This window comes from Ovis aries, chromosome 2, assembly GCF_016772045.2.
Source record: "Ovis aries strain OAR_USU_Benz2616 breed Rambouillet chromosome 2, ARS-UI_Ramb_v3.0, whole genome shotgun sequence".
Classification (NCBI taxonomy): domain Eukaryota; kingdom Metazoa; phylum Chordata; class Mammalia; order Artiodactyla; family Bovidae; genus Ovis; species Ovis aries.
The window spans coordinates 111,351,240-111,639,597 of record NC_056055.1 but is presented as its reverse complement, the minus strand read 5'-3'; the positions used below and the strand labels follow the sequence as shown (position 1 = coordinate 111,639,597).

At 42.5% G+C, this 288,358-nt stretch overlaps 3 protein-coding genes and 2 non-coding genes across 31 annotated transcripts in view; 3 read left to right on the top strand and 2 right to left on the bottom strand.

Moving 5' to 3' along the window:
• NEK1 (NIMA related kinase 1) overlaps window positions 1-112,950 on the bottom strand; it is a 124,856-nt gene extending 11,906 nt beyond the window's left edge. For 2 of the 19 annotated variants that reach the window (XM_060411051.1, XM_012129594.5), the window contains exons 1-30: window positions 112,543-112,950; window positions 109,305-109,453; window positions 108,761-108,857; window positions 98,039-98,136; window positions 97,087-97,170; window positions 96,903-96,970; window positions 96,699-96,785; window positions 94,736-94,790; window positions 92,269-92,469; window positions 87,931-87,991; window positions 83,993-84,144; window positions 71,644-71,703; window positions 71,348-71,407; window positions 71,209-71,256; window positions 70,966-71,040; window positions 65,394-65,557; window positions 54,900-55,002; window positions 30,132-30,215; window positions 29,630-29,713; window positions 29,122-29,199; window positions 28,138-28,233; window positions 25,220-25,351; window positions 23,388-23,453; window positions 23,078-23,306; window positions 20,468-20,620; window positions 16,567-16,743; window positions 12,790-12,910; window positions 7,908-7,996; window positions 6,449-6,696; window positions 1,063-1,205 (exon numbers count right to left, since the gene is read on the bottom strand). In XM_060411051.1, coding sequence (XP_060267034.1) covers window positions 1,063-1,205; window positions 6,449-6,696; window positions 7,908-7,996; window positions 12,790-12,910; window positions 16,567-16,743; window positions 20,468-20,620; window positions 23,078-23,306; window positions 23,388-23,453; window positions 25,220-25,351; window positions 28,138-28,233; window positions 29,122-29,199; window positions 29,630-29,713; window positions 30,132-30,215; window positions 54,900-55,002; window positions 65,394-65,557; window positions 70,966-71,040; window positions 71,209-71,256; window positions 71,348-71,407; window positions 71,644-71,703; window positions 83,993-84,144; window positions 87,931-87,991; window positions 92,269-92,469; window positions 94,736-94,790; window positions 96,699-96,785; window positions 96,903-96,970; window positions 97,087-97,170; window positions 98,039-98,136; window positions 108,761-108,857; window positions 109,305-109,421 — 3,230 coding nt within the window. In that variant the 5' untranslated portion in view covers window positions 109,422-109,453; window positions 112,543-112,950. The remainder of the gene's footprint in view (window positions 1-1,062; window positions 1,206-6,448; window positions 6,697-7,907; window positions 7,997-12,789; window positions 12,911-16,566; window positions 16,744-20,467; window positions 20,621-23,077; window positions 23,307-23,387; window positions 23,454-25,219; window positions 25,352-28,137; window positions 28,234-29,121; window positions 29,200-29,629; window positions 29,714-30,131; window positions 30,216-54,899; window positions 55,003-65,393; window positions 65,558-70,965; window positions 71,041-71,208; window positions 71,257-71,347; window positions 71,408-71,643; window positions 71,704-83,992; window positions 84,145-87,930; window positions 87,992-92,268; window positions 92,470-94,735; window positions 94,791-96,698; window positions 96,786-96,902; window positions 96,971-97,086; window positions 97,171-98,038; window positions 98,137-108,760; window positions 108,858-109,304; window positions 109,454-112,542) is intronic. The other 17 variants (XM_060411052.1, XM_042243562.2, XM_060411058.1 and 14 more) reach the window with 10 other exon arrangements.
• TRNAC-GCA (transfer RNA cysteine (anticodon GCA)) lies at window positions 35,429-35,501 on the top strand. The gene has a single exon. It is a non-coding gene; the product is annotated as a tRNA-Cys (tRNA).
• Window positions 112,951-135,561: 22,611 nt separating the features above from the next.
• Window positions 135,562-238,115, top strand: CLCN3 (chloride voltage-gated channel 3). Of its 8 annotated transcripts, none has more exons than XM_027964637.3 (14): window positions 135,693-135,979; window positions 146,599-146,774; window positions 202,360-202,517; window positions 205,504-205,603; window positions 206,791-206,978; window positions 208,001-208,123; window positions 209,208-209,414; window positions 211,409-211,489; window positions 212,405-212,950; window positions 214,487-214,673; window positions 217,045-217,443; window positions 222,958-223,174; window positions 229,617-229,692; window positions 231,043-233,650. In XM_027964637.3, exons 2-14 carry the CDS (start codon window positions 146,615-146,617, stop codon window positions 231,199-231,201), a joined length of 2,601 nt encoding a protein of 866 aa, XP_027820438.1. In that variant the 5' UTR covers window positions 135,693-135,979; window positions 146,599-146,614; the 3' UTR covers window positions 231,202-233,650. The 8 variants fall into 8 exon arrangements, with proteins under 8 accessions (XP_042099494.1, XP_027820441.1, XP_060267049.1 ...); XM_060411064.1 differs by lacking the exon at window positions 135,693-135,979 and adding an exon at window positions 171,230-171,377 and having other exon boundaries at window positions 146,707-146,774; XM_042243560.1 differs by lacking the exon at window positions 146,599-146,774 and having other exon boundaries at window positions 135,562-135,767.
• On the top strand, window positions 157,089-157,191 carry LOC114113299 (U6 spliceosomal RNA). The gene has a single exon (XR_003588362.2). It is a non-coding gene; the product is annotated as a U6 spliceosomal RNA (small nuclear RNA).
• LOC101114249 (histone PARylation factor 1) lies at window positions 236,365-260,436 on the bottom strand. 2 transcript variants are annotated; one of them, XM_027964642.2, is made up of 8 exons: window positions 260,334-260,436; window positions 250,166-250,325; window positions 248,261-248,450; window positions 246,807-246,905; window positions 240,778-240,928; window positions 239,017-239,104; window positions 237,523-237,695; window positions 236,365-236,605 (listed from the first exon to the last, which is right to left on the bottom strand). In XM_027964642.2, the coding sequence occupies exons 1-8, from the start codon at window positions 260,379-260,381 to the stop codon at window positions 236,474-236,476; spliced, it is 1,041 nt and encodes a 346-aa protein (XP_027820443.1). In that variant the 5' UTR covers window positions 260,382-260,436; the 3' UTR covers window positions 236,365-236,473. The 2 variants fall into 2 exon arrangements, with proteins under 2 accessions (XP_027820443.1, XP_060267051.1); XM_060411068.1 differs by lacking the exon at window positions 260,334-260,436 and adding an exon at window positions 254,031-259,375.
• Window positions 260,437-288,358: the final 27,922 nt, after the last annotated feature.

Below are 288,358 nucleotides of genomic sequence, written 5' to 3'. Positions count from 1 at the left end.
GGGAGTTTGATATATGACACAGGGCACCCACAACTGGTGCCCTGTGACAACCTAGAGGAATGAGGTGGGGGGAAGTGGGGGAGGGACGTTCAGAAGGGAGGGGATGCATGTATGTCTATGGCCAACTCATGTTGACGTATGGCAAAAACCATCAAAATATTGTAATTAATAAATAAAAAATATTAACAGCAATAAGGGAGAAATAGACAAAAAAAACCCACAACTAACAGGTAAGCCTTAAGAAAAACAAAAGCAGAAAAAAAAATGCATCAGATACAGTGTTCTTGGCTCAAGAATTATAGGGAGAAAAATTGTGAGACTGGTACCAAGCTTTCAATCAGATCAAAACATACATTCTTTCTATGGAAAGGCAGAGGTAAAAAGGAGAAACTTAAATTCCATGGGGTTGCAAAGAGTCGGACACAAGTGAGTGACTGAACTGAACTGGACTGAAATTTCAAAAGATCAAAAAATAAATCATAAAAACAATAACATTTGGCAACCTACTTTCCTGGTGACTTGAAAACACTTCTCAACCTCTCTGGTTTTATTTCCCCAAAAGGTCAGCAGCATGTGTCAGATGCTGAGCAGGCTGACTGGCATCAGGGGAGGTGAAGGGTGTTATTGTCTAAGCACTGCCAGTTCCTGCCGCTTTTAGAAGTGTTGGTTAAATTTTCCTCCAGGCTTAAGTAAGATTCATCACGAATCAATATGGAGGGAATTTTGTGAAAACAATTAAGTTACATGTAGAACTCACATGGGAGTATGTGCACACACACACACACACACACACACACACACACACACACACACACCCTATTCCACCTGCCAGCAGGAATCAATAAGGAGGGAATTTTGTGAAAACAATTAAGTTACATGTAGAACTCACATGGGAGTATGGGAGTACTTCACTGTACTTTAAATACATTGTAAAAAGTTACAGGAGTAGTGAAAGGTCAGCTACAGATTATGCTTGAAAAGTATGGGGGAGTCACCCTCTCTAGAACATGTGTACACTCAGAAATCCTGTTAGAGTCGGTATCTAAAGGTAATTGTGCTCACATGTCCTCAGAGTCTGACGGTCCTTCCTTAACATGCTCATCTTCCATTTCAAGATTGTCCTGACGTCCATCTCCCACGGTGGGAACATCCATCAGTGTTCTGAACAGTTTAGAGAGGTCTGGAAGTGAACATGTCCGCAACATCTGAAAAAATGCAACAGATTTCTTATCAGGAGTGAGACAGTGAGAAAATTAAAATGAGAGGAAAAAATTAGAAAACGGGAGCTAGTAATAATTTTGTTAAATATATATATATATATGCATCAACCACCCATTTAGAGCTAAAAGCGTCTCAATCTAAGCTGAAAATCTACTTCTCTTAAACTTTAGCTCAGTATTTTATCAAGGATGAAACTAAGCCTGTGAGTGAGTTCTGCTTGGGCTTCTCTGAGAAGTGGCCTTTACAAGTCACAGAGGGTCTTCATCTGGGGAGCACACGTGGAGTGGAGCTGGAGCTGAGTCAGGACTTTCTCACTCACGGCTCTCCATCCCTCTGCCATGGCACGTCTGCTGATTCTTCCTTTCACTTTCTGAAAAGTACACTGTCCAAGATGCTTTGTGTGCTTTTGTTCAAACTGGCTAAGTACCATCCCACACAAACTGGTTGCCCTTTCTATTACTTTATCTTACTGGTCAACACTGATTAAATTAGAGGCCTTCAATTAGAGCAAAGAAGTTCCCACTATTGCCTCCCTGAGCAATGGACTGCGAGTGGTACCCTTCCCACCAGAAAAGAAGGCTGGAAAGACAGGCACTCGATGTTCATGCTGAGAAGCACCAGGAACAATGGGGTGAAGACCTGAGCACACTGAGATGAGAAAGAACAGCACAGTGGAGGTACTTAAAATGTGAATTAGTACTGCACACGGCCAGAATAACAGGAATAGCCCCTGTCCAGCACTCTCAGAGTGATCAGAGTGAAGGACAGACAGGGCTATGATCCACACATCTAGAGAAGTCAGTCTCAGGGCTGGGTCAACCCTACCGGAATCTGTAAGACCTGAAACATGACTGTTAAGGCCCAGATAAGATCCAAACACTAGATGGGAGACTGTGCAGAACACACAATGTTAACTGGGTAAGAAAAGGTATGTACTTGGCCAAATCTACTGGTACAAACTCCTTTTGAGAATAAAAAAGAATAGATTTCTATTAAGATAATTTACATATTACAGCACACAGAGGAAAAAAAATGGTTATGTGGTACAATATGGTACAGATACATACTACCTGGTTAAAGTATTGAACAATGGTACTGTCAGCAGAATTTACACTTGACTTCTTTGTTGTTCTAATGGTTTGAGCCACGTATATTAGAAACCCAGAGGCTGCAAAACACGCAGCCAGTAACAGTTTACCCAGATACATGCTGATCAATAAAAACAAACAGCATGTATGCATCATATATTTAAATACAAGGGGACCACACAAAGGGATACAGTATTTTTTAAGCTGATATAAATTTTAGCCCTGGTAAAATCACCTCAACTCTAGTTTCCTTCATTAAAATAAACTTCATAGCCCAACACAAAATAACAGAATTAGAAAGAAATTTCAAGTGGTATGTACCTCTCGGAACAGGTTTACACACTCATCAATCCAACAGTTCCTACAGGTCCTGTATTTAAAATCCTAATATTCACAGTCTTTTCTGACAGCCTATCAATGTTTGAGATACGATATTCATCTTCATACAGAAGAAATTTATATAAGAACACTTTCAGTTCTGTAATTCTGAGTCTACTAGATCTTTTTCATAGTTTCAATAATATTTTATAGTTCTGACATTCACAGAAAGAAATCCTCCTGAAAATAGCTACTAATCCAGAACATGTTGCCTGACATCTTACTTCATTTCTAGTTAGACTAATTTTTTCCATAATTTTTTGTAGCATAATTTATGAAGCAAACATTTGGTACCATTATAAATCCTCTCAGATTGTGAGAAGATCTCATTTTTATGGAAAGCAAAGTTTTAGAAGACCTCAAAACATTTTTAAAAATACAGTTCTTTTAGATTTCTCATCCTTGGTTCTATTTTTTCTTGACAATGAAGACAACCATGTAAAAAGTGAATGAATTAAGTACTAGTTGCACTAATTAGAACTTCATATGAAATGCTACTTAATTCTATGAACTCAGTTTTTCATCTGTAGTATTTTTCATATAAAATTATGTATTATTCTCCAACTATAGTACAAAACTGTTCATGATGAGCACATTTAACGTCTACCTATTGCAATTCAACTATAACACTAAACCCTCAAAATAGCTTCTACAAATATTTGCTCACTTCAACCCATAAACAAGGCTAAAAATGGAATTAAAACATTAAAACATCATGAACACTTAACAAAGGCAAAAATTATGGACACTATCTAAGAACTGATAGTTTAGCAAATCAAAAGAAGACATTTAAGGACTTGTGCTCTTTGTGAACTGTACATTAATACTTCCCCTGACTCTGTATTTGCTGTACCAAGGCAAGAAATTCTCAAGTTTTTATAGAGATCAGTTTTCCACTCTACTCCCCATTTGAGAAAGTATCAGTGGAACACATCTGGTCTCTCTCAAGCCCTTATTCACCATTCCATTAGATAAGGAAGGTCTAGTGGGAAGGACAAGCAGGTTTTCCATCGGGCAACCTACTGTCTATCCTTATGTACCTCAGATTGTGAGATCTCATCCTTAAACTACTTTATCTTGACCCATTACAAATTTACCTTCAATAATCATTTATGCGTTACACTTTCAATTCTATTGATACTCTGTTACAATTGTCTTATGAAAGCCGCCACTTTATATATGGTGTTTCCTATCAGAAACAATGCAGCCAAGAAGAGAGTGTAAGTCTAGATCTAGCGGAAATGCTCCTTCAAAGTAAAAGTGAAATTAAAACGTTTTAAAATAAAAGTTGAAAAAAACTCATTACCAACAGGGTTACCTAAGAGGTGTTAACGAACTTCTTAAAGTGATAGAAAAATAATGTGTATGTGCTCAGTTGCTCAGCTATGTCTGACTCTTTGAAACCCCATGGACTGTAGCCCTCCAGACTCCTCTGTTCATGGGATTTCCCAGGCAAGAATACTGGAGTGGGTTGCCATTTCCTCCTCCAGGGGATTCTCCTGACCTATGTATTGAACCCACATATCTTCAAATTCTACAATAAGTGATGAAGAATGGTTAACAGGTAAATATAAAAGACTTCCTGTCATAATTTTTACTTTCTCTAAAAGATAATAGAATGCTTAAAGCAAAAATATAGAAATGTATTATGGAATTTATCATACATGAAGAAATAAAATACATGACAATTCCACAAAGGACAGGCAAGAGACTGGAAATGGAAATGTACTGTTGTAAGGTTCTGATGCTATAAATGAAATGGCATAATACTATTTGAATAGAGACTGTGATAATCTAAAAATGTATACTGAAAACTGAGAAGTCTACCAAAAGCAAACAGTAGAGATAAAACACTAAAAAACTCAATCAAAAAGGGAGAATAAAAGCAAAAAAGGAACCAAAAAGAAATGAGACAAATAGAAAACAAATAGCAAAATCATAAGTTTAATCCAATCATATTGATAATGTAAAAAATTACATTAAATATAAATGACCCAACCACTTTGATTAAATGACTGTCATATGGTTAATAAGCAAGACTCAACCACATGACAAGGACAGAAAGTCTATATGAAATAAGTCTGATTAAAAGGAAAGGAGGTAGGGACTTCCATGGTGGTCCGGTAGTCAGGAATCCACCTGCCAATGCAAAGGACACAGGTTTGATTCCGGTCTGGGTGGATTCCACATGATGCGGAACAACTCAGCCTGTGTGCCACAGTTACTGAAGCCTGCCTGCCAGGAGCCCATGCTGTGCAACAAGAGAGGCCACTGCAATAAGAAGTCTATGAACTGCAAGGAAGAGTGTCCCCACTTACCACATCTAGAGAAAGCCTGTGTGTACCAACAAAGCCCAGATCACCCAATAAGTGAAGAAATAACCTTACACAAAAATATAAGTTAAAAAATAAAGGATGTAAAAATCTATTCCTTGTAAAGACTAAGCATAAGGAAGCTAGAATGACTATATATTAAAACCAGGAGGCAAAGTACATTTCAGAACAAAGGGGTAGGTCTAGGGATAGAGTGAGTTATTTCATAATGATAAAGGGGTCAATTTATTAAGAAGATATTATTAATTTATATTCAATTGACTGGAAATTTCAACAGTGCTTTCCCAGTAATTGATAAACAAGCAGAAAGAAAAGAAAGGATATAGAAGACTTGAACCACACTATCCCACAGAGACTTCCTAACAATAAATATATCAATTCATCCAGAAAACAGAACAAAACTAAATTCTTACTCACTCAATAACAGAGCTTCAAAATACATAGAGCAAAAGCTGACAGAACTGAAAGAAGAAACGTATAATTATACAAATATAGTTAAAAATTTCAATATTCTATTCTCAGCAACTAAGAGTTAATGTGAAAGTATTAAAGACCAAAAAAAAAAAGCAATTCAGTAAAGACAAAGAAAGCATGAACACCAACACTGGACTTAATTCTTGACATTGACAGAACAATTCATCCAACAACAGAAGAATCCACACCTTCTTAAGGAGATGTGAGTAGCAGTTACTGCAGCAAAGGAAACTGGAGAGTGATATAAGATATGCCAGAAGGCAGCAGATAAAATAATTATAAAAGAAGAATGCATTTCAACTGTTGAAAGAAAAGGGCATAGGAGATCTGCTGATAAGTGATGATCTTGGCAGCAGCAGCTTCAATCTTCAATGGAGGAGTGGCTCACAGCCACACTATGATGTACTGGGAAATGAGGAGAGGGGAAAAAGCAAAGACACAACAAAAAGCTGTTGGGTGTGAGCTGAGGGGGATATGAGCTGAGGGGGATGTGAGTTCCTGGAAGTTTACCGTTCATGATGGGAACCATCAGAGCGTGGGTGTGGATGGAATGGCCCATCTCAGAGAAAGAAGTTCACGACACAGGCCAGAGAAGAAAAAAGACGCAGCTTCCTCGAGAGGCTGAGGGAGGTTAGGCTCCAAAGATTAAGAAGAATTTCCTTTAATAGAAAAAAAGGACACAAGCACAGAATGACTTAACAGTGAGAAAAAAAGAACTTTGGGGAATTTCCTGGCGGTCCAGAGGTTAAGGCTCCCTGACGCCCCTGAAGTGGGGCACAGATTCTATCCCTGATCAGGGAACTAAGATCCCACATGCAACGTGGCAGGGTCAAAAAGTAAAAAAATAAACAGGTAAAAAGAAAAAATACCATCAATATTATAGTTTATCAAAGAAAAATAATAAATGTGAAATACTATTAAATGGATAGTTTTCCATTTGAGGAGCATACTTGCCTTTGGGTTGTTTGCATCAAATAGACCAGTTGAAAGTCCAATCAGCAAGGAATTCTGTTTTTTATTTCTTGGTGGTGAATCAGAGTGAGATCGAAGTGGAAAGGATTCTTCTGGTGAACAGAGAACTGACTGAACCTGAGAAACTGCCTTCAGATGCTCAGAATAAACCACTTTATGGAAAAATGGTTCTGGTTGCATAGATTTATCTTTATCATGCTTAGAAGGTGGAGAATCATCCACTCCAGGTTCTGTGGAATAAAGGAAAGATTACATGAACAGTCTACACAATACTCAGCTTTCTAAGTGACAATGAAAAAATTCAGTATTTAACATGAATTATAGGCAAGAAACTCAATGTCTATCAGAAAAACAAAATCAAAATATATATGTGATTTCACTACCTTACAAATAACGTTCAACCCCAGGGTATGTTTTATTATCAGAAAGGAGATTTAATTTTTTACATACTTCTATTATATCAGAAGTTAGAAAATGTAGACACAAATCCAAAGACACGTGAGAAAATACTGTTTAAACATTCATACTTAAGAGTTCCAATTCAACTTCATTCCTATAGGTAAGATATTAAAAAACTGTACTTCTTATATTTTAATTAATAATATTAGAAATAAGAAGACCACTTATTTAATGTCTTCAGATAATGGCTTAGCTTTGGCAAGCAATTCTTTTTGTTTTGAATTTAAGTAAGACAACTGATTAAAAAGGTTTTATTGCCCACATTGACAAACAATACAGGCTTACAAATGCTGAGTACAGCAACCATAAAAAAGAATGAAATTCTGTCATTTGCAGCTACATAGATGGATTAAGAGAATATAATGCTTAGTGAAATAAGTCAGACAGAGAAAGATTAATACTGTATGATATCATTATATGTGGAATCCAAAAAATAATACCAATGAATCTATATACAAAATAGAAACAGGCTCACAGACACGGAAAACAAACATGTATAAACCAAAAAGGAGAGGGATGGGGAGGGGCAAATTAGGAGTATGGGATTAATTATTATTAATTGTAATAATTATATAACTATTATAATAACTATACAGTTATTAATATAGTGATATATTTTATCAATCATTGACCATTATTATTATTTATTTTATATTCTGCACAAAATAAATAACAAGAACCTACTGTCTGGCACAGGAACAATTCCCAGTATCTTATAATAACCTATACTGGAATCTAACCTGCAAATTAAAAAAATGAATCACTAGGCTATGCACCTGAAGCTAAAACAGTATTATAAATCAACTATACCCCAAAAATGTAATAAAAAATAAATACAGAGTACAGTGTACTATGCCTATAACATTTTTTAAGTGATTAAGGTGAATGGTAAGCAATGCTCTCTATTAACATACAGTCCAAATGGAACAGGTAGTGCTAACAACCTTCGAGAAAGTAATCAGGCCAATGCTGTGATGCTCACCTACATGAACCTCACTAAGGTGATCCACACTGCTCGGGGCTTTATCTTCAGAAAGTTCATTTTGCTGAATGGTGATCCTATCTTCCAATCTGCCATAAATAGATACATCAGTTACAAAAGCAAAATTTACCTGCAATAAAGGTACTCTCAGAGACAAGTAGAGCACAGGTCACCAACGTCCTGTGATCCCACTTCCAAATATTCTTCTCACTTACAGTGGCCCTCACAAGCACATCCTACCCTTCAGTTGTTCAAACCTCCACCAGTCAGGCTCATTCACGACACCAGCCTCAACATTCTCATCACAATCGTTCCCAGAGTGAAGCCCCTAGATGCCAGTAACAAATGGGAACCTGTCTGAAATACAAATTCTCAGGCCTTGCCCTAGCCCTGTGTGTCAGGAGCTTTGAAGGATATGGCTGAGCAAGCTGTATCCCTTACAGCAAAATGTATCCCATTATAGAAAAACGTTATAATGATTAAGAACTACCACTTTAACCAAACAAAACGCCTCGTAATAGCAGAAAACAGAACACGATTATAACACACTGTTGCTGCTGCTGCTAAGTCACTTCAGTCGTGTCTGACTCTGTGCAACCCCATAAACGGCAGCCCACCAGGCTCCCCCGTCCCTGGGATTCTCCAGGCAAGAACACTGGAGTGGGTTGCCATTTCCTTCTCCAATGCGTGAAAGTACTATGTAATACTTTGCAACTATTTAAAAAATGAAGTACAGATCTGTGTAACCAGATATGCATCAAGGGTCAAGATATATTATTAAGTAAGTAAAGTAACTTTCAGACCAAATGATACAAAATGTGTTAGACTTGAAACAATGCTGTTCAGCACAGTAAAATAAAAAGAATAGTTTGTACACAAATGTTTTAACTCTTAAAGGGAGTGAACTGATTTATGTAAAGAACTCACAATTTTTCTCTCAATAAATGTTGGGAACTAAATTCATGTACTATTTGTTAACAAAATTATAAAGACGAGAATATATTCCAAAAGATACCAGTAATTTATTTCTGGGCTTTTAGTTATAGTTCAGTTCAGTTGCTAAGGCATGTTCGACTCTTTGTAACCCCATGGACTGCAGCACACCACGCTTGCGTGTCCTTCAGCATCTCCCAGAGTTTGCTCAAACTCATGTCCATTGAGCTGATGATGCCATCCAAACATCTCATCCTGTCGCCCCCTTCTACTCTTGCCCTTAAACTTTCCCAGCATCAGGGTCTTTTCCAATGAGTCAGCTCTTTGTATCAGGTGGCCAAAATATTGGAGTTTCAGCTTCAGCATCAATCCTTCCAATGAATATTCAGGACTGATTTCTTTTAGGATTGACTAGGTTGGTCTCCTTGCAGTCCAAGGGACTCTCAAGAGTCTTCTCCAACACCACAGTTCAAAAGCATCAATTCTTCAGCACTCAGCTTTCTTTATGATCCAACTCTCACATACATACCTGACTACTAGAAAAACCACAGTTTTGACTAAGCAGAACTTTGTTGGTAAAGCAATGTCTCTGCTTTTTAATATGCTGTCTAGGTTGGTCATAGCTTTGCTTCCAAGGAGCAAGTATATTTTAATTTCATGGCTGCAGTCACTATCTGCAGTGATTTTAGAGCCAAGTCCCTCACTGTTTCCATTGTTTCCCCATATATTTGCCATGAAGTGGTGGGACCAGATGCCAAGATCTTAGTTTTCTGAATGTTGAGTTTTAAGCCAGCCTTTTCACTCTCCTCTTTCACTTTCATTAAGAGGCTCTTTAGTTCCTCTTCACTTTCTGCCATAAGGGTGGTGTCATCTGCATATCTGAGGTTATTGATATTTCTCCTGGAAAACTTGATTCCAGCTTGTGCTTCATCCAGCCCGGCATTTTGCATGATGTACTAGGCATATAAGTTAAATAAGCAGGGTGACAATATACAGCCTTGACGTATTCCTTTCCCAAGTTTGAACCCGTCAGTTGTTCTATGTCCAGTTCTAACCATTCGCTTCTTTACCTGCATATAGATTTCTCAGGAGGCAGGTCAGGTGGTCTGGTATTCCCATCTCTTTCAGAATTTTCCATAGTTTGTTGTGATCCACAGAGTCGAAGGCTCTGGCATAGTAAGTACAGCAGAAGTAGATGCTTTTCTGAAATTCTCTTGCTTTTGCTCTGATCCAACAGATGTTGACAATTCGATCTCTGGTTCCTCTGCCTTTTCTAAAACCAGCTGACGTTCTTGGTTCACGTACTGTTGAAGCCTTGCTTGGAGAATTTTCAGCTTTACTTTGCTAGCATGTAAAATGAGTGCAATTCTTTGGTAGTTTGAACATTCTTTGGCATTGCCTTTCTTTGGGACTGGAATAAAAACTGACCTTCTCCAGTCCTGTGGCCACTGCTGAGCTTTCCAGATGTGCTGGCATATTGAGTGCAGCACTTTCACAGCACCATCTTTTAGGTTTTGAAATAGCTCAGCTGGTATTCCATCACCTTCACTAGCTTTGTTCGTAGTGATGCTTTCTTTCTAAGGCCCATCTGACTTTGCATTCCAGGATGTCTGGCTCTAGGTGAGTGATAACACCATGTGGTTATCTGGGTCATGAAAATCTTTTTTGTACAGTTCTTCTGTGTATTCTTGCCACCTCTTAATATCTTGTGCTTCTGTAGGTCCATACCACTTCTGTCCTTTACTGTGTCCATATTTGCATGAAACATTCCCTTGGTATCTCTAATTTTCTTTAAGAGATCTCTAGCCTTTTCCATTCTATTGGTTTCCTCTATTTTTTTGCTTTGATCACTTAGAAAGGTTTCTTCTCTCTCCTTGCTTTTCTGTAGAACTCTGCATTTAAATGGGTATATCTGTCCTTTTCTCCTTTTCCTTTTGCTTCTCTTCTTTTCTCAGCTATTTGTAAGGCCTCCTCAGACAGCCATTTTGCCTTTTGCATTTCTTTTTCTTGGGGATGGCTTTTCTTTTTTTGATTATAAGGCAATTTTAATTTTGCTAGTACTTTTTCTGCTGCTGAGTCACTTCAGTTCAGCTCAGTTCAGTTGCTCAGTCATGTCCAACTCTTTGCGACCCCATGAATCACAGCACGCCAGGCCTCCCTGTCCATCACCAACTCCCAGAGTTCACTCAAACTCATGTCCATTGAGTTGGTGATGCCATCCAGCCATCTCATCCTCTGTTGTCCCCTTCTCCTCCCAATTCTTTGGAATCCCATGGACTGCAGCCTGCAAGACTCCTCTATTATGGGATTCTCCAGGCAAGAATACTGGAATGGGTTGCTATTTCCTCCTCAAGGAGATCTTCCCTATTCAGGGATCAAACCCACATCTTTTATGTCTCTTGCATTGGCAGGTGGGTTCTTTACTACCAGCACCACCTGGGAAGCCCCATATATGTGAGCTCATTTAGTTCATTTCAAATTTAAATAATTTTTTACTTCTTCAGTTTTAAATTGTGAGTAACTCTTATTTTTATTTTAAAAAGTTATTTATTTTTAATCATACAAGTAATATATTTTTTCATTTAAAATGCAATGCTTGATTCCTCAGAAAGGGAAACTAAGGTATGCAGGATAGTTCAATATTAGGTAACCTATTAATTTATTATGTTGATAGATGAGGGAAAACAATTACATGAATGGTTCCACTGATGCCAAAAAGTCATTTGATATAATACATTCTAGACTTTTTAGCCAGTAAAATGAGCCGACACTGCTTGAGCTAGAAATTATAGTCATGCCTAATGATGGTTAACATTAGAAACATTTCACTGAAGTTAAGAACAAGAGAGAGAACCCTACTTCCAATATTTAACTGCATGAAATGTACTAAGTGATGCAACTGGAGAGAAAGAAATGAGTGTGAAAAAACTGGAAAGACAGAAAGCCATTATTTTCATATGACTGTATATATGAAACATGCAAAAGATTCAACTGAAAGTCTACATGAACAATAGTAAGATACCAATAAGACAGTGGTAACAAAACCAACATAAAGAAAGTGTAAGCTTTCATATATACCACCTTTTAGTTCCACGATCTCACAGAGGAATAGTTATCACTAATAAGATAATCACAAGATGATATAGCCAGGAATAAGCTTACCAATAACAGTGCAGAGCTTAGATGAAAGCCTGAATTGGGCGGGAAGGGGAGGCGACTATATTTATATACATGCAAATTAACCTCACTAAAGGTTAGCCACTGTAGCATCATCTGTCATAGCAACTAGTAAAGGAGACTAATTAGAGCTACGGTATATCCATATATTGGAACACTACGTGGCCTTAAAGCAGCAAAAAAGAGGAAGCCCTCTGTGTATTAATATGAAAAAATTCCAATAACTGACATAAAATGGTGGAAAAACTCTGTGCCTTATAACAACAACTATATTTAAAAGTAAAGGTGAAAGGTGCTCAGTCGTGCCTGACTCTTTGTGACCCTATGGACTGTAACCCTCCAGGCTCCTCTGTCTGTGGAATTCTCAGGCAAGAATACTGGAGTGGGTAGCCTTTCTCTTCTCCAGGGGATCTTCTCAACCCAAGGGATCGAACCTAGGTCTCTCGCATTGCAGGCGGATCTTTACCATCTGAGCCACAAGGGAAGTCCATTTAAAAGTGAGGGAGACTATATCTTCGCTTTTGCTTCTGTATATATTAATCATGTTTGGAAAGAGGACAGAGTGGGAATTTGCTGGGTGGGGACCAAAGTGGGAAACAGACCTTTTACTGTATATTTTTATACACTTGCTGATTTCTGAACCTCACAAATGTGATACTTATTCCCAAATAATCGTAATTGATTTAATGTAATATTGGGTTACTCCAGTATTTCCGTGAAAGGCATGACATGAAGGGAGCAGGTGTGAAATGCAAGGGAAGAGGTGACGTACTCAACCTCCTCTGCTCCTTCTCTCTCAGTGACCCACATGTCGAGAACGGGTTGGGGCAAACCACCATCTCTGTCTGCTCCGCTTGGCTCCTGCAGCACTTCTGCCTCCAAGTCATCAGGCTCTGCAAGGCAAAAACAGGGCAAGAAACAGGTCTCAAAGCAAAATCCACTTAAAGAAAACAGAATAAATCTCTTATAGATGATCATACCTCGTTTTCAGGCTAATGCAGTAACTGCAACAAAAAATCAGTAGTTTATCTATAGATCCTTAATCTTACTGTCTTTACACTCTAGTTGTTTCTGAAATAACAGATTTCTGCTTTTGCATTTTCACTGCAATAAAAATACCCAGAATAAATATAGTGTACTCTGTATTTTTCATTATTATCAAAAAGTTTTTCTTCATTAACATTTCAGTAATATACAAATTGCTTTCTAGATGACATAAAAACTTATAGAATAACACTATCTGTGGCCAGAAATATGGACAGAAAGCAGAATATAATATGATTGATTAGTAACTGATGGGATAGTTCAATCATCAAAAATAAATTTAAAAAAACCCTCTTACCTGGACTTTCACAGTGAAAAGGTAAATATAACTAGAGTGCTAAACCTATTTTCCTAAACCCTCAAATAATTACCAACCAGGGAACTATCTCTGTTCTCTGGCAGTGGCTCATTTTTCACATGGGTGATATTTCTGAAAGTTAACAGCAATGAGAGCTTCATTTGCTCTTTTTCCTGTCCAATTATCCAAATTATCGACACTTTCTTGTTTCAGTCACCATGGCCACTCCTTTTTTTTCTTCTCTATTTTAAAAGTTTCTAATTAGTTGTCCTGTTTAGAGAGATAATTGGTACTATACCAATCCTTAAAATTTTCATCTTTTATTCAAATGATTTTTTGGTCACCCTTACAAGTAAGCACTTGGAGGAGGGGTGTCCTACTCAAAAATTTTTAAATGAGTAGCTGTTCTCTGGCACCTTAAGCCACATCAATGTGACTCATTCCACAAGCTAGATTTGTGACTGTACTGCCCACAAAGGCAATGATATTTACTACGTGGTTCTTGCAGAAAAAGTGTCCCAGCTCTAATAGGCTATACAGTCACTATTATTAAATATACACCTAACAAGTTCTTTTTTTTTTTTTAAGAAAAGAAATAAGATGCCCATTAACTAAGATTCTAGTGAACAAGACTAATTCACAAGACTACAAGGTCACACATGTGGCAGCTGTCCAGCCTTCCTCTCATCCAGAGGGGGCTCTGTTGTCCCAAGTCCCTGAGTCTGGATCAGTAGTATGATTGCCTGGACCTGTGGGGTACAGCTGGAGTCCTGTAGGCCTGCCCACATCTAGCCTTTTAAGAGAATCGGCAGTTTCCACTTTGGAATCTGGAAGCTTAAACCACCAAACGGTTTAAGGACCCTGGACAGACAACATGGCAAGGCCCTGGGACTTACAGCATGGGAGTGTGACCCAGCAGCGCAGGCCCAGCTGAGCCGAGATGCCAGGTGTGGAGTGACAGCATCTCCCACCCAAGTGAGCGCAGCTGATGGCTCAACACCACTGAGCGATGCCAGCTGATGCCATGAGGAGGAGAAGGAATCTCCCAGTTCCTAATCCACAGAATGTGAGATAAATCAAGACTGTTAAGTCATTAAGTCTGGGAAGCAAACTGCTTTACAGTGAGAGATAACTGAAACAGAATATCCTATCTGAAGACAGGGTGTTGACAGGACAAAGGTTAGATATGTGCACTGGTTTGGGGACAGGCCAGCATCTGACACTGGAAGGTTTCAAGGAGGCTGTGGTGAGAGCCTGGCCCGTGAAGGGCGGTTACTAGAGGGTGGGAAAAAAGGCATTCTTGTGACCTGGTGGCAGAAAGTGGTCCTGTGACATGAAAAAGGATGAAAGAAAATGCACCTAAGAGATTCAGTGACTGAGCTAAGGAGCTATCTGAGTAGACCATTTACAGCGCCAGTGAGATTCCTAAGGCAGCCACTTATAAACTACAAGGAGAAAAAGGTGTGTTGAAGAAAGATCTGTTTAGCTCATGAAGAGAACTCAGAAGAGGAAGTTTCTCAAGGGAAAAGATGCTTCCAGATAGACACTAACCTCAGGCAAAGTATGCCTGTGGTCTCAGGGCATGGTCTCAGGGCAAAGACAGAGGTCAAAAACAGAAGGCCATAAGACCTTCTGCTGGGGCACAGAAGATTTAAAGGTCTGTCTTTCTGACTCTTGCTGTTGGATAAGACTGCTGAGCATCTCAATTGCCTTCCTCACAGAAACTGCAGGCAGAGGGCACGGTCTCAAAAAACAAACCCAAACCAAAAATCCCAGTGGTTTTTCACTAAATGTCAGTAACATTCACAAAAAAATTCACCAAAATCATTAATACTTGCAGAAGCACTCCCCAGCGTGACTGAAAGGAAAGATACAGCCCAACAGAAGAGCTTTTGAGGGCACCAATGTTTGGTGGGAGGGAAGAAAGCTGGCCGAGCTACTCCTGGTTGGATCCCGTTTCTATGTACCCACAGTCTTGTACCTTCCCTATTTTTGACAAGGAGTCTCACGTCCTCTTCACCACTGTTAGATTTATGAGTGAAAAAGCAACTGAAAAGAACTCTCTAGGTCTTCAGATTGAAAGTAAATGTATTCAAAGAACTGCACCCAAAGAACCTCATTTAAACACAGATCTGACCTTGATGACAACATCTGAGCCAATGTCATAATAAGATGTGGCTATGAAGAGTCAGTGTATTCTGCAGGTGAGGGGATGTAAATAAGTTTGGTAAAAGGGCAGGAACTGACATTAAAGATGGCTACAAAAACAAAGACTCTTGACAGTCCATTGGACTGAAAGGAGATCAAACCAGTCAACCCTAAAGGAAATCAACCCTGAATAATCACTGGAAGGACTGATGCTGAAGCTCCAATACTTTCGCCAGCTGGTATGAAGAGCCGACTCACTGGAAAAGGCTGTGACGCTGGGAAAGACTGAAGACAGGAGAAGGGGACAACAGAAGATGAGATAGTATCACTGACTCAACTGACAGAAGTTTGAGCAAACTCTGGGAGATGGTGAAGGACAGTGAAGCCTGGTGTGCTGCAGTCCGTGGAGTCGCAAAGAGTTGGATATGACTAAATGACTCAACAACAACAATAACAAAACATTTAACCCTTTTACCCTTGAGAGGTGTCTGTTTCCCCTCCCTCTGAATCCAGGCTTGTTTGTAACTACTTTGACCAATGAAGTACAGCAGAAGCAACCCTGTGCCAGTTCGGAGACTAGCTTCTACGAGCATAAGCAGCTTCTGCCTGTGTACCTGTGAGCCATGGAAGACGTCAGACCACCCTGCTGGACAGAGTACAGAGAAAGGCCTGGAGGCTGTATGAAGAGAAAGGGGCCGGCCTCACCGTCTTTCAGCTCTACCAGTCAGGACACCAGTTAAGCCCTCCTGGACCCGTGAGACCAGGTCATCACAGTGGTGACAGCACATGCACTAGAAAAGCACGGGGGTGAGCCAGGGCTTGACTCAACTCCCAACACACAAAATGAGGAGACAGAGTAAAATGGACGTTGTTCTAACACTAAGTTTTGGGGTGATTTGCAATGTGGTGATAAAAAAAGACCTGGTACTGGAAAAATAGTGAACCTAATTTGAGATGAATCACCCAAACATAAACAAATATTTTGAAGGTTTGTTTATAAGGAAGACAATGAAGTATTATTAAACCAAATAAATCTCCTTTTGCCCCATGAAAACATACCCTCCAAATCTCCTTCTGGTTTCAATGCTGTCTGCGGAGATGCTTCACTAATGTTTGGACTGTTTGTCTCAACAGAAGAATCAAGAGTAGCTGATGGATTCATTTCAAGTGGAATACATTTTACTTTTTCTTCTTCAATAATTAAGGATTTGCAATTCTCACTTTCAGGAGGAATCTCTGAGACAACAAAAATGAAAAATCATGCTATGTTCTCACATTGACTTGACTTTTATCTGCAAAAGCATTTAGAACAAAGTTCACTCTCACACCAGGTAACTACTAGTTAAGTTCTGTTATGTACTAGAAATTAATAAATGATTAAGGCATATGATAGTCAAATTAAATTTAAATTCAAAGGCATTTTTTAAATAAAGATACTGTTTTTCAGGCTTTTCAGATCAGTTAGAAAAATGTTTGACTTTACTTAAAAGTCACAGCTCTCATTCAGTTTAAAAGTATTTTGAACTGAAGACATTTCAGCATCAAAGCTATGTATGACACAAGAGTGTGCGAACCTTTTTGAAGGACTGACACTTGGTTTAACGACTCATTTACTGTGTTTGGGTGTTTACGGTGTTCTCCACTTGAGAAACCAGCGATACTCTTTCTTGAGTTCCTAGTTCTCTGTACATTCTCCTCTAAGCTCTGTACCTCATCTATAATTACTGATGACAAGCAGAGCTATGAAGATGTATCAAACTGTACAACTGAATAGGATATTTTTCTAAATGGTGTCATACACAGATGATACGACTGACCATCAGAACTCTTCTATTCACTGGGACTGGGTCTACATTATGCCTGTGGATAGACATTTAAATGATTATGAACTGTACAAATTTCTTAAAATTTATTTCTAAAATAAAATCTGCAACTATATAGAATGAAGTCATATCGTTCGTATGTGTGTAGTTTTATAGTAATACTGTCAATAAAAACATTTCACCTTTGTTGTATGAATGTAATTTTATTTTTCAAAACCACTCATATATGGTTTTGTTGAGTGATTACATATATATGCATAGGAATGCTTTGTTCAAATGTATTTCAGATTTTCAATGATCATAAACAAACCTTAACTTTTTGTATAAAAACCCTTTATATAAAATGCATAATATTATATATAATATTCAGAATACAATTATTTTGGTAAGTTAGTTTGCATTTTTAATGTCTCGGTTGCAGCATTTAGTTATTTGAAACATACTGAAGCTTGACAATAGTTAAAAATAATACAGTTACTTGATAATAAAGCTACAAATACCAAGTGGTGAGAAAATTTAAAAATAAACATGAATTTCTAAGGTGGTTAACATGGTTTATTTGCCTCTTCCTTTGGGTGAAACTTTTACTTCTATACAGAAATGTCAGAATTACATACATACATACATATATGTGTATAAACATATCAGGGTGATATCTTTAAAATTATGAACTCATGTTTTTGTGTGTTTTTGTGGCAAGTGCTCAGAAACTTTCCATCCTTCTAACTGCTGTCTGGAGAGCGTGGATTTGCCTGGAACAGCTCACTGCAGTGACTGGAAGACACCCACTCCTTGGAGATACTGCTCTCCGGTTCACTGCTGGGAGCCCCCACCCGAGTTCTGTCTTAGCTAACCTGCTAGATTTATGTCTATACCTTGAACAAGCCTCCTGGATCTGAACTGGTCAATTTATCCCCATGATGCTTTCTTCCCCCCACCTCAGTCACTCCATGCTCACATCTTAGAGATCCTGTCAATAAACACAGCTCCTCAGAATGTTCAAAGTTAACTGTCCCACCTCCTAACCCCTAACATCCTGTGTTCCCACTCATCACCCTCTGCTACCCCACCCAAACCCGACCAGGACGCACAACCCACTGATCCTACCACAGATACTCTCCCCACCTTCCCCATTAAAATTTATCCAAGACTCCATCATTAAAAACATTCTCCTCCAAAGGTGCTCAACACAGTGTATTTCCAGCAAACAATTCCATCTTCTGTCTGGCATGTCTGAACACACGTGACTGAAGTGGGTGGGGAAAAGCAGAGAGCCCTGCTCACTGTCTGAGCTTAACTCATCATCACTAAAGCCAGGTGGGCCCTCTTTGCTGCCCACAGTCCATCTGTAACCCTGGGCCAGCAGGAACTGCCTGGTTCAGTTAACCCCCTTAGGGAACAAAGTTGTGAACAGGTATCTGTGAGCTGTTTTACCTTACTTCTTCCTAGTCAACAAGAACAAAACTACAGTGCTGCTCATGCTTTGGAACATGTTCCCTTCACCAAGCCTCATCAACAGTCTGACAGTGGCAGAGGTCACACCTGTGATCTGTTCAGTCTGACTCTTCTGCTATAAAAAAGTATCTATTAAAACTGGGAATAAGCACCATGAGGACTGAAGACTGGTCTAGAGGGTCTCAAATACAGTGAGAAGAAAAAGAAATGATCAAAGAAATACTGGACAAAAACACTAATTCTCACTATTGACAATATAATCTACACATGCAACCAACCAAAGGAAAGCCAACGTAATGGAAAATAAGCAACACACTTGACTAGGCACTGCAAAACAAGACTGTATACATCTTACTAAGGAATGTTTGGATGGCACACCAAAGCATGAGCAACAGAAGGAAAAAAAAAGAAAAACAAAAAGTGAGACTACATAAGAGTAAAAAGCTTCTGCACAAAAGGGAATCTACAGAATAATAAAAAATATCTGTATACTATATATGTGATAAGAGTTTAACATAAAATATTTAAGGAACTCACACAACTCAACAGCAAAAAAAAAACTGGCATATAAAAATGTTTTGCCATTATTAATTGATGATAGCAATTTTTAAGTGGGCAAAGAGTAACTAACAAGGACCTCCTGTAGCACAGGGAGCTCTACCAATATTCTGTGAAGACCTACATGGGAGAGGAGTCTAGAGAAGAGTGGTTTTCTGTATAGATATGTGACTGAAGCACTTTGCTGTACACCTGAAACTTCTACAACAGTATAAATCTACTACACTTCAATAAAAATAAAACTTGTTTTAAAAAGTAAAGGAACTGAATAGACATTTCTCCAAAGACATACAAATGGCCAACAGATATATGAAGAGGAGCTCAATATCACTGGTAATCAGGGAAATGCAAATCAAAATCACAATGAGAGATCATTTCATTCTTGTTACCATAGTTATTATAAAAAAAAGAGAGATGACAAATACTGACGGGGATGTGAAGAAATGGGAACCCTTGTGCACTATTAGCAGGAACGTGAACTGGTGTAGCCTCTCTGGAGAACAGTACTGAGGTTCTTCAAAACATGAAAAATAAAACTATACAGAAATTCCATTTCCGAGTATTTCTTGAAAGAAAATTAAATCAGAATCTTGAAGGGATATCTTCACTTCTACATTTACTGGAGAACTATTCACAGTAGCCAGGACATGGAAAGAAATGGAGTGTACACGAATGAATGGATAAAGAAAATGGGGTATGTGTGTATATATATACACACACACAGTAGAAGAGTATTCACCCTTAAGAATGAAGGAGATCCATGGAAGATATCATTCTAAATGTTACAAATAAGTCAGACACAAAAAGATAAACACTGTATGATATCATATATAAATGGAATCTAAAAAGCTGAACTCACAGAAACTGGAACAGTGGTTGCCAGGGTCTCAGAGGTGGGAGAAACAGGGAGATGTCTCTAAGGGGTACAAGCCTTCAGCTGTTTAAATTTATGTTTATGCATAAGTTTCTAAAGCTCTAACACACAGCGTGGTTAATTACAGTTACCAATAAATGTATAGCTGCTAAGAGAGTAAATCTTAAGTGCTCAGGCATCACATACACAAATGAACTAAGTATGTTTTTAACATTACTTCTAATATAAAAAAAATAGCTTCTTTGCTCACCACTTCTAATAGTTGTGTTTTCCAATAGTTCTGTCTGAAGTTGTAGTTCAGCTTCTCCAAGTATCCTCAGAACAGAATCTGTAGGACTTTTCCCCCAGACTTTTCTTGGAGATCCACTAGGATCTAATTTAATAACCTCTCCCACTGTATGTTCTGAAAGAAAAAGATATAAAAAATTTCAGTGATAGAATCTAATAACAACATTGCATTAAAGGCAGATTCTAGTTTTAGGAAATATAAAAATGGAAAAAATGTAAGTTTTGTTTCTACAACATTTTTACTTGAGAAAAAAAGTTTTAACTAGGAATAATTTGGGATAGTACAAAAATAGATAAAATTTGTTAATATTTTGTTTCTATAAATTGCAGAGAATAGAAAAAAAATCCTAAGACAAATGTGCCTATGGATTAAAAGTAGAGAAAAGTACTCTAAGAAAATTTGTTTTATCTTCTTTATCCTAAGTAAGCAACTGACACTTCCTATTTGACAATAATAATTTGGGGTTAACCTTTTGAACAAAATTTTGCAAAGCAAAAGAGAGAAAATCACCTACTGAAGTTTGTCTTCAGAACATTTGGTAATAATTAATACATGAAGCATACAGGTACCCAGCAGTAATAGATAGGATATACTCTCAAATATTATGGGGTATGTAAGTCATACAAACTTTCAACAGTGACCAAATACATGATACATATTTTTGTGTACCCATCCATGAAAGTAAATACCTGCAATTTATCAGACAATATTCGGTTTTGTTTAGGCAAAATGATTACCATGAGAAACGATTTTTAAAAGGATGGTTAAAAAGAGCAAAGAATACTGAAGAGACCCATAACTTACAGCCACATGGTATCTGATAGAGGTGACAAAGCAATCTGAATGGGGCTGAGGAGCTGGAAAGTCGGGTGAAGCAGGGGAGGGATGGAAGGTGAGGACCAGGGTTGTACACAGACAACAGTGTGAAGAGCTCTGCTACACGCAGGAATTCAGAAATGGGGGAAGGCTGAACAGAGGAAAGAAACAAGGAGGCCACCATGCAAACGACTTGAGAAGAAAAGAGGGGAGAAGGCTGTGAAATAAAGTGGCTAGACTCCAGTGACACAAAGTGAGCAGTGAGGAGGCAGACAGGACAAAGCAAATGGCATGAAAACCACAGGAAACCTGGCTCAGGCATGGGAAGGGACACTGGATTTTCATGCTCCCTGCAACCAAGGTCAATCAGGTACTGAGAAGCACGGCAGGGGGGACTTTGACTCTCAGGCTCTTTTCTCTAAGGTTCCACCAGGGGGCACCACATCCCTCTCTTGCCCTCACAGCTCAGCTTGCAGAAGATGCTCCTCCCTCACCTTTTACTCACTCCTTAATCCCCAGATTCTACTTCTGCCCCCTGACCTCTAGCAACACTGCTTTCACCAAGGTCACAAGGCCCCCTCTGACAAACACAGTACAGATTTTCTACCCCTCATCTTGCCCTCTCTCTTCCTTTTAAATTCATATCACACTCTCAATTTTCCTTCTCTGATGCATCCTCATTTGCTTTTCAAAGTTATTCCTCTGACACACTCGTAGACTTCCCATGAAGCCCTTACAAGCCTGTGTGTGTGTGTCTGTGTGAGACAGTGGGACTCAATACATAACTGCCTGCTGTGGAGTCTGTGAACTTTGCTTTAAGGTATTAAAAAGAAAGAATTCTACCAAAATGGCCCATCAAAAAAAACCACATAAAACAGCACTCAGTTAGGTGGTGATCAGATCGGCTGCCTAAAAAGAGAACCCCCACCAGCATGCGTGTCTGTCAGTTCCCTGCTGCACTCCAGGGCTGGGACAACGTGAGACAAGGGCAGGGGTTCAGGAACCCTCGCTGAGCAAAGGGATGGCCTATGGGACTCTCCACAGGCCTGCTCAATACCGCCCTGACCTTCCCAGGTTCTGCCCAAGTGCACTCTTCTGATTCTCACCAAGAATTACTCCTGGTAACAGGTGACTCTAAGGTGGGAGGAAGGGCTGGAGTAACACAGGTTACATACATGCCATTTGTTCTTGCTCTCACATCACAGATGGTTGGGAAAAATCCTCTCGTGGGACTTCCCTGCTGGCACCGTGGATAAGAATCCACCTGCCAATGCAGGAGACATGGGTCTCCTGGGAGACTCCACATGTCTCGGACCAATTAAACCTGTGTGCCACAACTACTGAGCCTGCGCTCTAGAGCCCACGTACTGCAACTGCCTGTAAGCCTGTGCACCTAGAGTCTGTGCTCCACAAGAGAAGTCACTGCACTGGGAAGCCTGCACACACCAAGAGAGCAGCCTCTGCTTGCTGCAACTAGAGAAAGCAAAGCAACAAAGACCCAGTGCAACCAAAAATAAATAAAATGTTAAAAAAAAAAAAAGAAAGCTTAAAAGTGTAAAAAAAAAAAAAAAAAAAAAAGGTGAAAGCCCTCCCATGTTGAAGCCGAATGGTTTTCTCCATGTCTCACTTATTACAGAACCCCCTCCAGGCTCTCAGCCCCTCTACGTGGGGCTTCCTCAGTGTTCAGCCACACGGCCATACAGCCACACGGGGGCCGAGGCGGACCAGATGGCACCTGAGCGCACTCATACGCACTTTCTGTCACAGAGAAGGAAGCGTCCAGGGCCAGTTCATCCACAGGAAGCACAAGCTGGCCTCCTGTCTCCCACTTTTTTCGATCCGATGAAACTGACTTTTCTTTTTCCAGCTCTTTGGCATCTTCATGAACAGCTACCGTACCAGTTTCAGGACAACTCTGCCTTCCCTTTTCATCTTCTTGAACTTTAAGATTTTGATTTAATCTACGTAGTATTTCTCGTTTACTCTGAAACAGTTAAAATGTTGTATTTTAATAGGTATATGATTAAGTGGAATGACCGATAGGAAATCTGAAAATTGTACCTACTGAAACAGCGCTGTTACTCTTCTGCGTTTCTTCTGAGGTTTCCTGGGCATCAGTTAGACTTCGGTCCTTTAAACACAGAGAGTAAGAAATAATGTTATTTTAAAGGATACCTTAAAATTTTTGATATTTTTTTGTTTTTCATTAGCATTCCATGCTCCTTGCTTTTTTATTCCTGTAAAATGTTAACATAGCTTCCTTCATTATCAGCAATGAGAAATAATTACGTATTATCATCTAATAGATGTGATATATGCTAGAATGGCCAATTCTCAATTATTGTCACATTTCTGGGTTACTAGATCAGATATTTAACTATATCCTCTTCCTCTTTGGCACCTGATTTTTGATAAATATAAATTTATGACATAAATTTTTAAAAAGTTAATTTTTATACTCAATTAGAATTAGGGACGTTTTGACAGATGAATAATCAAAGACAGTGTGTGTTGTTTGTAAGCTGTCTTTATGTTTCAGGTACATATATTGTTATTAAGCCATACTACTTACTAAACATAATTGAGAACTGGCTTTTCTCCCTAAGCACAGAGTAACAGTAAAGAGTCCTATGTACTTTGTGCTAATGCTAAAATAAATTTTGTTTTCTGATTAGTATAATCAAAGTAACTAGACCAACTAATATATGAAATACATAAAAAAAGAGAAATTAGTAGTTACAAAAACCATGAAATCAAAGGTACCTGGAAGACTCGGGGTAAGGAAAAGCAGTTCTCAAAGTTTTAAGGAAATGATATTTACCAAGAAAACCCATAAAGGAAAAGCATTTGGTTACATGGATTACCTCAAATTTTATTAAATAATGGTCAGTTTCAGAGTTATACCTGTAAATCAGACAAAGAGCATTTTACCCAGTGAAGTGGCAGGAATTAGCAGTCGCTACAACCAGAGAGGTGAGCAGCTACATGGAGTGAGACTGGGCCCGGGCAGGGCCTGCACATGGCGTCTGAGGGGTGGAGTGAAGAGTGCAGCACACAGTCGTTACCAGAGAGGAGAGGAGACGAACCCTGCCTGAGCAACAGTGCTTTCCTACAGGAAGCTCTTGAGAGTTAACCAAGACTGGAACTTCCCACATAATCTTACTTCCAAGATAAACACAGAGGCTGCAGAAAATTGGTGTGCCGATAATATCAGTGCTGTCTGCCAAAACTGAATGAAATTCAACAAATAATAGGCACAGACTTCAACAACCAGGAAAGGAAAGAATCAGGTTAATGTGTAACACGACTCAGGAGACTGTTCCTCAGCTTGCTGAGTTCCAGGCTAGAATCCCACATCAGGAGTCCCTTTCCCTCAACCTCAGAATAGAGTGCTTCACATTTCATCGGGATGGATATCTGATATGTACTTCCAAGTTTAAACTTTTTTACCTGCTCACAGTTTTTTTGTTTTACACTCCATATGGCATGATAGAGATTCAAAAGCAGAAGCTTAAAGAAATAATTGATGAATTAAGTGCAATTATGCTGAGTCCTCTAACATTTGCTATACCAAGAAATGAACTTCTGCTAATTTTGAGTGCCAGGGAATAAAAGTGTTTTTTTGCATTATTTTTCATATATTTCTATATTTTTTTTTGTTCAAGAGTCTTTTAGAGTATTAGGGAATCATTTTAACATATTTTTATCTATCAGGTGGTCTTATATGTGAAACCTAAGAGCAGTAAGGCTCCAAGTAAACCATACATGAAAATCTTAAGAAGTAATTTTTTTCCCTAGAAAAACCTAATCAGACATTAGGAATTAATGTAATTTAATTAAATTTAGTCCCTTTAGTATTCTTTGACTTTGAGGAGTTCTAAATTATAGAAAGCTTACCATACACACTTCCTTCAAAGCTGAAGTCACAGAAATAACAGGTCTCATCGGCTGCTTTGATGGAGAACCCCCCATTTCCTGCTGCCCTGAAGGCGGAGACACATCAAAGTTCTTTATTCCCTTGGCCACCAACTGTAATAAGAATGTAAGCACATTGGCAAATTTATATTTGCATGAAGAGACAAAGTGGTATATATATAAGGTCACTGCCTATACACTCTAACTACAAGAAGTTTTTTCATTCCTCAACTTTTGTTGTGCAAGGCAATGTACTAGGTACTGGTGAAATATCAGTGAATAGACAGACACGTCTCTGGCTTCACATGTAAACACAGCCATGTGTCCCATGGTGCTAAATAACTCCTTTCCACTGCATTAACAATGTTTTACAAATTGCCTTCTAAAAGATTAAACATTAGTGCTCTAATTTCAACTCCTTACAAAATCTGGCAAAAACAAAAAAAAGCTTACTTATTAATCTTATATTTCAAAAAGAGATGCTTCTGCAAATTCTAAAGTTTGGTACAATCTTAACATGTGAACATCAGTTACCCATCATGAGAGCCCTGATTATAAAATGTCAACATAAATAAGAAAGGAAGACGTGAAAAGTACAGGTAATAAGATTTACTTCACTGAAAATACCATTTGTTATTTTCACATGTTTTTGCTTTTTTCTTGCCATGGAGACTCTGTAAACAATGTGAAATCATGTTCTGAACTTTCAGTAAGTATAAGGAAATGGCATTTCTCAGTCTGCTCACAGGAACACAGCAGCAAGTCACTCCGAACTTCTATATCTTCTTGAAACAAGTAAACAAGGATTTCTGATGGGAAAGTATCAATGTCAATATTTCAAACTAGTATTTATTGAGCTTGTTCTAAGCATAAGATAGTAATTCAATTCTAGCATTTAGTTCTCTGGTCTTCCATTTTATACCAACAGCTATTTTGTTCAAAAGGAGATGCAGATAGCCAACATAAAACTGAAGGAGAAGAACTAAGCTGGAGGAATGATACTACTTGACTTCAAGACTTACTGAAAGCTGAGGTAATCAAGGCAGTGTAATAATAATGAAAACAGATAACAGAACAGACCAGAGAGCCCAGAAACAGACCCACACAAATATAGTCAACTGCATTTAACACAGGAGCAAAGGCAATTCACTGGAGAAAGCACAGACTGCTTATCAACAAATGATGCTAGAACTACTGGACACCCACAGGCAAACACACAAACAACCTGACACCCCGACAAGTACTCACTCCCAACTGATTACAGACTTAAATGTAAAACTCAGAACTATAAAAACCCCTAGAAGATAACACAGGAGAGAATCCAGATGACCTTGGGTTTGGCAATGACTTTTAGATACAACATCAAAGGCACAATCTATATTAACTTCGACTTTAAGAGAAACCTTAAGTAATAGATAACAATACTTATTGATAAATGTTATGAGTTAAACAGGGAATGAGAACAAAGACCACCAAATTCAGTCCAGCAGGATCAAGATACAGGAGGGAGAGCTGTTACATTCTTTTCACACTACTCATCTTCGGAAAAAAAAATCTTTTCTTTAATCAACAGAAGGTATTTTAATGAAGAAAATGTTTCACACATTATCATTAAAAATCTACTCCATATTATATTAAAATCTATATGGCTGCCACATATGGCTAATGACTAGTACAGACAGAGTCTCTGAAGATATTTGATCCATGGTCTAAGAAAGTCACTGGCATCTAATAAGAAGGATCCCGAGCAGCCTCCAGGAAATGCTTACATTCCATGCATGATCAAACATCTACTTGTCTCTCCCTGGGTCAACTAAACAGACATAAAGAATCTGAGATAACAAACAAGTAAAGAAAGGCAAATGAAATATAAACCAAAGAACAAAAACAAACAGAACATCCTCCTAACTCTCATAATTACTTTAAAACAAAACTAATTCAGTTATTAAAAAATTAAGGGTAATTCAGAGTAACTACTGAGATGTGGCAACACCATTACAAGCCAAGCAATACATTTATTAATTCAGGAGAACTTGGGCCTTCTGTGTAAACATCATGGATATATTATTTTTAGATAGAAATGTTAATGCTATTCAACATTAACCAGACTGTAAGATAAAAGACCATCATGTATTTTTTAATTTGTGAAAGGAGAAAACATTAGATTGAGAGTCCTTAATTCAGAAAGATGACTGACATTAAAAAAAAACATAAAAATTAACTAAGTTAAGAAGAAAAACAAAGTTTCACAGAAGAAAAAAACATAAAACTTCAAAACAGATATAACCCAATTTGTTACAAATTGATTACCTGGCTAATTTTAGAATATATACTTCATTCTAACAAGCTTTGTAAAAATTCAATCAAAGTTTTTTTTTTTTTAATGTGCAAAAGGAATAAAACACTGATCTGAAAGTTTCATAAGTGAGGGTTAGGAAACAAACTGCTTTGGAAGCTTTTTCTGCTAGCTATTTTATCACCAGGTTAAAACAGTAAAGACTTTTCTATATTGCTTATATCTTCACAAAAGGTTTTTAATTATCACTGTAAAACTGTTTCTATTTCATCTGTCAGTTACACTAGTTGCTGAAAAATTAATCAACAGTGACACCTAATGACAAAACTCAAAATTTCACCAAATACTGAGGCTAGATTTATAAACATATGAAATTGTCAACTACTCTTGGAAGTATAAATAAATACAAATGCTATTTTATCTCACCTCACATCAAACACCAAAATAACTTCCACATAGATCATCATACTTAAATGATCAAAGAGACAGAGATGCAGGAAAATGAATGAGGATAAAAACAGAATCACAGGGTTGTGGCTGGCACAGCTCCCTTGAGAGCTGGGAGGGTGGCAAAGGCAGGGTCCTCACAGGGGCCTTGGCTTACATGCTCCTCCCACACCTTCTTCTCTCTCTCATATGCCTCCTTCCGCTTGCGCTCAAGCTGCTCCTTCAGGACGGCTGCACGGGCACTTGCCTGGGCCTGGAAAGGAGGACAATCCACAAAATTAACACCAGAAAGAAAGGCACAGGGTTTGCCTTTCTTTCCTGGTCTAAAAAGTATTTCCATATATGCTTACATATAAATACACATTAATCTTTTTTGGTTAGAGCTGTGTGTAAGTGTATATGTGTACAGGCTTCCTAGGTGGCTCAGTTATAAAGAAACCATTGTATATGCAAGAGATTTGGGTTTGATCCCTGGGCCAGGAAGATTCCCCTGGGGAAGGAAATGGCAACCCACTCTAGTATTCTTGCCTGGAGAAATCCCATGAACAGAGGAGCCCAGGGGGCTACAGTCCATGCAGTCACAAAGAGTCAGGCACGACTGGGTGACTAAACAACAACAGTATATGTGAATGCATGTCTATGTGTGAGACAGTGTGGCTCCGAGTATGTGTGTGTGTGTTGGCAGGGGGAGCCCCTCCAGAATACAAACATAAGCTGCAAACCCGGCACCTAAAGCAGGTGTCAAAACACAGCAGCTGCTCAATAAGTATCTCTGGGATGAAAATAAATGAATGTACATTCAAAAGGAAATAAAAACGGAAGTTTTAAAACATGACTATTATGCACAAACTTGTCTTCACAGAAACGGACACTATGTTTTTCATTATTAGGGTTACCATTTTCTCTTTTTAAGATTACTTGTGTGATAGTTCCATGTATTTATGCCATGCTTTCATCAAATTGTTCTCCATAAATAAGATATAAAGAGAGAGAGAAATGTTACTTTTCAAAAACAAAGTGAGGACAAAGAAAAGTTAAGGCAAAAGAATAAGGTGATTTAACGATGTAAGACCTAAGAACACAATTTTCTACCTCGGGTTCCCTTTTCTCGAAGAAAACCCTTATCACCTCCAGTACATACCTTCAGGGCTTCCACTTTTTTACGCCTAACATCGGCCTCCTCACTTCCTTCTTGATCTTCAGAGCTGTCAGTTTCCTTCTATAAAATAAGCAGTGAGCACAGCAGCACTTAGGATAGAACCTCAAATTCACTGCAGAGTTTATATGAATAAACAAACATCTAAAAATGAAAAATGGTAACTTATTCAGAGCTACAACTGAACTCTCCAGAACCATCAACTCCTATGGACACTGGGAAAAACAGATAAAAAGAGAATGATATAAAATGTCCCCTTTTATATGTCCATGGCTACTACTCACACTTTCCTCTCAGGATTCCCCTGGAACAACAGGTCTTATCAATTTCAAGTCATATTAACACGATTTTCTGTATTCCTATATTGTTTTTCTGGTCTTTGACTTTCATTTTCTTCTTGAGATTTTATCTTGTGTTAGTGGCACAGCATTTTTAATCTCAATATATTATAATGTCATTCAAGTACTTTTTGAAAAACAGATTTTCAACCTGCCTTTTCACCACGAAGCTTGGCTCTAATCTGTTGGCGTTCGTTGAAATTCTGCAATCTTATTTGTCTTAGTCTTGCCAAATATACCTACAAAGAGAAAAAAGGCAACATTTCAATTAAAAAAAAAAGCTACCAATATTTTTATTGCTAAAATGTTTTTAATTTAAAGAAAAGTGTTAATGGGAATATAAGAAATAAAATTTTGAGATCTGGTTAATGGAAATGTAATATTAGCTTTCAAGTGTTTAATTTAGATCAATTTGTTTATGAAAACAAATACATTACAGTGACAAATTTTTAATTTTATTGACAGAAATTGAAATCAGAATACACAAAAAGCAGTTATGGAGCAAAATCATAACACAGTATGTCAGCCAAGATATATTAACAGGTCCCTACAGACCTACAAATCCTCCAATCACCGTGAAGAACGTAAACCATGCAGGAAAGGAAGGCAATCAACTCAAAGTGACGGTGCCAGGCAGCGAGCATGCGGGAGGCGTACCTCTTCCTCTTTGTTTCTCGGCTTCCCTCCTCGTGAAGAGCTGGGCCTGCCTCCATAGAGAGCTGCCAGGTTGTGCAGGATGCCCTGTGCGTCACGTAATGTACTAAGTTTAAAGAATGACTACAGCTACAGCAGCATCTTACCTAGGAACAGCCTGGGGCCACTATTTCTGCTGGCAAGTACTGATCACATCTAGGTGATTAGCTGATAAACTGAAAACAGATCCGGGCATTTTCCATGATCAATTTAACCAATGCATTCAGGGAACAGAAAAAAGCAATTAAACCCCAAACTTAGTCAATATTAATAGAGACCAGCTACACTTTCATTAGCCACTTAAGTCAACAGAGTTTTAAAACTGCTTTGGAGGTCAGCTAAACTCCAAATCAAAATCTCTACAAACCCTCATCATGTCTACATGTTCACTTACATACTAAACACACACACGACAGAGAACGTGCGAGCTCTAGTTCCCTGCTCGCAGGCGCGCCGCATATCTAGACTGCAAGTGACCCGCCCAACCACACAGGGACTCGTGATCTCATGGTTTAACCTAAGGGTGCAATAAGCTCCTTGCCAAAAGGACTCGTAAGGACCCCACTCTCTTCCTGCAGCAGCAGTGGTGCTCCAAGAGCCTCCCAGCTTACTAATCAAAGCCCTCTTCCCTCTGCCCATCTCGCCTCTATCAGCTTGCTGAAAGTATACTTTTTGTATCTGTCACCTACATTTTTCTGCTTCCCATTTATGTTTTAATCCGCTGCACTTTGGGTTCTGATCCCACTATGGCTCTGAAGATTTTCCAAGGCAAATGGCCTCCAAGTTCACAGTGCAAATGTACCCTTCTGAGAAAATTGTGCAATTACTATTTCCATTGGAAATTAGTTTTGATTGTATCTATTTATATCAGTATCTCTTTCTCTCATAAAAATCATATAAGTTCACCATAGGAAACATATAAAATAAAGACAAGACATTCATAATTCTACCATCTGAGAAACTTAAAGTTTAACAGTATTTTCCTCCAGATTTCCTTATGTGCCTATGTAGGAATTCAAATATTTTGGTTTGAAATATTATAGCTAACAACAGAAAGAAGAAAAGGAGTGTACAGGGACGTCCCATGTACCCTTCATCCAGTCTCTCCGAACTGTATCATCTGGTATTACTGCAGTGCACTATCCAAACTAGGAAGCTGGCCCTGCATAAACCACAGGATTTCACTGCTTACACATGCACATTTTTATATATGCAACAGACCATCTTATTACACACACAGCTTCGTTAGACCACCATCAAACCAAGATACTTAACTGTACCATTACTATATCACTTCACAGCTACATTTTCTACTCTATCCCTGCCTGTCAACTGCTGATCTAGTCTTCATCTCTACAGTTATATTTCAACAACTTCTGTATATATACACACAGTATGTATCCTCCTCCAGTTGACGGTTTTCACTTGGTTTTTCTCCCCTGCAGTCCATTCAAGGCACTGGACACAAGAGTCAATGGTTTGTTCTATCTGAGTGCTGAGTAGTAGACTATGGTATGGAAATGCTATGCTTCATTCACTCATTCACCCGCTGAAGGACCCTTGGATTTCACATTTTTGACTATTAAGAGTAAAGTTGCTAATAACACTCATGTTAAAAGTTTCTTGGGCTTTCCTGGTGGCACAGTGGTAAAGAATCTGCCTACCAATGCAGGAGAAGTAGGTTCAATCCCTGGGTTGGGAAGATGCCCTGGAGAAGGAAATGGCAACCCACTCAAGTATTCTTGCCTGGCAAATGCCATGGGACAGAAAAGCCTGGTGCACTATAGTCCAAAGGGTCGCAGAGAATCAGACATGACTTAGTGACTCAATGACAAAATGTTTCTTTGTGAAAATAAGTTTTCTCTGGGACGAGTAGAATTGCCTGCTCTTGGTATTACAGATCCATTTGCAGTTTTAAAAGGGACTGCCAAACAGTTCTGCAAAGAGGCTGTATCATTTAACATCCCTACCAGCAATATTTGATGACTCCCTTTTTCCACATCCTCACCAGCATTTGGTTTTATCACAACTGGATAGGCAGTGATACATTATTGTGGCTTTAATTAATTTGCATTTCCAAAATGGCTAATAATGCTGAACATCTTTGCATGTGTTTATCTTCCATCTGCATATCCTCTTCAATGAAAGGTTTAGAGTGTCTTTTGCCCATAGGTAGGCAGATTCTTTACCACTGTGCCAAACACATACAAAGTTTTATATAACTTTGTACAGTTAATGTTGAGTTTTTTTATGTTCTAGATACAAATCCTTTGTTAAACATGAGGTTACAAATATTTTCCTCCAATATATAACCTGTATTTTCTTCCTCTTAACAGGGTCTTTTGAAGAGCAAAAGTTTTAAATTCTGATGACATCAAATTTATCAAGTTTTTCTTTTATGGATTGTGCTTTTGGTGTCAAGTCTAAGAACTCTTTGTCTAGTCTTAGGTCTTAAATTTACTTCTTTTCCTGTAAGTTTCACAGTTTTCTCTTTTACATTAGAGTGCATGAACTGTTCTATTTTATACAGTGTGTGGCTGAAGGCAAGGTTCATACTTTTGTCTAACAACGATGAGACATTTCTTGACTGGATTGTGATATGTGACAAAAAGTGGGTTTTACATGACAACCAGCGATGAGCAGCTCAGTGGTTGGATCAAGAAGCAGCTCCAAAGCACTTCTCAAAGCCAAACTTGCACCAAGAAAAGGTCATGGTCACTGTTTGGTGGTCTGGTTCCTGTCTGATCCACTACGGCTTTCTGAATCCCAGTGAAACCATTACATCTGAGAAGTATGCTCAGCAAACTGATAAGATGCATCAAAAACTGCAATGTCTGAAGCTGACACTGGTCAACGGAATGAGCCCAATTCTTCCCCACAACAACGCACAACTGCACATTGCACAATCAAGGCTTCAAAAGTTGAATGCATTGGGCTACAAAGCTTTACCTCATCCGCCATATTCACCTGACTCCTTGCTAACCAACTACTACTTTTTCAAGTGTCTCAACAACTTTTTGCAGGGAAAATGCTTCCATAATCAGCAAGAGGCAGAAAATGCTTTCCAAGAGTTTGCTGAATCCCAAAGCACAGATTTTTTACCCTACAGGAATAAACAAAATTATCTCTTATTTGCAAAAATGTTGACTGTAATTGTTCTTACTTTGATTAATAATGATGTGTTTGAGCCTAGTCATAATGATTTAAAATTCACAGTCCATACCCGCAGTTACTTTTTCAACCTAATTTATAAATTTCAAAATATGCTTGTCTAAATCTATTTTAAAATGTTTCTGAGACTTTACTAAGAATTGCAAATTTAAGAAGACTTGCCATTTTTTATTACACATTGAGTCTTCCAATTAACGACCACAGCATGTGTCTCTAAATATTTAACAATTTCATCAAGATATTATCATTTTCATTGCACAAATCTTACATGCTTATTATACTTTTTTCCCAACTTTTTTTGGGGCAACTGCAAATGGTATATTGCTGTTTTTTAAATATCAGTTTCCATTTCTTCACTGTCAATGTACAGAAATCAGTTGAGTTTTATGAAGTGATCTTATATCATGTAACTAAAATGAATTCATTTTTTGGTTCTAGGAGTGCCTTGGTATACAGCCCTTGAGATATTCTATGCAGATACTCATGTCAACTGGAAACAGTAATAGTTTCATTCCTTCTTTTCAAATCTGTATGCCTTTACCCTCTTTTTCATTCCTTACTGCACTAACCAAAACTGCCAGCAGTATGATGATTAAAAGTGGTGAGAGTTAACTTCCTTGTCTTTTTCCAGACTGTAGTGGGAGAGCATTCAGTCCTCTGCCTGCAAGTATTAAGTTAGGTGTGAGTTTGTTTATAGATGTGTATTATGAGGTTGAGGACAATCCCACTGATTTTCAGTTACTGACAGTTTATATTATGTATGTTGATCTCTGTCAAAAGATTTTCTGCATCAATTGGTAAGCTCACATGATTTTTCTTTAGCCTGTTGAGAGGGTGGATCACACTGACTTTCTATCAACAAAACAGACTTGGGTTTCCAGACTACATCCCACTTGGTTGTGGTTGGATTCAATTTACTAAAATTCAGGTTCTGGCCTACTTTTGTGGGCTTTACTTCAATAAAAGTCTGGTATTCTGAACTCTTGTAATGTTACTCTGGTCTGCTTCATTATTCTGGTGCTGATGCAGCTCCTGCTCAGGCCCTCCTGGTGTCATTCTGTGAAGACAAGCTGCTTCCCAGGTCACCTGCTGAAGATATCCTGATGGGAGGCAGGGGGAGCTGCCACTGGGTTTGGTCTCCTTTAGGCAGAGCATGGGGACACACAGCTTTGTGTAAACTGCTATGGATAGGTGGATCATTTGCTCATATACTAGCTGTTAAGTGGACTGGGATAGTCCAGGGCTTTGCTGCCACAGGTGGGTCAAACTGTCCTCCAAGTCACCTGCTCATGCTCTAGTTGTGGCATGGGGCTGGGACAGCCTGGGGCTTCACTGCTGCCCACAGTTTAACCCACCCACCAGGACCCCCTGGGGCAGACAGTGGGATTCCTTTTTCCCAGTATGTTGGCGAATGAGAGGATTTTCTTTTTTGTTGTGGTTCAGTCACTCAGTCGTGTCCAACTCTTTGTGACCCCATGGACTAAGCACGCCAGGCTTTCCTGTCCTTCAAAATCTCTTGGAGTTTGCTCAAACTCATCGCCATTGAGTTGGTGGTGCCATTCAACCATCTTATTCTCTGGCGTTCCCTTCTCCTTCTGCCTTCAATACTTCCCAGCATCAGGGTCTTCTCCAATGAGTCAGCTCTTTGCATCAGGTGGCCAAAGGACTGGAGCTTCAGCATCAGCCTTTCCAGTGAATATTCAGGGTTGATTTCCTTTAGGATGGACTGGTTGGATCTCCCTGCAGTCCAAGGGACTCTCAAGAGTCTTCTCCAATACCACAGTTTGAAAGCATCAATTCTTTGGCGCTCAGCCTTGTTTTCTTGTTTAGCTTTGTTTTTTATCTGTGTCTATGGTGGATCTCGCCTGGTAGTCTGCAGTCCATGGGGTCGCAAAGAGTCGAACATGACAGCGACTTCACTTTCACTTTTCACTTTCATGCATTGGAGAAGGAAATGGCAACCCACTCCAGTGTTCTTGCCTGGAGAATCCCAGGGACGGGGGAGCCTGGTGGGCTGCCATCTATGGGGTCGCACAGAGTCGGACATGACTGAAGAGACTTAGTAGTAGTTGTATGGTGGATCTGGGACTTCCCTGGTGGCTCAGATGGTAAAGCGTCTGCCTGCAATGCAGGAGACCCAGGTTCAATCCCTGGGTCAGGAAGATCTCTTGGAGAAGGAAATGGCAACCCACTCCAGTATCCTTGTCTGGAAAATTCCATGGACGGAGGAGCCTGGTAGGCTATAGTAAATGGGGTCGCAAAGAGTCGGACATGACTGAGCGACTTCACTTTCACTTTCATGGTGGATCTGGACTGCAGGCATGTCCAACACTCAGTTCATGAAATATAGAAGAGGTGATTTCCAGAGTGTTACTGTATTTAGAGGGAAGAGCAGAAAAAAGTGGGTCCTAGAAGAGTGGAGAAGTTATTTTTCAGTAGTGAGGATACTACAATATACTCCACGGTAAGTCTAGTACTGCTACTGCTAAGTCGCTTCAGTCATGTCCGACTCTGTGCGACTCCACAAACAGCAGCCCTCCAGGCTTTCCTGTCCCTGGGATTCTCCAGGCAAGAACACTGGAGTGGGTTGCCATTTCCTTCTCCAGCTTTATATCATATGTGATTATATATATGTACTTTAATATATGAATTTATAAAATTTAAAAATATCTAGAACCACAAATATATTTAAGTTATGCCTTTAAATTCGTATTTACTCATCAAATATATAAACGTTAAATATGTACATAAATTTTTTTAAAATATATTAAAAAAATAGACTAGTACAGTTGACCTTTAACCACTGTGGACGTGAACTGAGGGTGGGTCCACTGATACAAAGATGTTTTTCAATAGTAAACACACTACAGTCCCACACAACCTGCAGTTGTTGAGTTCGTGCATGGATGCTGAACTGCAGACCTGATTTGGAGGAATCATGGATACAGAGCATAGGTTTAAGTTACCTGCAGGTTTTCAGCTGCAAGGAGAGTCAGTGCCCTCATCCCCACATTGTTCAAGGTTCAACTATGCACCAAGGTTCCAGAATTACCATAAGACTATGTTTTAGTCTTTACAGCAATCCCAGAGACAAACTCTGGAACAGAGGTTGTCAAACTACAGCTTACAGGTCAAATCCAGCTTGCCACCTATGTTTTTATGTTTTATACACTAAGAATGGTTTTGCACATTTTTAAATGGTCAAAAAAACAAAAGTGTTTCATGACCATATGAAAATGATATGAAATCCAAATTTCAGTCCCTAAGTAAAATTATACTGGAGCTCAGCCAGGCTCATTCATTCACATAGTGTCTATGGTTACTACTATGTGACAATGCAGAGCTGTTAGTTATGATAAGAGATATTATGGTTTGAAAAGACTAAGATATTTACAGAAAAATACCTGCCAATCCCTAGAGTATGGAACAATACACAGACTGAACTTAGTGTTCTCCCTCCTGGGTCTATTATTTTGATAAATTATACATATATTAAATATATTCTTTTCTGTGTACCAAAAATTGTATTTGAGCAGGACAATGAAGGATTTTTTTTTTAAGAGCTGAAAAAAATATCTTCTCAAAATAAACAACTTAGTGATGAAGAACTAATTTACTGTTAGGATAGTCCACAACAAGAATGAGCAAACTACAATCCTCAGGTCGCATCCTGTCAGCTGCCTGAAGGGTTCATCAGCACAGCTCTGCCCATTCGCTCAAGTTTTCTCTGCCACGCAGAGCTGAGCAGTTACTCAGGACAGCATATGGGCTGCAAAGCCTAGAACACTTACCATCTGCCCTTTCACAGGAAATGTTTGCTGTCCCTGCACTACAAAATCATCGAGTTCACAAGTTTTACCTAAAGTAAAGCAAACACTAATGTGGTATTTAAAAAGGAACAAACAGCAAAGCAAAATACGTGGAAGACTGACCTTAAAAGTCAGACACACTGGGTTTGCCCACTGCCTCCAGACATACATATCAAGTGATCTTGGGCAAACTGCTCATGACTCTGAGTCAGTTTCAAAACCTGTGACCTGGGAATCAAAATCCCCACCACAGAAAATTCCTTTCAGGATTAGATTCTAAGTAACTTTAGTTAATTTTTATGAATACTATTCAGAGAAAGACAAACCACTTGGCTTGAGGTCCTACTTGTTAAGAGTTGCCTTAACCTGCATTTTTTTCCTATTAAAATTATGTGAAAAGGGAAAATTTTGATTTCGCATACAAACACATGGAATTACTCTGGTTACTTTAAATCACAATTCAACCTAAAAATTATTTATGTTCCAAATGCTTGTTCACAGGGCAGAAATTTTGATTTCATTTTGCCACAGAAACAATGTCGTAATTCATTATGATTATTCCAATATAAAGCAGTTAACAAAATGTACTGATCAAATAATTTAACTACAGCAGTTTTACAACTTCAGAGGGTTAATCTTTAAGACTTAAAACTTAACTGTTTAGGTTTGATTGATTTTAGTATGAGAAAACACATATTAGGTTTCAGATGTGTATCTGTCACAACCTCTTTACAACTGCTTCTGTTTCTCAGCAAAATGGGCATTTTACAACTGGCTGTAAGTGTAAATCTGTATACATTTTCAAACTGTACAAACAAGTCATGAACATTAATTTCTTAATGGAAAGATATATATGTGCTTCCTTAAATCAGTGGTATTAATCTATTTTTCTTGAAGAGTAAATAACCATCACTGTACTGTTCTGTAGGTATAGCTGTTATGTAAAAGTCTCAGCAGTTAGAATGCTGAATGCTGTCAGAGCCCCAAAATAAGCAGTAATGACCACTATGAATGTAGTCCCCAAATAATATGTTTCTCCTCATTCATCACATTGAGGTCTCTGTTGATCAGTCTCTCCTTGATTGTTCAACGTTGTAAACATCTGACAATATCAGCCAGTCAGTCAGTTCAGTCACTCAGTCACCATCAGTAGTGATTTTGGAGCTCAGGAAAATAAAGTCTGTCATTGTTTCCATTTTTTTGCCCATCTATTTGCCATGAAGTGATGGGACCAGATGCCATTATCTTAGTTTTCTGAATGTTGAGTTTTAAGCCAACTTTTTCACTCTCCTCTTTCACTTTCATCAAGAGGCTCTTTAGTTCTTCACTTTCTGTCATAAAGGTGGTGTCATCTGCATTATCTGAGGTTATTGATATTTCTCCTGGCAATCTTGGTCCAGCTTGTGCTTCATCCAGCCCAGCATTTCTCATGATGTACTCTGCATATAAGTTAAATAAGCAGAGTGACAATATACAGCCTTGATGTACTTCTTTTCCTATTTGGAACCAGTCTGTTCTTCCATGTCCAGTTCTAATTGTTGCTTCCTGACCTGCATATAGGTTTCTCAAGAGGCAGGTCAGGTGGTCTGTATTCCCATCTCTTTCAGAATTTTCCACAGTCTATTGTGATCCACACAGTCAAAGGCTTTGGAATAGTCAATAAAGCAGACATAGATGTTTTTCTGGAACTCTCTTGCTTTTTTGATGCTCTAACAGGTCAGTTCAGTTGTAGCTCAGTCGTGTCTGACTCTTTGTGACCCCATGAACCACAGCACACCAGGCCGCCCTGTCCATCAGCAATTCCCTGAGTCCACCCAAATCCATGTCCATTGAGTCAATGATGCCATCCAACCATCTTATCCTCTGTCATCCCCTTCTCCTCTTGCCCTCAATCTTTCCCAGCATCAGGGTCTTTTCCAATGGGTCAGATCTTTGCATCACTTGGCCAAAGTATTGGAGTTTCAGCCTCAGCATCAGTCCTTCCAATGAACATCTAGAACTGATCTCCTGCAGGATGGACTGGTTGGATCTCCTTGCAGTCCAAAGGACTCTCAAGAGTCTTCTCCAACACCACAGTTCAAAAGCATCAATTCTCTGGCGCTCAGCTTTCTTTATAGTCCAACTTTCACATCCATACATGACCACTGGAAAAACCATAGCCTTGACTAGATGGACCTTTGTTGGCAAAGTAACATCTCTGCTTTTTAGTATGCTGTCTAGGTTGGTCATAACTTTCCTTAAAAGGAGTAAGTGTCTTTTAATTTCAAGGCTGTAATCGCCATCTGCAGTGATTTTGGAGCCCAGAAAAATAAAGTCAGCCACTGTTTTCACTGTTTCCCCATCTATCTGCCACGAAGTGATGCGACTGGATGCCATATCTTAGTTTTCTGAATGTTGAGCTTTAAGCCAACTTTTTCACTCCCTTCTTTCACTTTCATCAAGAGGCTCTTTAGTTCTTCACTTTCTGTCATAAGGGTGGTGTCATCTGCATATCTGAGGATACTGATATTTCTCCCGGCAATCTTGATTCCAGCTTGTGTTACTGATATTTCTCCCGGCAATCTTGATTCCAGCTTGTGCTTCCTCTAGCCCAGCGTTTCTCATGATGTACTCTGCATATAAGTTAAATAAGCAGGGTGACAATATACAGCCTTGACGTACTCCTTTTCCTATTTGGAACCAGTCTGTTGTTCCATGTCCAGTTCTAACTGTTGCTTCCTGACCTGTATACCAGTTTCTCAAGAGGCAGGTCAGGTGGTCTGATATTCCCATCTCTTTCAGAATTTTCCACTGTTTATTGCGATCCACACAGTCAAAGGCTTCGGCATAGTCAATAAAGCAAAAATAGATGTTTTTCTGGAACTCTCTTCCTTTTTCCACGATCCATCGGATGTTGGCAATTTGATCTCTGGTTTCTCTGCCTTTTCTAAAACCAGCTTGAACATCTGGAAGTTCATGGTTCACATATTGCTGAAGCCTGGCTTGGAGAATTTTAAGCATTACTTTACTAACATGTGAGATGAGTGCAACCGTGTGGTAGTTTGAGCATTCTTTGGCATTGCCTTTCTTTGGAATTGGAATGAAAACTGACCTTTTCCAGTCCTGTGGCCACTGCTGAGTTTTCCAGATTTGTTGGCATATTAAGTGTAGCACTTTCACAGCATCATCTTTTAGGATTTGAAACAGGTCAACTGGAATTCCATCACCTCCACTAGCTTTGTTCATAGTGATGCTTCCTAAGGCCCACTTAACTTCACATTCCAGAATGTCTGGCTCTAGGTGAGTGATCACACCATCGTGATTATCTGGGTCATGAAGATATTTTTCATATAGCTCTTCTGTGTATTCGTGTCACCTCTTCTTAATATCTTCTGCTTCTGTTAGGTCCATACCATTTCTGTCCTTTACTGTGGCCATCTTTTCATGAAATGTTCCCTTGGTATCACTAATTTTCTTGAAGAGCTCTCTAGTCTTTCCCATTCATATCTGACAATATAATGCACGTCTAATACAAACTGACTGACAAAGGAAATTATAAAACTTGCCAAAGATGAAAGGATTTCATGAAAATAATGATAAAGACCCTGGAAAATAGTTCAAATTACATGAAAAACCATCTACAAATACTCAGTGGTTGAATAAGTTATGTGAATTTTTAAAAACTGTAAGGAATTATGATGTTGGTCATTCAAAATATTACTGGAATTAAAAAATTCAGAAATGATCTTTGGAGAACTGCTAAAATCTCAACCTTTTTTGTAAAAAAATCACCTTCTTTCATAATACAGTTATAAAAGTAAACCATACAGAAATTTTGAAGTGAAGGGTATACCATTTTTCATCAATCCTAACATGAAAAATTTTCACATTTTAACATCTCTGAAATGGGGTGCATCTTATAATCAATGGCATATCATGATCTGTTATAAACTGTGGGCTAGGCAGCAGTTATAACATAGGTGTAAACCTATGAACCTTATTAGTTTTTTTCTTTCTTACTGTTATAACTGGGCAACCTTAGTTCCTCAATTTCAAGTAAAAAATTCAGTTAGTGGCTTGTCTAAGAGGAAACAGGAGCCTAGTAGTTACTGAAGACCTTCCACTGATTCCCTCTGATGACAGCACAAAAGCACCAGCACCAAAACTTGCTGACTCTTGAAAGAAAATACCAGAAACAAAATTTGGGTCCTCTTAAGAAATGTTGAAATCTCAGTGCATATGGTGGTACAGTTTAATATTCGGGAAAACATGAACAGCAATGACCCTAATTTTAAAAAGGAATGACTGGAAAAACAAATTATGAATGTAAAGCAGATTTAGGAATGAACACCTTTACCAATTTATTTTATTCATTTTCCTTTTTATGAATGCTCAAGTATAATTTTTAAAAAATCCAAGAAATATTTCAACAAGTATAAAACAAAAAGTTTAAGTGATAAAAACCACTGTACCAAGTTAAATCAGCAACTTTTTCTCCTTTAATCATGTATAACACTATGCCTTATAGTTGTAACTTGGATTTGATAAAGAACATATTACTCATTATAAAATTCTATCTGAAAAATTATAATCCTTCTCAAGTTACTTTCAGAATATAGACTTGCAAATATATACAAAATTCTGATAAATATAAGACAAAATAATTTTTTTAACTGCATTTTTCAAGGTAAAATCCCAAATAAGCTTTTTTCCCTCTCTTTACTACAAAATGTGGGGATTTACATTAAACAGCTCTTTCCAGCATCAAGACTGCTGGGCTAAGGAGGGTTTCTTGCATGATGCAGGGTTGACTGACTGTGCCTCATGTGAAAGTTGGGTCCCAGGTTCCTGACTGTTTTCAGAGCAGCTTGCAAAGGTCTCCCTGAGATGTCTGCCACATGCCTCTCCTCAAGACTCCCTAGCTCATTTCATCAGAGCTGATGAACTTGCAGAGAGATCAGGTTTCCCTGTTTCAGCCCGTGCAACATAAATGTGCAGCACAGACCTGCAGCACAGGATCCACAGTTTTCTCACAGCAATAACGGAGTGTCTACTCTAGGAAGATACACAAAGGTCACAGAATCAGAAAACCTTAGGTAAACTAAGATGCTCCACAAAGTCACAGTAACTGTTTCTACAGTTAACCACCACCCCTTCCTAAGCAGGAAACCAAGAGAGTGGCAGTAAAAGCATGTTTACTCTTGCCCTGGAATCTCCACCACACCTCAGCCACAGCCCACAAATCAACAAGGCAACAGAAAGGAACCATGAGTTCTCTCCATGAAGATAAGCGAGATGGAATCTCAGGCACAAACTAGAAACAGTGCCACCAGGGAACTGCAAAGTCTGGTAATGCTGAAGTGTAACGGATGAAGAAGGGAACAGGAGAATCAAGAACAATAAGAAAGACAAAGGATAGAAGCCTTGTGGGAAGCTCCCCAGGTGTAATTTACCCTATAAACACTAGACAACCATTGAGTAACTCTAAGCAGATGAACACTGTGTTCAATTTTGCTTTGTTAAAAGCCACTACATTACACTAATTTGTTACACAGAAAAACAAAAACAAAAGCCTAATACAAGGAAAAAAAGATTATATTTTGATAAAAAAAGTCAATTCACCAAAAAACCCCAATAATTCTAAATGTGCACATGCTTTGAAAAAAAAAATAGAAAGGAAAACCTCACAGAACTGAAAGGAGAAACAGATTAATCTACAATTATATTTGAAGACTTCAACTCTACCTTAGTATCAAACATTATATTGGCATAATGTCAGCACTGATGAAGAAGTACTGGAAAGCAATGTCTAACTGAAACACACAGCACTCCACTCAACAACAGCAGAGTACATATTTTTTTCAAGTGTATGTGGAACACTCATGAAAATAGATCATATCCTAGGTCAAAGTATGAATCCTAACAAATGTAAAATGACTGAAGTTCGACAAAGTATGTCCTCTGATCATAAAATACAACTGGGAAACAGTTACAGGCAAAGGTAGGAAAATGTCCAAACACACGGAAACTAAACAACTCATTTCTACGTTATTCACAGGCCAAAGAGAAATTTCAAGGGAAATCAGAATGAATTCTGATCTGAATGAAAATGAAAACAGAACACAGCAAAATTTGTGGGTGAAATTAATGCAGTGCTTAGAGGGAAATTTATAGCATCTACTACCAATATTAGAAAAGAGGAAATGTCTCATCCTCAGCTTTAAGCTATAACCTTGAAAAATTAGAAATGAGCAAAATAAACAGAAACAAAGCAGAAAGAAGATAACACTGTGAATGTACCTCATGCTACTGAATTGTGTATTTTTAAATGATTAAGACAGAAAATTGTATGTTTTGGGTATTTTACCATAATAAAAACATTTTCTTTTTTTTATATGGAAACATTCATCCTTCATGGATCATACAGCTAAAGGTTAAAAGTAGAACTATAAAAAAGTTTTTTTAAAGTAGGAGCAAATCTTTACGACTGTTAGATAGGCAGAAAGTTTTTAGACACAATAGCAAAAGCATGATCCATAAACCAGAAATCTGAAAACACTTTATCAAAGTTAATACTTTTTGTTCTGTGAAAAATACTGTTAAGAGAATGATAAAGCAAACTACCACTTAGGAGAAAATACTAGCAAGTTACTTACCAAATAAAAGACTTATCCAGAATATAAAGAACACTCAAAGCTAAACAAATAACAATCAATCAACATCAACAAATTATTCAGACAGTTCTCTACACAGGATATAAGGATCACAAATAAGAACATGGAAAGGAATTCAACATCATTAACATTTTGAGAAATGCACATTAAACCACAATGAGATACCCCTATACATAATTAGATGGCCAAAATAAAAACATAGTGACAATGTCCAATGCTGACGAGGATGCAAAGCAACTGGAACTCTTTACTCTTGTAAAGAGTAAACTCTTGTTTACTCCTGGTAGGAAGGTAAAATGGTACAAGTACTCCAGCAAATGATTTGACTTTTTTGAAAACCCAAGTTAAATATACACGTACCATATGATTCAGTAAACCCAATCCTAGGTATTTACCCAATAAAAACTTAACACTTGTCTAAAAACTTGTAAATGAATGTTACAAGCATCAAAAACTAGAAACAAACCAAATGTCCCTCAATGAGTGAATGAATAAACAAACAACAGCACATCCATACAATGGAAATCACTCAAAAATAAAAGAAAAAGTTACTGATAAATGCAACAGCTTGAATGAAAATGATTAAGGTGAGTGAAAGAAGTCAACCAGTAAGGTTTATATATCATTATGTATACCACAGGTATCTTTTTGCCTTTTCATACTTTCCAAACAAGGGAAACGGTGACAGACTTTATTTTCCAGGACTCCAAAAACACTGCAGATGGCGATTACAGCCATTGAAATTAAAAGATGCTTGGCTCCTTGGAAGAAAAGTTATGACCAACCTAGACAGCATATTAAAAAGCTTAGACATTACTTTGCCAACAAAGGTCCATCTAGTCAAAGCTATGGTTTTTCCAGTAGTCACGTATGGATGTGAGAGTTGGACTATAAAGAAAGCTGAGCACTGAAGAGTTGATGCTTTTGAACTGTGGTGTTGGAGAAGACTGTTGAGAGTCCCTTGGACTGCAAAGAGATCCAACCAGTCCATCATAAAGGAAATCAGTCCTGATTATTCATTGGAAGGACTGATGCTAAAGCTGAAAACTCCAATACTTTGGCCACCTGGTGTAGCTGCTGGGAAAGACTGAAGGCAGGAGGAGAAGGGGACGACAGCGGATGAGATGGTTGGATGGCATCACTGACTTGATGGCCATGGGTTTGAGCAAGCTGCGGCAGCTGGTGATGGACAGGGAAGCCTGGCTGCAGTCCGTAGGGTTGCAAAGTTGGACACAACTGAGTGACTGAACTGAGCTGAACTGATACCACACATATATACCACATAAGATATTCTTGAAAAGATAACACTGTAGTCATGGAGAACAGACAGTAGCTGCCAGGCTGTTGATGGTGACTATGCTGAGAGACACCAAAAGAGTTTTGGGATGATGGCACTCTTCTATATCCTGACTATGGTGGTGGGTATGTGAATTTATACTTGTGCTAAAATTCATAGAACTGGAGAAGAAAAATAAAGTTGAAGTTATTGTGAAAGTGAAAGTTGCTCAGTCATATCCAACTCTTTGCGACCCCATGGACTATACAGTCCATGGAATTCTCCAGGCCAGAATATTGGAGTGGGTAGCCTTTCCCTTCTCCAGGGGATCTTCCCAATCCAGGGATTGAACCCAGGTCTCCCACATTGCAGACAGATTCTTTACCAGCTGAGTCACAAGGCAAACCCATTATTGTATTATAATTTAAATAATAAAAGGAAAGTTATTGTATTATAAAAAAGTTGTAAGAAAGTGGTATAAGAAAGTTATTGTATTATACATTAAATAATAAAAGGAAATTTAAAAAATAAGGTGCCAATCAAACACCCAGGAAGTGATGTCCAGAAGGCAGCTAGACAGGACAGAAGTTAGAAGAGCAGTCTGAGTAACTGAGACAGACTGTGAAGTCACTGGTCCCTTGTAGAATGAAATCACCGCAGGGTATTATTTATAGTGAGAAAACAACCAAGGACAGAACACCCCAGAAAATATCAGCCTTTAAAAAGTGAGCGGAAAAGAACACTGTAGGAAAAGATATTACAAAAAAAAAAAAACAGCGAAAGAAAAACAAGGTGAATTTGGTATGAGAGAAGGTAGTGAAGAAATTTAGAAGCAGTAGCTCATGAGACCAAATGTCACAGAAAGGTCAAGTAAGATAAAGACTGAAAATACTATATTATATCTGAGAAGACGGACAGTGATAACTTCTATATCAAGAGGATTCTGAATATCGGGTGAGCAACAATGAAGACTAGTGCTTCATTTCTTTGAGGGGCCGGCTATGAAGAGCAGGATGGAGCAGGAATGTGAGAAACATGACTGTATTTATACGCTATGGGAGGGTACCAGGGAAGAAAGAAATGATCAGGAGAGAGAGGAAACAAGTGATGGGGTAAGGAGGACCCTCAAGTAAACAGACAGTATGGCACAGAAAAATAAAGCCATGAAAGCATGGGTTCTACAGTCAGACTGTGCCATTTAAACACGTAATCTACCATCCAGTCGCTGTAAAACCCAAACTGTCATGTTAGCTTCTCTACTTCTGCCTCAGTGAGACGTAAGACGGGAACACTACAGAACCCACCTCAGGGCGCTGTTGTGAGAAGTGAGTTAATACAGGTAGAGAACTCAAAACTATGCCTGACATATAGTAGTTTAGTGCAGTTCAGCTCACTCACTCAGTCGTGTCCTACTCTTTGTGACCCCATGGACTACAGCATGCCAGGCCTCCCTGTCTATCACTAACTCCCAGAGCTTACTCAAACTGATGTCCATTGAGACGGTGATGCCATCCAACCATCTCATCCTCTATTGTCCCCTTCTCCTCCCGCCTTTAGTCTTTCCCAGCATCAGGGTCTTTTCCAGTGAGTCAGTTCTTTACATCAGATGGCCAAAGTATTGGAGTTTCAGCTTCAGCATCAGTCCTTCCAATGAATATTCAGGACTGAGTTCCTTTAGGATAGACTGGTTGGATCTCCTTGCAGTCCAAGGGACTCTCAAGAGTCTTCTCCAATACCACAGTTCAATAGCATCAATTCTTCGCTGCTCAGCTTTCTTTATAATCCAACTCTCACATCCATACATGACCACTGGAAAAACCATAGCATTGACTAGACAGACCTTTGTTGGCAAAGTAATGTCTCTGCTTTTTAATATGCTGTCTAGCTTGGTTATAACTTTTCTTCCAAGGAACAAGGGTCTTTTAATTTCATGGCTGCAATCACCATCAGCAGTGATTATGGAGCCCCCAAAAATAAAGTCTTTCTCTGTTTCCACTGTTTCCTCATCTATTTGCCATGAAGTGATGGGACCAGATGCCATGATCTTAGTTTTCTGAATGTTGAGTTTTAAGCCAAGTTTTTCACTCTCCTCTTTCACTTTCATCAAGAGGCTCTTTAGTTCTTCTTCGCTTTCTGCCATAAGGGTGGTGTCATCTGTATTATCTGAGGTTATTGATATTTCTCCCAGCAATCTTGATTCCAGCTTGTGCTTCATCCAGCCCAGCATTTCTCATGATGTACTCTGCACGTAAGTTAAATAAGCAGGGTGACAATATACAGCCTTGATGTACTCCTTCCCCGGTTTGGAACCAGTCTGTTGTTCCATGTCCAGTTCTAATTGTTGCTTCCTGACCTGCATGACTTCTCAAGAGGCAGGTCAGGTGGTCTGATATTCCCATCTCTTTCAGAATTTTCCACAGTTTGTGATGATCCACACAGTCAAAGGCTTTGGCATAGTCAACAAAGCAGAAGCACATGTTTTTCTAGAATTCTCTTCCTTTTTCTATGATCCATCGGATGTGGGCAATTTGATCTGGTTCCTCTGCCTTTTCTAAAACCAGCTTGAATATCTGGAAGTTCACACTTCATCTACTGTTGAAACCTGGCTTGGAGAATTTTCAACATTACTTTACTAGCATGTGAGATGAGTGCAACTGTGTGGTAGTTTGAGCATTCTTCTGGAGAAGGAAATGGCAACCCACTCCAGTATTCTTGCCTTGAAAATACCATGGGCTGAGGAGCCTGGTACATGGCTACAGACCATGGGGTCACAAAGAGTCAGACATGACTGAGTGACTTCACATTCACGTTTGAGCATTCTTTGGCATAGTACACACCCAGTAAACTGACCAATGTCAACCATTAGTAGCGTTATAATCATCAAGTAGGATGGAATGGGAAGATTACTCTTGAACAGAAGAAATTATATCCTCCTCTCAGACTGGAGAAAATAAGGAAATACTGGGTACAGTTGTAGATAAATTTATAAGTATGGAGGAATAGCTCTGACAGCTCAGTTGGTAAAGAATCCGCCTGCAACACAGGAGGCCCTGGTTCGATTCCTGGGTTGGGAAGATCTGCTAGAGAAGCGATAGGCTACCCACTCCAGTATTCTTGGATTTCCCTTGTGGCTTATCTGGTAAAGAATCCACCTGCAATGTGGGAGACCTGGGTTCAATCCCTGGGTTGGGAAGATACCCTGGAGAAGGGAAAAGCTACCCACTCCAGTATTCTGGCCTAGATAATTCCATGGGTTGTATAGTTCATGGGGTTGCAAAGAGTCGGACACAACTGAGTGACTTTCACTTCACTTTTAAGTATGGAGGCAGAAAAATCTGATGAAATGTGGGGTTCATAAGCCAACTTTCTTTGTAATGATTATCTTCACAGAGAACGAAGAAGGACGAAATCATTGAGCAAATGGACAAGGGGAGAGGCTGCTGACCATGGAGATTTAACGAAGCGCTGAAAAGGACCACACTTCTGCTGAAACCAGAGGCCATAAACCCATCTAACACTAGCCATCACAGCTGTCACTTTCTCTAGCAGTGTTCAGAAACCTGAGTGTAGTTAGAAACTACTAACTTAGTTACACATAATCAAGAGGGATATGTCAACTCAGAAAGAAGGGCTCCCAGGAGCATGGGCTAGTCAGTTCAGTGACTCCCAAGAGTTTTCAAACCATCTCTTTTAAAAACCACACAAATGTCTATCAACTGAGGATTGAATAAACAATTTGAGGTATATTCACATGATGGAATATGACTTAGGAATAAAAAAGAACTAAGGACACACACAACCCCAAAACCCTATATACTGTAAGATATTTCTATATGAAATTCTAGAAGAAACAAGAGCACAGCCTATGGCTGGCAGCAGACTGACTGCAAAGAGGCAGGAGGAAACTTCCTCCTCCTGTTTAGCTGAGATGTGTGTGTAGTTGCTAAGTCACGTCCGACTCTTTGCAACCCCCTGGACTGTAGTCTGCCAGGTTACTCTGTCCATGGGATTCTCCAGGCCAAAATACTGGAGCAGGATAACATTTCCTTCTCCAGGGGAACTTCCCAACCCAGGGAATGAACTCAGGTCTCCTGCATTGTAAGTGGATTCTTTACCATCTGAGCCACCAGGGAAGCCTGGTTTTATTGAGATACAATCGTCATGTAACATCATCAGTTTAAGGTGCACAAAATAATTTAATATACGCGTACACTGAGAAAGGATCACTATGGTAAGTTTAGTTGTCATCCATCATATCACATTCAATTTTTTTTTTTTTTTCCTGATGGTAAGAGGAGGAAGCTTTTAAGAAATGATGGAATAGCACTATCCCATGACTGTGGCAGGGATTATATGACTACATACTCTTGTCAGCACTCATCCAGACACATACCTAACACTGGTGAATATCACTGTATTTAAACTCCATGTTAATAAACCAATTTTTTACAGAGCTCTGTCTGGACTCCTGGGTAGTGCTCTCCCTCAAGTATGTTGCTAAAGTCAGCTCCTCCACTTCACCTCATCTGCTGTCCCTGACACACTCTCTAAAGTCAAAGGCAAAGGGACCATGGAGGGCAGGACTTGGAGAAGGCTCCCAAGGTTTCCTGACATTCACCCACTCCCCAGGATTGTCAGCCCTGCACAGATGATCCCCAGGGCTGGGAATACGATGGGGTGTACCCCCAGGACTGAGTCACATTATATGGGATGAGTGGCATTAAAACAGTGGGTTGACCATTAAATGCTGAGTTTCCCTGGTTGGTTGAAGAAGCAGGAGGTGGGGAGTTGATGCACATGGAGTTCTTTGCTGCTGAGATGAAGGGGCCATGTGGCAAACAACTGAGCACGGTCTCAGTCAATCTCTCCGATAGCGGAGGCCTGATTACCACAGCAGAAGGAGGGACGGCCTGCTGGCACCACGAAGGCACAGCCGCTGACACTGCTACCTGGGCTTCAGGAGACGAGGGGCAGAGGACGATCACAATGTGCCAGAGTCCTGGCCTGGACAAACAGTGGGTCATAAATCTCTGTTGCTCTTAGGCTCCTTGGTTTACGAAAACTTGTCACAAAGCATAGAAAAGGAGAGATCAATTTTAAACAGGCCCTCTATCTCATCATAAAAACATTTCAATTTAGAACTTAAAATCTGTGAGACCTTTTCTCCCCACTCAGCCCTTGCTTCTAGTTCTCTGGCTCAGTCTCCAGTATACATATTCTTGTCTAACTCTAGACTCTGAACTACTCCAGAAACAAACTATGTCTGGTTAAGCTTTAATTAAGTAGTCTTCAATCAGTTAATTAACCTACTGTCCCCAAGATGTTTACAACACTGCCTTTGTTATTTAATTAGTGAATAAAACAAGTAATATACAATGTACACACCCAAATACACCAAAAAGTAAAAATTCTTCACTTTTCTAAAGTTTTATGTATGTATATATATTGTCACCTAGGGAACGAAGAAATTCTAAATAGCTTAAAAAAATGAATCTTGAAACGTCATATAAAAATCACTTATCTCTAAAGCAAAATTTTTTAAAAGATTTAGTTGAATGCATTTATTTATTAATTGGCCATGTAGCATGTGGGGTCTTAGCTGCCAGACCAGGGACTGAGCCTGCGTCCCCTGCAGTGATAGCATTAAGTCTTAACCACTGGGCCGCCAGGGAAGTCCCTAAAGCACATTTTTAAAAAATAACACAACAAAATGAAAATAATAATTTCTGACTGTAAGATGGAAGAATGACACCATGGCCTCTCTCCCTGCAAAATTATAGATTAGAGAAGTTGCTGTGTTAAGTAATGCATATCAGCACTCAAAAACCAGCAAAACTCTGGGCAGTCCCAAGAATGGAAGGAACCCAGAGGTGAGGCAAGTACACAAATGGGTTTATGATGACAAGTGACACGAGCACAGCATGTGGGGCGAGGCCTCAGCGTGGGGGCGCGAAGGGGCCAGTAGCGACATGCTTCCACAAGAGCTCGCCTGGCCCCAGCAGCTCCCTGAAGACACTAATGACAAGAGAGTTGGAGGGAAAGGCCAGGCCAGTGCTCCAGGTGACTGGTGACAACAGGAAGGAAAGCCCAGAAAATAAGCTGCCAGGGATTTGGCTGGTAGAACAGCAATGTGTCCCACCTGGCATCTACTCTGATGGAAAACTGGGGAGAGGACTGGGAAGAGGAGCATGTACTATCTTGCCAGGGGCCAACCCAAACAGAGGCAATGAAGAGTGAAACAGAGAGCCCCATACGTGACTACACCAGCAAGAACACCAACCGTGCAAGGAACACCAATACCATGAAACAGGACACAGACTTAAACACTGAAGACACCAGCACTGCCAAGAGAGCACCAAGAACAAGACCCTACAATATCTAGAGTACTACAAGAGAAATGAGCACATGATCATGGAGCTTTCAAGGAAAACTAAGTAGCTTCATCGACGTGAAAATTGCTAAAGTTAAGAGAATCTCATTGGATAGGCTGAAGAGCAGAGCAGGCAAAATGAAAGAATGTGTTATGAGCTGAAATTTGGGCTAGGAATCCTTCCAAAACAGTAAGAAGGGAGGAAGGGATTAAAAAAAGAAACAGAAGAACAGAAAAAAAGACATTTGAGGCAGAGGTTCCAATCTATTCATTAATAGGTGCTTTGTCAAGGAGAAAAAGGAGAAGCAGCAATACCTGAAGAAATGGTAACTGAGAATGTCCCAGAACTGAAGGTGAGTGTTCAGACTGAGAGCATCTGATTAGCATCAAGTCGGGTCAATTAAAAAACCCAACTGATAAATACTCAAGTGATTATTTCAGAATATGAAAGGTAGAAACAAATAGTCCAACATGCTTTCAGAGATGAAAATCCCTTACAGAGGAGCACGGAAAACATCGTCACCATGCTCACGAGTCACAGTGAGATGATGATAAGGCAGCAGCTTTAATGTGGTCTTGGGGGAGCCTGCAATCTGGATTCTTCATCCAGCAAACCACCACCCAAGACTTCACCTGCAGTCGGTAACACAGACCAGATGTGCCCTCCCACCTTCAACAAGGAAAGACTGGACAAAGTATATGAAACAATGATTTTCAAACACGGGCAAACAGGCAGCACAAGACAGTGGTCCTTGTGAGAGGAGAACAAGTGAGGTAAGCTCAGTCACTGCCCACTTCCGGGCTGCAGCACAGGGAGACGGGGTCTCTGAGCCAAGGAGAGGGCCGTCAGAATGCGGGAGGTGGGGGAATACTAACATTGCAGGAAGAGAGTGCTGGAAGCTGCAGAGGTTTCCTCTGAGTCACAATTAGCCTGACCTCACCAAATCCTGGGTCAGGAAGAGACCCTGGAGAAAGAATAGGCTACCCACTGCAGTGTTCCTGGGCTTCCCTGGTGGCTCAGATGGTAAAGAATTGGCCTGCAACGCAGGAGACCTGGGTTCGGAAGATCCCTGGGGGAGGGCATGGCAACCCACTCCAGTATTCTTGTCTGGAGAATCCCCATGGACAGGGGAGCCTGGCGGGCTACAGTCCATGGGGTCGCAAAGAGTCGGATACAAATGAGCAACTGAGCAAAACACCAATTCCTCAGGCTCACTGAGGGCTGGGAACACACCATGCTTCCAACAGCCAGACTGGAAAGGCCTTCAAGTCAACAGAGCATTGGAGGACACCAACACAGTATCACACAAGGGCACTGCCTCAGTGGTGCAGACAAGTGAGTCCTAGATCAACAGCTGTGCTCCACCTGCCCAGCAAAGCTTAGAGGCAAGCCCTGAAAGACTCAAACTATCTTTAACTAACAACATTGCACCCAGAGTAAAGTCTCCACACAGTTAAATACAAAAAATCCAAGATAAAATATGCAGTGCCTGGCATCCAACCACAAATTACCAGGTGGGTAAAGAAGCAGGAAAAGATGACAAAAATGAGGAGAAAAATAGCCAACAGACTCAGAAATGACAAAGAGGGCAGAATTAGTAGACAACGTGATTAAGAAAGCTATAATAATTATATTCCACATATTCAAGAAAGGAGAAAAAAGTATAAGTATTATAAAGACAGACATGGAAAGTATAAAAATGACCCAAATAAACTTTAAGAGAAAAAAAAGTATCTTAAAAATACATGTCTGGATGGGATTAAAAGGAGAGCAGATTGCAAAAAGCAAACAAAAAGCCTAGTGAACTTGAAGATTTAGCAACAGAAGCTACCTAAAATGAAACATTGGAAAAGGACCAAAAAGAGATGAACAGAGCATCAGTAAGCTGACATATAGGTGCTGAACACCCAGAGGAAAAAGAAGAGAAGAACAAAAAAAAAAAATTTTGAAGAAATAATGGCTGAATTTTTCCAAATCTAATAAATATAAACCTACAAATCCATGAAGCTCAATGAACCCCCAACAAAATAAACATGAAGAAAAGTATACCAAGCTATATCAAAATCAATTCACTTCCAGTGATAAAGAGGAAATGTTAAAAGCCATTAGAGGAAAAGACACATCAAACACTCAGGAAAACGTAAGAATGCCAGCAGACTTCTGGTCAGAACAGGACTGCCAGGATGTAAGTGGAGAAACATTTCAAGGAACGGACAGAGAAAGAACTCTCAACGTATAATACTATTTTCAGAAAAAAAAAACTTTTCAAAAAAGGAGGCAAGATGTTTTTTCATACATATAAATGCTAAGCAAATTCACGAGTAGACCACTACTATAAATTAACATTTAAGTGTGAAGACAAAATAAGTACATTTCCAACAAATCTTGGACAATTTCTCTCTGAAACGTTCCGAGAGTCGTCTCCATCATGAAGACGATAAACTCAGGGGAGGACAGTAGATGTAAGGAACAGTTCTGAGGTAAGAAATGTGTACGTCTTACTAAGTCTAAAATTGTTTGAAAATATTTCTAATTAATATCTGTAACTAAAATTCCAGATGCTGTTAACATGGGAGAAATGGGGCAAGGGAAAATAAAGCAGGTTCTCTTCTGTCCACAGAAAGGATACAAATACAGATTAATTCCAGATACTAGAAAAACAAGCTGATGGGTGTTAAAAATATAAAGGGTAATCATTAAAAAATTTACTATGTTTCAATAATATTATTTCAAAGAAAACATATCTTAAATTGGAATAATTATATTAACTCATAATGATGTTACTTATGAACTTATAGTAGATGTGAGTATAAAAAAACATTTAACTATACAATTGACCTATTTCCTACATAAGCGTGCTCCTTCACGGGGTGCTGAGCTGACAGAAACAATCACCATTGTTCTGTGGACAAAAGGTGAAAAGGCATTGTGTACCTCTGCATGTCAAAACCAACATCTACTAAAATGATCATTTAAAAACTGTTTGTATTTTCTTGAATACATGGCTTATTCAGTTACCTGACTGAATAATTAGAGGCTTTAAAATACATTTGGTCCTAATTTGCTTTTGAGTAAATGCATAGTTACATGTATGTTTATCCAAATGTTTATTTCTCATTTTTCTTCTACAATTCTTTGCTAAAGTATTTAAAACAAAAAGCATCTAGGGCCAAAAAAAGCAATGCAAGAACTTATTTAACCTAAATATCTGGGTTGCTATATCTACTGTGACTCTTTCAAAAGGAAGAATGCAACTATGAACTTTCAATTAACTAAGGCAACAACAGAATTTCATACTTGGCATAAAAGAAATTGTACAGAGAGGTTTAATACTCTGCAAATGTTCAGATGTAGTGTTTGCAAAGGATGGTGATTCCTGTCATTTATACCTACCTTGTTTCAGTCCTTCACTCTGAATACTATGTTCAAAAATCTCAAAAACAAAATCCTACCATATGCCCCTCGGCCCGAGCTTTGTTCTGCTTTGCTTCCCGTCTTCGCTGTAGAAATTCTTCTACTTGTTTTGCTCTTTCCATAGCTGGATGCCCCTTCTGCCTGAGGAATTTGGACAAACAGCAAAACTAAAAATTCTGAACATCAAATATTACAAAAAGTGTAAAATTACATGGAAATATTTTCTTTAGAAACATCTGCAAAATATGAAGGCTGATATGAAGTCAAGTCTTCCTATTTAATGAATCAATAGATACACACATATCAGAATCAACTACCTAAATCAGTCACTATTATTTTTAAAAGGGGAAAAATCTACCCTACTATACTAAATCTTCAAAAGTCTTCTTTTGTGTTTATTTAATGTATGCTACTTATAGATACATAAAATTATTTCAGAGCATACTTACAGAAGACTCTCCATAGTTTCCAAGTAGTTAAGCTTATTTCAGAACTCTGTATCAAATATATTGATCAGTAGAAAAGTTAAAATTAAAGCTGCAAAGTAGCAATTTCAAAGGTCATCAAAAATAATGAAAAGTTTGTGTGAATTTTAAAAATTAGGGTAAAAAGTGAAATCTGAATTCCTTGTATGTCATAACTATTAAAAAGTAAAATGGACAGATTAGGGGAAAAATGTAAAAGCATATTTATTTGTTTCAATCTTTTCTGATTATGTTTCTATAACTTTCTCTGACAACTACAAAAGAATGTAAACATTTTGGGCTTAGACAACAATGAAAAAATACCAGTAACATTTCAAGGCACCAAGGACAGTCAAAATCACAGAATCAGAAAGTACCCCAACCCCCAATCAGGGGCTGGGGGTCGGGAGTTAGTGTTAAATGGGGACAGACTTTCAGTTTAGGAAGGTAAAAATTAGGGAGACGGATGATGGTGAGAGCTGCACAACAACATGAAAGTACTCAGTGACACAGAACTGTGCAGTTACATATGGTTAAAACATATTATGTTGTATGGGGCTTCCCTGATGGCTCAGTGGTAATGAACATGCCTGCAATGCAGGAGACTCAGGAGATGCAGGTTTGATCCCTGGGTCAGGAAGATCCCCGAGAGAAGGAAATAATAACTCGCTTATTCTTGCCTGGAAAATCTCATGGACAGAGGAGTCTGGCAGGTTATAGTCCCTGGGGTCACAAAGAGTCAGAAACAACTGAGCATGCACGCACACATATGGAACTTTGTTCTGTATTTTCCAAGTCTCCTGTAAATCTACTGTACTTTCATAATTTTTTAAAAAACAGTAACATTTTGAACATCTAATAAATATTATGCCTGTACCATGTGCTAAGCAAGAAAGATGCAAAATAAATAAAACCAACTCCCCATAAACAGAGAACTCACTGCATAGTATCAACTGCAGTAATTTGTAAGTAAGGAAGAAAGATCAGGAAGTTATTGGCTGTGCATCTTGGATATTGGCTATGAAAGCGCACCACCTTCCTATAGTGTAGGACCATGTGTCTAGGACCCTAATTATGTTCAGAAAAATACATGAAACAATGCCTTCTCTCTTTCAATAAACATTTCTGATTTTCATACCCCAGTCATTTCTTTTATACGTTAACAATTACAATTGACCATTGACCACCACGAGTTTGAACCACGCTGGTCCATTTATCATGGGTATTTTGCAGTAGTAAACACTACAGGACTACATGTGGCATCCTGTGGTTGGATGGCGATCACCGACTCAATGCACATGAGTCTGAGCAAACTCTGGGAGATGGTGAAGGACCGGGAAGCCTGGCGTGATGCAGTCCACGGGGTTGCAGAGAGTCTAACACGACTGAGCAACTAAATAACATGTTCATAGTTGGTTGAATCCAGATGCAGGGGAACCTCAGAATGGAGGGATGACTGTAAGTATAAGCAGATTAACTCCTATATTGCTCAAGGGTCAACTGTACTGAGATATATAAAAATTTGAAATGTGAAATTAAGCTGTAAAAACTTTAAATGACTCATCATAAAGCTATGGATGATAATGGCCTAAGATTCACTTAACTTATGTAGTGCTTAAAACAGATTCTTGTGAAATTTCACCACCGCAATCTTCTAGGATTAGATCATCTCTATACCTGGTTAAGAGCCTTTCCTGGTTACTAATATTGTATTCTGAAACTTGAGCAAATTCTCTGATGAACTCTAGGAGTTTTTCGGTAGTGTCTTTAGGACTTTCTGAGGACTTCCCTGGTGGCTCAGACGGTAAAGTGTCTTGCTTACAATGAGGGAGACCTGGGTTCGATCCCTGGGTCAGGAAGATCCTCTGGAGAAGGAAATGGCAACCCACCCCAGTACTCCTGCCTGGAAAATCCCATGGACAGAGAAGCATGGTGGACTACAGTCCATGGGGTCGCAAAGAGTCGGACACGACTGAGCGACTTCACTTCACTTCACCTAGAACTTTCTATGTATAGTACCACATCATGCATAAACATTGACAGCTTTAGTTCTCTTCCAATTTGGATTCCTTTTATTTCTTTTTCTTCTCTGATTGCTGTGGCTAGGAAAATGTCCTTCATATATATAGGCAAGGCTGTATTCTGGTCTGTTACAGCCCCATTTATATAAGACTGGGCCTAAAGAGGGCAGATAAACTTTCAAAGAGTATGATACACCGGAGAAGGCAATGGCACTCCACTCCAGTACTCTTGCCTGGAAAATCCCATGGATGGAGGAGCCTGGTAGGCTGCAGTCCATGGGGTCACTAGGAGTTGGACATGACTGAGTGACTTTGCTTTCACTCTTCACTTTCATGCACTGGAGAAGGAAATGACAACCCACTCCAGTATTCTTGCCTGGAGAATCCCAGGGATGGGGGAGCCTCGTGGGCTGCTGTCTCTGGGGTCGCACAGAGTTGGACACGACTGAAGCGATTTAGCAGCAGCAGCAGGGCCTAAAGAGGGCAGATAAACTTTCAAAGAGTATGATACACAGACATGTCACCTGAAACTGTGTCTACTGATAAGGCTCTTGTGAGGAGTCCTGGATACTTACACCACTGCATACAATTAGACAGAATCTCTGCTTTGTATCCTGATTGAACTGACTTCATCTTTTAACCTTTATATGAGTAAAACATCGATAACATTTTTATGTTTGATTTCCCATCCTAAGATTGTATGTCCAGTGTCTGTCAGTGTGGGCCTTCAACTGACATACGATAATTTATATTCACTGACTGATCTGATGCACTGAATCAAATAATTCAAATACTTTAGCAGAAACAAATTATTTTAAGAACATGGCCACACACATAACAGCTTTGATTAAAAGAGTGTTCATACCATTTATGTATATATAGATCTATTTTATTTACTTATGTAATCTATTTAAGTGCTGCTTTATTGAATGCCTTTTCCTAAACTAGTTTAAATGATCAGGTACACATAATCCATTGCTTTCAATCACAAACTTAAAACCTGTAGTGATTTTTGCTTACTATTATTTCTTTTTGCTTCTCATTTATTTATCATTGAGTATCAACTATTACCAATAGTGTATCTGTCTCTGAAGATATAAAATGTATAGAACAGAATTTCAGGAATGCAGGGTATGTCCAACATATAAAAATCTATCAAAGCAATTTTGTTGTTCTCAGTCGCTCAGCTGTGTCTAGCTCTTTGCAATCCCACAGACTACAGCAGGCCAGGATTCCCTGTCCTTCACCAACTCCCAGAGCTTGCTCAAACTCATGTCTATTGAGTTGGTGATGCCATCCAACCATCTCATCCTCTGTCGTCCCCTTCTCCTCCTGCCTTCAATCTTTCCCAGCATCAAGGTCTTTTCTAATGAGTCGGCTCTTTGCATCAGGTGGCCAAAGTACTGGAGCTTCAACTTCAGCACCAGCTCTTCCAATGAATATTCAGAACTGATTTCCTTTAGGATTGACTGGTTTGATCTCCATGCAGTTCAAAGGACTGTCAAGAGTCTTCTCCAACACCACAGTTCAAAAGCATCAATTCTTCAGTGCTCAGCCTTCTTAACACTCCAAATCTTACATCCATATATGACCACTGTAAAAACCATAGATTTGACTAGATGGACCTTTGTCAGAAAAGTAATGTCTCTGATTTTTAATATGCTGTCTAGGTTAGTCATAGCTTTTCTTCTAAGGAGCATAAATCTTTTAATTTCATGACTACAGTCACCTTCTGCACTGATTTTGGAGTCCAAGAAAATAAAGTCTGTCACTGTTTCCATTGTTCCCCCATCTATTTGCAATGAAGTGATGGGACCAGATGCCATGATCTTAGTTTTCTGAATGCTGAGCTTTTAGCCAGCGTTTTCATTCCCCTCTTTCACCTTCATCAAGAGGCTCTTTATTTCCTCTTCACTTTCTGAGATAAGGGTAGTATCATCTGCATATTTGAGGTTATTGATATTCCTCTCAGCTATCTTGATCCTAGCCTGTGCTTCAACCAGCCCAGCATTTCCCATGATGTACTCTGCATATATGTTAAATAAGCAGGGTGATAATACACAGCCTTGATGTACTCCTTTCCCAATTTTGAACCTGTCCATTGTTCCACGTCTGGTTTTAACTGCTGCTTCTTGACCTGCACACAGGCTCTCAGGAGGCAGGTAAGGTGGTCTGGTATTCCCATCTCTTTCAGAATTTTCCATAGTTTGTTGTGATCCACACAGTCAAAGGCTTTGGCATAGTCAATGAAGCAGATGTTTTTCTGGAATTCTCTTGCTTTTATTATGATCCAATGGATGTTGGCAATTTGATCTCTGGTTCCTCTACCTTTTCTAAATCTAGCTTGAACATCTGGAAGTTCTTGATTCGTGTACTGTTGGAGTCTTGCTTGGAGAATTTTCAGCATTACCTTGCTAGCGTGTAAAATGAGTGTAATTCTGTAGTAGTTTGAATATTCTTTGGCATTGTCTTTCTTTGGGATTGGAAGGAAAACTGACCTTTTCCAGTCCTGTGGCCACTGCTGAGTTTTCCAGATTTGCTGGCATATTGAGTGCAGCACTTTCACAGCATCATCTTTCAGGATTTGAACTAGCTCAACTGGAATTCCATCACCTTCACTAGCACTGTTTGTAGTGATGTTTCCTAAGGCCCACTTGACTTCGCCTTCCAGGATGTCTGGCTCTAGGTGATTGATCACACCATCATGGTAACCTGGGTCATGAAGATCTTTTTTATATAGTTCTTCTGTGTATTCTTGCCACCTCTTCTTATTATCTTCTGCTTCTGTTAGGTCCATACCATTTCTGTCCTTTACTGTGTCCATCTTTGCATGAAATGTCCCCTTGGTATCTCTAATTTTCTTGCAGAGATCTCCAGTCTTTCCCATTCTATTGTTTTCCTCTATCTGTTTGCATTGATCACTGAGGAAGGCTTTCTTATTTCTCCTTCCTATTCTTTGGAACTCTACATCCAGATGGATATATCTTTCCTTTTCTCCTTTACCTTTCACTTCTCTTTTTTTCTCAGCTATTTTCAAGGCCTCCTCAGACAACCATTTTGCCTTTTTGTATTTCTTTCTCATGGAGATGGTTTTGATCACCGCCTCGTGTATAGTGTTACGAACCACCATTCATAGTTCTTCAGGCACTCTATCAGATTTAATCCCTTGACTCTATTTGCAACCTCCACTGTATGACTTTAATGGATCAAATTCTGGTCACACCTGAATGGCCTAGTGGTTTTCTCTACGTTCTTCAATTTAAGTCTGAATTTTGCAAAAAGGAGTTCATGATCTGAGCCACAGTCAGCTCCTGGTTTTGTTTTTGCTGACTATATAGTAATATACCTTATTAACAGAGGACAAAACTAGTTTATAATTGATTCTATGATTCCTTATAATATTTAGAAATCTTCATTTTTCACATGCATTTCCATTTACTACTTAATATATACCAAAAAGAAGAATTCATGCTCATATTCTTATCCCCCACTGATGTAGTAGAACAGTACTGAACTGTGAACACAAATTATATATGTGTACAAGGTTCTGAGGGATAGAGGAAAAAAATCAAAGAGCTTCTTTACAGTCATTCTCTTCATTAAACATTATTAAGAATTTACACGTGCATATTCTATTTTAGACAAATTAAACAAACAATACCTATTGAGTTCCAAAATTATAACATTTAAAATTAGCAGAACACTAATCTAGATTAAGAGTAAAGGAATGATTAACATAACTATTGTATAAGCCACAAATACATAGTAAAAAATTAGGAATTTGGAAAGTGAAATACAGACATTAAAACAGGCTGAAAAGAAACAAACACCTTTTTATCCTGACAAGAAAAAAAGGAGCAACTTATTTTCCATCTTATTACAAATGCATGCATAAGTGGATCTGGGTAAGGTACCTCATATCCACGACTCAAACCTTTACTAATAAAGGAAATTTAAAAATTTTGAAGGATGATTAAAAATTATTTCAAGAGGTGAAAACACGAAAATAGGCAGCAATCTAGGTAACAGAGATAATCTGAGCAACGAAAAATGAGTCAATATGGTATAGAAGAGTTGGGGTGGTACACAGTTAATGAAATGAAAAAAGGATGCTGAGCATGTATTCATTAAGCTTCCTCCTCTGTTTAAGTGCCACAGTGTCTATCAGAGGAAGCAGAATTGTTGTAAGCTTTACTCAAAGCAATACAGAGAAAAGGGCTTGGGAAAGTAAAAGCTCAGTAAAGTACATATGTTAGGCACTAAAAATAAAAAAACAAAACAGGCACTCAAACATTTCAGAAGATGGTCTCACAGATTGAGGTTCTAATTGTAAAACCTAATTGAACCTAAGTTCACCAGCTGTAACAAAAATACCACTCTGGTGGGAGAAGCTGATAAGGGTAAAGGGACAGCACATGGGAAACCTCTGCACCACCTCAGTTTTGCTGTGACACTAAAATTGCTGTAAAAATTAAAGTCTAAAGCTAATTCAGGAGGTATGTTATTAAGACAAGGATATAAGCAAAGTTGGACTAGCCAAAGCTACTGATAAGAAGGTAAGAAGAAAAATAACACGATAAAGAAGGAAGAAGCAAGTACAGGCTATCAAAAATATGAGAAAGACAATATGAATGAATCTTAGAGGACTACAGATTTCAGTTTGCTGATTCAGTTTGGTCAGGGAAAAGAACTGACCAGGTAGGCCAATGACATACAAATTATAAAAATGGAAGTGAGGACAGTGTGGAGAAAATGCTCTGTAATGTCAAAGACACAACAAAGTTCAAGCCAAAAGAATCACAATATTCGAACTGGAGGAGACACACAACATATTTACTATTTCTCTTCACTTCATGTCTTCTGGAAATATGATAATTTTATCCTGTGAGTATTTTTTCTATGTCCTCCTTGAAAATGAAAACTTTCAAGAGGACATGCTTCTAAAACGTTCTAAGTTTGGACAACATCAAAATCTTAACCAGCATCCTCTGAATATAATTCCTTAACCAATGACTAATGTACCTGACAACCTTTATTTATATTTCTTCACCTTACACTGTCTACATTGAGACACCCTGGCAACTGCATCCTTGTTGTTGTTCAGTCGTTTAGTCGCGTCCAACTCTTTGCAACCCCATGGACCACAGCACACCAGGCTTCCCTGTGCTTCACCATCTCCCAGTGCCTCCTCAAATTCATGACCATTGAGTCAGTGATGCCATCCAACCATCTTATCCTCTATTGTTCCCTTCTCCTCCTGCCTTCAACCTTTCCCATCACCAGGATCTTTTCCATTGAGTTGGCTCTTCGCATCAGGTGGCCAAAGTATTGGAGCTTCAGCATCAGTCCTTCCAAAGAATATTCAGAATTGATTTCCTTTAGGATTGACTGGTTTGATCTCCTTGCAGTCCAAGGGACTCTCAAGAGTCTTCTCTAACACCACAATTCAAAAGCATCAATTCTTCATCACTCAGCCTCCCTTATGGTTCAACTCTCATATCCATACACGACTACTGGACAAACCATAGCTTTGACTAGATGGACCTTTGTCAGCAAAGCAATGTCTCTGCTTTTAATATGCTGTCTAGGTTAGTCAAAGCTTTTCTTTCAAGGGACAAGCATCTTTTAATTTCATGGCTGCATGAAATTAAAAGATGTATCCTACTGAAGTTTGTATACTCTACTAGGTATCTAAGTAAAATTTTCACAATGCATCTAGGCCAACAGAAATACCTAGCAGTTCCAGTTAATGACTAGTTAGGTCAAAGCTGCTAACACTATGGTCTATACTTTGACAGATACAGCTGTGTGTTCCTGAAAACCGAGAAATATCCAAGGCACTATGATGCTACAGGTTGCCCAGTACAGTTTGAGAACTACAGTTCCAGTCAGTAACTCTAAGAAGAAATAAAGGCTGTATCTGACAGAATCTATTCTCTGTGAATTTATACTGCACTGTGGTGATGACTGTTTCCTTTTAGGATGTTTGCAGGCTCTATTTGTAGTCTTGCCTATAATCAATATGGAGAAAGCTAGTCTAATTTATAGAATCTGCCTCTTGAAAATTATATGATACTTGATGATCTCCAGTTTTTTTACCAATTCTTTCATGTTCTCAGAAAAAAATAAAATGAAATTCAATGAGTATACACAAAAGTTCATTCAGTATATGAGATCATGGATAATCATTAAGGTATCCACTATTTAGAAATTTTATAACCAACGAAATCAGTAACTGTTTCACCTGTTCACTAGTAGTATCTCAAGAAGCTGAGAAGTCCCTTGAACACAATAGTGTTCAAGGAGCTGAACTCTATATGGAGACACACTTAGTGTAAATTCTACCTCCACTGCTTACTAGTGGCCTGACCATGCACAAGTTTTAAATCTCTGCAGGTCCTAGTTTCTTCATTTTGATTAAAAGAGTAATACCTAATTAAAAGGGATGCTGTGATGAATAAATATAACTTGATATATAGTAGGTGTTCAACAAATAATATCTATCATCTATAAAAACAGGTTCAAAGCAATATAAGAAAATGTATACCATGTGTCTGAGTAATGCTAAGCTCACCAAAGCTAGCAGAAAGGAAATGATAGAGGATCTCCACTGCCACAAATGGTTTAAAAGCTGAAAATTAAAATAATGAAACTCAAACAAAGACTGAATGGAAGCTGAGTTCCAGCGGGAGAAGTAACTGAGATACACAGCCATTGAAGACAATTTGAAACTCAAGTGTAAATATCTGTAAACATTTCAAGGCGATATGGGAGCCTGATGCAAATGCAACAGTCCAGTCCCTTACTTGCCACTCCAACTGTGAAGAATCAACAAATGTGCTGGAAGATGGAACAGTGTGAAGAAGCATAACACAACTTTCCCTATTTTCTTTTACACTATACACATGTATTTTAGGAGATTTGATAAAAATTAAAACAAAGCCATACGAATTATATACTAGAAAGACCAATAATACCCCAGGATAAAAACCTCACACAAAATCTTCATTACTATTTCATAAAAAATATGCACATGTGTAAGCCTATAGCACTCTTTTCTCAAAAAATGTGAAGTATTTACAACTAGCTTAATACTTCAGCCTATGGTACATAATTCATAATATTAATTTATATGGACCTCAGTTACTCAATTACCTTTTAATAATCTATTATAGCTGGGAGAACCATAAAGATTTTTATCACAAAAAATTATCTGTAAAAATGACAAATTAATTTTCATAAAATGATATGTTCTTCCTTTACCAGAATATTTTTATAGAAGAAAATCTAAAAAATTGAAATATGCATACTTTTTAAAAGAGGAACCATACAAATTAAAACTTGAGTGCCACCAGAGTAAATTAATTTTATGGAGAAAAAGGAAAAACTTAGCGAACAGGATCACAGTGAGTCATCAATCAGAGATGAACGTGAAGGGAAGATGACAATGAGAAAAGTGGGGTTCTAAGTGATGTGGAAAAGGAAGGCTCAAAACATGCTTTGGAGTTCTGCATAGAGTGCAATTCCATTTTAAATATATTCTGATTTATTTAAAGCACATAGATAAAGTTATTACAACCATACGCTGGTTCAAAGTTATCACATGTTCCTTTAAATAGTATGTTCAGCCTATAACATAAATAAGCTTTAACATATATAAGCCATCAATTAGGCTTAAGTAAAGAGCTACATGTTTGTCACATGTAATCAAGGGCCAAATTTGCACAGAAGAAAATGACTGTATTCAGACGTCAAAAGACAGCCAGGAAGTGGTGTTATTCGGCTGTACACAACAGAAGACAAAATTATACCAAAGGGTGAATTTATGGATCATCACCCTCCAACATGTTGATACTGACTTGTTTAGACACCACCTTTAAACCTTTTCAAATTTTCCAAAAGCATCAGCATCAGGGGGTTGTTGGTGATCTGTAGCCCTTTGGGAAATCCTAGATGTACTTCAGGTGGGATTCCTCTGTCAATAAATATACACCATGACTTCCACTACTCCCTCTCAAGCACAGTGACTTTTGCAGAACAGCCATACCTTTCTGGAAGCCTCTGGCCATGCATTTCTCCTTTCCATTTAGCTTCATTATCTTCTGCTCTTTGTCGCTGCATTTGATCAAAAATAGCGTGATAATGTTCATACTGTCCTCGAGAGGAAAAAGATGATGGAGCCATGGCCCCTCCACTGCCCAAAAAGGGAGCCTAGGAATCAAACAAAAAGCTCTCACATGCTTATCTCACAAGACTTCAAAGGTCTCTACTACCTTCAAAAGAAAAAAGTGAACCTCAACACTTGCTTCTTACAAAGCAATTATCTAATTTAACATACTAATAAACACAGAGCCTAGAGCAAAATGTTTTCCTATTATATTATAACCATTAACAATCAAAAGTAGTATACCTTGTCACTAACAATAAAGCATAATTCAATATAACAAAAACATAAAATATCACTAAATTTATGTAATGGTGGGAAAAAAAACTGGTCTTAACAAGTTTTGCAACAAGCTTCTTATATATTTTATGTGATCCCATCTTATTAAGTTTAAATATGTATAGTTTATACGTAAAACAGAGCCTGCTTTTATAACACTCAAAATTATACCTAACAAAACATACAGCAATTAACATACCCCAAATCCAATTCAACAAGCAATGAAGATATAAACACCACTGGAATACACTCTAAGTGTAATTAAAAGAAGCAAAACAATATATCCATCCTTAAGCAGTTTACAAACAAACTGGGAAAGAAAGTATAAAGCTAGAAAAACATTTCATTTCCAAATGAATGGCAACAGACACTCGCCACAGTAGTAAGTACTGAGCAAATTTACAAAACAGAAAAAAAAGAGAAGTAAAAATACCCATAAAAAAGTCACTGGAGAAAAACACTCAACCCAGCCTTTAACACAAAGTAACACAGATTAAATATTAAATATGATTCATGGTATTAAAGTAAAAAAAAGCAACAGAAGGTATACATTTAGATGTTGGCAGTAGGGAGATAAAGGACGTATGAAGACGAAGGTAACTATGAGGAAGGCAAACAGAGAGTATTACACTTGGTCAGAAAAGGTCATTACAGGTAACTGACCAACCAGGGTATGTGAGTTCACATAATCAATAACAGAAAGCACAGATACACTTTCTAGCAGGAAAAGTGCACTGAGACCGTTTTTAAGCAGGTAAGTCAAATTACACAGGATAAACAGGAATAAGAGAGAGAACAAGGCAGAGAAACTGAGTGGAAGGCTGCTGCACTGACACCAAGCCAAGCAGCCTGTGAGTAAAGAAAGACAATCAGAGAAAAAGCCAGCAGTACAGCGAACTGGTTCTCTGCAGGGGTAACACAGGATGAGGGCGAAGGTATAGGATGCAGCCTCAGAGACACATGCGCTCAAGCACATGGAAAACTCACGGAAAACAGGTAGAAAGATGAGAGCTGAGTTCAGAGTGCAAGAACTACAGGGTGAAGAGGAAATTAGGACCCTCAAAGGCAAGGCCAACAGCACCGAAAGGAAGACAAACTGATGTGACTCCAGTGGAGGCGATGTGCTCAAACGCAGGTGCGAGCAGAAGCCAGAACACTGACAGGAGAAGGGGAGGAGCTCTCAGGTGACGCCATCCTAACAGGGAAGTCAGGCTAAGAAAAATATAAGCACCAAACAAAAGACATCTCAGTACCCAATGAGGTAAAATTTGTGTTAACATCTGAACAAAAGAAGCTACATACAATATTATAAGAAGCCTACATTTTTAAAAATTAGCTCAAGATAAATACAAATAACTGATTCAAGAAGCTAGAAATGCAAGAAATGAAGGTTGTTAGAAATAAGGAAGATACTTAATTAGCCAGGAAACTCCATCAAGGTGATCTTCACACACATTTTCAAACCTGCATCTTAAGGCAAGATTCCCAGAATCAGAATTTTGCTAAGTGGTGGTCACAGGGACTTCCCTGGCAGAGCAGTGGTTAAGACCCTGTGCAGGGGGCACAGGTTTGATCCCTAACTGGGGAATGAAGATCCTGTATGCCTCACGGTACAGTCAAAATATAATAAAAATTATTTTTTAAATGTGCCAGCAAATCTTGTGTCTGCTGAGGTGCTTTTATAAAAAAATTATTATTAAAAAAAGAAAAAAGGTCACAGCTCCTATAAGACTGGTTGCTCCTTGAGTTTACTATCTGGCATTAGTATCACCTTAACTTTGAGGTTCAAGGTTTCTGTTCAGCAAAAATAATGTATATACACATATCTCTGAGGATTATCTGCTAGGTAAAGCATCTGCCTACATTGTGGGAGACCTGGGTTCAATCCTTGGGATGGGAAGATCCCCTAGAGAAGGAAATAGCAACCTACTCCAGTACTCTTGCCTGGAAAATCCCATGGATGGAGGAGCCTGGTAGGCTACAGTCCATAGGGTCGCAAAGAGTCAGACATGACTGAGCGACTTCACTTCTGAAGATATCTATACTCAAAATAATGCTGAAAACACCGTATTGTAATACTGAAACAATGGAATCTTTTAAACATCACTTTATAGTCACCAATTATAAGCACAGACTGACGTTTTAATAAACACAGACACCCATGGAACCTCTACCACAACTGAAAGCATATTCATCAGCCAGAAAAGTTCCCTCATGTTTCTCACTTGGATCCAAGGCCCCTCATTCCAGGAAACACTGATCTCTCTGTCACAGAGACTGGGTTTGCCATTTCCTACCATTTCATATAAATGGAATCACACAATATGCACTCTTGTGCCTGGCTTCTTTCACTCACTTTTGACTGACCCATGTCAATGCGTGTATTAACAGACTATTCCTTCTCATTACTATCCAACATAGTGTCAAACAACACAACGTCTCTTACATGTCATGGTTATCTATGTAATCAAATTATACACAGAGTATTTCATAATTTTCCTAAGAACAGAGATTCATAAAAGATAGATAAAGCACAGATAAAGCACTGCAAATCAACTGCAATTTAAAAAAAGAGAAAAAATTACCTATCAGAAGAACCAAAGGAAAAAAATGGATAAAGCAGGTAAGTCCCAGATTTTGCAGACACTAAGTAATCAACAACAGTTGGTTATTTATACTGTGTAAAATGTCTTAATATTTAGAAGTATATAATAATAGTAGGAACTCTGAAATACTTCCCTTCATGTTTATTTTTATCTTTATTTTGGGGGTTCTCCTTAACTCAATTCAAATTTTACTGAGCTTCCAGGTACTTATCAATAGTACAGAAATCAAACAGCCTAAGAAGTTAACTATTACAAACCTCATGGGGAATAAGTACAGAAACTAGCACTGAATTTGCTTTACGTCATGGAAAATAGTTTTACTAATCCTCACAGAAATCAGTATAGAAGTTTACGAAGCAAAGCAGAAACTTAATAAGCACGTAATATCTAACACTACTTATTATCAAACATTGATAAAACTGGACTTTAGGATTAAATACGGCTTTAAACATCATAGGAAAAAAGATGCTTTCTTGCATAAAAAAGACATAAGCAAACGGAGAGGAAAAACATGACCAAATTCTAAACACTAATCATGAACTTGATATAAAATACTTGACCAGATCTCAGGGCCTGTATCCTGGTAAGTTTTTATTCTCAGATCATAGAAGATATGGGTTAGTTATTTCAGAATGGGCCAAATTCTGATACTTCCTTATCATTCAGAGGGTAGTAAGTTCAATGTCACAGTACAGTGGATAGTACAGTAAAAAATGTGTTAGTCGCTCAGTCATGTCCGACTTTTTGCCACCCCATGGACTGTAGCCCGCCAGGCTCCTCTGTCCATAGAATTCTCCAGGCAAAAATACTGGAGTGGGTTGCCATTCCCTTCTCCAGGGGATCTTCCTGACCCAGGGATAGAACCTGAATCTCCTGCATTGCAGGCAGATTCTCAGATGAGAATTGTAGCCCTGGCTCACACCTTGGTTTCTTCCTGGTAAGACCCTGAGCAGGGGATCCACTATCCATGCCCATACTCCTGAGACAACTTAAGGCACATGGCTGTGCCTTAAGCCATGGAGTTTGTGGTCATTTATCACACAGCAGTAAAAAATGAATGTGTACGATTATTATATAGTATCTTCTGAGCCACCAGGGAAGCCCATGTCTACATAAAACAGAGAAACTTTTATTCAAATCATAAATTTTAGGGGAAAAGAAACAAGTAAGAATAATCAATTCTACTTAATAAATATCTAATTGGTGCCTAAACATCAAGTTTATTGAGATGGGTCCCAGGAAGTTACAGTTTAAAGAACTTAATAGTTGATTGGATTACATGAATTAAAAATTACAATACAGAGGAATAATAGCATATATTCATTTGTTACTGCTGTGCCATAAATGACCACAAACTCCAGGGCTCAAGGCACAGCCATGTGCCTTAAGTTGTCTCAGGAGTGTGGGCATGGACAGCAGGTCCCCTGCTCAGGGTCTTACCAGGCAGAAACCAAGGCGGCAGCCAGGGCTGCAATTCTCATCTGAGGCTCAGGAACCTCCTCTGAGCTCACTGGATCCTGGCAGAATTTACTTCCTTGTGCTGTCATGGCTAAATTTACCACAGTTTAGAGTTCTTGCTGGCTGGCGGTCAGAGAGCCAGCAGACGATCTCCCAGAGGATCCCTATGCTTTCTTGCCATGTGAACAAGGGCTTTTTTCCAGGCCAGCAGTTGTCCCCCTGACCTTCTAACCTTCCAGCCTGCCATGAGGGAGTCTTATAATAAAGCAGTGATGGGACCACAGCAGTGAATATAGCATCAGCAATGCCACAGGACACAGCCTGACCAAGGCGGCTGCTCCACTCCAAATTCAGTCTCGCCCACACTTCAGTGGAGGGGAGAGCATTAGGTGTAATACCTGGAGTCAAGAATTTGTGGACCACCTTAGAATTCAGCCTACCACAGATTTGGAAAGGATGCTATGAGTGTAAGAGAGGAAAGGCAAGATTCAGACTGGCAGAATAAAGAAGGGAAAAGGAAGTTAACAGGTAAGCCCTTGAGAGTCAAGCTCTGGGCACTGCTCTTGAAATTTTTCGTTTTTTCTAAACGAAGAAATTAAGGCTCAGAGAAGTGAAGTAACTTGCCCAAGGTTATACAGTCTGGATCTGCCCAAAGAAAATGTCTGAACTAACCTATCTAGGTCCATGGCTACCTGGGTCACTGATCATCTAAGTAAATGCTTGGAGTGGGGAGTGGGGCGGGTGGGCAGGCAGGGGCCATCAAGTGAAGAGAACCCAAGTGTGGAGACGAAGCTGCAGCAGCCGTGTGCAGTGAGGGGACTGCAGTCCAGTCCTCAGCTCTGTGTGACTAGAGCACACAGCCAGGTGTGTGATTTTAAAAAGATGGCGTAGGAATGGTGAATCACAGCCTTCTCAGCAAACTTTTTAAGCAATTTTAACTGTCACATACGAATTATCACTACAAGTTACATAAATACGTGCAGGAAAACTAAGAAGTCCTAACGATGCTGAAGAACTCTAGTAGAAAAAAGCCAGGTGTGGACATCTCACAGAGCAGGGTAAAAGCGGAGTTAAAGAGCAGCAGTGTGCATGCATGGGTACCCAAAACCTACCTTCATTTCACCGCTTCCACCAGCACTCAGCACATTTCTCCAGCCTTGTTCCCTGGCCCTATTTATTCTCTCCAACTTTGAGGGGAAAGAAACAAATAAAACACCATTTCAAGTATTTAATATAAAGTACATGAAATATACTGAGTAATAAAAAGGAAACCAGTGTATTCCTTAAAAAAAAAGGGGGGGCATGTGTGTGGGGAGGTGGTGGAGTGTGCTGGGGAAAATGGACCATCCTCTCACCCTTTCCTTTTCCTGTCTTTTCACCTGCTCAGCCTTCAGCAGACTAACCTGCAATAATTTTAAAGACAAACTTCTTAGAACTCTTAAAACCATTATCATCTCCAACTTGGCTGGAGAAAAATAACAGTGAAATATCTACCTGATCCTTAGGTTTCTTTTCTTTTTCACTCAATTCCAATCTTCTTTTTCTTGGTGCTTCCTTAAATTAAAAAAAAAAAAATAAATTATCAATAATACTACTTTTTCTAGCTTAATCAGTAAAGTTAGCATACCGATGGTAGATGTATATCCTGGAAGGTTTAAAAACAGAAATAAGTTAGAGGTATTTGTTTGAAAGAAATAAGGAGGAAAGGTTTGGAGGTTTTATAAAATTTGTTTCTTTCTTCATAATTAGTTTTACAAAGCTGTAAAATAAGCACACAGGTGTCTTTATACCTCAAACAGTTTCCTCCTTTCTTCTCCAGGATTCACTTTCTTCACTGGGGTTTGATGGGCCTGGACAGAAAGTAAAACTACAAATTAGATAAGGATTTTGAGGTATCCATTTGAAAAATTTAAATGTATGGAAATTTAAAATAAGAAAAACATAATGCCAATACTGCCATAACTCGTTCAAAATACATTATCCCTCAAAAAAAAAAAAAAAAAGGAACCACTTAAGTGTCTGATACACTGTTTGTTCAAAAAAGAGAAACACGGGATCCAAACAAACCATGGAAAAAGGTTCTTCCCCAATCATCCAGTAAAAAGTGTACTCAGGTAGAGATGCTAACTCTAAGTTCTCTAACGTTATGAAAACAGAATGCCATCCAGAGAGCCCAACTCTGAAGAAATTTTTCTTAAAAAAAAAAAAAAAATGAAATACGAGTTAACACTTAACTCCTCTCCCCACCTCCAGATATAACCATTGTTAACATTTTCATAAATATCCTTTCCAAGACTGTTTCATGAACATGAATACACACATAACTATATACATGTGTATATACACACATAGTCTTAGCTTTTTACACTTTTTACATAAATATAATATACACTGTATTACGATGGAAAAATGTTTTTCACTATTAACAATGTTCCCTGACATTTCCACATTGTGGTAAACAATTTAACAATGGCGATATTCCAAACCATGGATATAATTAATTTGTTCAACTACTTTTGAAGGAAGGACATTGGGTTGGTTCTAATTTTTCCCCATACTGTTAGAAACATTCTTGTAGGTACATTTTGTATCATATGCAAGTCTTTCAGAAGGGTAATTTGTAAATGGAATCATAAAGTAATAATGAAATTTAAGTGATGAGAAAAACTGTCACCTCAAGACGCTGCATCAACTTATACTCCCATCAAGGAATTCATTTTCTCATAACCTCACAAACAATGAACATTATCAATGTCTTAAATTTTTAATATCTGGAAAGACTAAGAATACTTTTCAGTATATTAGATAATTACATTTCTTCTTTAATACATCAATTGTTCGTCTTATTTCATAGTTGTTCTAATTTTATGGGCTATTTGTATATCATGAAAAATAAAGAGTATTTCAAATTTGTGAATTTTTTTTACATTTTGTCTTTGAAGAGCTGTTTATTGTATCTTAAACTGTACAGAAGTCTGTAATTTATATAGTTAAATCTGCCTGCCTTTTCCTTTGTGATATCAGCATAAACTATTTTACTAAAGAAGACATTTCAGACCTCATTTGCTTCTGCCACTTGGATAGTTTCATTTTTATATTCAGAAGTTATATATAATCTAACTTAAATTTAGATTTTAAAATATTAAAGTTAGATTTTTTAGATTTACCTGGAATAAATTTTTGTTCATGGAATGAACTGGGAATCTAATTTTTTTCTCTAAAAAATCCAGTTATCTCATAGCCACTTCTTGGCTGATATTTCTTTTTCCACAATGGTTTGAAATGCCTCATTAATCATATAATAAATTCAAATACACATTAATTACATAATAAATTCTAATTTCTGGAATTCTCTATTCTATGTCATCTATCCATCTTCTTTTTTAACTATGATATAAAGCCACCTATAAAAAAGTAGATAAAGGAGATACACAGAGGTTAGCAAAAATAAAGGAAAAACCCAGTAACTACTACCCAAGTCAAGAAACAAAATAATGCCAACACACAGAAACCCTCCACATGTCCTTCCACAAGAGAGACAGCTACCATCCTCACTTTACTAATCACTACCTGACTTGTCTCTGTTGCTCTGTCACCTGGATACATGTTCCTAAACAATATACTCTTTTTTTTTTTTAAAGTTCTGAGTTCTATATAAATGGAATCATACAATATATATTCCTCTGTATCTCACTTCTGCTGCTCAACACTGTTTTCAGAATAACCCTTGTTATTATGTTTATTTATCTGCATTTGCTTTCTTCATTGATAAACAACATTCCACTGATGTGGAGTCCTTTCTTGCACAGTTATCCTGCACTTTTCACAGCAGGGCTATTCTATAGTAACTGAGGGAGTGTCTATTTCCTTTTCTAATTACTATTCTATAGTAACTGAGGGAGTGTCTACTTCCTTTTCTAATTACTATTCTATAGTTACTGAGAGAGTGTCTATTTCCTTTTCTAATTACTATTCTATAGTAACTGAGGGAGTGTCTATTTCCTTTTCTAATTGTTCACTGTCACATGCTCAGCTTCTATCAGGCCATGTCACTGAATTCATTCAGTGTTCTGCTGCTTCATGAGGATTTCCTAGGTAGGGAATCATATCTGTAAGTGTCTATATTTTCTTATCTCTCCCAATATTTATGTTTCTTATTTCTTTCTCTTTTTAATTTCATGGGCTAGGCTTCTGGAATAACATCAAATAATAGCGTCATTACAAACATCCTTGTCTTGTTCCTAACTTTAATGTAAATGCTTCCAACTTTTCATCATTATGTATAATGCTTGATGCAGGTTTCTGGTATATATAACTGGGTCAAGAATTTTCACCTCTATTTCTTGAATCAGAAATTTCAATTTTTTAAAAAAACCACTTTATTGAGGTATGATGGACATACAAAGAGTTATACATGGTTAATGTAAACAACCAAATAAGTTTTTTTAAAGAGTTAAAATTCTACTGAACTTTCAGTATCTACTGAGATAATTTATATATGATTTTTTCTTCTAATCTACTAACAGTGAAATTAACCAGTTTCCTACTGTTGAACCATCTTTCCATTCCTGAAATGTATCCTATTTAGTAAGTTTTGAATTATTCTTTTGATAAATTGCTTGGTTTAACTTAACTTTTTTAAGAAAACATTTTTAAGGATTTCTGCATGTGTGCTCATAAGTATAAATGACCCATGGATTTCTTTCTTTTACATCCTGTGCTAGCTTCTCAATTTTATGATCAATGTTGAGCCTACTACAGGGACAATTTTTCAAACAATTCAAAGTATAGTTCTAAATATACCAAAAACATATTAAAAGTATTTATAGAAAATTCTTAAGTTATGTATCATGCATCAGTTTAAAAATTTTCCAGCTACCTTAGGAAAAAATACATAAAAAGAAACACTATATAAAAATACTCATCTGTTAGGTTTCAATACAAAGGAAAGGAAATGTTACTTTAAAAAATTATTTCAGTGATCATTTACATTATTATTTAAAAAACTCAGCATTTGATTAAATCAGTAAAGTATCTCCACTAACAATTCCATTTCAGTAGTGGCTGTATTTTGACAAAAGTCAATGTTATAAGAAATTACTTTCATTTGCCACTTACTGCTTCAATTTCCTGAATTTTGTAAAATGACTATAACAGATAAGCACTAAAACTCTAAAACTGAATTCAGAATAATACAAAAAAAATATGACCCACAATCAATATGAAATTAATAAAATTAATTCCAACATATCACTGTTAAGATATATTATATAGCTCCCAATATACAAAAAAGAAGTAGAAATGAGTCAAAAGTTTTCTTTCACTAAAACAAAAAAAGATACTTAAAATTTGTGCCCACTTTAGAAAGCAATATGAGAGGGGTGGATGAACTGAGAGACTGGGGTTGACATGTACACATCACTGCTGCTGCTAAGTCACTTCAGTTGTGTCCGACTCTGTGTGACCCCATAGACAGAAGCCCACCAGGCTCCTCCGTCCCTGGGATTCTCCAGGCAAGAATTCTGGAGTGGGTTGGCATTTCCTTCTCCAAGGCATGTATGTATACTAAGTCGCTTAGTCATGTCCGACTCTGTGCGACCCCACGGACAGCAGCCCTCCAGGCTCCTCTGTCCACAGGATTCTCCAGGAGAACACTGGAGTGGGTGCCATGTCCTTCTCCAGCATGTACACACTACTATGTATAAAACAGATAACAGTAAGAAGCTACGGTCTAGCACAGGAAACTCTCCTCAATGCTCTGTGGTGAGCTAACTGGGAAGGAAATTCAAAACAGAGGGGACTAGTGCATACAAAAAGCTGATTCACTTTGTTGTACAGCAGAAACTAACAGCATTGTAAAGCAACTTACACTCCAATAAAAATTTATTTAAAAAAAAGAAAGCAACATGATACATAATTTCAACATAACTTCCTCCTTAGGAAATGCAATTAATTTAATGAATACATTATTTGAGTACAATAAAATGATGATATTTAAACTATGTGATACCATTAAATGGGTTGATAAACTGGTAAGAGGAGAATAATGATTTTCTTTTACTGTGTTTTGTCATCTTAATTAAATGACCATCATAAAATATCCACTTTATAGATGTTTTAACTCAAAGTTACATTAGCAATGTGATAAGTGGTATTAATCTCACACAATGACTATTAATAAATAGTAGCTTTGCTCCCTGACAAAATGACACAAGCAGTAGGTTCTCAGAAATATCCCACCTCTTCATTGTATTATTAGATCCCAACTCCTAACCAAACTTAGGCTAGTTATTTCAATTTTCACTTAAGCCAACCACCTAACCCCATTAACACTAGTGGTAATGAGATGACAATAATACTGAAATACTTACAAAACAGTAGCTTTCAAACTTTTTCTAAAAGCAATCCACAGTAAGAAAGATATTTCACATTCAGACCCAATAAAGATACAGACACAGACATTCCATAAAATACTTTTACTATGTTTAACTGAGTCTGTTACTTTCTATTCTATTACTTAAAAAAAAAGTCCCCATTCCTCACTCACTAAAATGATTCTGCCACCTCTAATGGACAGCAACCCCCCACTTTTTAAATAGCAGACTGCTTCTGGCTGCACTATTACTGAACTACAAGAAAAAAGCAGCTGTAGATAATGTTCTTCATGGTATTACAAAGTTAACATTTCAAAGTATGCTTTATGTATACATACACCTTAAACTAGTGGGGGACGCTACCTAGGAGCTTTGTAAAAACACATACTGCTTCCATACAAGAGAATTACTTGGCAATAAACAGACCACACATTGCATGACTTCATTCACAGGACACATTCAGAACAAGCAAATCCACACAGAAAGAAGTAGACTAGCCCAGCAGTTGCCCAGGGCTATGGGGTTTAGTGGAGAACGGGGAGTGAATGCTAATAGAAAAGGATTTGAGGGGCGGCAATGAAGTGCTGTAAAACTGATTATGGGGATGGTTGCACAATTCTTGCAAATCCATTAGAAATAATTTAATTTCAGACTTAAATGGATGAATTATAGTATGTGAGTGATAACTTGATTAAGCTATTTTCAAAAACCACGTATCCTCAAGAGTTGCTGAATCATAATTTCTGGACACAGAGCCCTCCATTTTGACAAGTTTCACAGGTTAAACCTTGCCTAGCAAATCTAGCACTGGTCTCAACATTTGTGAAAACACGACCCTCAAAATCTTAAAAATATTAACCTGAGTGATAACAGCATCTCATTATACATGACTAGCTTTAAACTACATTATACAACCATTTGCAACAAGAGAAAGTTTAACCAAGACACCTATGTACTCTTAGGTAAGTCACATGGAGGGAAAAATTATCTCTTGGTGCACCAGACTGTCCCAGATATAAGATGCTCAAATATTTGTGAAATAAAAATGCCAAAGGTGTTCCTCTGAGATCACATAGGTATTTTCAGAACACAATCTACAAAGAAGAGAAAAATATGCAAAACATCCGTACTAAAAGAAGTGCGTTGTTTTGCTACAATTGAGAGCCAAAATACTGAAGCACATTCATGGAGCTCCCTCTGGTGGCTTAATAACCACTCCTTTTCTTTTAGAAAACAGCTGTAATTATCATAGGAACTGGAACAAAGAAAGTTTTCAGGACAGGCAGGGGCACTGGCAGTCTCAAACAGGAAAGGGCAACGATCGCCCTCTGCTGTCAGAGCTGCCCTGAGCCTGCTGAGTGCGGACACACTGAGGAGGGCAAGGTAGCCTGGCCCAGAGTGAGACTGAGCGGTGAGCAGCAGTCACACTGGGAACAGACTCTGCAGGCAGGCAGAGAGGATATGACGGTGATAGTGATCAGGAGTCAGCAGCGACTCTAACAGTGTGTAGTGAGACAAGGACCCACAGCCTGGGGAGGCCATGCGGCCCGGCACGCAGTTACACACGATGATGCTGAGAAACCCAGCAGACACCCACTTAGAGATGCAAGGACAGGACAGGTCTGGAGCTTGGGAAAGGAGTCCAGGCTCGAGATGCAGCTCAGGGTGTGGGTTTACAGGTGTTGTCAGAAAGCGAGGCCGTCCAGGGGTGTCCAGCCGACCTCCTGAACCACTTGAGCATCCGAGTCAGGGACGTGTGGAGGAACTCACACAGGAGGCGAGAAGAACAGGTAGGCAGTGAGAGAGACAATCAGCAGAGTGGGATACTCTGGGCTCAAGTGAACAAAAAGTTTAAAAAAGGGTAACCAAGTGAACCGAAACTGAGGCAGAGGAAGAAGATACCTGATCACTGGATGGAACCACTGGGGCTCCCAGAAGTCTTTGCCAGGAGCAGTGACCCAACAGCTGTGACAGAGCAAGCTCTGGGCAGAAAGGATTCAAGAGAGAAGGGGAAACAAGGAAGCGGAGACATTCAGACAAGGCTTCAGGAAGTTCTGCCATTAAAGGAGCAGAGATCCAGGGAAGTGGCTGGAGGGAGATATGGGAGGGAAGGAAGGGTTTTCTTAAGAAGACTGAAGATATGACATGGACGGTCACCCCACCAGGCTCCTTTGTTCATGGGATTCTCCAGGCAAGAATACTGGAGTGGGTTACCATTCCCTTCTCCAGGGGATCTTCCCGACCCAGGGATCGAACTTGGGTCTCCTGCATTGCAGGCAGATTCTTTACCATCTGAGCCACTGAGGAAGCCCATTTGTTTGCTAACAGGAATGATTAAGGACAGAGGGAAAGTATGATACAGAAGAGAGAGTGAAGTCCTTTAAAAAGCAAAAATAATAATAAGAGATGGCATACAAATGGCAAGGTCGACTCTAGATCAAAACAGACAGATCCTCCTGGAGACTGACAACAGGTAGGACTGACAGGCAGGAGTGCTGCTGAGTGTGGGCAATTCTCCTCTACTTGGCTCTTTTTTCTCCATGAAATAGGAAGCAACGTTCATCACCCTGAGAGAATAAACAAGGAAAGGTAGGAGATAACCGTCTAGAAAGTAGGAGAGGAACTGGCCCGCGGAAACATGATTGGCGGGGGGGTGGTGGGCGACAGTGTGCACCTGACACTGTAGGTTTAACCTTGAAGTGAGACCAGTCAGAGAGCTGCAGGCTTCCTCCAAGCACACCCACTGGGCGGGGCAGTCAAAAGCTTTGGAAACTATTACAATGAGAGAACATTAAAGAGAAAGAGAGAAATTAAAGCTGGTAAAGGAAAATAAAAACAAAGATGGGATGGACAATGATAAAACCACGTAAGATCCATGGAGCCAAACAGAACAAAGACATTTTCAAGGCAGGTTCTCAGAGACTAAGCTGGAAACACAGGAAGCAGGTCAGAGTGGGGTCCCTGTAACTGAGACTAGGAAGTAGGTGTTCTTCCTGATGACAAACGTGATGGCATGCCACAGGGGAGAGATTTAAAGTGAGGCAGGAGACAAGATCATCAGAGAGAACAATCAGAAAACAAAAAGGCAGTGCACCACCGAAAGGACCATCATCTCAAGACACTGAAGTCACCAAGAACCGTGACATCACCATGAAGAGGGAGGAGCAGCACGTGACACAAAGCCTGGTGGCGGGGCTGAGGAAGCCAGGGCAAGTCCAGCAATGACATCAAGGAACACAACGCGATCGTCCTCCTCCAGACCCAGCAGGACTGAGGGACTACAGAGAAAATGGTCCCCAAGAGAGCTGCAAAACAGTGTGTGTGACTTTTAAAGTAAAAAAGGTGCAGCGATCTTGACAAGTTGAGAATGCAGGGGATCTTGCTGACCATGGACTAGCTGAGGGCTCTGAGGAAGGGTTCGGGCACTCTGCAGAGGCAGGGGCTGGAGCACGGTAGGACCAGAGCCTCAGGGAGCTGAGAAACTATGTAATGAGGGGATGCAGGAGTCCTGGGTGCCTTGTAGTAACTAAAGAAAAGAAAGCAAAAGGATATAATGGAACTCATCCATTTAGGCCTGATTATGTAACTATTAATAGTATGATTATATAACTATTAATAGAAAGAATGAAGCGGTTGGGCCAAACAGGAAATGACATCTGTGGATATGTCTGGGGATGAGTAAAATCTGATGCTGTAAAGAACAGTGTTGCATAGAAACCTGGGATGTTAGGTCCATGAATCAAGGTAAATCAGATGTGGTCAAGCAGGAGATGGCAAGTATAAGCACTGATATCTTAGAAATCAGTGAACAAAAATGGACAGGAAAGGATGAACTGAATTCAGATGACCATGATATCTACCACTGTGGGCAAGAATCCAACAGAAGAAATGGAGTAGCCCTCATAGTCAACAAAAGAGTTCCAAATGTAGTACTTGGGTGCGATCACAAAAACAACAGAATGATCTCAGTTTGCTTCCAAGGCAAACCATTCAATATCATAGTAATCCACGTCTATGACCCAACCACTGATGCCAAAGAAGCTGAGCTGATCAGTTCTATCAAGACCTCCTAGAACTAACACCAAAAAGAGAAGTCCTATTTATCATAGGGGACTGGAATGTGAAAGTAGGAAGTCAAGAGATAACTGGAGTAACAGGTAAGTTTGGTCTTAGAGTATAAAATGAAGCAGGGCAAAGGCTAATAGAATTCTGCTAAGGGAACTCACTGGTCATAACAAACACGCTTTTTCAACAACACAAGAGATGACTCTACACATGGACATCATCAAATGGTCAATACTGAAATGTAGCAGAAGATGGAGAAGCTGTATACAGTCAGCAAAAGCAAGACCTGAAGTTGACTGTGGCTTAGATCATCAGCTCTTTATAGCACAATTCAAGCTTAAACTAAAGAAAGAAGGGAAATTCATGAGGCCAGTCAGGTACAACTTAAATCAAATCCCGTGAATATACAGTGGAGGTGACAACAGATTCAAGGGATTAGATCTAGTAAACAGAGTGCCTAAAGAACTATGGACAGAGGTTCATAACAGTGTACAGGAGGCAACAAACAAAATCATCCCAAAGAAAAAGTAATGTGAGAAGGTGACAGTGGTTGTCTGAGGAGGCTTTACAAATAGCTGAGGAAAGAAGAGCAGCAAAAAGCAAAGGAGAAAGGGAAAAGTATACCAACACTAAATGCAGACTTCTAGAGAATAGCAGGGGGAGACAAGAAGGCCTTTTTCAACAAACAATGTAAAGAAACAGAGGAGAAAACAGACAGGGAAAGACTTGAGATCTCTTCAAGAAAACTGGAGATACCAAATGTACATTTCATCCAAAGATGGGCACAATAAAGGACAGAAATGGTAAAGATCTAATAGAAGAAAAAGAGATCAAGAAAAGATGGCAAGAATACACAAAAGAATCGTTTAAAAAAGACCTTCAGTTCAGTTCAGTTCAGTCACTCAGTCGTGTCTGACTCTTTGCGACCCTATGAATCGCAGCAGGCCTCCCTGTCCATCACCATCTCCCAGAGTTCACTCAGACTCACGTCCATCGAGTCAGTGATGCCATCCAGCCATCTCATCCTCTGTCAGCCCCTTCTCCTCCTTCCCCCAATCCCTCCCAGCATCAGAGTCGTTTCCAATGAGTCAACTCTATGCATGAGGTGGCCAAAGTACTGGACTTTCAGCTTTAGCATCATTCCTTCCAAAAGAAATCCCAGGGTTGATCTCCTTCAGAATGGACTGGCTGGATCTCCTTGCAGTCCAAGGGACTCTCAAGAGTCTTCTCCAACACCACAGTTCAAAAGCATCAATTCTTCGGCGCTCAGCCTTCTTTACAGTCCAACTCTCACATCCATACAGGACCACAGGAAAAACCATAGCCTTGACTAGACGGACCTTAGTCGGCAAAGTAATGTCTCTGCTTTTGAATATGCTATCTAGGTTGGTCATAACTTAATGACCCTGATAACCACGATGGTTTGGTCACTCACCCAGAGCCAGAAATTCTGGAGTATGAAGTTAAGAGGGCCTTAGGAAGCACTGCTGCCAATAAAGCAAATGGAGGTGATGGAATTCCAGCAGGCTATTTAAAATCCTAAAAGATGACATTATTAAAGTGTTACACTCAATATGTCAGCAATTTCGGAAAACCCAGAAGTGGTCACAGGACTGGAAAGTTCAATCTTCATCCCAATTCCCAAGAAGAGCACTACTAAGGATGTTCAAACTACCAGACAATTGCACTCATCTCCCATACTAGTAAGGTTATGCTCAAAATCCCTCAAGCTAGGCTTCAGCATTATGCGCACCAAGAATGTTCACTTGTTCAAACTAGGTTTAGGAAAGGCAGAAGAACCAGAGATCAAATTGTCAACATTCACTGTATCATAGAGAAAGGAAGAGAATTCCAGAAAAATATCTACTTCTGTTTCATTGACTATACTAACACCTTTGATTGGTGTGGATCATTAAGAAACTGTGGAAACTCTTAAGGAGATGGGAATATAAGACCATCTTACCTGTCTCCTGAGAAACCTGTTTGCGGGTCAAGAAGCAATTGTTAGAACCTTATATGGAACAACTGACTGGTTCAAAATTGAGAAAGGAGTATGACAAGGCTGCTTATTTAACTTATACACAGAGTACATCATGTGAAATGCTGGGATGGATGAGTTACAAGCTGGAATCAAGACTGCCAAGAGAAATATCAACAATCTCAGATATGTAGATACCACTTTAATGGCAGAAAGTGAGGAGGTACTACAAAGGTCTCCTGATGAGGGTGAAAGAATCGAGTGAAAAAGCTGGCTTAGAACTCAGTATTAAGAAAACTAAGATCATGGCATCCAGTCCCACCACTTCATGGCAAACAGAAGGGAAAAACATGGATGCGGTGACAGACTTCCTCCTCTTGGGCTCTAAGACTGCTGCACATGGTGACTGCAGCCATGAAATCAGAAGGTGATTGCTTCTTGGCAGGAAAGCTATGACAAACCTAGACAGTGTATTAAAAAGCAAAGACATCACCTTGCCGAGAAAGGTCTGTACAGTCAAAGCTATGGTCTTTCCAGCAGTCATGTACGGCTGTGAGAGATGTATTATAAAGAAGGCTGAGTGCCGAAAAATTGATGCCTTCAAATTACGGTGCTGGAGAAGACTCTTGAGAGTCCCTTGGACTGCAAGGAGATCCAACCAGTCAATCCTAAAGGAAATCAACCCTGAATATTCACTGGAAGGAGTGATGCTGAAGCTGAAGATCCAATACTCTGGCCACCTGATACAAAGAGACGACTCATTAGAAAAGACCCTGATGCTGGGCAGGAGCAAAAGGGGGCGACAGAGGATGAGGTTGGATGGCATCACTGATTCAATGGGCATGAACTTGGGCAACCTCTGAGAGATAGGGAGGGACAGGGAACCCTGGCGTGCTGCAGTGCACGGGGTCACAAGTGCTGGACACAACTTTGCAACTGAACAAAAATAACAAACACAACAACAATAAAAGTAAAATCCACAAACCCAGGGTGCCAGCTGTCACAGTGCCCTTCAGCTGGAAATATACCCTTCACTGCCCTGCTCAAGACCCTGGAGCTGGACAGTGCACACATCATGCATGCCTAAGACGAAGGACTCCCCTCCTGTGAGGTTTGTCTTACAGCACACCTGTGTACCGACACTTTTTTCTGAGCATTTGTGTACATGTATGTGCAGACACAGAGCAAAACCAACAGGTGCCATATTCCAGAGAATACAGCAGCTACAGACATGAAGAAAAAAGACAAATTCTTGCAACTAATCCATGCTTTTAGGCACAGGACCTAAATGCTACAGGCCTTAATTTTCTTTTGAAACATGACAGACCATAAGGTCATATCCCTCCACATATTTAATTATCTCATCATGAATCCTTAAAATCAAATTTTCCCCAGATTTTTATGATGTTTATCTCAGATGTCTGTTTATTTTGTGCACAAAACCGAAAGGTTCTGCTTAGGTTATTCAACAATGATTTCATTTATAATGTTACTTTCTTTTTACTGCACCAAATACTTAATGTATCTACTTAATGTCTGTTCATGACTTTGTAAGTCTCCTAAGTTTTAGAAGACTGGTGAAGCAGAGAACAGCAATGCTCTTTAATAACTCAATAAAAACAGTCCTACAGACATCAAGATTAACTGAACTGAGCTGCAATAAAATAAGGTCAAACTGAATGTTACTAATATACAGTTTGCAACATCACCACCACATCATACCTGTTTATATTTCTGGAGTGGTTTCCTTTCATGCAATTTTTTATCTATATATTTCTTATTTGTTAAAGGTATTCCATATTTAGCAGCAGGCTTTGTAATTTTCTGAGCAGACATAATAGAAGCCAAGCTTTGTCCTGAAGCTGGTCTTTTAGCTACATGAGAAGATAATACAAAGAATTATTTTCAGAGTTCTCAGTGTTAAATCTTCAATTTCAAAATTCTTCAACACAGAACTTTTTCATGTTCATAATCACTAACAGCGTTCAGTTTGAGATTCTCCACTAAACATCTCCTTCACTCCTTACCACGTGTCAATGCCTTCATAGTGACTATTTTACACTAAAGCCACTTTCTGAAAGAAGCAAGAAGCGACACTCTTCTAAGATATTGAAAATTTCTCATACAGAAAAAGCACACCCCTAAAACTGATGGTGGATGACGATTGTACACGCCTGTGAGTATACTAAAGCACACTGAATCGCTGACTTTAAATGGGTGAACTAAATAAATAAATGGGTGAAATGAATTTAATGTGGGTTACATTTCAATAAAGATGCTAAAAATAAATTTATAAAGAACTTTCCATACCTTAGAAATTACTCTCAAAATCAGAACATAAACTTCAAGAGCAACTGTTAAACAATAATTCCCTCACTATGAGAATTAATATTTCCTTCTTATATAGTCCGAGCAATGCCTACACCTACAGACCCACTGAAAAACAGGTACTTTAAAAGCATCACTATAGCTTAGGGTCCCAGGAAACGAGTACATTTATGCACTGCAGGTAGGAGTAGAAACTGGTCAAAATGTTCAGAGAACAACATCTATCAAGAACAATGTTTACAGGGGCTCTGTATCAATCTAGAGGGGTGGGATGGGGACGGAGGTGGGAGGGAGATCTAAGAGGGAGGGGATATATGTCTACCTATGGCTGATTTCCCTGGTGGTTCAGACGGTAAAGTGTCTGTCTACAATGCGGGAGACCTGGGTTTGATCCCTGGGTTGGGAAGATCCCCTGGAGAAGGAAATGGCAATCCACTCCAGCACTCTTGCCTGGAAAATCCCATGGATGGAGGAGCCTGACAGGCTATAGTCCATGGGGTCGCAAAGAGTCGGACACGACTGAGCGACTTCATTTCACATGGCTGATTCGTGTTGAGGTTTGAAAGAAAACAACAAAATTCTGTAAAGCAATTATACTTCAATTAAAAACTAAATTTTAAAAAGGACAATGTTTATTAATTGATGTCAAAAAACTGAGAGAACCACAAAAATATATACACATTCGCATTATATATCAATATTAAACTTTACTGAAGCCTAGACAGGGTTTAGTCTTAGAACAATGACAAACTGAAGATAAACTGTTAAGACTGATGTAATGAAAATGGAAGTCTACACTTCACATTCCTCAGAGAGACTGCTGCTGCTAAGTCGCTTCAGTCGTGTCCGACTCTGTTTCTGTGCGACCCCATAGACGGCAGCCCACCAGGCTCCCTTGTCCCTGGGATTCTCCGGGCAAGAATACTAAAGTGGGTTGCCAGTTCCTTCTCCAATGCATACATGGATGCTAAGTCGCTTCAGTCGTGTCCGACTCTGTGTGACCCCGTAGACAGCAGCCCACTAGGCTCCCCTGTCCACGGGATTCGCCAGGCAAGAATACTGGAGTGGGTTGCCATTTCCTTCTCCCTCAAAGAGACTAACGGAGGTCAAAGACTCCCAGATGCATTCAGGAAAGTGAAAGTGAAATCACTCAGTTGTGCCCGACTTTTTGCGACCCCATGGACTGCAGCCTACCAGGCTCCTCCATCCATGGGATTTTCCAGGCAAGAGTACTGGAGTGGGTTGCCATTAGGTCTCTTTGAAGTCCTTTCCTCCCTGACTCCCTCTCCCTGCTCAGCCCTACTCTCCACCCAGTCTGCCCTCCACCCCAGGGTTACACCCTGTGTGAGAACCACGTGATTGATCTCTGCCAACCAGCATGCTTCTTCTTTAGGAGGGGAAAGGAGAAAAAATTTAACTAGGCGTTTACAAGGAAATACTACCATTAAACTCTGTTCTTCAAAGAATATTTAACTGCATTAGAAAATGATCAAGATATAATATTGTGAATAAAAAAAAAGTCTTTCTTTATAATACAACCCTAATTTCCAATCATTATGCATCTGTTATCACTGAAATATATATACCAAATAAATGTATTAAGAGTAGGGTAATTTTTATTTTCTTCTTTTTGATTTTTATAATGACATATTACACAATTTAGTGAATGCTTATAAAAATAAAAGCAACATTAGCCATTTGACTGGCAGTTTATATTCACAATTGAAGTGTGTAGAAGATCTGAGAAACTGATACAGTATATTACAGTAAGTTTTTCTAAACACATACTTCAACTGTATTGTGACAGCAATTAGGAAATGTGAGGAAAAAAATTTTGCCTCTGAGAACTGTAAGCTTCTTTTCGAAGACAGATACATAGCCATACCACTGGAACCTGGCTACATATATTAACATAACCACATGCGTGCCAGAAAAGGAGCAAGAGGCACCAAAGCACAAACAGGAGGGGTCCCAGGAGACCACAGGAACAGTACCCTGAACCCCCCAGAGAAGAAGGAGGGCTACTTAGCTCTCATCTGGCTTCTGAGTATGCCCCATTTCAGAGGTGCGCCTTGCAGGAGGAGGAAGCTTCCTGCCAAGAGGGGAGTCCACGAGGGGCTTGACAACTCCTACGTTAGCACCTTGAGTCACACACTCCTCTGGCCAGCTCCTCCCACTAGGGAATCCCGCTCCATTGCCTGGGAGGCTCACCCACTGGGAAGACTGTGCTGACCCAGGGATTCCTGTCTGTGTGACAAGGAGGCTTTGATGAAGATGTGACTTCTCATGAGACAAGAGCGCCAGGAGGGACATGCTGCCCTGCCTTGTGTCTGTCTCATGAATATGGTTGCCACTAGGCTGATCGCCAGGATGGCCAACTTCTGTTGGCTCAAAGGATGAGCCCCAGGGTGTTTAAGCAGAGCTGACACATCTGGCCTTCCCAAGAGCACATTGCCACTCCATGTCCAGCTGCTATGGGCTCAAGTTTTATGATAGGGGATTCATTTTTATTAATATTTATACTCACAATGGAGTAAGACATGCAAAGCATTATGCTTAAAAAACCAAAATCTTCAAGTCTTAATAACTTCCACAGATTTCAGAAATCCATCTGAAATCACTCCATGGGGAAAAAATGATTTCCCTCTCACAAAGATATATACATAAACAATATATAACCACGCTGACAATCCAACAAATACTCCACTGCTGCTGGCCCGTATTTAAAGGAGTAACTATCCTTGCTAAGGTGTCTGACTTCACACCGATTTACTTTTAAAATATTTTACAATACTAAATGTTTCTTAAAGAAAATTATTTCACATAAAGATCTGCACTGGAGCTTCCCTGGTGGTAAAGAAGATAAGAATCTGCCTGTCAATGCAGAGGACATGGGTTTTATCTGTGGTCGGGGAAGATTCTACACACCTCGGGGCAACTAAGCCCATGTTCCACAACTACTGCTGCAACTAAAGGCAGTGAAGACCCAGTACAATCAAAAATTAAAAAAAATAATAAACTTATAAAAAAGGATTTGCACTTAGGGCATTTTATAACATTTCTTAACTATTCTCAGAATATGAGCTGAACACTTGAATAAGAAAGATTTCAAAATAGAATTCATTTAAATGAAGGCAAATAATAAATGGAAACTTTGTTATTAACTCATCACATATCATAAAAAAATTTTAGATTCATTTCCTCTGGATTAGATTTATCATACAACTACTCCAACTTATTGTATCTACAAATATCTCCAATATAATCAGTATAATCAAACACAGTACTGTGTCCACAAACACAGGAAAGGATTCATGTTAAATTCTACTTACCTGGAAGAGGTTGTGCTCCAAACTTGGAAAATGTTTTTAGACAAAATTCTTCTGCAATAAGCTTAAATTGAAAGAGGTGGGGGGGGGGGGGCGGGTTAGAAAAGATGTGAAATTTTCAAATTAAAAAATAACTAGCCATTAATCAGAATACATTTTTTTTCTTTTTCAGTCACAATTATGCTGCCAAATAAACTGTACTAAAATCTAAACTGTCCGTTCATCAAATTTCTCTTATATTAATTTCTTCCCAGTCTTACCAACTTATTTATCATTTCTCTGGACAAGCTTTCTTCTAGAATTAATCAAATGCAGATATACAGCAGAAAAATCATAAGAAGAGCAGAACATTTTTGGTGAAGAGTGAAATCTAAGTGCTGGGTATATAACAAGATACCATGTATTTACTAAGGATGTCTGTCAAATACTCTTGTTACTAGTAGCCATCACCTGCCCTCTTTTCTTTCCATGTTACATATTCTGTGTATATCAGGCTTGAGTATTTTCTTTTGTTGCTGGCTAGTTGAATTCCTGACTCATTGAAAAGGACCCTGATGCTGGGAAAGACTGAAGGCGGGAGGAGAAGGGGATGACAGAGGATGAGATGGTTGTATAGCATCACCGACTCAAAGGACATGAGTTTGAGTAAGCTCCAGGAGTCAGTGGTGGACAGGGAGGCCTGGCGTGCTGCAGTCCATGGGGTCACAAAGAGTCGGACATGACTGAGTGACTGAACTGAACTGAGTTGAATTCTAGTGCTTCAGCCTTGAGACTATATGTCTGTCCTAACTGTTGGTATGGGAGAAAAGAAACTCAGAGAGATTGACTGAAGTCATTCTTTCTTCTCTAGTAGCTGTCAAAAACAATAGCACACTGCACCATTAATCTGTGCTTGAAAATGTTATTTGTAACAAAGCAATCTTGTAAAACACCCACACTTCAGAGATTGTAGCTATGCCCTATATTAGTGGCCTTTAACTGCCAAATTTTAACTGTCTTTCTTGCTTACTAATGTATTCTCTTGGTAGTAACAGTTAAATCCACATATCTGTTTCCTGAAGATTATTTGCTCATATGGATATTCTGTTAAAAGTCAGAGATATATGACACTCCCCTCTCGTCTCATGAACATTTAAATTAATAAAATTATGATTTTGGTAGATATGATTCATAGAACAGTTTAACAGTGATCATTTAAATCAACAAAGGTCACAGAAATTATATAAAATAATTCCACTTTCAGGTGTGCAGGGAGCCAGCGTGAGGAATCCTGTGACAAGGTCATGCGGCACAGGCCTGATGGGCAAGGCGAGTCAAGCCTTAGGGTTTCCCCCTGGTATTTTCTGAGCATGTACCCCAAAAATAAGAATCTGCCTGCCTTATTGTACTGTGCTTTCCCACTCTTCTGACACACTCTGGAAAAAGTCAACTCAGGGCTTTAGTCTTCTGCATTTGAAAGGGATGTTTCAGTTCAAACCCCCTCTGATAACTCTCTAGCTTGCCTAACAGGTTCCCCTGGACTTTTTACAGCTTGTGAATTGCTTGCAGCCCCTCAACCGTGAGAGGCACAAAGCTTAAAAACATCTTAAAGATACAGAGCCTTTTCTAAAGAGCTAAAAATCATATTGGTGACGGGTTTTCACTGTTGACTCAATGACTGCTGCCAGGCCTCCATATTCTTTATCTTTTAGGCAACTGGGAGGATATTAATCAATGCAATCAGGATATGGAAAAAGGTATATAGTAGTTTTGATGTTACCAACATTAGACTTTTGAGTTAATTACTTTTTTTTGTTATAAATCACTGTACTCCTCTTACTTCTTATAAGTTGCTGTATCTTTGCTATGTAAGAATGTGACTTTATTTAGTGCTTTCTGAGAGTGGCACCAGACTTTGGGAAGATCAACACAAATAAGTCTTCTGGTTGACAAACCCTTATCAGAAAAAAGGCTGTAAAATGTTAATTGGCCCTTTCAGTCGGAAGATGATGTAAATCACCTAAGACTTGTGTATACAACTAGGTATGCAGAGAGAAAAGCCTGGTTTTGATAAGAGACTGGGCTGCTAATGCTGCAAAGTTTTGTATTACCCATTGATCTCTATGTACAATCAAAAAGGTATAAAAGGCCTTTCTAGACAATAGAGGCCAGGCCAGTCATTGGAAGGACTGGTTTCCCCATGTCTCCTCTTTACTCTATTTTCTGGCTGAATTCCCATCTGGGGCGTGGAGGCTCGCCATGTCTACTTACTTGCCCCGGCTTCTAAGATCTGCGTGAAAGGGAGCCCAAGGCGGGGCACCCTTCGATATTCAAGTGGGCGCCAGTGGCCTAACGTAGATGGTGCAAGCTCCTTGTCTGGAACATTACTGGCTTTCCATGTAAACCAAGTTATTCAGCCTCTTTTCTCCACTAAATTTTCCTACTACACTATTTCTTCCTAATCTACTCTTATATTTCTAATTAAATAAATAAATAAGTTTTTCCTTGCCTACACCGTTCACACTTCAAATTACCCTGGATCCACCGGAGCTGGACCCTGGCACAGGTGACCATACTTATATACTAACTGACTTGAGATAGATTTTTGATAAACCGTGTTCAATTAAAATTCAACTCAACAAGTATTTATTATACACCTGCATGCAAGTAGTAGAGGAGGAATCATGAGTCAGCAATCTATTATATATACATATACATGCCCATACACAATGGTTTGAAATCATCTTCTACTGGAGAAAAAGCAATTATAAAGATAATATACTTATATTAGCATAGTAAAGTGATATATTGATAATCTTAACATATATTGAGTATACTAAATACTTAATAAGTATTAGACACTAAGCACTTTACAAGCATTATCATTTTTGACTCTGGTAACCACTTCAAGGCATTATTAATTAGATACATTTATAATCCCATTGTTCACAGGTGAGGAAAGGGAGGCAGACAAATGTTGAATAGTCTTACCGTTGGAAACCCAAGAAGACAGAGAATATATAAAGATGGATACCAGGGGCAGGGTGAGGCAGAGGGGAGGTACTGATCAATGGGTATAGACTCAGTTTTTTAAGAGGAAGAGAGACCTGGAAATGGATGAGGTGATGGGTGCACAGCACTATGAATGCATTTAATTGTACACTCAAAACTCGTGATATTAATAAATTTTATCCTGTATCTATTTTACCAGAATTAAAAAAACAAAACTAGAAAACAAAATAAGAGAAACTGAAGAGACAGAGGAATAACTCTGTGGTATTTTGACTAAGAAATACATACTTGGTCAGCACTCAGTTCCTGGCACACAGCTCCTAAAATCCTTGAAATTTCCTCAGTGGGAAGCACATAAAGGCGCCTTTTGTTGTTCAAAACAAGCCCGTTTGTTTGAGACACACCAAAATTTGTTAATGAGATGACATTTGGAAAGCACTTAAGGATGGAAGCTGGCTGCCAGGGAAACCAACTCCCTGATTAGAGGGTTAAAAGTTCCAATGTCACTGCCCTCCCCTAACCAGGAGAGGAAAGGGGCTGAAACCAATCACTAAGGACCAAAGATTTACTGATCATGCCTACTAATGAAGACTCCATAAAAAACTAGGGAAAAGGTTAAGAGAGCTTCTGAATTGGCAAACATTCAAGGGGGGATCCCAGTTCCTGCACTTAGGATGACTCCAGACCTCACCATTATGTGCTTTTTTTCCTGGCCGTTCACCTACATGCTTTATAATAAACTGGTGAATGGAAGTAAATTTCAAGTCTTGTGAGCTGCTCCAGCAAGCACATGTTTTACTACATGCTTTATAATGAACTGGTGAATGGAAGTAAATTTCTTCGAGTCCTGTGAGCTGCTCCAGCAAGCATATCAATGGAACCAGAGGCAGGGGTCACGGGAACCTGACACATAAACCAGACGGTCAGTAGCACAGGTGACAACCTGCCCTTACAAATGGCTTCTGAAGTGGGAGTGGTCCTGTGGGAGAGACTGAGCCCTTGAACTGTAGGATCTGATGCCACATCTGGGTACACAGGGTCAGGACTGAACTGAATTCTGCCTGATGTATAAAAACTGCTATACACATGGTAATGAGAGGTGTCAGAAGTTCTGCAGAAAGTGTTAAGAGGAAACAGAGAAGGAATGCAAAAGCACAGCTGGAACGCAAACAGGAAGGGGAAGAGTAGCAGGAAAACAGAAAGGAAAGTGACTCCAGCACAGCTGGGAAAGGCACACACCCCCAAGGGCTGCAAAGAGCTCTCTTCCAAACAAAAGAGGCCACGCCCCAGTCAAGCTCCACAAGCCTCCTGCTCAATTTAACTACAAAATGAAAAAATACAAAACCATACCTGAGGGGAGAGAAACTTTTCAATGCGTTTGGCTATAAAACCTTTCTCCAATATGGAGTTGACTGATGGTCTATCCCTAGGATTTCTTTTAAATAACTGAGAGAGTAAACTGCGGAGATCGTAAGAATAATGCAAAGACACAGGTGGAAAAGATCCCGATATTATCTTCAGTACCAGGTTTTTCATATTGCCAGCTTCAAACTAAAATTGAGAAAATAAATGAAACAGGAAACATAAGTTGAAAATGTGAGTATCAACAATGAGAAATAGAGTGTTTCCTATTAACAAACAACAGAACTGCAACCCTCTTTCCAATATTTTAATCAGCACATGCTCTCCAGAGCAAGATGCACTTGGTTATTTACAAACACATTTAAAAGAAAATACCAGTTCTCATGAAATGGTATAACCTGCTCTAAGATTAACTTTTACATATTCAACAAACTGAAAGATGGAATACAGGTACTAATCAGAATAAAGGGTTTATAAAAGATAACAATAACCAAGGTGGTAAAACAAGCAAACCTGGGGGTCTTCATTTAAGATCTGCCTTCCTGCGCCCCTGGTGTAGCAACTAGAATAGGAAATTAACTAGAGAACTAAAAGTCTTTGGGGAAAATGTAATAAATAAAGGTATTAATTAATTTCCTTTTATACACTGCTCATTATTATTATTTTTAAATGTGTGATGCTCCCAAAAGCCACATGGAGTCAGCAATGTGGCAAGTATTCCAAAGGGGAATATAAACCTTATCAATAGAAACATGTATTTTAGGATTAAATACAATATAAACTCTAACTGAAGTGGGGGGAAAAAAGGTGGGCAGTTTAAAATCTAAAAGGACAATTTCATTTTGAAAGTAAAATTAAGCTTTTGAGGTCTCAGTTAAAATAGTATAGAACAGCTGTACACTTATGTTAATATATACAGTTAAGAAAACAAAACACAGTATGAAGTAGGCAATGGTAATTATACAAAGTATAAAAGAGTTCTCTTAAATGTTGAGTTCTCCTAGCGCATAAAATACGATATTGTTTATTAAGATGTGAGTACAATTCAATCGTCTAGAAATGTCTATGTACCTAAGAAGGAATCCTAAATGCAGAAACAGGTTATTACTCTATTCCTTCACTACAATGAAATTTCACTTATCTCTCAAATGATATGCTCTTCATAAAATAAAGATTAATGACTTACTGAGCTTCATATGTCCACTTAAGGGTAAATAACTCCAAAATACAGAAGCAACGGTGACAGAACAATGCAAATGAAAACCTACCTAAAAATAGGTACTGAACTGAACTGAACTGAGCTGAGGGAATGCCCTGATGGTCCAGTGGTTATGACTCTGCATTCACTGCCATGGGCCAGTGTTCAATTCCCTGGTCAGAAACTAAGATCCCATAGTGGCAGGGTGCAGCCAAAAAAATAATAATAATAAAAATATATGGATTTAAACCTAAATCACTGTATGTCACAGAAAAACTGACCAATTTCTTAAAATGCAGATCTGATATCCACCAGGTCATATCACTTTGGCAATCTATGCTCTTTTCCTTAAGAAAAATAAAATCTTAAGGTAATAAAATGGAAGACAATGCAACCATGAAAAAACACAGCAAAAAAAAAAAAAACTCAAATAACATCAGGCAATAAAGATAGGCTATAAAAGTGCTTATACAACACAACAAAACTTATGAGGGAATAAAAAAACAAAAATGGAACTCACTTTATAAATTATTCTAGAAGAAAGTCTAGAAAGAAACAATTTGCAAGCAGACACTACTGACACTTTTGATATTTATTCACTTTCCTATGGTTTTATTTATTCCCTTAAGTTTTCTGTAATAAAAATATATTACTGTTTAATCAGTAGAGGAAGCATTTTTAAAAAGCAAGATTTTAATATGGAAAATGATTAAAACTGAACCTACTTAGAACAAGAACTTCCCCTTTCTGGTAAATTATGTGCCACCTAAAAAGTGAAAATTTTAAAATACTCTGAATTAAAGACTACTTGCATCAGTAAAATCATCTCTCCATAAATATGCTGAAAACTGTTCTTTAGATAATTTCAATTCTAAAGTCAAATAATTTGGATGTTTTGAGAAAAATTGCTAAAATGAAATTAATAGTCTGTTAAGCCAAAATATCAAATTCATTATGCAAGTTTAACATTAAAAAGATAGCCGATTTGTCTTTAGGAATAGTTCTCTAGAATGAAGTATGATATATGATATTGTAACAACATATATAACCATGCATATGTGATATATGCACATATGTTAAGGGAAAATTGATTTACATTTACACGTCAGAAAATACTGAGAAATTTACAAACCAGCAGAGAAGAGTTAATTCCTAGTACAAGTAGGTCATCTGAAAGACGGCAAATGAGTTCTTTTAAACAAATATTATAGGTTTTTTTGACATAATTTGTAAAATATTTCACAAACTTCTACTTACTGCATGTTTAAGTGTGCACATCTCATAAAGGACACACCCCAGAGCCCAAATATCACTAGAAAACAGAAAAATGAGAGATGTTCTCTAAGAATCAGAAATTACTTTAAACGATTTTCACTTTAAGAAGACAAAGCAGCTTGAAAATATTTTGCAAAAATATGGGTTCCATAAAACATGTTCTTTCAAACTTAAAATTTCAACCATAACTAAATGAGGAAAGCAGTTATCCCAGATTAGAAAAGTAAGTTGCCTAAATAATTACTTTAAGTGTCATTAACAAAACAATATTTAAACAAAATCAGTAAATTTCAGGTATTTCAGTTTTTTATTTTGCAAAAAGTTAAAAATGCTTTATTTAATCATTTTCAAAATACAATTTCTTAAATAGTATAAAGTAATGAAGAAAATATTAATTTACTAAAAGTAAATCTGAAACAAATCTATGACAACCAACTAAAAAATGTTCAAGAGTAAATACATTAATTTATTTTCTAATTTCAAGACTTAGTTACACTATCATCTTTATCCACAGTCTCTTCTGCGCTTTTATCTTAAATAAACATATTTTTATAACTAAAAGACTATTTCTATTTTTAAGAGAAAAAAAAAACCCTCACAATTCAGAGCTACAAGTCAAAAAGAGCAAAAACCACTGCTCTTGGAAGCTGAATGTACTGGAAAAGAATAAAGTCCATTACTGAAACCCTAAAGTTATCTACCCAATCTCTCACAAAAATCTACAAAGTAAAACTGCAACCCCAAAATCTGTTTAATTTTAAGATTCCACTAAGATAAAAAAGTAAATGTAAAAAGCCTTTAGTAACTTGAACATGTTATAAACTAAAAGCTATAAATAAAAACATTAATGATCTTATTAATAAAATTTTTTAAGAAACATCTGGGAAAATATGAATTTCCAAGCATAATTAATGATGTTTATCCACTACTGTTTTAAAGTATTTTTTTCATAAAATCAATTTTATATAAAATTCTCCAAGAGATGATTAAATCCACTTCAAATTTAAAGACTAATATTTTCATAACTGAATCACCCAAAAGACACTGAAACAGCATTAACATGTAAAATTACTTTAGCTCAAAGAAAATACTGTTCTCCTTTAGTTTATCCACTAATAAAACACTCCATGGACTTGACTGATCATCATAACTGATTTAAATACATTGCTCAGATGATGCTCTCACCCCTTCTGCTCAGGTCTTAAATAGTTTCCCTACCCTCAAAAGAAAAGAGGGGCAGGGTGGATAGCAATCCTGAATACATGCATTATTGCCAGCCACCACTTCCTTTTAGCCTCGTAGGGTGCTTTCAAAACCGAGGTCAATGTTTCTGGGTTGGGATTTTTAAATGAGTGTGTGTGAGAGAAAACAAAAGGTAACTGGAATTCAGTGGCAGAATTCCTCTTCCTGACACACTATTCAATCTGTTAGCCGCACTATGACTCAGTGATTGTTAATTTGGACTTGGGAATCAGATGCCTGGGACTATGAAGTCACTTCACCTCTCTCTGCATTTGTTTTCCTTCTAAGGAAAGGAGGAATGACAAATACTTACAACTCACAAGGCTACTGTGAAGATAAAAAGAGTTAATATATACAGTGCATTTAAAACAGTATCTGGCATATAGCAAGTGTTCAATAAATATCAATTATTGTAATTAAATAGGAAGTAACTATTATGAAAAGAAAGACAAAGAAAGCACTGTTTCCCATTATAACTTAGATAAGAAAGTAATTCTATAGTTCCTTTAGCAACAGTGAAATAGCTTCTTTACAATTCCCCTCATTATATACTTAAAAAGTATATATACATATGAATACATATATACGTGGACATATGTCCATTAATGATTTTAGAATAATATTCTGAAAGTTAATATAGTATAACAAAGAAAGATTTAAAGAAAATATTATACAACACGAAATAAGTTATCATTTTAAATACCTTTTATTATTATACGGTTTATTTTCACAGATTTCAGGTGACAAGTAGTATGGGGTCCCTATGCAAGTTCGAGCCAGCTCTACGGTACTAGAACAAAAAGAGAATTATTGGAGAAACTTAAGATACTTAAAGATCTAAATTATCACAAGTATACCACCATGGATTAAAACTTCACTGAAGACAATGTATCAAACCAAAGTTTACCTATTAAGAACTCTAGCAATTCCAAAATCTCCAAGTTGTATTGTTCCATCTCTGGTTAAAAATATGTTCTGTAAAAGAGACGGAAAAAAACCAGAAATACTGTTACTGTCCAGTCTTTGCCCAAGACAATGCTGACCCAATGTCCGAATCTACTTAGAAGTTAGTAGTGACAGAAAAAACATACCTGTGATTTTATGTCTCGATGAAGAATTTTTCTATCATGTACATGTTTTAGTGCCAAACATATCTGTACAAACCAGTCCAAAATCTAGGGGGGATAAATCAGATCATTTCTTTAAAAATTTATATTTCACATTAAGTCTTTCCTTGTTCATTAAAAGAACTCAGGAATATCTGGGGAAGATAGGATCTAAATCCTTAAAAAAAAAGTTATACTTTTTAATTTCATCATAATTAATGTCATTTACATTAGGTAGATATTCAGATCAACAGTCACACTACATGCAGTACACACACTACATTTAAATGTAAGAACTGCTCCTAAAGCATCTTTTATAAATCAGAATATGGAAAGAAATTTTCAGAGAAGAGTGAAAAATGGAAATACTTTATATTTTAGGATAGCATGATGGTGAGTGATATTTCTTTGTTGTTAAATATACCACTGTTCCAGAAAAGTAAAAATCACAAGAGGGAAAAAAAAATCAAGCTGGACTACTGGAAGACACCTCTGACTTCTTTCTCATCCTGCATTCATCAGATATAAATACACACTCTGCAGTTGGCCACTTGAAAGTAAAAAAGCTGAATTTCTACATCACTTCTAACACCAAAAAAAAAACAAAAAAAGAAAATCCAAGTAGATGGCATTTTTAAAAATGAAAAAATTAAAGTATAAAGCGAGGAAGAAAACAAAGGCTGATTTTCTATAGTATCTTTGACTGACACAGGACTCTCAAAACATGATACCAAACCCACAAGTCACAAGAAAAGTTGACAACATAAATTATAAAACATCTCATGAGAGCAGAAACGTGACTGCAGTGCTGGAGTATGCAGCCAAAACTCAGTCAGCACCTGTAGTTATAAAGAAACACATGTATAAAAAATAAGCTTTGAATGACTTCTCAACAACATTTGTGGATTAAGACTCGATCGCCTATATGCTAACTCACCTGGTCCTCTTGAAACAAAATGCCCTTCTGAGCATTTATTCTTTTGAACAGATCCCCTCCTTCACAGTAATCCATCACTATGTACAGAGAGCCATTTTCTACAAAATATAAACATTACATTCCTTTTTAAAAACATTTATTGAAAGCATAGCTATATTAAAGGTACCTAAAGGTTCACTGAACTGCAGTGTTGGAGAAGACTCTTGAGAGTCCCTTGGACTACAAGGAGAACCAAACAAGTCCATCCTAAAGGAAATCAGTCCTGAATGTTCATTGGAAAGACTGATGTTGAATTGAAACTCAATACTTTCGCCACCTGATGTGAAGAACTGACTCATTAGAAGAGATCCTGACCCTGATGCTGGGAAAGATTGAAGGTGTGAGGAGAAGGGGATGAGAGGATGAGATGGTTGGATGGCATCACCAACTCAATGGACATGAGTTTGAGCAAGTCCGGGAGTTGGTGAAGGACAGAGAAGCCTGGCGTGCTGTGGTCCATGGGGTCGCAAAGAGTCAGACACGACTGAGCAACTGAACTGAAAGGTTTAATAGAAAGCAGCAATTAATTAAATGTGTTCCACTAAACTAAAAACAGAGACACAGAGGAAATGCAAAAGGCAAAGTATGTATACTGGTTGTATAGACTGTGTGATAACTTGGGTTAACAGGCAACTCGATTATTAATGATTTTTCTACCAAGAATACACCAATCCAGTGAATATCAGTGTCCACACTGATATAAACATATCTGGAATATGTACAAAATACAGACAGATATATACGATTTCACTTAATAGATATAACTTCTTAAACATCATCTTAAAAAAACAGAGTTTTCCACACATTTGTCAGAAATAGGTAATCTTGGTTTCCAGTTGACAATTACTTTTCACCTTTGTTTCATGCACTTAATTAAATGTCAAATAAACACAATAACAGATGCTGTGACTCAAACGAAAGACAGTCTCTACGCCTAGGGAACTCTCTTTTTCTACATCTGTGAACAAACATAAAGATGGGGCACTTCCCTAATCACCTTTATGCTTCAGTCCACAGAAGAAAGACATCCATGACCCTTTCAAGGGTAGACAGGACAAGGACACCTCTCATCCTTCTCCCCGCCTTCATTCTTCCACAGGAATAGGACTACAGGACCTCTTCCCCTGCAGGAGGAGCGGCCAGGGTCACCTGTCACAGCTCAAGGGCAGTCCTCTTGGAGCTCACTTCTCCTGCTGCCTCGGGCTCATAGCCTTACTCTCAGCAGGCTTGGGTGCTGGTCTTGTTACTTTCAATGCCGACATTCTTCCTGGATACACTGCTTCTAATGTGCCAGAGGCTGGGAACCTACATGAAGGAGCTAAATAAGCTGTATAACTCTTTACAATTGATATGAAAAAATCATCCAAATATACATATGAGAAATCAGTATGTGGAAAAAAAAGCAGAAAATCTTATAATTAACTGCTTATAAAAAATACGTATAGAATGTCACCATTTACACAGCATGAGAAACATACATAAAAAATTAAGCACAGTGTGCTATGACTTATGATCTGAGCCACAGTCAGCTCCTGGTCTTGTTTTTGTTGACTGTACAGAGCTTCTCCATCTTTGGCTGCAAAGAATATAATCAATCTGATTTCAGTGTTGACAATCTGGTGATGTCCATGTGTAGAGTCTTCTCTTGTGTTGTTGGAACAGGGTGTTTGCTATGACCAGTGCATTTTCTTGGCAAAACTCGATTAGTCTTTGCCCTGCTTCATTCTGCATTCCAAGGCCAAATTTGCCTGTCACTCCAGGTGTTTCTTGACTTCCTACTTTTGCATTCCAGTCCCCTATAATGAAAAACACATCTTTTTGGGTGTTAGTTCTAAAAGATCTTGTAGGTCTTCATAAAACCGTTCAACTTCAGTTTCTTCAGTGTTCCTGGTTGGGGCATAAACTTGGATAACTGTGATATTGAATGGTTTGCCTTGGAGACAAACAGGGATCATTCTGTCGTTTTTGAGACTGGATCCAAGTACTGCATTTCGGACTCTACTGGTGACCATGATGGCTACTCCATTTCTTCTGAGGGATTCCTGCCCGCAGTAGTAGATGTAATGGTCATCTGAGTTAAATTCACCCATTCCAGTCCATTTTAGTTCGCTGATTCCTAGAATGTCGACATTCACCCTTGCCATCTCTTGTTTGACCACTTCCAATTTGCCTTGATTCATGGATCTGACATTCCAGGTTCCCATGCAATATTGCTCTTTACAGCATCGGATCTTGCTTCTATCACCAGTCACATCCACAAGTGGGTACTGTTTTTGCTTTGGCTCCATCCCTTCATTCTTTCTGGAGTTATTTCTCCACTGATCTCCAGTGGCTCAGATCATGAACTCCTTAATGCCAAATTCAGACTCAAATTGAAGAAAGTAGGGAAAACCGCTAGACCATTCAGGTATGACCTAAATAAAATCCCTTATGATTATACAGTGGAAGTGAGAAATAGATTTAAGGGCCTAGATATGATAGATAGAGTGCCTGATGAACTATGGAATGAGGTTCATGACATTGTACAGGAGACAGGGATCAAGACCATCCCCATGGAAAAGAAATGCAAAAAAGCAAAATGGCTGTCTGGGGAGGCCTTACAAATAGCCGTGAAAAGAGAGGCAAAAAGCAAAGGAGAAAAGGAAACATATAAGCATCTGAATGCAGAGTTCCAAAGAATAGCAAGAAGAGATAAGAAAGCCTTCTTTAGCGATCAATGCAAAGAAATAGAGGAAAAGAACAGAATGGGAAAGACTAGAGATCTCTTCAAGAAAATTAGAGATACCAAGGGAACATTTCATGCAAGGATGGGCTCGATAAAGGACAGAAATGGTCTGGACCTAACAGAAGCAGAAGATATTAAGAAGAGGTGGCAAGAATACATGGAAGAACTGTACAAAAAAGATCTTCACGACCCAGAAAATCATGATGATGTGCTCACTAATCTAGAGCCAGACAACTTGGAATGTGAAGTCAAGTGGGCCTTAGAAAGCATCACTATGAACAAAGCTAGTGGAGGTGATAGAATTCCAGTTGAGCTGTTTCAAATCCTAAAAGATGATGCTGTGAAAGTGCTGCAATCAGTATGCTGCAAATTTGGAAAACTCAGCAGTGGCCACAGGACTGGAAAAGGTCAGTTTTCATTCTAATTCCAAAGAAAGGCAATGCCAAAGAATGCTCAAACTACCGCACAATTGCACTCATCTCACAGGCTAGTGAAATAATGCTCAAAATTCTCCAAGCCAAGCTTCAGCAATACATGTACTGTGAACTCCCTGATGTTCAAGCTGGTTTTAGAAAAGGCAGAGGAACCAGAGATCAAATTGCCAACATCGGCTGGATCATGGAAAAAGCAAGAGAGTTCCAGAAAAACATCTATTTCTGCTTTATTGACTATGCCAAAGCCTTTGACTGTGTGGATCACAATCAACTGTGGAAAATTCTGAAAGAGATGGGAATACCAGACCACCTAACTTGCCTCTTGAGAAATCTGTATGCAGGTCAGGAAGCAACAGTTAGAACTGGACATGGAACAACAGACTGGTTCCAAATAGGAAAAGGAGTACATCAAGGCTGTATATTGTCACCCTGCTTATTTCACTTATATGCAGAGTACATCATGAGAAATGCTGGACTGGAAGAAACACAAGCTGGAATCCAGATTGCTGGGAGAAATATCAATAACCTCAGATATGCAGATGACACCAGCCTTATGGCAGAAAGTGAAGAGGAACTAAAAAACCTCTTGATGAAAGTGAAAGAGGAGAGCGAAAAAGATGGCTTAAAGCTCAACATTCAGAAAACGAAGATCATGGCATCTGGTCCCATCACTTCATGGGAAATAGCTTGGGAAACAGTGGAAACAGTGTCAGACTTTATTTTGGGGGGCTCCAAAATCACTGCAGATGGTGACTGCAGCCATGAAATTAAAAGACGCTTACTCCTTGGAAGAAAAGGTATGACCAACCTAGATAGTATATTCAAAAGCAGAGACATTACTTTGCCAACTAAGGTCTGCCTAGTCAAGGCTATGGTTTTTCCTGTGGTCATGTATGGATGTGAGAGTTGGACTGTGAAGAAGGCTGAGAGCCTTAGAATTGATGCTTTTGAACTGTGGTGTTGGAGAAGACTCTTGAAGGTCCCTTGGACTGCAAGGAGATCCAACCAGTCCATTCTGAAGGAGATCGACCCTGGGATTTCTTTGGAAGGAATGATGCTAAAGCTGAAGCTCCAGTACTTTGGACACCTCATGAGAAGAGTTGACTCATTGGAAAAGACTCTGATGCTGGAGGGACTGGGGGCAGGAAGAGAAGGGACGACCGAGGATGAGATGGCTGGATGGCATCATGGACTTGATGGACGTGAGTCTGAGTGAACTCCTGGAGATGATGATGGACAGGGAGGCCTGGCGTGCTGCGATTCACGGGGTCGCAAAGAGTCGGACACGACTGAGCGACTAACTGAACTGAACTGAACATTGCTTAGAGTACGTGTGGAAGGAAACTCAAGACAGTAGTAACAGTGGGTACCACCAACAGGTAGAAACAGGTACTTAAACAAGGTACTTTTTACTTTTACGTAACCTTTGAATTCTGTACCATATGCATGTATCAAAACTTAAAACTATTACAAGATCAAAAAAAAGATGTATCTGTGTGTGACAGACACAGACAGACAGACAAAGAGACAGAGAGAACAGGTTAAACAAGACCTGAGAAAGGAATGGAGAAGCAATCCTAAAGGAAAATATCTGAGTTCTGTGATATTTTCTGTTGCTTAAACATTTACTATTTATTTTGGGATGAATACCAGTTAAACCTAAGGTTAACAAAGAAGTCTCCTCTCCATTAGGGAAATACTAGTCTGTTTCATACTCCATCATTCAAACATCTGAGTACCAACTATTATTATGTGTCAGGCACTTTGCCTGAGATGCTAGGGATATAGAAATATAAAACACAACCCCTGTCACCAAGGGACTCACACAGCATTGATAAGACACCCTCCAAAACCCCCCCCAAAGAATGAACACCTAGAAACTGCCTGAAACTGAGGCAAAAAGACTGTTAAAGCGAAAGTGAAGTCGCTCAGTCGTGTCTGACTTTTTGCGACCCGTGGACTGTAGCCCACCAAGCTCCTCCATCCATGGGATTCTCCAGGCAAGAATACTGGAGTGGGTTGCCATTAAGCAAGTGACAAAGCCTTGATGCCTATTAGAAAACAACCAGAGTTTAACATAGGACAGGAAGCTTGATCCCTCAGTGAGCACACCTGCAGTAAGGCTAACCTCAAAATTCTAATACTTTTCTCCCTTCATTGCGCCTCACTTGAGAAGCTGAAAATAATCCCAGATCCCCTAATTTCCAGTCTTCCCTAGTACTAAAGTACTCAGTGACCCCATTTTGCCCACTATGATCTAAAAGGAAATCTGAACAAGCGCTTGTGAGAAATATCTGGCTTTACTGGTCCCAGGAACAGACTGCCCTCAGTCCGTTTCTTCAGCATCTTCTGGATGCAGGCGCCACTGGAGCTGCAAAGTGTCATCTCAGGACAAAGTGACAGCATTAGGCTTAAAAACGTGTGTCTTAAGGATGCCAGAGTAGAAATCAAACAGAGTTTAACCTGTCATACATGCTCTATACGCAGGACTGCCCATCTGTTAGATTTCCTGTTAGGTGAGATCATTAAATACCTTTCTCACTTAACCCAATACTGGCCAGATTTTCTATTACTATTACCCACAGCAAAAAGCAATCCAAATTTAGCCTCAAAGAAAAGGGTTCTTTAAGGAACTAGAGAAGTTAGATTTTGACCAATTGGGAACAAGTTGAATGCCAACACATAGCTCCATATGAGGGTTTTCCATTAAAGATACATGATAAAAAGCAAAGACTGTAGGAAAACAAAGACAAAAATATGAAACCAATTAGAAGATGATAGCTTCAGACAAGTAAAGATAGATAGCAATACATGAATCACAGAGTAAACAAACATGTATAACACAGATACCCAAATATACAGTGACACAAGACTTTCTCAATGATAGCATCAATTTTTAAAATTTATAAATGTTAGGAAGATAGACAAAAAGTATCTATTTATCATATTTAATATTAAAATTTAATTATAAATTTATACACCTGGAAATACTTTTTTCAGCCCACTCTCCAATTTTACAAAAAATTTTAACCAAAATTTTCACATTTCTCATCAATATCAATGTCTTTATTGATTCACCTATGTTTTCCCAATACACATGATCTTCATTAACTTTTAACTGAAAGAGAGCACTTTTAAACTGTTTATGTTGTCAGCGGAATTTTTTTCAGTGTCCTAATCCCCATATGCAAAATACTGAGACTTCAAAAATTCATCCTAAAGTGTTCATATGCATTATTGTTACAACATAATCATACTGCTATTTGAGTAATTTTAAAAGACTTAGAACAGTATCTAATATTTACAATTATGACATCAATATTAAATTTAATGTCTCTTTTAAAAACTGATTCTGCCTGAGGTCCTCTATCAGCACTCAAAATTAACTCAGTTTAGTCTTCTTCCCCAAAAACATTTTGCCATGCAACGTTCCTTAAAAAATTTGAGAGCACATCCTGTAACACGAGAGATTTTACAAGAAAGAATTCATTTGTAATCTGACAAATTTTAGAATATTCTTCCTCATTTTAAGTTATAAACGAATTTTTTAAAAAATAGTGAGATGAAAACTTTCCTGAAACAAAGGAAAACCAGAATCTGCAAGCAGAAAGGGTTCAAAATGTTCCAAGGAAAATGAATCAGAAGTATTAATACTAAAAAAAAAAAAAAAAAGTATTAATACCAAGTCATATTCTGCTTAATTTAATTCTGAAGAAAGAATTCTTTGAGAATCAAGAAAAGATAAAGCAAATTATCTTCAAGAAGAAGAGAAGCTTTATGCTGAAGTCAAACTTTTCTACAGAAACATTCAATACCATAGACATAATGTACTTGTGAGGAGAAAATATCATTAGATACCTATCATGTATAAAAACAAGAGTTAGACACTCTAAGAAATGCAAATAGTAAACTGCTTTGAGGGAATACATCATCCATTTGCTCATCATGAAAAAAAGCTGATGAAATCCTGACAAGTAGGAGATAAATATCTCTGAAAAGGGGTAACTAAGGTATAAAAGAATTAACAGTAAAAATTCACTTTGTCTAAACATAGAATCAAGGCCAAAACACTCTTAAGAATTAAAATTTCAGAACAAAAGATTACTAGAGATTATGATTTTATTTCAAAATGCTCAAACTACCGCACAACTGCACTCATCTCACACGCTTGTAAAATTCAAAATTCTCCAGGTCAGGTTTCAACAATATGTCAACTGTGAACTTTCAGATGTTCAAGCTGGATTTAGATAAGGCAGAGGAACCAGAGATCAAGCTGCCAACATCCTCTGGATCATCGAAAAAGCAAGAGAGTTCCAGAAAAATATCTACTTCTGCTTTATTGACTATGCCAAAGCCTTTGACTGTGTGGATCACCACAAACTGTGGAAAATTCTTAAGAAGATGCGAATACCAGACCACCAGACCTGCCTCCTGAGAAATCTGTATGCAGGTCAAGAAGCAAGAGTTAGAACTGGACATGGAACAACAGACTGGTTCCAAATAGGAAAAGGAGTACATCAAGGCTGTATATTGTCACCCTGCTTATTTAACTTATATGCAGAGTGCATCATGAGAAACGCTGGGCTGGATGAAGCACAGGCTGGAATGAAGATTGCCGGGAGAAATATCAATAACCTCAGATATGCAGATGACACCACCCTTACGGGAGAAAGCGAAGAAGAACTAAAGAGCCTCTTGATGAAAGTGAAAGAGGAGAGTGAAAAAGTTGGCTTAAAACTCAACATTCAGAAAACTAAGATCTTGGTATCTGGTCCCATCACTTCATGGCAAATAAATGGGGAAACAGTAGAAACAGTGACAGACTTTATTTTTGGGGGCTCCAAAATCACTGCAGATGGTGACTGCAGCCATGAAATTAAAAGACCCTTGCTCCTTGGAAGAAAAGTTATAACCAAGCTGCTGCTGCTAAGTTGCTTCAGTCGTGTCCAACTCCGTGCAACCCCACAGATGGCAGCCCACCAGGCCCTGCTGTCCCTGGGATTCTCCAGGCAAGAACACTGGAGTGGGTTGCCATTTCCTTCTCCAAGCTAGACAGCATATTAAAAAGCAGAGACATTACTTTACCAACAAAGGCACGACTAGTCAAAGCTATGGTTTTTCCAGTGGTCATGTATGGATGTGAGAGTTGAACTATAAAGAAAGCTAAGTGTCGAAGAATTGACGCTTTTGAACTGTGGTATTGGAGAAGACTCTTGAGAGTCCCTTGGACAGCAAGGAGATCCAACCAGTCCATCCTAAAGGAACTCAGTCCTGAATATTCACTGGAAGGACTAATGCTGAAGCTGAAACTCCAATACTTTGGCCACCTGATGTGAAGAACTGACTCATGTGAAAAGACCCTGATGCTGGGAAAGATTGAAGGTGGGAGGAGAAGGGGATGACAGAGGATGAGATGGTTGGATGGCGTCACTGACTCAATGGACATGAGTCTGAGTAAACTCTGGGAGTAGGTGATAGACAGGGAGGCCTGGGATGCTGCAGTCCACAGGGTCACAAAGAGTCGGACACAACTGAGCAACTGAACTGAAGTGATGATTTTCACTGTCAAGATGAACAAAAATCAGTGGGGAAGAACTCCAAAGACAGTAATTTCCTCATCTTTCATGACAAACATTCAAAACAACATCAGAATTCCACTTTTTAAAATAACGTGCTCATTTTTTTAAATTGAAAGGTTTAAAATGTTCATTTTTTTTTAACCATTTTAGAGAAAAATGAAAAATTTGTGTTTCAGAGCTCCCACAAGGTCTGTAAGAAACTAAAGAGGTCCATGATAAAATGAGAAGATGGTTCAGATGAGGTAGAAAAAAGGAACTGTGACCAAATGAATATACTCACCAGATAAAATTACATCTTATAAATTTGATAATGAACATAAAGCCAAGGTTGGAGATTCTGTGAGACACAGAACTCTCACTCCTTGTAGTCTAGCAATTCCACTCCTAAAATACAGCCACAGGACAGACACCTAGACAAGAATGTCCAGTATAATTCTGCCTGGGACAGTAAAACTCTAAACGCAACCTAAGTATTCATAACAGGAAATGGGCTAAACAAATTGTGATAGAGCCATAAAGTGCACACAATGAGAAACACTGCAATGTTACAAGAAAGTTGTAAAGAATGGGCACAGCAATACACAGTGACATGGAAAGACGTCCATGAGATAGTAAGTGAAAAGAACTAGAAGCAGACATACATACATGTGATCCCACCTGTTGCTTTTTTTTTAAAATTCCACCTGTTTTTAAACATCAAAAGCTACATACTTGTTTGTTCCACAAAGGCACAGAAAACACAATAAGGAATCAACATGGGATTATTTGCAAAGCTTATCCTTAAGGAATGAGAATGAGCAGAGTGGAAGGAACAGGGAGCTTGGGGTCCATGCACATGTGTACTCCTGAATACACTTCCCATGAGCATTTACTCCTTTAAAGCTAAATGGCAGTAGTAATATAACCTTATTTAAAGGCTGTGTCATCCCTTTTGAACCATTCAGATGTTTCTAAGTAAAACGTCTGATAGAATATTTGTTGACATACATTTAAACCTTTTCCCTTGAAATACTAAGATCCTGGTGATGAAAGCAAAAAGAAACTAAAAGACAGATACTAGGGGAAAGTTAAAGGAAATTCAAGGCCCTCGGAAGGAAGAAATGGTTAACATTGTACTCTTTACCATGAGCTATAAAGCCTCACTTCACTGTCATCATAAAATAAACTGAGCACTTTATGATATAAGGTGTTAACTGATTCATATATTTTTTAAAGTATATTCTACTTTAGTAGGTAACTTTACTTGGGAACAAGGATACTCTAATTCAGCTGCTGAAACTTGCATGTAGTAAGAGCCTGAAATGGTCATTTAAACTATCTTCTACTTTCAATCTAGACTATTTTTTATTTTGCAACTGACAGAAATTTCTGACGATAACAGGAATGAATAAACCACCTTGACCTGCCTTTAGAGAAGTTCTGTCTTACCTTAGTTCCTGCACTACCAAATATAATGGTAGATATTACCAAAATAGCACTATTTTATAATATTTTAAGAACCTGAGAACACTTTATATATAATACACATATATATTATATACAAGGTATACTTAATACAGTATCTCAATATTATAATAATGACATATACAGGAGAACACTAACAAGCGGGGTACTTTCTAAAATGACAACATTTTCTCAGTGGCAGTGGTGGCAGCACTTAAAGGGAGTTTAGTTTTAAAAGATGAAGATGACTGTTCCTGCTGTGTCTAAATTTCTGTACTTACCACACTACCTCTTTACAAGCAACCTCAGTGACAGTGACTCAGTACTAAGCTCCACAGGGACAGGGTGGCATTAGTACTATCGGAGCAGAAGGCTGACACTCATATGCATATGTATTCAAGCACAAAGTAATATACTTTTCTTTCTGAGAATAATTCACAAAAAGATCCTTAAGAGGAAAGTATGCAGCAGCCGTCACAAGGCTTAGGAGTCTGTATCTGACCTTCAAATGATTCTCTATACTGGACAATATTTGGATGCCGCATGTTCGCTAGCACTGCAACTTCTCTCCTTGATTCTTCCCTCTCTTTATTGGACATCTGAAATAGAAGGGGAAAAAATAGTAAATTAAGTAAATAAATGATATGAAAGTCCAAATGAAAGAGAGTGGTTAAAAATAATGTTACCATAAAGCACACCCCAAGTAATAAAATATACCAGAAGTTAAAAAGAACAAGTTGAATGCACAAAAAGATACATTTTAAGATGTTCAAATCAGATTAAGTTACAGAGCACTAGGTGATGTATCTTTTTCAAAAACATAAACACCAGCAGACATCACAGAAAAAAGTCTAAAAGGATTCACAGAAAAAAATAATAATAATAAAAGGATTCACAGACTCTTCTGAAGTGAGTGGTTTTCTCTGCAACTACAATAGTCTCTCTTATGTCATATGTTGCCATACTGTTTTTTTTTTTGTCTCTAACAATGAATCTGTTTGTAACTAGACTTCTACTTGGATAACTAAACAAAAAAATACACTTACCCTTGAGATATTAATTTCTTTGATGACATACTGTCTGCCATCTTCTGTAGATCTGACAAGAATGGCTTTTCCGAATGAACCTTCTCCAATCTTCTGTACTCTAATGTATTTCTCCATGGTTCTTTTTCTAAGGCATCTTAACAGATATGCTAGACATTCAAAATTTTAAAAGTATCAGTTAATAGGGATAAACCGTGACATATATAACAGTTATAATGTTTAATTCAAATTCTAATTCCTCAGTGACTATTTTGCTTTAAATATATATATATATATATATAAAATCTACTGAAAGTTAAATAAACTTTACCTCACTTTTACTCATGCAATGTAGGAATAGCTAAAAGGAGAAAACTAGTGATATTTAAATTCTATAAAAATACTTTGAAAAGTCAAATACTACATAGACTTATCATATACGGAGAAAGAAGCTAACTTTTTCCTACAGTAACTATTGTCAGGATTACTTTACTACCTGCAATAAGAATACAAGCTTAATAAGACTACTTCCTAAACTTATTTATCTAATCCCCTCTCATTAGGCATTTAAGTTGTTTCCAGTGTTTGCTATTATAAAAGAACTTCAGATTAAATTTCTGCAGCAAAACAAAGCCTGAATATAAAACAGCAGCCTTAGGTGCTAAGGAAAAAGAGGTCAAAGTTTAGGGCTGCAAAAATCCTGAGGGGGAGGAAAAAGAACAGAACAGTCCAAAAATGTACATGTAAATGCCTCTCTTGTACGATAGCCCACTCGTAAGCTATGCAACACAAGGCAAGCCCAAAACAGATCGGTTCTCACAAATGACTCAAAAATGGAGTTATCAGCAGGAGACTTCAAGTAACCTTGATTAATATGTTCAAGAAAATAAGAGGGAACAATGGATAAAAGTGATATTTTTTTTAAAAGGAGGAAATTTTCAACAAAGAACTGAAATGTATCTTTACTAAATGAACTCCTAAAAGTAAACTATAAAATATCAGGAATTAAGAACTCATTGCATGGGTGTTAAAGCCATTACAGCCAGCAGGATTAAGTAATCTGGAAAACAAACCATCAAAAAATATTCAGAAGAACAGACAGAAAAAAAGAAACAAAAAGACATGGAAGGAAAAGAAGATTCAATATCAGAAAGATTTTAATTCTTAATCTTTAAATTTAATGCTTCTCTAATATAAACATAAGCTCTGGGTGTGAGGGTGATCAGACAAGCTAATTTTTAAAGTTAACACACAAAAAAGAGCAAGAATAGCCATAGAAAACTTCGCGGCTCCCCTCATAGCTCAGTCAGTCAAGAATCTGATTGCAATGTAGGAGACGTGGGTTTGATTCCTGGGTCAGGAAGTTCCTCTGGAGAAGGAAATGGCTACGAACTCCAGTATTCTTGCCTGGAGAATCCCATGGACAGAGGAGCCTGGCAGGCTATAGTCCATGGGATAGAAAGAGTTGGACATGACTTAGCTACTAAACTACCACCACCACAGCCATAGAAATACTGAAAAAAAAAAAAAAAAAAAAGAACAATGAAGGAAGACTTGTTTACTTGATATCAAGAGACATTAGAAAGCTAATTATGAAAGGCAAATCACAGGGAGTCTAGCAATACATTAAAAAAAAATTTTTTTTAATTTGGTGGATGACCATGGTGACATTTTAAATCTGAAAGCAAAAGATGGATTTTGAAACAAGCAGTATTTTAAAAACTAGGGAACCATGTTGATAAAAGTTAAATGTCCCTCAAATTTTTCTATATGACATCGCTCTTTTTAAGCATGTCAACTATGTTCCAGAAAAAGCAGTCTGTTAGTCAAGTTAAACATCTTTCCTCACATGTTACAAGAACATCTTTAAGTCATGAATGCTTGATATAATAAAATGTTGTGCACTAAATGTGAAAAATGTTAAAAGCATATGATGAAAAACTATATCCTCAATAATATGGAACTTGAATCAAGCCTTTTCAGCTGCTTCAGCTATTTGACAGACAAGCAAGTTGTCCTAAAGGGAAACACTGGTGAAGAAAAGTCAACGGCTTTCAAGAATTTACGGTATTAACTGCAACTATGATCCACACATATAGTTCTCCCAAAATAATAAATCCCATTTTAGGCTGAAGGAGAAGGTCAATATAACTCCTCAATGAGGAAAGGCCCTGTCTCATTTCTCGTACATAAAAGCAGAAGACAAAAATGGGATTCCTACTAGAGTTGGTTCAAAATAATCTCCTTCTCTGAAGTCTAGTCCTCTCTGTAAGACTATTCAGCCAATAAACAGTTTCCCTAGAGGAAAGGATGAACATGTACATGGTTATATTCATGAGATGATGCCATGTCCACAGGATTACAGTTAAGATTTACTTGGAACACAGTATCAATGCATTATGAAAATGACCTCAAAAGAACTCCCCTGGCCAAGTTCCAAAACCTTTACGAAACTCCCAATTGGTTACTCTTATTGTACGAAAACCTATTTTTCCACAAATTAGGCTCCTTATCTCTCAACAAAGGAAAAAAAAAAAAAAGTGAGCAATCTTGAAACAGATCTGTGGATCCTCTAATTTCAGACAAATCTAAAACAGAAACAACTACTCTCTCCACATATGGCTTCCCTCCATGGTCTCTACAATACTGCTGCATCACAAGACAAGGCCATTGCTAGCAGAGATTGCTAATTATTTTTAATCCTGCAAGTTATCTCCGATGTAATTTGCCATGGCAACAACAACAAAAAAACTGTACGTTTTGGGGTGGATCTTACAATAAAGAATAAAAATTAGGCCTATATATGTGTTTTTTTTTTTAAAAAACCTTATGAACTCTAAAAGTATTAGAACTTTCAGTGCCGTACATGTAGACCGTTTGAAATTACGGGAAGTGGAATCCAAGATTATGAGCTAACCAGTTAACTGCTACTCGTTTTCTAATTAAACCGTGTATGCAATTTAAGACTGGAGACGAGATAAGCAACGTAAATGACTTGCTATCGATTAACAACACTTCTAATATTACTTTAATTCCATGCTCACTATCGCTTTTCTTTTTTATATCGCCTATTAATAATGTCCAAGGATTGCTCAGGGAAGCTGTTCCTTAGAGAATTATCACGTCAGTGAGATGCGGCTATTTCCGTGCACCTCAGGGCAGGAGTCCGCAGCCTCCCCAGAAGGAAGTCAGGGCGAGGTCTCCCGCAATAGAACGACCTCTCAGTTCTGCACGTCACGCCTCCCCGAGCGCCGCTCACCTCAGGACTCAGGCCGTGGGCACCTTCCGGGCCGCCGCCTCCCCCCGGGGCTCAGCGAGGCAGAGCCGACCTTCCGCGGTCCGGAAAGCGCATCTGGCCTCAGCCTGCGCCGCCCGGGCCAACGCCCCGGGGCACGACTCCGCGTCTCCGGACCGAACCAACCGGTTTCCGAGCCCCTGGCAACGGCGGCAGGGGGAGTGCCCCGGGTGCCGCCCCCAACTTCTCAGCGGCGGCTGCCGGCAGCCTTGCGGGGCTGGCGCATTGGGTCTGGGGGCTCCTTGACGGTTCGTCCTCCCGCCTCGCCACGCGGACACCTGATAGCGGGCGACGCCGAGAAGCGCTTAGAGGTCCCGCCTCAGGACTCCTCACAGGACGCCCCAATACCTCACAGGAGGCAGAGCAGCGGGCGGGGCGCCCCGGCGCGGGCATGTGACGTCGGCGCGCGGACGCGGGCGCTGAGCGGGGGCGACCGGGAAGGGCCTCGGGGGCGGGGCCAAGGCGGGGCCCGGCTCCGGAGGTTCGGGCGCGGCAGGTGCCGCAGGCTGCGGGAGGAGGGGAGGGAGGCGCAGGGGGACAGGAGCGTCCTCACTCTTGGGAGTGAGGCCAGGCGGCAACGGGACCACCACGCAAGGTGATGTGGAGTAAAGCCTGTTATCGTCCCACACATACTGCAAGGGGAAAGGGACTCATTTAGCTTTGTTAGAGATGTCACATTTTTAATAATTATTTGGCTGTTTTGAGTATTCCTTGCTGCATGGGCTTTTCTTGAGTTGGAGAGAGCGGGGGCAACTCTCCAGGAGCAGTGTGCAGCCTTCTCATTGCGGCGATTTCTGGACGAGGTTTAATAGTTGTGACACACGGCCCAATTACTCTGTGGCTTGTTGGATTCGTTCCAGACCAAGGATCAAACCCCCGTCTCCTGCACTGGTAGGCGGATTCTTTACCATTGAACCACCAAGGAAGCCCAGGGATGCTACATTTTGAAAACTGATTTTGCTTTAAAAAGCAGAACAAGTGAAATAAATCAAAGACATATACTGTAATGATGTCACATGTGGAATCTGGAAAATAATTTAAACTAGAGAATATATGTTCTTGCCTGGAGAATCCCAGGGACGGGGAAGCCTGGTGGGCTGCCGTCCATGGGGTCGCACAGAGTCGGACACGACTGAAGCGACTTAGCAGCAGCAGCAGCAGCAGCAGCAGAGAATATAAAAAAAGGAAATTGATGAAAACAAACTATTCATACTAGTTATCAGTGAGGAGAGAGGTGAGGCACGATAGGGATACGGGATTAAGATGTACAACTACTGTGTATACAATAAATAGTAAAAGATACATATTATACAGCACAGGGAAACATAGATATTGTTGGTTAATAACTATAACTGAAATGTAACCTGTAAAAAATTTTAATATGTTGTGCACCTGAAACATATGTAATATTGTACACTGACTGTACTCCAATAAACAAATAGAATGTTTTTAAAAAGCAAGACTAGTCCTACGATATTTTGAATGATTAAAGCAAAAGAGTATTTTTAAGTCTTGAATTTTTAATATAACATGGTTTAAAGAGAAAAAATTAAGAAACAAAAAACAAATAAGTATAATGTGGTTTTCCACACCTTTGCATCTGTTGAGTATATGTGTTTCTTACTGGTATACTGAAAGGTTCAGTGGTCTAAGTACCTTTCTCCAATGCAGGAGTTTCAAAGATGGAGACAGATTTTTCTGTAATAAGGGATCAGGTTCGGTGTAGTCCTGAGTAGCCCTTTGGCTAACTTGCCTTTCTGAGAGTAACCCAGAATACTGGAGAATCCAAACTTGAAGCTGAAGGAGGATGGTGGTGTGGCCGTCTTAATTCCTCTCAATTAAGGTTGTACCTTTCATACATGCTGTGTGTAGCTGGCAGAGACACCACAGATTTTGCCAGAGACTGCACATGTAAATGATTCATATATTTGCTTCCAAGAAATCAGTTTCATTCCCCTGATGTCCTTCCCAACACACCAAAGTCTAAGCCTCTCTGGGTTCTCCTTCAGTGTGATTGAGTCCTGCTTGTATTAAGGTAAGGTAAGGTAAAGTTACTCATTCGAGTCCGACTCTTTGCAACCCCATCGGCTGCAGCCTACCAGGCTCCTCTGTCCATGGGATTTTCCAGGCAGTAGTACTGGAGTGGATTGCCATTTTCTTCTCCAGGGGATCTTCCCGACCCAGGGATCGAACCTGGGTCTCCCACATTGTAGACAGACGCTTTACCGTCTGAGCCGCAAGAAGCACTTTATTGCTAGCATGGAAATTGAATGTTTTTTGGCTTCTTTGCCAGAAGATGGCACTGCAAGTCATCCAACCTCGCAAGCTAGGGAAGTCATCATTGGTCCAGCTCCTCTCTTCCACCTCCATGTGAAACACAAGTCTTCCTCATTTCTGAACTTCTCGGCTAACCTCCTGTGACCCTTCCCACCCCCAGTGAGTAGGAATTTTGGTGTCTGAATGCACAATGACTCTGGCTCTACCCACACCCCTTTGTTCAGCAAACAATATGAAAACATTGCCGATTACTAATATAAGTAAATTCATTTTGTCGTTTTCATAAAGAATGCTTAGTCAGCTCCTTCTTTAGACTTCTGTCATAAATTATTGGTGGGAACATAAATTGCTAGAGTCTTTGCAGAAGGCATGCTAGCTATAGGCATCCCCTAGACAGTAAGTTCACTTCTAAGACAAGTGGGCAAAAATGTACACAAAGCAACCATTGTTTATAACCAGAAAAACTAAGAGGATCATAGATGTCTAACAATATGGAATTAACTGAATACATTACAATGAAGTCAAACAAAGGAGTATTCTGAAAATATTAAAAGAGTGACTGGGAATTTTTCATTGACACAGAAAGTTGCCCTTGATATTGTTGTTATTCAGTCACTAAGTCCAACTCTACAACCCCATGGACTGTGGTATGCCATACTCATCTGTCCTCCACTATCTCCTGGAGTTTGCTCAAATTCATGCGCACTGAGTCGGTGATGCCATCCAACCATCTCATCCTCTGCCGCCCGCTTCTCCTTTTGTTGTCAATCTTTCCCAGCATCAGGGTCTTTTCCAATAAACTGGCTCTTCATAGGGGCTTCCCAGGTGGTGCTAGTGGTAAAGGACCCACCTGCCAATGCAGGAGGCATAAGAGACATGGGTTCAATTCCTGGGTGGGGAAGATCTTCTGGAAGAGGACAACCCACTCCAGTATCCTTGCCTGGAGAATCCCATGGACAGAGGGTCCTGGCAGAATATAGTCCACAGGGTCACAAAGAGTCGGACACGACTGAAGCAACTTAGCACACACTCAGGCACGGCTCTTCATATCAGGTGGCCAAAGTATTGGAGCTTCAGCTTCAACATCAGTCCTTCTAACGAATATTCAGGGTTGATTTCCTTTAGGGTTGACTGGTTTGATTTCCTTGTCAAAGGGACTCTCAAGAGTCTTCCCCAGCACTACAATTTGAAAGCATCAATTCTTGGTGCTCAGCCTTCTTTGTGTCCAGCTATCACATCTGTATATGACTACTGGAAAAACCACAGCTTTGACTGTATGGACCTTTGTCAGCAAAGTGATGTCTCTGCTTTTTAATACGCTGTCTAGGAGCAAGCATCTTTTAATCTCATTGCTGTCGTCACCGTCCACAGTGATTTTAGAGACCAGTCGCTGTTTCCACTTCTTCCCCTGCTATTTGCCCTTGATGTATTGTTGAGTAAATAAAGCAGTTTAGTCTTTACAGTGATGGGGCGAAGATCAGGCTCTCGAGGCACAGAAAGCTGAACTCGAACTCCGGAGGCACAGAAAGGCGGGAGTTTGCAGCAAAGTGAGGCCTTATTGCAGGACTGACTCCAAGCAAGGGGGTGGAGACCAGCCTTGGAGCCACTCCCCCTTGCTCTCTGAGTTGGGTTTTTTAAACCGGAAAGACAAAGAGGCTGGGGTCAACCACTGTCTTGTGACATTTCTTAATCATGGTTTCAGGAGTCAAGACGTTTCTGGTGTATCATTCTCTGGCCGGGTGGTCCATGGCTATCGGGTCTGTGAGCTCATCTTTCCCTGGAGCAACCACCTGAGTTGTAGTTAATGCTGGCGTCTGTAATAGCAGTGTCAGTACTTGAACTTCCCTTGAGGCTCAGCTGGTAACGAATCCGCTGGGAATGCGGGAGACCTGAATTCGATCCCTGGTTTGGGAAGATCCCCTGTTTGGGAAGATCCCCTGGAAAAAGGAAAGGCCACCCACTCCAGTAGTCTGGCCTGGAGAATTCCTTGGACTGTATAGTCCATGGAGGTACAAAGAGTCAGACATGACTGAGTGACTCTCACTAGTACCTGAATGATGTTCTCAACAGCAGTTTGAGTCATCTAGCTGATGAGTGTTTGGTGGGCACAGAATTGAGGTCAGAGGAGACAAGAAGGGGGATAAAATTTGGGGTAGAGAGATAAATCATAAAGTTGGTAAGGAAACTCAGTTTTAGGGGGACTTGTTTTCATAATCTGAGTTAGAAGGATTACCTGATTATTTTCCTTTCTGATTTACATACCTCTGTAATTTTTTTTTCTTTGACAACGAAAACGTGTCTGGGTTCTTTGATTCTTTTTATTTAAAATTTTTATTGGGTTTTTTTCTTTCAAACAACAAAAAAGTCTTTGCTCTCTGCAACAACCTCCAAACACAAACATGCAAGGTAAGGTCCACATGCAGTCTGTTTCCAGAACTCCCCAGAACAATGAAAATTGTTAATATTTATGCATATAGTCTATATTTTTCTCTAAATTCATGAAAACATAAATGAACTCATGTGCATATAAATTAGTTTTAATCTTTTAAAATGAGATTATAGTATAAACATTATTTTGCAACCTGAATTTTTTTTTTTTTTTTGGTAACCTGAACTTTTTAACAGTACATCATGAACATTTCTGCAGAGATCAACTAATTCTTGTTTATGGTATCAATACTCCATGAGATGCATGTACTGAAATCTATTTAATTAGATCCCACTCGACAGACTTAGAGATGGTTTCCAGTGGCATTGTTATTTATCTTCATAGATTCTGAAAAGTGGGCTTGCTGAGTCAAAGAGTATGCTTTTTAAAAAAAAAAAAATTTCACTTTAATAGGTACTCCTGCGCTTTGGTCATATTTCTCTGTGCAACAAGCCACCCTAAAGCTTAGTGGCCAAAAGCTCAACAGTGATTTCTTTTTTCTCACAATTCTGAGGCCAGGAAGTCAAACAGGGTTCTTCTGGGCAGTGCTTCTGCTCTTTGTGGATCCAGCTAGAACCACTCACTCAGTTTCCTTCAACGGCAGACCGTACTGCCTGGCAGCTCTGCTGCTCCCGTGTGGGGCACAGGGCACACACAGCACTGTAGTCTCAGGAGCGTCACACCCCTTTCAGAGCAGCTGCCCTCACAGTAAGGGCGAAGTAAACCGTGTGCTCAGCCGTGTCCCACTCTATGCGATCCCATGGACTGCAGCCCGCCAGGCTCCTCTGTCCATGGAATTCTCCAGGCAAGAGTACTGGAGTGGGTTGCCATTTCCTCCCCCAGGGGATTTCCCAACCGGAGATTGAACCCATGTCTCTTGCTTTGATAGGCAGATTCTTTACCACTGAACCACCAGAGAAGCCCGTAAGTTAGAAATAGACTCTGCCAGTCCTTTTAAAGGTGAGGCCAGGAATGGGCACGGTGTCACTTCTGCACATTCCTAGTGGAAAGGAGGCTCAAGGCCAGTCAGGGTTTATAAGGAGGCAGGGCGTCAAAAGTGGCCGTGTTGGCAGACCACCTACCACTTCCTCTGGGTGTTTCTTAATTTTGCAAATTTTTAAAATTTCCTCCATGTGTCTGCCTTTTATACCACTTGCCCCTTTTTCTATTTGATTATCTTTTCATCAATTTATAGGTGATATTTGTAAAGTGTGGAAATTAACCATTTATTATGGTCTGAAACAAATATTTCTGGCAGTTTCTCACTGGTGTTTTGATACTTCTTATGGTGTCTTTGACCATACAGAAAATTTTCAATTTGTAGTGAGACTGAGGGGCCCCGTGCCCCAAGATCTATCAGTCTTTTTATTTGTCATTCATGTTTTCCATCTTGCCAAGCCAGTATTCCTTCACTCCAAAGTTGGCTGAATAATCTCAGTGTTCTTGTATTTCAATTGTCTAATAGATTTAATGCATTTGAAATTTATTTTTATATATGAGTAACATAGGGAGAATGACTTTGTGTTCTTTTGGAGGAAATCTAATAATGCCAGAATTATTCATTAAATGTGATTTCCTTCTCCACTGATTTCAAATGTCAACTTTATCATATATTACATTTACTATCTGTATCTATATCCATTTGTGGATTTCTTTTCCATTTAACTATTGATTTCTCATTCAATGTGTCCATTTTAGAAAGAATCAGTTGTTTAAGTAATCAAAAAATTCTATAACAACATTACCAAACCAAACTAGGGTCTGGTCACCCTCGCTCTGTGAAGCCAGGGTGTGAGGAGGGAGAGTACAGAGTTCATCCCAGGGCACGGAGCCAGGAGGAGGGGTAGCTAGTGATTCAAAGACCTGATCTCCCTGCCGGCCTGGCCTTGGGAGGGTTTTGAAAGGCCAGGGGAAGGAGGGGGTTGAAGACAGTGTGATCAGCTTATGTATAGACTGGTTGATGCTGAGCTGACATGGTGGTATTCCAGGAAACTCAATTATCAGTTTTCTGGCTCCGACCAGTCTGGAGTCTGATGCTCGTGATCAGCACACTGTTAACTTCTGCCAGGAGGGGGTTTTAGTACTGCAGACAGTTCAAGGATGTGGCTTAGGAAATCATCTTCAGCCATTGTTGTTCGGTCGCTAAGCTGACTCTTTGTGACCCCACGGACTGCAGCACACCAGGCCTCTCTGCCCTTCACTATTTTCTGGAGTTTAATGAAACCCATGTCCATTGAGTCTGTGATGCTATATAACCATCTCATCCTCTGCCGCCTCCTTCTTCTGCCCTGAATCATTCCCAGCATCAGGGTCTTTTCCAATGAATCGGCTCTTCACACCAGCTGGCACAGTGTTGGAGCTTCAGCGTCAGTCCTTCCCATGAGTATTCAGGGTTGATTTCCTTTAGGATGGGCTGATTTGATCTCCCTGCTAGAGATTATCTCTAGGAAATTACCTCTAGCCACTGAGGAGGACTTTATTTGGGGTATTATTTATTAATAATTGACTTTATTTTATGGGTAAACTCTTATTTTTCCATCTTGTTTGAGTATTTTCCTTTGTGTATTTTCTCACTTCTCTGATTAAATTGGCTCTTTGGAACTTGGGGAAGGCCTAGGAGGCTGAAGTTTTTCTACAAACAAGAGGCAGGGGACATGGTTTGGGGAAGCAGGGGGTCTCTCCCCAGGAAGACCCCACAGGATCCTGCTTGGTTTCAACAATATTTCAATTTGAAGAAAAAAAAAAAAAGAAATGGCAACACTAAATTCATTTTTTTTAACCCTGCCATACAGCTTGTGGGATCTTAGTTCCCTGACTGTGGAGACTGAACCTGGGCCCATGGCAATGAAAGTGCCAAGTCCTAACCACTGGCTGCTGCTGCTGCTAAGTCGCTTCAGTTGTGTTTGACTCTGTGCGACCCCATAGACGGCAGCCCACTGGGCTCCCCCATCCCTGGGATTCTCTAGGCAAGAATACTGGAGTGGGTTGCCATTTCCTAACCACTGGACTACCAGGGAATTCCTAAATTAATTTTTTAAATTATGATAATAAACAGAACTTCTATCCTAAATATAGTTATAAAGTTATACTTGTAGACCTCTTTCTGGTAGGAAAAAAAATGAAAATTCTTTCAAACTTTATTAATAGTGGTATATACCTGGCAGGCTACAGTCCATGGGGTTGAAAAGCATCAGACACGACTGAGCGACTAAATAACATCTAACAGGGCAAGGGGAAAGGGGGCGATTTCCAAAGTTCTCTTCTACTGAGGTTTTTCAGAAATACACCCAGTCATCCACACACAGTGATTTAAGTGCCGTGCCAGATGATGGGGTATTTGTGGTTCATTCTTTCTAGAAAGCAGGCAGCAGTGAAACAAGACAACAAATCAGAGCAGGTGGCTGGTGGTCCACTTACACTGAGCAACTTCCCTTTGGGAGTTTATTAAAAGGCCATGTGTTTATGTAGGTGTATGTACTGGATCAAACTATCCTGACACACCAGCCATCTTTTGTTGGGGAAGAGAGACCTAAAGCCTTAAATAGGAGCAAACACAGTCTCTAAAATTGAGACCCCTTGAAAACATGTGACGCTCAAATCTGAGAGGGAAAAAAGGTCGGTGTCTGCACACTCCGTTTTTCTGTATCCTAAGATGGGGCCTCTCAGTTCTGAGCCGCACTCCTAAAGGCCTACTCTGGCCTTGCGCTGGGTGTGCGGCATGAACTAAGCACTAGCTGGAGGGCGCTCGGAGTGAAATGGCAGCAGCCTGCTGCACTTGCGGGTCTTAGTCTAGAAGGCCTAGCTTGATAAGCAAAGAGGAAACATCAGTCAGATCTTGGGTTTCTTGCTTTCTGGCTTGGAAAAGGGGGAGCTCTGAGAAGGGAGATCACAGTCATTTCTAGGAAGAGTAAAATAAAACACTGAGCCCTGAGCCATGTAGCTCCTGAGAGAGGAGTCTCGCCATGAGACTGAACTGGGGACGGGCTTGGTTGAATAGCTCAGAGAATACTGTCAACTGCACAAGGGCACTTGCCATGGGCACTCGCCATCTGCCTCTACAAAGATTAAGTCACCTGCTGCTGCCGCTGCTGGCCTTCAACGCTCCCTTAAAAGGAGTTGCAGGGGGAGAGCAGGAATGACACGTTGTGCGCCCAGGGGACAAAAACTGGCAAGACAGGTCTTCAGAGAGTCAGACAGTCTCAGGAGCTGATTTTATGAACCCAGTTCTTGTATCTCCTCATATCTAGAACAGCACTGAAATCCTTCATGGTGACGTCTGCTCCTTGTGACTGGCAAAGCTTCACGAGACCAGCAGAAACTTTCTGGAAAAATATGAGCTTCGTTGCATGTATTCCGCCTTCACCACAATCATATATATACTGACCTCCCCTGCTGCTTGGGAGCAGTCTCTCAGAGCTCTCTGAGGTGCTGTCTCCCGGGATGCAGTCCTCATTTGGCCCCAAATTAAACTTAACTCACAACTCTCACATTGTGCATTTTTTTCTAACTCAACAGTGTCAAGTTCCAGAGAGGCTTAGCTAGGGGATCTGTAGGAAAGAATCTTGGGCTTCTTTGGTGGCTCAGTGTAGAGGACCCACTTGCCAATGCAGGAGACACAGGATGTATGGGTTTGATCCCTGGGCTCGAAGATCCCTTGGAGGAAGAAATGTCAACCCACGCCAGTATTCTTGCCTGGAGAATCCCGGGCAAGAGAAGCCTGGCAGGCTACAGTGCATGGTTGCAAAAGAGTTGGATGTGACCTGAGCATAGATAAGCACAGGAAAAAAATCATGAAACGGGAAGATTGTCAGCAATGCCAAAGGCTTCAAAATGTAATTAAGACTGCCAATCTATTCATTTCACGTTCTTTCATAGGGAAAAGGCCAAAGACAAGAAAAGGCCATTTTTCAACTAGTTCCCTGATACTAGTGATATCAAGAATTTCCAGACTAGAACCACACCTCCATTTTCCTAACAGAACATCTCAGCTCCTTTCTCTCCCTCTTGCCCACGTGCCTGAAACGTAGGCGATAAAATCAAAGTTCCTTTCCTGAGAGAGCTCACAAACGTATGAAGCACATCTATATGACCTTCTTCATGTCTCTGATTTTCTGTGGAACATTTTTAAAAATGTATTTTTAACATCGTTATGGGAAATAATCATATCTTCAGGTTTTTTACTTCAGGAAAAACCTCAGAGCAATTTGAATGGGGCCAGAGAGCAAGAATCTAGTAAGAACTGAAATAGGATCCTCAGGGTTTTTCTGACTTCTTTTGCTAATCCTATAAAATAGTATGTTCCAAACTGCCTCTTCCAGAAGGACAAAAGTCCTGGCAGGAAGCACTGGCTGCCATCACAGCCACTGGCTGGTGATGCCTACCATGCCCTGGGTATACCAGGGCATCAGACGTGGCTGGAGTAAGTACACCCTTAGCACTGTGAGTTACTCTTTCTTTTTCCTTGAGAGCTTAAAGCTTTTGTTGGTTAGTTGGTGCAGAGGAATAGAGCTAATAGAAGTCTTGGTAGAGCTCTTTTTATTAGTGCTTCAGCTCAGTTCTCACTAGAAACTATGATTTAACGTACATGCTCAGTTCAGTCCAGTTCAGTCACTCAGTCATGTCCGACTCTTTGCGACCCCATGAACTGCAGCACGCCAGGCCTCCCTGTCCATCACCATCTCCCGGAGTTCACTCAGGCTCACGTCCATCGAGTCAGTGATGCCATCCAGCCATCTCATCCTGGGTCGTCCCTTCTCCTCCTGCCCCCAATCTCTCCCAGCATCAGAGTCTTTTCCAATGAGTCAACTCATTGAATGAGGTGGCCAAAGTACTGGAGCTTCAGCTTTAGCATCATTCCTTCCAAAGAAATCCCAGGGTTGATCTCCTTCAGAATGGACTGGTTGGATCTCCTTGAAGTCCAAGGGACCTTCAAGACTCTTCTCCAACACCACAGTTCAAAAGCATCAATTCTTCGGCGCTCAGTCTTCTTCACAGTCCAACTCTCACATCCATACATGACCACAGGAAAAACCATAGCCTTGACTAGACGGACCTTAGTAGGCAAACTAATGTCTCTGCTTTTGAATATGCTATCTAGGTTGGTCATAACTTTCCTTCCAAGGAGTAAGCGTCTTTTAATTTCATGGCTGCAGTCACCATCTGCAGTGATTTTGGAGCCCAAAAAATTAAAGTCAGCCACTGTTTCCACTGTTTCCCCATCTATTTCCCATGGAGTGATGGGACCAGAGGCCATGATCTTCATTTTCTGAATGTTGAGCTTTAAGCCAACTTTTTCGCTCTCCTCTTTCACTTTCATCAAGAGGCTTTTAGTTCCTCTTCACTTTCTGCCATAAAAGTGGTGTCATCTGCATATCTGAGGTTATTGATATTTCTCCCAGCAATCTTGATTCCAGCTTGTGTTTCTTCCAGTCCAGCGTTTCTCTTGATGCACTCTGCATATAAGTGAAATAAGCAGGGTGACAATATACAGCCTTGATGTACTCCTTTTCCTATTTGGAACCAGTCTGTTGTTCCATGTCCAGTTCTAACTGTTGCTTCCTGACCTGCATACAGATTTCTCAAGAGGCAGGTTAGGTGGTCTGGTATTCCCATCTCTTTCAGAATTTTCCACAGTTGATTGTGATCCACACAGTCAAAGGCTTTGGCATAGTCAATAAAGCAGAAATAGATGTTTTTCTGGAACTCTCTTGCTTTTTCCATGATCCAGCAGATGTTGGCAATTTGATCTCTGGTTCCTCTGCCTTTTCTAAAACCAGCTTGAACATCAGGGAGTTCATGGTTCACATATTGCTGAAGCCTGGCTTGGAGAATTTTGAGCATTATTTTACTAGCATGTGAGATGAATGCAACTGTGTGGTAATTTGAGCATTCTTTGGCATTGCCTTTCTTTGGGATCAGAATGAAAACTGACCTTTTCCAGTCCCGTGGCCACTGCGGAGTTTTCCAAATTTGCTGGCATATTGAGTGCAGCACTTTCACAGGATCATCTTTTAGGATTTGAAAGAGCTCAACTGGAATTCCATCACCTCCACTAGCTTTGTTCATAGTGATGCTTTCTAAGGCCACTTGACTTCACTTTCCAAGATGTCTGGCTCTAGATTAGTGAGCACATCATCATGATTTTCTGGGTCGTGAAGATCTTTTTTGTACAGTTCTTCCGTGTATTCTTGCCACCTCTTCTTAATATCTTCTGCTTCTGTTAGGTCCAGACCATTTCTGTCCTTTATCGAGCCCATCCTTGCATGAAATGTTCCCTTGGTATCTCTAATTTTCTTGAAGAGATCTCTAGTCTTTCCCATTCTGTTGTTTTCCTCTATTTCTTTGCACTGATCGCTGAAGAAGGCTTTCTTATCTCTTCTTGCTATTCTTTGGAACTCTGCATTCAGATGCTTATATCTTTCCTTTTCTCCTTTGCTTTTTGCCTCTCTTCTTTTCACAGCTACTTATAAGGCCTCCCCGGATAGCCATTTTGCTTTTTAGCAATTCTTTTTCATGGGGATGGTCTTGATCCCTGTCTCCTGTACAATGTTACAAACCTCATTCCATAGTTCATCAGGCACTCTATCTATTAGATCTAGGCCCTTAAATCTATTTCTCACTTCCACTGTATAATCATAAGGGATTTGATTAGGTCATACCTGAATGGTCTAGCAGTTTTCCCTACTTTCTTCAATTTAAGTCTGAATTTGGTAATAAGGAGTTCATGATCTGAGCCACAGTCAGCTCCTGGTCTTGTTTTTGTTGACTGTATAGAGCTTCTCCATCTTTGGCTGCAAAGAATACAATCAATCTGATTTCAGTGTTGACCATCTGGTGATGTCCATGCGTAGAGTCTTCTCTTGTGTTGTTGGAAGAGGGTGTTTGCTATGACCAGTGCATTTTCTTGGCAAAACTCTCTTAGTCTTTGCCCTGCTTCATTCCTCACTCCAAGGCCAAATTTGCCTGTCACTCCAGGTGTTTCTTAACTTCCTACTTTTGCATTCCAGTCCCCTATAATGAAAAGGATATCTTTTGGGGGTGTTAGTTCTAAAAGGTCTTGTAGGTCTTCATAGAACCGTTCAACTTCAGCTTCTTCAGTGTTACTGGTTGGGGCATAGACTTGGATTACTGTGATATTGAATGGTTTGCCTTGGAGACAAACAGAGATCATTCTGTCGTTTTTGAGATTGCATCCAAGTACTGTATTTTGGACTTTTTTGTTGACCATGATGGCTACTCCATTTCTTCTGAGGGATTCCTGCCTGCAGTAGTAGATATAATGGTCATCTGAGTTAAATTCACCCATCCCAGTCCATTTTAGTTCGCTGATTCCTAGAATGTTGACATTCACCCTTGCCATTTCTTGTTTGACCACTTCCAATTTGCCTTGATTCATGGACCTGACATTCCAGGTTCCTATGCAATATTGCTCTTTACAGCATCAGACCTTGCTTCCATCACCAGTCACATCCACAACTGGGTATTGTTTTTGCTTTGGCTCCATCCCTTCATTCTTTCTGGAGTTATTTCTCCACTGATCTCCAGTAGCATATTGGGCACCTAATGACCTGGGGAGTTCCTCTTTGGTATCCTATCATTTTGCCTTTTCGTTCTGTTCATGGGGTTCTAACGTACATGAGCCTGGCTTTATTCACATAACGCATTTTGCTCTGCCTCCAAGTACTTTCTGGGGACTGATAGGCTTTTGTCAGTTTTTATTCGTTGGTTTGTCCAGTTTACTGAAATGTAACTGATGGACAGAACTGCATAACTTCAAAGTGTACAGCATAATGATTTGACTCACATATATTGTGAAACCATTACCACAATGCTTAGTTAACATCTGCCATATCATGTAGATACCAAGAAAAAAGGAAAACCATGTTTTGTATTTTTTCCCCTTGTGATGAGAACTATTATCTGGTGTCTGAACAATATTCAAATATACCATACAATTAACTATAGTGGTACCTACAGTTCCTCAGGGTAGATATGATACCACAGTTATATGGCTCTGACTATTGTCTAGGCTCAAATCTGAGCACCTCTCCCCATATTAGGCACCATTATCTGCAGTGAGCGAAGAAAACATATATCTGTAAATCTCTTGAAAAATTCCACTTAGTTTAGAAAAGTTTTTGATTACTTTCCCACATTTTTTTCTGAAAAAAGAACCTACAAAACGTGTCCAACAGAGCCCCAAGTAAAATAAGAGAAAACTGCGCTTAGATATGGGCTTCCTATGTGGCTCAGTGATAAAGAATCCACCTGCAATGCAGGAGACTTAGATTCGATCCCTGGGTCAGGAAGATCCCCTGGAGGAGGAAATGGCAACCCACTCCAGTACTCTTGCCTGGAAAATCTCATGGACCGAGGAGCCTGGTGGACCACAGTCCATGAGGTTGCAGAGTCAGACACGACTGAGTGCCTGAGCATGCATGGTTGCATGTGCTTAGATATAAGCATGGTTCCACACATTCTATCATGATACCAGCAATGAAAGATTTCTGAGAAGTTGGACTGTGTTGTGGGCACTCCCATCACCACAGGGGCACCATACAAGCCCCCAAACCCAGGACTGTGTCATCTGAGAATATTCAATTCTGCCTGGAAGAAAAGAAATAAATAGGACAGACTAAGCTCATGGACAAAGCACAGATGACACAAGTTACTCAGCTGCGAGGCATGGTGGACAGGTGAGTAGGGCCTGTCTAGACTTGAGAGCTGAGATTGAAAAAGTTGGAAGGACCAGGAGATGTGACATGTTCACGAGGCACTAAACATTCAAGACCCATCAGACATGTATCAAGCACCATATATTCACGGCACACTAAATATCCACAAGACACCCAGCATACACAGGTCTTAATCCTGCCGCCCAGTGGTGACACTCCGTGTCATACATGTCCTGCCCCAGAAGGGCTCAACAGGTTAACCGGCAATCTGGGCTGTGCTCAGGCACTCTAGCCCTTGCATTTCTCTGATGGTGTGTGTCATGGGCCTGAAGCACCTTCCATTTCTGGACTCTTGCTCACCTCTAGTTTTAACTACCCCACAATCCATGGGAGGCCACAAAGACAGATAAGACATGTGCATGCTGCATGACCACAGCCTTGAATCTTTCCATTCCAGTTGCAGCCTATCCTGAGTGTGTTTCTTTCTTCACCGCTGGCTTCTCAGGCTGTGTTGGCTTTCTTTCCCGGACCTCTGGGACAGCTTGTCTGCCTGTGCATTTTGAGGGTACCACTGCATTGAGGAGAGGGAAATCGCAACCCACTCCAGTATTCTTGCCTGGAAAATCCCATGGATGGAGGAGCCTGGCAGGCTACAGTCCATAGGTGCCGGGAGCCACCACGGGAGATCCCTCCCATGAAAAGGTCATGCGGAGAGACCTGATGGGCAAGGCGAGTCAGGTCTCAAGGGTCCTCTGCCTGAGCATCTACCCCGAAACCAAAATCTGTCTGTTTACTGTCTGCCACACTATACTCTTCTGACATTAAAGGGGGCTATCCCCAACCACCTTTCTCTGGAAAAAGTTAACTTAGAGTTCCAACTGATCTCCTGCGTATGAAAGGAATGTCTCGGCTTAAAACCCTTTGATGGCTCTCTAACTTACCTGACCGGTCTGCCCGGACTTTTACAACTTGTGATTGTTTACAGCCCCCCAACCAAGAGGGGCACGAAGCTTAAAACATCTTAAAGATATAGGGCTTTTTAGAGTTAAGAATTAGTTAGGTGAAGAGTTTGTTGAGTTAATGTTTACCACCAGGCCTCCATATCCTTTATCTTTTAGGCACCTGGGAGGATATTAATCAATGTAATTGGGATGCAGAAAAAGGTATATAGTAGTTTTGATGTTAGCAACACTAGACTTTTGGGTTAATTACTTTTCTCTTTGTTATAAATCACTGTACTTCTTTCATTGTTATAAATTGCTGTGTCCTTGCTATGTAAGAATGTAACTTTATTTAGTGCTTTCTGAGAGTGGCACCAGACTTTGGGAAGAACAACACAAATAAGTTCTCTGGTTGACAGACCCTTATCAGAAAAGGGCTGTAAAATGTTAATTGGCCCTCTGGCCAGAAGATGATGTAAATCACCTAAGACTTGTGTACACAGCTAGGTATATGCAGAGAGAAAGCCTGGTCTCGATAAGAGCCAGGGCTGCTGATGCTGCATAATTTTGTATTATCCATTGATCTCTATGTACAATCAAAAGTATAAAAGGCCTTTCCGGACAATAGAGGATGGGCAAGTCACTGGAAAGACTGGTTTCCCCTGTGTCTTCTTTACTCTATTTTCTGGCTGAATTCCCATTTGGGGCGTGGAGGCTCTCCAAGTCTACTTACTTGCCCTGGCTTCTAAGACCCACGTGAGAGGGAGCCTAAGGCAGGGCACTCTCTGCTATTCAAGTGGGCGCTGGTGGCCTAATGTAGACAGTGCAAGTTCCTTGTCTGGAACTTTATTAGTTCTCCATGTAAACCAAGTTATTCAGCCTCTTTTCTCCACTAATTTTCCTACTACACTATTCTTTCCTAATCTTTTTATATTTCTAAATAAGTAAATTTTTCCTCACCTACTCCGTCTCCCCTTCGAATTACCCTGGATCCACTGGGGCAGGACCCCGGCACATAGGGTCGCAAGTTGGACACGACTTAGCAACTAAACCACCACCACTGCATCGAGGTAACCTCCTATACCACACTATACAGGTAATCTCTGGGTAAGATACAGAAAAATACACTCCAATCAGGTATTCATTACTCTCTTGTGCTTTCCCTGGAGGGCCCCCAAAGTGTACGTAACCAAAAGCAGTGTGTGATTCAGAGTTTGATGCAATTTGGTCTGGAATCAAAGCAGCCTCTCTTGCAGACCCTGTTGTACAAAGCTAACTCTCCTCCAGCACTTACCCCCACCTTCTCCTGGTCAACTTGCTCCTTAACAAACTCCTCTTCTAGGAGCCAGCTGAGACACATCTAGGATTTCCTACAGGTGGCGCTAGTGGTAAAGAACCTACCTGTCAAAGCAGGAGATGTAAAAGACCAAGGTTCAATCCCTTGGTCGGGAAGATCCTCTGGAGGAGGAAATGGCAACCTACTCCAGTACTCTTGCCTGGAAAATCCCATGGACAGAGGAACCTGGTGGGCTACAAGTCCATAGGGTCACACCGAGTAGGACACAACTGAAGCAACTTAGCCTGCCAACACCCTCTAAACACTGCAAAGTCTGACCAAGCCAAGCCAGTTCTCTTAACAGGGCTTCTGGTGAATAGTTTCCTCCATCATTTAATGTATGTATCAATAGCATCTTTGTAGTGCCTAAAATGTCCCTGAAAAGACAGGCAAGATATACTTATTAGTATCTTTTTGAGCATTGAGGTTGGTCTGGTTGTACAAGGACTAAGATAGCTTGCATTTTAGACTTTCTGTATTGTTTCCAAATGTTTCAGGTCATTGCATTAAGTTGGCCAAAAAGTTTGGTTGCGTTCTTCCATGACATCGTATGAAACATCTGAATGAACTTTTTGGTCAATCCAATATTAGTTTCCTAAGACTGGTAACAAATTACCACAAACTGGGGGTCTTATAACATAGAAATTTATTCTTGCACCTTTTTGGAGCCCAGAAGTTTGAAATCAGGGTCTGGAGAAGAGTCCTTCCTTCTTCTTCCACCTTCTGGTGTCCCACCCAGGAACTTCTTTGTCTGGACTGCATGAGCCCAGTCTTGACCTCGTCTTCACGTGCCCATCTTCTCTTTTGATGACATCACGCATGTTGGATTAGGGCCCATCACCTTGAACACACTTGTAAAGACCCTATTTCCAAATAAAGTGTGGGGTGGGATGTGGGAGGATCTTCTTTGGGGACATGGTCAATCTACAAAAGCCACAGTTACTATTATTATTAAAAAATCAAAGTGTTCCTCTTGCAACATTCTTTAGGCAACTTGTCTGGTCTCTTTAAACCATCAGTGTTATGAAAAACTGCAGGGAAATGTTGAAGAATAAAAGAGATTTAAGAAACATAACCAAAATGCGATGTTTGAAACTTGACTGGATCCTGGTTTGAAAAAAAATCTGCAAAACACTCTTCTCTTGTTGACAACTGGTGAAATTTAAATATAGCCTAGCTAGGAGATCCAACCAGTCCATTCTGAAGGAGATCAGCCCTGGGATTTCTTTGGAAGGAATGATGCTAAAGCTGGCACTCCAGTACTTTGGCCACCTCATGCGAAGAGTTGACTCATTGGGAAAGACTCTGATGCTGGGAGGGATTGGGGGCAGGAGGAGAAAGGGACGACAGAGGATGAGATGGCTGGATGGCATCACTGAGTTGATGGACATGAATCTGAGTGAACTCCGGGAGTTGGTGATGGACAAGGAGGCCTGGCGTGCTGCGATTCATGGTGTCGCAAAGAGTCAGACACAACTGAGCAACTGAACTGAACTGAACTGATCAGATAATATTAGGGACTTACTGTTATTTTCCTAGCTGTGATACTGTGATTGTGTTGGAGAGGTTGTTGCTGCTGCTGCTGCTGCTAAGTCGCTTCAGTCCTGTCCGACTGCTAACGACCCCATAGATGGCAACCCACCAGGCCCCCCCGTCCCCAGGATCCCTCAGGCAAGAACACTGGAGTAGGTTGCCATTTCTTTCCCCAATGCATGAAAGTGAAAAGTAAAAGTGAAGTTGTTCAGTCGTGTCCAACTCTTAGCAACCCCATGGACCTTAGCCTACCAGGCTCCTCCATCCATGGGATTTTCCAGGCAAGAGTACTGGAATGGGTTGCCAGTTCCTTCTCCAGGAGAGGTTGTTGCTGCTGCTGCTGCTGCTGCTGCTGCTAAGTCGTGTCCGACTCTGTGTGACCCCAGAGATGGCAGCCCACCAGGGTCCCCCATCCCTGGGATTCTCCAGGCAAGAGTACTGGAGTGGGGTGCCATTGCCTTCTCCAGGAAAGGTTGTTACTCTTTTCTAAATTAATTAATTAATTTTTGGCTGCACTGGGTCTTCCTTGTTGCTTGTGGACTTTCTGTAGTTGCTGTGAATGGGGGCAACTCTCCAGTTTTGATGCACAGGCTTCTTGATGTTGTGGTTTTTCTTGTTGAAGAACATGGGCTCTGGGGCACACCAGCTTCAGTAGTGTGGCACACAGACTTAGTAGCTGCGCTACCTGGTTCTAGAGCACAGACCCAATAGTTGTGGAGCATGGGCTTAGCTTCCAACAACACAAGAGAAGACTCTACACATAGACATCACCAGATGGTCAACACCGAAATCAGATTGATCATATACTTTGCAGCCAAAGATGGAGAAGCTCTATACAGTCAGTAAAAACAAGACAGGGAGCTGACTGTGGCTCAGATTATGAACTCCTTATTGCCAAATTCAGACTTAAATTGAAGAAAGTAGGGAAAACCACTAGACCACTCAGCTCAGCTCAGTTCAATTCAGTTGCTCAGTCGTGTCCGACTCTTTGCGACCCATGAATAGCAGCACGCCATTCAGGTATGACCTAAATCAAATCCCTTACGATTATACAGTGGAAGTGACAAATAGATTAAAGGGATTAGATCTGATAGAGTGCCTGATGAACTATGGACAGAGGTTCATGACATTGTATGGGAGGCAGTGATCAACACCATCCCCATGAAAAAGAAGTTAAAAGAAGCAATATGGCTGTCTGAGGAGGCCTTACAAATAGCTGTGTAAAGAATAGAAGTGAAAAGCAAAGGAGAAAAGGAAAGATATACCTGTTTGAATGCGGAATTCCAAAGAATAGGAAGGAGAGACAAGAAAGCCTTCCTCAGCAATCAGTGCAAAGAAATAGAGGAAAACACCAGAATGGGAAGGACTAGAGATCTCTTCAAGGACATTAGAGATACTAAGGGAACATTTCATGCAAAGACGGGCACAATAAAGGACAGAAATGGTATGGACCTAACAGAAGCAGAAGATATTAAGAAGAGGTGGCAAGAATACACAGAAAAACTATACAAAAAAGATCTTCATGATCCAGATAGATAATCACGATGGTGTGATCATTCACCTAGAGGAAGACATCCTGGAATGTGAAGTCAAGTGGGCCTTAGAAAGCATCACTACGAAATAAGCTAGTGGAAGGTGATGGAATTCCAGCTGAGCTATTTCAAATCCTAAAAGATGATGCTGTGAAAGTACTGCACTCAATATGCCAGCAAATTTGGAAAACTCAGCAGTGGCCACAGGACTGGAAAAGATCAGTTTTCATTCTGATCCCAAAGAAAGGCAATGCCAAAGAATGCTCAAAGTACTGCACAATTGCACTCATCTCACATGCTAGCAAAGTAATGCTCAAAATGGACAAGGAAATCGCAACCCACGTCAGTAATCTTGCCTGGAAATTCCATGGATGGAGGAGCCTAGTAGGTTACAGTCCATGGGGTCACAAAATGTCGGACACGACTGAGCGACTTCACTTTCTTTCTTTCTATAGTTCCTTTTGGAGAAGGAAATGGCAACCCACTCCAGTGTTCTTGCCTGGAGAATCCCATGGATGGAGGGGTCTGGTGGGTCTATGGGGTTGCAAAGAGTCGGACACGACTGAGCAACTAACACACACACACACACACACAATGCTCAAAATTCTTCGAGAGCCTTCAACAGTACATGTACCATGAACTTCCAGATGTTCAAGCTGGATTTAGAAAAGGCAGAGGAACCAGAGATTAAATTGCCAACATCCGTTGAATCATAGAAAAAGCAAGAGAGTTCCAGAAAAACATCTACTTCTGGTTTATTGACTATGCCAAAGCCTTTGACTGTGTGGATCACAATATACTGTGGAAGATTCTGAGAGAGATGGGAATACCAGACCACCTGACCTGCCTCTTGAGAAACCTGCATGCAGGTCAGGAAGCAACAGTTAGAACTAAACATAGAACAATAGACTGACTTCGAATCAGGAAAGAAGTACATGAAGGCTGCATATTGTCACTCTGCTTATTTAACTTATACACAGAGTACCTCATGAGAAACGTTGGGCTGGATGAAGCATGAGCTGGAATCAAGATTGCTGGGAGAAATATCAATAACCTCAGATATGCAGATGACACCACCGTTATGGCAAAAAGTGAAGAAGAACTAAAGAGCCTCTTGATGAAAGTGAAAGTGGAGAGTGAAAAAGTTGGCTTAAAGCTCAACATTCAGAAAACTAACATCATGACATCCGGTCCCATTACTTCATGGTGAATAGATAGGGAAATAGTGGCAGACTTTATTTTTGGGGGTTCCAAAATCACTGCAGATGGTGACTGCAGCCATGAAATTAAAAGACGCTTGCTTCTTGGAAGAAAAGTTATGACCAACATAGACAGCATATTAAAAAGCAGAGACACTACTTTGCCAACAAAGGTCTGTCTAGTCAAGGCTATGGTTTTTCCAGTAGTCATGCATGGATGTGACAGTTGAACTATAAACAAAGCTGAGTGCTGAAGAATTGATGCCTTTGAACTGTGGTTTTGGAGAAGAATCTTAAGAGTCTTTTGGACTGCAAAGAGATCCAACCAGTTCATCCTAAAGGAAATCAGTCCTGAATATTCACCAGAAGGACTGATGCTGAAGCTGAAACTCCAATACTTTGGCCATCTGATTGGAAGAACTGTCATTTGAAAAGACCCTGATGCTGGGAAAGATTGAAGCTGGGAGGAGAAAGGGACGACAGCATAAGATGGTTGGATGGCATCACCGACTCAAAGGACCTGAGTCTGAGTAAACTCCGGGAGTTGGTGATGGACAGGGAGGCCTGGCCTGCTGCAGTCCATGGGGTCACAAAGAGTCGGACATGACTGAGTGACTACCTGAACTGATGGGCTTAGCTGCTGAGAGTCATGTGGGATCTTCCTGGACCAGGGATGGAATGGCTGTTCCCTGCATTGCAAGGCAGTTCTTAACCACTGCACCACCACAGAAGCCCAGAGGTTGTTATTCTCAGGAGATGAAACTCTGGGTAGAGTTTTACAATGTCTTCATCGTACCGTCACAGACTTCTGGGGAAAAAATTACACCTCAATACAAATGAAGCTGACACAGCAGAATTTTTGAATCTAGGTGACTGATCCTATCATGCCCATGATTAAAACATTTCCCTGTTATATGCAGTTACTGTAAGTTGACTTTAGACTTCTAAAACATAAAATTTTAGAGCATTTATCATATACCTTAAAAAAGTGAAAAACCATTTATGAGTTTTCAATGAACTTATTTCATCTGTCAGGTTTTCTGGGTTTGAAAATTTTCATAGCAAAATTTTGGAAAGAAAAACTACTCAATAACAACAACAACAAGGGTTTCCAACAACTGCCAGTTATCTGGGATAAAACACAAAAGTCGTGGGCACAATGGCTGACTCCTGCATCTCCCCTCCTATCCCTCTCCCACCTACAATCAGGTAACACCAGGGTAACATTTGCCTTTACCCTTCTTCCTTCCTATGCCACCAGGTGCTGTTGACCATCCCCCCTCCCGAGCTCCAGGTCAGAGGTCACTCTTCGCAATTCAGGCCGTCCCCACTCCGCAGAGCCCCATACCGGCCTGTCCTTGAGCGGCCCTCCCTGCTCTTGGAATCCGCACTGGCACACCTTAGGAGTTCCTCAAGTGTTTGCCAAGAGAAAGTCCATTCAGCTCTGCCATTCAAATCTTCCTCAGGTTGCGTGTTTTCTCCAAAATAGTCAATTTCCAAGCGTTTTTAGAATTCGTGCCACCTGTAAGGGCTGGCAGGCTGGCTGTCCCCAGAACCAGGGCTCTTGCCACTGCAGACTCGCCTGCGGAGGCCGCAGTGCTCCTCCGCCCGGGGCTCGCTCAGCGCCCTTCGGCGCGTGCAGTCAGGTGCCACCTCTGTCCTCTCGCGAGGTCACCACCAGGAGGACCCCCACCGCCTGCGGGACGTGACAAACCACCTGGGAAAGGTCACACCCCAATCGGCCCCGCCCCATGGTGCCCGAGCCCCGCCTCCTGCCTCCACACGGCCCGCCCACCACACCTAAGGCCCGCCCCTGCAGCTACACGGCCCGCCCCCTGTTCCCAACAGGCCTGCCCTTGTTCCCAGCTGATTCTCCCACTCGTTCCTCACGACCCTCCTACTGCTCCCACAAAGTCCGCCCCCTGCCTCCATAAGCCCCGCCCACCATCTCCACAAGTCCCGCCCCCTGCTCCCTCACGGCCCAATGGGCACCTACGCGGTTCCAACCGGTCCGGACGCTGAGCGGCCGATCACGGCTACGCGGTGACGTCAGGCGCCGACGCACCTGTCGGCCCTGCTTTAGCAGCTCCTGTCCGCTTCCCGGGGTCGCTGGGTCGGACGGGACGATTCGGAACCGCAGCCCTTCCTGCGGTACCGTCAGCCTGTGGCCAGAGTTGGGCCGAGTGCCGAGGAGGGGTGCTGGCGGCCGGCCGCTCCAGTTTCTCCCCGAGTTGGAGCATGGCTGCAGCTGTGGTCCCTCCAGAGGGAGGTGAGCTTTAAGGCGGTCGTGTTTGATTCGGGGCAGCAGCGGGTCGAGTCCAGGGCCCCAGAGCCGGCGGCTCCAACCTGATGCGGCGCCCGCCTGGCTGAGCCTGTGGGTCGCGGTCGCGGTGGGGCTGGGCGCGCCGGCCGTCCTCAAATGCGGAGCCCGCCGGCGGCGCAGGACGCGGCCCCGGGGCTGCTCTGCCCCTGAGCGGCGAGGTGAGTGATGGCGGGGGCCGGGAGCCGGCGGGGCCGGCGTCGCTTGCCTCGCCATCCAGATCTTGGGACGGGTTGGCCTGCGGGACGTTGACCCCGCCAGCGGCAGGTGAGGCCCGAGACCGTTCTTTAAGCTTGCACCTGCTTTCTTCAGGAACTGCCGAAAGACCTTTGAACAGAGTGGACGTAGGTGCCAGGAAGAGATTGTGGGTTTCACTTTCGCGAAATTTGCCCAAATATAAACTTACTGTTCAGTGTCACTTTTTTAAAGATTTATGTGTATATGAAGCCATAGTTTGTGTGTATACATAGCATTTGTGTTTTGATCTTAAACTTGGGCTGGAAACCACCGTAGACACAGAAATTAATTTTTTATATAATGTGCTTTATTTGCACAACATTTTAAAACTGGAGCTCATAGAAGACAATTACGTACACCTTATGCATATTAGGGGCTGGAATTTGTGTTTCCTTTGGAAGAAAATTCTATTTTATGAGATAAATTTTTTATGAGTGACTGCACTTTATTATTATCTTTTTATAATTCAGAAGTTCAGTTCTGCAAACTATACACTTTTTGAGCCATGCATTTCAGTTCCTTCAGCATCATTGTGGTTTATGTGGTTTATTCAACAATCAAAGGATTGTTGAGTCTTTACATAAATAATTTGATGTCAGTCTATTTTACTTGCTTTGTGAGTCACTAGAAAATGCTGTGTAGCAGGAGAGGACATGCAGGAGTTAAAATGCTCCTGTATAGATGGTTGATTTTCACCTTAAAAGGTGCCAGTGCTGATTGTTTTTTGTTACACAATAGGGCTTAAAAGCCAGGTGTGTGCCTTACAGATATTTACTCAAATTAAGCCTGCAGTTTATGACCTCTGGTTGATAGGAACAGCCTGTTATTGGCAGAACCCAGGGCAGATTGCATCTCCTCCCACACCTTACCCCCCACACTCTTCAAAGACTGATTCTTAGTTTGAAAAACACCTGAAATTATTTTAAGAGGTCAATATGAATGTATAGCACCTACATCTTTAGTTGGAACTTGTGTTTTAGTGTATATTTTCAATCATATGCAAATGACTTAACCTAGCTTTGGATAGATCCAGTTTAGGGGAAAGATTTGCTCACGTTATGGTTTTGTGTTAGTGAGTTGGCTGTTTTCCAGCTCATGTTGGTGATAGGCTTTCCATTTCCTGTTGTGACCTGTTGGTAATAATTTTCAGACTGCTCAGGAAGCCAGATTTGATCTCTGTGGTGGGTCGAGCAGCATCCTGAGAAGCTGGGCCACTGTCACCGCTTTGTGGAACTTTCAGCTTAGTTTCTAGTCAAACTTTTCAGCAGGGACCTAAAATATGATAAGGGTTAGCATTTACTGAGCAAATTCTGTAGTTCGGGATCTTTCTGAAGTGGTTTTGTGTATTATCTGAGTTCTCATGTCAGCTCCTTGGAGTTGATACTTTGATTTTTCCCATCATAGAGACGTGGAAACTGATGCATAGAGGATCTGATTACCTTGCCCGAGGTCTCAGTTAGTGTCAGAACGGAGACTGAAGCCTGACAGTATGATTTCAGACCTCTTGCTATCAGTGGCTGCCCTTCAAGGCAAGTAAGACAACAAAATACTGGAAGAAACGGTAGGGTGAGAGATGGTATCATAGGTCCATTCATTCTTCCATATAAAAGTAATATACAATCATAGAAGCTCTGGAGTATCCTTTTTTTAAATTCTTCTTTCATGACTCAGTAAACTGTTGTGCTTTTTTAAATTGTACTTTCACATGTGTATTTAAACATAGTAGCTATGATACATTTTGATTCTTAAAGATCATTATTCTTCAGTTAAGAATGAAATGAAAGGTGAATCTACATGGGGAAACTGCCCATTTGCATTGCTGAAATATAGAGAGATTTGTTATGCAGCTTTGATTGGAACGAAGTTAGGTAAACATATTTCTTGCCCTCATGGGAAGTAGTTGAACAGTTTCTGTCTTATAAAATCATGAAAATTAGCTTTCAAAGTGTACGTCTTCCACAGCATCTTATTGTTGGGTTGTTTACCTTTTTGCTTGTGATAGTCTTAGCCTTATACTTGTGTGTATGTTTTTCTTTTAAAATCATCTGGTATTTAACTTTTTTACTGGACCTAAAAAATATTTTGAATCTAGGAAATTTTCTTCAGAGTAGATAGCCGCTTCCTTTAGCAGGTTATGCATTTAGTACTTTTTGAAAGAAAAATACAAAAGGTGCAGTGATGTAGACATGCAGCTATCTCAATGGACAGTAGGGTAAAATATCAACAAATGTTACATTGGGAAGAAAGCAGTTTAATTATCGTTGTTTCTTGGAAGTACTGACTATTTGTATCAGGATACATTCTTTAATCCGGTGATGTTCTGACGTGATCTACGTTTCATGATGTTGTAAGGGATGGAGGAACCAATCCTTTGCAAAATAGATTTGAGAAACTGTTAAGTTTTGTTTTCTCAAGAACCTTGCTCGTGCTATTAGCTTCGACATTTCTAGGGGGTGTGTTTTATCACCCCAGCTTATTTGCCCATGAGCTTTGTGCTGGACCTGTGTTCTGCGCATAAACTCTCATCCGTAAATGTCTTTGTTGCCCTCTTGGCTCCATAGCTCGATTCACGCTAGCGCTTTTGCTTCAGCTGACTAGCCTCCTCTCTTGTCTCTGCCCCAGTGAGGGCTGGGCTTTTTTTTTTTTTTTCCAGCTGTGTCATGATGGCTTGTGAGACATTAGTTCACTGCCCAGGGTTTGAACCCAAGTCCCCACCAGCACTGGAAGCTATACGTCCTAACCTCTGCACCGCCAGGGAATGCCCTCTGCCCCCGTTTTTAAGATCCCGGTCGTGTATCTCTCCCAAAGAATGCTTGTCGTCATCAGCTACAGTGGGATGTGGTTTTCTCTCTGAACTCTTCAAACAGTTCTGGTGTCTTTTGTGACGTGTGTCCCCTTTTATTATATGGATATTTACAAATTTGTAGGAAAAAGTTGTCATATCACTGAGGACAGTAGGAAATGTAATTTATGCCATCAATCAATAAAAATTTTATTTGTATTATATTTTATTTTTTTACAGTTGCTGTTTTATAAGCTTCAGTAAAGGAATAAGTGATTCTGTTGAAATTCATGGTCACAAAAAAAAAAAAAAGAAATTCATGGTCACGTTTTAATCTTGGACTAGTATCTTGCTCATTTAGCTCCTGCGATGTTTCTACCAGAAAGCTCCTTGGGGCCAAGTGATAGATCACTCAGGGTTTCCCCTCACCGCTGTCATCGGTCCTGAGACTCGTTCGTCTCTCTGGTTGCTGACACCTGGGATTTCCTTTGCCCCTCTCTGGTTGTGCCTGCTGTTCTCAGACAGCTGACAGACGCGCCTTGGAAGCTTAGCCGTGGTCCTCAGCCCTACCCAGTTCCCTTGATGAGAAGCCAGAGCCTTGTTGGAGTTCTGAAGACTCCTCCCTCAGCTCTGGGCCCCTGAGCCGCATGTCTAGTCTCCCCACTTCTGGGCCGCACTGCTCAGTGTGTGCAGTCTGGGGACCACGTCGGTGCTCAGAGTCACCACCCCCTTCCCTAGTCTGGCCTCGATCCAGCGTTTGGAAAGCACGCTCTGGTGTTCAGTCCTGTAAGCTTCAGGAGACGACGCTTTGCTTCTTCCAGCTCTTTTGAATCAGTCAAGCCAGAAACCAAGCAGGTGTCTGGGTTCCCCTGCTCCCTGCCTCGCATGTTAGTTGCCGTGGCCCCCTCCGTGGTCCTTACAGCCCTTTCTGCTCTGTTGTGCCGCTGTGACTCAGTGCAGTGATGCCCTCATTGTTATACTCAGGGGTGCTGAAGGGTCCCCTGGAGTAAGGGCCCCGGACTCCTCCCCAGAGCTGGTCTTCAGTCTCCCACCCTGCTCGTCTGTCCTCCACACTGCCGCCACGGGTGGCTCGTTAAAGTTCACTTCCCGTCAGGTGACTTCTCTTGAAGACTTTGTGGTTTACCCTGTGTTGACATGAGTGAGTGAATTGGTTCCTCAGCAGAACCCAAGAGCCCCTCCCTGCTTCTGGGCGCCTCCCCAGCTCCTCTCTAGTCCCCACCTCTTGCTGAGCTACCTGAGCAGGTTGTATTACGCTGCTTTCCCCTTTATTGGCTTGTTGCCTCACGGTCGGCCTAGTTAACCCCTCCTAACCCTGCAGCGCTCGTGTCCTGTTTCGGTGTTCACAGACTTTCCCAGGCAGCAGCTTGTTCCTGTCGTCGCGTGGACTTGCCGTGCACCTCTCCTGTGTGCCTCTCATACTGTGTGCCGTTACCTGTGTGTCTTTCACCTTGACCGCCTCGGGAATAGGGACCTCTTCTTACTCAGGACCCCCCAGCACATGATGGGTGCTCAGCAGAAAGTTTGTCAAATACATTAATTAGTAACTCGGAAAACTGATTTTGCCTACTAGGTAAATGGTGATGCTGTAAACTGAGATAGTGAGAGGGGGAGGACAAGCAGGTTTGTGTTCAGCTTAGGTCTCGTTGAATTTCAGTTCTCATACATCATCCAAATACAGATAGATCAGTTTGTTATTCACACCATAGACAGTTAACTGATCCAGGAAAATTCTGTAGATACAGACAGACTATTCTAAAATAAATATGGGAAAGCAAAGAAACTAGAAAAACAAAAACAATTTCGGAAAATAAGAATCAGGTGTGAGAAATCAATCTCTCCAACATCAGGAGCTCCAGTAGTTAGGACTGTGTGTTATTGCTGTAGGTGCAGAAACACAGATCAGCGAAACAGAACAGAGGACTCTGAAACAGAGTCACACGAATAAGCCCAACTAATTTTTACCAGAGGCCCCAGAACAATTCAGTGGGAGGAAGGTAACCTTTTTGGCAAATGGCATTGGAGCAATTGGACATCCACACATCCAGAAACAAGCTTCAGCCTGTGTCTTACAGCTTATACAGACAGTCGCTCAACGTGGACTACAGTTGTAGTTCACTCACTCAGCCCTGTTCGACTCTTTGCAGCCCCATGGACTGCAGCATGCCAGGCTTCCCTGTCCTTCACCATCTCGTGGAGTCAGTGGTATCATCCAACCATCTTGTCCTCTGGACTAGAGTTAAATATAAAATGTAAAATTATAAAAATTTTAGGAAAAAAATTGGGAGAAATCTTTGGTAGTAGATTTCCTAGAGTTGATGCCAAAAGCATAATCCTTCAGGGAAATATTGATAAATTGAAGTTCATCAAAGTTAAATGCTTTTGCTTCATGATAGACCCTGTTAAAGGGCTTCCCTGATGGCTCAGTGGTAAAGGATAGACCAGCCGGAGATAGAGGTTTGATTCCTGGGTCAGGAAGATCCCCTGGAGGAGGAAATGGCAACCCACTCCAGTATTCTTGCCTGGGAAACCCCATGGACAGAGGAGCCTGGTGAGCTACAGTCCATGAGGTCACAAAAGAGTAGATACAACTTAGCAACTGAACAACACACAAGACCCTGTTAGAAAGAAGAAGACCAAGCTGCAGAGTGGGAGACAGTATTTGCAAACAACATATCTGACAAAGGACTGGTATCTAAGATATATATTCTAAAATATGAAACTCGGAAGGAAAACAATTCAGTTAGAATTGGCAAAAGATATGAACACTCATATCGCTGAGGAGGATATGCAGATAGCAAGTAAGCACTTCAGATATGTTCAACATTAGCTGTTAGGGAAACCACGTTAAAGGAACCATGAGATACCAAAACACACCTGTCAGAATGGTGAAACATATATACCACCAAGTGCCGGTTTGGATGTGGAAAACCAGGCTCACCCAGACATCGTGGGGAGGGATGTTAAATTGGCGGTTTCTTTAGGAGCCAGACATGCAGTTACCATACGGCACAGTAATAGCAGTCCTTGGCTTTTATCCCGGAGAAATGAAGACTTTAAGTTCACAGAGAAATCTGTACATCGGTATTTATTGTGGCTTTGTCTGTGATAGCCCAAACCTGGAAAAGAGCCAGATGTTCTTCCACAGGTGAATGGCTAAACAAACACACGTGGTGTGCGCTTCACGGAGCACGACTCCGCCATGAAGAGGGGAGGACTGCTGGCAGACCCCAGCCCCGGACGGCTCTGCACAGAGTCCTGCTGGGTGCCGAGCGGACAGCTCGTCCCCAAGGGCGCGGACCACACGACTCCAGTTGCGCAGTGCTGTTGACGCAGCAGAGTTACAGAAATAGAGAGCGGGCTGTAGGTCGCCAGCGGTTAGGAACGGGCGGCGCTGGGGGGCTGGAGGCGAGTGGCTGTGGCTGTAGAGGCAGCAGGAGGCGTCCTTGTGAGGGGAGGCCCTGTGTCAGCGTCACCGCGTGACCGCTCGGGGTGCTCAGGGGAGGCGACGCGGGAGCTCTTTGAATTCCTTACTGCAGCTGCGTGCAAAATCACCATTGCTGTTCTGCCGCCCAGTTGTGTCCGATTCCTTGCGACCCGTGGGCCACAGCAGGCTGACTTGCCTGGCTCTCGCCATCTCCCAGAGTTTACCCAAGTTCACGTTCATTGCATTGGTGATGCCACCCAGCCGTCTCATCTCCACTGTCTCCAAGTAAAAAGTTTAAAAAAGTGAAGCCCTCGTAGGCGCGTGGTGCTGTGCAGAAATGGGCGCGGCCAGGCTTTGTGCCGCCTTCCAGGGGACGGACAGCCGTCAGTTATCCCCCAAAGCAGGGCGACACTGCACCTGGGGCGTGTGCCGTCAGGGGAGGCGGGGGACTCACCGTGCGCACTGGACCTGGACGGGGCGGCAGCCCAGGTGGACGGGCGCTGAGGCAGCTTCGTTACAGCACACGACTTTGCAGCGGTTACTGCAGCTCTTCGCGTGTCAGTGTCCTCCCCTGTGAAATGGGGATGACAGTGGAGCCTGAGCTTTGGGGCTGTGGTTTTGGTTAGTACAGATACTAAATAAGTTTGTAATGTGCTTAGGGTGGTGCCTGACATATAAACTCTGCTGAAGAGTTTGTTCACTGACCAGAGGGTGCTTGAGGTAAAAGCTGAAGGATACGTGGGACTGTCACCTCCATGAAGAGGGGAGGGCCCTTTCCACGCCCAGGGAGCAGCTGAGCCTGGGCAGGCACCGGGGCAACCTCGTAGGGCCCAGAGGAGGGTGTGTGTCTGGGAGAGGCCTGGCTGCACGGGCTTGTCTGCTGTGTTGAAGACTTTGCTGGCAAAACGTGGTGAGAAGTGATAAGGCCTTAATCCTTGGCATGGGGAGAGGTGAGCATCAGGCCTGCCCTGAGAAAAGATCATGCTGGCTGCAGGGTGGAGAAGAGATGCGAAGGGCCAGGGCGATGGTGCACGGGTCACTGAGGAGGCCACTGCAGCGCACCAGGGGGAGAGGTGAGCATCAGGCCTGCCCTGAGAACAGGTCATGCCGGCTGCAGGGTGGAGAAGAGATGCGAAGGGCCAGGGCGATGGTGCACGGGTCACTGAGGAAGTCACTGCAGCGCACCAGTTTTCTCCCTGGGGATTTTTCTCGGATTAGCTCTACTCTTCATAGCTCCACAGGAGTATATCCTCAAGTCACTGTGTCTGTTAAAATGATTTGAAATGGTTTTAAATATGTTTTTGACAGTTTAAAAGGAAAAATAAGACTGTAGTATTCATTTTTTTTCTATGCAGAATTTCAGTTGCTGTATTAACGGTTTAAATAGCCTTTTGTGATCAAGCCTGGGGATGGAGTTTAGAATCTGAAGTGGTTTAACACTGGTGTCCAGATTCCTTCTGTGTACTTACTCTGTGCTTTCATGGATTCTTGACTCTTTTATAGCAGTGTTGAGCAATAAAAATACCTGTGCTGCAAATACGAGCCACATGTATAACTTTCAATTTCTTAGTTAGCACATTAAAAAGAAAATGGTGAGATTAATTTTAATGATATATTTTATGTAATCCATTATATCTAAAGTATTATTTCAGCACACACGTGCGTCCTTAATCTTATATGACCCTTTGCAACCCCATGGACTGTGACCTGCCAGGCTCCTCTGCCCATGGGATTGCCCAGGAAAGAATATTGGGGTGGGGAGAAAAGAAAACACTACTGGAGTGGGTTGCCATTTCCACCTCCGGGGGATCTGCCTGACCTAGGGGTGGAACCTGTGTCTCCTGCGTTGCATGCAGATTCTTTACTGCTGAGCCACTGGGGAAAGCCCATTTGTTTCATCACAGAATCAATATAAAATTATTAATGAAATATTTGGCATTCCTTTTATTATGAAAGTACAGGAATCCTGTAGATACTTCTCCTTAGAGCCATGTTTCAGGGCTAGTGACTGCTGGTCAGACAGTTCAGCTCTACAGGTTTCTGGGTTAATAATAGTTTTTTAAAGTTGTTGAATTTATAGAAATAGGAACCCACACAGAACTGATTTTAATAAACTTTGAAACAGAGTTGGTTGCTCTTGTTACAAAGAAAGCTGTGAAGTTTAGATGTATCAGAGGTGTTCGTGAAATGAAGTTTTTTAAACACTGCAAAAGGGTTAATTTACAAGTTATCACTAACAGTTTTTGAGGGACTTCTAGGGACAAAATGGAGGAGCTGTGTTGGAACTTGCTGATGGAGGGCCCAGGACGCAGTTTTACTTTAGCGCGGTTTCTCAGTGTTGTGCAGCCTCTAGCAAATTAATGTCCATTGACGCATGTTATCACAAGTATTAAGTGCTTCCAGTGTGACCGTCACGTAAAGAAGTGAAGAATAGTGTCTGTGTTCTTTGCAAAACCTTAGTGGACGTGCTTTGCTACATCAAAATAAAAATGACTTTTGAATTGTTAATGCTTTTTTTTTTTTTTAACTTTTAGTTCTTTACTCAAGAGCCACAATACTGAATTTGATCACCTTTGTGGACACTGCAAAGTTCTTAGCATGAACAGTTATTTTCATACTATTCTAACATTTACCTTGAAATAAAACTCTTGTTTTAATTAATATATTCTAACATATCTCTGTATAATAGGCCATTTTTGGTAGAGGTAATCATGAAACATCAGTAAAGTTGCAAAGAAGTAAATATTTACGATTTTCTTTGTAACTTAGGTGCTAGTTTACCACGACGAGATTAGCATTGTAGTCGAAAGGCCTTGTTTATTGAACACTGAATACGTCTCTCTTTACCTGCTTGATTAAGTCAACAGTCTGAAATTTGATCACTGTTATCTGTGTATTACGTTCGGTTTACTGCGTAAGATGTTCAGACCAGAGCTCTCAAGCTCCACCTTCCCTTGACTTCTCTTTAAGTGAGGTAATTTATACATCTTTTAAAAGTTGTTGCTAAGTTGCCCAGTCATGTCTGACTCTTTGCGACCCCGTAATTTTTATTTAGAAGTTACTTCTCCCCCACCCCAGCCCCACCCGGCCAGAGGAAAATATCCTGAGGACTAGAGGGTGTTTTGACCTTCAAGTCTTCCGTGCTAGATTTCAGCACTGAAAGTGGACCGTGCATAGTTCCACTCACCTTTACTCACGTGTGTGCTCGTCGTGACGGCTGACAAATCTCGGTTTACCAGGCTTGCTGGGTGAACTGCTCCTGCGACTCTAGCTTTCAAGTCCCACCCGCAGAGCTTTCGAACCTCTTGCTGGTGTCTCGCTCACTCGTTTTGATGTTGAGCAAGTAGGTAGATGGCATTTAAAACACCAAGCTATTCAGGAGTTACACTGTTCTTAAAGTACAGAGTAAGAGCCTTGAAAACATGTTCTTGCTTGTTAATTCTCTTATGGAAAAAAATGCAAATAGTGACCTATTACCATGTTTTCATGGCTGATATTTGACTATGGGCTTTGAAGCTTTAAATTTTAAAGTGATGAAAGGAGAATGGAATTTTACAGGTGTTTAAATGACATTACTTTAACATTAGTATTTATACCTGGTGAGATATCCAAAAGGTACTAGTATCTCCCTTTCATACCTGGTGCGTCAGCAACTGTTCCTTTCTCCTGTGGGCAACTTTCTTAGAACTCTCTCCAGAGGTGGTCTGTACACGCACAGCCAGTTATGTGCTGCAGGTCAGCCTCTACCACAGGCCCCTTTCTTTGGGTGGAAGCCCCACATATCCCGTGGTTGTCATTTAGTTGCTAAGTCGTGTCCAACTCTTGTAACCTCATGGACTGTAGCCTGCCAGGCCCCTCTGTCCATGGGATTCTCCAGGCAAGAATACTGGAGTGGAGTGCCATTCCCTTCTCCAGGGGATCTTCCTGACCCAGGGATTGAACTCTGGCCTCCTGCATTGCAGGCGGATTCTTTGCCATCTGAGCCCCCAGGGACGCCCTTGCATATACTGTAGTATATTGTAAGCACTTCTCTGTACTTTGTATTTTGAAACAATGGATCTAAGAGACTACTTTATACCATTACCTGAAGAAGTTCTTCATTCCTTTTTACAACTGCTTGGGGAGAACAGAATTATTAAATGATCCCCAAAGACTTAACCCAATAGAGTTAGCTATTGTTACAGTAATGAAGTTAGTATTTTTTTTTTAATATGAGATCAGAAGTTTTCTTTAAATTGTTAAAGCAGATGGTTTTTATTGTATGTTGGGAAAATGTTAAAGCCATTTCTCCCCTCCTCCCCGCCTTTTTTTTTCAGATAACCAGACAGCTAAATGGAGTCTGAGCAGCTGTTCCATAGAGGCTACTGTAGAAACAGCTACAACAGTATAACCAGTGTGAGTAGTGATGAGGAGCTTTTAGACGGGGCAGGTGTTATTATGGACTTCCAGACTTCTGAAGATGACAATTTGTTAGATGGTGACACAGCAGTGGGTAAGTTTGACATTGTAGCTCATCGTGATATTTGTTATCATGAATGTCTGCTGGTAGACATTGTTTTATTGAGGTTAAGTTTGGGGATGACTGTTTTGTTGTTTTATTTTTACTTATTTATTTGGCTGTGCTGGGTCTTAGTTGCAGCATGCGGAATCTTTAGTTGTGGCATGTGAGCTCTTAGTTGCGGCATATGGAATTCCGTTCCCTGACCAGGGGTTGAACCCTGAGCCCCCTGCATTGGGAGTGTGGAGTCTTAGCCGTTGGACCACCAGGGAAGTCCCTGTTTTTATTTTAATTGCAGTGATTCATGTAACCATTTTAAAGTGTACACTGCATTGGAATTTGGTCCATTCACGATGCGCAGCTGCCACTGGTGTCCACTTTTCATTGTTGTTTACTGACTCGGTTCTGTCCACCTCTTCTGCCGCTCCGTGGACTGTAGCCCCCCAGGCTCCTCTGTCCATGGAATTTCCCAGGCAAGAATGCTGGAATGGGTTGCTGTATTCTTCTCTCAGGGATCTTCCCCAACCCGGGGGTCAAACCTGAGTGGCGTGCAGTACAGCTAGATTCTTTACCACTGAGCTACCAGGGAAGCCCAAAAGAAAATCTCATATGTGGATAAGCATAAAAATTTCAGTATAATATACTGCAGAGAGGCACACAACTGTAGTTGAAGCAGAAAAGCAAAACTTACGGGGTATATATTATATATAGAGAGAGACAGAGACATACAGAAAGAGATTTATTATGAAAGATTGGCTCATGTGATGGCGGAGGCTGAGAAGTCCCACCAGCGGCCAGCTGCATAGTGGGAGCTCAGAAGAGTTGGTGGTGTGGTTCCAGTCCAGATCCGAAGGCCTGGAAACCAGTGGAGCCAGTGACTTAAGGCCCAGTCCACTCCTGACAGCCCAGGTCCCATGGTGCTGATGTCCGAGGGCGGCTCCAGCAAGAGTAGAGTTTTCAGTCCGCCAGTTCAAATGCTCATCTCTTCGGGAAAGGCCCTCACAGACACACACAGACATGATGTTTTAGTGGCTATCTGGGCATCTCTTTGCCCAGCCTCATTGATACATAAAATGAGGACAATAATCACCATGTCACAAGCATGGAAATGAATGAATTTCTACAAAGTAGTTACAGTCATATACCTCAATTAAGAAATAAAACATGACCAGTTTCCCAGTAATCTGCCCGTGTTCCCCCTTCCAATTTCAGACGTAACTGTTATCTTGATTTCTGTCACCGCAGATTACATTTGCAGGTATTTAAACTTTATAGAAAAGAATTTATACTACATATACTCTTTTGAGTCTGGTGTCATTTACTTGTGTTTTGATTCACCTATGTTGTTGAAGATAGCAATAGTTAACTTATTTTCATTGCCATGTAGTATGCCATTTGTAAATACACTTCAGTTTATCTGTTCTATCCATCATATGTTGTGAAACACATTTAGGTTTTTTAAATTAATTTTTCTTAGATTTTGGCTGTTGACAATAATGGTGCTGCGAATTTTCAGGTGCATATATTTCAGTGCATATCATGTACACAGTTGTGTAGTATTTATCCCTCAAGATGGCCTCTTAGATGACAGGTGTGTGAATGTCAGATCCTGTCGAAGGTGGTTACAGTCTGTACATCGTGTCAGCAGTGTGTGAGAGTTCTGCTTGCGTCACGTCTTCACTAATACCTGATGTTATCAGTTTAAAAATTTGGGCTCTTCTGATGTGGGTGCAGTAGTCTCAAATTTTGGGTTTGATTTACAGTTGCCTAATGGCTTATAGCACCCCACTCCAGTACTCTTGCCTGGAAAATCCCATGGACAGAGGAGCCTGGTGGGCTGCAGTCCATGGGGTTGCTGAGAGTTGGACATGACTCAGTGACTTCACTTTCACTTTTCACTTTCATGCATTGGAGAAGGCAATGGCAACCCACTCCAGTGTTCTTGCCTGGAGAATCCCAGGGATGACGGAGCCTGGTGGGCTGCCGTCTGTGGGATCACACAGAGTTGGAGACAACTGAAGCAACTTAGCAGCAGCAGCAGCAGCAGCAGCAGCAGCAGCAGCAGCAGCAATGGCTTATGAGTTTAAATGCCTTTTGTGTGTTGTTTGGCTTTTTAGATATTATCTTTTGAAGTGCCTGTTCAGTCATTTTGCCTAAGAGGTCTTTATGCATTCTGATTGAGTCCTTTGTTAGATTTATGTATTGCACATGTCTTCTCTTGCTCTTAATAGAATCTTTTGATGAAGATGCTGTCAATTTTAGTGAAACCCAGTTAATGTTTTCCTTTATTCTTTATACTTTTCCTGTTCTGTGTTAAGATAGCTTCCCATACATACCTCAAGATCAAGAAGCTATTCTCTCCTTATCTCCTAGAAGTTTTACTGTTTGTATGTCTCTTGCATTTAGTTTTGTAATCTAACTGCAGTTAATTTTTACATGTGATGTAAGTGTTCAGATTCATTTTTTCCTATGTGGATAACTATTCAGCCCATATATTGAAAAATCTTGCATTTTCCAGTGTGTTGGAGAGACATGTTTCTCATCTATCAGGCGGATGTATTTCTGTAGGTCTGCTTCTGTACTTTTCCCTCTGTTACCCTGAAATATTTGGCTATCTTTGTACCAGAATGCAGGTGGTGCTAGTGGTAAAGAACTGCCAGTGCGGGAGACATAACAGTTCGGCCCCTGGGTGGGGAAGGTCCCTGGAGGAGGGCGCGGCTACCCACTCCAGCGTTCTTGCCTGGAGAACCCCCATGGACAGAGAAGCCTGGCGGCCTACAGCCATGGGGCCTCAAACAGTCGGACACAACTGAAGGGACTGAGCGCGCTTGGACGCACCGAATCCCAGCATATGTATGAGTTTCGTTTCTTGCGTTGGTTTTATGTAAATGTAGTCCGCTTACATTTAATGTAACCACTGATATATTTAGGGTCAAGCCTACTGTCTTTCTACTTCTGTTCTGTTTGTCACAGTTGGTTTTTTTTTCCCACCTTGCTTCCTTCCCTCCAATACTGTTAGTTATGCATTCTCTTACGTTTTGTTTGATGGGTTACTCTAGAGATTATAACATGTATTCTTATTAGTTCTACTATAAATTAGTACTTTTCTCTCTTGACATATTTGTTGTTGTTATTCAGTCGCAGAGTCGTGTCTGACTCTTTGTGACCCCATGGCCTATAACCTTCCAAGCTCCTTTGTCTGTGGGATTTCCCAGGCAAGAATACTGGAGTAGATTGCTATTGCTTTCTCCAGGGGATCTTCCTGACCCAGGGATAGAACCCACATCTCCTGCATTGGCAGGCAGATTCTTTGCTGCCGAGCCACCAGGGAAGCCCTTTGAACATATAGTCGGTGCTTATTTATTGAATGAGTGAATTAATTACAAATAAAATGAGTCATCAAGCTTGGTTATATGCCTTCATTTCATTCATGACAGCTGAAGGATCATATAAGTCATTTGACAGAGTTAAAATAGTGGAAGAATTAGGATGAAACTTAAAGTTAGTGGATTCCTTCCAGTTTTCATGGTTGCTGCTGCTAAGTTGCTTCAGTCGTGTCTGACTCTGTGTGACCCCATAGACGGCAGCCCACCAGGCTCCTCCATCCCTGGGATTCTCCAGGCCAAAACACTGGAGTGGGTTGCCATTTCCTTCTCCAATGCAGGAAAGTGAAAAGTGAAAGTAAAGTCACTCAGTTGTGTCCGACCCTCAGCGACCCCATGGACTGCAGCCTTCCAGGCTCCTCCGTCCATGGGATTTTCCAGGCAAGAGTATTGGAGTGGGGTGCCATTGCCTTCTCGGGTTTTCATGGTTAGGGTGGCATAAATGAGTGCTTTTACCAGTTTACTGGAAATGTAAGGGCCTTAGGATATGTTAGCCCCGTCTCTCCCCTCCTGCTTTTTGTGCTATTGTCGCCTGCTATTTTAATTCTTTATATATGTTAAACTGCACAAGACATTGCTGTTGTCTTATGCTGATACCTGTTTAGGTTTCGCGGCTTTGCTTTTTCCGGTGCTCTTTATTCTGTCCCGCATTTTCGTGTTTCTATCTGGGAAAATTATCTTTCTGCCTGAAGAACTCTCATTAGTATTTCTTTTAATTGCAATCTGCTAGCAGTAAGTTCACTTAGTTTTTGTACAAGCCTTTGTTTCATCTTTATTTCTGAAGGATATTTTTGCAGCTGTATTCCAGATTTACATCGATCTTTTTTGAACACTTCGAAGATATAATTCTCATGTCATTTGCCTTCTGTTGAAAAGTCAGTTGTATTTTTCCCCCAGTCTGGCTTCTTATAGGCTTTTTACTTTGTCTTTGGTTTTCCTGAAACTTAAGCTTAGTCATAGTGTGCCTAAGTGTAGTTTTCTTATTGTTTATCCTGGCTGGGGTTTAGCACTTCCTGAATTGTGACCTGGTTTTTTTTTGTTTTGTTTTGTTTTTTTTCATTTTTGGATAATTCTGACCTGGTGTCCTCAAGTATTGTTTCTAGTATTCCCCCTCTGCTTTCCTTTTAAGACGCCAATCACATTTGTTACATCTTTTCACTTGTGTCTCTTATGCTTTCTTCTATATTTTCTTTTTTTAATTTGGATGTTTCACTTCACTGGGGTAAGTAGCAAGGAACCTGATAGATAGCTGGATCAAGTATTAGGTGGGGTTTTATAGTGAAGTGAGGTGAAGTGAAGTCGCTCGGTTGTGTCCGACTCTTTGCGAACCCGTGGACTGTAGCCTACCAGTCTCCTCCATCCATGGGATTCTCCAGGCAAGAATAGTGGAGTGGTTGCCATTTCCTTCTCCAGGGGATCTTCCCGATCCAGGGATCGAACCCCGGGTCTCCCGCATTGCAGGCAGACGCTTTAACCTCTGTGGTTTTATGAGCAGCAGCCAAAAGTGGCTGCACCTCTTCGCTCTCCCACTGTCAGTGACTGAGAGCTCCTGCTGCGCCCGTTCTTGTCAGTTTTTGATAATGTGTCCATGTTCTGGAGTCTGGCTTTTGTCACAGGTGTGTAGTGCTATCTCATTATTTTTTGTCAGGTTTTGAATTTCAGTTATTTATCAGCCGTAGAATTCCCATTTGATTGTTTTTAAATAGTACTTCTGTACTCTGGGAGAAATTCTCCGTGGTTTTTTTTGTATGTGTGTGCTTTTTTTCACCTTTGTATTAATCACTTGTTTAAAAGTTCATGTCTGAGTCATCTCATGTCGAGGTCACCTGTGAGTCTGTATCTCTTGCTCTTTTGCTTTTGGTTTCTGCCTTTTGACCTTGACTGCAGATGGGCTCTGGAGAAGGCAATGGCACCCCACTCCAGTACTCTTGCCTGGAAAATCCTGTGGATGGAGGAGCCTGGTAGGCTGCAGTCCATGGGGTCGGTCGCTGAGAGTCAGATACGACTGAGCGACTTCACTTTCACTTTTCACTTACCTGCATTGGAGAAGGAAATGGCAACCCACTCCAGTGTTCTTGCTTGGAGAATCCCAAGGACGGGGGAGCCTGGCGGGCTGCTGTCTATGGGGTCTCACAGAGTCGGACACGACTGAAGTGACTTAGCAGCAGCAGCAGCTGGGCTCTGTAATTCTTATTGAGTGCTGAATGTTGTATGCAAATACTTACAGGTGCTCTGGTGAAGGTGATATCTTCACCAGAGTGTATTTAGAGTTTCTGGCAGACGGGTAGTCCAGGAGCCAATTGCAATGATCCCATCAAAGATGGAGAGAATTTGCAGCCTGGTTTCAGGCTTCCTGAGGTTTAGTCTGTTTTTGGCTCACTTTAGTTTTAGGGCAGAGCTCTTGAGGGTCTAGGAGAAAGCCTGGCATGTTCACAAAGGCTCTCGGTCTCTGTGTGCCTGGCTGAGACTGATGGCGACTCTGCTCACTGCTTCAGGCTCCGAACCGCTGCCCTGTGCTTGGTTTCTCAGCCTCTCGCTCCTAAAGTCTAGGAATTGTAGCTGTTTGAAGAGAAAGGTATCGTGGTATGAAGTCTCTTTTCTCCAGGATGCTGGCCCCTTCGAGTCCACTCCCAAGTGCTTTTGTCTCTGTGGCCCCAGGAGATGGGCGAGAGCTCTCAGCTGGAGGGCACGGTCATGGTGCTGCTGTGAACTGGAAATGGCTCCGGGCAAATAGACAAGGCTGTTGGGAGTACCTGTTTGACTTCTTTTCACAGTGTTGGCAGCTCAGGTTCTCACTGCCTTGTATCTTGAATGTTTGATTTAGAAAAGCGACAACAGTGTTTTGCTGTTATTGGCCATTTGCTCTCTTCCTTGTTGGTGGATTTTTCCCCCCTAATTTTAATTACAAAGTTATAAACCAGATAAACACATATATTCATAATTTGAAAAATCAGGTGAAATTTAACAACATACCCATTTTTCTGTGTTTAAGTAGCTCCCTGGCCCTTTATATGAAGCACTTAGAAACTGAGGGTAGTAGAAAGACATAGGAGGACCAGCTCTTTGCATCTTTCCAGGACTGGTGATGTCTTCATTTATAGTTTTCCACAGGAGAGTGTGTCACGTCAGAAGAAAGGAGCAAGGGGACAAAGAAGAATTTTCTTTTGTTACCATTATTTTTTTAACCAGGAAGGATATTTTTCAAAAACCCCATCAGTAGGCTTCCTCTTCCGTCACTGGCCAGAACTGAGTTACATGCCCACACCTAGACTGATCCCTGACTAGGAGGATTACTGACTGGTTAGAACAATCCTGATTTGTTTCCTGTGGTTAGGCACATTACCAGCCACACAAAATGAAGGTTCTGTCAGCAAGGGAGAAGTTGGAACCACCAGGGGTAAGCGGCTATTAATGTTTTCCATGCAGTCTGTCCTCAGAAGTGCCTGGCTGAAGGTGCAGGTTGTGGAACAGCAGTTGACAACAACTATGTACGTGTAAACTTGGGTGGTTACAGGTTCTAAATGTTACATCTTGAAAGCGTATTACTATTAATTTTTAAAAGTTGTTTGACGTGGACTATTTTCCAGTCTTTATTGAATTCATTACAACATTGCTCCTGTTTTGTTTTTGTTTTTCGGCTGTGAGTCATGTGAGATCTTAGCTTCCCAACCAAGGATCGAACCCACATGTCCTGCATTGGAAGGTGAAGTCCTAGCCACTGGGCTACCGGGAAGTCCCCAAAAGGATATTATTTTGATATCTGTTTAGAATTGTGAAGAGTGTTCTAGAAAGGGAGATAAGGCATGAAGGCCCAGTTGGGAGAAAAGGGATTATGTTGTGAGACAGCGAATGTAGCTGGTAGTATTGGTAAATGGCAGTCCACTCAAGTACTCTTGCCTGGAAAATCCCATGGACAGAGGAGCCTGGTAGGCTACAGTCCATGGGGTCGCAAAGAGTCAGACACGACTGAGTGACTTCACTTTCCACTTTGCTTTCACTTCTGTCAGCAGAATGGACGTGGTTCTCTTCACAGTAGCTGGGGAGGGCTGTCCTGGAGGAAGTGCGGCCCCAGGGAGACCTCCCCATCTGGGCCGGGACAGGTGTCTGAGGGCAGAGGTCATCCCTGAGTCTGGAGCATGGAAGTGGGCAGTGGGACACGCGGTTGAGTGTTAAGTAGTCTTTGACTTAATTTCTCTTTAGAACACCAGAAAGTCATCAGTCACTAGAGAGAACTGTTGGTGTCTGCTTGGGTGTTGGACAGAAACCTCACGGTCACTGGCGCTCCAGTTGCAGAGCTGCGCTTATGCCATGGCGCCGCCAGCTATCAGCTGCGTAGCCCCAGCCAGTCGCTGGGCCCTAGAGCTGCGCTTACGCCATGGCGCTGCCAGCTATCAGCTGTGTAGCCCCAGCCAGTTGCTGGGCCTTAGAGCTTTCCTCTGTGACTCGCAGTGGGGCTCCTGTCTTCTCTGTTCCTTCCCCTTGGGCTCCTTAGGCTCGGTCCCCCAACTTGACCAGTGTCCTTTTAATTTAGCATTCAGGTGAGATGTTGGGAACACTCCTGGTAGTATCAAAAAGGAATATAGCCCTGTCTAAAACTGGAATACGACTCTGGACTAGGATTTAGGTTGCAGAGATAAACCACTGTGGAGTCCCCTGACTCCAGTGAATAATTGAGTTACTTAACATGTTGCATAGCTCTTGTTTTGAAAATAGCTTAAAGAGATGGACCCATGGATCTCAAAGATGAAATCAGCCTTATCTGCTCAGAGTGAATCCTAAATGATAGAGAATATGCTGTGATTAAAAAATAGAGCTTATCCATAATGATAATGATGACTAATTGGTAGTATCAAAAGTCTATAAACTAGTGAAAAGCTGACAAATTAGACTTGATATGTGTTTAAGTATATTGAGTGAGTCACTTTAGTCTGTAATTCAAATTCTGTAGAAAATGCAAAATTTTTCATTAGAAGTTGCAGGAAGAAAGGGCCAAGATTTTGTTGTCAGAGTTGTATTCATTAAAGAAAGCCATATGGTTCTTGATTCGTTGAAAATGAAACACACAAGCGTTCTTCTGCACAACCTCTGCGCGTTATTCTTAAATGTACTGGCCTCACTCGGAGTAAGAAAACTGAAAACTAGAGTCAGCCACTGTTCAGCAAAGTAACTCTCAATGATTAGTTTGTGTTGATGACGGTAATGAGTTTAAAGTTTAGTTCCTTACATCCCTTTTTATTGTGCGTGAAATGTGAATAGTGTAGCTTACTTGCTGTGTCGAGTCCCTCTCACGTTTCTAGATTGTTTGTGAATGGTAGTGTCACAGTCCAAGGGAAAGCGTGTGAGGAGCGGAAGCATCCAGAGGGCTCACTCCTGACCCCTCCATGTCTGTTGTTGTGTGGTTGCTAAGGCATGTCTGATGCTTTGCCATCCCGTGGATATAAAGAACCTTAAACATTTGGAAATACTAGATTCAAATGTAAGCTGTTTGTTTTTTTTCCCAAGACCATGGGGCACATAATCACAGGGTCTGGAATGCAGAGACACCACATGTGAACAGATTGTGGTGTTCTGTTTCACATGTATACCGCAAGCTGAGCCTCAGAACTCGGAGAGCTGCATAGCACATGGGACTGCAAGGTGGACTGTCTGTCCTGGTCTTGTGACCTGTCCATCTTTGCTAGAACTTCCTTTCCCTTCTGAGCTCTTACAGAGAATCCAGCATTTTCATTTGAATGGATGTAGCTTTATTCAGAATGTTTGTGTTTGGGTCTCATGTCCCTCTGGGTGGCACGTTCACCAGTACTGTCTACACGAGGGATTTCAGGGGAGGAGGCCTGGAAAGTGGAGGCTGAGGGGCCAGGCCAGAAGCTGGCTGGCCATCTCCTTGGATGCCTCTCAGGGTTTGGCAGACCTCACAGTCCAGGGTCCAGGCCTTAGTCCTGCAAACCTGGAAGCAGGGCTTTAGCCCCGCCAACTGAGCTGTTGCTTAGAAGTGGATTCATATTAACCAGGATCTTAGATCTTGTTAGATGAAAACTGCTAATGTATTTACAACGGGAAATACACTTACGTTTTACGTCTTTTGAGAGAAAAGACGTAAAGCAGCATGTAAGGACACACAGAATTCAGGACATAACTACGTTTCTGAGAAGGATGGAGCAAAAGGAAAACAGGTTGAAATGCAGGAAACCTAGAGATGAATGTTGGTGAAAGCTTAACAGCTATGTACTTTCTGAGGGGAGACTGGGAATTTGGCTCTAAGCTTTGTAATGGGGAGTGAAACTAGGAAGCCTGTTTAGTTAAGTGATTCTCAGTGTTTATGAGAGGAAAAAATCAGTTTCTCAGCGGATTCCCTGTTACTGATTTTAAGATAATCCATTTTTGAGCAACATGATGGAATGATTCCTTCCTATGCGCTAGGCTGATTTTCAGGACCTGTGATTGCAGTAAACAGCAGTAGTTTTCACAGGGCTTTCTTTTGTAATAACATCCATTAACATCACCTGCTTGAATCACAGGGCCTGATTTCACAAGGACACTGTTACTATATGGTACTGGCATCGATTATTTATGGTGTTCTGTCAGGATCCATAGATATAATTCAGACGGTTTTGGAAAAGGCATGGAGTTTCAGAAGTCGTCAAGGTGTATCACTATTGTCATTTTATTTTTTTTTTGGTGGAAGGTTTTATATAACATTACATAGCAGTGATTTTAGAATTATATTTTGGAATTATAACAGCTACGTACTTATATTCAGCTCATTTTCCTTAAGCATTTGAAGAGCTTAACACAACCTAAGACTGAATAGAAGGCACTAGAAGTCCTCTTAATGAAAAGTAGAGGCTGTACTCATGGGGAGGGTCAGGGGCCTTTCTTGAAAATCATTTTGTATCTACTGGAAGATACAAGTAAATGATGAACAGTGCTCACTTCAGCAGCACATATACTAAAATCGGAACGATAGAAGATTAGCATGGCCCCTGTGTAAGGATGACACACAAATTTGTGAAGCGTTCCATATTTTTAAAAACTCTCCAGAAAGCAGGAATAGAAGGAATATACCTCAACATAATAAAAGCTATATATGACAAACCCACAGCAAACATTATCCTCAATGGTGAAAAATTGATGGCATTTTCCCTAAAGTTAGGAACAAGACAAGGGTGCCCACTTTCACCATTACTATTCAACATAGTTCTGGAAGTTTTGGCCACAGCAATCAGAGCAGAAAAAGAAATAAAAGGAATCCAAATTGGAAAAGAAGAAGTAAAACTCTCACTGTTTGCAGATGACATGATCCTCTGCATAGAAAACCCTAAAGACTCCACCAGAAAATTACTAGAGCTAATCAACGAATATAGTAAAGTTGCAGGATATAAAATCAACACACAGAAATCCCTTGCATTCCTATACACTAATAATGAGAAAGTAGAAAAAGAAATTAAGGAAACAATTCCATTCACCATTGCAACGAAAAGAGTAAAATACTTCGGATTATATCTACCTAAAGAATCTAAAGACCTATATATAGAAAACTATAAAACATTGATGAAAGAAATCAAACAGGACACTAATAGATGGAGAAATATACCATGTTCATGGATCAGAAGAATCAATATAGTAAAAATGAGTATACTACCCAAAGCAATCTACAGATTCAGTGCAATCCCTATCAAGCTACCAGGGGTATTTTTCACAGAACTAGAACAAATAATATCAAGATTTGTATGGAAATAAAAAAACCTCGAATAGTCAAAGCAGTCTTGAGAAAGAAGAATGGAACTGGAGGAATCAACTTGCCTGACTTCAGGCTCTACTACAAAGCCACAGTCATCAAGACAGTATGGTACTGGCACAAAGACAGACATATAGATCAATGGAACAAAATAGAAAGCCCAGAGATAAATCCACACACATATGGACACCTTATCTTTGACAAAGGAGGCAAGAATATACAATGGAGTAAAGACAATCTTTAACAAGTGGTGCTGGGAAAACTGGTCAACCACTTGTAAAAGAATGAAACTAGATCACTTTCTAACACCACACACAAAAATAAACTCAAAATGGATTAAAGATCTAAATGTAAGACCAGAAACTATAAAACTCCTAGAGAACATAGGCAAAACACTCTCAGACATAAATCATAGCAGGATCCTCTATGATCCACCTCCCAGAATACTGGAAATAAAAGCAAAAATAAACAAATGGGATCTAATTAAACTTAAAAGCTTCTGCACAACAAAGGAAACCATAAGCAAGGTGAAAAGACAGCCTTCTGAATGGGAGAAAATAATAGCGAATGAAGCAACTGACAAACAACTAATCTCGAAAATATACAAGCAACTTCTGCAGCTCAATTCCAGAAAAATAAACGACCCAATCAAAAAATGGGCCAAAGAACTAAATAGACATTTTTCCAAAGAAGACATACAGATGGCTAACAAACACATGAAAAGATGCTCAACATCACTCATTATCAGAGAAATGCAAATCAAGACCACAATGAGGTACCATTTCACACCAGTCAGAATGTCTGCGATCCAAAAGTCCACAAGCAATAAATGCTGGAGTGGGTGTGGAGAAAAGGAACCCTCTTACACTGTTGGTGGGAATGCAAACTAGTACAGCCACTGTGGAGAATAGTGTGGAGATTCTTTAAAAAATTGCAAATAGAACTGCCTTATGACCCAGCAATCCCACTGCTGGGCATACACACCAAGGAAACCAGAATTGAAAGAGACACGTGTACCCCAATGTTTGCTGCAGCACTGTTTATAATAGCCAGGACATGGAAACAACCTAGATGTCCATCAGCAGATGAATGGATAAGAAAGCTGTGGTACATATACACAATGGAGTATTACTCAGCCATTAAAAAGAAGACGTTTGAATCAGTTCTAATGAGATGGATGAAACTGGAGCCGATTATACAGAGTAAAGTAAGCCAGAAAGAAAAACACCAATACAGTATACTAGCACATATATATGGAATTTAGAAAGATGGCAATGATGACCCTGTATGCGAGACAGCAAAAGAGACACAGATATGTAGAATGGACTTTTGGACTCTGAGGGAGAGGGAGAGGGTGGGATGATTTGGGAGAATGGCATTGAAACATGTATACCATCATGTAAGAAATGAATCGCCAGTCTGTGTTTGATACAGGATACAGGATGCTTGGGGCTGGTGCACGGGGATGATCCAGAGAGATGATATGGGATGGGAACTCATGTACAACCGTGGTGGATTCATATCAATGTATGGCAAAACCAATACAGTATTGTAAAGTAAAATAAAGTAAAAATAAAATTAAAAGAAAAAGATGAACAGAAGGTCCAGATCTTATATTCCATGTGACAAGGTCACAATAATTGTAGCTATGATAAATTTGAAAGGGAGTAGCTACCCATAGACATTTTCAAAAGAAAAAAGGTAAAACAGAACATTCTCTCACGTATCCACAAAATGCCTGGCTTTGACTAATAACTCAAGTATGTCTCTTAAGGCAGTAGTCCTCAGATCTTTTGTTTTCAAGATCTCTTTCTAGTCTTAAAAGATTATTGAGGACTCTAACAAGGTTTTTTTTTTTTTTTTTCTTTTCAATTTAATTTTAATATAGGTTCAGTTCAGTTGCTCAATCATGTCCGACTCTTTGTGACCCCATGGACTGCAGCACGCCAGGCCTCCCTATCTATCACCAACTCCCGGAGTTTACCCAAACTTATGTCCATTGATTTGGTAATGCCATCCAACCATCTCATCCTCTGTTGTCCCCTTCTTCTCCTGCCCTCAACCTTTCCCAGAATTGGTATTTTCAAATGAGTCAGCTCTTTGCATCAGGTGGCCAAAGTATTGGAGTTTCAGCTTCAACGTCAGTCCTTCCAATGAACACTCAGGACTGATCTCCTTTAGGATGGACTGGTTGGATCTTCAAGGGACTGTCAAGGGTCTTCTCCAACACCGTAGTTCAAAATCATCAACTCTTCGGCACTCAGCTTTCTTTATAGACCAACTCTTACATCCATACATGACCACTGGAAAAATCATAGCCTTGACTAGACGGACCTTTGATGGCAAAGTAATGACTCTGCTTTTTAATATGCTGTCTAGGTTGGTCATAACTTTCCTTCCAAGGAGTAAGCATCTTTTAATTTCATGGCTGTGGTCACCATCTGCAGTGATTTTGGAGGTCCCCACTGGTGAATACACCTTTCCCAAAATTTAATATTTGCTTTTCCTCAAGGTGACACCATTGCTGAACAGTCTATGCTAAAGGGTTTTGTGTGTTCTTTCCGTTTGCACTTTCATAAACTGAATAACTTCTGCTGTTTCATGATGGGCATTTGTAAGGGAAACAGGCTTTTATTGTCTAATGGTAATGTGGTGGTAGAGAATTCAGTGCTCGCCAGTCTCTGTTGGTGCCACTTGTGAAAGTCACTCAGTCATGTCCGACTCTGCGACCCTATGGACTACACAGTCCATGGAATTCAGGCCAGAATACTGGAGTGGGTAGCCTTTTCCTTCTCCAGGGGATCTTCCCAACCCAGGGATCGAGCCCAGGTCTCCCGCATTGCAGGTGGATTCTTTACCAATTGAGCCAGCAGGGAAGTTCTGGTGCTACTTGGATTTGTGCTGAATGCCAGCCACTACCTACTACTTGTGGCTCTTGCGCTATGAATACAGTGAAAAAGAGAGTCTTGTGGAGGCTGAATAATCTCCCTCCCCTGCGCCTGTGATTGATTCCTGGAGCCTGTTAATATGTTACTTTACATGGCCTTTTGGCTAAGATCAAGTGGTAGCTCAGACAGAAAGCATCTGTTTACAATGTGGGAGACCTGGGTTCGATCCCTGGGTCAGGAAGTTCCCTGGAGAAGGAAACGGCAACCCACTGCAGTACTCTTGCCTAGGAAATCCCATGGACGGAGGAGCCTGGTGTCCATGGGGTCGCAAAGAGTAGGACACGACTGAGCGACTTCACTTTTTTGTTTACATGATAGAAGGGACTCTGCAATTTGAGTAAAGAATCTCGAAATGGAGCCGTTATCCTGGATTATCTGTGTAGCTCCATTGAAATCCCAGGCATCCTTGAATGGAAGAGGCGCAAGGAGGAGTCTGAAACTAAGGCTGGCCAGCTGAGAGAGTTGCAGGGAGAAAGCCAGTTCTGACCCCGTGTTGGAAACTGTTTCTTTGACTTGCTTTCATCATACTCAATGGCTTGCCTGGAGAACCCTGCCCCTCTGCTTGGCTGTAAACTAAAGTGCCTTTGTTCAGCTCATGGAGAGAGAGTTTGTCCCTGCCCACCTGTGAATAGATGACAACACACCCCTTCCAAAGGCTGGCCGCTCCCTTGAAGATGTTTTGCTAGACTGAAGACCCTTTCACTTTACTGCCCCAGTGCATCTCCTGTTCCTGCCTTTTGACTTTAGTTCCTCATTGCTTCTTTCTCTCTAATCTATAAAAGAACCTGGCTTCCACACCCCAATGAGATGGTTATTTTGAGGTACTAGCCTGCCATCTTCTTGGTCTGCTGGCTCCCCGATGAAAGTTTTTTCCTTGCCTCAGCACCTCGTCTCAGATTCATTGGCCTGTCACGTGGCGAGCAGAGTGAGCCTGGACTCAGTAACAAGAGGAAGGGGCCGCTGGCCAGGGAAGGAAGCTGAGAACAGCGTGGAGGTGATTCTCCCTTGGGGCCTCCAGAGGGGCGCCCCCACAGACACCTGGACTGTGTACTTCTGACTTCCGCAAGTGGAAGAGAACACATTGTGTCCGTTGTGGTAGGTGGCCTGCACAGAAGTCTCATCTCAGAAAAAATGCTGCGGACCTTGGTGTCTCCAGGGCTCTGTAACCACACTGTGGGAGTTCTGACTTGAGATAAGCCACCTGCTAAATGCACATGGGGAGCTGAGCCTTGCTGTCTGGTATTTTATAAGCTATATGAATGGAAGGGCTTATATAAAAAGGGCAAAATCTGCATGTATAATGTGATCCTGTTGCAGGAAGGGGGACCCCTTCCAGTGCCCGGAACTGGGCTCTTGTCTAACATTCGGAAATGAATTGTCTGAGGAGATACATGTGCTGACAAAGCAAGAGATTTTATTGGGAAAGGGCACCCAGGTGGAGAGCAGTAGGGTAAGGGAACCCAGGAGAACTGCTCTGCCACGTGGCTCGCAGTCTCAGGTTTTATGGTGATGGGATTAGTTTCCGGGTGGTCTTTGGCCAATCACTCTAATTCAGAGTGTTTTCTGGTGGCGCACACGTTGCACAGCTGAGATGGATGCTAGTGAGAGGGATTCTGGGAAGTGGACAGATATGTGGTGTCTCCTTTCGACCCTTCCCGAACTCTTCCAGTTGGTGGTGGCTTATTAGTTCCCTATTCCTTATCAGGATCTCCTGTCATAAAACACCTCATGCAAATGGTTACTATGGTGCCTGGCCAGGGTGGGTGGTTTCAATCAGTGTGCTTCCCCTAACAACTTCCCCCTGGGAGACTTCATACTCAAGATGCTTCTTGGGAATTGGGATGGAGGTCTCTTTCTTTAACTTCTTCTTGCTGTGCATGGGTGTAGGCCTACCTAGCAGAGCAGAAGTCTCTCACCACCAGATCTAAGTCAAGGATTAAGTGCAGCGATTTTGCAGCCCCCAAAAATAAAGTCAGCCACTGTTTCCTCATTTATTTCCCATGAAGTGATGGGACCAGATGCCTTGATCTTAGTTTCCTGAATGTTGAGCTTTAAGCCAACTTTTTCACTCTCCTCTTTCACTTTCATCAAGAGGCTTTTTAGTTCCTCTTCACTTTCTGCCATAAGGGTGGTGTCATCTGCATATCTGAGGTTATTGATATTTCCCCCAGCAATCTTGATTCCAGCTTGTGCTTCTTCCAGCCCAGTGTTTCTCATGTTCTACTCAGTTTTAATTTAGGGAACTAGGTAACTATGACTGTGATAACTTCCTGTCAAAATGGAGCATAGGACTGCCTCAGCTTGGAGTATAGACACTGAATTGGAAGTATTTCTGAGTTCCAAGTTCTAGATCTGAGTCTTGTATGATTAAAATCTCAATCCCTTGGTCTGCCATTTTGGTGTAACAGACCAAATTAGAAGTAGTTGGAGGAGTGATAACTGGAATTTAGTAGACAAAATAAGTCTCATTTCTTTTTAGAAGAATAGGCCTGAAACCCAGTCTGGACCTGGCACTTTAGGGAGACTTGTAGCCAGGTAGCCAATTGCCTAGTTTTATAAAAAGTAAGGTTGCAGTTACTAGCTTCCAGCAGACATTGTTTTGAGAATGGTGGCATCCAAGCCTGACACAACTCAGAAAACCTAAGTGTTTAGCAATACAAGGTCTAATCTGAAAGTACACCCATAGCATCACCTAGTTATTTCCCAGAATATCTGAACCACAGCTATTCTATTTTGACTTTTAATTGTAAACTTTTCCTTAATAGCCAAAGCAGATTTCACTGTTAATGACGTAAGTGTTTCTCTAGGTATGAGAAGATGCAAGAATTGGGACTCATAAAATCTTCTCCTGAAAAGATCTAACTATCTGAAGGCCTGTTCTGCCAGTTTTTCCCAGAGCACAGAGTGCCTCATTCCTGATTTTCACCCTGAACTCCTTTCAGGGCCGTTGAAAGTCAGCAGCTGCAGCGGCCATGATTTAATCTTTGTAGATGTAGATGGCGAGTGTCAGTCTTCAGTTGGCAGGGCCCCTTTTTGCTCATAAACTTGACCATGATTTTGAGGGGGACATTTCATGACCATTTTATCCCATGGTGCTGAGAGTGTCCATTCTCAAGTTTGGCAAAGATTTTGTTGACAGGCCATACAATGTGCTGTTACTGGACTAGGCCATGAAACAGTGTCCAAAATTCTCTGAACCACCTCTTACTAGCCGCTTGGTCCAGGAAAATATTCCCTCTTGTTGCTTCTTCCCATATCTAGAGTTACACTGTTGCCATCATCAATCTCATATGGGATGATAGTTATTCTATTAGAGGCCTCAGACACACATTTGACAGTGTAGGAAACAGTAATTTTGTAAAACAGGTGAAATACAAATAACATAGCCAGCAGTATTAGTAAAGTCACAAGTAAGGCTTAAGTTAAGAGCTTCCATTAGATGTAGCGCAGTATATCGCCAGTCATCTGACTTAGTCTGCTCTGTAGAATCTTTATCTTCCAGGGAAATTATATATTGGCACCACCATCTGTAAGGCACATAGCCCAGTTTTCTAGTGTTACTAGACTGATCATCCTTCAGTTCAGTCGCTGAGTCGTATCCGACTCTTTGAGACCCCATGAATCGCAGCACACCAGGCCTCCCTGTCCATCACCAACTCCCGGAGTTCACTCAGACTCATGTCCATCAAGTCGGTGATGCCATCCAGCCATCTCATCCTCGGTCATCCCCTTCTCCTCCTGACCCCAATCCCTTCCAGGATCAGAGTCTTTTCCAATGAGTCAACTCTTCTCATGAGGTGGCCAAAGTACTGGAGTGTCAGCTTTAGCATCATTCCTTCCAAAGAACACCCAGGGCTGATCTCCTTTAGAATGGACGGTTGGATCTCCTTGAAGTCCAAGGGACTCTCAAGAGTCTTCACCAACACCACAGTTCAAAAGCATCAACTCTTTGGCGCTCAGCTTTCTTTATAGTCCAACTCTCACATCCATACATGACCACTGGAAAAACCATAGCCTTGACTAGATGGACCTTTGTTGGCAAAGTAATGTCTCTGTTTTTCAATATGCTTCAGAGCTCCAAAAAATAGCAAGAAGAGAAAAGAAAGCCTTCCTCAGTAATCAATGCAAAGAAATAGAGGAAAACAACAGAATGGGAAAGACTAGAGATCTCTTCAAGAAAATTAGAGATACCAAGGGAACGTTTCATGCAAAGATGGGTTTGATAAAGGACAGAAATGGCATGGACCTAACAGAAACGGAAGGTATTAAGAAGAGGTGGCAAGAATACACAGAAGAACTGTACAAAAAAAGATCTTCACGACCAAGATAATCACGATGGTATGATCACACACCTAGAGCCTGAAATGTGAAGTCAAGTGGGCCTTAGAAAGCATCACTACAAACAAAACTAGTGGAGGTGATGGAATTTCAGTTGAGCTATTTCACATCCCTAAAGATGATGCTGTGAAAGTGCTGCACTCAATATGCCAGCAAATTTGGAAAACTCAGCAGTGGCCACAGGACTGGAAAAGGTCAGTTTTCATTCCAATCCCAAAGAAAGGCGATGCCAAAGAATGCTCAAACTACCACACAATTGCACTCATCTCACATGCTAGTAAAGTAATGCTCAAAATTCTCCAAGCCAGACTACGCCAAAGCCTTTGATGGTGTGGATCACAATCAACTGTGGAAAATTCTGAAAGAGATGGGAACACCAGACCACCTGACCTGCCTCTTGAGAAACCTATATGCAGGTCAGGAGGCAAAAGTTAGAACTGCACATGGAACAACTGACTGGTTCCAAATAGGAAAAGGATTACGTGAAGGCTGTACATTGTCACCCTGCTTATTTAACTTCTATGCAGAGTACATCATGAGAAACGCTGGGCTGGAAGAAGCACAAGCTGGAATCAAGATTGCCGGGAGAAATATCAATAACCTCAGATTATCCTTAGTATGATTTAATTGTTACACCTAAATTACCATATCCTGGTGTTCTCTATATAAATCCATCTCACAATTGTGGGAGAATTTTTCCTCCTTTGCTGAAACTTTTCTTGTTGCTCTGATTGAGCTTGAGTAATAGAAAAAGCTCAAATTTATGGCCAGAGTCAGAGCAGGCATTATTAACTGGCCCGGTGAGGGGATCCCATCTAGTAATATCACAGTGACCTGAATATGACTATAATTTTTTTTTTTAAGTAAATTTTCTCAGGGCCAACCAGTTAGTCTTGTAGTAGAGAAATTTACCAAGGTAACCCAGAACTAGACACAGGTAATTGGTCACAAACCCAATAATTGAATTGATTTCTAAAACTAGCACAGAATCAGGCTTATGATAGATAAGCATTTGATTTATATGCAAAGGTCTAAGAAGTCAAGAAAACATAAATGATCATACGAATCAGGTTCAGCATCTTGGGCAAGCTGTCTACCTCTGATGTCAACTGTCAGCTTCTCATCCTGGTGTAGTGTAGTTTCTCCTGCTTGAGCATCATTTTAAGGTGAGATCAGGTCAGCTGTCTTCTCTGTAGACCAATCCAGTGTAGGGGCCTTTGGAAGTGGGAATTAATCTAAGAGTTAATTTCCCTTGAGTTTCATTGTGCATGAGCTAGTTAAGAGTACCTGATAAAAAAGTCCTTCCATCCAGGTTGGAGACAGTCCCTTAAATTATGTCTTTTTCCAGTCCTGGTTGCAGGTCATGAGGCATCTGATCTTCATCCAAAGATAGATTACTGAGATAAGCTTCAGAAAGAAACTTAGGGTTTTCTTTAAGAATTCAGTTAAATTTTACACTAATATCACATAACAGCAAAGAACTATCCAAGAAATGAGTCTTACTACCTCCATTGGTAGACCTCAGTTAACAAACTGGGATTTAACATTTATTGAAACATCTTTTTCTCCCTAAAATTACCCTCATTTTTATCAAATATAAACAAATTAAGGCTAGCTTGTTTGCAAAATAGGTCTATTCTCACTAATTTTGGTCTGATGACTTATATAACCATAATTGATCATAGATTTTTTTATTTTGCTGAAACATTTATAGAATCTCAGACTGAACTTTTAAAGTAAAACAGGGCTGGGAAACTGACACCAAAGGTTTATCACAGATTTTGCCTAAAAAATCTAGGTGAATTCTTTCCTTTTTAAGGTCTCAAAATTTTCTTCAGATTTTTATACCTGTTAGTGAGATAACCTTCCTAGCTCATTTGATAAACTTACTGGAAACCTAAGAGTTTCAAATTTCTGGAGGACTCAGATAGAGAGAAAATATAATTGTTTTGTTTATAATATATAATTTTACCAAATTATTGTCATAATTAGTTTGAGAGGAAGTTTTTCCCTACTCCTGGAAAACACAAGGTTCAAACCTGTAATTTTTCAGATAGAAACCATAAAAGTTACAAGCATATTCGCTGGCTGGTTCATTTAGTCCTTTGTTAGCTTTTCTGAAGTCAGCAGGTTTTTCATTGGAATACCAGGACATATCAGGATGTTAAGAACTCCGTATAATTTCTGGGATATCTGTATTAGTAATTTTACCATACATTATAACATGAGCAGATTTATGACTCATTTGATAATCTTTTTCATGTAATTTAACCAACCAAATAAACACAGTTTAATATCTCTCTTTGGGATGTTTCAGGGGCCCTCTGAAGCACCCCAAAGTTAGCTAGAGGTCAAAGGAACTTCAAAAGAATATGATTTAGAAAGTTTTACCAAAAAGATCAATTAAAAGTGTTTAGAACATTTGGTCAGATTTAGCCTGGTGGGCTGCACAGAGTCGGACACGACTGAAGCGACTTAGCAGCAGCAGTAGCAGCAGCAGTCAATGTTGATGGGTGTATCATTTAGCTTGTTGATATGCCACAATGGGAGTAAATACCAAGGCTCAAGGTCTAGTGAAAGTCAGCTCCGCCATCTTGGACCTGGTTGACTCTAACCAGTTTTCTTATGGCTGTGTCATTCTAACAAAATCCATTTATCTAACTAATTGTAATCCAATTTTAGAAAATCTTGATCATGCATAACTCTTTTTAGTATTTTTTCATACCCTTTTTTTAATACTGAAAACACACTTCGTACTTTCCTTTAGCAACCAAGAACTAACCTTTATATTAGCATTTTATAGATTGGTGAGCGTAAATACCAGTGATAATTTCTAAAACCCTTGTTTTCTTAGAACATTTTAGGATGGCACCAAACATTATTCATTTATAGTCCCAAATCTCTTTAGTTTCTCTGTAAAAGGAAATTAATGTTTAGTAGTAAATGTTTCAAAATCTTATTTTATTTGGAAATGACCATGTTCCAACACTTAGCACACGTGGCACAACCCTTAGAAATCTGGAGAGACAATTTTATACAGATATTTCTAAAGAATAATTGTTCTTAATAGAGTTTATATAAAAGCTCATATCTCATTTACGTTTTTCTAAAAGTTTCTTCACTCGAGGTAATTTCCTTGTTGATAAACTTGTAACAGATATGATATTTAAGTTTTCTTAAACCTAGGTACAATGAAAATATTCTACTTAATGTTAATTACTCTAAGACATGTCTATATTAGATAGGTCAACAAACAAGCATTAATATCAGGTGTTTAATACTGAATATTTCCCAGTTCACATGAACCTGGAATTTATTGTTTAATTTAGAATTATTTGATTTGTAAGTGCTTACCTTTTTTTAAGCCAATTAAATAGAGCTCATTTACAAATTAACCTCAAAAACATTACCCAGAGACAAAGACATACCAAGACATATTTAGATAGACACAGTGCAAGATCTAGCTTCATTTTCTAAGTTTAGTCATGAATTAGATATTACAATATAAAATTTACTAGTTTATAAAAAAAACAGTTGAAATAAAATTTTTTAAAGTCTTTTTCCCCTTTTCCCTTAGTGTCAGGAGTTAGAGATGGTCTAGATAAGTGTTCCTGAGAGCCCTCGTCTCAAGGCACAGGGAAGGAAAATCAAGTTCTAACAAAATGGCGGCAGGTCTAAACCAAATAAATGGTGGCCAGACAAAGCAAAATGGCCATCAAAAATCACAACACAGAACAGAGTTAAAACACACACATATAAACCTGGCAGTCCTCATCAGACACTCCCTTAAAAACAAGAATACAGTCTCTCAGAAAACCTCCTATAGAGACACAGAACTTCAGATCCAAGTACTGACAGCTTCAAAGATTTCAAAGGGAGGAAAGGACGCCAGGTTGAAAGAAGAAGGGGGAGGAAGTGGGAGAGGGGGGCCAAAAGGGATGGCCTTACAGATGTCTCCTGCCACCTGCAGATACCCAGGCGTCATGGGACTTTACCCTGGGCCTCCAGAGAAGGGAGGATTGGAACTCGGCCCTACCAGAAATCAGACCAGACCAGAACCAGAGTTCCAGTTATCTGCCAAGAGGAGGTGACCAGTCTCCAGTCCTCAGCCCAGGCCAAGGCCCTTCGACCAGATTTCTGCATCCAGGACCAGGGGACTAGAAAAACGGGGAAGGATAGGAAGGGTTAAGGAGAGGAAAGAGAGAGGGAAGGGGAGAGAGGTCAATAAAGTCTCTTATTCCTTACCTGGTCGAGGCACTCTGGCCAATTGTCCACGTCAGGAGACCAGGGACAAAAGGGTCCCATTTGCGGCAGCTGGGTCTGGTCCATTGGTGGGCAGGCTGGCCCCTGAGTACTCCGAGTGGTCAGGATGTCAGTCTCAGCGAAGAAGAGTCCCACCAGAGTCGCCATTTGCTGCAGGAAGGGGGACCCCTTCCAGGGCCCGAAACTGGGCTCTTGTCTAACACTCAGAAATGAATTGTCCGAGGAGACACATGTGCTGACAAAGCAAGAGATTTTATTGGGAAAGGGCACCCGGGTGGAGAGCAGTAGGGTAAGGAAACACAGGAGAACAGCGCTGCCACGTGGCTCGCAGTCTCAGGTTTTATGGTGATGGGATTAGTTTCCGGGTGGTCTTTGGCCAGTCACTCTAATTCAGAGTGTTTTCTGGTGGCACACGTATCGCTCAGCCAGGATGGATGCTAGCGAGAGGGATTCTGGGAAGTGGACGGACACGCGGTGTCTCCTTTAGACCTTTCCCAAACTCTTCAGTTGGTGGTGGCTTATTCCCTATTCCTCATCAGGATCTCCGGTCATAAAACACCTCATGCAAATGGTTACTATGGTGCCTGGCCAGGGTGGGCGGTTTCAATCAGTGTGCTTCCCCTAACAATCCCAGTTCTCACAGTACTGAATGCACACACGTACACACACCCTGCACACATTTGGTGGGAGACGCACCAAACTAGTGATTTTTCTCTGGATGATGGAATCTTTTTTAATGGTTTCACCGTTATTTGTGTGTGTGTGTGTGTGTTTGGCTGTGCTGTCTTTATTGCTGCGGGGGCTCTGGCTGGGACGGTGCAGGTTTCCCACTGCGGTGACGCCCCTTACCGTGGAGCACACGCTTTCCCTAGGCGTGTAGGCTTCGGTAGTTGCAGTGCTGACTGAGTTTCACCGTGGTGTGTGGGATCTTCCCGGACCAGGGATCAAACCTGCGTCTCCTGCATTAACAGGAAGATTCTTTACCATTGAACCACCAGGGAAGCCCCTTTTTAATGCTTTCCAGTGTTTTGCAAATTGTCACCAATTTGTCTGCAGATTTATAAAACTGAGCCAAAACTTCCAACTGACTGTAAGGTGTATTTGTCCATATAGAAAGATCGAAAGTGTTTTCTGAACAGTTTAACTTGCTTTATAACTGAAATGTTTAGTCATATGGCAAACATTCTGTGATGCTCTCTCGCTGGGCCTTGTGAATGTTAAGAGTTGAGCTTGTGCCTTGCTGGCTTAGCTCCAGGTCTTTGCACACCTTTCCTCTGCTTGTAACACCTGTCATTACCTGTGCATTGCTCCTCAGGTTTTACCTCCCGCCCCTGGAAAGCCTTCCCTGACTTCTCAGGTGTGGGTTGGACCCCCCTGGTCATGAGCTACGTTGCTTCTGTTGTGTGTTTGCTTTCTTGGCTTTTCCTATTTATTTTGGTTGTAGCTTGCCTTTTTCCTGGACTGAGCTTGCCATCTTTTAGTATATTTATCCTTTGTTTTTCTGTCTGCTTTGCTCTGTTTAGGGCTGATCCATTATGTACTAATGGCATTTCTTAACTCTCAATGAGAAATCTTATTTTCTTTATTTCTAAACTTTGTGGCATTGGGATATTAGTCTCCCTTCTCAAAATGTCTAATATATTGGCGTACATCCAGTAGAAGCTCGTTAAAAGTTTACTGCTTTATAAAATATTCTTCCTGTTTAACATATTAGCTAGGTTTACTTTATAATGTTTAGGAGTCTTGTTTTTTCCTTTTTTATTTATTGAACTAATATAGGTGTATTGAGAAAAGTTTTGGTTTAACTGGATACATATGGCGCCAGTGGAGTGGCAGGAACTGTCATACACCCACGTTGTCACAACCGTATCACACGGGGCCCCCAAATGAAGAGTCATCAGGAGGGAAAAGCCACAGGATAGAAGAGGTAGGCTACGTTATATCCAGCACCTTGGAGTTAGTCCTGTCAGCACTTCTGTTTCTCATCTTTCTTATCTAAAAAATGAATGTGAATTATCTAGTCTACTCACCCAACTCAGATTAATCTTGGAAACAAAATAGAACAATATAGTAGAAGAAATTGTAGAAATGTTACTGTTACAACGTGTGAGTCCTTTGTGGCAGTTTTGGCCTGGGTTCTCAAAGGTTATCTGTACTTAGTCAAACAGATTACATCATGACATTCACATAGGTTATCCTGGATTCATAATAATCTCATACAGTTAACTGCAGGGTTTAGCGATGACTCGGGTTGCCTTGGAGAAGTGCTGATTCTAGACCTGGGGTTAGGGAAGATACAAGGGGTGTAGTACCAGAAAGAAGGAAATGCTCAGAAACAAAAAGATCAAGACGGTCAAAGGAACACTGGAAGGAGCCTGAGAGAGCACCGTGTGGCCAAACCTGGAACCACTTGAGCACAAAAATAAGGTAGAGCTGGATTATATCCAAAGCGTAAAATCAATATAAACGAGTTCATTTATGCGACGTAAATGATAGGAACTGATATAAATGGCTGAACATTTTACAAGTGGGGGAGAAAAGACAAGTCTCCTGGATAACTTCTGTAGCTGTCCCACCCTTGAGGAGGAGCTGCCTTCCTCCCTCCTCCCTTGATGATGGGCTGGATGTGGTGGCTGACCTCCCAAGACTAGAGCCTGGGACACTAGGAACTCCGCAGTGGAGGGAGCTGGCCAGCACCGTCATACCAGATACTGGGGGTGCCACTGCCAGTGAGGCCGCATGGACATCGCGTACCCCCAGCATGTGACGAGAAGGCCACTTGCCTTGGTGATACTCTTTCCAAAGACTTATAACCGCAGTCTAAGCACAGGAGGAACTGTAGACAAAGCCAGACTCATGGGGACAAGGTCATGACAAAGAAGGAGAGACTGAGGAATTGTCAAGACCAGACGAGTTGAGAGACGCATTGCCTAAATGCAGTGTGGTGTCCTGGATGGGACCCTGGGGTAGAGAGAGGACAGTGGCAGAGGCTTGCGAAGCCAGAGAAAGTCTGGGCTTTCCTTAGTGGAAGTGTACTGATGTCAGTTTCTTAGCGGAGAAAAACATGCCCTGGACACACAGGACATGGTGAAAGTGAAGGGAAAGGGAAAGTTGTTCAGTTGTGTCCGACTCTTTGCAACCCCATGGACTATCCAGTCCATGGAACTCTCCAGGCCAGAATACTGGAGTGGGTAACCTTTCCCTTCTCCAGGGGATCTTCCCAACCCAGGGATTGAGTCCAGGTCTCCCGCATTGCAATCAGATTCTTTATCAGCTGAGCCACAAGGGAAGCCCAAGAATATTGCAGTGGGTAGCCTATCCCTTCTCCAGTGGATCTTCCCTACTTAGGAATCAAACCAGGGTCTCCTGCATTGCAGGAAGATTCTTTACCAACTGAGATATGAGGGAAGCCCACATAGGATATTAACTGGGAATTAATATTTGAGATAGTAGTCTGGGAAGCTGAGTGAGGGATACTCAGCACCTCTTTGTACAGTCTTTGCCACTGTCTTACATATCTAGAATTAGTCCAAAGTACCATTTATTTAAAAAAATGAGTCCAAAAGCATTAACTTATAAATAATAAAAGCAAAATGTGCTTATTGTAGAAAATGTGATTGATAGAAATTAAACATGCTAAATTAAGATCGCTCATAATCCTGCTACCCATAGGTAACTGACAGTTTTGGTGTATTTTTTTCTAGACTTACTTCTATGTATTTTCCATCCAGCAAGTAATTGTTAGGCTCCTTTATGGGCCAGACACCACGCTAAGTGCTGGAGAGGGAGCAGTGAACAAGAGTGATGTGAGTCTCTCTCATGGAGTCTGGGCTCTGCTGAGAGAGAAAGCACCACTGAAATAAATAATAATCCCATAGGAATCAATGACAGTGGTGTTATGGTAAATGCTGTAAAGAGGCAGTATGGGTGTGAGGACATATAAGTGAGGGAATCTAAGATGCTCATTGGAAGTGAGAACTGAAAAATGAGGAGTTGAGCAGGTGATGGGGGCAGGGAGTGGGGTTCTGGGAGTTGGGGTACAGTGCGGGTACAGTCGGGAGATCCTTGGGGAGGATGGAGTTAGGGGCTAGAGTGGGAAGGGACTGTGGCTGGAGGGGTAGTTAAGCAAGACTGAAATTCTGCATTTTAAGGTGTTGGCCCTTTTTCCTAAAGAGTGATGGGGGAGTAGCATGGTGATAGTAATTTTAGAAGATTGTTCAGCTACCATGTGGATTGGAAGGTAGTGAGGCAGGGAGGTGAGTGTCGTCGGTCAGAAGGGAGGTGATGGGCTCTCTGATGGGCAGAGTGACCTGCAGAGCGGATGGAGTCAATAGAGAATCCCAGGTGAATCAGGCCAGATGTGCTGCCGGGATGGGGGCTGGGGGTGAAAGGGAGAGTTCTGTGTTATCAGCATGTGAAGCTGGTAGTGCCATGCACAAGGTGGAACCTGGGACCTTTTTCAGTTAATATTAAAAACATTGCCTTCTGTCACAAAAGCATACCTTAGCTTTAATGGCTGCATCATATTTGAATACATGAATGTGTTCTAAATTCCTGGAAAAAAAATTATTGGGAGAAAGGCATTTATTAACATTAGTTAATGTGTAGTGAATACATTTTGAAAATGGATGGTAGAATTGTTGCTAAAAAGTCTAAATGCTGCTAAGATGGTTGGAGTTGGCCAGTTTCTGTAAATAAGAATAATGAAGTTTATTTGGTGTCAGCTGCAGGTAAAACACGTTAATAACATAATCCAATGGTAATTTTTTAGTAAACTCGGTATCCTCGCCCGGCAATTTGTAAGCAGAAACAAATTACTGATGGTTTAATATTATGGTACAGCTCAGAAATCTAAGAAATGTATTTTGAGTTAGAATAATTTGACTATGCTACAGCTTTTCAGAGGTTGGTTGTGCATGCGGTCTTCAGCAGGTGACAAAGTTGATTTTAGTTTCATCTGGCATCTCCCAGTAACATTGGTGGCATTGTTCTGAGTGAGACATTTGCCTTTAAAGTTGAATTTGGCAACATAAGCTGAGCCCTTTAAAAGAACATGAAATGGCTATATCATGAGTCCTCAGTAAAAGGGTTTTTAGAAATTCTTAAAGTTAACAATAAAACAAGGCCACTATCATTTAATGGCTTTCTGTCGGGAGAAGGTCAAAACTCTTTCACTCTGCTCAGAATTATTTTTAGAAATGAGCAAATAATTCTAGGGTTCATCTGATACTTACTCTAAGCACTGTCATGTTCTTAATACACATGACACCCTTCAGATTCTGTTGCCAACTGACTTGTAAATTTTCTCTGCACCTGTATCTCCTACCTAATATATGCGGAGTAGGGGACTTCTGAATTTATGTGCATGGATATGAGTAAGGGCATGTGTTTAGGGAGAGCTAACCCATGCTAAGTTTATGAAATGCTGTAATTCAAGATGTTACTAACAAACTAGGAAAAAGAAGTTGGTCTGGTAAAGGGATGCCTTAATGAAATTAGTCTACCAATGGCAATCAAGTGGTGGTTGGATATTCTCAGAAAGATCACTGGGAGGATGTGAGCTTAGTTTTGATTATCATCTATAGAACCTGATGATATTTCCCTCAGATGTCACCTGTAATTATTGTTAATTGTTCTACAGAAAGAAGTCCATAGAAAGTTACGGAAATTGCTAGGTCAGTAATAATTGTTTAGTATTACACTCTACCTCCTTACCCTAATGTCATGATATAATGAATTATTGCTCTGTGCATGGAGACCATTACTTATGAACTGTTCTTGGAGAACTGAGAAAACAGTCAGTTAAATCCTGTTTTGTGCAGTGGTTCCAGTTAAGAATTGAAAAAGGCTTCAGAAGTTATGAAGTAAACCTATAAAATCATCCGTTGAGGTAAATATTAATACCTAAAATCATAGGGAATCAGTGGACTTGTTTAAACAGTTCTAAAACACTAGCATTTAGAGGAAATTCCTTGGAAGATTCTATGCTTAGAACAAATGAAAGTCAGAATAGATTATTATGAACCTGTCAGTGTAGATTATTATGAACCTGTTACTTGTAACTTGTTTGAGACTGTAAATAAGATTCGACTAGAGGGGGTTAGGATAGGGAAGAAAAAAGAATAATAAATTCACACTAAATGCTAATAGACTCAGAGATGGCAGGATGAATTTCTAACTCAAAGACTTTTGAATTGTGACGTATAACACACATCATGAAAGTGAAAGTGAAGTTGCTCAGTCGTGTCCGACTTTTTGTGACCCCATGGACTGTAGCCTAGCTCTCCCTCCATGGGATTCTCCAGGCAAGAGTACTGGAATGGGTTGCCGTAAAGATGCATAAAGCATACTTGTACAGGACGAGTTACTACACAGCAAGCACTTTTGCAACCTGCTCAGATTAAGAAAATAAGCATGACTGCACTCCAGCAGCTTCCTGACCACAGCCCTTTCCCCCTCCCTAGAGATATATAGTGTTATCTCTCTGTCTGGTCACTTTGTTGCCTTCCATTATGGTTTGATCATCTAGATATGTATCATTGGGATTATCTCGTAGCATGCCCTGCTTTTGAAGATTAAATAAATTGAATCATACAGTACATATTCCTTTGATTCTTGCTTTTACAAAGCATGATTTTCAAGACTCTTCTTTGTTGCAGGGAGTAGCTGTTGTGACGTTGCTCTAGACCGTGTCACTCTTTTGTCCATATACCACAGTATAGATATTCATTCTGCTACTGATGGAGCTACTAGTTCTTAACTGTTTCTGGTGGGTACAGACACTGCTGTTTTCAATACGATCCGTGTATCCTGGTGGGTGTGTGCACAAGTTTCATTGGCCTGGGTGTGACTTGTCGGGTTGTAGGCTTTATTTTTTATAGTGTTGATTCAGTTTACACTCAGGTGAGCATGTATGACAGCTCCACCTTCACCAACTGCTTGGTGTTGTCTGACTTTTGCTGTTGTCCATCTGCTGACTGTGTCATGGATTCTGATTGTGGCCTTAATTTGCATTTCCTTGGCACATTTTTCATGCTGATGGACTATTTCAAAAAAATTTTTTGAAGTACCTATTCAAGTCATTTGCTGGTTTTTCTATTGACCTGTGTGTCTTAGAGATATGTAAACATTAGTCATTTTCTATATACAGGCTTCCCATTACATGAGTGTAAGTATCCTTTATTCTGTGGGTGGTGTCTCATTCTCTGTCTTTGTCTGGCCTGCTCTAACAGAAATAGCACAGGCTGGGTGGTGGCTCTAACAGTGTGCATTAATCTCCCACAGCTCTAAAGGCCGGCAGACTCCATGTCTGGTGAAGAGGGGCCGCTTGTGGTTCCTGGTCTGCCATCTTCTCTGTGTCCTCCAGGGAGCTCTGTTATAAGGACACTAATCCCATTCATGAGGGCTCCACCCTCGTGACCTAATCACTTCCCAAAGGCCCCACCTCCAGATGCCACCACACTGGTGATTATTTCTCTCTGTATACATTTTGGTGGGATACATTCTCCTAATGGACAGACCCTGTTCATCAGATGTTCTTAATTTTAATATGGTCTTGGATAATAATGTTTTGTGTTATGACTAATGGTTTTTGTGTCTTGATGAAAAATTTCCCAGCCCTTAGGTCATGAAGATATTTCTCCCTGTTATTTTGTGAGAGCTTCATTGGCCTTCCACATTCAGGTCTATAATCATCTGAGCAATTTTTATAAATGTGTGTGGATTAGGGTGTATATAATTTTTTTTTTCATGGATATAGCCAGTGGTCCGAATACCACTTATTTAAGAAAACCATTGTTTACACAGTCTTTTATAGTGCCACCTTTGCTATATATCAACAGGCATATATAAAGGAGGGTCTATTTCTAGACGCCCTATTATGTGCTTTTGGTTATTTTCATAGCTTTGTGTCAAAAGCACTCTGTTTAAATCACTATAAGTCTATAAATAGTCTCAGTGCCTGGTAAATAAAGCAAGTCTCCCCTGTTCTTTAAGAGTGTCTTAACTATTCCCAGGCCTTTTTATTTCCATGTAAGTTTTAGCAGAGTTTGCCACAAAAAAGTCTCTTTTTTTTTTAATAAAGTATAGTTGATACACAGTGTTGTTAGTTCCTGTTGGGATTTTGACTGTTATTTTATTAAGTCTGTAGATCAGTTTGAATCTTTCAGTTCATGAACATGATATACTTCTCCATATACGTGTCTTTTTAAATGCCTTTAGTTTTCCTATTGACTTCTGTCTTCATTCTTTATTACACTTGTTTCTAGGTAATTTTTAAATGCTATTGCTATTTAATGCAATTATTTTAAAATTTAACATGCTAACTAACTGCTGGTATATTTTGAAGTTCAGTTGTTCATTGAATATTGATTTTTAAAAATTTATCCACTTTAACTCTTACTAATTCTAATGACTTATTTGTGATGTCTTGATGATATAGTCATATCATTGGTTAGTAGTGGAAAATTGAGCCAACTTCTGCACTGAGGTCTGTTTTAACTACTGTTCAGCTCTAGGTAGTGGTGGTTGTTTTTCTGTATATATTGCATTATGTATGTCTAAAAGATGTTTCTTTTAAAGGCTACTACATCTAAAAAATAAATAATTCCTTATAATCAGTGATCTTGGGTATTTCACATTTTCCCAATTGTTACATTGAAACTGGTTGATAAATCCTTTAAATCTTTTTAAAAAATTTCTACAGGTCCCTCCCCACTGCCCCTGTTTTTTGTTGTTGTTGTTTGTTTTATCATTCATTTGTTGATGAAGAAATCTGGTCATTTGTTTCCCATTTTGGGTTTTCCTAATTGTGTTCCTGAGCTCTCATTTAACATGTTTCTATGTTTTTTTGTTTCCGGTAAATTGGTAGTTAGATCTAAAGGCAAAAAATACTTTTATTTTTAAAGTACTTCTAATGTAGATTTTTTGGGTCCTGTGGGTTAGGAAGAGCTGAAAGATTATATATAGCTATATATGTGTAGTTATAGTGTATGGTTATACACTATCCTGTGTATGCCTGCCTCCCTGATTCACACACCTCCAGACTCCCACATCAGTTTGAGGGTAGAATCAGGGTGCATTTGGAAGTAGAGACACCTTCCCCCTTTGAAGTTTTAAGTCCTTTTATGTGCTGCCAATTCTTGGTTTTGATTCTTCAGAGGTTTCGTCCTGAGTGTCGACTTAAAATGCACAGCGTGAGAATTGTGGGTTAAACTTAATTTGGGGCAAAATGATGACTATAGTCAGGGAGACAGCACCTCAGATAGGTCTGAAAAACTGCTCCAAAGAGGTGGGAGGTGGGGAGGTCAGTATGTTATTGTGGTGGTAAGGGTGGGAGGATCGGTGAGGATCATCAGCGGGCTCATGACTAGTCATGAGGAGCAGAGGTCACCATGGAGGATTTCAGTGCTTTTCTAGATAAGAAGAGATGCAAGAAATGGGCTCATAAAATTGGCTTCTGAAAATACCTAACTCTCTGAAGACCTGTCCTGCCAGTTTTCCCAGAGCACGGAGTGCTCCGTTCCTGCTCTCTACCCTGAACTCTTTTCAGGGGGTGTTGAAGGTCAGCAACTGCAGCGGCTCAGGATTTGATCTCACGTAGAGGCAGATGGCAAGTGCCAATTTGTAGCTGATCTAGATATCCCCCCACCCCACCCCAGTGCCTTGGAATTCTTGAACGTGTCTTCTCTCTTTAACTGTAATTTAGGTTCTTAGTCTGATAATACCTAACCTTTGTCCAAGTCCTCTGGCCGCACCCTCCAGTTTACCTTGTCCTTTTTTCTGAAGTATAATTAGAAAGCACCTGAGCCTAAATAATGCTTTTACTGGAAGAGAATGTGGCAGCCATGGACCCCATCAGCATAAGAAATTTGTTTACTTCTGAAATTCTTTAAATTTCCAGATTATTTTAAAAGGTTTATTTCAAAATTAATGAGTAATGTATTTGTTTTTAAAATTGTCAACAATGTAGAGCTGTATACAGTAAAAACTGAATGTACCATCAGCCTCGCCACTTCCATCTCATTCTCTCCTGAGTGACGACAATTAAGTCTACTGCATCTCATTCTAAACTTAACTCTATACCGATATACTGCATATAATACAAACACGCCTACATACAGAAATACAGTGTTCTTTAAAAATACTCATTTTACTCAGGCTACAAAAATGTTTCCTATGCAACGCCATCAGTGTATTTTATAGGGAAAGTATTCCTCCCCCTTTAGTTAGTGCTGGCTAGCTGTCAGTTTTAGTTTTCCTGTGTGACCAAGTTGTAGATCAGGACAAACAGATGAAGAGAATACCTCCAAATACCAGGAAAACTTGTAGATAGCTTTTCATCTGATAAAAAGGCAGGGAAGAATATAAGTAGTATAAAATGAAATTATGTCTAAATGTCATATAGAATGCATTTTTAAAAGTCTTGTAATAGTAGAACTTGACATACCAAAGTACCAAAAAGGACCAAATTTACTCTTGGTTAATTTAGCAAAGTTGGCTCTTTGTTTAAAAGTTAGATTTCCTTGTTTAAAAAAAATCATTTCAGAGGTTGGGGGCTGGGACAGGACAGGATTGTGGAGGGGAAGAGGGGTGGTGGGTGGGCTGGGCTCTCATGCCTTTCTCCATGTGGAAAAAAGGGGGAAAAAATCATTTCCAAGAAAATATGAAGAAAACAGAAAAAGCCACCCACAGTCATATCATAAATGCTAATACCAGAACCAGAGACAATTAGATAGAACATTCCTGTGGCAGTAACTTGTCTATATTCCCTCCCCAGAACCCTTTTACTCACAAATCCCAGGTGGGGTTTTATAAGAAGGTATGTCTTTCTGAGGTTCAAACTTTCTGAAATAAAAAAACTGATTTAATCTAACTTTTAAAAAGTTCCCAGATCACTACTAATAACTAAGATGTACTAGACAAATGGTTTTTGCAGTAGTCATGTACGGATGTGAGAGCTGAACAGTGAAAAAGGCTGAGCACCAAAGAATGGATGCTTTTGAACTCTCGTCCTGGAGAAGACTCTTGAGAGTCCCCTGGACAGAAAAGAGATCAAACCAATCAATTGTAAAGGAAATCAACCCTGAATATTCATTGGAAGGACAGATGCTAATGCTGAAGCTCCAATACTTTGGCCACCTAATGCAAAGAGCCAACTCATTGGAGGAGACCTTGATGCTGGGAAAGGTTGAAGGCAGGAGGAGAAGGGGATGACCGAGGATGAGATGGTTGGATGGAATCACCAACTCAATGGACACAAGTTTGAGCAAGCTTTGGGAGATAGTGAAGGACAGGGCAGCCTGGCGTGCTGCACTCCACGGGGTTGCAGAGTCAGATACGACTGAGCAAATGAGCAACCACTAGACCAGCTGAGTCTCTCTCTCCTCTTTACTGTCATCTGAGTCCTTTCTTTCCTTCTCTTGCCTGCAATTCTCATGTAAAATCATTGAATTGGAGTAGACCTTAGGGTTGGCACATTCAGTGCTTACAAAAACACATTTTACAAAGCCCCTGCGTCCTGTGGAACAGCTTCTAATGAATTTTCGTTAAGTGGCATTGCCCCATCATAGCTATTTCAGAAAAAGAATCTCGTAGTCTGGGGAGCAATCACCTGAGAGGCAGCTGTAAAAATCTGAACTCAGCTTAAATGAGCATCAGCCTTTTTTTCTTTTGGAATGACAGTTTGAAATGAAACATACTTTGGTAGGTTAAGTTCTACTCTTCAAAGACTTTTTAAAAATGCATTCTATATGGCATTTATAAGTAATTTAGTTTTATACTACTTATGTTCTTCCCTGCCTTTTTATAAGATGAAAAGTTCTCTGCAAGTTTTCCTGGTATTTGGGGGCACTCTCTTAACCTGTTTGTCCTGATTTACAACTTGGGCATACAGCGAAAAATAAAAATGATACTTTTTGAAAATAAAAATGATACATTTTGAAACGTTCTGTAGCCTGAGTTCCCTTATTTCTAAATTTCATAAAATGTCTAGCAAAGAGACCATTAAAGTACATGTTAAGACATACTTCACTAAAGCCCCCTCCCCCCCACCTTTTCAAAGCACACCGAAAATCTTTGTGAGGTAGGAAATGTAGAAGTCAGGAGAGAGGAAAATCTCCCAGCTAGTAAGTCTCTTTTTGGATAGTTTGACATACTAACAAAGTTACCTAGGATATTAAGTTTCTTAAACCTCGATGTCTTTCTTAACTAGCTGGTTCCTGAAGGAAGGAGGCTGCTGAAGGGGATTAGTAATGGTCCAGTTACTGAATTTTTGAAGCCAGAGTACAATTTAGATATTTAAGAATAGGCTTTAAAGCCAAATGTCTTGAAGACTTTGGTATCTTCCGTTTCTTTATCTTTATGATTCACGTGACGTGGTTACATATAAATTTGTGTATTTATATGGTAAAATCGCGTGGCCTTTTTAGCGTGTCATTCCCACTTACCTACATTGGGAATGAAAAGGTTCATTCCTTGTGTACACGCATAATTTCTTTGCACAGCTCTGTATTGAGAAATCGAGAAGTAGGTTTCTGTCGCCTTGCTGTAGTTGCCCCCTTGCTGTGGAGGCTGTTTGGTCTGTCACCCCTGGGCTTAGTCACCATCACACGTAGCGGGGCCTGATTGATGGGGAGGCGAGCCCGTCGCCCTGGCAACCGTGGCGCCTGGGTGACGTCAGCCCGCGAGGCTGCGCGCGCCGACAGGTCGGGCATGGCGACTACCCAACCTGCTGCGGCGGGGTTCCGGGGCGCGCGCGGGCGGTGAGCTCGCGAGCTTTCCCTCGGCTTCTTCCTGCGGACATCGGCCATGGACGCTGCCTCCGACCCCTACCTGCCCTACGACGGGGGCGGAGACTGCATTCCCCTGCGGGAGCTGCACAAGCGAGGTAACGCGGGCTGTGGGGCTGGTCCCGGCCGCACTGAGGCCGATGGAGGTCCTGGTCGGCGGTTCCCTCCGTGCGCAGCGCGGCGGCGGTCACTGCGCGCACAGGTCCCGTCGCGGGGCGCGGGCGGCGGTGCTTCTCCTCCTTAATTCAGGTGCCACTGGGTTTCAGCTGCTGTCGCTTACCGTGGAGCGCTGCACCCCGAAGTCAGTTCTAGGAGAAGCTCTACCTGCTTAAAGAGGAACACATTTTCATGTCAATATTTTTTATTTAGTGTGCTTTCAGCTGAGTGACTACATTGTCTTCCATAGGTATCTGGTAGTAATTAATGGAATGATACCAACATATGGAATCATTTTCACACATCAGAAAAAATAATAGTAGTTTGTAAAAACCAGAAAAGCACCCAGCATTCATGTAAATCTTTTTCGGCAGGCACTGCCAGAACAGATTACATGTTAATTAAACTGCCCTTTTTTCATTTTTCTTAAACTGATTGTTCTAAAAATAGGCAGTTTTAGAAACAAAAAATTGAACCTCAAGAAAAATCTCTGAGCTAGATGACTTTGAATTTATAAACTTCATATTATAAACTTAACTTTTTAAAGTAAGGAAGTCATTATTTTCCTGAGCGTATTTAGCCTCTTTTATTTAAAATATAGTTTTTATTCTGATAACATCTTCTTTTGGTATTAAGTTCCATTAGAATTAAAAAAAGGTAATATATTTAACAAGTGTTTTGAATTGTATCTTCTAGACAATATTTTAGGCTCTGAACAGTTGTAGCATCCTGTGGTATTCTGTTGTTAATAAAAGCATGCTTGAGAAAATGAAGATCATGTTACATATATTGTACTTTTCTCTTAGTTACCTCTTTAGTAAGGTATGTATATGTGTGTATATACATATTTATATACATATATAAATTATTTTAGAACATTTGGGGAAATACCTAAAAGCATAAAGAAGAAAATTAAATTTTTTCATGGTCTTTGATCCCGGAATTATTGGGATTGTTTTTCCAGTTCTAACATGTTCCTCTTGCTCTCCTTTTTCCTATGGTCTCATCATCCCTTTTCTGGTAGGAATTTTCTTTAAACAGGAAGGAATGTGAATGAATGGGACTGCTCAACTGTCACAGTATTTGCTAATCAGCAATTAAACTGTGTTTTCTTTGAGCTGTTTCAACATCCATTTGTTGATTTATAATTTACAATAAACCAGGAGACATGCGATTGGGAAATTTAAATTCCCCGTGATAGGCTTGACAGTCTTTACCACAGCTTAGGTATAGACCTCACCTCTGTATAAGATATGCAAGAAATAAGTCAGCCAAAGCTTATGTGCAAGTAGGCATGGTTCCTGATATGGTTATTACTGAAATAGAAGCTTTTTGTTTCTATTATGTTTTCACAAATAGTCCTTTAGAAATCTTGCCTAAAGTCTAAGTCTCTTCCACTGTTGGCATCGCAGATGGGTTCCTGATCCCTTGAGGAGACCTTTCCCAGCTAACCTAAGCCAGTGTTTTCGAAGTAACATTGTGTCATTGTAGTAGAAATCAGTTGGTTATTAGGCTTACTTGACTGTTCTGTAGTATCCTAGTATCTATGGATAAGAGGTTTTCCGTAATTTATGACCTTTTCTGACCTTGGGTCAAACAGAGGAACTGAAAGTGGAGAAACAGAAATCAAAAAAAGAGTCAGCTACCCTAGGAGGGCAAAATGGCAATGACCGGAAAGATCTTTGGGGGCTGGGAAAGAGTGAAGAGGCAGATAACCAAAGTGTAAAATTGTGAAGGATATCAATAAAGCAAATGTGACTGTTTACTGAATTACCGAGTACTGGAATTAGGAATTACCTGTGTAGAGTAAGTTAAATTTAATGTTCTTTGTCAAGATGAGATGGTAAGTGATGAAGGTTCCAACTTAAGTGAATAATATAGAGGCTAGAAATGTATGTAGATATAAAAATACAATCAGTTAATGTATTTTTGATGGATTAGAAATTAAAATGACATTTTAGAAATGGTTATCTTTTGGGGTATATTTCCTTCCTATACAGTTAAGTTCTTTCATAAAATGTCTCTTCCATCTTTGAAAGTGAAAGTGAAGTTGCTTAGTCGTGTCGCTCCATCTTTGCGACCCCGTGGACTGTAGCCCACCAGTTTCCTCCCTCCATGGGATTCTCCAGCAAGAATACTGGAGGGGGTTGCCATTTCCTTCAGGGGATCTTCCCAACCCAGGGATTGAACCCGGGTCTCCCGCATTGCAGGCGGAGGCTTTAACCTCTGAGCCACCAGGGAAGCCCTCTTCCATCTTTATGCGGGGCGGGGACCTTTAGTTTTTTTTTGATTCTTGGATTTGGATTTGGACTGCTAGTTTTATACTCTGACTTCCTTCCTGAAGTTTAGGTAGTTTGGAGGTAGAATTCTTGTTTATTCTAACAAGCCCTTATAGTAGATTTGATCTTTGGGATTTTTAGCATTATTTGAATACTGTTTCATTCAAAGTTTTTGTTGAGCTCGTGTGTGTGTGTGTGTGTGTGTGTGTGTGTGTGTGTGTGTGTGTGTAAGGCACTCTCGGGTGCTGGAGAACTGGAGGTGGTAGGGTTAGTGATACACCTAATAACTGAGAGGGACACACTGTTGTGGTGCTGGTGGTGAAGAACCTGCCTGCAATGCAGGAGACACAAGGGATGCAGGTTCAGTCCCTGCGTCGGAAAGATGCCCTGGAGGAGGACATGGCAGCCCACTCCAGTCATTCTTGTCTGGAGAATCCCATGGACAGAGGAGCCTGGCAGGCTACAGTCCATGGGGTCACAAAGAGTTGGACACGACTGAGGCGACTTAAGTGCTTTACCTTTACCAGTTCCTTGACGTGTAACAAACCATTTTAATCTTCACAGACTGTGGAGTAGGAACTGTTATAATCCTCATTTTCCTGTTGATGAAACTGAGGTACAGAAGTGTGCAAGAAGAGTCAGGGTTTGAAGCAGATGATGAGATTCATACCATGGTCGTAGAAACACTGCTTTGCATTGTGTACGTCCCTGCAGTAACTTGGCATGTGCAGCCTGGTAGGGATGTAGGAAGGCTTCCTAGGTTTAAAAAAACACAACCCAAGGGAGTTAATACATTTCTCATGAATGATACAGACTGCATGTTCTGTGACTCTGTTCACACGTGGCAGTGAAGGAGGAGATGAGTCTCCTTTTGACGAGTGTTGTCAAAGTTGGCACGTCCACAGGGGATTTGATGTGCGTTCCTGGTGGGGAGGATAGGCTAGTAAGTGACCCAATGGGACTGAGTGCTGGTTAGTGTTGTTGTGTCATGGGGCCAGTCATAGGGTCCTATAGGAAGGTGGCGGAATGCTGGGTCCCAGAGGACCTTGAATGCCAGACGAACCAGTTTTAAACCATAAGAGGTATGCCTTTCCTTTTTAAACCATAAGAGGTATGTTTTTTTTTTGGGGGGGGTGTGCATCTTGTGGCATGTAGGATCTTAGTTTCCTGACCGAGGATTGAGGACGGGGCCCACAGTAGTGAAAGTGCTGAGTCCTAACCACTGGACCAGAGGGATTCCCAAGTTGGTTTTTTTAGTTTGTAACTGAAGTTGTTTCTTGACATCTGTTAGCTCAGAGACAAATTTAAGTAAAGCTTTTTTTCTTCCTTTTGTAACAGATGAATTTGTCCATTTTTATTCCCTCCTGAAAGTATCAGTAGTTAGCATTCTTTGCTCATTATTTGAATAGTCATGTTCTGGATGGTACTTTTATTGCCGTAGGGGTGTTCTGTAGGTTCTTTTGTAAAAATGTTTTTAGAATTCAAATCCTTATCGCATGTCTATTGCCTTTAATTTTCTAGCCACTAGAAAATTAAATCTCTTCTTACAGATTGGTTCATTGGAGTGTAAATTACAGGAACAAACAGAGATTGTGTGTGTGTGTTTGTGCTCTGTCACTCAGTTGCTGACTTTACCCCATGGCTCCTCTGTCCATGGGACTCTCCAGGCAAGAATACTGGAGTGGTTGCCGTTTCCTCCTCCATTTCCTACTGACTCCTTCTGCCATTTCCTACTTCGGGAATCTTCCTGACCCAGGGATTGGCCCTGCATCTTTTGGGTCCCCTGCATTGAAAGGCATATTCTCTACCACTGCGCCACCTGGGAAAGCCCAGAGAGTCTTTTCCTGATTTAAAAAAGTGTTTCTGTTATCATAGTATGAAACAAAGCTGCCTTTAAGTTTATTTTGCACACAGCATATGAATTTAAAATCATCAATAAATGTATTTCGTATTACTATGTCTGGCTCTGTTCTCTAAAACTGACACTTGGTATGATTAGTTTTATTCCATCTCGTGACTTGTTGTAAGTTTAAAATGCTTTGTATTTCCAGATATCAAAATGTGAGCAAGTCTCTGGCCCCATACGTTAGGTTTATGGTTTTGGCTGTTTTACCAGCATTGAGGTTACTGTTCTGTGCTGACATGAGGCCCCAGGAGACTGGTGGCTTAAATTGTATTTTAAAGTTTTGCATCTGTTTTTTAATAAACATTTAATTTATAGTTTTTTGGTAGTCCTGTAAAACCTTAATCAGATCAAGAATGGAGATTCGCTTTAGTTTGTTTATTGTTTGCCATTGGAGAGAGCAAATTTCATGGATTTTATTATTCACATGATATGCAGGTATCTTACACACAGAGAGAATAAATTAACATGGAACTTGTTTCCAGTCGTACAGATGGCTTAATCCTCACTTCATCATCCCTACCTTCAAGAACGTGGCTTTTTATTTTGTGATATCAATAGAACTGAGAGGGAAACAGTGAACTGAGTAATTTAGCATCACTACTGACTGGTTGTGTATCTTCTGTCAGCTTCTTTGGCATTTGGTTTTAATTTCCAGGTTTTTGCAGTTCAAACAGATGGCAGCTAAATATGACTGGATGGCAGAACAAATGTAAAGAGCAAATACTTTATCATATTTATCCAGCAGATGTTTAATTGACCACCTGCTAAGTGCTAGCATTGTGCTTGGCGTTACGTCTTTAATCTTTCATTTGGAAGCCTGTTAACATTCTGGAACCTCCTCTATCAACTTAGAGCATTTGCTTTCCCCTCCCTCACCAAAGTGACCACTTCTTATCAGTAATGTCACAGAGAGAAGAAAAAAAATGTATTGGGGACCAGACTTCCTGCCCTTATTTAATGGATACCTGATACTGGATTGTAGGAAACGTGCAGAATTTTAGATTTCTGTCTGCCTTCTTTCATAATTTACAATAAAAATGCGTATGTTTTATGAGTGTGTGATGGATAGTAATCTGCCTATAAGGGTAAATGGCAAAGGTCACTGCTCGCCTATCTTTGAGACTGACTCCAGAGATAGTGAGTACTAGTCTTAGCAAGCAAGCACACGCCTGCCTTGGCATGCACGACTGTTATTTGGATGGCCTTCCCTGGTGGCTCAGACAGTAAAGAATCTGCCTGCAGTGCAGGAGACCCAGGTTTGATCTCTGGGTCAGGAAGATCCCCTGGAGAAGTGAATGGCTACCTGCTCCAGTATCCTTGCCTGGAGAATCCCTGAGGGACACAGGAGCCTGGCGGCTACAGTCCCTGGGGTCACTAAAGAGACAGGACTGAGTGATAATGCATGTTATTTGGATATTCCTTTTAGACTGCTGAAGGTGTGTGATGGTGAAATTTACCAGTTAGTTCAGTTTAAGATGTTAACAGTTACATACCATTTTTAGCTCAGTTCAGCAAATACATATTGAGGACTACTGGGTGGGAATATAAAGGTTTCTACTGGTGGGAAAGCAGATAATAATAAATGTCTGTATTTCTATTGTTTATTTTTTGTCAAATTACAAGTTTTAACATGTTGGGTTGTGACTAGTATTTAAAAAAAGAAAAAAAAAGAAGGAAGGAAATAGTAAAATTATCAGAGTATATGCCAACTAGTAAATATGCTAAACTTTGTTTTTACTTAGGGTACATATCTGTACACTATGTCAGAAGTGTTTCTAGCTGTGAGCAAGAAAAAATAGTGTGATAACCGGGTTATGAGTAAGTCCCTGTGGAGGGTCAGTTGACTTGGCTTCCTGTGCCTCAGATGAGTCTGGAGCAACCTGAGGATGAGAGTGGGATGTGTTATTGTTGTTGACCTCTGCTGAAGCACGGGGATTTGAGTGGCAGGACCAAAGCAGGGCCGGTGACAACTGTTGCAGCCACTTTGTGGTCTGGAGCCAAAGGCAGAGAGGGCTGATGACGTGAAGGGTCAGTCCTGTTACTTGTCTGAGCTCAGTGCACATGCGTAAGTGTTTTGGGAGAAGGCACCATCAACAGTCTTAATGGCCTGTAGGTGGGAAAGATTTTCTTATTTCTGTTGTAGTCTCATTTATGTTTTTACTTTTCTACCTGTGCGTTGGAATTTTATCTGCAAAACTACTACCACATCCAAGGTCACAAGGACTTACTCTTCTCTCTTTTTCTTAAGAGTTTAATAATTGTAGCCCTTACATTTTGGCCTGTGATCGTTTCTGAGTTAAGTTTCATGTATGGTGTGAGGTAGGTGGGGTCCAACTTCATTCTTTTACATGTAGGTAGCCTGTTGTCGCAGCATCATTTGTTGAAGACTGTTCTTTTCCCATTGGTGAAAATATTTATCTAATAATATAACCAGAAAACTACTAGAGCTCATTAATGAACTTGGTGAAGTTGCAGGATGCAAAATTAATATGCAGAAATCTGTTGCACTACACTAACAATGAACGATCAGGAAGAGAAATTAAGAAAACAGTCCCATTTACTATTACATTAAAAATAATAAACCGACATGAGGACACAAAAAACCTGTATTCCAAAAACTATAAGACTTTGATGAAGGAAATTGAAGATGACACAAAGAAGTGGAAAGGTATACTGTGTTCTTGGATTGGAAGAATCAGTACTGTCAGAATGACATGGATTTTGATGATGGCCATCCTGACCAGTGTAAAGTGATCCTCACTGAAGTTTCAGTTTGCATTCCTCTAATAATTAATGATTTTTGTTGTTGTTCATTGGGTAAGTCATGTCCTTCTCTTGGCGTCCCCATGGCCTGCAGCACACCGCACTCCTCTGTCCTCCACTTTCTCCCAGAGTTTGCTCAGCTTCATGTCCATTGAGTCAGTGATGCTATCTAACCATCTTATCCTCTGCCACACCCTTCTCCTTGTGCCTTCGGTCTTTTCCAATTTGTAAGCATCTTTTCATTTGCTTTTCCGTGTGCATATTACCCAAGGCAATGTGCAGATTCAGTGCAGTTCCTATCAAATTACCAGTGGCATTTTTCTCAGACCTAGAACAAAACAGTTTACAATTTGTATGGAAAGACCCCTACCCCCGACCCCCACGCCAAATAGCCGAAGCAGTCTTGAGAAAGAAAAATGGAACTGATAGAATGAGGCTCCCTGACTTCCGAGCGTATTACAAAGCTACAGTAATCATGACACAAGAGCAGAAATATAGATGAGATGTGAAACAGGAAGGAAAGCCCAGAGATAAACCCACTCACATGGGCATTTATCTTTGACAGAGGAGGCAAGAATATACAAAAGAGAAAAGACAGTCTCTTCAGTAATGGTGCTGGGTAAACTGGACAGCCACATGTGAAGTAATGATATTAGAACATTCTCTAACACCAAACACAAAAGGAAACTCACAGTGCCTATAAACAAGAGGAAAATGTAGACAGACACTGACAACACTCCCAGCACTGTCTTTTTGAATCCACCTCCTAGAGTGATGGAAATGAAAATAAACAAATGGAGGCTAATTAAACTTAAACGCTTTTTGCACAGTAAAGGAAACTGTAAACAAAACGTAAAGACAGCTTATGAAATGGGAGAAAGCATTTGCAAATGACATGACTGACAGGGATTAATCTCAAAATACACAGCTCATGCAGCTCAATATCCAAAAAAAACAACCTAATAATAAATTTGACATTTCTCCAAAGAAGACTTACAAATAGCCAAAAAGTGCATGAAAATGTGCTCAACATCACTAATTGATAGAGACATGTAAATCAAAACTACGATGAGCTATCACCTCAGACCAGTCAGAACGGTCATCATCAAAAAACCTACAAACAATAAATGCTGGAGAGGATATAGAGAAAAGGGAACCCTGCGCTGTTGATGGGAATGTAAATTGGCACAGCCACTCTGGAGACTAGTATGGACGTTCCTTAGAAAATTGAAGATAGAGCTACCATATGATGTTGCAGTCCCATTCTTGGGCATATTTCTGGAAAAAACCATTATTCGAAAAGATCCATGCACCTCAAAGTTCATAATAGCACTGTTTACAATAGACAAGATATGGAAGTAACCTCAGTGTCCATAAACAGAAGAATGGAGAAAGACGATGTACATACATACAGTGGAATATTACTTAGCCATAAAAATAGAATAGTATTTTCAGCAACATGGATGGACATAGAGATCATCATAGTGAAGCCTGATGGGTAGAGAAAGACAAATATATGGTATCACTTATACACAGAGTGAAAAATAAAGACATAGAGACTTATACATAGAGAAAAAATAAAATGGGGCTTCCCTGGTGACTCTGGTAAAGAATCCGCCTGCCAAAGCAGGAGACACGTCTTCAATCCCTGGGTCTTGAAGATCCCCTGGAGAAAGAAATAGTAACCCACTGCAGTATTATTGCCTGGAGAATCCCATAGACAGAGCAGTTTGATGGGCTACAGAACCTGGGGTCACAGAGAGTTAGCCATGACTGAGCAACTGAGCACACACACACAAATAAAATCATACAAATGGACTTACATACTAAGCAGAAATAGACCCACAGACATAGGGAAAAAAAAGTTATGATTACCAAAGGGGAAAGGGGTGGAGAACGATAAACTAGGAATTTGAGATAAATATATACACACTACTTTATAGATATAAAAAATAGATAACCAGCAAGGACCTACTGTATAGCGCAGGGCACTATACTCAATATTTTGTAATAACCTGCGAGAGAAAAGAATCTGAAAAAGAATAGATACACATGTATAACTGTATCACTTTGCTGTGAAACTAACACAGCATTGTAAATCAACTACGTTTCAGTACAAAAAACAAAACGTAAATAACATAAATTTAAAATTGGATTTTCCTGCAGGTAATTTAAAAACTCTTTGTTTAGGTTACAGGTATGAATAAAATGTGTTTCCATCGGAATGCATGAATATTATAAAGTATTGTGTCTGGGGAGAAAAGACAAAAGTCCTCTTATAAATAAAGGTTTTTTTGCAAGGAAGCTCACTCACTAATTCGAATCACTAACACTAAAACACATCGTACTTGCTGATACTTGAACTATGAAATAATGCTGTTGATATTTAAATTATAAGATGTCCGTTTTTTGGAAAGGTTGGTCATTTACTGTGCATTTTAGAAATTTGTTTTTGTGGCCATACCAGGTATAATGAATTAAGTTATGTTAAAAATCTATTGGATTTTGCTCAATATATTATCTGCAGTTCACATACCACAGCCTATGGGTAGGTGAAATCGCCTAGGTACCTGAGAGATTGATTAGTAGGTAGTTCCTGTTGGCTTATGTGGCAGCCCTGGGATTTGAATCTAGGTGTTTCTGACCTCAGAGTGCATCAGGTCATGGGATTTCTATACTGGGCCATGCTGCAGAAAAAGTGATCTGTTCTCTAGTTTCGTTGTTTTCCAGCCATGGGCAGTAGAAGGGTGGTCACGGCATCTGGCATCAGACCCCCAGGAAAGTTTTGTGTTAAAGCTGGGAGCTACTGCTTTCAGATCGTGCTTTCTTATACTCTCTAAGATCTGGGATTGTCCTGTGTCCTGTTATCCTTTTGAAGTTCAGGTGTCCAAAAAAAATAGACTCTTCTGTCTGTATATCACTGTCAGTCAGTCAACAGTCAGTACAGCTGCTCAGTCGTGTCTGACTCTTTGCGACCCCATGAACCGCAACACGCCAGACCTCCCTGCCCATCACCAGCTCCCGGAGTTTACTCAAACTCATGTCCATTGAGTTGGTGATGCCATGGAACCATCTCATCCTCTGTTATCCCCTTCTCCTGCTTTCAGTCTTTCCAAGCATCAGGGTCTTTTCCTATGAGTCAGTTCTTTGCATCAGGTGGCCAAAGTATTGGAGTTTCAGCTTTAACATCAGTCCTTCCAGTGAATATTCAGGACTGATTTCCTTTAGGATGGACTGGTTGGATCTCCTTGCAGTCCAAGGGACTCTCAAGAATCTTCTCCAACACCACAGTTCAAAAGCATCAATCCTTTGGCGCCCAGCTTTCTTTGTAGTCCAACTCTCACATCCATACATGGCTACTGGAAAGACCAGAGCCTTGACTAGATGGGCCTCTGTTGGCAAAGTAATGTCCCTGCTTTTTAATATGCTGTCTAGCTTGGTCATAACTTTCCTTCCAAGAAGCAGGGTCTTTTAATTTCATGGCTGCAGTCACCATCTGCAGTGATTCTGGAGCTGTAAAAAATGAAATCTGTCACTGTTTCCACTGTTTCCCCATCTGTTTGTCATAAAATAATGGGACTGGATACCATGATCTTAGGTTTTTGAATGTTACGTTTTAAGCCAACTTTTCCACTCTCCTCTTTAACTTTCATCAAGAGGCTCTTTAGTTCTTCACTTTCTGTCATAAGGGTGGTGTCATCTGCATATCTGAGGTTATTGGTATTTCTCCTCGCAATCTTGATTCCAGCTTGTGCTTCTTCCAGCCCAGCATTTCTCATGATGTACTCTGCATATAAGTTAAACAAGCAGGGTGACAATATACAACCTTGACATGCTCCTTTTCCTATTTGGAACCAGTCTGTGGTTCCATGTGCAGTTCTAACTGTTGCTTCCTGGCCTGCATACAGATTTCTCAAGAGGCAGGTCAGGTGGTCTGTATTCCCATCTCTTTTAGAATTTTCCACAGTTTGTGGTGATCCATACAGTCAAAGGCTTTGGTATAATCAATAAAGCAGAAATAGATGTTTTTCTGGAGTTCTCTTGCTTTTTTCATAATCCAAGGGATGTTGGCAATTTGATCTCTGGTTCCTCTGTCTTTTCTAAAACCAGCTTGTTGTATGCCCAAGTTGCGAAATCTCCCAACGACCACCAGGGAGCTGATATCCGATGCAAAAGCAAGAGAGTTTTTTATTACCAAGCTCGAGCTGGGGCTCCAACCATTACCGACGTAGCGGCTATAGGGAGGAGCCCCGGGTTTTGGATTACATTGCTTATATAGGGAGTATACATGGAAAGAAAGGATTTCTAGGTAGGGGGACGTCTGATTGGTCACTTTCTTTCGAAGGGTTGTATGTTGGTTCTTGATTGGTCCCTATTGTCTAGGTAGACCACAAGTTCCCTGAGCGTTAAGTCAGGAGATTTTGGTCTAGGGTCCGATTGGCTCGTGCGCGGTGGGGTGAGGTCAGGGGATTTCCAAAGGCTCTTTTCCCGGAATCTTACAAAATGGAGTTTTTCTTTTAACAAAATGGAGTAGCTTAGGTTCTTCACTTGAACATCTGGGAGTTCACGGTTCATGTACTATTGAAGCCTGGCTTGAATTTTGAGCATTATTTTGCTAGTGTGTGAGATGAGTGCAATTGTGCTGTAGTTTGAGCATTTGGCATTGCCTTTCTTTGGGATTGGAAAGAAAACTCTTCCAGTCCTGTGGCCACTGCTGAGTTTTTCAAATTTGCTGGCACACTGAGTGCAGCACTTTCACAGCATCATCTTTTAGGATTTTAAATAGCTGAACTGGAATTCCATGACCTCCGCTAAGTTTGTTCATAGTGATGCTTCCTAAGGCCCACTTGACTTCACATTCCAAGATGTCTGGCTCTAGGTGAGTGATCATACCATCATGATTACCTGGGTCATGAAGATCTTTTTGTATAGTTCTTCTGTATATTCTTGCCAACTCTTCTTAATATCTTCTGCTTCTGTTAGGTCCATACCATTTCTGTCCTTTATTGTGCCCATCTTTGCGTGAAATGTTCCCTTGGTATCTCTAATTTTCTTAAAGAGATTTTTAGTCTTTCCCATTCTGTTGTTTTCCTCTATTTCTTTGCATTGATCGCTGAGGAAGGCTTTCTTATCTCTCCTTGCTGTTCTTTGGAACTCTGCATTCAAATGGGTATATTTTTCCTTTTCTCCTTTGCTTTTCACTTCTCTTCTTTTCACAACTTTTTGTTAGGCCTCCTCATACAGCCATTATGCTTTTTTGCATTTCTTTCTCTTGGGGATGGTCTTGATCACTGTCTCCTGTACTATGTCATGAACCTCTGTCCACAGTTCATCAGGCACTCTGTCTATCAGATCTAATCCCTTGAATCTGTCACTTCCACTGTATAATCATAAGAGATTTGATTTAGGTCACACCTGAATGGTCTAGTGGTTTTCCCTACTTTCCTCAATTTAAGTTTGAATTTGACAATAAGGAGTTCACGATCTGAGCCAGAGTCAGCTCCCTGTCTTGTTTTTACTGACTGTAAAGACCTTCTCCACCTTTGGCTGCTGAGAATATAATCAATCTGATTTTGGTGTTGACCATCTGGTGTGTCCACATGTAGAGCCTTCTCTTGTATTGCTGGAAGAGGGTGTTTGCTATGACCAGTGCGTTCTCTTGGCAAAACTCTATTAGCCTTCATTCTGTACTCCAAGGCCAAATTTGCCTGTCACTCCAGGTGTTTCTTGACTTCCTACTTTTGTGTTCCAGTCTCCTATAGTGAAAGGGACATCTTTTTCCTGTGTTAATTCTAGAAGGTCTTGTAGGTCTTCGTAGAACCATTCAACTTCAGCTTCTTTAGCATTACTGGTGGGGGCATAGACTTGGATTACTGTTATGTTGAATGGTTTGCCTTGGAAACAAACAGATCACTGTCGTTTTTGAGATTGCTTTCAAGTACTTCATTTTGGACTCTTTTTTTGTTGACTGTGATGGCTATGGTTTATTTCTTCAGGAGGCTGATTCTGATGAGAATGACGAGCTGGGTTGAGGGTGGTGAAGATGCTTTGACTGACTCTCCCACCAAGTCTGCATGCCGTTAGGAATAGAAGTTTCCTAAAAATAATGGGTTCTGTTTCAGAAAGAAGGGAGAAAGGTTTCGAGGTGGGCAGAGACAATGAGGCTCCATCACACAGATACTAATCTAACCTGACGACAATACTGGGTAATGTAGTTATTTTCACTTTGGAAATAATGTAGTTATTTTCAGTTTGGAGGTACATCTGGTTGTTAATATTGAATATCTGGACATAGGGTTGGGAAAGAAAGTTAAGAACAAGAAAAAGGTTATAATTTAAAAAATTAGTTGGGAAAGAGGATGACTAAGTAGGTACACATATGTTCATTATATATGCTGTTTGTAATGCAAACTAGCCTAAATGATAGTGCATCGTAGCAATTAAATGTAGCAGTCTAAAGTCCATTGAAAATGATGTGTCGATGCATTTAATGACCTGAAATGGTTTTTACAAAGTGTGTTGAGTAGTGAAAATATGCTAAGTAATGGAAAGCTTATAAATACATGTGGCTAGTTTGATTTTACCTTTTTTTCTTGTAGAAAATGTGAAAAGCTGAAGCCAGTTGCCAGTTTAACTGTTCTCTCCTCTTTACTCAATTCCCTCTCCTTGCTTCCCCTGCAAACCTTACGTAACTGTATAGACTTGTTTCTCATCTGTTCTCTTTTCAGTCCAAGGCTTATTGCAGAAACTCCCTTGTACTTAAAACGTTTTGGAACCCAGAATCTCTTTGGTTACAACTCAGATGTGCTGCCGTTTAAGACTTTGCCTGTTCTTTTCCAGTTCAAAAGCCTGAGTTGAAACTCGGACGCTATAGTGCTGAGTATTGTGCTCTGATCTTCCCTGTGGTGGGAAGCATGTGCACGGAGGATGAGGAGATGCTGCTGGACAAAGAACTTTGATCATTTCCAAAAGGTGTCCTGGTGTGTCTGCATCAGTGAGCACCGCACGTGCTGGAGAGAAATCCAAGTAAATGGTGTCACTCTGTATTCCCCCAGCTCTAAGAGGAGTTGTCAAGGAGGGCAAGGAGAGGTCTTATGAGGGAGTGTGGCCTCACCCCTTGATTTGGAAAGCCCTGTTATAATTTCCTAATTTCCAATCCTTGAAATACTGTTTTAGGAAAGAAAAGGAGATGCTCTTTGCCTGTGAGAGAGCTTTCACTTTTGCTTGTGGCATTGCCTCTGTGGTGTGTGCTGTATCACACATGAAATGGAGTGGGGCGATGACGCTGGGTAACTTAACACTCCCGCTTACAAGAATTTTATTAACACAGAGATGTAAGTGATTTGTGTTTGTCTCATTTCATCATTTATAAGGTAAACTTTAAGTGAAATCTAGATTGCAGTGAACTATACACAAATAATAATTAGGAATATTTAAAAACCATGGTTACTGTTAGGAAATGTAACGTCTTTGAAATTACTGCTAACATGCAACGATGTATAGGCATTTCTATGATCCTGTGAGAAACAAATGTTCCCTACCAGTTTGAAGTGGGACCCAGCCTTTCCTTTTCTTCTTTGAACTACTCAGATTTCCATGTTTGGTAGAACGAACTCTAAAAGAAAATGGGAATGATGTCACACACATGCTGAAATGAAAGTTTGAAACCCCCCCCCCTTTTTTTTACATAGCCAGGTAACTCTTGAATTTTATCTAGCAATCCTAAAGCAGACTTTAAATTTTAAAGCTACGTTAATTGATTTTGCATTAAGAATATGATAGTTTTTTTTTTTCAGTTGTCAGTTATAACGCGGTAAGAATCAGAATGCAGGGTGAGAGGTTAGAGCCAGATTGGACTGTCCGCCTTTCTCTGGAGATGCCTTTTCATCATGTGTATCAGAGCCGAAGAAATATTCTAATCAACTAGCAAAAAGTTTTTATTTTTATACCAAAATTAATCTTGGTTAATTCCAAAACCAAATTGATGTCAAGAGTCACAGAAGGACTCAGACTTCTTTTGGGAATAATTAGAGGGGAAACAGTGAATCTAAACAGATAAACATGTGGGCTCCCCTAAAGCAAGAAGACACGTCAGTACTTCTCCTGTGCGCCGGCTCTGTGTCCGGTGGAAGCAGATGGGCCTGAGGGGACAGGCTGACCTCCCAGGAGTCTGCCAGGCACATGACTGACAGGCGGAACCCTACCTGACAGGTGCCGTGGCAGCCCCAGAAGTGTCAAGGGATGCGCCAAACGTGGCATGTTGGTGCATGGGGTCCCCCGGTATGAAAAGCTTGAATGCTTTATTTCTGATTTTCTGGAATTTTTAATTACTGTGCAGTTCTGTGTGTTCGATATTGAGGTAATTTCTACAGACTAGTGACTGGAAAGTCACTGAGGCAGGACACACAGCTTCTGTGAGTGTGTAGGGGACTAGGCCTGTGCTGCCCCTGAAAATAAGAATGCTGGTCTCTGCTCTCTCCTCCCTGGTTCAGAAGGCTGTTGGGGATACACGCTTCATTTGCTTAGTATCTTCATGCTGCAGGCAGCTGGGGATTCTTAGCCTGCGGCTGCTGACTTACTGTGTCAATACATGTTAGGTGGTACAGAAATTTTGCTTTTGACTTTTTGTGTAGAATAGTAATAGTTAAGATCAGTAATGTGTGTCTCCATCTCTACCCAGATAAGAGTGAATAGGGACAAAGTTTGAAGTTTGCAAAATATATCACAGTAGACTTAAAAATTCTTTTTCTTTTAATTTCAGACTTAGAGATGTTGAAAAATAGTGCAGAGTCTCATAAGCCCTTCCCCTAGATTCCTGAATGCTAGCGTTTTACCTCGCGCTTTCATCCTGTGTCTTTCTCTGTCACGTGTGCCGTTCCGTCACACACTGCATACACTGTTAATTGTACATATGGGATGCACCGTGTTCTTCTTCCCTGAACCCTGTAAGGGTAAGGTGCAGATGTGATGGGCCTTCCCAGGTGGCTCCGTGGTAAAGCAGCTGCCTGCAATGTAGGAGACGTGGGTTTGATGCCTGGGTCGGGAAGATCCCCTGGTGGAGGGCATGGCACCCCACTCCAGTGTTCTTGCCTGAGAGTCCCATGGACAGAGGAGCCTGGAGGGCCATCTTTGGGGTCACGAAATGTCGGACGCGACCGAGCATGCACACGTGCAGATGTGATGCGCTGCAAGTGCTGAATACTTCCGTGTGTTTCCTTGTGAAAGGATATGTAGCTCGTCCACAGCTTCAGTACAGTTTCAGAGTCAGAAGATTGGCGCCGATGCTATTACTCACTGTTCCGACGGTCCTCAGGTTTGCTGAGTGCCGCCCTGACTGTCCTGGTCCTGCACTGCCCATCCCAGGCACGGACCGAGTTCGGTTGCGCGTCTCTGCGGCCTCCTTTTATCTAGTGCAGCTAGTCTTTCATGACTGACGTTTTTGAAGATCGCAAGCCACTTACATTGTAGAATTTCCCTCCGTTTCAGTTTGTTTTGCTTATGCTTTTGGGGCAGACTACCCCAGACGTCTTCCTGAGTGGTATCATAGAGGCTCTGATGCTTCCCTGTGAAAATATCTTCAGAATGACCATTGTAAATGTTATCACACAGAAGGTGGAGCCAGAGATGCTGGAACGTGTCAGGGTACTATAAATGCTGTCATTGCTTTTACTCTCCAGTCGCTTTTTCTTAAGAAAACTTACAGCCTTTCAGTTCATTTTGACAAAGTGGAAACTACTGAAATAATATCAGGATGGGGGGAGAGAGACCTGGAGCATGTAAAGGTTGTGGTGGAGGGTTTAGGGCTTGTGTTTTACGTGAGCAGGCATGGGCCATTGAGGGATTGGGTCTTTAAACCCTTAGCCAGAATGATAAATCATTTACCCTGGAGTGCTTCTGCCAAAACACTGAAGTCAGTTCACTACTCACTCTCCTGTTAGAATCTTACACCTTTCCAGGCCGAGCATTCAAATGTAAGTGGAGAGGAAAGAGGGACTTTGTTCCATCTGGTAGAAGTAAAGAAACGCTAAGTTCATTGTAGAATATTCAGTATTTGTTGTTGTTGAGTGGCTCAGTTGTGTCTGACTCTTTTGCTACCCCATCTGGAGCCCTGCCAGGCTCCTCTGTCCATGGAATTCTCCAGGCAAGATTACTGGAGTGGGTTATCATTTCCTCTTTCAGGGATCTTCCCAACCTACAGATCAAATCCATGTCTCTAAACAGATTCTTTAATGCTGAGCCACCAGGGAAGCCCAATATTCAGTATTACATCGTTTGAGATACTAATAACCCGTTCTGTGATAATGCTTGTTTCAACTGCCTCTTTGAATGATCAAAGAACAGAACTTGCAGCCCGGTGTAGTTTATTTGCTTCTATCTGGACAGCAATAAAACGAGTCCTTGTACTGATGGGGCGGGGAGGGGGCTCCAAGCACCTCTCCCTCCGGCTCCCGGCGGATTGAGGAGCCTCTCCTGCTCTAGCCTGGCATTGTTCACAGTGCTGGGCAAAATGCAGGTTCTGGCTTTGCCAGGGTTGTTTTTTGTGAATGACTGAACATTTCCGGTAGTTTCTTTTTAAACAAAAGAGGACAAGTTCATTTAAACCATCAGACTGGAAGGGTAGTCTGGGAACTTTGCTGTTTGGAATTTTGGTTTTCCATAAAACCACAAAATAAACTAAATGGGTTTCTTGAGTCTCTTTTTATGGTGTTTGTTTAAACATTAGTATAGTGCCACTCCTTATATTCTGTATCAATTAGTACATTCCTGTTAAAATGACATAGTTTTAGATGTTTATTTTTTGCCATAAAATCTATTACTGCTACATATTTGAAGATGTTAAGATCACCTGTTTGAAATTATGGGGGCTCAGATGAAAAAGAATCCGCCTGCAGTACAGGAGACCCGGGTTTGATCCCTGGGTTGGGAAAATCCCCTGGAGGAGGGCATGGCAACCCACTATAGTATTCTTGCCTGGAAAATTCAGTGGGCTGAGGATCCTGGCAGGCTGCAGTCCTTGGGGCCGTAAAGAGCCAGACACAGCCAAGCACATGCACATATGTATGTGTGGGGATAGATACACCTGTGACGGCTGTGCAGAAAATTAAAGCTCCTTCTCTGCTTTTTCTAACAAATCTACTTCCCAGAGGTCACCATTATTAACATGTTGGTTCATTTCTCTGTATTTAAATATACCATAAGCATAACTTTTAACCGCAAATAAATTTAACCAAATAAACTTGCTACGCTGCCTTTGAAAATAGGGTCGGGCATTAGGAGAAATCTTGCTCTTCTTCTGTAAATAAACTGTTGCTGAAACACAGCCGTATTCACTCGTCTGTATGTTGGTAGGACTTCTTTTGCGCTGATATGGCAGGCTCAGACTCAGCGTGGCAGAGCTGCGTAGTTGCGACTGTTCGGCTTCCAGAGCCCAGCAGGTAGACTCTGGCTCTTTTGCTGACCCCAGTTTTAGACTGTGAGCGCTTCGGCGTTTGTTTCACTTTCTTCCTAGAGCTCTAGTGTGGTTCTGTGCCCACACTGTGCAGTTTATGGGCTTACACAAGTGTTAGGTAGGCAGAATAGGGAAAAGGAGCCCAAATTGGCGGTGGCTGCAAGACAAGGAAGGGAAAAGCCCGCGAAAATAACAACAAAAGAAGGCCCAAGGACCAGAGTGAGGACCTCAGGTAAGACAAACAACACTCCTGCCTGGCCCAGTTTACATAGGACAGGCCCAGGGAGAGAGAAACATATAAATAGAGGAGCCAAAGCTCGCTCTGTCTCTCTGTCTCCCGCACGCTGGGGCGCTCTTCTCGCGTGTTCGGATTGACGTGCCCTGATGCCTCGAAGATGGATTTCCCTGCTATCTTCTAAATAAAATAGAGCTGTCACACTGAGCTGTAACACTGATTTGTCTAAGAGCTACGACATGGTCCATTCGAGACCTGAGAGCTATAACACGGTCTACCCAAGACCTGAGAGTTGTGACACGCCGAGGGGGCTTTAATGTCCGTCACTCCAAATCTTTGCTGTGACGAGACAAAGAGCCGAGGAGCACACTCGCGTGACACAAGTGTAAGTGCAGGGAGAGTTCCTGGACTTTGCCTGCTGGTTGGACAGCACGTGTGCAGCTTTCCCTTCTCAATGAAGCTGCACCGGTTGATACTGAACCTAATGATTTTGTTCCAGGACCTCTTTTCCCCATATCTTTGCCAGCTCAGTGCATTGGCCAACCTTTTAAATCTTTACCAGTCTGGTAGAGGAGAATGATACTGTAGGTTTGCTCTGCATTTCTTTTTTGTGTTAGATTGAATTTCTTTTCAAATTTAAGAGCTAGTTGTGTTTTTGTGAATTGTCTTTCAGTCCCCTTTCTTGTACCCTCAAGTCTGTTGCATAGTGGACACTGGCCAAATATTATGTGTTGAGTTCTCGCGAGGGAACCTGCTTGCTGACACAGTTGATGTAGAAGAGCGAGAGAGACGTTGTCAGGGAGAGGAAGAACTTCCTCCTGGGACAGAATCTTGACCTGCAACCCACATCTCCACTGAGCATTGTCTTTTCTCCCGGACAGAATACAGTTGCCTTTTTGCCAGGGCAGTTGTAATTTTCTTCAGTGTATCTACCTTCATCTTCAATGTATCCATCTTCACCTTCAATGTATCCACCTTCAACGTATCCATCTTCAGTGTATCCTTTCAATGTATCCATCCTCTGCCCCATGTTCCCACTTTGTGGACTCTGTCCTGGACGCTGGTAACCAGGAAGTGCTGCAGAGCTCCTTTCCCCAGGGTGCCCTCGGATGACTTAGGAAGGTGGCTTCTCGTGCTGTCCTGAGAGTGGGGCAGGATGTGCCCTAGTCCTTTTCCTTACTTCCAAGTTTGAGATGCATTTTCTTAACGCTTTCCTTCCTCTGTTGATGTAACTATTTCAAGTGATCCTATGTCTTTAGGAATTACTAATGAGCTGCATAGCTGTCCATTGTCACTCACAGAACACGCTCATTGTTCCTTGTTGGCTCTGCAGGAACTCACTACACAATGACCAACGGGGGCAGCATCAGCAGCTCCACACACTTGCTGGATCTTCTGGACGAGCCCATCCCTGGGGTTGGCACCTATGATGACTTCCACACCATCGACTGGGTGCGAGAGAAGTGTAAAGACAGAGAAAGGCATCGCCGGGTACGTTTGCTCAGTAATCTTGACAGCAGCAGCACACAGAGAGATCCTTGAATAATGTTGTCTTTCTGCCAGTGATCTCAGGCTGCCAGAATGTTACAAGTACATTTAAGTAAGGTTCCACATATTATAAGTAGTACGGTTTTTTCTCTATACCTTTTAAAAGTTTATTGACATCCTTTATCTTTCTGGAAGGGATTTGAAGCAGCTTACAATCAAAGAAGTAGAGGAAGACAGAATAGGAGGGAAAGGCAAAGGCCTGTGAGTTGGAGAAGATCAAGCCGAGTTCAGGAGGTAGCAGTCAGCCTGGCGCTTGACTTTGAGCATCAGGCCAAAGAGGAAATGTGTTACATAATTTCAGTTGTTGGAAAAAGAAGCAGCTTACTGGGGAGATAGCTATTTTATCTCCATTCTTGGTCTTAAATCCTGAGCTATTTCTCAAATTGAGTCCTGTGGGGACATATGGAATGTTAGTGTAAAGTACTAATCAATAAAAGAATGGCTTTTGCTTAAAAACTACAATGTATGTTATCTTTTTTGTTGTTGTTTGTGGTTTATTGATAGTGTCATTCAAAAATTTTAACAGAAAAAAAATCTCTTGAAAATAAAATTCCAAATTCTAAAAAGCCATTTGCAAATTTGAGCTCTGAAGTTAACTCATAGATGTAATAATAATTGCTTGTACAAATGAGTTACTACCTTTCATAATAATGTTTATATATCTATTAAACCTGAAATTGGACTTAGATTATATTGTTTATGAAAAGTACTGCTTCTGAGATTCATTAGTCACTATTCACCCTTTCTGCAAATAAGACATGACAACATATTAGATGATAAAACTGAGAAATTTCAAAAACATACCCTTAAAAGTAACAATAACAAGCTCATTACATGTTAACACAAACAATGTCTTTATGAAAAATAGCTATTTTCCAAGATAAACAATGCTCAGTGAGAGAGCGGCGCTGGACTGCGTCTTCATGAACCTCACTCATTACTGTGTGGTCTCCTGAGAGCCGCTGGGCTGTCTTACACGCTGCTGCAGACTGCTGGGCGTTTCGGTTGAAGTACATGAAGAAAATCCAGCCTCACAGCCGCGTAGCTGGAAAAGCCAGGAGCATTTTAATAACCTTTTCAGGTCGTTGTGGATTTCTTCTTTGATGCTGCAAGGCAGTGGCAGGGACATGTAGGTAGTTTCTTAAAGGCTAGCTGCCGTGTGTGCCCTAGACCTGCATCAGCGAAGCCCTTGTCTTTGGTCACGTTAGAATCGTCTGGTTCCCCTTGAACTTGGCGTGAATGATTCTGTCACGTTGTGCCGTGATCCTTTGGCAAATACTGATTCACTGATTCATGCAGTTCTTTGAACAGTTGACATGTTCATTGTACCGTGTCAGTATATAGTTTCAAAAAAGCCACATTTGTTAATGTCAACAATAATCTCCTCGGAAAAGTCTTTAACTATTGAGATCTGTCATTCTTATAGTAATGGATATAAGTTCTCTAAAATCCTTATTTTTATTTTGAAGCTCAAAATCTGTCATTGGAACCAAATACACATTTTACTTGAAATGACAGGCTTACTTGGTTCGTTTTTTTGAGAAAAATACCTGTCAAATTTCCAAGTCTGAAAAACCAGAGTTCCAGTATATTTTTGTTCAAGTAAGAATGGCACTCCGTGAAAGTGGCTTATGCTGCAGGCCAAAGAGACCACACAGAGGCTCTTCCACAGGCAAGCCGCCTCCTTCACGGTGTGTGAGAAGTGCTCTGTGTGCAGTCTTTACGTGTAGTGTTCAGGAGTTGCACATCCAGTGTTATGTTGTCCCTTTAATTTTTTAAAATACAATCATGCATATTTATATACTTATTTTTCTTAGATAAATGGGAGCATCCTATACGCGTGGATGCCTTGCTTTTCTCCCCGACATGATACTGCAGTCATCTCATTCTTTTCTAATGACTACAGAGTTTCTCATGACACAGATGTAACTGCAGTTTATTTGACCAGTACTGTTCTGATGAACGTTTAGATGACGTTCAAGTTTCTGCTTCATATTGTATTTTATTAAACATTACAGTTATTAAGAAAAAGCAATGTGAGGTTTATTATTTTTAAAAGGAATGTCCTACCTTCAATCCTAGAGCAAGGTGAATATCTATAATTGGTTGCTTATAACAAAGGAGGAGTAAAATTGCCTCCTTCAGCCTTTTGAATGTGGCTTTGTGGCTTGAAATAGACCAGATGCTTGAAAGAGACCAGATCATTGAGTTCTGGCTGTAGCCCTCCCACAGGGCGGTGGAGCAGGGAGTGCCTGGCCTGAGAGTGGCCTGTGGAGCAGCCGGGCCGCAGGACAGGGAGGGGCGGGCGCGGTCGGGGGGCTTCTTGTGAAGCGCACGCTGACTGAGGGAGCAGACTGGCCCTGGGCGTCTCCGGGTGAGAGCTGGTGTCAGGTCCGTCAGCGGCCTCTGCCTCACGCAGCGACGGCACCCTGCCTGTGGCATCGGCACACTGGCACGCTACGGGCCTGAATGTTTCGGCAGCCCCTTTATTCACAGGACTGTGTTCTGCGTTTTCGGGCACAGTACTCTTCGTCACTGCTTGCCTTTTGGGACCACTGCATGCCGCTTAACTGCTAGAACCAGAGAAAGAGCAGGGAGCGACGGCCACTTCTAGCTGTGATGTCTTATTTCTGTCACTATAAAAGGTGCATGCCAGCTAACGTTGGTGCAGTCTGAAGCAATCTGGGTCAGCGTCTGTGTGGACGGTGAGGCCCTCGCTCTCATTCTGAGGCTCTGGGTCAATGCTTGTCATCCGATTCACAGGCGCGGCAGCTGTCTGATCTGCTGTTTCTGCCCCAAACTCACTCACTCGATCGTTTAGTTGAGAAAGTACTGTTCCATGTACAGAAACTGAGGAAATTGTTGGATTCTAGAATTGTGGCTGCTACTCACGGTGTGAAGAATGAAGCATGACCATTTCTAATTTCAGATCAACAGCAAAAAGAAAGAATCAGCATGGGAGATGACGAAAAGCCTGTACGATGCGTGGTCAGGGTGGCTCGTGGTGACGCTGACAGGGTTGGCATCAGGTAAAGAGGACTGTTCATGCAATGCCGCTCTGGTTAACAGGATGATAAATAGTTCTCCCTTCCTTTTTTTTTTCCCCCAGAAACTTTTGGATTTTTAGAAGCATTTGTTTTGTTTCTTTCCTTCCAAAAAAATATCCTTAAATGTAAGAGTGGGAGGCAGGAGTCTCAGAGCTCTGGGCTTGGCTCAATCACCTTAAGTGTCCAATTTGATCTTTCTCACTCGTTGTCTTTATCTGTAAAATACTTAGTCTGCACCAGATGGTCGGTAAAGTGTATTTTACTGTTAACATCATAATAAATAGGTAATATTTATTGAGTACTTCCTATGGGTCGTGCCCTGTTCCAAAAGCTTTGTGTGTGTGTAGACCTCACGGCAGTCCTGTGGTCTGACTCGTGCAGATGGGGGGCTGAGCACAGAGAGGTTAAGCAACTTGACGAGGTGTCACAGCTCGTGAGTGGGCAGGCCACGGCTAGGGCCAGTCTTTAGGCTCCAGTGGGCCACAGAGTGCTCAGCAGCCCTGGGCGTGAATGGAATAGCAGTGGAAGATGTGCAAACCAGCAGGAAGGGCTGCTTTACTGACTTTGAGCTTCCACCACGGAAGAGTATGTCCTGAAGAGCATAACAGGAAAATATACAGTTGTGGAGAGAACAGAGGGAGGTCCTGAGATTCTGAGGTGTTCATGTGACCTGTTCACCTTCTTATATGAGAAGGACTTAGATTTTTACCATCAATTTGTGTATTCTTTGTATTCTGTTTCATTCCTGCCATGAGTTTCACTAACTCTAATGGTTATTCCATTATAGTGAGCTTAAGATCCTTTGTAAGTCTATGAATTGGGTTTTCAATTAAAAAACACCAGTAGAGACTCTGATGTCACAGCCAGAGATGAGGCTCTAATGCCAAGGGACAGCCTTTGAAAGAGTCAGATACATTTAAAAAGTTACAGTCAATTTCAATGGTGTAACTAGTTTTAATTTCAAAGAAGAACAATTCTATTTTAAAGAATAGCTATTTACGGTTGTAAATATAGTGCATATAGTAGGATTTGAAAACCTTAGGTTCGTGTAGTATTTCCCATATGACCATTTATTGTAGGGCATCCCCAGCTCTCCTTGACCCTGTAAGTTGACAGTTTCGGAGGCCCCAGAAGTGGACCGTCTTCAGCGCCTCCAACATCTTTTGCAGGGGCACTGGCTGGGTTAATAGACATTGCGGCCGACTGGATGACGGACCTGAAGGAGGGTATCTGCCTGAGCGCGCTCTGGTACAACCACGAGCAGTGCTGCTGGGGGTCCAACGAAACCACGTTCGAAGAGAGGGACAAGTGTCCACAGTGGAAAACGTGGGCAGAGTTGATCATAGGCCAGGCCGAGGTGAGTCCTGCCCTGTGTCCCAGTGGATCAACAGTGAGTACAGTGAAGCCAGTCTCCAGTTCACTAACGAGCTAGAGGACTGCACCTGTCCTAAGGGGAAGTAGAGGAGTGGATGTAACAGGGTAGAATGGGAGATAGGATTCTATCACTGCTGTGAGTAGAATTTAAGCACTGTTTCTAAAGCTCTGGTGTTAGTTAACTGCATAATCACAAGCAAGGCTGCTGCGTTATGATGTAAACTGTGTTTTTATTGTGGAAATGAAGTGCGGTAGGAGCTGTATAAACAGAGGTTAATATGAAGCCAAGCTATCAAAACTGCTCATTAACATTAGTATATCACAGTTGTTTGGGAAGTATAGGTTATCAAGAATTGTAAAGTAAGTCTTTTAACTGGAGATAATTTTATAGAAATCCTTAGATTTTTCCTTGTGGCATTACAGTATTTACATGATTATTTTACTGTTGATATTTTATAAAGACCATTTAAAAGTCAGAATGTCATATATATATGTATGAAAAACATTTTAGAAGTTAGAATAGTATATATATATATTTTATATACATATGTTTTTGAGGAGCTATGGATATGTTTTTAGAATTTTCTTGTCGTTGAATCTTAGAGCTGGAAAGAATGAGATGGGCAGTGTACTGTCTCCCACTTTATCTCCAGAACTGCTGCAAATGAAAGCTGAGTGTGAAGGCAGTTTTGTCTTCACCAACTGTTTTCAAAAACTGGTTTGTGGGCTGGCAGAGATTGAAGTGCAGCTGAGATTCTTGGCAACAAGACTCTGGGGATCAGAAAGCAGCTAGGGAAAATATTAAATAGATTGTCTCCTTCCATGTATAGTATAAATATGTTTTAGGTTCCACTTAAGTAGTTTGCTCCGTAAAGCTGTCACAGTTGTGGCAGTAAACCACGAGCCTTTGCAGAGCTTGCCGCAAGTTGCTTCGGTGGCAAGCACTGGGGCTAGCAGTGCCCGCAGCAACTAGCGAGTTCGTTCTGTTGAACCCTTTGGTTTCAGGGTCCTGGCTCGTACATCATGAACTACATGATGTACATCTTCTGGGCCTTGAGTTTCGCCTTTCTTGCCGTCTCGCTGGTGAAGGTGTTTGCGCCATACGCCTGTGGCTCTGGGATCCCAGAGGTAAGCCCTGCAGCGCTCAGTGTCTTACCATTTTGTGATCCTGATGCTTAAGTTTTTGCCCGTGGGAGGGGAGGCGAGATAATGGTTTCGCTGGGGAAACAGTTTGTCTGTCATACAAGAAAGAAAAGTTTTTAAATGTCCACTGATAGTAGACTTTGTTGAAAGAAGTCCTTCCCCATAGTCATTTCATTGTTTTCTGGAGAGGTCGATTTTTTTTTCTTCTCGCTTTAATGTAGTACATAACTAAACAAATATCAGCACTCAGTTAAACACCAAGAACTTGGAAAATGTCAGCTGAAATTCTTTGGTGAATTAGTTGATGTTTTTCTCTTATGAATTGGATTTGAATATATTTATTCTCTTTTTACAACTTTTTAAATTAGATAAGATAATCCTTGAATTTGGCAAATAATATTTATAATGATTTTATACTTTAAATATTTGATCATAGTATAAAGTTGAGGTTTTACTTTTTATCAGTAATACTGTGAAGAATACATTTAGGACTGAACATGAACTTACTCCCCCCCTTTTTATTTTTCTGTCTTAAATAAGTTACTAGCTTTTTCTAGTGCGTAGCTTTTAAAAGCAATGTTAGTGACCGTAAAGCTGCATTAAGAACATCTTTAATACAGAACAATACCATATAGTATTCACCAGTTGTCACATATCCTTCTTAATATATAAGAAAATATTACACGTAATTAGACATTTTATTCTGAGAAGACATACTGTCTTTGAAGGCAAAATACCTTTATTTCTGACACAAGAGTGTCTGAAATGTATCTAACTGTATTATATTTCTATAGTAGAAATATTGCGATTTACCATTAGCTGGTTATGTAACTGTACCCCCTGTAACGAAGCCTGTAGCCCCTTATCATGGCCTGGTATTTCAGTTTTGTTCATGAGCTAGGGCTGCCTTATACCCTTGCAGGGGAAGAGAGTTAGAATATGTTACAGATTTATTGTATAGAGCATAATAGTTCAGACTTTCAGAAAATGAATTGTGAATCTTCCCATTGCCCACTGAAATTTGCAGTTTCTTAAAGGAAAGTAAGCTGCTTTGATCTCTCCTTTGTAGATTAAAACTATTTTGAGTGGATTCATCATCCGAGGCTACTTGGGAAAATGGACTTTAATGATTAAAACCATCACATTAGTACTGGCTGTGGCATCAGGCTTGAGTTTAGGAAAAGAAGGGCCCTTGGTCCATGTTGCCTGTTGCTGTGGAAACATCTTTTCCTACCTCTTTCCGAAGTACAGCACAAATGAAGCTAAAAAAAGAGAGGTAAGTGTATTCTGTCATTTATTTAACAGGCGAATGAATGTCCACTATATACACTTACTGCTTGAGCAGTTTCACATATTTTACTGTCTACTCTTTGGGTAAATTCTGTACTCAGATTCAAATTGTAATGTGAGACTTCCTTGTACTCCTTCCCCCTTTCTGAATGGTCTCTAGAGTTGGCCTGGTGTCTGTTGGTTTCAGTAGGATTTCAGAAATATTTTCCTTTGCCTTACACCTTTCCTCCTCTGACATGTTTCCCAAATGTTGCGTTCCTTTCTCTCCTGGTTCTCCCCATCGGTGATTCTCCTGGAGTGGGGCTTCTCACCAGCTGTTTTCCTCTGGAGGAGGGGTGCCACCTCAGGGGGCTTGCGGCTCCTTAGGGAACCCAGAGGGCGTCAGACCACCTGAAGTTGATACTGGTTCACAGTGAAGGGCGGGTAGCACCTGCTTTTTACTTGGCTCTTTAGGGCAGCTTCCTTTGCCCTTTTGTTCAGGTCATCCTGAGATCATGGAGACATTGAAACCTGATGTTTGCAGGTTGCTGTGGATATTTTCTAGAAGAAAAGTGGGCTCCTTGCACCTTCTTATTAGCTCCAGACTGTGGGAGCCCCATCCCTTCGTGTTCCCCTGTCTAGTCTGCGTTTGTCAGTTCACTCCCATTACTTGCTGTTGGACCTTGACATTGTGAGGGAAAATTTGTTATTTGTTCTCTCTAAGTGCAAAAATCACCTAATTAGGTAACATTATAGAAATCAGCTTCACCTGGACTTTGGTGCAAACACGTTGTGGTGTTTATGACTTGACTTGACTCTGACACCTCGGGGCAGACATGGCTGGCTTTCATGTTGATTGAGAGCATTGAGGCCTCATATTTTGATTTTCTTCCTTTGCCCACTTCTTTTGAAATGTTTAAATGCTTCTTAGGCACTTATGTGGAACAGATCAAAACATCTGTGAGTTGTAGTACTTAGGTGCTAGCTTGATTATAGATTCTGTTAAAGCTAGAATCAGAAGATTCTGCAAGGTGTGTTGTCTGCAGTCGTGCTGGTGGGAAAACACTGAGACATAAGCCTTGCTGCTCCCTGTCAGAGTCTGCATTCTCAGGCCAGGCACAGTTTAAGTGAAACACGAATTTGTTCATTTTTAATTTGCCAACTAGCAGCCTGACTATGGAGTTCATGCTCATAACACTTAGAATTTAATTTTTTATTATTTCAGATTTCTCTTTCAAAGATGTACAAATTCAGCGTTTGAAAAAATGCATTGGTAGCCTCAGATATTTGCTGGAGTCAAGTAGTAGAAGGAATAAAGACTCTTCGGAAAAGTGGCTAATTATGAGTAGATGCCCGTGACTGTGTGTGTGTTTGGCTTCATGCTGGTGGGAGCTGGAGGGGGACCCTGGGTTCTGTTCCTTCCTTCCCGTGGCCTGTGTGCGGGGGCTCGGGGCGGCCAGCCTGGGCCCTCGGGGCAGCCGGGTTTGCACCTTCACGTGAGGCTTCCATGGTGGCAGCAGCCATCTCTTCAGATGACTCAGTTGACTGAAAATGTAGGGAAACGTGATGGGTTTGCAGTTCCCTGGTCATTTCGCCAGGATGTGGACTGAAGTAATGATTAGTGATGAAACAGTGAGCCCTAAAATCTGAAGAAATGACATCCTGCTTAAAAACAAACGGCTCTCCCTGAGCCCCAGTCCTGGCTTGCTGGTCTTCTCATGCAGGCATCCTGATGCTTGAATTCATTGCCTTTTCTCCTTTACATCCTGTTTACGTTGGTATATCTCACGCAAATGTGTTTTGACTGAGTATTGAATATTTGAATGACTTTTAAAGCAGAAGAGAAACAAGGGGTTTTAGAAGAAGTATTTGTGTTTGCTTGGAGAGGAAGGTGACGTGAGTTAAATTTGGAAGGGGATGTAGACACTCTGAGTACACGCAGACACTGAGTTTGGCCTGCTGAGCCTGTAAGCGTATGAAACGGCTGCGTCTTCTTCGTAGGTGCTGTCGGCTGCCTCCGCTGCAGGCGTCTCTGTGGCTTTCGGCGCACCGATTGGAGGAGTGCTGTTCAGTCTGGAAGAGGTAGGTTAAGACGGCAGCTGCCACCAGTAATCATATGAGGCACAGGCACCGTTAAGTGTGTATTTTGGCACGCTTCTCAGTCTTGTTAGCTGCTGTGATAGATACTTTGTTTTTAAGTTTTCAAATTTGTTTTTATAGTTGCTTTTCACTCTTTCTTACATTAAAAAATCATAAAAAGTAATATGTATGTTCTTTATTGAGAAGTCTTTTAAAAAATATTATCTATATATGTGATTATTTAAAATTTAACCTTTTGACATGATTAAAAGTAAGCACAAATGAATTAAATAAAAAATATTTGAAACAGTCCTTATTTGCTAAATTATAGCTTTGTTTTTATTTAAGATTTTTAATCAGTTTCTAAGTCATCTTTTTAACTTTTGTGTGTGATTACTTCTGTGGCCCTTATTGATGTTTAAGGAAATAATTCTAGTCACTTCAGGGGAATATTTTGTTTTTGTTCTCTCATTGGTGCTTAAGAGTTTTTACACAAAAATGTGATTCAGAAATGGTTTGAAATTTACTTTTCTCCCCCAGTTGTTTACGTTCTTTTTACTTCAATAGAGAAGAGGGAAATTTAATCCTTTTTTTGTGAACTAACAAGAGCGGTGATGGTACATTTATTCTTAACTAACACGACTGAACTGAGGTGAAGCTCCCTTTGAAAATAACACAATACTAGGTATTTTAAATAGTTATTAGACAGTTATAATCAGTCGATATTACAAATTTGTAATGGTATGATAGCCAAGGTTACTAAGATAGTGGTGTTTTTCTTACTGCATGATATGTATAGAATTATGTATAAATTCTAGCTGCAGCAAAATTTAGAGCATTGATATTTACTGCTCAAGTTATGACATATCAGAGCGGTTTTCTAAAATCACCACATTAATTTCCCCCTTGGTTTTCTAGGTCAGCTATTACTTTCCTCTGAAGACTCTGTGGAGGTCGTTCTTTGCTGCTTTGGTGGCTGCCTTTGTTCTGAGATCCATCAATCCGTTTGGTAACAGCCGCCTGGTCCTCTTCTACGTGGAGTATCACACTCCATGGTACCTGTTTGAACTGTTTCCCTTTATCCTCCTGGGGGTGTTCGGCGGGCTCTGGGGAGCCTTCTTTATCAGGGCCAACATTGCCTGGTGTCGCCGCCGCAAGTCCACCAAGTTCGGGAAGTACCCGGTCCTCGAGGTCATCGTGGTGGCGGCCATCACCGCAGTGGTCGCCTTCCCCAACCCGTACACGCGGCTCAACACCAGTGAGCTGATCAAAGAGCTGTTCACGGACTGCGGGCCCCTGGAGTCCTCCTCCCTGTGCGACTACAGGAGCGACATGAATGCCAGCAAGATCGTGGACGACATCCCCGACCGTCCCGCGGGCCTGGGGGTGTACTCTGCCATATGGCAGCTCTGCCTGGCTCTCATATTTAAGATCATAATGACTGTGTTCACTTTTGGCATCAAGGTAAGTGTCCACGTGAGGGGGTCGTGAGGTAACCGTGGCGGGTCCAAGACTTGTACGTGGAAAGAGAAACAAAGGTTTTATCTGAAGATGATCCACAAATATAGGCTGAGAAAGCTCTTTGGGGTTTAATTTTTAGTTGTGGGAGGAAGACTTCTTCAGGATATCTTGTTGAGCATGGTGTCTGTTGCTGTGTAGCGGCTGACCCCAAACCTAGCAGCTTAAGAGAGCTGCTCGCTGTGCCCTCACTCTTGGCTCAGCAGGTGGGGTACTCAGCTGCGAGGCTGTTTGTGGTCAGCTCTGCGGCCGTCTGCAGACACGGCTCGGGCCGGGCGTCTCAGAGCCATCCATGTGTCAGGCAGCAGGGCCGAGCAGGTTCCGACGGCTGGGATGAGCTGCGAGGCTGTTTGTGGTCAGCTCTGCGGCCGTCTGCAGACACAGCTCGGGCCGGGCGTCTCAGAGCCATCCGTGTGTCAGGCAGCAGGGCCGAGCAGGTTCCGACGGCTGGGATGGACCGCCAGGGTTCCTGCCCTGTCTGTCCATCTGTCTGTCTGTCTCCTGTCTCTGGCTTTTCCTACATGATGGCCTGGGTATGATGGGGGAGATGAGGCTGGTAGGTGCCTCTTGTGGCAGCTCAGGGTCCCCACAGTGAGGGTCCTAAGAGGACCGTTTCTAGCCCAGCCCAAGATGTCTCCTGCGCACGCCGCCTGCTGTGTTTTTTCTCTGCATATGGTCACCAAGGTCCCGGGTTCTTGGGAGGACATGCTCTCTACTTCGGGGGTGGTGTCAGAGTTGTGATCATGTTTTAAAGCCACGTATTAGCTTCCTATGGCTGCTGTGACAAATCACCACAAAATCACACACATTTAATACAGTCGCAGAGATCAGAACTCCAAATTGGATCTCGCTGGGCTGAAGTTACCAAGTACATAGGAGTGACGGAGGTTTTGGGCAAAATCAGTTTTCATGCCTTTTCCAGCCTCCAGGAGCCTTGGCCCATGGCCCCCTTCCTTCTCTTCAGAACCAGTGTGTCTGGTCATATCTCGGTTTATCTCCACATTCTCAATTTATTCTCCGCAAATTTTTCTTTCACCTTTCAAAAGCCTTTGTGATAGTTCAGGCCCATCTCATCATCCCCGATAATCTGCTTTAAGGTCAGCTGATTAGCGCCCTGAACTCCTCCTTGTGTGCTGCAGACCAGACTCCCAGGAAGCAGGGTGTGGCTGTCCAGTGTGGGGAACCCAGCTCAGCATCCTGTGTCACTGCAGAGCAGGCCCTAAGACCCCCACTCCTCCACCCTGGCTGAAGCTCTGACGTGCAGGAGAATGAGATGCCTGTTTGATGCCTTCTAAGGGGACGTTTTGGGTTGGGCTGGGGAAGGTGGTTGGTTACTCGGTAACTCAGTTGTTGGGATTGTTAGGGAGACTGCTGCCAGGGCTTGCTGCAGCTTTATTTCTGCCCTGTGAGAGGAGGGTCGTACTACCCGTGCAGGGCAGGTGCGCGGAGAACTCGCCTCACTGAGCGTCCGCCCTGTCGCAGGTCCCATCTGGCCTGTTCATCCCCAGCATGGCCATTGGCGCCATCGCCGGCCGCATCGTGGGCATCGCGGTGGAGCAGCTGGCCTACTATCACCACGACTGGTTCATCTTCAAGGAGTGGTGTGAGGTCGGCGCTGACTGCATCACCCCCGGCCTGTACGCCATGGTCGGCGCGGCCGCGTGCCTAGGTAACGAGACTGGGGGGGGGGGGGGCGGGGGGGGGTGTGTGTGTGTCTGCCTGGCCGGCTGAGAGTAGTGGGGCCAGGGAGGAGGGCCCAGCAGGGGCATCAGCCTGTGCAGAACTGGTTTTCACTTTGCCTGTCCCTGAACACTCGTTAGTGCAAAACTGTAGGCGTGGTTAGCTTCATCTCAGTGCCATGCGATGCTTCATGACAGCAAACGCCGCAGACAGCAAGGCTTCTTTAGTCCTGTCTGAGGAGCTGCTTACTCTTTCCTTGGCTTACCTGTGACCTCTGGCATGGTTCCTGGGCCCACACTCCAGCAGAGCTCCGAGCACCTTCACCCCAGCTCTGTGGTGATGATTGTGAGCCATAGTAAAAGGTTTCTTTATCAGTCTGCTTCTGCTTAAGGTGCTTCAATAGCAGAAGGGGAAAAGATAGCTTTAACGAAAACCAAAACACTGGCATTACATTCCTAAGAATCTATTTCTTATCCTCTTGAACATGAAAAATTGTTACTTTTTTTATATTTAAAATGCCGGCATAATTTTGGTTATAATATTTAGTTATACTTGGTATTTTGACTTAGTTCTGCTCAGTGAGTTAAAATTGTGTAGTTACTGATCTTCAGGTGTGTCGTAGATGAAAGTGACGGAGAGAGTGGTTCTCTCTAGAGAAGCAGATACTCATCTGTGCCATGGGGAAGTGGGGAATGACGCAGAAAGGAGTGTGAACACAGGCCCTCCTGCCACCGGGGGTTGCAGAGCCTCGAGCTGAGCGGGCAGCAGGGGCTTGGCTGGGGCGGACGTGCTGAGAGAGGCGCGGGCTTGGCAGGGGGTAACTTGATTCACAAGGCCAGGAGTGTGCAGACAGCAGAGCTGGGATGATGGACCTGGCATTCGTGGGGTCTGAAGAGACTGGCAGTGTTGCAGGGGAGAGCATTGTGGGCACCTCGGGAAGTGTGAGGAGTGTGATTCTCATCAGGACGAGTTTGTGTTTGGAATCCGTCAGGTCTGTAGCAGGGTTGTGGCTTTGCCACTTTCAGCGTGAGGGCTCTGCAAAAGTTCCTTTACTTCTTGATCTTTTATTTTCTTCAAAATGGAAGTAGTAACTACTTGTCTCTTGCTGTTGGGGGTTATAGACAGTGATACGCATATAAAACTGTTAGCATAATACCTGATAAAATGTACGTGTAGTTAAAAATGATAGAAGCTTTTGTAAACTGCTTGGGGCATCCATAGCATAATGCAAATATGTCACATATAGTGGGTTCTTCCTGCCTTCTGTTCTTAGGCTAATAACAGAAAGTGAGGTTAAGCTAGAGGCTGTATAGACTGCGATCCCCTGGTAGGATGTTAAGCAGAGAAGCAGCATGGGAGAAGTAGCACCGAGGAGAGGTTAACCTGGGAATGTGGCTGGTCAGGTGGATGGAAGGTGATGGGGGCTGTAGTCAGGGAGGGAAGATGGAACGACTCAGGTTGAGGAAGAGTCCTGAGGGCCAAATAGGCTGGTAGGAGCGAAGGTGCTGTGAAAGGGACCCCTGCACAGAGGTCTGCAGAGCAAATCTGAGCGGACGAGATGAGAGTCTCGGTGCCGGAGTAAAGGGATGAATCAGGAGTGGCCACTCGGTTGTCAGGAGGGACGTGGTGCCCGGCGGTGGCTTCAGGGAGGTTGTGTGGAGAGCCCTTTGGAGAGGAGGAGGAGTTTGGTTTTGAGTGTGTGGTGGTTTCTGCGCTAAGGGTCACCTGAAGTCTTCACAGCTGGAAATGAGGCAAGCATGACTGTAATAAGATAAGGTATGAGTAGCTGGAGATGGGGGGCAGGCAGCTCAGTGGGTGGAGAGGCCTGGGTCAGGGAAGGGTGGGGCCCTGTGGTGGTCTTTGTGGACACTGTGAATGGTTCAGAAGGCCTTTCTGAGAGTACTACAGTATTAACAGAAATCACAAGGTGTCCAAACGTTTTCACTCATTTTGAAGAGATTTAGAGGACAGATGCATTAATTTAATATTCTACCCACAGGAGTTTAATTTGTTCGTGGGTGGTAAATAAGTTAGCTATGATATGCTTCACTAAACTGTTTTAAGAGTTAACCATCAGTTTTCATGGGGTGGGATTATGCCACTATTATAGTGTTAAACCGAAACAGCAGACCGTTTTAGCTGGTCAGCTGTGTGTGTGTTTTTTTTTTTAATCTGAAGCATAACAGGTTTGAAATGTTATAAAGGAGATGGGTGTTTCTCGGGATCTTATCACAGTAGTCGTGATCTTTTTCACAAAGTTGTGTTTGTAGTTTGGGTTCACCTGCCTCGTGGAGCAGTTCTGCTGCCGTGGGTTGGGGGGGCCCCTGTGCTTCCTGACGCGGGCCCTTCCTGCTTTTCAGGTGGTGTGACGAGGATGACCGTGTCCCTGGTGGTTATCGTCTTTGAGCTCACGGGAGGCCTGGAGTACATCGTGCCCCTCATGGCTGCCGTGATGACCAGCAAATGGGTGGGTGATGCCTTCGGGAGGGAAGGCATCTATGAAGCCCACATCCGGCTGAATGGGTACCCCTTCCTGGATGCCAAAGAAGAGTTCACCCACACCACCCTGGCTGCCGATGTCATGAGACCTCGGAGGAGCGACCCCCCGCTGGCCGTGCTGACCCAGGACAACATGACGGTGGACGACATAGAGAGCATGATCAACGAGACCAGCTACAACGGCTTCCCCGTCATCATGTCCAGGGAGTCACAGAGACTCGTGGGCTTTGCCCTCAGGAGAGACCTGACCATCGCCATAGGTACCCCTTAAAGAAACCCGCACACACAGACACACGCCCATCTCTGACTGGCTGTTGGCATCTGGGCACCACGGTGGCCAGATACAAATATCTAATAGGTTTCTGAAAGAAAGGGAAACTGGAAAATATAATCTGTTGAGTTTGTGGAAGGAACTGGTATATTATAGTATCTCTTCATCTCAGGATTTTTTTAGGAAAGGAATTTATGCTTCCATGGGTTGTTTTCCACCTAAATATTATTTGAACTTTTGATTTGGCATTATTTCGAAAGCTTGGAGTCAGACTCTTCTTGACCAGAAAAGTTCTGTTGACAGTTTTCACAATAACATGAGCTAGTACTGTGAGGCCTTGGTAACTGTTGAGGTATTCAGCTAAATACATTCTCATATGTGAATGCAAGTTATTGGGAATCCCATCACCTTCGGTCTGTTTCATGTCCAATCCAGAGGGTATTGCTTTTTTTTGATTTTGGAACTTAGATTTATACTATTAATTTTTAATATATAGTTTCAATTGAAAAAGATAATTGAGATTTTATTTTTGGTTAAGTGCCACGATAAAAAAGAAAGTACTCCTGTATTCTGCGCGGACATTCCTGAAAATGTGTTGATAGTTTAAAGGCATTCGCCATCTGTGTTATTTTTTGGAGATAAACCATTTCTGAGGAGGAAGCCAGTTTTGTTCCTCCAAAGTTTATTTATCCCCTCTCCTTGTAGTCCTGTAGTATTGATGAGGCCAGTAAGACTTCTGCATAATCTGATTCCTTTTCTACAGTCTGACTGTTCTTCCCAAACCCCCAGAGGTGACAGAGTATTTTCTTCCAGCTGTTGCTCTGATACTCACTCCCAGTGTTCAGTAGAGGACGAGCTGAACACGCAGAGCATTCAGCCTGTCCCCAAAGGTCATTCCTGGGAACCTGGCGCCTCCCTCCAGCTGACCTCTCTGGCTGCTGCAGAAGGGTTGTAAAGTATTTGAGTTCTTGCACCATTTACGAGGGAAGGCTGGATGGTGTGATGAGCAGTATTTCTCATGTCAGACTGGAAGCTGTCAGCTACAAAAGCTGTTCACGCAGACAGGAGAGGAAGTCTGTAGAGCAGCCAGTTCAGCTGCGGAGATAGAGCCTGGAGGCCTCCGCAGCCCGGCGGTCCTGGCGCTGCGAGCTCTGCTGCAGGCCATGGAGTGAGGGCCCCAGTGTGTATGGCGTCGGGGCTGCGCGCAGGCGCGCCCACCCCCGGCCACCACCACGGCCGACGCGCCACCGGAGAAGAGCTTCCTTCTCTACTTTTTCACGCTGTAAGCTATAATAGTAAACGAAGAAGAAAAGGGTCGGAATTTTGGCGTTAGAAATTTAAAGGAAAAAGCCTCGGTTTTTGAAAGAAAAGACGGTGGTGAAGTAAAGAATTATTTGTACTCCCATTGATTCTGTGGATATATTTTAAAATATTTTTTATTACTGTCTTGGGAAATAAAATATTGGCATGACAGGCTTCAGGGACTTGGGGTGCCTTAGGTCTGTGAGTTATCAAACCCTCTTGTCAGAAAGCTTGGTTACGTTGTGGTCTGTTGTACCGTACCTTAAATGTTGATGCACGTATGTTTTGCTGAAGTTTTAGTTTTTGGGAAAAATAGACCTGTGCACTAGATTTTTTATGTTATAAACAACATATTATATATGATGTAATATGTAGTTTATGTATATTTATATAAACTATAGTATGTAGTTTATGTAAGATATAGTATGTAGTTTAATATATTTATATAAGATATAATATATTGTTTATATGTATTTATATAAGATACTTCTAAAAAGACTTTAGCAAGAAAGAATGCTGGAGTAAGTCATGAGCTGTCTTGTGTCTAGAGATAGGAAAACTCAAGATTTAAAAGACCACTTTTCCCCAGATTTATTTATAAATTCTCCATTTTAATGTTATTTTCATCAAAACTTTTTTTTTTAAGTCTATGTGTAGACGGTACATACACAAAGTTCAAATTCAGGAAGGTTAAACATACAGTGAAAACCTCTCAGCACGACGCCACAGTCACCGGTCACCTCTGCAGGCAGGCCCTTGGGCTGCCTCCGCCGTTTCTGTGGACAGCGTTCTGAGCTCATGGACATCAGTGTGTGTTTCCCCTTCTTTTCTCCAGCAGCAGGTTGTATCGTGTGCTGCCCTGTGTCTCGTCTTTTCCACCGTACGGTGTGTTCTTGGGCCTCTCTCCAGACCATGTTACCTTTAGCAGCTTTAGCGCCACTGGGTGGAGGTGCCGTGGAATCCATCGTGATTATAAGAGGGACGCTTAAGGTGTTTCCCTTCTGCTGCTGCGATAAACACTGCTTCCTCACACAGCTGATGACCTCACACAGTTGATGTTTTCTCTGTGCACAGAAGTGGGCAAATACTGGAAATGGAGTTGTTGAGTCAGAGAGCGACACACGTGTAATTTTGTAAGATATTTCCAGACTCTAAGCCGTGGTTCTGCCGCGTGCCCTCACCAGGAGTGAACAGCAGCTTACTGGGTTCATGTTTAGTCCAAATGGAGAGATGCGCCTCCTGCCTGTTTGGGTCCAGATGGGTTAGTAAGGCTGAATGTTGTGTGGGTTTCTCTAAAATGAAGCACAGGACTTCCCTGGTGACCCAGTGGTTAAGACTGCATGCTGCTAGTTCAGGGGGCCCAGGTTCGACCCCTGGTCAGGGAACTAGATCCCACATACCCTGCGCTGCGACCAAAAGGTTAATAATGAAGTAAATAAAAAGCAAAACGAAGCATGTATTTAACAGTACTTCTAGAGTGAGTGGAATTGTCTTTTCTGTTTTCCACCTTAGGGTGTAAAAGTGGGCCTGCTCCTTTCCGTTTGTGTGCTAGGAACTGTGGGTTTTACAGGGAGACTGTGCATGTGTGAGAACTTGAATGCCGTGGACAGAGTGCCCAGGGTCAGAGAGGTGCGGGCACAGGGGCAGGCTGCCCCCTCGCCGCTCGGCTCTCCCGCCCCCTCAGGTGCTTCTGTGCCGAGTAAAGCTTCAGCGCCCCCGGGGGAGGCCCTGTTCAGGCTCTCCCCGCTGCAGGGTTACCAACCCCAGACCGTGCGATGGTGCTTACTCAGGAATCCGAACGGTGGTCCCTTGACCAGTCCCTTGTGCCTCTCTTTGTAGGAGTTCAGATGAGCCTTGTACCTGCTCATGTAGCTGAAACACCGTGCTCTGAATAGAGAGACCCGTTTGCTTCCTAAAGTAATGCAAGTCCGCCTCCTCCTGGAAGTGTGACTCTGCATCTGCATGCGCTCCTTAAAAAGGGGGTCCTGTCAAGGCTCAGGTCATTTCTGCTTCAAAGGCCTTGAATGACATTCAAGAACGATTTTTTTTTTTTTTTTCCAAAAACCAAATCTAGGAGGTGTCCTGGCACTTAGTACATGTTCAGTAAGTGTGCTTGTGTCAGAAATGCCGGCCTTCATATAAAAGTGGTGTTCTCCAGACAGCACATTAGAGTCCCAGATGGACTGCCTAGGCTCGGGCCTCTGGGGCCCGTAGTAAGGGCTGTCTCCTTGCTTGTGCAGGTATAAAGGCCCATAGTTCCAGGAAAACAGTAAATGAATTACAGTCATCGATGCATTTTTCTAAACTCTTCTGGGATTGTTTTATCATTGGATGTATATTTAAGCAGTCTGTCTGCTTGTTGCACTGATGGTATAATATGTGCTCAGTTAAGGTTTCAGGTTGACCATGGGGGTTAGCTTTATAAAGCACTCGGAATGACTGTCATTCATGATGGGCCAGTAACCTGATGCTTCCTTGGGCAGACAACAGCTCAACAAGCATTTTTCCGAAGTCATTTATGTCAGTTGCTAAGGGGCTTTCTCCTCCCCTGTATCTTCCTCATGCTTTCAAGGTGTGTTAGGGAGTCCCAGTGTTAGAACCCCACTGGGCGTTACCGCACGGTGAAGCCAGGCCTTAGTGATCGGAAGGAGTGGAAAGGGTTGCAGCTTGTGTCTACGAACTTTGCTCACTGTTCATGCAGGACTGATGCTTAGTATGTTTGTTTAAATGTTTTTGTAGCAAAATTTCTGTTCAAAATAATGTTCAGTGTGACAGATACCAAATGTGTACACAGGTTTGAATTCACACTGACTCAGCCGCAGGAACACGAGCGTTTTCGTTTTCCCTGAGTATGCGCTCCCTGTTGTGGGTTTCCCCCTCCTGCCCCGTGGTCTGTGTCCTCCCTCGGCAGTGCGCTGCCTCCCGGCCACGTCCTGTCTTGCACACTGAGAGGTGGCGGAGGAAGCAGACACAAGGCGGGAGCGCCGGCCGCGGGGCCCCAGGAGCAGGAATTCATGGTCTTCACAGATAAGCCCTGAAAGTTGCCCGGTGTCCTTCAGGAATGTGACTCTATGACTAGTTTCACCGCACCTCATGGCTCACTTGGAGCATTAAGCTTGAATGCCAGAAAAGAGAACGAACTAGCCGGTTCACAGCAGGGGACAGACAGTGCGGTCCTGGCAGGAGGCTGGAGTTCTCTGCGGATCCAGCGAGGGCGGGCCCTGGACGGGAGGCTCCGTTAGTGAGGGCAGGAGGCTGGAGTTCCCTGTGGATCCAGCGAGGGCGGGCCCTGGACGGGAGGCTCCCTTAGTGAGCAAGGGCGGGCCCTGGACGGGAGGCTCCGTTAGTGAGGGCAGGAGGCTGGAGTTCCCTGTGGATCCAGCGAGGGCGGGCCCTGGACGGGAGGCTCCCTTAGGGAGCGAGGGCGGGCCCTGGACAGGAGGCTGGAGTTCCCTGTGGATCCAGCGAGGGCGGGCCCTGGACGGGAGGCTCCCTTAGTGAGCAAGGGCGGGCCCTGGACGGGAGGCTCCCTTAGTGAGGGCAGGAGGCTGGAGTTCCCTGTGGATCCAGCGAGGGCGGGCCCTGGACGGGAGGCTCCCTTAGTGAGGGCAGGAGGCTGGAGTTCCCTGTGGATCCAGCGAGGGCGGGCCCTGGACAGGAGGCTCCCTTAGTGAGGGCAGGAGGCTGGAGTTCCCTGTGGATCCAGCGAGGGCGGGCCCTGGACGGGAGGCTCCCTTAGGGAGCGAGGGCGGGCCCTGGACGGGAGGCTCCCTTAGGGAGCGAGGGCGGGCCCTGGACGGGAGGCTCCCTTAGTGAGCAAGGGCGGGCCCTGGACGGGAGGCTCCCTTAGGGAGCGCTGTCTCATTGCTTGTGCAATGTCAAGCCTCATGGTCCCAGCACGCTTCCTGGTCCGTCAGAGTTAGACAGCAGCAACGAAAATCATGCCGTGCTAATGATTACACCAAAAATATTTTATTTGCACAAAGATGATTTGTTATTAGTGGATTCTGATTCTGTTGAGTACAGGAGATCGTGAAATAGCTTTTTAGTGGGTTTTTTCCTTGGTTAGGAAGAGAGTAAAAAATGAAGAGGTCAAAAGGATATGTTTGTTTATCATTTTAAGTCTGTGAATAAGCAGGTCGCCATTAAAACAGAAGGAGCCCTGTCAGTGTGTAATGGGTGGTCTTCTCTGTTTCTGCAGAAAGTGCCCGGAAAAAGCAGGAGGGGATTGTGGGCAGCTCTCGCGTGTGCTTTGCGCAGCACACCCCATCCCTGCCGGCCGAGAGCCCCCGGCCACTGAAGCTCCGCAGCATCCTGGACATGAGCCCGTTCACAGTGACAGACCACACGCCCATGGAGATCGTGGTGGACATCTTCCGGAAGCTGGGCCTGCGCCAGTGCCTCGTCACACACAACGGGTGGGTGTGTCCCCCTCCCGTGCGGGGCCCTCAGGGTCGGGTGAGGAGAGCCCAGTCAGGCCCCCAGGGGAGGTCTGCCGTTCAGGATTAGCCCCTCAAAATCCCACTTACCAAGCGTGGGCGAAGTGTCGACTGCCAGGTCTCTGCTGAACCAGGAGCACTTCAGGGCTGCAGGGAGGCGATGTGCCCTAGGGGGTCACGGAGGGCCTAGGGGCCTCCAGGCTGACGGGTCCCTTCTTGGAGAGCAGTGGACCCCGCTGCATGGAGCGCTGCAGCGGCCTGTTCTTGGAGTTATTTCATAGTCAGAGTGTCTGTCTATAGGACAGTAGCAACTTTCTGAATAAGCTGGCTGTTTACTATTTGATTTATTGTGTGGTGAGGGAAATTGTGTATAATTAGACCAAGTTGGTGGATTAGCTGAAAGCCTTTTGCAAATGCTCTGGTTCCATTTTTCTACAGTCTCCATCTGCAAATCCTGTGAATACGGTGCTGGCAGATAAACACTTACGTATTTAAAATGCACACATTGGTTTTTCTGCCCTTCACACATAACCTGGCCGTGTTTCTCCACGTGGGAGTTTGGGGAAGTATGGTCTGGTGGGAGTTGGGGAGCAGGGAGACACTGCGCCTCTGGCCCTGGCGCCAGCCTGCTGCCTGGCGCTGCTCCCCGCTGCTGGCCTGTGGTGTGCCTCCCTGCCGCCCTTTCTCTCTGGCCCCCTGGTTCCCACCACGCTGTTCTTTCTGCTCGGAGCCCGCACCTGAAGGCTGAGGACAGCGAGGCTGGGTGGAGTAGGTGGGGCGGTTTCCCGCACCATGTAAGACGGCTGGAGACAGTGCACACGGGAGGACCCGGCCGTCCCACAGCCATCCTGCACAGACAGAACAGGCAGGCCCTCTCTAGGGGACGGCAGGAGGAGGGCACCTCCGGCTGCAGCGCTCCCGCGGCCCCTCTGGATGGAGGTGGTCATCCATGTGGGAAGCTCTGCCCAGGCCCGTGGTCAGCACAGGTAGTCCAGGGAGCAGTAGCCTCCCAGCGTAGAAGTCCTGCCTCTTGCTGTCTGATGTGATTGTTGACCAGTAGAGTCCATCTTTCTTTGTGATTTCTTTTGCTTGTTTGTTTTTGGCCATACCGTGTGGTATGTGAGGTCTCAGTTCCCCAGCCAGGGATGGGACCCATGCCCTCTGCATTGGCAGTAGAGTCTTCAGCACTGGACCACCAGGAAAGTGCCTCGATTTCTTGGACAATGTATTAGCCCGTAAGGGTCTGCAATATAAAAAGAAGCTAGAGAGCGTGACTCATGGCTAGTATTTGCACTGTGCTGGGCTGCCGTCTGTGGGGTCTCACAGAGTTGGACACGACTGAAGCGACTTAGCAGCAGCAGCAGCAGCAGCCACTGAAGGTAACTCCAGGAAGCAGGGAGGAATCGATGCAGGGATGAGCTCTTGATCAAGGGCAGGGAGTTCTCTTTTTGTTTTTTCCAAGATAAGGGTTTTCTTTTTCTTATATGATAGAATCCAGGTACAGGTAGTTGCTGGGAATGGTGGTGGGTTCGGGGTGTCCAGAACAAAGTCCCTGGGGCTTCCTTGGCTCTCTGTGGTTGCTCTGAGCTTGCAGGATGGCTGGTCAGCTCAGGGTGTTGCAGGCTTACCAGTGCCATCTCTGTCGACTCTTCCTCCGAGGAGTTCTACACAGAGACCTACCCTGCAACTTCCGCTTACATATTGCCCACCAGAATGGTGCCACATGGCCTCTAGATGTAAGCGTCGTTGCATAATTTAATATTTAAAACTCTAAGACTGTGCTAATAATGGAAAGGTTGAGAATTGACATCAGGTAGTCTAGACTCCTTGGGCGACTAACTCATCTGTACACACTCTTCCTGCCACATTTTAACCCTTATCCTTCTTATGAAAGAGCTCCATGGTCTTCCTCAGCCACTGCATCCGGCTTGATGTTCACAGTCCAAAGTGTCTTTAGCCTTGAAGGAATGAATGGTCACTGTTCTGGAAACCAAAGGGCAAGTTTTCTGCTTCAGATGCCCTCAGACTGCATTGATGAGAAATAACAACCACAATAATACTGCTCACGAAAGGCGAGAACAGAAAATACGTAGTAGTCAGTGTGATAACAGTGAGCAAATGATGGTGGGCAGGATGCCAAGAGCTTACAGCCTTACCAAGGGTTATCATCCTGCCTTCTAGTTGACTGTAACTATTCTCTACAAAGAATATTCAGTGAACATTCGTATGTACTAATTTACATATGCATAGCTGAAGAATAAGCAAGGAGAAATAGCTGAGAGAAATATCAGCTACGTACCTCAGATACGCAGATGACACCACCCTTATGGCGAAGAACTAAAGAGCCTCTTGATGAAAGTGAGAGAGGAGAGTGAAAAAGCTGGCTTAAAACTCAGCATTAAAAAAACTAAGATCATGGCGTCTGGTCCCATCACTTCATGGCAAATAGATGGGGAAACAATGGAAACAGTGACAGACTTTATTTTCCTGGACTCCAAAATCACTGCAGATGGTGACTGCAGCCATGAAATTAAAAGATGCTTGCTCCTTGGAAGAAAAGCTGTGACCACCCTAGATAGCATATTAAAAAACAGAGACAGTACTTTGCCAACAAAGGTCCGTCTAGTCAAAGCTATGGTTTTTCCAGTAGTCGTGTATGGATGTGAGAGTTGGACTGTGAAGAAGGCTGAGTGCCGAAGAATTGATGCTTTTGAAGTGTGGTGTAGGAGAAGACTCTTGAGAGTCCCTTGGACTGCAGGGAGATCCAACCAGTCCATCCTAAAGGAAGTCAGTCCTGAATATTCATTGGAAGGACTGATGCTGAAGCTGAAGCTCAAATACTTTGGCCACCTGATATGAAGAACTGACACATTGGAATAGACCCTGATGCTGGGAAAGATTGAGGGCAGGAGGAGAAGGGGACAACAGAGGATGAGATGGTTGGATGGCATCACCGACTTGATGGGCATGAGCAAGCTCCGGGAGTTGGTGATGGACAGGGAAGCCTGGCGTGCTGTAGTCCATGGGGTCGCAAAGAGTCAACACGAGTGAGTGACTGAACAAAACTGATCTGAAGAATAAAGCCTAAAAGTGAAAAGTTTGAAAGTTAATGCACTGAAAATTTAATAGATATTTTCACATTATCCTATAAAATAATTTACCTTCAATATTAAAGTGCTCATGTTTTGAAGTGTCTCTTTTCAGTATAAAGAATCTCATGGTCCCATGTGTGACATGATGACACAGTTTCTGTTGTTTATCACATAGTTATATCACTGCATTTGAATGTTTGAATTTTAGTTTTAAACCAGCATCCCATGTTTGAAAAGCCATGTTTGTGCGTGTATACATGTGATGACTGAGTTGACTCATTTTGACTTGGTGACTAGTTGTCAGATATGACTGAGTGGACTGCTGAGGTTGGTTTATGGGCCTCATACTTGAGGAGTCGTGGCATTGGACCATGGGTTTGTGTAGCTGCAGGCATGTGGTTTGGCCTCCTCGGGTATCGGGCACTAAGTTTTGCACACGGTTGGCTTTCTGCAAATATTAGTTGATTTGTGTACTTTGCATGTTCATGATTAGTTGCCTCAAATTAAGATTTTTTCTTCTCTCCAACTCACTGTGGGGGAGAAAAACAGATTCTCACAGCTTTCTTCTTACATCCCTTCCCTAAAATGAGACTTTTTGAGGTTTTCTAAGGATTAGTTTTGTCCCATTTATTTTAGTGTAACCATAGGGAAATGAGAAAGTAGGGGGAAATCCTCCCACTTGTGGTTTCCTCCAGTTAACGGGCATCAGCTGGACTGAGGTTGAGAGAAGCAGGCTCCAGAAAGGCTGGGGCAGGAAGGCTGGGGACTGGGGTGAGCTGCTTGTCGGCTGTCATGTGACAGTGGAAACCTGGGTTTGTTTAGATGGGGCATATCTTGTAGGTATTGATGTGTCGTCAGAAATCTGGATTTTACGTTACATTATTTTACAACTGATGAAAGATAAATGGCCCTCGGCCAAGCAGGTCTGTTTGGTGTGCAGCCTCCAGGTTTATATCTGGTGTGCCAGGCGGTTTTACCCTCAGGCTTATCTTCAGTGATGGGCAGGGCTTTGGATGATCAGATATCACAGATACTGATGGGAAAAGAGATGTATGTCAGCAAAACAACGGTTTTCTTTTGTTTAGGGTTGTCTAAAGAATAATGGTACCAAACTTGTTAAGCTTAATAAGCAGACGCTAAATGGAGTACCTTTTCGAAAGCCTTACGAGTGGGGGTCCCTTTAGTAATGAACGGCTCAGTCGGAAGCCAGGCCAGGTCGTGCTCAACTCTGACCTGCTCCGTGTTGCTCTCTGTGCCTCCCGTGGCTGGTCCTCCCAAGTCGTGACCAGTGGGCGTGTCCTGGTGCAGTCCTGCTGAAGCACGTGACAGGCCGCGGCGCTCATCACCGCCGTGCACTCCGCCGACTGTGCCAGGTTGTTGCGCGGCACAGGTGCTAGAGAGGAGTCAATGGTGGGGGGGTGCTGGTCAGGGCGGACAGGTCAGGTTCTAGCTTGAGCCTGCCTTTTCGTAAGAGAGCTTGGGGTGGGAGGTGCCGTGATTACCTTTTCCTTATTTTTGTCCTTCAAGGAAAATAGGTTGATATAAGAAGAGCGTGCGTCTTCTGCATTTTAGTGGAGAATCTCGTGGTCAACACGTTGCGGTTTCATACTGAGTTCTTAGAGGTGGGAACAGCTGTGTGTTTGGGGGAAGAAGACTTGAGGAGCCCAGACCTGGAAATGGAAGGAGAGAACAAGGTTGGGCAGGTCTTGCCCATGTTTCGTGTTCTGATAAGCAGAGTCTCAGAGTCCTTCAGCTTCCGTGGAGCCAGCAGGACGTTCACAGGACCTGCTCGGAATGAGTTCTGCAGCCATGTGGGTCAGGAAAGTGTTGGGTCAGATGCTGTAGAGGTTTCTTTACTGTGGAGCTTCGCACACGGGGCGGACAGTAAACATGGTTTTCCAAACGTGCACCTTTGGGGGAGGAAGCTGGGGGGCAGAGGGGCTCCTGGGCCTGGTGTTTATGGACACAGATACCTTGGGGCAGAGTGCTGGTCGAGCCTTATTGCTCTTACAGCGTTGTGTGCCCCAAGGAACAAAATCGTCTTTTACGGGAGTCAGATTTTGCATTGATTTCCCCGAGACTTCTGAAATTAATAAAGCAATACTGAGTTTGTCCTTATTACTCTGAAATCTCTTTTCTCCAGTAACTAAAGAGAGGAAACATATGTATTTCCTCCTTTTATGGCTGTTACTTTGTAAATACAAAGATTACTTTATAAATGTATAAGTTTGCCATTTTGTCCTTAAATTCATTGCGTACCACGAGGTTTGGCAGAGCTTACTAACTTAGTAGCTGAAATTAATCATTGTATGTAATTGGGCAGAGAAGAACGAGTAAGAATTAAACTGGGGTTCTTTTACTTAATGTCAAGATGCTCACTTTTCTTGATTCCAACTATATATGCAGGTGAATTGGTGATTGTTTCTCTTAGAACTGAGTGGGTGCTTATTTTATGTGGGGCATGTTCTGAGTTATTGGAGGGAGACGTGCTCCCACGCTCTGAGAACTGTTCAGCTTGTCTTTGTTCTTAAGGATAAGTGCATCGTTGTAAAAGATGAAAAGACATTTGCAAAGAAGCATTTTTTGCCTCTTCTAGTCCCTTCCCTGCCTGCTTCCTGCTCATCCCTCCCCGGTGGCCTTCCGTGCCCCGTGACTGACCGCTGTATAAGCAGCCTCCTGTGGGCCCAGAGCTCTTGACTGAGCAGGTCCCCTGCTGACGTTCGTTCTTCAGGAAGCCTGGGTGGTCTGAGGCGGTGCGACACAGAACTGACCTAGCCAGATGGCAGGGTGTCCAGTCACCTTGCAGGGTGTGCTAGAGGGGCTTCCAGAATTTAAAGATGAAAGATTTTTAAGGTTCTCAGCACCCACTGTGTATACCCTCATAGACTGGAGTTGAATTTATTGACTTCCATTGTAAAGGTGGATGCAGTGAGGAGGGCCGGGGGCTGGCCCTTTAGGAATGAGAAGCACTTTCCTCTGTGGAAAGAACATGAAGTTACAGTTAGAGTTGTGCAGCTCTGTACTGATGGCATTTCTTTGAAATTTTTTTGGAGTCATCTTCATTTTGAGCTTTTATAGTCTTGATTTTTTTTTTAATAATCTTGACTTTTAACTTAAGAAGGACAGCTGCCTACCAGCATTTAAAGTAGGGTCACATCACATGCAAAAGCCAGTAGAAGTGGCGCAGTGGTGCCTGGGGTCCCATAGCACTTCTGTGTGTATTTTTCTGAAGCCCTTCACGTTTTAGCTCTTTCTCGCCCTCTGTATCATGATGGTAGGACCCCTCCCGCAGTCCCCCGCAGTCATTAGCATCACGTGGTCTGTTGCAGGAGCCTCTTGGGGATCATCACCAAGAAGAACATGGTAGCGCACCTGGAGGAGCTGACGCGGCACGCCGAGCCCCTGGTGATCACGCGGCTGCTCCCCAGACCGGGCGGGGGGTGGCTCCGTGCCCGTGCCTCCCCCATCAGGCTAGCTAGACCTTTCCTCCTCCTCACGCGGGGGTGTGTGCGCACCCTGCCCTGGGAAGCAGCAGGCCCACCTCCTGGCCCCCAGAGCCTCTCCTTGGCTTTAGGACTGTAGGCAGTGTGGTCGGTACAGTCCTGCAGCAGATATCCCCACTCCACCCAGGAGCCCCCCCAAGCCCGTCCCTGTGTTTCCTCCCTGGTCTTGGCTGTGTCGTGGGGAGTCTAACCCCACATGTGCACACGTGGTGTTACCCAGCTCAGCGGCCCGCCCGCCCCACACACCCTCAGGTCCCGGGGCCTGGGCTCCAGCACCCTCTGTAGGCTGTTTCTAGAGTGTGGGCAGCGGCTGAGGGTCATGTGTGGTGACTGTACCTGGCCGTGGGTCCCAGTGGAGTTGTGACTAAAGAGGATTTCGAATTCTCTGACAAGTTGTCTGGCTCTGGCAGTCTCACGCTGGGCTCTTTTGCCTGTGGTTGTTACCCCTTTGTGAGGCCTGTCCCTGTAGACTTCAGTCCAGCACTGATCTCCATGCATCCTTTTTGAAGAAACCACTGGCCAGAAAAATGAGTAACTACTCATCCCTTCTGCTTTCTGCTTCATCTGTAATCTTCTAGGACTGCTTCTTGACTTTTTTTTTAACCTATCTTTTAATGTAAGCCTTAACAACTCAGACTTTCATAAAAGCACTGTACCTTTTTTGACTAAAATCAGAAAAGGAAGGCATTGATGACTGTAGTAGACACTTGGGTCATCCTAGAGATTCACTCTTGGGACTCTGAAGTTTGGGATTGAAATTCCGTGCTGACCATCCTAAGTGCGTGTACCTGAGCTGTATGTGCTTTCGTGAAGATTTGGCATGCAGCTGGGCGCTCTTTAAATCAGCTTTTCAGACAGTTAATTTTGGCTCTAAGGAAAAGTGCACTCTAAAGGGGACTTGGTCATTACGGCTCTCTTCTCTCGGGCTGGTGGGAAGGGGCTGTCCTCCTCAGGTGGGCTCAGCGCCCCTGGTGCATTCTGCTCGCTCACGCGCTGCTCGCGTGACTCAGGCTCCGCCTCCGCGGTCCGGTGCTCAGTCTCAGGGCAGGGATACTGAGCGGTTAGGGGCGACATGCTCCATACCTCCGAGCATGGCTGCTGGGTGTTGAGTTACTTGACCAAGATGCTTTTTGAAAATACAGACTCGGGCTGATTGCTTTGCTCTCCTTCTGTCAGCCGAAAGGATTTAGCTGTAGGTTTAGCTTCTCCTTTCCCTTCCTTTTAACGGCAACCTTCTGCTTGTCCTTTGCAGACGCCTCCTTGGTATCATCACAAAAAAAGACATCCTCCGTCATATGGCCCAGACGGCAAACCAAGACCCCGCCTCCATCATGTTCAACTGAGCCCCGCGGCGGAGGAGGGGGAGGAGGACGGGGAGGAGGCCTGCCTGCTCAGCAGCAGCTCGCTCTGATCCGGAGGCAGGACCGGCGGCGGCGGGCTCCTGCGGCGGGTTTGCCGAGGCTGCTGTGGTGGGGTGAGGGGCGGCAGAGGCGGCTGGACCTCCCCGCCGAGCGAGCAGCGCAGGGCCGACCCAGCCGTGCGCGCAGCCCCGGAGGCGGCCCCGACCCCGCCCTTTCTGGCCCTGCAGAGGGGCCAGCAGTCCCCGTGTCAGAAGGGGTCCCTCTGAATTGAGCCATCTCTAAGACTGCAAGGTCTTGCCCCCCCCCCCCCGCCCTTTTTTTAATCAAAACTATTGTGTTTAACTCCTGAACCGTACAGGTAAAGCATTACCTTTCTACATTCCGGACAAGCTGCTTCCTCTCCTCTCCCCTCCCCCGCGAGCTGTCACCGAGCCTCTGAGAGTGGTGTGCACGTGGGGAGCAGTCCTTTCTCATATTGAGATGTGCGTGGTCGTACCGGGGTCTCGTCACAGGGAGGGAGTGGGTGCTGTGTCCCCACACGAGGTGCTTGGGGCAAGCCCGGTACCACAACTGGGGCGAGGCGCCGCGGAAGCCCTGCGGGGGGAGGGGTTCAGCATCCACCACAGGGGGCTTGACTGGTAAGGATGGACAGTTTTCTTCTTGCTTTTCTCACCCTCTCTGACTTGATGGATAACGTGAACTGGTCTTAACGCAGATTTTTCTGTTTCTAAAACTCCTATAACACAAGTACCATTGAGCGTAAGGAAATGCTGCTGCTTTGATCGTGACAAGAAGGAAGTGTTGTGTCGGGCTGCACCTGCTATAAGTCGCATGTTTAAACACTGGAATCTTCTTTTTCTTGAAATTAGATCAGTCTGGTTTTTTTTTTTCCCTTTCCTTAAGGTATTTTACTGCTGACACTGAAGAAAAAATGTAATTCATAACTTGCACTAAATGTATATTTCTTTCTTAAAAATTTACCATTCTTATTTATATTTTTATGGATTAAAATTTATAAAATACAGATCAGTTAATATCACACTTAAATACTTTTACCTTTTTAATGTGATTTTTATAGACTAACTCAGAAATATGGAGATATGAACAAAGTTTACAGTGGGAACGAGGGTCTAAGATGTGGTGTGGTTGTTTCTTTGTGATCACACGTGTACGGAAACCTTTTCTCATCTCTCACTGCCATCCTCTGGGTTGTGTTTCCGGCTTGTCCATTTTGACTCATTAACTGGAAGCTGAAACACTATGTATTGTTTCACAGATTAAAAGTTAAATAGTGTTAACCTTAAAAAAAAACAAAATAGAATGGCAGAGGTAGCAGTTAAAATGTTGATCTGAACAGAACTTGTGAATCTTCATGGAGGTCATGTCCAGGTGTCCAGTGACATTTTGAATCCACGCTGCACTTTTTTGCACAGTGGGCTGGAAATGTACTGGATGTGTTTGGAATTTGGGGTTTTGGAAAATACCTGTCTTAATCATGGTCTCAATTCACATCAGCAAAGGCAGTTCACTTGAAGCACTGGCCTGAAAATTCTGGATTATGCATCTTGGGAGGCAAAATGAATTTTTAGAGACAGACATTTTTCTGAAACACATCTTGCAATGAGCTGTTTTTATATTTTGGAAGTGATTGTTCACCTCTTGATTCTTAATAAACCTGTAAGGTCTGGGAGGTCACAGAAGATCTTTATGATGCTAAGGATTTATAAGATCTCAAAGCCATATTAGAACGACCATTGAGAGGTGAGCAGACGTTGGGAGTTCCACGACACCTGAGCTTCGCTCTGCCTGCAGGTAGTGTTTGTCCTGTTCCCCCTTCCGGCCACCTCCGCACTTGCTTCCCAGCCTGTGGAGACGGCCCTTCCTGAGCCACGGTCAGCTGGTCTCCTCTCGAGCTCTCGTCCATGCGTTTGCCCGAGGCCCAGCGAGCGTGCGGGCTCTGTGGCTGCACCGCGTCCCACGTGGCGTCCCACGTGGCGTGTTTTGTCTCCCTCGTTTCTTTGCCGATTTTGGGTCCTGCTTCACACTGACGTCCTGGGCGGATGCCGATTCTCTCCTGTGTGTGTGCCCTTGCTGCTGAGATGCAGGGGGCAGGCTGTGCCTCCAGCGCGCGCGTGGCTGTGTCTGTCACTGCATTCCACTTTTCCTTTTGGTCTGTTGGGTGTGTCTGCGTCTCAGCCCAGCAAAGGGAGTTGGAGACCACGCGGTGGGAGTGCCTGGCCCAGTGGAGCGCAGGCGGAGCCTCATTGGAGTGCCTTTTCTGAGAAGGTATGATGAGGATGGGCAGGGTGTCAGCATCTCTTCTCCTTAATAATTGTGTTCAGTTCTGACTCACGAATGCCTGGTTTGTTCATCTGCGATGTTGCCTAGAGCTGTATTTATCTGTTTATTTATACTAGTGTAGTAAAGCTGCATATCATTACAGTACAAATGGTGACTGTGATGAGTCAATCAGAAAACCTATTAAAATCCATATGACAACGTGTGGTTTGGCCTTTGATTCCCTCGGTCACCGTGCCCCGGGGTCACGGCCGCTGTGTGTCATGCGTCTGGGGCACCCAGCGTGCAGCCCCCCAGGGTGTCCTACATCTCTCGGGCTGCGAGGCAGTGCTGTCCTTGGCAAGCAGGAGTTGTGGGGACCCGGCAGACCCCAGGGTGACGGCAGGGTGTGCGTACCAGCACGCGTGTGGGTGCAGGGACCACACACCTCAGAGGAGACAGGTAAGTCACCTGCAGACTGTTTCTGAGAACAAGCATGGAGGTCTGCAAACAGAACTGCCTATGGGGAGGGGAGACACACTGTGCAGCAGTAGCCGTGGCGTCCAGGGCGTGAGTCTGGTCCTGACACGCCCAGGATACCTTGTTTTGTTGCTCTCGTGCTGTTCACTCGACTGAGCACCAGGTGTGCTCCTGGGACTGCTGGGCACAAGCATCAGATGCTGGTACACGTCATGAGCTGGTGTTGCGGTTGTCGAGCACGTGTGTGTGTGGTCCTGGGGAGCCTCGTGCTGTTCTGGTCAGCGTCCGGGCAGAAGTCCCCCAGCCGGGGGCACGACATCGCCTCGGGGGTAGGGATGCTGGTCGTGGGTGACCAGGTGGGGTGAGGTGTGAGTGCGCAGCGGGCTGACAAGGCTTCCCGTGGTGGGGGCAGGAGCACCTGTCCCCAGGTGGGACCCACTGGCAGGTGAGGACACCAGGTGGGGCTCGGCGCTGGAGGGACGAGGGCAGGGGCTTGGCAGGGTTGGGGTGTCAGCTGGCTTGTCTGCACACAGCACTTGCAGGTGCCAGGGAGCAGAAGGCTCTGCGCTGGTGCCCCAGGGTGACTCCGTGTAGGCACAGATGGGAGTACTGTCTTGGGTGAGGTTTCACCGCTTCCGCTTTCTTCTTGGCTGGATCATTTTACACACACTTGAGAAGTTGTATGGAAGACAGTTTGTAAGTTCCAGGTGTGAACTTAGCCAAGTCTGAGTCGGGTAATGGTTTTGTTAAATTGGATGAAGCTGCTTTTATTCATGAAAGAACCCAGGTACTGGGTGAAAATGAACAGGAAGGCAGGTGGCATCTGGGAGCCACAGCAGCCGCTGGAAAGGACCTGAAAATGTCTGGTGAGATTTCGAAGGACCAGGCCTCCAGAGCAGGAAGGAGGTAAGGGGAGGTTTGGTACCGGGCTGGCAGGAGCTCGCTCTTGAATGACCAGGTCTCAGTCCTTGGAAGGCCAGCCCTCGGACACAGCTGCTGGACGTGGAGCCTGGAAGTGTCTTCACAAGCCTGTTGTCAGGAAACCCTGCTCATAGCTGTAGTCTTCACATTGTAACTGCCATGTTCTTGGCGCTGGTGCCCAAACCCTGTTTCAGTTCTGATATACCAAGCCTTCTGATGATGTGCACACAGGGGTGTGAGGAATGGATGGTAAGCTGAATTTTTTTTCCCCCCTTTCGTTTATTCCTTGATAAGCAGTCCTATTGAAATCTGTATTACTGAATCACAAGAAGGCAAATTTAGAAAACTGAAATTTGAGGTGGTTGTGTCAACAAGTAGCACGGTTAAAGGAATCGAGAATTTCTAGCCAGCTTGTGTTGTTTTAATGGAAGGTACACTTGAGATTAAGGTAAACGCATTAACAACTATTTCTAAACACTTCTGTAATATTAACAAGGACCTCAGAAATTAAATCTATGGAAAGAGCTCAAGTGCTGCTTCAAAGGTTAGACTATGTTTTAACACCCTATACAGTGTCGGGTTTTTAATACGAAGCGCCTGGCATTCAGACGCGCCTGGGACCTGCAGGTAGAGCTCAGGGAAGGGACTGCATCAGAGCCTGGGCCCTCTGTCAGCACGGGCCAACCCTGGATGGGACTGAGGTCCCGTCTGCTGTGTCTCAGCAGCCGGACATGGGCTGCAGCTGAGGGGAGTTGTGACTGGCGGGCGTGTCTTCAGGGCATTCCCCTGGCAGTGCGGGAGAGACTCCCCCTGGCACCAAGTTCATTCACCAGGCACACGTCCATTTGGAGGCGCGTCTGACTGCAGGGCCTCCCCGGGAGTGTGTCCTGCTCCTGCCGTCCAGAAGCCTCCAGGTCTCGCGACTCAGGAGGCAGCGACACAGTAACTTGAGAGTTCCATGGGCGGGCCCGGCTGGCCCTACAAGATGGGGGTGAGCCAGGTGACCTCAGCGGGGAAGCTCTGCTCACGGGCCTGTGGCCCATCCACAGCTTGCTGCTTTGCATCTGACTATGAGCTCTGAGTCTTTAAGGTGAGGGAAGTCTTGTCAGGTTTTAAAAGGATCTGCATCTGGTGAAACACAGCTCCCCTTGGACTGCACTGGAGACCCCGTGTGCACTTTGTCATGGGAAGCCCTCCTGGTGTGTTAGCACACACCGTGTCCACCTCCTGTGCTGTATTGACAGGCCGAGCCCTGGGAGCAGTGCCGGAAGGGATGGACCCCAGGGGCTGGGTGACTGCTGTCCACCTGAAGCTGGGGAGGGTCTGGGGTGGGCCCCAAGGCCCCATCCTTGTGGTTGCAGCTCATGTTAACCCCTAGTCTTGGGACCCAACTCCTCCGGGCTCATCCACAGGCGCTGGGCATGGCCTGCTGTTGGGAGGGGACAGGGGGGCTGAACCCCCTCTTCCGTAGGTGAGGTGGGCATCACCGTGCAGGTGACTCAACTGTCTGTGAAAGAAAAGCAGGCCACTAGAGCTTTAGAAAAGTAAAGTTGCCATCCATTTATTTCCTGTAGTCCTTAAAAACTGAAGAACATGTTTCACACTAAAGCTCTGCAATCCTGTACACCAGAGAGGCAGCCCCACTCATGCTGCGAGCTGGTCCACGTCCTCTTGGCTCCTGTTTGCCAGATGAGCTTCAATAATTTCCGCAAAGAGACTCCTCTTCAGCAGATTATATGCCAGAGGTAAAAGCTGGCCAGCAACTTTATGAAAATACTGAAAAACCAAAGAAGGTGACATTAGCCAGAGAGCGCAGCAGGCACTTGTTTAACAAAGCCCGCTTCCCAAATGCAGACCCTTCACCTGTCTCCAGGTGCCGTGGCCAGGCAGGACAGACTGCAGCCACACGCAGGACAGGCTCGGGGAGCGCGCCCCACGCTCCCGTGGCCACTGCTGGGAAGACAGGCCCTGAGGCAGGTGAGCGCCCCCGTAGCGCCTGCTTCCCTGACCCTGAAATAATAACTAGAGCTGAGGTCACCACTGCTGGACCTGTAAGTGGGTTTCTCCTATTTAATGAGGAGGTGTTAATGATAAAACATCGCCACTACATTTTAAAGATTTTAAAGCATATTTCCAAATAGCATTTACTCTTCATCTAGCACAGAACAGATCCTCTTCAGAGAATGAGATGGAGCCCAAGAAGGTGTCCATGCCACTCTGAAGCTGTATACGTAGCTATACAGACTTAACAACAAATTTAACGTTTGTTGTTGAGTTACGTTCAACTCTTGAGGACTGCAGCCCACCAGGCTCTTCTGTCCATGGGATTCTCAGGCGAGAATACTGGAGTGGGCTGCCATTTCCTCCTCCAGGGGAGCTTCCCCACCCAGGGATCAAACCTGCATCTCCTGCACTGGCAGGCGGGTTTCTTTACCACTGAGCCACTTGGGAAGCCCCATGTTAACATATCCCTGAAGGCAAAACAGTCTTGGTCATTCACCTTGGCCAGAACATAAGATGAGCCTCAAATAAGAAATATTCCTAGAACTCAAGAATCTTTTAAGAATCTGCCTAAAATCATTTCAAAAAGTTCATTTTGAAATTCCAGCTGAGTCCAAACCCCACCCGTGTGTGTGGGTGTGGGTGGGTGGGTGGGGGTGTATGTGTGTGGGTGGGTGGGTGTCCTCACTCACGTGGGAGCCATGGCAGAAGAGGTCCAGCCCCAGCTCCAGCCCCATCCCATAGTCACACTCATCGTTAGCAAACTGCACGTAGGTCATCATCTCCTGGATGGGGGCAAAGGCCTGCAGTCTGTCGGCGTCGCTTGGGGCCTCCACAATTGTCCTGCAGATTCTCCTGAGGCTGGCTGAGAGAGCAGGGCCGCAGCGTTACCTGGGAGCACCCACGCCTCCCTGTGACACCGCCCCTGGGGGACTCCTGCCTGGGTGCTGTAACTCACATCAGCCGTTTTACTTAAGCCATTTTTATGCTCGAATCTTAACAAAATCCATTTCTTGTTCCAGCAAAGTGGTTTCTCCATGAGTCTAACTACAACCAGGAGTCACACCAGCTTCCAGAGATTTTCCCTGGGCTAGTCCAGGGTGCACAGACCATGGACAAGCCTGACCCACCTGGTTTTAACTGTCCTCAAGATAAGAACGTGTTTTCATTTTTAAATGGTTGAAAAAAATAAAAAACAGTATGGAGACCAAGCATACACAGAGCCCACCTCTGGGCTCATCCACACCAGAAGCTGGATTAAAAAAAACTCCTGACAGACAGTAAAGTTTGCTCTTTTTGCCTCTGTCTAACTTACTCTTAAAAAGCAGTACAGAAAAAGAAACACAAGAGACAAATCACTGGCGAATTAAACCTTTACCAATTCCTTTACCAACATGGGGGTGTGGAGCCACAGCACAAATACAATTTGAGGTAAAAGAGAGAAAACTGCTTAACATTTATCCACATTAGAGAAAACAATGCTTTCACATTTCTGATCTCAATGCCCTGTTGTTTGCACGCCCCACCCCTCCCCTCCCAAGGGAGCCAGATGAAGGGGTATTCCCAGGAGAAAAGGAAAGGGGAAGGGCAGGGGACAGGCAGAGAGCTCAGGAGAGATTTTATCCTTTTCAACAAAGCAATAATTAGATTTTGTGTATGAAAAGTCCATTGGCAAAGACTGCTTATACTTACATAAGGAGTAACTTAGGATGGGCTTCTAAAAGCTAAAAAAACCTACATTCAGATGGAAAACTGTCCACAAACACAGGCTATTTCAGAAACTACTATCGTGTAAGTTGACCGTAATGTCAAAGGTTGTGAAATAGTAGAAAAAGTCACCTAGACCATAGGCTTGTATTGTTTAAACTTGTAAAAACACTGTTCCGAGCGCTGTTAGGCGAGCAGTGCATTAATAATAAGCACCTTATGTACTGGGTTACTCCCAGACACCCCTGTGGATGGTACTCACCGCACTCACCATGTGACAGACGGAAGACGTGGTTTAATAGTTATACAACTGGTAAAGGCCACATAGCTGCAAACCCAGCTTCAGCTCAAGCCTCCCTGACCCCAGAGCCTAAGCCGTTCATCACTGCAGGTGGGGTGGGGAACTGCATCCAGCTACTCAACACAAGGAAGCTCCCCCCACACATTAACACATGCTCATGGCCACATAAAGACCCTACCGTCAGTTTCAGGGAGCTCTCTGTATCCAACATCATTTTTATCCACTGGGACAACCAAGCCTGCTCCATGGAAGGTCTTTGTCACCACCTTAAATAAAACACAAAAATAACATGGAAAATAGACAAAAACAACAAAGGGGGCAAATAAAGCTCATACACAAACCCTTAAGACTTCTGCCAAAATATAATTTGTGCCTTTTATTTCAGTAAATTTGGACCCTAGGGCAGAAGTTTACTATTATTTATTTCCTTTGAAATCAGGTAGAAGTCAAGCACTTGAAATAATTACAGAGCAGTGAAATGAATGGCTTTTACTAACTGTCAGCATACGCAAGTCATCCCCGTGTGCCCCACCACAGAGGCGGGGGGTGGTGTCAGTTCAGGCCACAGCCGCTGGGCAGAGAGCCAGAAGGCCCGCCCAGCAGGAGGAGATGTGAAGGACTCCTGCCCCTCTGTGAAACGCAGGTCCCCGTCTCACTAGGAGCATTCAGACTTGCCAGCAAACTTCCCTTAAGGCAGGCCGCTTCTAGTTTTGGGGCGCCCTTTATGGAGGCAAATGATCTAACCATGGCTGAAATCATGGTTCTAAGGTTTCTTTTATTTATGTGTTTACCAGGCTACGTCACAATGGGGTGAGACGTGCTCCCCTCCCCTCACTCTAAGGTGGGAAAAGGCCCCTGGTGAAAACTGGAGAAGTAGAACAGCAACATGACGTCTTAAGAGCTCTCGATACGCCCTATGCAGGGGGTTTATCATTCCGTGGACATTTTTAGAAACTACTTCCTGACCTCAAGGACTAAAAGAGCTGATAAGACAGGAATTCAGTGACTCCAACTTACCTGAAAGTCACCCACCCCGGCAGCTGAGTCAGGATCAGAAAAGGAACTGGAGTAGGATTTTCAGTAACTAAGCTAAAGTACTTAGTTACTAGTACTAGCTTATTCAGGGCTGACTAGCACTTCATTTGGCTGCGAATGTGCAGGTGAAGCAGCCACGTGCAGGAGACACTGCTCAGAGGCTGGAGGAGACTGGGTGTCCAGACTCCAGTTAATAAATGTCCCTCCTCCCCAGGGACTATCAGGACAGACTCAGAATTCTCAGTTGCCCTAAAGCAGAATTCTTTCAGCTTCTCTGTTAAGTTACCCAGGCAGGTACAAGTGAAAAACCCAAAGGATTCCAAACCCAGAGGTATCTGCTGTTTATGAAACTCCACTCACACAGCAGGTGCAAAAGGAAGGCTGGTGGGCTCAATAAAGCAGGGAGAGAAGACTTCTCACACCATTTCCTGGAGGGATTCACACGCCCCAGTACACAGCTCAGGACCAGCGCCGACCATGTGCCAACTACCCTCAGGGCTGACTATAAAGCCCGTGAGGCAGGCCTTTACAAATCTACCCAAAAGCACCGGGCATGAAACCATCCAACCTTAGCTACTAAAGAAGAAATGTGAGCAAGTGTGAGGCACAAAGCCGCTCTTCTGCTATGAGATGAGCGACTGGCAGACCAAGACTACAGAGAGACCAGGCTGGCCTGGCCTGAGCTCTGCAACCACAGAAAGGGTGGCCCGTCCGGTGCCTGCCACACCTGCAGGACCCTTCCAGTCCAGCCCCGAGCCACCCTGGAGCCAGCCCTGCGGGAGGTGGGGCAGCTCTCCTCAGGAGGGGAGGGGAGGAGATGCAGGTGGGCGGGAAAGGAGAGCGGGAACCCACCCCCGCGGCCCTCAAGCCTGAAACGGCAGAGACTGCCGTATGGGACTCGTACCTTCTTGCCTCTCTGCTTCATCCTCACAGTTCTCTGCTCCAGGGAGAGCCCCAGTTCTCCGGCTGCTTCTGTGAGCTTCTCATCTATGGTTTTCAAGAGACTAGTTTTCTTCTTATCTGTTACTTCTTTAAGTTTTTTCATCAAAAATAATCTGAAAAAGAAGTAAAAGCCCTCATTAGTGTGTAGTCCGCACCAAGTGCACCGGCCCTGGGAAGTTGAGGGGAGCCGAGTTACACACACCAGACGCCGAGAAACAGAGGGCAGGATAACCACCACCGTTCTCTCAAGCCCCTAACAGATTCTTCAGGCAAGAGAAAAGCAGTATGAATAAGTACCTGCCAGTCACAGAAGCAGCAAACAAGATCTGTTTATCCCCGTGATGTCTACAACCAAGACGTAAGGGAGCTAAAACGTGAGGTTAAGCCACGCTTATGCTGCATCACTTGATGCTAGGATCTGACAACCTTGCAGAAGTCTGATCTAACAGGAGAGAAGAATGTGGAGACTCCAAAAAGGATTTTGCACTTCTGCAGGACGGGAGGACCTTTATAATACTTAAACATCAGCAAATTCTTTTAAATGTTACCTTCAAATCTGTGTTAAGAAATTTTAAAAATGTAAAGGAAAGCAAAACTATTTTATAAGCTAAGACAAAAGCACAATTCAAAATAACTTTTTTTAAAGTAACTTTTATTTTCACTTTTTATTTATTTTTTTGGTTGCACGGTAAGGCATGTGGGATCTTAGTTCCCCCATAGGGGACTGGACTCGTGCCCCCAACAGTAGAAGCACAGAGTTTTAATTACCAGACTGCCAGCGAAGTATACAAAGTAAATTTTAAAGGTATGCAAAACAGTACATCATTGCCAGTTATGGAAATAATTTTATGTTAAGAATGCAGTAGAGCGTGTGGACATAAGGGAACCCTCCTACACTGTTGGTGGGAACATGAATTGGTGGCAGCCACTATGGGGAACAGTATGGCGGGTCCTCGAAAAACTAAGCACAGAGCTACCGTATGGCACAGCAGTCGCACTCCTGAGCATACACCTGGAGAAAACTATAATCTGAAAAGACACGTCCGTGCACCCCAGTGTCCACTGCACACTATTCACAACAGCCATGATGTGGAAGCAACCTAGACGTCCGTCAGCAGAGGAGCGGGTAAAGATGCGGTGCCCACACACAATGGAGCACTACTCAGCAGCTACAGAACGAAACGGCGCCATCTGCGCAGCACGGATGGACCCAGAGACGACCGTACCACGTGAAGTGAGGAAAGAATCTCAAAAATAGGATACAAATGAATCTACAAAACAAAGACAGAGTCACAGATGCAGAAAACAAGCCTGTGCCTGCCAGGAAGTAAGGGATAAACTGGGAGATTGAGACTGGCGTGTACACACTATAACTAGTAAGGACCTACTGTACACAGCACGGGAGCTCTACACAATAGTCTGTAATGAGCTACATGGGAACAGAATCTACAAAACGGGACCTATGTGTAACTCATTCACGTGCTGCACGGCAGAAACTAACACTGTAAACCAACTTTACTGCAGTCGTTTTTAAAAAGACGACTTCTCCCACTAGAGCAGAAAGGCAAGAGCGCAAGAGCAAGCTGGAATTGGCCCAGCCGAACACGCGGCAGTCCCCTTCCTGCAGCCACTGCCAGGCTCGCTGGAGGGAGCCGCTCCTGCCCAACACTGATGCTGGGCAGCCCCCGCTGGGGCATTATTCTCATCCCCATTTTACAGATCGGGAAGCTGAGGCAGAGGACCACACCGTACCCAAGCTGAGAGAATAAGTGTGCTGGTTAAAGCCGAGACCACCAGGATCAGAGTCTCCTAATTACAGCAAAGTCCCAGCACACCTCGTCTGGCTCAGCAGCCGTGAGTCAGGAGGTCTGTCTGTCAACAGGACCACACAGCACACCGGCCGCGGGCCTGGGGCCCCTCCCCTCACTGCCCCTCTCCACGCAGCGCCTCCTCCCTGCCTCCCTCGGGCCCATGGGGAGGGCCTCCAGGACAGGGCCCACCCATACCGGCGGCCCTGCTACCCGGCAGGACACTTCCACTCCTGCTTGCTCAGCTCTGCCTCAGCTTCAAACCTGCGCTCTGACACCGCTTTGTGGTGCTCAGGGCGGAGACGTGCCCGCGGAAACAGCCAGAACGTCCTGTGCTGTTCCATAAGCCGTGAGCGAGCCTGGACCTCGGAAGACTCCTGCAGTTCAGGAGGAAAACATCAGTTCACTAGGCTACAGAGCGCTCCCCCAGAGTGAAGCTCACCGTCACACCAGACTCCCCATCCCTTCACGGTAGGGGAGACCACAGCCACAGCACCATCCATCACAGTAGCAAAGTCTTCAGGAAGTGAGCGGCTGCCACGCTCACAAGGCTGGTTACAACTTCCCCCAATTCTAATGTTTGCTTTTCAAATCTTGAATTTTTAGAAATGACAGCAAACAGTCAATTGTCTCCATCAGTTCATTTGAGAAAACGTCTCCCGAACGCTCAGGTTGGAATACCTGGTTGTGTGCCGCCCACTGTCTCCAGTGGAAGTGGAAAACAGCTGAGCTCAGCACTTGGTCCCGCAGGGCCTCTCTCACTGACACAGACCCTCCGCACTGCCCACCCGGCGCCCAGCCGCAGGACGATTCGTCCTTCCAGCTCCGTCAGCAAGCTGGGGACCATGCTGTGACCACACACTGTCCGCCGCTCACCCGCTGCCGCCTGCTCATCAAGGGGTGAGAGGACACCCCCACCACCACCCAGAGCACCCCTCACGGCCCCCGAACCGGCGGGCAGGCTCCACACCCCACCGTCTGAGAGCTGCCGTTCAGTTAGGGTTCCGGACCTGAGCACGCGTCAGAACCTCCTGGGTTCCCAGTTTCAAGGACTCTACTCAGAGCCACTGCTTGAAAAGTCGTGGGCTGTGAGATTAAGTCCGCACGACACAGGACAGCAGGGCAGGGCGCCAGAGGACGTTGGGGCGCAGGGGAGAGGAGAAGAGGATATTTAGCAGTGCAACTAGACCCGAGACCTGACACTCGGGCCGCATTTACGGTAAGCAGCAGGTGTTTCAAATGGTCTTGGGCCCCGATCGAAGTACGCGGCCATTAAACGTCCACCGAAATGAATGTTCATTCAATTAAAGTTACAGAAGTGCACCTCTGGGCTACGCTCAGATTTACCTGTAACAGGTAGTTTTAAAAAACGTTCCCGAGTCCTGCTCTGGAGGGGGTGAGGAGCAGCAGCTGAGGTGAAGCTCCCATGTGCGGGTCTCAAACCATTAACTCAGCATCAGTGCCCGGAGTGGCCTGTGAACCCCACAGTCTCTGAGACCTTTCAGGAGGTATGTGAGGTCCAGACTACCGCTACAATTATTTTAAGGAAAAGAAAGAGCAGAATAAAGAAAATAACTTCTAATTCTGTTGTATAAAGATACGTATTTTAGAACCTCCAGCCTACCCAGATTTCTGTGTGTGTTCCAGGATGTGAAGCAGGGACCTTTCCACACCATTCTGTTACATGACCTCCTCACGTAGTGTGTCCACACCTTCCTAATCTGATGGATCAATATCCTGGTGCTACATTGCATGGATAGTCTCTATTTACTTACCTAATTTTCTCTACTGCTGGAAATGTGCACTTTTCCCAACTTTTCTTTTTTATAAATAACCTGAAATATACAGAGATATCTGTGTATGAACTCAAAATTTCTTCAGATAAGGAGCTAGGAATGGAATTGCTAACTTAAGGTGCAGCACAGTACCTGGCAACCTTCATTATCTGTGAAGAAATCTTTGAAAAAATATATAAACAGCCATATTCCAACTGCTCTCCATAAACGTTTTACCAACTAACACAGAGCACAAAGATTTCTTACACCGTAAACACCACTGGGTATTCAGTTCAGTTGCTCAGTCGTGTCCGACTCTTTGCAACCCTATGAATCGCAGCACGCCAGGCCTCCCTGTCCATCACCAACTTCCGGAGTTCACTCAAACTCACGTCCATTGAGTCGGTGATGCCATCCAGCCATCTCATCCTTGGTCGTCCCCTTCTCTTCCTGCCCCCAATCCCTCCCAGCATCAGAGTCTTTTCCAATGAGTCAGCTCCTCACATGAGGTGGCCAAAGTACTGGAGCTTCAGCTTTAGCATCATTCATTCCAACGAACACCCAGGGCTGATCTCCAGTGGGTATTACCACTCCTTAATTTTTACTCACCTTTGTTAGCCGAATTTGCATTTTCTTGGGCTACTATTAAATCTTACACAAAGAAAACTAGTTTCCCTGGGCATAAATAATTTGTTTTTGTTTTTTTGTTTTTCTCTTTTTTTTTTTTAATTTTTTAAATTTTAAAATCTTTAATTCTTACATGCATTCCCAAACATGACCCCCCCTCCCACCTCCCTCCCCACAACATCTCTCTGGGTCATCCCCATGCAAATAATTTGTTTTTAACAAATGGTCTGCCTGAAAATACCTTACTCAGGCTGATATACAAATTATTTTAATTAACTGATTTCAATAAAGTCTCAAAAATTATACTAAATATAGACAAAGTATTATAATCTATAATACATGAAAAGTATTATAACCTATAGAAGTATTATTAATACTTTATCAAACATATGTTTGATATAAATTACCAAAGTACAAAACATTTTTTGAATAATATTAGCTACTCAAATCCTTGCTGGTCTTCGCCTAAATTATAAATTTATCACCAATTAATTTTTGTTTTTTTTTCTTCTGTGTTCTCTGATAAGCTAAAAAATGCCAGAACAATCTTGTATTATTTTAGATAACAACTGAACTCTCTTTTAATAAGACCAGTGGGTTCTGCTGTGGTGGTTCTGCTGTCAAAGAGTTTGTGGACTGAATGCCTGGCTCACAGAGCAGGCACCGTGCACAGGAAAACGCCTCTCTCCCATGAACCCGCACATCAGCGCAGGAGACAAGGAAACAAACTACTGCCGTTTGCAATGGCTCCAGTTTAAACGCAACAATCAACCCAAAGGGTGTGAAGAACCATATAAAATATGAGGAGCAAGCCACCCCTTCTGTAACGTCAGAGCTGCCAGGAGAGAAGGGAGCCTGTCGGGAGCCCTCCGCCCTTCAGACGCAGCGGTCTGCACGTGCAGGGGCCCTGCAGGCGCACCGACAGACTGAGTCTGAGTTCTGTTTACTGCAAATCTGTGCCGTGCAAGCACAGGGAATCAAAGTCTTTTTAAAAGCAGGTGACTAAAAGACGTCACACAAACATGATCTACTTATACTTAAGGCGAGTCAGATGCCTTCCTTTTATTACAGTCCACTGCACAGCTGCTGCGGACAGGGCCTGTAGCTGCCCAGGACAGAGCAAGGTGCCCCCGCCACGCCCACCCTGTGCTTCAGCTCACGCCGCCTGCCCCGCCCCCGCCCCCGCCCCCCTGAAGACGAGGCCCCGATATCAGAGTGTGGAGACCGGATCCAGCCCCACTGGCTCGAAGAGGCACGTGACCATCCTGTCCATCCCCAGTGTCCAGGCACGGCGGGCAAGGGGCTCCCTCTCACTGGCCTAGATCCTGATAGACAATGTAGTCCCGGAGCCCCATTCCCCAGCTCTTCTCTGGGGGTCAGAGACCACCCGCCACTGAGCTGAGTCAGCAACACCCCCCCACCGGCCCCTCACTCCCACCCTGCCCCCAGGATGTGCAGACTGCCTGTGTGAATCACATTCCACATAATGCAGCTTCTCAGTAGGAGCTCGCCATGACTGTTTAAAGTCAGATGCCTAAAAATCCTGTGACCTTGCCATGGGACAAATAAGGTCAAGTTTAAGTAATATTTTCAGTAAGTAGTTAGAAAAGAGTCAACTGTTTGGTGAAACGATGAAGTGTGTATGCAAGGGAAGTCTGCAAAATTCATGGAAATGCTCTAAAAATTTTTAAAATCTCAATTCTCATTAGAGACAGACTGATATGGTATAAAAATTGTAAACAAATATTATCAATAGGAGAGGTAGTGAAATATTTTCTTACTTGACTGCAGCAAACACATTATCTCCACTTTGAACAATTATACAATTTTTCTTTGCTTCGTTTGTACCGACAAATACAGGAAGTTCATCAGGAGAATCCCTGTTTAAACGAAAGGTAGTAAAAATTTAGCTACCCATAACTTATCAGAAGGGAAGATTTTAGGTTTGAAAATAAGAATTTATATCTGCATGTCTTAAAAAATTGCTAATGAATTTGCTTGGTTTAAGTTCTAGGCTTCTTAGGAATATCCACAACAAATCTCATTTATATAACAGAACCTAAGATTAAGAGTCTTAGGACCTAGTTACTTTTACACCTAAACACAAAGGAAGGGGGAATAAAGCTTATCAAAAGGAGGTGAAATTACATACAATCATCCCACCCCAGTTTTACAGTCTGTGAAAAAGAAAGAAGGTGGAGCAGCAAAAAGAAACGAGACAGGAAGATCACAGAATATTTGCGGTAAAAGGACTGGGAAGCATACAGACGACCAAGTCCCTTTACTGTATGACTAGGAAACCACACAGAGAGACCAGGTGACTCAGCTAAGGTCCTGGAGAGGCAGCGGGAGGCCAGCGGGTCAGGGCCTGACTCCCAGCCCTGGGTGCCCACAGCACCCCTACATTCCCTCCACGTTCTGTCCCTCAGCCCGCTGTCAATGACAGCACCTCTCAAGCGGACAAGGGATCCCCGCCCCCACCAGCTCTATTTCTAAAAGTCTGAGCATCTTGCATGTCTCCATTTACCCCCAGACATTCTTGTTACGTGTGTGGAATGACAGTGAGTCACAAGAAAGTCACAGGTACAGGGGACTAGTACAGGGCCACCCAGACGATAACCAAGAGTCTAGTCTGCTCCAGAGCGCATGCTTAGTTCCCCGACAACAAACAAGAGGACCAGTCTGCTCCAGAGTGCATGCTTAGTTCCATGGCCCTCGAAAGCACATGCCTGACTTAAGCCACAGCAGCTGCTCCGAATTACCTTCCCTGGGCAAAAAGAGCTCTTCTCAACCCCAAAGAAAAAGGTTTATAAGCACAGCAGAAAAACTGATGAGGTTGGCCTAACAAGTTCATCCATTCCAGGTCAGGTCAGTAGGTTAGAACCGCAGACGGCCCACGCACCCACCAACAGAAGGCACATGCCCTTCGCCTTGGGGAGGCCGGTGAATGTCTGCTCGCACTCATAAAAGGGACAATAGCTGTATTTTGGGAGAAGTAAGGGCTCCCCTTGTGGCTCAGCACTAAAGAATCTGCCTGCCAATGCAGATGACTCAAGTTCAATCCCTGGCTGAGACGATCCCCTGGAGGAGGGCATGGCAGCCCACTCAGGTGTTCTTCCCTGGACAATCCATGGACAGAGCCTGGCAGGCTACAGTCCACGAAGTCACAAAGACTCAGATACAACTTAGTGACTAAACAACGACAATGCTGTATTTGAGAAGAAATGACCCTTACCTGAAATACCCCATGTGGAATTGAGTTTCACTGTCTCCAATAAGAATGGTCTGGAACTCAGGAGGATCATAGTAAAATCTCCAGTGAAGATTAAAATTCAAACTTGCTGACTTTTTCTTTAGTTTATGTTTTCCGGCAAGGATATCATAAGGACCCACTAATCGAAGTCCAAGGCTTGCAGATAGCGAATCTATAAATTAAACAAGTTTACTTAGAAGAAGCAGAAAATAGTACCTTTCATTCAGAAAAATGTTTCTAAGCAACTGTCTTTAAAAAGAGCTTCTAAAGTAAAAGAAGTCTTCAGTCACGTGAAGATGTCTGCTGTAAACACTCTATGGAAAAGAAATCAGAGCAATGAAGACGTGGCCCTTAAATTTAGGATTTCCTCGTAACTTTACCACTGAGGACATTTCAAACACTCCCGCTGTTTCTGACTTTGGCCCAAACAGAGCAGTTCTGTGTTCCTGGGTGCCTGTTAGAGCTGCAGACGTTTAGCTGGTCTCATTACTATGCAGTGCAGCTGTTGCCTCAAATACTTGAGCATACCCAGACAAAGAGAGAGGCAAGAGGGCTAGCGGATGAGGACGAGTAATTTAACTACAAATGTGTTTAATCAAAGTACTTCCTCCCTCCCCCACCTCAACTACTGATCAGTCTCAATTCCTGGCCTCCTGGGCGCTCCGTCTGTCTCACCCTAACCCAGACTGAATCCACTTCCTTCTCCAGTCACTGATCAGAGTCACCAGGTGGGCACGCTTACGACAGACAGGCCCCTCTGCTTCCCGCAGAGGCAGGACCAGGGCCCAGGATCCTGTGGAGGGGGAGCTCTTGGAAGGGCCAGCAGTGAGAAGGGCATGGAGACAGTTGACTTGGAGGGAGAAAAATAACATCCCCCTCCACGAACAGATATGAGACAGGGCTATAAAGGGAGATCTTGCTGTTTGTACTCTGCTTTTTAGTTCTTCATCCTGTTCTCACTTAAATCCTCTGAATAGTTTCTCAGGCTACTGAACGTTTCTTTCAAGAGGATGTCTACTCTATTGATAGGCGTTTACTATTTGTTACGTTTTCATTCTAAACATTGCTTCAGTGACCATCTCTGCTAACACACTTGTACACGTCTGTGAATACTTGTAGACAGGTTGCTGCTGCACGGCTGCAGTGTGTGGATGACACAGCCCAAGCCCAGCTCTCTCCCGGTACACGTTCCTGTCTAGTCTAGGAGTGCCACCCCGCACTGCATGAAGACACTCCATCGGTACAAAAGGGTAACAAGGAAAAGTAACTGCTGCAACATGACCTGTTTTGGGTGTACCTTCTAGGGACAGTATGCCCACAAAGTCTACCAGAATGTGTGCCTGTGTCTGTGTGTGCGTTGTGTCTGTATATCTGAGTGTGGTGTGTATCTGTGTGCGTGGCTGTGTATGTTCCGGACATAACACTAGTGCAGCAAAAGCTATACATGGTCTCTTTTTTCACTTAAATATTCCAGGCACGATGCTTCATTACTGCCTACACATCTGCCGGATTCTTCTGAAACTACATAGACAGTCCACTGAACAGATGCGTGACAGTGAGCACATGCGCTGTTTCCTACTTCTTGCTTCACTGTTGTTGAACACAGGTCTGGGTTCAGTGTGTCCGTACAGCAGGCTCCTAGAAGCAGCTGCTAAGCCGCGCTCACGGTCAGAGTGCGCGCCGTTCCCCCAGCCGCTCATCAGAGCACACTGCGGGGGATGCGCCTCTGCTAGTGTGACAGGTCACAGCGGCACCATCGCCTTCTGCTTCTCTGATTTCACACCTCTTTGGGGAAGCTCCTTTTCTGTGAACTGTTTCGATCCTGAGTCCAGCTTCCTACTGCCTTTTCCACTGGCAGCAGCAGGAGGAAGGTTCTGGAACACTCACCAGCTGGCTGCTCAGGGTCAAGTCCTTCGCAGAACCTCCAGAAGTGGTAGAAATCTTCAGGCAGAGGAAGCCTGTAATGGCTTTCCACCTCTTTTCGAAGGTCACTGGGCACGTCAGCTTCACAGGACTTACTCTTCTTCACATCGACTGGTTTTTCACACTGAAAATCAGCACACAAAACTTAGTTTCTCTAAAAGTAATTTCAGCAGTATGGACTGTTTAACGATATCGCTCATCTTATTCACCCAACTCTATGAGATACATGCATTTTCTTTAAAACTCTATATATGGTGTTTGAGTAAAATCTGGGGATTCTTTTGGGCAAGGGAAAAAAGAACAGCTTATAATATATTGGGTCAGGAGGGGCACATACAACAAATATCTAAACACATCTAAGATAACAGAAACACAGAAAGCAAAAAACCAAAATGTATAAAAGAAAAGGTAAACAGCAGGAAATGAGGAATAAGAAAAGGGCAGGGTTTTATGGGATGCAGCAAAAGCAGTTTTAAGACAGAAGTTTACGGCAACAGAATCTTACCTCAAGAAACAAGAAAAATCTCAAATAAACAACTTAATCTTACACCTAAAGCAACTAGAGAAAGAAGAACAAAACCTAAAATTAGTATAAGGGGAGAAATCAAAGAGATCAGTGCATAAATAAAGGAAACAGAGACAAAAGGAAACAGCAAAGATCAACAACACTAAAAGCTGGTTCTTTGAAAAGATAAACAAAATTGATAAACCTTTAGCCAGACTCATCAAGGAAAAAAGGGAGAGGACTCAAATCAATACAATGAGAAATGAAAAAGAAGCTACAGTGGACACCACAGAAACACTAAGGACCATGAGAGACTACTACGAGCAATGATACACCAACAAAATGGACAACCTAGAAGAAATGGACAAAGTCTTAGGAAGATGCAGTCTCCCAAAACTGAACCAGGAAGAAACAGAAAACATGAATAGGTCAATCACAAACTCTGAAATTGAAACTATGTTTATCAAGAAACTCCCAACAAACAAAAGTCCAGGACCAGATGCCTTCACAGGTGTGTATGCTGTGCTAAGTCATGTCCGACTGTTTGGGACCCCATAGACTATAGCCCACCAGGCTCTTCTGTCCACAATAGTTTCCAAGCAAGAATATTGGAGTGGGTTGCCATTTCCTACTCAAAATGATCTTCCCAGTCCAGGGATCAGACCTGCATCTTCTGCATTGCAGATGGATTCTGTACTGCTGTGCCACGTGGGAAACCCGAGTGTGAGCTTTAAAGAGACACAATTCATAATTTACTGACAGCCCATTCAACTGTCATTGTGAGAGACTGCAGCCCCTTCCAAAGATCTTCCCCTCCACTTCTCCTCCAAATTCCAAGATCAGGTTCACCAAGTTTATGTCTCCATATACTCTAGAGAAAGGAACACTTCCAAACATTCTCGATGAGGCCACCATTGCCCTGGACCAAAACCAGACAGACACCACACAAAAAAAGACAGTTACAGGTGAGTATCACTGATGAATACAGACGCAAAAAGCTTCAACAAAATACCAGCAAACCAAACCCAACAATACATTAAAAGGATGATACACCATGAGCAAGTGGGATTCATTCCAGGGTAGCAAGGATTTTTCAATATTTGCAAATCAGTGTTATGCACCATATTAACAAACTGAAGAATAAAAACATATGATCATTTCAACAGATGCAGAAAAAAAGCCTCTGACAAAATTCAGCTGTTTACAATAAAGACTCTACAGAAAGTAAGCACAGAGGGAACACACCTCAACATAATAAAGACCATATATCACAAACCTACAGCCAACATCATATTCAATGATGAACAGCTGAAAGCATTCATCTACGATCAGGAACAAGAAAAGAATGCCCACAAGGATGTCCACTCTTGCCACTTTTATTCAATACAGTTTTGGAAGTACTAGCTACGGCAATCAGAGAGGAGAAAGAAAGAATAGGAATCCAAACTGGAAAAGAAATTAAACGGTCACTGTCTGCAGTCGACATGACAGTATACACAGAAGATCCTAAAGATGCTGCTAGAAAACTACCAGAGCTCATCAATGTGTCTACTAAAGTCACAGGATGCAAAATTAACTCAGAAATCTGTTGTATTACTGTACACTAGCAACAGAATATCAGAAAGAAAAATTCAAGAAACAATTCTACTTATCATTGTATCAAAAAGGATAAACTACCTAGTAATAAACCTACCCAAGGGGGTAAAAGACCCATACTGTGGGAACTAAGACACTAACAAAATAAACTGAAGAAGCTATAAACAGATGGAGACATATACCACGACTGTGGATTAGAAGAATCAATATTGTCAAAATGACTATATTACTCAAAGCAATCCACAGATTCAATGCAATTCCTATCAAATTACCAATTTCTCACAGAACTAGAACAAAAAATCTTAAAATTTCTACGGAGACACAAATGACCCCAAATAGCTAAAGCAGTTTTGAAAAAGAGAAACAGAGTTGGAGGAATCAGGCTCCCTGACTTCAGACTGTACTTACTACAAAGCTACAGCCATCAAAACAGTATGCCCTGGCACAAAAATAGAAATACAGATCAATGGGACAGGATAGAAAACCCAGAAATAAACCCATGCAACTATAGCCAATTAACCTACAACAAAGGCGACAATACTACACAATGTGGGAAAGACAATCTCTTCAACAAATGATGCTGGTAAAACTGGACAGCTACTTGTAAGAAAATGAAATTAGATCATTCTTTAACACCACACACAAAAATAAACCCAAATAGATTAAAGACCTAAATGTGAGACCAGGCACTATAAACATTCTCTGACATAAATTGCAGCATATCTTTTTTGATTTGTCTCCCAGAATAATGGAAACAAAAACAAATGGGACCTAGTTAAACTCAAAAGCTTTTGCACAGCAAAGAACACAATTAAAAAAAAATGAAGACAACCCACTGACTTGGAGAAAATATTTGCATCTTAGTATGACCTATAATGGATTAGTCTTCAAAATTTAGAAACACTTCATGAGGTTTAACAACATTAAAACAAACAACTCAGTCAAAAAATGGACAGAAGAGTTAACAGACACTCCTCCAAAATAGACATACAGATGGCCAAGAGGCACATGAAAACATGTTCAACTTTGCTAAATAGAGAAATGCAAATCAAGACTACAATGAGGTATCATCTCACACCAGTCAAAATGGCTATCTTCAAAAAATCCACAAACAATAAATGCTGGAGAGAGTGTGGAGAGAAGGGAACCCTCCTACACTGTTGGTGGGAATATAAACTGGCACAGCCACCATGGAGAACAGTATAAAGATTCCTTAAAAAAACTAAAATAGAGCTACCATATGATGCAGAAATCCCACTCTTGGGCATATATTTACAGTAAAACATATCTGAAAGGATCCATGTACCTCAGCGTTCACCGAGGCACTGTTTACAATAGCCAAAACATGGAGGCAACCTGAAAGTCCTCAACAGAGGAATGGATAAAGATGTGGTGTGTATATATAATGGAGTATTACTCAACCATTAAAAAGAATAAAATGATGTCATTTGCGGCAACATAAGTAGACCTAGAGATTGTCACACTGACTGAAGTCAGACAGAGGAGAAATATCCATTGACATCCCTTATATGTGGAATCTAAAAAGAAATGATACAAATGAACTTATTTACAAAACAGAAACAGACTTACAGACTTGAGAGAATGAACTTATGGTTGGGGGTGGGGTGGGGGGTTGAGGTGGGGAAGGATGCAGGGGAAGGGATAATAAGAGAGTTTGGGATGGACATGAACACACTGCTACGTTTAAAATGGATAACCAACAAGCACCTGCTGTAGAGCACAGGGAACTCTGCTCAGTGTTACATGACAGCCTGGATGGGAGGGGGGTTTGCAGGGAGAATGGATACACGTGTGTGTGTGGCTGAGTCCCATCACTGTCCACCTGAAACGACCACAACATTGTTAATCGGCTATACTCCCAATACAAAATAAAAAATGAAAAGAAAGAAAGAAAATAGCAGGTTTCACTCTGTTTGGGTAAACAGGATGCCATCATGCCTCTTGTTTAAACAGACTAAGCAATCATATTGGAAGGAAATTGTCAGATATAACTGGATATGAGAGGTTAAAACAATTAAAACAGTTAAAAAATTATTTCAGAAAAGGTCCTTTAATGCCAGATTGGTTATAAAACTCCCTCCAGCATCTCTGCAATATAGGTGCATTCTGTAAGTAGGCTAGGCTTTCCAATGCCCCTTAGATACCGGGCCCATTCCCGCAGAGATAAAATTCCTGGTCAAAGGTTACACATCTTCAGTCTCTGAGAAGTGGTAGGTACTGTTCCTTCTAGGAACTTTGTTCCTGTCCTTCCTTTCCATCTACATCAGGGTTGTTCCACCTGAGCCATCCTGCCTCCAGGGGGACACACTCAGCAGTGTCTGGAGACATTACTGGTTGTACAAACTTGGGAGGGAGCGTGTGCTACTGTTACTCTAGTGGGTGGAGGCCAGAGACACTGCTAAGTGTCCGACGACACAGGAGAGGCCCTTTAAGAGAAGCTTAACTGGCTCAAATGTCCACAGAACCAAGATTGAGAAATCCTAACCTTCAGGCTCAAGTTGACCTTGTAACTTTAGGTATCATTTAAAATCTGAAAAGTGGATTCATGAACCAGATGATATACATAAAAAAGTACTGTTTTATGAGTGGAAAACAGGACAGATGAAAATGCCCACTGACAGGAGAATGGTTACAGTGTTTTCAAACAATGGAGTTTTCAGTTCAGTTGCTCGGTCGTGTCCAACTCTTTGTGACCCCATGGACTGCAGCACACCAGGCCTCCCTATCCATCACCAACTCCCGGAGTTTACTCAAACTCATGTCCATTGAGTCCGTGATGCCATCCAACCATCTCATCCTCTGTTGTCTCTTCTCCTGCCTTCAATCTTTTCCAGCAACAGGGTCTTTTCAAAGTTCTCCTCATCAGGGCTAAAGTATTGGAGTTTCAACTTCAGAATCAGTCCTTCCAATCAATACTCAGGACTGATTTCCTTTAGGATGGACTGGTTGGATCTCCTTGCAGTCCAAGGGACTCTCAAGAGTCTTCTCCAACACCACAGTTCAAAAGCATCAATTCTTCTGCGCTCAGCCTTCTTTATAGTCCAACTCTCACATCCATACATGACCACTGGAAAAACCATAGCCTTGCCTAGACGGACCTTTGTTGGTAATGTCTCTGCTTTTTAATATGCTGTCTAGCTTGGTCATAACTTTTCTTTCCAAAGAGCAAGAGTCTTTCAATTTCATGGCTGCAGTCACCATCTGCAGTGATTTTGTTGCCCCCCAAAATAAAGTCTCTCACTGTTTCCCCATTTATTTGCCATGAAGTGATGTGACCAGATGCCATGATCTTAGTTTTCTGAATGTTTTAAGCCAACTTTTTCACTCTCCTCTTTCATTTTCATCAAGTGGCTTTTTAGTTCCTCTTCATTTTCTGCCATAAGGGTGGTGTCATCTGCATATCTGAGGTTATTGGTATTTCTCCCGGCAATCTTGATTCCAGCTTGTGCTTCTTCCAGCCCAGCGTTTCTCATGATGTACTCTGCATAGAAGTTAAATAAGCAGGGTGACAATACACAGCCTTGACGTACTCCTTTTCCTATCTGGAACCAGTCTGTTGGTCCATGTCCAGTTCTAACTGTTGCTTCCTAACCTGCATACAGATTTCTCAAGAGGCAGGTGAGGTGGTATGGTATTCCTATCTCTTTCAGAATTTTCCACAGTTTATTGTGATCCACACAGTCAAAGGCTTTGGCATAGTCAATAAAACAGAAGTAGATGTTTCTCTGGAACTCTCTTGCTTTTTCGATGATCAAACAGATGTAGTCAATTAGATCTATGGTTCCTCTGCCTTTTCTAAATCCAGCTTCAATATCTGGAAGTTCACAGTTCATATGCTGTTGAAGCCTGGCTTGGAGAATTTTGAGCACTACTTTACTAGCATGTGAGATGAGTGCAATTGTGTGGTAGTTTGAGCATTCTTTGGCACTGCCTTCCTTGGAGACTTGAAATAAGACTGACCTTTTCCAGTACTGCAGCATTGCTAAGTTTTCCAAATTTGCTGGTATATCAAGTGCAGGACTTTCACACCATCATCTTTTAGGATCTGAAAGAGTTCAACTGGAATTCCATCACCTCCACTAGCTTTGTTCATAGTGATGCTTTCTAAGGCCCACCTGACTTCGCATTCTAGGATGTCTGGCTCTAGGTGAGTGATCATACCACCCTGATTTATCTGGGTTGTGAAGATCTTTTTGTACAGTTCTTCTGTGTATTCTTGCCACCTCTTCTTAATATCTTCTGCTTCTGTTAGGTCCATATCATTTTTGTCCTTTCTTGTGCCCATCTTTGCATGAAATGTTCCCTTGGTATCTCTAATTTTCTTGAAGAGATCTCCAGTCTTTCCCATTCTATTCTTTTCCTCTGTTTCTTTGCACTGATCTCTGAGGAAGGCTTTGTTATCTCTCCTTGTTACTCTTTGGAACTCTGCATTCAAATGGGTATAACTTTCCTTTTGTTCTTTGCCTTTTGCTTCTCTTCTTTTCACAGCTATTTGTAAGGCCTCCTCAGACAACCATTTTGTCTATCTGCATTTCTTTTTCTTGGGGATGGTCTTGATCTCTGCCTCCTGTATGATGTCATGAACCTCCATCCATAGTTCTTCAGGCACACTATCAAATCTAAACCCTTGAATCTATTTTTCACTTCTACTGTATAATCATAAGGGGTTTGATTTAGGTCATACCTGAATGGTCTAGTGGTTTTCCCTATTTCCTTCAATTTAAATCTGAATTTGGCAATGAGTTCATGGTCTGTGCCACAGTCAGCTCCTGGTCTTGTTTTTGTTGACTGTATAGAGCTTCTCCATCTTTGGCTGCAAACAATATAATCAACCTGATTTTAGTGTTGACCATCTGGTGATGTCCATGTATTAGAGTCTTCTCTTGTGTTGTTGGAAGAGGGTGTTTACTATGACCAGTGCATTCTCTTGGCAAAACTCTATTAGTCTTTGCCCTGCTTCATTCTGTACTCCAAGGCCAAATTTGCCTGTTACCCCAGGTGTTTCTTGACTTCCTACTTTTGCATTCCAGTCCCCTATAATGAAAAGGACATCTTTTTTTGGTGTTAGTTCTAGAAGGTCTTGTAGGTCTTCACAGAACCGTTCAACTTCAGGTTCTTCAGCGTTACTGGTTGGGGCATAGATTTGGATTACTGTGATATTGAATGGTTTGCCTTGTAAATGAACAGAGATTATTTTGTTGTTTTTGAGATTGCATCCAAGTACTGCATTTCAGACTCTTGTTGACTATGATGGCCACTCCATTTCTTCTAAGGTCTTCTTGCCCACAGTAGTAGATATAATGGTCATGTGAGTTAAATTCACCCATTCCAGTCCATTTCAGTTCACTGATGCCTAAAATGTCGACATTTATTCTTGCCATCTCCTGTTTGACCACTTCTAATTTGCCTTGATTCATGGACCTAACATTCCAGGTTCCTATGCAATATTGCTCTTAACAGCATCAGACTTTACTTCCATCACCAGTCACATCCACAACTGGGTGTTGTTTTTTCTTTGGCCTCGTCTCTTCATTCTTTCTGGAGTTATTTCTCCACTGATCTCCAGTAGCATGTTGGACACCCACTGACCTGCGGCGTTCACCTTTCAGTGTCCTATCTTTTTGCCTTTTCATACAGTTCATGGGGTTCTCAATGCAAGAATACTGAAGTGGTTTGCCATTCCCTTCCCTTCTCCAGTGGACCACGTTTTGTTAGAACTCTCTACCATGACCCGTCCGTCTTGGGTGGCCCTACATGGCATGGCTCATAGTTTCATTGACTTAGACAAGGCTGTGGTCCATGTGATCATGTTGGTTAGTTTTCTGTGATACTAGGTTCAGAGGGCTCAAAATGAAGTATTACTTAGTGAAAAGGAACAGCCACAAACAATATGGATCAATGTTAACAACATTAAATGAAGAAAAAAATCCCCGAAGATTACATACAGCATGACAGCCATTTTATGAAGTTCAAAATATATTGTTCAGACAGGCGTAATAAACTCATGGGTGATAAAGCTAAAAGACGACGACAAGGGAAAAACAGGCAGTTGAGGATTGTAGATGCACTGAGCAGGGGCAACAGGAAGGAGCTGGGCAGAAAGGACAGGTGAGGCCATGAAGATGGAGAGCTGTGGTCCTCCTTTCAGTGCCCGGGCTGGGCAACGGCTTCCCAGGTGTCTGTTCTATAACTAAACCAATGAGGTCAAAGTGGGCCATGACCAAGGATAACAGTGGATTATGCCGAAGATTACAATGTGTCACAGGTCATAAAAAATTTAACTGAACAAAAAGGCTGCTCTTTGTGACCCCACGGACTGTCTCCTGCCAAGCTCCTCTGTCCGTGGAATTCTCCAGGCAAGAACACTGGAGAGGGTTGCCATTTCCTCCTCCAGGGGATCGCCGGACCCAGGAGCATCTAAGTCTCCTGCATTAGCAGGCTGGTTCTTTATCACTAGCGCCACCTGGGAAGCCCCAGTAGTGATACCATCACCAGTAAAGACGATAGTAAACACTGTTAGTGATAAGTACTTGTTATGCGCTTACTACAGTGCCTGCCACTGTTCTAAACGCCTATAGATGGAATTCATCTAATCCCCAGAAGTAACTTGTGAGCTATTAATAGGTACTATTAGCCACACTCTACAGAGGACGAAACCTAAGGTTAAGTGACTTGCCCTGGGTCTCCACCTAGAAAGTGAAGAACCGCACTGAACCCCAGGTGGGCCAGCTCCAGGGTGCAGGGGTGGTGCTTAACCACTGCATGCTGCCTCTCCAACTGCAAAAGGGCAACAGCAGGAACTCATCACGCCCTGACCCACCCTCCCTCGTTTGTGTAACAGTCTCTGGTTAGACTTTCAAAGACAGGCGCAAACCTATGTTATAAAGAAGAGCCTTTAAATGTACCTCAGTGAAAGGCAGTTTTGCATATTGGTTAGACTGCTCAGGGAGATTCTCGTCTCTCGCCATTTCCAGCTCTGTCACCTTGGGCGAGTTATCTGACCTCTGTGCCCTATTTTCTCAGCTACAAAAAAGGTCTATATCATAAGGCTGTGACAATAAATTATTTGTAGACGCAGACAGAACAGTGCTAACACAGAATACATAACTGCTACCTATATTAGGTTAACCGTAGCCTCTGTGGACTCCTCTTCATTTCTGAGGCTTTTTTCCTAACACTAACACTCTGTCAGAGCAGTTCACTGCCCCTTTAAAGCGAGGAAAGAGCGTTTCAGCGCTGCCTGAACTCACATGCTAGCTCAGGATCCCCCAGTTCTCAACTAGAGTTCAGGACTATGTAGTACCTGTCCCCCTCAAGGCTGCCTTTATCCTTTATTTACCCTTGTACTCCTAAAAAGCGGGACGGGGGCAAAGGCCGCCCAGAACTTGGCCCTCCGGCACCGTCTCACCCCGACCCCGCCACCACCTGCACCCCAGCTGACAGCGCGGCTGAAGGAAGTTTTGGAAACCCTCCTTTACTCTTTCCAGCCGGACTCTCCTGCTTGCAGTGCTGACGCGCGTGAGACAGCAGGGAAAGCCCGAGCAGACGACTCCTCCGAGTGAGCGCCCCTCTTCCCTATCCCGAGCGCCCCGGACCGAGCTGGCGCTGCGCCCCGACACCGCTCTCCTGAGTCACCCGCTTCGGGGTCGGCTCCACGGGAGGGGCGCCACACGCCATCCTGCGGGTGCAGGGCGCTTCCTACGCTCGGCCTGGCCAGTGGGACAGGGAGGGTGGTGTAGGGGGAGTGGGCGAAGTCAACCCGCCCCCCGGGGGAGGTCCGCCAGACCGCGCCAACCTGACCCCGAGGACCCCGGGCTGTGGCCGCCCCCGGGCTGGACCCCACGACTGTAACCGGCCTTGAGCTGTCAGCGCGACCCCGACCGACCCGAAAAGGCGAGGCGCGGCGCCGCTCTCCGCTCCGACCGCAGCGCGCGGCCTGCCCTCCAGCCGGGTACAAACGCGCCGCGCGATCCGCGGGCCCACGGCCGCCCTCGGACCTCCATGCGGTACCTGCGGCCCCTCTCCGCGGAGTCTACGCTTCGCGCCACCGCCCACCATCCTGCAGCGAGAGGCTGCAGTGCCAACCGGTCCCTCCGAGAGCCCGCGCGCCGCCAACCACTTCCGGTTCAGGGGCCACCAATCGTTTCCCCCCGCCGCCGCGCGCACAGAGAAAAGGCACCGCCCCCAGCCCGCATCCCAGCACGCGCGTGGCCGAGGCCCCGCCTACTCCGCCTCCCGGGCAGGTGCGCCCTCCGCAGGCTGACCCACCTGAGCATATGGTTTTCCTTTAAAGAATTACTGCATTTTAAAACGTTTCTATCAAATTATATGTAAAAGGAAATATATAGGCCTCATTCTGTAGTATTCTAAAGTTAACTTCCAGAACCATATAGCGACACATAAAATCAGTTGTAGCAGTTGGGGTTGCATACTTGAAGGTTCTCAGACCCAATAAAATGCTACAATAGAAAAGTACAGGTCAAGAAAACTTGTACAATAGAAACAAAAGTACAACAGAAAACAAAAGTACAATAGAAAAGTACAGCTGATCACAGTATAGGTCGAGAAAACACATACCGCAACAATAACAGTTACGAAACGAATATCTCTTTTAGAGCTAAAAGTCACTGCTTTTACTATTTAGGGGATAGACTGTTAATGAAACAGATTAGTAAAAGACAGTGGAAATGAGATCAAGAATTCCTATGTACTCTTTAAGAGAGTGATTGATTCTAGGATTCACCTAACTTTAAGCTCCTGATCCAAGATACAGTTTTAAAAAGGATATTTATTTCCGATCTTTTTCATGCTTTCAAGACAACAGATATCACATCTAGCCTCTGAGATAAACACTCCATTATGTGAGCTGCGGCAGACAAAAGACCAGGGGGGTGGGGGGGGGTGGGGGGGGGGGGGGGGGGGGGGGGACTTCCCTGGTGGTCCAATGCAGGGGGTCCAGGTTCCTTACCTGGTCAGGGGACTAGACCCCACATGCTACAACTAAAGATCCTGCATGTCTTAAAGAAGTTCAGAGAATCCATGTGCTGCAACTAAGGCCTGGGGCAGTCAAAATAAATAGATAAATAAATACTATAAAAAAGACAAGACAGAATGTACTTGAAATTCCAGGTCCTGGGATGCAGCCACACTCCTACTGAAGCAGACTGAGGCCCTGGAAGTGGGAACCATTGACTCCAGCAATCAGGAATGAGTCCCTGACAAGGCATGTCCCAACCCTGGATGGTAGCACCAGCGCTGAGAAGGCCCACTGCCCCTAGGGCACTCAGATTCCTGGTGTGTCCTGGCAAAAAGGACTTCTTGTAGAATCTGTTGATTATAAGGGACCTAATTAGGGAAAGTCAGGGGACTCTGCTTCACCGGAACACAGGGAGAGGTGGGAAGGGTCCACTTTCATCTAAGTTCCCAGACTGGAAGTCAGAGTTAGCTTCAGACAGAGCTGGTCCCGGGAGCCACGCTGACGGGCAGCAGATGCACTGTCCCGTGAACCTTTGACACTGCATGCTGCCTGCCCCTATCTGTGACCATGGACCCTGGCAAACTGCCTGACTCAACAGTGACCAAACTCTGCCTGGTCTACCCAACTATGCTCAATCTGGATCAGGAGCCCTGGGGCCGCTAACCTTCAGTCATCACTAGTGGGAGGATCCAAACACCTCTTAGGAAGGCTCCACAGATTCCTGAGTCTTCACGTTTACACCGGAAGACGAGCCGGGTGATGCAGCGATCCACAGGTTCCTGAGTCTTCACGTTTACACTGCATGATGCACAAATCCGCTGCTTCTTCTGCTACAATTTCGTAGAATCTAACTCCAAGCACAAAGTGGCACATCATGGGCGCTCAATAAAAATAACTGATTGGCCGATCTCCATTAGCAAAAATTGATCACCACCACTAAACAGTTACTTACTCCTCCTCATTTGAAACGTTTTTAAGTGCCAAGCGTGTATGAGAATATGTTAGGCACTGGAAATGCCAGACGATGGGTGCTGCGCTCAAGGAGCTCTCTTTCTTAGGCAACTGACAAGTCTTGTGAACGTGGAGACTCGGTACCCCTGCAGCCACATGAAGAGGCAGAAGCATCACACTGTCTTCATCACTCTCCAGCCTTCCAGACACACTGCTCCAGGTCAGCCTCCTTCAGAGAGCTGCTCCAGTCACTTCATTCTTAGCACAGAGGTGATCAGACCTGAAATCTGAGCAAGCGGTGTGTTAATTACCAGGGAGTGACAGATGGCATAGCAGCAAATGGCAGTACTGTTCAGGGCACCGAGCTCAGCTGATGGAAGGAGTTTACCAGGGGATCTTGTGGGGACATCAAAAGCAGTCACAGATCAGTAATGGGGAAAACAGCTGCGGAAGCAGGATATGGAAGCTCAGGGAGAGTTCCTGCAAGGATGCTCCCAGATTCTGTTGACAAATACTGTCCTGTATGAGATCATTCTCCTTATCCACCAATTTTATGTTTAAATTTCTGAAAATATGGTATTAATGTTTAATTTTAGAAAGTCTGAGTAGTATCAACAAATAAAGAAATGATCACAGCCCACTGAAATGAAGCAGGACCTCATGGTCCTTGTCCCCCATGTCCTCTGTCAGACTTTTGTCTGTGGGAAAACCTTAGCCAAAGAGTAAGTTTAATCAGGGAGTGAGAAGATGAAGAAACAAAGGAAAACAGGCCAACAGGACAAAGTGATAATAGTTAGTAAACATGGTGAAGGACTTTTCGTTCTTCCTCAAGGGCTATAGACAACATTCTGAGCCTATCCTGTGAGCAGTCTTGGAAATACTGGAACTCCCACCAGGTGGAGAACTTAACTCTGTGATGACCAGACTGAAGCTATGACATCAGCTGCCACAATTCTGAGAAACGTCCTCAAAGAAATGGGATCAAACCAACCCTGGAACTGAAGACTAACTGTACTTGGGACAATCAAGGTGACACTAGTCAGACCACTGATGACCAATTTCAAGATGCCTGTTGGAGCTTACTGTGCTGTTTCTGCATTGGAGCCCCCACTCTCTGTCTATAAAAGCTCCCATAACCTGGCTTTCAGTGGAGGGGGGTCAGCCTTTAGACAGGAGTCTGCCCTCCTGTGCTCCCCCCTGACTTGCCAGCACATGAAACAAAGCAAACTTTCCTTTCCACCAACCCTGCTTTTTGAGCTGCAAGCAGCTGGATCCCACTTTTGGTTTCACCACCATTTACTGGAGAAGGGGATGGAAAACTACTTCAGCATTCTTGCCTTGAGAACCCCATGAACAGTATGAAAAGGCAAAAAGATATGACACTGAAAGATGAACCCAACAGGTCAGTGGGTGTCCAACATGCTACTGGAGAAGAGTGGAGAAATAACTCCAGAAGGAACAGAGAGGCTGAGTGAAGCAGAAACAACGCCCATTTGTAGATGTGTCTGATGGTGAAAGTAAAGTCCAATGCTGTAAAGAACAATATTTCAGAGGAACCTGGAATCGAGGTAAATTGGAAGTGGTCAAAGAGGAGCTGGCAAGAGTGAACATCCACATTTTAGGAATCAGTGAACTAAAATGGACAGGAATGGGCTAACTTAATTCAGATGACCATTATATCTACTACTGTGGGCAAGAGTTCCTTAGAAGAAATGGAGGAGCCCTCATAATCAACAACAGTCCAAAATGCAGTACATGGGTGCAATCCAAAAAGGACAGAATAATCTCAATCTGTTTCCAAAGCAAACCATTCAATATCACAGTAAGCCAAGCCTATGCCCCAACCAGTAATGCTGAGGAGGCTGAAGTTGAATGGTTCTTTGAAGACCTAAAAGACCTTCTAGAACTAATACCCAAAAGAGATGTCCTTTTCATTATAGGGGACTGGAATGCAAAAGTAGGAAGTCAAGAAACACCTGGAGTAACAGGCAAGTTTGCCCTTGGAGTACAGAATGAAGCAGGACAAAGGCTAACTGAGTTTTGCCAAGAAAACCTGCTGTTCATAGCAAACACCCTCTTCCAACAACACAAGAGACAACTCTACACTTGAACATCACCAGATGCTCAATATCAAAGTTAGATTAATTATATACTATACGTAGTTGAAGAGGGAGAAGCTCTATACAGTCCGCAAAAACAAGACTGGGAGCTGACTGTGACTCAGACCATGAACTCCTTAATGCAAAATTCAGACTTAAATTGAAGAAAGTAGGGAAAACCACTAGGCCATTCAAGTATCAGTTCAGTTCAGTTCAGTTCAGTCACTCAGTCATGTCTGACTCCTTGTGAACCCATGAACCCCAGCACGCCAGGCCTCCCAGTCCATCACCAACTCCCGGAGTTTACCCAGACTCATGTCCATTGAGTCAGTGATGCCATCCAACCATCTCATCCTCCATTGTCCCCTTTTCTTGCCCTCAATCTTTCCCAGCATCAGGGTCTTTTCCAATGAGTCAGCTCTTCGCATTAGGTGGCCAAAGTATTGGAGTTTCAGCTTCAACATCAGTCCTTCCAATGAACACCCAGGACTGATCTCCTTTAGAATGGATTGGTTGGATCTCCTTGCAGTCCAAGGGACTCTCAAGAGTCTTCTCCAACTCCACAGTTCAAAAGCATCAATTCTTCAGTGCTCAGCTTTCTTCATAGCCCAACTCTCACATCCATACATGACCACTGGAAAAACCATAGCCTTGCCTAGACGGACCTTTGTTAACAAAGTAATGTCTCTGCTTTTTAATATGCTGTCTAGGTTGGTCATAACTTTCTTTCCAAGGAGTAAGCATCTTTTAATTTCATGGCTGCAGTCACTATCTGCAGTGATTTTGGAGCCCCCCCAAAATAAAGTTTCTCACTGTTCCCAGTGTTTCCCCATCTATTTGCCATGAAGTGAAGGGACTGGATGCCATGATCTTAGTTTTCTGAATGTTGAGCTTTAAGCCAACTTTTTCACTCTCCTCTTTCACTTTCATCACAAGGCTCTTTAGTTCTTCACTTTCTGTCATAAGGGTGGAGTCATCTGCATATCTGAGATTATTGATATTTCTCCCAGCAATCTTGATTCCAGCTTGTGCTTCTTCCAGTCCAGCGTTTCTCATGATGTACTCTGCATAGAAGTTAAATAAGCAGGGTGACAATATACAGCCTTGACGTACTCCTTTTCCTATTTGGAACCAGTCTGTTGGTCCATGTTCAGTTCTAACTGTTGCTTCCTGACCTGCATATAGGTTTCTCAAGAGGCAGGTGAGGTGGTCTGGTTTTCCCATCTCTTTCAGAATTTTCCACAGTTGATTGTGATCCACACAGTCAAAGGCTTTGGCATAGTCAATAAAGCAGAAATAGATTTTTTCTGGAACTCTCTTACTTTTTCGATGATCCAGTGGATGTTAGCAATTTGATCTCTGGTTCCTCTGCCTTTTCTAAAACCAGCTTGAGCATCTGGAAGATCACAGTTCACATACTGTAGAAGCCTGGCTTGGAGAATTTTGAGAATTTACTTTGCTAGCGTGTGAGATGAATGCAATTGTGCAGTAGTTTGAGCATTCTTTGGCATTGCCTTTCTTTGGGATTGGAATGAAAACTGATCTTTTCCAGTCCTGTGGCCACTGCTGAGTTTTCTAAATTTGCTGGCATATTGAGTGCAGCAGTTTCACAGCATCATCTTTTAGGATTTGAAAGAGCTCAGCTGGGATTCCATCACCTCCACTAGCTTTGTTAATAGTGATGCTTCCTAAGGACTACTTGACTTTGCATTCCAGGATGTCTGGCTCTAGAGGAGTGATCACACCATCCTGATTATCTGGGTCATGAAGATCGTTTTTGTACAGTTCTTCTGTGTATTCTTGCCACCTCTTCTTAATATCTTCTGCTTCTGTTAGGTCCAAACCATTTCTGTCTTTTATTGAGCCCATCTTTGCATTAAATGTTCCCTTGGTATCTCTAATTTTCTTGAAGAGATCTCTAGTCTTTCCCATTCTATTGTTTTCCTCTATTTCTTTGCACTGATCATTGAGGAAGGCTTTCTTATCTCTCCTTGCTATTCTTTTGGAACTCTGCATTCAAATGGGTATATCTTTCCTTTTCTCCTTTGCTTTTCACTTCCCTTCTTTTCACAGCTATTTGTAAGGCCTCCTCAGACAGCCATTTTGCTCTTTTGCATTTCTGGTTTTAGAAAAGGTAAAGGAACCAGAGATCAAATTGCCAACATCCACTGGATTATTGAAAAAGTAAGAGAGTTCCAGAAAATCATCTATTTCTGCTTTATTGACTATGCCAAAACCTTTGACTGTGTGGATCACAATAAACTGTGGAAAATTCTGAAAGAGATGGGAATACCAGACCACCTTTCTTGCCTCGTGCAAAATGCTGGGCTGGATGAAGCACAAGATTGCCAGGAGAAACATCAATAACCTCCTATATGCAGATGACACCAGTGTAATGGCAGAAAGTGAAGAGGAACTAAAGAGCCTCTTGATGAAGGTGAAAGAGGAGAGTGAAAAAGATGGCTTGAAACTCAATATTCAAAAAATGAAGATCATGGCACCTTGTCCCATCACTTCATGGGAAATAGATGGGGAAACAATGGAAACAATGACAGACTTTGTTTTCTTGGGCTCCAAAATCACTGTGAATGGTGGTGACTGCCACGAAATTTCTTGCTCCTTGGAAGAAAAACTATGACCAACCTAGACGACATATTAAAAAGCTGAGAGATTATTTTGCCGACAAAGGTCCATCTAGTCAAAGCTGCAGTTTTCCCAGTAGTCACGTATGGATATGAGAGCTGGACAATAAAAAAGGCTGAGGGTGGAAGAACTGATGCTTTTGAACTGTGGGGATGGAGAAGACTCTGAGAGTCCCTTGGACTGCAAGGAGATCCAACCAGTCAATTGTAAAGGAGATCAGTCCTGAATATTTGTTGGAAGGACCGAGGCTGAAGGTGAAGCTCCAAGACATTGGCCACCTGATTCAAGGGGCTGACTGATTAGAAAAGACCCTGATGATTGGAAAGATTGAAGGCAGGAGAAGAAGGGGACAACAGAGGATGAGATGGGTGAATGGCATCACCAACTCAACGGACATGAGTTTGGGCAAACTCTGGGAGATGGTCAAGGACAGGGAAGCCTGGTGTGCTGCAGTCCATGGGGTCACAAAGAGGTGGACATGACTGAGCAAGTGGACACAATGTCCATTTAGCAGAAGCAGTGGTTAATATTTAATATAGTCAGTAGTTTTCTACTTGCTTCTTTTTTGAAAATTTTAAAAACACTTAAAAAATTATTGAGATAATTCTGACCTTAAAATTTTATAACTTTCTCTAAAACATAAAGCTTCCTAAAAACATTGTTTCAGGACTGTCCTGAGCGGTGCAGTGGTTAAGACCTCACCTTTCACTATAGGGGGTGTGGATCTGATTCATCCCACACGACTCACAGCCAAAAATCCAAAACATTAAAAAGAAACAATACTGAAACAACCTCAATAAAGACTTAAAAAAAATGGTCCACATCAAAAAAACTTATTAAAAAACATTATTTAATACTTCATATATATTTCAATGGTTACATAAATATGCCATTGGACAAATATTTAATAATATAATGAAAGATTCTCTCATTAATTTGTTCTCACCATTTTCCTTAAATTTTTGTTGCTATAAATTACTCTGGGCTTCCCAGGTGGTGCTAGTAGTAAAGAACCCACCTGCCAATGCAGGAGACATGAGATATGAATATAATCCCTGTCTCAGGAATATATCCTGAAAGAAGGCATTCTTCCCTGGAGAATCCCATGGACACAGGAACCTGGTGGGCTGCAAAGAGTTGGACACAAGTGAAGTGATTTACCATGCATGCACACACGTATCTAACTCTATATTCAACACAGAACATTTTGGAGTATTATCTTGGTGAGGGTTCTCAGAAGGCTTGCTGGATCCCTTGACATGAAGAACTTAGGAAAGAATATCCCTAAGACATGAAGAACTTAGTGTCATAACACGTATTTCCAGATTTCTTTCTAAATAAAGCACTTTGAAGTTGCAACAAAAAGTGTTTTATCACTTAGAAGGAGTCTGTGAAAGTGCTCTTTTCAAAACAGCATCGGGCTGTTATTCTGAAATATTCTGAATAATCTGAAAACAGATTATTCTCGTGAAAAATAATCTTTGCTAGGACTTCTCTGGAGGTCCAGCAGTTAAGACTCTGTCCTTCCAATGCAAGGGGTGTGAGCTCGGTCTCTGGTCAGGGAACTAAGATCCCGCATGTCATGCAACACAGCCAACAAATAAAGAAGAAGAATAAAATAATTTAAAACATAATGTTTGCCAGTTGTTTTCTATTTCTTTTGAAATTAAACAACAGAGACGGTAACTAGTAACAAAAAGTCTGTGCTCACCTTTCCTTTGCATGAGTGTGTGCTAGGAAGGAGGCATGGTCCAGGCAGGGCTTCAGTTCCCAGTCTAGCCTGTCTGCAGTCCATGTGTCTAGTGAGGCAGTCCTGCTGATGGGCGGTGGGCAGGAGAGCTGCACGTCATGTCCAGGACAATTTTTCTGGAGAAGCCCATGTGCCTTCTCCATTTCCTCATCCTTTGCTGTCTGGATGAAGAGGGCACTGTGGCCCCAAGCGATGGTAGAGCCACAAGGCAAAAGAACCCGTATGTGTCAACCCACCTGGGAGGAAAACCATGGACAGCTAAGGACACTGCTTCATGAGCAGGAGGTAAATATGTATTAATTACCCCCATAGAAATTCTGGCAGCCACTTCTTACAGTAGTTGACTATCCACCCCATCATAGGTACCCACATAGAAGATGACCAGACAGAAAAGACACCAAGTGCTCCTTTACTTTTATTTAATGGAATACACCATAATTTGTTGCTGATTTTTCAGTCGCTAAATCATGTCTGACTATTTGCAACCCTAAGGACTAAAGCCTGCCAGGCTTCCCTAACCTTCACCGTCTCCTATATAATGGCATATACATGGTAGTTCAGTTGGTAAGGAATCCACCTGCAGTGCAGGAGACCTGGGTTCAATCCCTGGGTTGGGAAGATCCCCTGGAGAAGGAAACGTCTAGCCACAGCAGTATTCTGGCCTGGAGAATTCCATGGACTGTATGGTCCATGGGGTCGCAAAGAATCGGAGACAACTCAGCGACTTTTACATGCCATTATGTGTATATATATATACACACACATATATATGTCACAAAATTTGTTTTAAAGGTAAAAACCATACAGACACACACACACACACACACCCCATATATATATATGTATATATATATACACACATCACAAAATTATTTTTTAATATTTGGGACATCTGAATCATGGACATAGGTGGTCTTCCTTCTTTCAGGCACAAATACCGTTACTGTTGATGCAGCTCCTAGTTCCAGAGCCTTCCTGTTTCTCCATGAAACCGATGAGAGTGGCTTCAGAGATCGCCCACCAAGTGGGGAGGTGACCTCTGCGCGTTCTGTCCTCAGGCTGTACCTCCTCTCTCTGTGGAAATCTGTAGCTGTCGTGGGGCCGCTTATTTCCGGGCCTTTCAAAGTATCTTGTCATGGCTACAGTTCCATGGAGCCTGCGTCTTCACATGCTTTTCAACTTAGATCAGGAAATCGCTGTGGCATTAAATTAGCCACAGGAGAGCTCCATTGCAGTTTCCAGGGGGGTTGGGGGGGGGGGTCTGCAGTTATACTTTCCTGACACAAAACTGCATCTCTGCAGTTTTCAGTGGGTCATATCTATTTATACAGGTGAGATAAGCAGCCAGGGCAGGGGGCTCAGTTACATTCAGAATGTTCATTTTTAAAGTCCATAAAACCTTCTGGAAGCCTAGAGTGTGTTTCTGTGGAAAGACACATGAAAGTGAGGCTTTAATGGATAAGCTCTGATGTGTTTTATTTTTTGTTTTGGGCATCTTAAAATTCATAGCAACAGTTTATACTTAGGACACATAGTTAATTCACTGTCCAATGCACGAAAAACACACTTATTTTTGTACACTATCCACTATTTTTCTTCCTTTCCTTATAATCCATCTGACAGGCAGTTGCCACAGTCCTTCGCTGTCACATATGACAGCGCTTTCCAGCTTGTCCTACAGGATGAAAAGTACAAGAAGATTCTTGGTATTTGCAAGAGGAGCGAGACTGAGGGCATCCCTTACTGCAGAGCTCGTCAGCACAGCACTCTGCATCTCCGGGGCAGGCTCTTCAGGGGCATGCACACACTCTTCTCAGAGGCCAAAAGCCAGGCTGCACACATTACTGTGTCCAAAATCCCCAAAGCCTGAGAAGGGAATCCAAAACCTGAGACCAAACACCTACTCTGAGAACCGGGGAAACCACATGGAGAGTGTGAGTTACCGTGCTGCCTGATGCTTCTGGGATTTCCATCTGGAACTCAACAGACGGGAACGCTTACAGGACCTGCACCACAGGGCAGACCCGGCGGCCACCAGGACGTCCCAGTTTTGAAGTTTTAGCTCATTCTCCTGCAGCTGCTGAGGGCTGCACTCACCAGTTTGCTTCTTTTCAAGTTGGGGGAGAGAGGAGTAACTAGGGAGTCTAGCACATGCGAACTCTAGGTGACGAGTGTGACTGTGTGTGGGGATTACAGCACATGAGCTCGGATCTGGGCTCTGCACAAAGGAAATGGAGGAGCCGCATTTCAATTGCCAATTTTAGAAGAAAAATCCCTCGTCTCATCATTTCATGAGGAAATAACTCTAAATCACCAACAAAACAATAGATGACATATACTTTTTTAAAATTAAAATGGCATTTTTGTGGTACATTACATTTCCAAAGAACTCACTGAAAATCACATTGTCTTTAGACAGATGAATTAATTATTTTAGTTTTGATGGACCCATCCTCTGGGTCATTCTGCTTTTTAACTCCCTGTGTGTGTGCTCAGTCACTTCAGTCGTGTCTGACTCTTTGCAAGCCCCTGGGCTCTAGCCCGTCAAGCTCCGCCGTCCATGGGATTCTCCAGGCAAGAATACTGCAGTGGGTTGCCATGCCCTCCTCCAGGGGATCTTCCCAACCCAGGGACTGAACCTGCGTCTCCTGTGTCTCCTGCACTGGCAGGTGGGTTCTTTACCACCAGCGCCACTCTGAGTCTACTGGCCTTTCTTTCCTGTATCGACTATGTCTCCCCCACCCACCACCCTCTGAACACACCAGCAGATTGAGATGAGCAGCCTGCCCTCCACGACACCCCTGACTGGCACTTGGATTCACCGGGCCCAGGAAGAGGAGCCAAGCCGGGGTGAGCTGCTGGCTGCCTGCACGCAGTCCTCTGTGTAGACGGAGACCCTCCTGCACGGGCCGTCAGATCGAAGCCTGCTGTGGTGGGAAACACAGATGTAAACCCAGACTGGAGCTCGGGAAAGCTCATTGCGTGGCAGCACAAGGGAGCTGGGAGCTGGCACACCAGACACGCATCTCCCAGACATGCTCCTCTGTTAACAGTTCTCAAAGGCTGCTCTTCTTAGCAGTGGAAATGACGGAGTCCACTGCCCGTCTAACCCTTCTCCCCTTCTGAGACGCTGCCCACTGTTCTCCAGAGTGGCAGCACCGATTTCCAGCCCCACCAGCAGTGCACGAGCTCCTTTCCTCCACACCCTCTCCAGCACTGGTTACTCCCCCAGCCCCTTCCACATCTGTGCCTGGTCACTGCCTCTGCAGGCCCCACAGCCGCCCACCACCTCTCTCCTTAGACAGGCTTTGTAACTTCTGGGCCATGTCCCACGTTTCACACTTTTCTGTTCGTCAGTGATAATTTATCACCATTCAGAGAACAGCTGGAAATATGCCATATGAACCAAGCTTATGCTATTAGTAGGAGCTAAAGGCCAAATACCTGGCGCTGGGGCTCGAGTCACCAATTTTCAAATTGCGGTGAGAAAAATAAAGTCATAAGGTGCTAGTGTAGCCGGGGCCCCAGTGTGAGCCAACTCCCCAAGCAATGCACTCTCATCAGGAGTCTGGCTGGAAGGGAGTGATGTCCTCGGAGCCTGAGGTCAGGACGGGAGGGTCCGAGGGCAGTCTGACGGATCACAGTGCAGATTCTTCAGCCACAGGGCCTGGGGTCAGGCGGCCAGCTCCACTGCTCCGTGGCTAGTGACAGTCCTGGACGAGCCACTCAGTCTCCCCTTTCGGGTGTGGGTGCGAGCAGCCTTGGGCCTCTCGGGTTTCTTAGGCTGATCCATGCAGGTGACGAAGCGGTGTGTGGCATGGGTCGGTCACACGCTCTGTAAGTGGCAGCTGCTATGCGGTGAGTCTCTCCAGCCCTGCATTCTGGACACCTGTGTGAGCTGGTGGAGGACGGGGGACTGCGTGGCTCCGGGACAAGGCACCTCGGAGTCTATTCTCCGCTGAAAAGCAACCCAGAGAGGGAGAGAGCTCTGCCGGCCTGTGACCCAGAGACACACAGCTGACTGTGGTGCAGCAAAGACCCTGGGCTGCAGAGCCCACTGCGTTCTCTCCTTGGTGGGGGACTGTGCATGTGGGGCTGCCTTGCACCCTCAAATGTGTCCAAGGGGCCTTCCAGGGACAAGGGTGGGTGATGAGAGCAGGCTGGGAGTCAGTTACCCCAAGCTGTAGCGTGTACAGCCCACTCAGTGAAAGGCTGGCACTGCTGGGGGGCTCCAGTCACCCCAGAAAAGGAGATCTTGTGAAATAAATTATCTCTTGGAGGCTTTTCTCATTTCCCTCCTTCCTAAACCATGCAGTTTTCTCCTAAACATATGTATTTTAAATACAGTCTTGGTCATGTTCAAGGGAACTGGAAGTCAGGCTGGGAAGATGTTTACCCCATGCGTCTACTCGGGTCTTGTGGGTCTCCCCCATGGTCTACCAGCTTGCCCTCCACATGCAATTTTACTCACAAAGAAAAGACAAATAATAAAACACGTGGACACACAGACACCGTTAACAAAGCCGAGATGACGCAAGAGCAGTGGTGATGCTCTTTCCTGGCTGACGACGTAACTCACCCTGGCGGGTGTCATCCTAATTCTCAGTGAGCACAGACAGACGGACGTGGGTGTTCTTCTGCCCTGAGTTTTCGCTGAAAGAAGCAGCTGCCTTGGGCCTGAGGACTGACCTCAGGGGCCCCAGGAAGGGCAGGCATGGCTCAGCATCAGCACCTCACGGACCTCTAGATGACGGCTTCATATGCTCGTGCTGTCTTCAGACGATCGTTTCTCGGGGGCAAGAGTCCTTTCACGCGTCTTTGGTATTTCAGCAGTGCGTAGTCAAGTCCAGAACATAGTAAGGGCTTCCCTGGTGGCTCAGTGGTAAAGAATCTGCCTGCCAATGCAGGAGATGTGGGCTCTATCCTTGGGTCCAGACGATCCCTCGGAGAAGGCAATGGCAACCCACTCCAGTGTTCTTGCCTGGAAAATCCCATGGACCGAGGAGCCTGGTGGGCTACAGTCCATGGGGTTGCAGAGTCAGAAACAACTGAGCAACTGAAAAACAACAGTCTTTTAAGAGGGACACTAGTTGCAGTGAATTAGGGCCCAGCCGTACGGCTTCACTCTAACTTAATCACCTCTTTAAAGGTACCATCTCTGATTAGTCACATGCTGAGGTTCAGTGGTTACAATATCAACATATGGATTTTCTGAGGATGTTTACCCCTTAACAGGGTGTTATCTGAAATTGTGGTTCTTATCTGCTTGTTGCTCAGTCATGTCTGACTCTGCGACCCCATGGGCTGCAGCACGTTAGGCTTTCCTCTCCTTCACCGTCTCCCAGAGCTTACTCAAACTCATGTCCACCAAGTTGGAGATGCCATCCAACCATCTCATCCTCTGTCGTCCCCTTCTCCTCCTGCCTTCAATCTTTCCCAGCATCAGGGTCTTTTCCAATGAGTCAGCCCTTCACATCAGGTGGCCAGAGTATTAGAGTTTCAGCTTCAGCATCAGTCCTTCCAATGAATATTCAGGACTGATTTCCTTTAGGATGGACTGGTTGGATATCTTTGCAGTCCAAGAGACTCTCAAGAGTCTTCTTTAGCACCACAGTTCAAAAGCATCAATTCTTTGGTGCTCAGCTTTCTTATAGTTCAACTCTCACATCCATACATGACTACTGGAAAAACCATAGCTTTGACTATACAGACCTTTGTCAGCAAAGTGATGTCTCTGCTTTTTAATACACAGTCTAAGTTTGTCATAGCTTTTCTTTCAAGGAGCAAGCCTCTTTTAATTTCATGGCTGCACTCACCATCTGCAGTGATTTTGGAGCCCCAAAAATAAAGTCTGTCACTGTTTCCATGGTTTCTCCATCTACTTGCCATGATGTGACTGGATGCTATGATCTTAGTTTTTTTAATGTTGAGTTTTAAGCCAGCTTTTCCACTTTCCTCTTTCACCTTCAAGAGGCTCTTAAGTTCCTCTTCACTTTCTGCCATAAGGGTGGTGTCATCTGCATATCTGAGGTTATTGACTAGTCTTATTTTTTAATTAATTAATCTTAATTGGAGGCTACTTTACAATATTGTAGTGGTTTTGCCATACATTGACATGAATCAGCCATGGGTGTACGTGTGTTCCCCATCCTGAACCCCCTCCCACCTCCCTCCTCATCCCATCCCTCTGGGTCATCCCAGTGCACTAGCCCTGAGCACCCTGTTCTAACTAGAAGAAAGATATATAAGCTCAAGCATGACTCTTGAAATACTAGAAGTAGATGCCACCTTTTAAAAAATATTTAAAAAAATAATTTCATTTATTTATGGCTGTTCTGGGTCTTTCCTGCTGCACAGGCTTCTCTCAGTTGCAGCAAGCAGGGACCTCTGGCTGAGGAACGAGGTCTTCTCTCTGGGGTGGCTTCTCCTGTGGAGCACAGGCTCTGGGGCATGCAAGGTTAGCAGCAGCAGGCTCCAGAGCACCGGCTCAGCAGTTGTGGTGCTTATGGGCTTAGTGGGATCTTCCTGGACCAGGGATTGAACCCATGTCTCCTGCACTGGCAGGCAGATTCTTTACCACTGGAGCCAGCAGTGAAGCCCAGACGCCAACTTTTAAATATATACCAAATAAATTCCTTTTCTTCTCTTAAATGATTAGTGATTTTTAGGGAAGGCAGAACAGCTCCTGGTAGCATTTCAGAAGATTTCTGGAAGTTCTGGTTTCACAATGACTGGCAGGTGTCACTTTAAGGCACAGGAATTGATTATTTCTGGAGCAGTCACATGGCGAACCACATTTAAAAAATGACAACTTGCTTTTTGTTAATATTTTGTAACTATAAAATATGTGATGTTATTATATTTTATAATCTGTATTATAACTTATAATTTACAAAGAGGGCATTATTATGGCTTTTTGAATCTGTAGGTAAACTACTTATGAATTTTACATTAGAATCATGATGGTGGCATTACAAAATATTTGTTTGAAAACAGAGTGTTGTGTTTGACAGGGTTGGGGCTTTTTGCACCAGATGTTAAACTCCTAAGGGTGGGAACGTCTCTTCATCACTTCTCTTTTCCAAACTCTAAACCATAGGGACTTATAGGAGGTGTTCAGCGTATAGCAGTTAATTAAGTAAATGCTTTCCACAGGTCTTCTGTTCTTACCGCTGTGGAAATGCTGAGGAAGGAAGAATGTAAACAGCTCTGTGTCACGATGTTTCACTTACATCTGCAGATTTTTGGGTAAAGTACTCTTCATTAACAAAGGAGAATAAAGGGCCTGATGACCCATGGGGAAGGGAGGAGAGCTGCAATTTCTTGTCCTGAGAGGGCAGGTGGTCTCCTATACCTGGACTCCCTGTCTCTACAGAGATTCATCTACGGAGATTCGAAACCCCGCCTTGGTTCCTAGTCACGTGGAGTGGACTTGGAACATCTCCCTAAATGGAGCCGCTTGTGATCCCAGCCCTTCCAACTCCCCAGAGAAAAGAAAGCTGATTAGGAGTCAGACTCGGGTTACCCAATCCTCACCCCGTGATCTACGAAAACAAGTGGGCCAGCTCAGCGGGCTAGTCACTCTGGCGCTGTGGGCCATGTTCCTGGGGTGCTGACTCGGGGAGCAGCAGGAGAGGAAAGGGGAAGGTGGGCACTACTGAAATCTTGCTGCAGGTCTCAGCTGACCCCGTGGGTCCTTTTCAGTTCTCCCAGATTTCAAGGTTCATGTGGTGTGTGTCAACTACCCCACACCCTGACCAGCCTGCAGTGCGGGCTGCCCCAGGGAAAGAGCATGCCCGTGAGTGCGCTGGGGCCCCTCAGCTGAGAAGGGTGCTCAGAGGGGCTTGGGGGAGAGCTGAGGGCGGCCCGCACGCCCGGGGTAGGGACATCAGGATCGCTGCCAGCTTCCGCAGCGTCTCAGATTCGCTTTCCTGGGCTTCTTCAAGCCGACAAGTGCAGACTTGAGCATGTGCTGGTGAGTGCCCTGAGCAGCACGGGGTTATGGTATGGTTCTCTCTCTGACTTGTGAATTTTTTCTGTCTTCTCTTTGAAGAATTAAAGTCTTGCTTTTCTCTTTTTTTCGTGAAAATAAATATGAAGAATGAAATAAGTGCATCCAAAGCTGAAAGCGGTCAGTGGAATACCCCATCTACAGCAGAGAGAGGACTTTTCTTTCCTGCCTTAACAAAGACCATTTCTCCCCTTACAGGATGAAGGTGATAAACTCCATGACTCAGCATGGGAACTCAGAACACACAAGACAATTCCGCTTACACACTCTCCTCTCAACTACTTTTGAAGGTGATGAAGAAAGTGAAAAATAGTCTGTGGCAAGACAGCCGAACTAAGAAAAAAAAAAAGACAAATGACACGCACCGTCATAGCAGGCCTTGCCTGGTGCACAGTGTACGTCTACGTTATATGTGAATCACACCTCCTCTGAGCAGGGGGATGAAATCAACCTGTGAGAAGAGCTCAGGCCACTTCTTCAGAGGCCACCACTGTAATATGGTAACTACATGATTAATCTATTTCCTTTCCAACCCATACAAGGGTGTAAAGGACCAAAGGCTTGTAGCGCATGCATAACTGGGGAAAAAACCCCAAAACCTTGATTGAGCTATGGATACAGTGCTAATGGTTCATAATTTCTTTGTCTCAAAAGTGTGTGAAACTGCATCTCTACCTCCTGATCCATGGCGCAGTTCTTGGAGCTTCCCAGATCTGTTTCCCGGGTTATAATCCTTCGTTTGGCTTGAATAAAACGCTCTTTTCTTTCTTCTTAGCTAGATACTTGATTTTTTCATTGACCAAGGGAATTGCCAAATTCAGCACTGCAGGGCACCAACTCCCTGGGCCGTACTTCGTCTCCTGGTGGTTTTCTCCCCCATTCTTGCCAGATACTTTTAGGAGAAACGCTCAGATGGCGTCCTCAGACGACCTCCTGCATTCAAACATTTCCTCGGCTGAAAGACTTAGGTTCCTTATTCAAACTAATTTCAGCACTCAGACGATCCAAGAGGCTGGTGTTTGTTTTCCTGACTAGGAGGAGCTTTACGCTTTGGGGCCAGAAAAATCTATTTTGATTTCAGTATTAGCAGCTGAAAAATGTGTGGGACAAAGTGCATAACACAAGCAGCAGATTTAAAGGGATATTTTCATGGTTTCATGCCATGGAGGGTCTTTCGTCTCCTGTCCACACCAGGCTTTTCTATCTTCACGGAAGAACATCTGAGTTCTGGGGTTCATGGCTCTCTGCCTATAGGGCAGAATGTTCAGATTATCTGCATTGAATATCATTCTCAGAAACAATGTCCCATTTGTGTCCTGCTCAGAGTGCTTCCCGAACCTCCAAGGCTCCCGCAGAAATTTCTTCACTGGTCGGCTGCCTCTTAGCATTCAAACTTTGCACTTTGATTTTCCTTGTGGGTCTCTCGGGCAGGACTTTGGAAGGCAGATGACCTTAGGGTGGTGTGTGTGTGCTGTCGAGTCCGACTCTGTATGACCTCAGGGACTGCAGCCCGCCAGGCTCCTCTGTGCATGGGATTTCCCAGGCAAGAATCCTGGAGTGGGTTGCCATTTCCTCCTCCAGGGATTCTTCCCAAGCCAGGGATTGAACCCGTGTCTCTTGTGCCTCCTGCACTGGCAGGTAGGTTCTTTACCATTGTGGTAAGATACAACAAGTAGGCGGGAGCCATGCGCCCAGCAACTTCCAAGAAGCAGTGGGGGGATGGGAGGGTGGCGCTCTGGTGAGGGGCCTGTGTGCCAGCTTCTTGTCTGGCTCTTTCATTCAACAGCCTGTGTGAGACACCTCCATATATTGGGGGTGCACAGTTGTGGGTCACTCCCTGTCTTGCTGGGTGGGAGTCATTTTAAACCCCCCTCCACCCCTGACTGCTTCATCATCAGAACCTGTCAGTGCGATCTTCAGCAGACAGATCTAAACCTGCTCCCCTCGTCCTCCCACCCCAGGCCCTGCCATGCTGCGTGGAGGCTGTGTCGTCCTTGGCATGTGCTGGGGGGGCGGGGGTGGGGGGTGTGTCTTCTCACTCTGTTCCCTCTCCCCTCCTGTCCTGTCTAGGGCCTGTTAGGGTGATGCCCACAGCCCACGTGGGCTTACAGGGCCCCGCCTAACCGTGCCCCACCATTATGTACTCCTGAGCGCTTTCCCCTCCTCTGCTTGGGCACCTCAACCAGGCAAATTCCTACCCACCATTTCTCAGAAAGGCCACCTCCCCAGCTGCCTTGTGCATATGGAAGCCCCCTGTCACTTCATGCATGGTGATGGCCACACCCCACAGTAAACGGCGACTCCTCGTCCCACTGGGCAGTGGAACCCCGGCCAGGTCTGCTTCCCCTCCCGCCCCGGCTGTATCACAATGTCTGGCACAGTGCCCAAGAGGCAGCTCTCCACGTATTTCTGGAACCTACGACAGATTACAGTGTCAGGGACATCACGACATTTATCAGAAAATGTATTACGGGGACTTTCCCTTAAAGCTGTACGATCTGTGGCTTTGCAGCTGAAAATGGGCAGGCTGGGTACCAGGAACCCTGAGTGCTGTCCAGCTCCTTCAGTCCCTGGGGGCAACCAGCCCCTTCATGAGCTCCTCTGGATGAAGTGTTTTCCAGAAACACAGCCCCTGAATTAGAAGCGGCATGGACACGATGCCCGAGCCACAGCCTGAAACTGGGGCACCGACTCCATCAATGCACGCAGCATCCACAGGGAACAGAGTCCATGCCAGCCCCACTGCCTCCCCACCACTGCAGCTAATACATAATTTATTCAGAAGTTGTGAAGGGAAAAGAATGACAGAAGTTGACCCAACTCTGAGTTGCCAGTAGCTTTTTAGGCCACAAGAGGGAGATGTTTAAACTCCAGTTCAACATAAAGAAACAATTAGAAGAAATTGGCAATCATAAGGTTGGCCAGATGGACACCTATTTATATGATGTTGACTCCGGAATTCCATTTATTTTTAAGCTACAAAAATTCCAATTCTTTTTGTCTGCAATGTAATTTGCATTTTAAATGGCGTTATTAAAGACAGAGAATTGTCTGCCTTAAAATCCAATTTTAAGTCTAACTAGTGTGCGGAAGTTTAAGTATTTAACGAAGTGACAAAGAGATGAAAATTCTTTTCAAAATGAATATTTTTTCTGAAACAGCCTCAGGGACAAAATTAGCTTTCTTTAAAAACCTTACTGCTTCTTGAAACAGACTCCGAGACACAGAGAACAAATCTGTGGCTGCCGAGGGGGCGGGGGCTGGGGGGCCGGATTGGGAGCGGGGGGTTGGCAGACGCAGACTATTACAGATGGGATGGACCGACAGCAAGGGCGGACCGTACAGCACAGGGATCTGCGTTCAGTATCCTGTGACAAACCACCGTGGGCGAGAGTATGGAGAGGAATCTATATACAGGCACAACGGAATCACTTTGTTGTACACCTGAGACAAACACAGCAGTGTACATCAACCATAGTTCAATGAACTTTCACTGATTTTAAATACTTAAGCACCTGTGCCAATCATCAGATTTTTATTTATTTTTTGGCACGGCTTGCAGGATCTTGGTTCCCTGACAAGGGACTGAACCCACGCCCACAGCAGTGGATGTGCACAGTCCTAACCACTGGACCTTTGGGGAATTACCTACCACAGAATTTTAAAAGAAACGGACAGCCTACGGCTTGAGAGTCTATTAAGAGCGCCAAGTCTAACCACTGACTTGTTTACCTACCATGAGTTCATCTATAGTCGCTGTACCTTCCAGCCCCCCGGCTGCCCTGAGGCCATGGGTGAGGTGTTGAAAGGGCCTGACCCAAGGGCAGAAGAAGGCTTTCTGAGAAGCGCGAGAGAGTTGAGGGGTGCTGTGATGGAGCCAAACGACCGTGAGGAGGACAACACTAGGGGGGGTCGAGCAGTCCAGGTTCCTTGCTGGGAGCACCATAAGGATCAGCCAGTGATGCTTCAGTTCAGGGATGAGAAAACTGAGGCTCAGAGAGGTCTGAGGGTCTTGCACTGCATGTGGGGCTGTGACTTGAGCCCCACCCTTGAACAGAATTCCAGTCAACTGTCAAGTCTGAGGGTTGCTCAGATCACTGGGCCCTGGGAAACATGTGCTCACTCGCTACGTCGTGTCCAGCTCTTTGCGACCCCATAGACTGTAGCCCACCAGGCTCCTCCGTCCATGGGATTTCCCAGGCAACAATACTGGAGTGGGTTGCCACGCCCTCCTCCAGGGGATCTTCCCCACCCAGGGATCAAACCTGGGTCTCCTGGGTCTCCTGAATCACAGACGGATTCTTTACTACTGAGCCACCTGGGAAGTCCCTGGGTAATAAATTCTTTCCTATAATGGACCAGGGCTGTATGCTGTTACCCTATTGAGAACAGCAGGATTCGGCCAAGGTTCTCTTCTTCCCCTAAAACATTCTGCCCCAAGAGGAGAGAGGAAAACCTTCACGGCATGTCAAGGGCAGCTATTTCTGGAATGGCTGTCAGTGAACAGTAGATGGGGTAAAGATGCTGGCTTTCTGTGGACTCAGCAGTATGATGTCAAGGCTTGTGGGAGCCCCAGCGCACCTGAATCACCATGAACACACACCACTTCAGGCTCCTAGGAAGTCATGGAACGCGCTCGAATCAGATGACTAGTAAAAATCCCTGTGCTTTCCTGTAGCTGCCCGGAGCCTGAGTGTATGTCCTGAGTGTGTCCTTGTGATGCGAGCTTAAGATCGTCTTCCTGGCTCAGGTGGGAACGGCGGAGTGAGATCCTCCTGCTGCTGACCGCCTGGGTCTGCGGGCGTTTGCTCCTGACCCTGCACTCACCCCGACTCCTAACAGTGTGTCAAGAACAGGCTTTTAATTTTAAATCGTGAATATTTTTGCAACCCCCTGCAAGTGCTGAATTGGTTAATTTACATCTGCTCAGTTTATATTTTATAAAATAACTAGTTCTTTAATACTGACATTAAAGAATCCTTGTTACATGGTTGGGGGGGGGGGACCTAAAAAACAATCCAACCAACCTTGGGGCTCCTTTAAGTGCTTGGAGAACATTGCTGGTTTTTCTTATCAGAACACCTGTGAGAAAACGGCACACCTAAATATGACCACATGACCCATTTCTCACCCTTTATATTTTTCCTGGTACACAGCACACATTTATTGATGAATGAAGCAGCTGGTGTTTGGGCTCAGCTTGATTGGGACACGAGGCCAGATGAGGATGAAGATCAAGGCCAGCTGTGACAGTGCCTGCCCTGTGGACACTGAGGTTAGAGCCACAAGACACTGGGGCCAGGATGACTGATCTCGGGTGAACCAGCTTCCACAAGTCACTCCAGGGAGATATACTGTTCTTTCTCCCTAGGCTGGCACGTGCAGCTCCTAAGGAGACCAGGAGCCTTAAATATGCACGCTGCTATTTAATAGAAGATAAAACACCAGTGGCCTACGGACACTTTTTCACAGGTTTACAGTTTTCATCCAGAAGCTGCTGTCAGCTGCTTTCCCCAGCAACATGCTGGAGTATTTTTCCCACTGGCACGAGAGTCATGACTCCCGTTTCCATCAGCAGCTCACTGACACTTGGCTTCCCTAGGCTTAGCTGTCACGTCTGCGTAGTGGAGACAGGAACAGAAGCCGGCCCCTCAGAGTTCTGGTGTCAGGATGAAATGAGTTAATGCATCAAAGGACTCAGTAATCAAGGTGATACTCAACAAACGTTAGCCGTGCTCATGCCTATTGCTTTTAAAGTGGGGACAGGAGCCATGGTTCTTGTTAAGAGAACCAGACAAGGACCTCCCAGGTGGTCCAGTGGTTAAGACTCCATCTGCCAATGCAGGGGGCCTGGGTTTGATCCCTGGTCCAGGAAGATTCCATATGCTGCGAGGGAACTAAGCCCCTGTGCCCCAACTCCTGAAGCCTCTTGCTTGGAGCCCGTGCTCCATACCCCACTCGCCACACCCAGAGAAGAGCCCAGGCACGGAAACAAAGAGCCAGCACAGTCAAAAACAGAACATACACGCTTTCAAAAGGAGAGAGCTGGACAGGAGAGCACGCTGAAGACACCGGACACCGAAGCCGTCACACTTCTCTGGGGAGGTCTCTGCCACCGGAACCCTGCCTCTCCTTTATTTGCAGGGGCTGTTGAGGTCTGAAGATGCGGCGCTTGTTCCATCCCCACGAAAGGTGGGTCCCCCTCATATGTGCATAGTTTCATAGAGAACAGGTTGAGCTGACATGCTCAGCAGAGTCTGAGTCTGGAGAGGGTAAGTGCTGGCCAAGGTAAGCCAGCTGATGCTGATCAGTGGTGCCTTGGAAAGGGACGCCCACTCCTCGGTGGGCGCCTGGAGCTTTTGGGGTGTGCAGGGTGGCCCTCAGCTGCCTGTGGCCACTGGCAGGTCACATGCCTGTGTTTCCCTCTCCGCTCTCTAGGAAGCGCTCTGCACTCCAGGTGATGGGGGGTGTGAGGGTGGCCGCCCCATGAAGGGACCCCAGAGGCACCTTTGGGGTCAATGTCTCTTTCCAGCAGGCTCAGGGAGAAATACTGCTCTTTCTCCCCAGGCATGTGTGGCTCCCAAGGAGACCAGGAGCTTTAAACATACAGGCTCCTATTTAATAGAAAATAAAACACCCATGGCCTACAGACACTTTTTTACAGGTTTAAAGTTTTCATCCAGAAACTGCTGCCATATGCTTTCCCCAGCAACGTGCTGGAGTATTTTTTCCACTGGCAGGAGTCATGACTCCCATTCCCTTTTCCCTGTCAATTTCCAGAGGTCTGTCTCCTGTCTCCCACGGCCAAGCATTTGTTCTGGAATATGAGCCTTCAGTGTCACTGTAGCAATACCTGAAGATGCCGGAGTGCCGTCCCCAGAGATGCAGAAGACTCGCCCTTCCCTGACGGAGCAGACATCGCAGTGGGGGCGGGAGGGCAGCAGAGGGGGAGTGGGGGGACTGGTGTGAACAGCACCCTGAGAGCGGGAGAGGAGGTCCTTCCAGGGCAGCCTTGAGGGAAACAGGGGAGGAATCAGGGAGGCCCACACACAGAGGACGGCGCTGACGCAGGTCCTGGAAGAACCAGCGGGCGTGACGCTGCAAGGCTGAGCGGTGTATCTGGGACGAACCAACAGCCCGGTTTGCTCGAAAAGTAGGTTATTTTAGGGAGCTAGTGGAGATAACACTGCTCTGGGGGAGATAAAAATGCTCTGCGAGAACTTTGTTTGAGGAGACGTTTGGATTTAAGTCAACAGGCAATGGGGAAGCCTTGATAATCACTCAGCAGAGGAGCTGTGGGTCGGATAGCCACCATGGTTTTGCTGTGGGGCCCTTCTGAAAGAAAGACACAAACTGCAGACCAGCTGGCTGCCCTGGACATCTTGTTCATGTCAAGGACCACTCAGCTATGCTGCTGACCTGGCTGTCCCCTATCGCCTGCATTTGTTTCCATAATTAATTTTCACCCAAGAATTGTACAGTTGGAATACAGTTGGTTTACAATGTTGTGTTAGTTTCAGGTGTAGAGCAAAGTGATACACACACACACACACACACACACACACACACACACACACACACATATATATATATGGGTTTCCCGGGTGGCTCAGTGGTAAAGAACCTGCCTGCCAGTGCAGAAGATGTGGGTGCAATCCTTGGGTCAAGGCGATCCGCTGGAAGAGGAAATGGCAACCCACTCCAGTATTCTTGTCTGGAGAATCCCACAGACAGGGGAGCCAGGCAGGCTACAGTCCATGGGGTCGCAGAGAGTCGGACACGACTGAGCAACTAAATGACATTCTTTTTTGGATTCTTTTCCATTATAGGTTATTACAAGATATTGAGTATAGTTCCTTGTCCATCCCTTGTATCCCCTTTGGTAACCATAAATCTGTTTTCTGTAACTCTGAGTCTATTTCTGGTTTGTAAATAAGTTCATCTATATCATTCTTTTTAGATTCCACGTATAAGTGACATCACATGGTATCTGACCTTCTCTTAGTCTGATCATCTCTAGGTCCATCCGTGTTGCTGCCAGTGGCATGATCCTCATTTTCGCTGGTTGCCCTTTCCACATGAACACTGCTGTGTACATGGCACGAAGGCTGTAAAGCGCTGCTTAAGGAATCATCATCAAAAGACAGGCAGTGACATGAATGGGCCTCACAGGAAGTGTGCTGAGTGATGGGAGCCAGATTCAGAAGAGGACAGACTGTGTGAACATGTCCACAGGACATTCTGAGAAAGCCCAGACAGCAGCGGTGCAGACCAGTGTCCCCAGAGAGGGTCTGACATTAAGGAATTCTTGGGGAGATGGCGCCCGTTTGTATCCTGCATGTGGTCTTACAAGAATCTTGGCATATGTTAAAGCTCAGAGAACTGAAAGTGAGACATTTTACTGTAGGTAAATATAAAATACAAATAAGAAAAATCAGGTTAATTATCTTCAGTTTTTTAGAGATAATACTTTTAGTTATCCAATTTGTCAAGAACTAAGAATTTTTTTGTAGTATATAGGGCAAGACTGCATATAAAATTTAATATACAAATAATTATACCAGCAATATATAAGTATAATTAATATATTTAATCAGAGTAATTAATTATCTAACTATGGCTATTAGAAGAAAACTTGCTATACATTTTTAAATACTCAGGAACTTTATTGCACTGGTCCTCATGTATTAGATGACACCCTGGAATAGTATATATATTTTTATATTTAAAGAGTTTTTATACATTATTCTTCTAACCTTGCTTATGCCATAAATTTGCATAATACTCTTTTTGATTATAATGTATTAAATGTAAACCTCAGATCAAATCGGATCTTACAGATTTTGATTTAGTGGTGATTTAAAATATATGAAGTTTGTTTGTGAAGTCTCGTTGTTATACTTTTCTATCAGTAGAGAATCTCTGTAACAGCTGACCATGTATTTAAAGTATAGTTACTACAGCCTATAATCCAAATCAGTCTCAGACCACATTATCAGTGTGCTGCAGGCAGAGTAAAGCGCTTTGTTGTTTATTATAGGTCATGATAAAAAGAAGGCCTGACTTACAGATTAGAAGTTTCAAAGACCTCCTTCCATGTTCCCTCTGGAGCTTCCTTCCAGTTACTCCAGCTTTACTCTGTGTCTCTGAATAAAATAGTGGTTGGCGATTCTTTTAAAATAGCACACTGCCTTTTGACTTAAACCTGTGTTTACTTTGTAAAATAATAGGTTCTAGGATCTGAGTGCCGAGCTCCTCAAAGCCGCCATGATTACAGCTTGCATGTTAATGGGGGATTCTGCCAGTCAGAGAGAAGGACCCCCCCAACATCCAACTTCTCTGAGAGCCATGGGGCTGCAGCCACAAATCACATGAAGTCCCGCAGCACGGTCGAGCAAATGATTTGGGTGTCCACTGAAGTTTTCACTTCTGTTCTCATGACTGACTGTCGCTTAAGATAAAAGGCAACTATATGTTGTGAGAGCTGTTAATATTTTCAAATTAGTAAAGTCAGGTGTTCGAGATGTTTAAGTCCTTAAATCTTGCAGGGCACTGCCTTCATCTGATGTGGTTCGACGCCTTCCCTTGTGAGTTCTGTTTCTGGGGCACTGCTCCCATCCGGTCCCACCATCACTGGGTAGCGCCCTCCCTGAGCCTCCCTGAGCTCTGACGGCCCTGCTCTCATTCCGCCTGCATAGCCGCAGAGCTCACTGACAAGCAGGCACATTTAAAACTCTCTACCTGGTCCTCACTGTCCTCTGGATAAAACCCAGAATCCACAACTGAACAAGTCCGCATGGCCTGGTCCTTGCGCAGTCTGAGGCTCCCTCCAGCTGCTTTGCCATGGTTCTTCCTTCCACAGGGCTGTGGCTCAGGCCCCACTGCCTGGAATGCTCTCTCTGGAACCCTGTTCCCCACCCAGGCTTCCCATTCTTGTCTTCATCCCTTTCCAGAGGACCTCTTGGAACTCCTGGGGTGTCAGTGCCTCTGGGTATAAAATCTTCCATTTCTCCTTAGCAGCACCTGCCAAATGGCAGTTGAGCAATTGCTTGTGAAACTACGTGTAGTTGTCTTCTCGGATAGAATTGGTCCCTGTGTTTCCAGGGAACATTTCTGTCTCGTGTTTCTCCAACGCCCAGTGAAGTTCCTTGCTCATAACACTTGTGCAATGAATATTTGTTGAATGAATACCTGAAAAAACTGAGGCAACAATAACTTGACTGCAGAGTGAGGCAAGTGGTGAAGTGGGAAGGCGCTCTGGGCGACTCCAGCCTGTGCGTCCATGGGTCTCGAAGCTCCCCGTGCATGTGGCTTACCTGGGGATCTCCCTGAACAGGCGGCTTCTCAGACTCCACCCCCACGAACCCTGACTCTAGGGCAGCAGCCAGGACTCCACACGTGGAATGTGCACTCCAGGTGATGCGATGCAGGTGTCTGAGGATGGTCTGGGAGAACTGAAGCTGGGAGGTGATGAGCTGCATGGAAACCCAGCCTAAAATTATAACAAGTGCATCTGTGAAGTGATGTGAACATGGTGACCAGGTTCAACTAGCTGCCTTGGAAACAGGCTCGAAACCTTAGGAAGAAACTCCTTATAATCAGATAGTAATTAAGATATGGAAATGCTTGGAAAGTTACTCATTATAAAACTGGGTTAGAATGCTGCCTTTAAACAATAAACTAGTGCAGGGGGCTAATGTGGTTCAAATCAAATGGGTGAATGTTGGTACACATGATAGAAGGTGTCAGCTATGACAAAAGACTTGTTTTTCCAAATTTATCCTCTGCAGAAAACCCAAGTCCTTTCCTCCCCTCTGCAGTGTGGGGAGCAGAGGTCTCTCGTGCATCTGTCTGTTCAGGGTTTCCCTCTCATTTCTGGCACATATGTCTTTTGGGGGGGCAGAGTGGGCCTAATTTATACATCTTCCAGTATGATCACCCACTTTCACACAAAAAGATGGTGACAGAATCAATGTAAAGAGGAAAACCTAGAAGTGAAAAATTATGTTTTTCACCCTTTAAATTTGTTTGATTTGGGGCAAAACCCAAGGCTGACTGGCCCTTCTGGGTTTTTTTTTTAATGGGATAACAGAAGAATTTGAAGAGTACCCCCAGGGACTGCCTGCTTCTGAAGGCCTGTTTCTTCATTATGTGTTTTGTTAGAGGTGCCGTAAATGTATTTTCTCGCCTGTCTTTTTAAGAACTGCTTACACTGTAACCATCTGGGCAAATTACCACCCTATTTAAATTAAGAATCCTTAAAGAGATCAATTCCCTGTCTTCGAGCTAAATTCCACGTAGCAATTATCGCCTGAGAGATTTCACAAGAGCTCCAGGCTTCATCAGCACTGAGTACTGATAATCCTACTCCAAGACTCAGGATTCAATTTGTATCACAGGACTGGCTGGCTGCAGGTTGAGTTAGAATCTGCTAGGAAAACAAGAATGACACAGGAGGTCATGCCTGGATTGTCACAGTGAATATCTGCATTTAAGGCTTTGCGTTCTTAATTACACATTTGTTTAGGAAAATCTTTGCTTCTTCTTGGACTTCTGTACCAATGTCCTGCTGGAACATGGGACGATGTTGAAAAATAGCCTTTG

Excerpts from the sequence above, each read along its gene's own strand:
- CLCN3 (XM_027964637.3), top strand. The coding sequence starts at position 146,615 with ATGGAGTCTGAGCAGCTGTTCCATAGAGGCTACTGTAGAAACAGCTAC. Across the intron at positions 146,775-202,359 it reads AGATGGTGACACAGCAGTGG|GAACTCACTACACAATGACC; the intron begins GTAAGTTTGACA and ends TTGGCTCTGCAG. Across the intron at positions 211,490-212,404 it reads TGCTGTTCAGTCTGGAAGAG|GTCAGCTATTACTTTCCTCT; the intron begins GTAGGTTAAGAC and ends TTGGTTTTCTAG.
- LOC101114249 (XM_060411068.1), bottom strand. The coding sequence starts at position 254,135 with ATGGGACTCAGCCACACACACACGTGTATCCATTCTCCCTGCAAACCC. Across the intron at positions 240,929-246,806 it reads AATGTGTTTGCTGCAGTCAA|ATTATTTTTGATGAAAAAAC; the intron begins GTAAGAAAATAT and ends CTTCTTTTTCAG. Across the intron at positions 239,105-240,777 it reads TGAAGCAGAGAGGCAAGAAG|GTGGTGACAAAGACCTTCCA; the intron begins GTACGAGTCCCA and ends GTTTTATTTAAG.